This window comes from Aegilops tauschii, chromosome 3, assembly GCF_002575655.3.
Source record: "Aegilops tauschii subsp. strangulata cultivar AL8/78 chromosome 3, Aet v6.0, whole genome shotgun sequence".
NCBI lineage: Eukaryota > Viridiplantae > Streptophyta > Magnoliopsida > Poales > Poaceae > Aegilops > Aegilops tauschii.
Window position 1 is genome coordinate 130,235,066 of NC_053037.3, and position 288,358 is coordinate 130,523,423.

Sequence of the window (288,358 nt, forward strand, 5' to 3'; positions counted from 1 at the left end):
GGTGACTTGGAATCCCCAATCTTAGGGTCTTGTCACTCCTTATTCTCCTCATATCGAAATCTCACCCAAAACATGAAAACTTCAATCACACAAAACTTAACGGAACTTTGTGAGATAGGTTAGTATGATAAAGAGCAAAACCATTCCACTTTGGTACTGTCAAAGACAAGATTCGTAATTGTTTCCACACAATTCCTACTGTAGCATATCATTTCCACAATTTATATTGAGCAATATAAGCCATAGAAACTAGAAAACAAGCAAACTATGCATCGAAAACAGAATCTGTCAAAAACAGAACAGTGTGTAATGATCTGCAGAATAACCATACTTCTGATACTCCAAAAATTTAGAAAAATTAGGAAAATGTAGAGAATTTGTAGATATATCACCTATAAAAATTCAGATCAAAAGAACGTTCAAGTGAATTTTCAAAATTCCTGCACTGAGCGCAAAAGTTTCTGTTTTTGCACATATTCAAGTCAACTATCATCCACACTATCCCAAAGGCTTTACTTGGAACTTTATTGAAACAAAAGCAATAAAACATGATTACTACAGTAGCATAATCATGTGAACACACAAAAACAATAGGTAAAAGTGTTGGGTTGTCTCCCAATAAGCGCTTTTCTTTAATGCCTTTTAGCTAGGCATGATGAGTTCAATGATGCTCGCATAAAAGATAAGGATTGAAACATAAAGAGAGCAACATGAATCATAAGTTCCTCTATCATAATAATTTTCAGTAGCATCATGAATAGATTCATCAATATAACCATCACATGGAGCATTATTTTCATGATCCACAAGCATGGAAATTTTATTACTCTCCACATGAGAAAATTTCTTCTCATTCACAATACTGGGAGTATCATATGAAACTCGAATACTATAAATTATTTCCACATTAAAAGAGTAATGTTCAGTAAAAGGATATTCAAAATTATGATAATAATTATCACTACTTTTTATAACATAAGTATCACCACAATAATCATCATAAGTAGCAACTTTGTTCTCATCATAGATAGGAGGTATGCAATCATCATAGCAAATTTGATCATTCAAAGTAGGGGGACTAAAAATATCATATTCATTAAACATAGAATCCCCAAGCTTGGGACAAACATTAATTGCAGCAAATAAATTCTCAAACATGTCATTCTCATCAAACATACCATCCCCAAGCTTGTGGCTTGGCATATCATAAGCATAATCACTCTCATCATTAATAGTATGAATAACACCAACGGTATAACAATTGCTATCATCATAATTTCCCAAGTTGGTGCTAGAAAGATTTCCAAGATTATAAGAACTATAATTATCTTCCCAATCATAATCATCACAACAAGCAATAGGCATAACAAAATCATCATCAATAGTGCTCTCGGACATTGTGCCATAAGACATAGAAGCAATATCATCATCAAATGCATCATCTTCCACAATTTTTGATTCATTTTCATGAGGCGCAACAATAATAGGACCAACATTATTTGGGAGAGATACCTTTTTACCTCTATTCTTTCTTCTTTTCTTCTTCTTCACCACATCATGTGTGGGTTTAATTAATTTTTTCAAGCTACTTATTGATGAGATTGGTTGGATAGGAAGCTCCTCCATGTTACCTATTTCATCATGAGAGACAATAGGAGGGAAAGTGGAAATCTTTACCCTTTCATTAGTATTCCTTTTATATTCTACTGCTTTCCCCATCTTTCTATAGATGGCAATATAATCATTCTCATTGCAATTTACCATGCAAAACATATAGATATTTTTTAGCTTACTTTCAATGTTGTCCTTGAGAATGAATACTTCAAACCAACTATTTTTATGTGTCAATTCCTCACTCCCCAAAAATAGACAAAGCTCATTATAAAGTTCAAGGGTGATCAAATCATTACAATATTTGGCCATGATACGGTCATGAAAAAGTTTGCATTGGAAATTAAGATGACCAACCTTATTGCAAAGTTCACAAGTAATAGGACAAAGAGAGCATAATTTTGTAGCAAATTCATCTATCTCTTTGAGCAAAGAATTGGTTCTATCATGTTTATGCTTCTTACAAAATCTATCTTCCCTATAAGGCACGTCTTCACAAACTTTATGCACTCCACAAAAATTGACATGCTTATAAGAAACATTTTTGTCATGACTTGCGCAATCATCATTAGCATTTTGGATATTCAAAGAATTGATACTAACAATATTGCAATCATGCTCACCATTCAAATATTTTGTGCCAAACATTTTATTGACTTCTTTTTCTAACAAGTGAGCACAATTTTCCGATCCATCATTTTCAAAAAAGATATTATAAAGATGATCAATAATATGATGCGACCTTAATTCCATTTTTATGTAGTTTTCTTTTATAAACCAAACCAGTGATTAAACAAGAAATGAAAAGATTCAATTGCAAGATCTAAATATATACCTTCAAGCACTCACCTCCCGGGCAACGGCGCCAGAAAAGAGCTTGATGTCTACTACGCAACTTTATTCTTGTAGACATGTGTTGGGCCTCCAAGCACATAGTTTTGTAGGACAATAGAAATTTTCCACCAAGTGGATGACCTAAGATTTATCAATTTGTGGGAGGCGTAGGGTAAAGATGGTCTCTCTCAAACAACCCTACAACCAAATAATAAAAAGTCTCTTGTGTCCCCAACACACCAAATACAATGGCAATTTGTATAGGTGCACTAGTTCGGCGAAGAGATGGTGATACAAGTGTAATATGGATAGTAGATATTGATTTTTGTAATAAGAACAATAAAAGCAGGAAGGTAGCAATTGATAAAACGGAGCACAAATGGTATTGCAATGCTTGAAAATGAGGCCTAGGGTCCGTAATTTCACTATTACAATCTCCCAACAGTGCTAATATAATTGGATCATATAACCACCCCTCAAAGTGCGATGAAGAATCGCTCCAAAGTTCCTATCTAGCGGAGAACATAAGAAGAAATTATTTGTATGGTACGAAACCGCCTCGAAGCTATTCTTTCCGATCGATCTATCCAAGAGTTCGTACTAAAATAACACCAAATAATTTCAGATTCATAATACTCAATCCAACACAAAGAACCTCAAAGAGTGCCCCAAGATTTCTATCGGAGAAACAAAGACAACACTAGTACAACGAGGTGCTATACAAACAGTTTTAACCCCTTTCCGCGACGGCATTTGGAACCGTCGCTTAGTGAGTGTGGGCGATAGGGGGGTCCTTCCCAGACGACCCAGAAACCATCGGGGATATGCCCTCCTGGCACACACGCTCGGCAAACTGAGGTCGTGTGCGACTGGCGAGCGACCAAATACGATTATAGGTACAGTAGTGCTAAAAAAATACAATTATACAGGCGAAATCATTTCTGGTCGTAAGTACATCCCACACAGTCAGTCCCCACTAAACGTTTCCGTTCATAGACACATCCCACACAGTCGCTCCAAGGAAAACGCTTCTATTCGCAAGTACATCACACACAATTTTCCCCGTTAAATCATTTGTGATAGTGTTTCTATTGCACACGGTATTAACAATTTTATCGTTTGCGTTATTCAATGCATCACGCACGGTGCGTAAAAGAAACCGTGTGGCAAAGGTTCTCCATCACACACAATTTTTATGTGGTAAACGTTTGCGCCAGGTGGCCTAACACAAACAATTTTCAAGAGGATGTCGTGTGTGATTGTTCATTAATGTAACACGGTTTATTCCTAGAAATTGTGTGCGTTATTGAATGCATCACACACGGTGTTTTGTCAATAACCGTTTGCAATAGAAAAACCCAATTAGCAGGCTAATTATTCAATTATTAATAATCCATTTATTAATCTAATTGACATTTCATATTAAGCACACAATATATTTCATTTTCATAATTGAAATACATCAGAGTACAACATCATATAGCTTCAACACTCAGCTACCCCAGTACACAACTACATCATATAGCTTCACATGCAACATCTATAACCTTTCGAAATTAGCATCATAGACGGTACATAGACAGATATATCTCATCTGGAAAACTGCTGAAGTAGAAGAAGAATATTGAGCCTTCATTGATGTTGAAGGTCTTTGTAACTTTAGGCCAGTGCCTGTGGATGATTGACCGTCCATCCTTCGTCCTCTTTAGGAACACTTCAATAATGAACCGTGGGCGTTGTATGAATACCTTCGTCGCCTCCTGACCATACAGGTGGTTTGAGAGGTAATCATTAGTGAACTGCTTTGGAAAGGCCTGAAAACAAGGATGTGCATAAATATCTTCTCTATATTGGAAATGGGGCAAAGGAATAAAAAAGGCAATGTATAATAGTTAGTACCATCCTGTAGTGAACTTATGTCTTCTTCATTGTGCAGACAAAGATCTTGTTGTTTTTTGTCGCTAATTTATTTATCCTAACAATCTTTTTGAGTTTCTTGACTTGACTGATATTCATGGATAACTCATTTCCTCATATGCAAAAAGGGTCGAAAAGTGGGTCAAAACCTCTGACAGCAGGACCTACATGTGCAAGACCAAATTTTTAAAAACCTAAATATTAGAATGGTTCCTACAATTGCACAATAATGTGCTATTAGACAACGGACCATGCACGTGCTAACCTCGATTGTAAACCTCAGTGCTTCCCATTGTTTCCCTACAACACATATAAGGTAGTTAGTCAACAGGTTAAGTAAAGGTTCGCATGCTATCAGTAAAATATGTTGATGAAAAATAAGCACATTGCAGATTCTTCAAATTAATGCAAGCCACATGGAAAACACATTTATCCAAACCAAGCATGATTAAGAACTAGGAAATATACACTTGTATATGTTTCTCATGTATTCAGTGCAGCCAAATTCGATTTATTCCACATGTGGACAACAATACAAAATTCTACCAACGACGATTGGACATTGCATTGCAGAATTGAACCAAGCAGTTAACTAAACACCACAACAAATGATGCAAACATTAACTGAGCACCACATTGCACAATATAACATACTCCTAATAGAAGATCAGACAGTTAGCCAAACCAAGCATGCTTAACAACTTGGAAATATAGCAATTGTATTTGTTTCTCATGTATTTAGTACAGCCAAATTCAATTTATTCCTCACATGGTATACAATAAAAGAATGCACCCACAACAATTGAGCATCGCATTGCAGAATTGAACCAAACAAAACAATTAACTAAACACCACAACAAATGAACCAAATGTTAACTGAGCACCACATTGCACAATATAACATACTCCTAATAGAAGATCAGACAGTTAACCAAACCAAGCATGCTTAACAACTTGGAAATATAGCAATTGTATTTGTTTCTCATGTATTTAGTACAACCAAATTAGATTTATTTCTCACATGGTATACAATAACAGAATGCACCCACAACAATTGAACATCGCATTGCAGAATTGAACCAAATAGCCAACCCCGTCGCGTCATCGGCGCGTGGCGTCGACGGTGGCCTCGACGGCGAGGTGCTCCTCCAAGATCTAGGGGTCGACACGAATGGCAGCCATCGTGACCTCATCCGCGCGTGCGGCAACGATTTGCTTCTGCGCTACCAAATTCTCCTTGAGATACTGGCTATACTGCACGCACCATAGCTTAGGGTGGCGCTTATTTGGTGGAGGGGTCGGTGATTTGGGTGGGAGGTGTCGCGCCGGTGGTCGGGGCATGTGGGATGTGGAAGTAGGAGGAGGATGGGGGTCGGGTGTGGATTACCTGCCTGGATAGGCGGGCCGAGCAGCGTGAAGGAGGGTCGCCGGCGAGGAGGCGGCGCTGCAAGTAAGGAGTGAAGGTTTGAACTTGGAAAGGATGGTGGAAACAGGGGAAATGCGGCTTTTGTAAGGGGGAGGGGGCAGGGAGGTAGATATTTCCATGGAAGCCGAAAATTTGGAATCGCTTCAGCGAAAAAACTGGTGCGCAAAGTGTCATCAGACACGGTCACTTATTCAGAATTGTGTACGATATGAGAACATCACAAACGATTTAGATAGCTTAACCCGTGTGTGATGAGTTTGAACGTCAAAAAATTTGGTTCGAATTTCCCTGGTTACAGTGGTCGTCCATGTCATTGCATAATTTGGGTACACAAAGGAGACTACGGCACACCCACACTTCTTAATCAAGCAAGTTCAGCAATTAAACAGAGCTAGCTGACCTCATTACTCTAACAAATTGAAGACCGACACTCTTAATTAAACAAAACAAAGAGTACTACTACGGCTGGTGCTCGTCGATCTCCGCCACCGCCTCCATGTCCATCTCATGCCCGACGGTCTCCTAGGGAAGGGGCTCCATGGCATCAACCGACCATACTCGGCAAGCATCTCGCCATCTGCGTCCGCCATATCTTTGGAATAGGCCGCCATGAGCTGGGCGTGGGCGGCCATGATCTGGGCTTTGGCGGGCTCCGTCGTGGCAAGGTATGCAGCGCAGGAACGGACGGCTGCTCAAACTCTCTCGGCGATTGCCAACTCTTCGGCCGTGGGTTGCCGACTGTTGTCGGAGAAGCTTCGTTCGATTTGTGCGGTGACCGCCACGAGCTGGGCGTGGACGGCCTCGACAAGGTCGTGGGCGGCCCCCATCAGGGATAAGGCCGCCGCTGAGGAACGGACAACTGTTATGCCGCTCTCGCCAGTTGCTATCCCCGAGGCAGATGCTACTGTCGCTGCCTGAGAAGCAACATCGGCCGTTTGGGCTGCCTAGGCCGCCCGGACGCAGATTGTGGTCACCCTCACGAAGCTTGTTAACACGCGCCTGGCGGCTACGGCCGCGCTCTCGCCGGAGTGGGCCACCGAAGTTGCTCTCACGACGCGGGCCCACGTCCCCATCTTTCACCGGCGTCGATCAAACAGTGAAATGATATTTGAGGAGCGGGCTAGTGTGCTTGACACTCCGACGGTGCTCCAAGATATTTTGTGTTGCATCTCACATGGTTGGTGATAATAAACTGTGTCCGATCTACTTGATTTTTTGTCTTGATTTGAATTACCTGCACATGCAAGAAATGGGAATGAATGTCAAACACCCTGCCACCGTCACTCAGCCGAAAACATTCAGATACCTGGTTTTTAAATTCTAGTAAGTCCAAAACTCGTCTCAAATTCATGAAACTTGGCATGCTATCATGGAGCGGCATCAACATGCCGTGGTAAAAATTTTGTCCCATTTGGGGCAGGTTTGGGTATAAGCTTCTCCCAAACCAGAGCTTTTCACAACAAGCGTGATGGTTTCGGTAGGGAACGTGCCACCTTTGGGGACAAAAATGACATCCGTTGCCTCTTATTGCTTTCAAAAATTTTCTATTGTCAACATAGAACTAAAGGAGTGTTGTGTTTAATTTTGGAATTTTTCGGGGTTCATTTGGACCTTTTTATACATTAACTGGGTTTTCCTGGCATTTTATATGCATAATTCAAATTTGAACTACATGCACATGCTCCAGTGTATATAAATTGGTTGAAAAACCAAATCTATGTCCTTCGGTACATGCTTAGGTCCCATGCAAGAAATGGGAATGGATTTCAAACACCCTGCCACCGTCACTCGGCCGCAAACATTGAGATACTTGGTTTTAAAATTCTAATAATCCAAAACTTGTCTGAAATTCATGAAACTTGGCATGCTATCATGGAGCGGCATCAACATGTCATGGTAATTTTTTTGTCCCATTTGGGGTAGGTTTGGGTATAAGCTTCTCACAAACCAGAGCTTCTCACAACAAGCGCGATTGTTTCGGTAGGGAACGTGCCACCTTTGGGGATGAAACGATATCCGTTGCCTCTTATTGCTTTCAAAAAATTTCTAGTGTCAACATAGAACAACAGGAGTGTTGTGTTTAATTTTGGAATTTTTCGGGGTTCATTTGGACATTTTTATATATTAACTTGTTTTTGTAGGCATTTCAGGTGCATAATTCAAATTTGAACTACATGCACATGCTCCCGTGCATATAAACTGATTGAAAAATTAAATCTGTGTCCTTGGTTGCATGCTTAGGTCCCATGCAAGAAATGGGAATGAATTTCAAACACCCTGCCACCGTCACGCGGCCGCAAACATTGAGATACTTAGTTTTTAAATTCTAGTAAGTCCAAAACTCATGTGAAATTCATGAAACTTGGCATGCTATCGTGGAGCAGCATCAACATGCCATGGTAATTTTTTTTGTCCCATTTGGGGCAGGTTTGGGTATAAGCTTTTCACAAACGAGAACCTCTCACAACAAGCGTGATGGTTTCGGTAGGGAACGTGCCACCTTTGGGGACGAAACGATGTCCGTTGCCTCTTATTGCTTTCAAAAAAATTCTAGTGTCAACGTAGAACAACAGGAGTGTTGTGTTTAATTTTGGAATTTTTTAGGGTCCGTTTGGACATTTTTATACATTAACTTTGTTTTCTAGGCATTTCAGGTGCATAATTCAAATTTGAACTACATGCACATGCTACAAACCAAAGCTTCTCACAACAAGCGTGATGGTTTCGGTAGGGAACGTGCCACCTTTGGGGACGAAACGATATCCGTTGCCTCTTAGTGCTTTCAAAAAATTTCTAGTGTTGGAAGTTTTCGCGGTTCGTTTGGACATTTTTATACATTAACTGGGTTTTCTAGGCATTTTATGTGCATAATTCAAATTTGAACTACATGCACATGCTCCAGTGCGTATAAATTGGTTGAAAAATCAAATCTGTGTCCTTCAGTGCATGCTTAGGTCCCATGCAAGAAATGGGAGTGAATTTCGAACACCCTGCCATCGTCACTCGGCCGCAAACATTGAGATACTTGGTTTTAAAATTCTAGTAAATCCAAATCTCGTCTGAAATTCATGAAACTTGGCATGCTATCGTGGAGCGGCATCAACATGCCGTGGTAAATTTTTTGTCCCATTTGGGACAGGTTTGGGTATAAGCTTCTCACAAACGAGAGCTTCTCAGAACAAGCGTGATGGTTTTGGTAGGGAACGTGCCACCTTTGCGGACGAAACGATATCCATTGCCTCTTATTGCTTTCAAAATTTTCTAGTGTCAACATAGAACAACAGGAGCGTTGTGTTTAATTTTGGAGTTTCTCGGGGTCCGTTTGGACATTTTTATACATTAACTGTGTTTTCCAGGCATTTTATGTGCATAATTCAAATTCGAACTACGTGCACATGCTCCAGTGCATATAAATTGGTTGAAAAATCAAATATGTGTCCTTCGGTGCATGGTTAGGTCCCATGCAAGAAATGGGAATGAATTTCAAACACGAGGGCACTGTTGATTGCCGGCAAAACATTGGGATACTTTGTTTTTAAATTCTAGTAAATCCAAAACTCATCTGAAATTCATGAAACTTGGCATGCTATAATGGAATGGCACCCGACATGCTGTGGTATTTTTCGTGTCCATTTTGATAGAAGGCGCACTCAAATAAAAGCCAACAAAGGCATTTTGAAACAAATAGCTGCCACTGTAACATCTCAAACGTTTTGTATAATTTAAACTGTGTGTGTTCTGTTAACCATTCACGTGACGCCACGCCTCACTCTTTTAATGGCTAGGAGGTGCCGTGCAGACAGGTGCTTGAGTGCTTGACTCAACGAGAGGTGTGCGAGCTGTACTCCAATGCGACGGTTCATCGGGAAGCATGCGAGCTATACGCCACACAGGCTCACCGGGAAGCGAGCCCTTTGACCTCCAGTAATGGCGCCCAAGACGCGGTTTAATACGGTTTTTAAATATAAAACACTCATCACAAACGTTTTAGTTAGAAGACCCGTATGCAAAACTGACAACTTCCCCATGAAGCCAAGGGAAAATGTGCCTAGCAGGATTTGTGCAGCTCTTGATTGCAACCGTTTTAGTTAGAACACCCGTATGCAAACCGGCAGCTTCCCCAGGAAGCCAAGAGATAATGTGCTGAGCAGGATTTTTCTGCAGCTCTTGATCGCAAACGTTTTAGATAGAACACCCATATGCAAAGTGAGAGCTATGGTCTTCCCCCTTAAGTCGAGGGAAAATTTGCAGCACAGGATTTGTGCAACCCTTCAACGCAAACGGTTGTTTTGGATGACCCGTGTGCAACCACGTACAAACAATTTGGTAAGATTTGCATCTGTCATATTGGGTATGTTGCCATTTGTCAAACTAGAAAGATTGACATTGTTGATCTAGTAACATTGCCATTTGTCAATCTTGTAACACTGCAATTTGTCAAAATATGCAGCTAAAAAACACTAGCACTATCTAATTTTTGCAACTAAAATTCAGTAATTAGGCATAGATTTCATTCATAGATTAAGCAGTCGTTCTTAATTTATACAAACGGTTCAACTCGACAGCTGAACCGACCAAACTTTTCCCTAATTGTTGCCAACCACGTGCTGAAATAGCTAGTTCAACTATATATACTAGCTAATTTTAAGTATGTTGTACAGTTCCACCACACGTCTATAGTCAGATGAACTGAACAAAATAGCCCCTAAATACTACTACTACTACGGAGGGGCTTTGTGCTACTTCCGGCAGCCTCTCCTCTGCCGAGCGCGCTTTGTAAGAGGCAGAGGAGGAGGAGGAGCCTACCGACGAGCTGGACAAATGCAATACGGTGCTTGCCGTTGCTACACGTTCAGCGACGCTCGCCAGCTCGAACGCCCACTGCCACTCCAGACAATCCCTCTCGAAACGGCCGGACTTCTCATAGATCTCCTGATTCCTCGCCTCTGCGTTGACGTGTGTTGCGGCCACGACTGCGGTAAGGCTCTTTGCGTGCTCGACGAGGCGCTCCTCCTCCTCCCGCAAGAACTCAATGTAGCGCGCAAGGTCGCTGACGCACGTGCGGGCCTCCACCTCCGCATCCCTTCTTCGGGCGGCGGTGGCGGATCGGGTGATGATCCCGGCGGTCGACGGTGGGCTTGCGGCCACGGCGGCCGATGATGGGGTGGCGGCCACGACGGCCAGCTCCCGCCTTCGTGCCGCGGTAGCGGAGCGGGTGATGGCCGACAGTGGGGTGGCGGCCACGACGACCACCTCCTGCCTTCGGGTCGCGGTTGTAGAGCGGGTGATGGCCGACAGTGGGGTAGTGGCCACGACAGCCACCTCCTGCTTTCAGGCCGTGGCGGCAGAGTGGACGATGACCCTGGCTTTCAACGGTTGTGAGGTGGCAACGGCGGCAGGCAACAGCTGCCGACGGTCACCGGCGGCGGAGTGTGTGGTGGGTGTTTCGCGCACACCCAACAGGGATGCCACGCGCACTACACTACGTTGGGGACTGAGTCGCCGCCGCGGTGTAGCCTCCCAGCTGGAGCTGTCCTCTGATGACAGCGGAGTGGCTGAGCGACGACGACGGACCGGTGCCATTGGCGGTTGTGGGAGAAGCAGACGAGATAAGCCACAGGGAGGGAGGGGAAAATGCAACGCAGGACTTGCCGGTCGTGAGGGTTTATACAGCAGGCTAGTAAGCATTGGGATTTTGGGGGATTTCACCGAGTCAGGCGGTAAGCTTGCGCGGGAACCTGCGAGGTTATGCGGGAACGGGCTCACCGATGATTCATTGGTGCCACTTCGAGCCACCGTTTGGCGCGCGCTGTGCAAGCTTGCGTTGTAAGCCGTCTGCGGCAGTGGGGTGTAGGGGTGGGCATTTAAACTGAAAACTGAAGAACCAAACCGAAAGAACCGGGACCGAAGCCGAATAGACCTGAACCGAAAAAAGCGATGCTAAATTCGGTCAGCAGTTGTAGAAAACCAAAATTGATTCGGCTAGTTCGGTTGTAACCAATGCATACCCGAAAGTACCGCGCAACCGAGAAAAATCAGGAAGAGGCAATCTCCACGCATCAGGCCCACAGCCCACTAGTCCATTTACCATGCACACGTTTCCATCAAGGGCCTTCACGTTTCCTCTAGAAAAATGTAGACCTTCACGTGGCTAGCCCTTGAGCCTTGAGTCCTAGCCGCCAGCCACCAGCCAGATGACGAGGTGATGCTCGTCGCCGCCACCGCTCCTACTGGATCCCAATGACTAGCGCCGTGCATCTTCGCCCTCTTCCTCCCTCCACCTCAAATCTCCACCGGCTCCCTATACCGGCCGGCCAACATCACGCCTGATGACCTGCATCTCCAGACCGCAGGATCGAATCTTTTCGAGCGAGTGGCCGGCTAAGCTGTCTCCCGAGATGTTACTGCAGTTGCATCTCTCCCATCTCCTCTATCAAATGTGCATTTCTAATTTTTTTGTTGATAAGTTTTTGTTTCCATCAACGCTGGTGCATGTCTTCCTCCCATGCGTGTTTTTTTACTTTGTGATCGGTGTATTCGGTCAGTAACCGAGTACCGAACCGAAACATCTGTGCACCGAATCATCGGTTAGCAGCAATTTAGAAGACCGATCGGTAACTATATTCTGAGAACCGATATTAGTAATAAACCGAGAAACCAAACCGAACGGTTTGGTCTAACCGAATGCCCAGCCCTAGCAGGGTGAGAAGACGTGCGAGAGGAGGACAAAAGGACACGTACACGTACAGTTAATACAAAAAATGTTTGCGATTTAATTGCCTACTATACCCCCCTCCTGGTTTATAAGTAGGATTTTACTAATAAAATATGAATGCATGTCTCCAAAGATTATATCATTGGATTCGTATTTGAACATAGTTTCCAGTTATACAATTTTTGTAACATGCATTAACACTTTTTTGGTTAAATTTAAGGTTATATACCAGCAAGGGTTTGCCCGCAACACACGCGGCTTATTCTATCACAAACAGCTCGGATGGATCAACTGTATGCCACGTATCGCACACGCAACTCTAATCTAATTCGTCCTTGATGTCTCCGACATCGCTCGCACAGTTCATCTTATTTGCCAGTATCACTGTGCCGGCCTCTGCTCGCGTCCCTCGGCGCGCTCTGCTCGCCGTTAGGCGCCGCGGTGCGCTCTTCTCGCGTCCGTCGGCGCTCTTGGCTTGTGGACAACTTTTCTTTCTGTGGACAACACTTGGTTGGTCGCCGTTGAGGCGATCGCGGAGCGCTCTGCTTGCGTCCCTCCACGTGCACTCTGCCAACGGTTGGGCGTGCGCACGATCACGTCGGGGGCCCCATATGCATGCGGTTGCACCGTGCGCGTTGCCACGCGATGCAGTTACATGCGACACGATGGAGTTACGTGATGTTGGCTAGGACTACATCAGTATTTCCCCAAAGAGGAAGGGATGATGCAGCACAGCGACGGTAGGTATTTCCCTCAGTGATGAAACCAAGGTTATCGAACCAGTAGGAGAACCAAGCAAGACAACGTAAACTACCCCTGCACATAAATAACAACCACTCGCAACCCGACGTGCTAAAGGGGTTGCCAATCCCTTTTGGCTAACGGCGCCAGAAATTGGTACGTGGATGGGAGGAAATTGTAATAGATTGAATAAATAGATCGCAAATAAAATAAAGTGCAGCAAAGTATTTTTGTATTTTTGGTTTAATAGATCTGAAGATAAATGCAAAGGAAAAGTAGATACCAAAGGCAAATATATGAGAAAGAGAACCGAGGGCCGTAGGTTTTACTAGTGGCTTCTCTCAAGAAAAAAGGAAACGGTGGGTGAACAAATTACTGTTAGGCAATTGAGAGAACTTCAAATAATCATGACGATATCCAGGCAATGATCATTATATAGGCATCACGTCGAAGATTAGTAGACCGACTCCTGCCTGCATCTACTACTATTACTCCACACATCGACCGCTATCCAGCATGCATCTAGTGTATTAAGTTCATGGAAAACGGAGTAATGCAATAAGAATGATGACATGATGTAGACAAGATCTATCTATGTAGAGATAGACCCCGTTGTTTTATCCTTAGTAGAAACGATACATACGTGTCGGTTCCCCTTCTGTCACTCGGATCAAGCGCCGTAAGATCGAACCCACTACAAGGCACCTCTTCCCATTGCAAGAAAAATAGATCAAGTTGGCCAAACAAAACCCAAATATCATAGAAGAAATACGAGGCTATAAGAGATCATGCATAAAGAGATCAAAAAAACCCAAATACTTTCATGGATATAAAGAAGATATAACTAATCGTAAACTCAAAGTTCATCAGATCCGAACAAACACACCGCCAAAAGAGTTACATCATATGGATCTCCAAGAGACCATTGTATTGAAAATCCAGAGAGAGGAAGCCATCTAGCTACTAACTACGGGCCCGAAGGTCTACAAAGAACTACTCACGCATCATCAGAGAGGCACCAATGGAGGTGGTGAACCCCATCCGAGATGGTGTCTAGATTGGATCTGGTGGTTATGGACTCTACGGCAGCTGGATCAATATTCCGTCAACACCCCTTGGGTTTTGGGAATATTGGGGTATTTATAGCACAAAGAGGTGGTCCGGCGGGCACCCGAGGTGGGCACAACCCACCAAGGCGCGTCTGGGCCTCCTGGCGTGCCCTGGTGGGTTGTGCTCTCCTCGGAGCACCCCCAGGTGCGGCTAGGGCCCATTAGGTGTCTTCTGGTCCAAAAAATTCTTCGTGAAGTTTCGTTGCATCTGGACTCTATTTGGTATTTATTTCCTACGATGTAAAAAACATGCAGAAAATAGCAACTGGCACTTGGCACTATGTTAATAGGTTAGTACCAAAAAAGATATAAAATGACTATAAAATGATTATAAAACATCCAAGATTGATAATATAACAACATGGAACAATCAAAAATTGTAGATACGTTGGAGACGTATCAACATCCCCGAGCTTAACTCCTACTCGTCCTCGAGTAGGTAAGTGATAAAAACAGAATTTTTGATGTGGAATGCTGCCTATATTGTCATATCATAATCTTTTCTTTATAGCATGGACATTTGGACTTTTATGTGATTCAAAGCAATAGTCTTGTTTTGACATGATAATTTAAATACTCAAGCATATCAACAAGCAACCATGTCTTTCAAAATATCAACGCTAAAATAAGTTATCCCTAGCCCATCATGCTCAACCATTGATCCATTCATGAAACACACTCGCATATTAACTACACCAAATACTCAAGTACGATCATATTGACTCCTAGTTGGTGCTTTTATAAGATACGACGGAGACTCAAATTCAAAAATAAAAATTGCATAAAGTAAAAGAAAGGCCCTTTGCAGAGGGAAGTAGGGATTTGTAGAGGTGCCAGAGCTCAAATCAAAAAAATTAGAGATAAAAACATTTTGGGTGGTGTATCCTTCCCACCAACGAAAATGACTTAGAGTTCCCAACACTTTCCATGCTAGATATATCATAGGCGGTTCCCAAACAGAAAATAAAGTTTATTCCTTTTTCAACCATACTTTCACTTTCCATGGCTAGCCGTATCCACGGGTGCCCTCCATACCAACACTTTCCAAGGAATTTATTATTTGATAACATAAAGTAAATTCATTTTTCATTTCGGGACTGGGCATCCCTAATACCTTTGCCTTACTCTCGTGCAATGACAAGTGAATAAACACTCATCATGAGAATAACACATCTAGCATGGAAAATATTAGCCACCCCTCACCGCTCCGCGAGCGGAACGAACACACAAAAGAGAAGTTTATTTTGAAAATTAGAGATGGCACATACAAATTTGCTTAGAACGGCAAAAAGAATACCCCATATAGGTAGATATAGTGGACTCATGTGGCAAAACTGGTTTAAAGGTTTTTGTATGCACAAGTAGAGATCATACTTAGTGCAAAATGAAGGCTAGCAAAAGATTGAGAAGCGACCAACCAAGAAACAAATAATCTCATAAGCGAGCGTTAAGAATAATTAACACCGAATAATGCACCACAAGTAGGATATAATTTCATTGCATAATTATAGACTTTTGTGCTTGTATAGGGAATCACAAACCTAAACACCAATATTCTTACTAAAGCATAATTACTCATCAACATAACTCACATATCACATCATCATATCATAAAACTATTACTAAGAATCAAGTTTATTTGGTCCAATGATCTTCATGAAAGTTTTTATTATATCCTTCTTGGATATCTATCAGTTTGGAACTAATTTTCATATGATGCTTTTGACAAGCTCAAACAAATATAAGTGAAGATCATGAGCATAATTTTTCTTTCTCTCAAATTAATTTAAGTGAAGCAAGAGAGAATTTCTTGAAAATTTTATTAACTCTCAAATAAATCTAAGTGAATCAAGAGAGCATTTGTTCAAAAAATACTAAAGCACACCGTGCTCAAAAAGATATAAGTGAAGCACTAGAGCAAGTCCATTGCTCATAAAAGATTTAAGTGAAGCATGGAGAGCAATTCTAACAAGTCATGACATAATTTTGGCTCTCTCAAATAGGTGTGTCCGGAAAGGAATCAAGACTTAAAACACAAAATAAAACAAGCAAAGACTCATATCATACAAGACGCTCCAAGCAAAACACATAGTATGTGACGAATAAAAATATAGCTTCGAGTTAAATACCGATGGTCGTTAGAAGAAAGAGGGGATGCCACTTGGGGGCATCCCCAAGCTTAGTTCTTTGCTCATTTTTGGATAATAGCTTGGGATGCTGGGGCATCCCCAAGCTTAGGCTCTTCTTACTCCTTATTCCTTCATCCATCGTAAGATAGCCCAGAACTTGAAAATTTCAATCACACAAAACTCAATAAAACCTTCGTGAGATCCGTTAGTGTAAGAAAAATAAATCACTACTATAAGTACTATATCAAACCAATTCATATTTTATTTTTGCATTATATATACTGTATTCCAACTTTTCTATGGCAAAAACTCATCAAAGAAAACCATAGAGCCATCAGAATAAGCACACAACGCAAAGAAAACAGAATCTGTCAAAACAGAACTGTCTGTAGCAATCTGATTAGTTTGAATACTTCTGGAACTCCAAAAATTCTGAAAACGTAGGACGACCTGGGTAATTTGTATATTAATCTACTGCAAAAAAAGTTGGTATTTTATCACTCTCTGGTTAAAAATAAGAATTTTTTTCGTGAGTGCAAAAGTTTCTGTTTTCAGCAAGATCAAACAACTATCACCCAAGAAGATCCTAAAGGCTTTACTTGGCACAAACTCTAATTAAAACAAAAAACACAATCATAACAGAAGCATAATTGTGTAAACACTGAAGAACAGAAAGCAAAAAGCAAAAATAAATTTTATTCATTGGGTTGCCTCCCAACAAGCGCTATAGTTTTACGCCCTTAGCTAGGCATAAAGCGAGGATCTAAGTTTTGTCATCTTTGTCCAACTCCTCAATAAAACACTTAGGATTCTTCAGAGATCTAGCATAAAGATTTTCAATGATAATACTTCTAGGAACAACTTTAAAGAATTCATTTTTGATAAAGGGATCCCTTATAACTTCAACAAAATCTGGGTGAATGCTAATCATCTTAAGATCTCCATTATTATTACTAGAGGTTGCACCCTTATTCTTGGTAACTTGGGTCTTACCAATTTCTACGGGAGTTTTTTCAATAGTTTTCGCGGAAGCAAAATCCGTGCTCAAGTTACTAAAGATTTCTTCCAGTTTATCAATCCGAGATGGACTTCCTTCAATTCTTTCGTGCATTACGGTTCCCTTTTCTTTTAACAACTTAAAAAATTCTCCCATCTTTGTCCCAATTTTAGTGGCTAGATTATGCATCTTTTTATCCAAATTTTCAATATACTCTTCAGTAAGCATTTTATTTTCAATAGCATCTAATCTTTCCATAACATGCTCAAGAGTTAAAGTTGTTTCATTAATGATAAGCGGTGGTGAGCGCACTAAATTTCCCATAGCATTAACAGAATCAAGAGAGGGACACATCAAGAAATTTCCACCGGTAATCGTATCAAGGACGAATCTATGCCAAGTGGTGATGCCCACATAAAAGCAATGAAGAAGAACAACGGTAGATTGCTTATGGATAGATCTATTATGAGCATTGCAAATTATATACCAAGCATCTTTCAGATTTTCTCCTCCCCTTTGTTTAAAGTGGAGAACTTCATTCTTGGGAGTGCACACAGTAGAGGAAGGACTATCCATAACGATAATAACGGCAAGCAAGATTGCACACAAAACTGATCCAGCAAGAAAACGGCGAACGAAAAAAGAGGGGCGAATAAAACAACAAATTTTTGTGAAGTGGGGGAGAGGAAAACGAGAGGCAAATGGCAAATAATGTAAATTGTGAGGAGATGAGATTTGTGATTAGGAACCTGGTGTATGTTGAAGATCCTCCCTGGCAACGGCGCCAGAAATTCCTTTTGATGTCGGCTAAGACTACATCGGTATTTCCCCTAAGAGGAAGGGATGATAAAGCACAGCGACGGTAGGTATTTCCCTCACTGATGAAACGAAGGTTATCGAACCAGTAGGAGAACCAAGAAACACAACGTAAGCAGCCCCTGCACCAAAATAACAACCACTCGCAACCCGACGTGTTAAAGGGGTTGTCAATCTCTTTCGGGTAACGGCGTCAGAAATTGGTGCATGGACGGTAGGAAATTGTAATAGATTGAATAAATAGATCGCAAATAAAATAAAGTGCAGCAAAGTATTTTTGTATTTTTCGTTTAATTGATCTGAAGATAAATGCAAAGGAAAAGTAGATCGCAAAGGCAAATATATGAGAAAGAGACCCAGGGGCCGTAGGTTTTACTAGTGGCTTCTCTCGAGAAAAAAAGGAAACAGTGGGTGAACAAATTGCTGTTGGGCAATTGATAGAACTTCAAATAATCATGACGATATCTAGGCAATGATCATTATATAGGCATCACGTGGAAGATTAGTAGACCGACTCCTACCTGCATCTACTACAATTACTCCACACATCGACCGCTATCCAGCATGCATCTAGTGTATTAAGTTCATGGAAAAACGGAGTAATGCAATAAGAATGATGACTGCGTTGACGCACAACAGTTGACTGGACATCTAGGGGTAAAGCACTGTTTTGGTGCGGGCTGCACGAGCGCTACCAAATCGAGGCAAACTCTGAATAGTAGATATGACCCAAAAATAACAGGGGTCAAGGTTGGCCAGTGAGACGATGGGGGATAAGCTTCATCATCGAGAGGGAAACAGCCCGGATCACCAGCTAAGGCCCCAAAATGACCGCTCAGTGATAAAGGAGGTGGGGGTGCAAAGATAGCCAGGAGGTTTGCCTAGAAGCAGCCACCCTTTAAAGAGTGCGTAATAGCTCACTGATCGAGCGCCCTTGTGCTGAAGATGAACGGGGCTAAGCGAGCTGGCGAAGCTGTGGGATGTGTGATGTAGACAAGATCTATCTATGTAGAGATAGACCCCATCGTTTTATCCTTAGTAGCAACGATACATACGTGTCGGTTCCCCTTCTGTCAGTGGGATCAAACACCATAAGATCGAACGCACTACAAAGCACCTCTTCCCATTGCAAGATAAATAGATCAAGTTGACCAAACAAAACCCAAATACCGGAGAAGAAATACGAGGCTATAAGAGATCATGCATAAAAGAGATCAAAGAAACTCAAATACTTTCATGGATATAAAGAAGATATAACTGATCAAAAACTCAAAGTTCATCCTATCCGAACAAACACACCGCCAAAAGAGTTACATCATATGGATCTCCAAGGGACCATTGTATTGAGAATTAAGCGAGAGAGAGGAAGCCATCTAGCTACTAACTACGGACCCGAAGGTCTACAAAGAAGTACTCATGCATCATCGGAGAGGCACCAATGGAGGTGGTGAACCCCATCCAAGATGGTGTCTAGATTGGATCTGGTGGTTCTCGACTCTGTGACGGCTTGATCAATATTTCGTCGACTCCCCTAGGGTTTTGGGAATATTGGGGTATTTATAGAGCAAAGAGGTGGTCCGGGGGTACCCGTGGTGGGCATAACCCACCAGGGCGCGCCTGGGCCTCCTGGCGCGCCCTGGTGGGTTGTACTCTCCTTGGAGCACCCCCAAGCGCAGCCAGGGCCCATTTGATTTCCTGTGATGTAAAACACATGCAGAAAACAGCAAATGGCACTTGGCACTATGTCAATAGGTTAGTACCAAAAAATGATATAAAATGACTATAAAAATGATTATAAAACATCCAAGATTGATAATATACCAACATGGGACAATAAAAAATTATAGATATTTTGGAGACGTATCACTACGCGCTGCAAATTAGAACTACCATCAGGGGCTGCCGATATTCCTGGCCGTCTGACTTCCCCTTTAATTCCCGCGGCCATTATAACCTTAGTCTCTTCATCCTTTTGATCGTGCCCCACAACACAACAAGCACACCCACAACGACACATAGAGAGGGGATGTCTAGCGGAGCTCCAATGGAGTTCGGCGAGCATAGAGTGGAGACCCACATGAGGGAGACAGATCTCTCAGTGGTGTAGACCATCGACCCGACCGTGGTGGACGACTACATCAACAACGTTGAGAAGTTGCTTGCTCGAGACAAGTACAAGGTGGTCGGCATCGACCTCCAGTACACCACCGGTCGTCCCGGCACAGATCAGAAGGTTGTCGTCACCCAGTTGTGTGTGCTCCATCATGTCCTCTTCTACCACTACTGCATGGCCACAGAGCCTTGCGACCATTTCAACAGGTTTGTCAACACCACCGACTACAAGTTCGCCACAGTGGAAACCACCGACGATGTAAAAGCACTAAGTGTTATGGGCTTGGCCAGCCAGAACCTTTTCGAAATTCATGACCACTACAGGGTCTGGGGCTGCACGAAGAAGGACTCCCTGGTCAAACTCGCCTCGGCCATCATCCACTCCTACTATGAAAAGATGAAGCAGGATGCCCAGAGAACATGTCCCGTACCCTGGCACAGGGCCTGGATGCGGCAACTGGATGAACCTATCCTCATGTTCGCGGCCAAGAGCGTGTGCACATGCTACGAGATGCACAGGCGGATCGTTGACATGAGTAAGTGCCTCGTTACCCAAACCGACGAGCCCGGATCGAGCCACAAGCAGAGCAAGCGTCACAAGAAGTAGATGATGATCAGATGATCGTTTATGCTAGTTAATCATGCATGTAATATATAGTTTACTTTATTGGTGTGTGGAAATGTCATGTGTGTAGTAGCCACCTATGTAATTATGCATGTAATAGTTTACTTTGGTGTGTGCAAATGCCATGGTTGTAGTAGCCACCTATGTAAGTGGATGTTTAATTAGGTTATGCAACCATGTCCTTATAAGTGTGTGTATATATATATGTTGTTGTTCTGTATGCAATCCCATCGCACAACACACACGTCTTTTTAGCAGCAACCGTCTGTGTTATTATCGGTCTTCACACGCATTTCTGATTACAGACCTGTTTGCCGCGTATCACACACATCTTGTTATATTGAACCGTTTCTGTTCTCTTGTCTCAACAAAAACAGTTCATCTGAGTGAACCGCATGCCTTATATCGCACACACCTTGATTTGGCTAACCGTTTCTTTTGTGTAGCCTAATCTCAAACAGTTCATCTGAGTGAACCGTATGCTGTATATCGCACACACCTTCATCCGGCTTCCTGTATCTTTTGTTCCTCCTCATCGCAAACAGTTAATTGAACTGAACCGTATGCCCTGCATCGCACACGCAACTAAAATCTGAACCGTGTTTGATGCATCCATCATCGCAAAACGTTTTGCACCTTTTTTACGGTTTTCTACACCACCATTTGTGATTATTGCATCGCACACAGTTTCGTCGAAGGGTCTCTGATCGTAGTGTCGCGTTAGCAACATCTTGCAGTAGCAAGAACGTGCATCAACCCCTATGTGTAGATAACCCCATTGTCACCTTGGGAATCCGCGAGTTGGGTGCCAAAACATATATCAATTGAATCGATACGATACCCCATTGTCACCACGAGTATTCATATGCAAGACATATATCAAGTGCTCTCAAATCCATAAAAGTATTCAATCCGATAAAACGAAATCTCAAAGGGAAAACTCAATTCATCACAACAAGATAGAGAGGGAAAAACACCATATGAGCCGACTATATTAACAAAGCCCGCAATACATCAAGATCATGACATCTCAAGAACATGAGAGAGAGAGAGATTAAACACATAGCTACTGGTACAAACCCACAGCCCCGATGGTGGACTACTCCCTCCTCATCGTGGTGGCCGCCGGGATGATGAAGACGACCACCGATGATGATTCCCCCCTCTAACAGGGTGCCGGAACGGGGTCTAGATTGGTTTCTCGTGGCTATAGAGCCTTGCGGCGGTAGAACTTCTGATCTAGGGTCTCCCCCTAGGTTTTTGGAATATTTGGTGATTTATAGGGCAAAGAGGGGGTGCGGGGGGGGGGCACCAAGGTGGGCACAACCCACCTAGGTGCGCCTGGGCCCCCAGGCACGCCCTGGTGGGTTGTGCCCTCCTCGGGGCACCCGCAGGTGCTTCTCTAGCCCACTGGATGTCTTCTGGTCCATAAAAAATGCACAAAAAGTTTCGCGGTGTTTGGACTCCATTTGATATTGATTTCATGCGATGTAAAAAACAAGCAAAAAACAGCAACTGGCACTGGGTCAATTGGTTACTCCCAAAATATTATATAAAGTTACTATAAAATGATTGTAAAACATCCAAGAATGATAATATAACAGCATGATTACTTCATAAATTATAGATACGTTGGAGACGTATCAGCATGCCCAAGCTTAATTCCTACTCGTCCTCGAGTAGGTAAATGATAAAAGATATAATTTATGAAGTGTGAATGATAGCAAAGTGCATAAGTTTGATCAATGATAATTTCAATCACTTTTCCTAGCATCATAATATCAATTCTTTCTCATAAAACTCATCATGGTAAAGTAGCAACCAATTCACATGTTAAGGTTCAAACAATGAATTCTCTTGAAACTCAACAACCTGTGTTCTTAGTCACCAAGCAATTGCAATTCAACTTATTCAACAGAGTCTAAGTAAGAGCTCCACATACTATGGTTCTACGTCTTGCAAAACCAATATCAGATCACTTACCATGTGTCATCAAAGTTGGTACTTCTATCCCCAAAACAAGAGTTTTCAGATTTGAGAACTATTGGTTGCATCACTCAGATTTTAAACAGGTGGTTAATGCTGCTTGGAGTATTCCAGTGGGGAATCTTAATTCTGACAAAAGTTTGAATGCAAAGTTTAAAAACTTAAGGAGAGCTCTGAAGTTGTGGGCCGGATCTTTATCTTGTCTTAAAGCTCAAATTGCAAAAATCAATGAGCTCATTTTCCTTTGGGATTTTTTGAGGAGTTCAGAGAGTTGGACACTTATGAGTGGAATTGTAGGATTCTTCTGAAAGAACATTTGCTAATTCTTCTGAGGAATCAAAAGATTTATTGGAAACAGAGGGGGAAAATTAAAGGGGTAAAGTTTGGGGATGAAAACACCAAATTCTTTCATACCAAGGCTTCTATCAATCACAGGCACGATCATATAGCTGTCTTGCAAAATGATGCTCAAGTTGATATATCTGATCATGCTAGGAAAGCTGCTATACTGTAGGATACTTATAAGAAAAGAATGGGGACTTCTCACAAAACTTCCATGCATTTTGATTTGGAATCATTGTTTGGCCAGAGACAAGATCCCACACTATTTGATACCTTGGAATTGCCTTTCACTGAGGAAGAAATCAATGATGTAGTAAAAGAATTACCTCTGGACAAATCACCTGGCCCTGATGGTTTCAATAATGAATTCTTTAAAGCTTGTTGGGACATTATTAAAGGAGATGTGCTCAAATTCATTTCTGACTTTCATGCTGGACAAATTTCTCTAGAAAGTTTGAACACCTCTTTCATAACTTTAATCCCTAAGGGAAGTACTCCCCTCACAACAAATGATTACAGGCCAATCTCCCTCCTTAATTGTTGTCTCAAGCTAGTCACTAAACTGTTGGCAAACAGGTTGCAGAGAGTGATCTTAAAGTTGGTCCACATTAACCAATGTGGCTTCCTCAAAGAGAGATCCATCCATGACTGCTTGGGTTGGGCCTATGAATATCTGCATCAGTGTCATAAATCCAAGGAAGAGATTATTGTGCTGAAACTGGATTTTGAAAAAGCTTTTGACACCATTGAACATCAGGCAATTCTGGACATTCTAAAAGCTAAAAGCTTTGGAAATAGATGGATTAACCGGATCAAAATGCTGTTCACTTCTGCCTCATCTGCCATATTGCTTAATGGTGTTCCTGGTAAAAAATTCTATTGTCTGAGAGGAGTGAGGCAGGGAGACCCTCTGTCACCACTTCTGTTTGTGCTTGCTGCAGATCTTCTTCAATCAATCCTCAACAAGGCCATGCATCTGGGTTTACTATCTTCACCTCTGCAAGTGAACTCCTGCCCTGATTTTCCAATAGTACAATATGCAGATGACACTTTGGTCCTTCTTCAAGCAGATGCCAAGCAACTCTACTGCCTCAAAGCCCTTCTCAATACTTTTGCAGATGCTACTGGTCTGAAAGTTAACTACTCTAAATCAAGCCTCATCCCACTCAATGTGTCAGAGGAGAAAGTTGAGATTTTGACTAATACTTTTTCAATGTAAAAGCGAATTTTTTCCCATTCAATATTTGGGTGCACCTTTGGGTATACATAAACCAACTGTTGAACAATGCTTACCTCTGGTCACAAGGTTGCAGAAGAAACTTATGGGTCTATCTTCCTTCATGACCATGGCTGGAAGACTGCTGCTGGTAAAATCTGTGCTCAACTCTCTGCAGATTTACCTCATGGGATGCCTTGATGTGCCTGTCACTATTAAAGCTCAAGCTATTAAATTGTTGAGGCATTGCCTCTGGAGAGGCCCTGACTTGGAGGATCACAGGCCTGCCATGGTGGCTTGGAGCACTGTTTGTAGACCAAAAGACCAAGGAGGTTGGGGTGTGATGGACATCTTTGTCCAAAACAAAGCTTTGTTACTTAAGAATCTGCACAAGTTTTACAACAGACACAAAATTCCATGGGTTAATTTGATCTGGGAGACACATTATAGTGGTGATTTGCTGCCTGGCAACAGTTGGATTGGATCATTTTGGTGGAAGGCAAACCTTAAGCTCATTGACAATTTCAAATCTTTGGCCAGATGTCACATTGGAGATGGCAAAAGTGCTTTTTTCTGGTCTGACCTATGGCACTCAGCTTGCTTACAGGACATGTTCCCCCATCTCTTCTCTTTTTGTGAAGAATAGGAACTCCATTGTGCACACCATTATTCACACTGAATTTCTGGAGGATCTATTATATTTACCCTTGACAGTGCAAGCATTCCAAGAATTTGAAGCAATGGAAGACATTTGTATAGCTTTGAGGGGTTCTGAATAACTGGACTGTACAGATACCTAGAGCTACATTTGGGGAAATGATCAATTCTCAGTTGCTAAGGCATATAAACTGATGATGGGAGTTAAAATAGTGCCCCATCAATTTAACTAGATTTGGAATAGCTCTTGTCAACCAAAGCACAAGGTGTTCTTTTGGAGGTTATTACATGACAGGCTCAATACTAGGAATCTCCTTCGAAGGAAATCTTTTCAGTTGGACAACTATAATTGTGCTGTAAATAATTGCCAGCAAGAGGAAACACTTCAACATCTCTTTTGGACATGTCCTTTTGCTGCTCAGTGTTGGGACCTGATTTGTTCCTCAAGACAGGCCAATGTCTCAGTGCTTGAAGCTTTTGCTGATCTAAAACTAAAACTTCATGTGCCTTTCTTCATGGAAATCATCATCCTAGCATCCTGGGCTATCTGGATCTCAAGGAACAATCTCATTTTTCAAGCCATTCAACCAAGCATACAGGGATGGAAAGCCATCTTTTTGGAGGAGCTCAATTTGCTTAGATTTAGAATAAAGAAGAGCTATGCTAGAGCTTTCTGTCTCTGGCTTGACAGCCTTGTCCTGTAATTTAGTAGCTTCTAGTTTTTTTTACTTCTTTGTTTTTGGCTTATCTCAAGCGTCTTTGTACTGCTAGACATCTCTTTTTTGAAATATTATAAAAATTGCAGTGGGGTTTTGCCCTACTGTGTATAGTAAAAAAAAGAGCTCCACATACTCAACCGGCTGGGTTGGAACGGAGGTAACTGTTCGAGAGGCAAGCGACTGGGTCGGAATGCGTCCTGTTCATCGACAGCCAACCGACTTGGACGGAACAGCACAAACCGGGTCCTGTTCATCAACTAGGGGTCTCGCATCCCGCAAGACGGAGGAAACAGTTTTCTTCGACTGCCTACAGTCAAAACGGGGTCCTCTTGATCGGGAGGGGTGTTGTATACCGCAAAACAGAAACATCGTATGGCTGAAACGGGGTCCTATTCATCAGGAGGGGTCTGGCGTACCGCAAAATGGAGGAAGCGGACTTCTCTCAACCGCCTAGAGTCGCCTGTTCATCGGAGGGGTGTGTGTAGCGTACCGCAAAATGGGACTCCACAGGCTACTGTTCATCCAACCTCCATGGGGTCCTGTTCATCCACCCCAACCCCCTGGGTGTGGGGCGGCCTCCTCGGGGTCCTGTTCATCTAGCGGCAATGGCATACTACCCCGAGAACCTGTTCATCCAGCGGCATCAACGTACTACCATGGGGTCCTGTTCATCCAGCGGCAACCGCCTACACACAGACGGGGTCCTGTTCATCCAACCCCCCACCGGGAACCGTTCATTCGCAACAAACCCAACCGGCTCGAGACACCACGTCTCGACTCGTTCTTTGTATCGCGCGCGTGGCAGCAACATGCACTGTTCATCCATAGGCAACCCAACCGGCTAGCTACGTCTCGCACGGGGGTTCGATCTACTTCAGTAAGCAGTAGCAGTGATCGATCGGGTTCAGTTAGCAGCGAAGGACTTGGTCGGGTTCAGTTAGCATCATAGGGATCGATCAATCGGCTTCAGTGCATAGCCGCACACGATCGCTCGGATTCAGTAATGTGAAGGCCTCTCGCTCGGGTTCAATTATAGGGACACGGCCCGCACCACGCGCGCCTACGAAAGAAAAGCGCAAACCACAGTGTATCGCTCGGCCCCGATCAACCCACCGTAAACGGGAACTCCACAAAAATTTCCTCGCCCTCACTTCTACCACGATTTTTTATGTCATGGACAGCCCAGAGAATGTCATGCAGGTGCGTCCCTGGCCCGCCCAAGATTAAAAGCCCATTTTCTGTCATGATTTTTTGTCATAGAAGTAGGAGCCCACCTCATCTATGATGATACATGGTTTTGTCGCAATTATCGTCATAGAAGTGTCATAAGCATAACAAAAAAGTTTCGTTCAGCCCATAATGTCACAGATGTTTCTTTTTTTGTAGTGTAAACGACTCCTCCATAGTAGTCAAACATCGCGCCTTGATGGGCATGATTTTACAAGGCGTTCGGTCCGTTAACAGTAGATTGAAACAAGCCTTTAACGGCCTCCTGACGGGCTTTGAGGTAAGCAAAGTAATGTTCTTTCCTTCATAAAATTTTGTTATTGCCCTTATATATATATAACAGCCCCCGAGACTCTAGCAGGTTTTGAGAAGAAACCTGGATGAGGATCCAGATCGCCCGAATGATAGGCTAACTGAGGTGTTTATTGTGTGAATGCATGCTTCAGCATTAGCGGTGGCCGCCAATGCCACCGATCTTACTGAGATGAATCGGAAGCTTAAGCTTTCCAATGAAGAGCTCGATCTTGTCAACAAATGGTATGACAAGGCACAGGGTCACACTACAAAAAAAATACACTTGCGTGATAATACGTATTTATCATAGTAGGTCACGTTTTCTGTCATGTATGTACATCCATGACGATTTTTTGACATAATAAAGATAGTCATACTTGTGCTGTCGTAGAAGTGTTCCATGACAATACCAAAATTATCATCGCGGAAGTGTTCACTTCCATGACGATAAATGACGCGTCATGGAAGTGCTTTCGTCAAGGGAAACAGACACGTGGCATTGACCGTAACGGTTCGCGATAAGCTATCGGGTCTGGTTTTGGATCCGATAACCCGTTAACAGCCCGTACCAATGGGGACTTTCCACATGTAAAATTCTCATTGGCCGAAGGAAACACGTGTCAGCTCGTCATTGGGTCAGATAGGCACCTATGATATGTCGACACGTGCGATGGCCCAACACTGGCCCATTTAGCTTACAAAGGCTGGCCCATTTGACTTGGTCAAAAGTTAGCTGGCCGGCCCATGAAAAGCCTCTTAACGGTCTGTTCGCATATAGCCCATTTTACGGCCCGGTAACTCACGGCCCGTTAGGGCCTTCCCGAAATCGGCCCAACAGCGTCATGTGGGCCATCGAATATAACACCAACCCGTTTCACTTTCGGCCCATGTATGGCCCATGACGTCTTTCGGCCCATATGAGGCCTTTCGTATCTTTAGGCCCTTTAGTGGCCCACAATGACTCTGGCCCATAATGAACAGTAAATTTCTTTGTACCCATTAACGACCCATGATTCACATGGGCCGTTTCCAGTTCGTGTTAGCTTTCGGCCTACTGACGGCCCATACGTCCTTGGGCTCCTTTCCGGCCCTTGATTACTTCCAGCCCATTACTGGCCTGTTCCCCTAATGCACCAAATTCGGCTCGTGGTTAGAATCGGCCCATTTGTGTCCTGTTAACCCGTTGCGCCGTTTCCAGCCCATCCTATATTCTGGCCCATTAACGACCCGTTATGCCCGTCACAGAATTAAGCCTTTGCTGTCTTCCGGCCTATTAACAGCCCCTTACCGTGCTAGCCCGATACCAATTACGCCCGTTTATGGCCCATGTGGACCCATTTATCCGACGGCCCGAGGCCCACCGATTCTATGGCCCGTTGGAGGCCCATTTATCCGACGGTCCGTAGGAAACCCATGGATCCTACGGCCTATAGCAGGGTCAAGGTTACCACGGGTCGTATATGGCCCATGGTTGTTGCGGCCACTAGGAAACCAGGGAAAAAGAAGACTAGGAAATAAATATGCCTGAAACAAATGATAGGCTATTAAGGCGATTGCACATATTACATCCACTAGGCATCAAAGTTCGCCACCAGTGCAAATATAGGGAACACCCTACACTATACAAAAATGGCTTGTTGTTTTCTTCAACCGGTGGCTCCATGTTAAGAACAAATTTTGTATGGCAACAAAACAACAAAAGGAAGGTTGGCATAAAAGTTAATAGTTTGGCAGATAAATGCACCACCAGAAGTTCAGAAGCTCAGTTCATTTGACCTGACTGTTACGTTTTCATGTTGTATTGTCCAATGAAGCACCATAAACTTCGCCTTCATTTCTCCTAGGCTCCTGAACAACACAACAAATGTTTGATAGTCTAGTCTCAAAACCATGCATATCTTGATGACATCGAACAATGGTTGTCCTTGTTTCACAAAGGGTCTCTGTTAGGGAATGGACTTGTGTCTGTAGCACAGATATAACATTGTTTGAGCTTGCATATCTTGATCATGAGGCAATTTGGATGAGATTTCCTTAACAACCAACCCAGTATTACGCAGGAACGTGCTTTTGGCACTATTAGTGGACATGTATTGACCCACTGCAGCAAGAGGTGACATTGCGGGTATAGTTGCCTCGTCACCTTCAGAAGGTGGCGGTTCCACCATTTTTTCCATAGCTTGCTGAAAAATTGAGTTTTTACATTAGTAGTACCAGAACAGAAGATATTAAGGAGGCAGGAAAACCAAACAAAATAGCTTTGGTCTATATAAAAAACTTATTCTGGTGAACCCGTGCAAAATATTAGTTGTATTTTACTGCAATGTACATAATAAAACCAGGTTCCAAACATATGACCATGTACCATGGCTAATGTATTGTCTATTTCTTCACATTATATTGACAACTAAGGACAAAGAGACAAAGTTTATAAGACGGTAAGCATAGTATGACATCATTCATATCACAAAACAACTGAGAACAAACAAACATGCAATTGTAATGTTGTGTGGGCAAGTCCAGCACGGAACTAGATTACAGATCAAGATAAAAGGAATATCACTCCTCTCTTTTAAACCTTGTAATGTGCAATGATACGCTAAGACAATTGTGTATAAAATTGAAAAGAGTAATAGACATTGGCTGCAAACCATGCAGTTCAATACACAAGTCAGAGTAAGTAGTAGTTAAAAGGCATGAGGATTAAGGACATACAATAGGGGTTTTGACTGGTGTAGTCATGCCCTTCGTCTTGCTGGTGTGACAGTCCTTGAAGATTTCCACAACATTTGGTTCAGGTACTTTTTGGTCCTTGCGGGCTTTCCTCTGCATTTCGAACAAGTCAGTATAGATCTGATAATATGGCACATCGAAAAGAGTGAAACAACAGTTAATTACAAGAGCCTCACAGTGTGCAATATAGCTACGAGATCCTGTTGTCTGTTGGAATTTCACTTTCGTACGGTTGGCCTTGTTCTTTGAATAGTTCACCTACAAGAAGATAGATTTGTGAGGCACATGCGTAAATAGGAGTTCAACATGTGATCCAATCACATACATATAATGTACCTGATACTTTGGATCAGACCAGTGTTTAACGAGGCCTCTCCAGTCTTCATCTGATATATTTTCCACTTGAAATGTTTGAGAAAGTTCATTGTTAGCCTTGCCTTCAAAGTGAGTTTTCCTCAAGTTATACCGATATTGTCGCAGAGCAGACTTGAAAACATGGGTGCAAGCTTGTCTGGTTGCATCATCTTGGCTATCCAACTTGAACCTCATCTGTTGGAAATTATGGGAGTCTCATTATCAGCAACCCAGAAAGTATGGGACAGAGCAAGATGATATTACTAGTTTCCATACATAACCGTACTTACAGATAAATGGTCGAGGAAGGTGTTGAACTGGGTTTCGTCTTTGTCATTCCTGTACTGAATCCATGTTGGGAGGATACGTGCATTACACCTAACGACAACCTCTGCCTCTGATACTAACTTGGTTGACTCTGTAGCATCATGTGGCCTTTTTAAACCTGCCTCAAAACGGATCTCCATTCTTCCTCCTCTAGATTTAGTTAACCTATCGAGCATTATCCCTGATGTTTGTTTCCACTTGCGCCTAGGTGCTAGCCCAACAACGAACATAGGAAGTGTTAGTGTACATCAAACTATGAGACTACATATAAAGAAGCATGCAACTGTAACTTGACTCCAGCAACTACCTTCTTGTTGTTGAAGCTCACAAGGATCATCTGATCTTGCCAACTCGTCTTGTGTCAAGAATGCTTTGGAAGTAGTGTCAGGTGGCAAGGGAGCTTGGGAACGTGCTGCTAGCTAAGTTGACAAACAAGTAACTCGTGCAACTGGTGGTACTATAGAAGGTGTTGCAACAACTAGGGTTGTCTCTGTTTGTTTGGCGGCATCTATTAGTTTCTGTTTGGCTTGTTTTGCAGCTCGTGTAGCTTGGGATACCGCGTTTGTGCAATTTTCCGCTGGCCTTTGACCTTCTATTGCACCATCAGTACCAGCAAAATCTGCATAATTCTTCCGCTTCCATTTCTGTGTGTCCTTAGTACTAACACCATCCCCTATCATTCTGTGTTCTTTCCTCTTTCTCGGTGCCATGTTAAGTCAAGCCGACAAGAAAAAGGAATAAAAATTTAGTTCTTCAGAACAAATTGATGCGTGATACAGACGAATTGAACTTTGATGTTAGACAACCACATGATAGGAGGAAGTAATATGTACAAAAAATAGGATGGCATGAGATAATCAGAACTATGATGTGTAAACTAAGTAGTAGGTATTTCAATAAATGAGAAGCAATGCAATGGAAGGTAGACACCATATGAAAGATGCTACAAATATCGCTCTGCCAAGTTAACACTGTCTCGTCATAACCGACGTTTAAACAAATGCGAAGCAGTACAAGAAATAAATCATATGCAAGACGCAAACAACATCACACTACAAAGTTAAAGGTCTCTCGTCATTAGTGCCATTGCATATTCACAACATTTCATATTCACAACTTATGATGTGTAAACTAAGCAGAAGGCATTTCAACAAATTAGAAGCAATGAAAGCTAGACACCATATGTAAGACGCAACGAATATCACTCTACCAAGTTAAAACTGTCTTGTCATTAGTGCCATTTGAACAAATTAGTAGTACAAGCTAGAAAATAATGCGTGATGTAAACTATATCAGACTCCCAAGTTAAACGTGTCTTGTGAAAAGTGATTGTTGCAGGTTACACAATAGTAGTACTTTGATGTAAGAACATGGTGTGATAGACAGATATTGTATGTTCTAGAAATAGGAACACGTGTCTTATTCACAAGTATAATGTGTACAGTAAGCAGAAAAAACAATAAAATTCACTCTTCAGAATTCATTCATGCATGATACTGACAATCACTACCTTGATGTAAGGCAAACACATGATACGAGGATGGAATATGTGCGAAAAACAGGACGGCATGGCATATTCACAACTATTTGTGTAAACTAAGCAGAAGTTATTTAATCAAATTACAAGCAATACAAGCTAGACACCGTATGCAACATGCAAGACAATATCACACTGCCAAGCTAGAGAAAGCACCTGGGATGCCGGTTTTCCCGGAAGACCGGCATCAGTCCCTGCCTTATTTTTTCCTTCCTCTTTCTTAATTGTATTTCCTTGTCAAGTCAAACCCACAAGAAAATTGAATAAAAATTCTCTTTTCAAAACTCATTGATGCAGGATGCTGACGAGCACTACTTTAATGTAAGGTTGCATGATAGTACGATTGAATGTGTAAGAAAATAGGACAGCATTGCATATTCATAGCTATGATGTGTAAACTAAGGAGAAGGCATTTAAACAAATTAGAAGCAATGAAAGCTAGACACCATATGAAAGATGCACCGAATATCACTCTAGCAAGTTAATACTGTCTCATCATTAGTGCCATTTGAACAAATTAGTAGTACAAGCTAGAAAATAATGCAAGATGTAAAGTATATCAGTATCCCAAAGTTAAACGTGTTTTGTGAAAAGTGATTGTTGCAGGTTACACAATAGTAGTACTTTGATGTAAGAACATGGTGTGATAGAAAGATATTGTATGTTCTAGAAACAGGAACACGTGTCTTATTAACAAGTATAATGTGTAAAGTAAGCAGAAAAAGCAATAAAATTCACTCTTCAGAACTCATTCATGCATGATACTGACAATCAGTACCTTGATGTAAGGCAAACACATGATACGAGGATGGAATATGCACGAAAAACATGACGGCATGGCATATTCACAACTATTTGTCTAAACTAATTTAATCAAATTACAAGCAATACAAGCTAGACACTGTATGCAACATGCAAGACAATATCACACTGCCAAGCTAGGGAAAGCACCTGGGATGCCGGTTTCGCCGGAAGACCGCCATTAGTCCCTGCCTTATCTTTTTCCTTCCTCTTTCTTAATTGTATTGCCTTGTCAAGTCAGACCCACAAGAAAAATGAATAAAAATTCGCTTTTAATAACTCATTGATGCAGGACGCTGACGAGCACTACTTAATGTAAGGCGACCACATGATAGGACGATTTAATGTGTAAAAAAATGGACAGCATTGCATATTCACAACTATGATGTGTAAACTAAGCAGAAGGCATTTCAACAAATTAGAAGCAATGAAAGCTAGACACCATATGAAAGATGCAACGAATATCACTCTACCAAGTTAAAAATATCTCATCATAAGTGCCATTTCAACAAATTAGAAGTAGTACAAGCTAGAAAATAATGCGAGATGTAACCTATATCACACTCCCAAGTTAAGCGTGTCTTATGATAAGTGATTGTTGTGGGTTACACAACAGTAGTACTTTGATGTAAGAACATGGTGTGATAGACAGATATTGTATGTTCTAGACACAGGAACACGTGCCTTATTCACAAGTATAATATGTAAAGTAAGCAGAAAAAGCAATAAAATTCACTCTTCAGAACTCATTCATGCATGATACTGACAATCACTACCTTGATGTAAGGCAAACACATGATACAAGGATGGAATATGTACGAAAAACAGGACGGCATGGCATATTCACAACTATTTGTGTAAACTAAGCAGAAGTAATTTAATCAAATTACAAGCAATACAATCTAGACACCGTAGGCAACATGCAAGACTATATCACACTGCCAAGCTAGAGAAAGCACCTAGGATGCCGGTTTCGCCGGAAGAACGCCATCAGTCCCTGCCTTATTTTTTCCTTCCTCTTTCTTAATTGTATTGCCTTGTCAAGTCAAACCCACAAGAAAAATAAATAAAAATTAGCTTTTCAGAACTCATTGATCCAGGCTGCTGACGAACACTACTTTAATGTAAGGCGACTGCATGATAGGACAATTGAATGTGTAAAAAAAGGACAACATTGCATATTCACAGCTATGATGTGTAAACTAAGCAAAAGGCATTTTAACAAATTAGAAGAAATGAAAGCTAGACACCATATGAAAGATGCAACGAATATCACTCCACCAAGTTAAAACTGTATCGTCATAAGTGCGATTTCCACAAATTAGAAGTAGTACAAGCTAGAAAAGAATGCGAGATGTAACCTATATCAAACCCCCAAGTTAAACGTGTCTTATGATAAGTAGTTGTTGCAGGTTACACAATAGTAGTACTTTGATGTAAGAACATGGTGTGATAGACAGATATTGTATGTTCTAGAAAGAAGAACACGTGGCTTATGCACAAGTTAATGTGTAAAGTAAGCAGATGGAATTCAACAAAATTAGAAGCAATACAAGCTAGACATCATACATAACATGCAACCACATATAACAGTGCCATGTTAGAGGGAGCACCTGTGATGGTGGACGAGGGGGGACGTGCTCATCATCAACACAGCTACGTTGAGTGTCTATGCATTTGTTGTCTTCCAAATCTTGTTGGGGGGATGGCGGAGTAGAATGTGTAGAGGCCCTCCGTTTGGAAGAAGCACCTTTATCCACTGCCTTGCCAATTCACTTCTGCTTTATTGCTTTTGAATTGTCAAGTAAAACCGAAAAGAAAAAGCAATAAAATTCACTCTTCAGAACTCATTCATGCATGATACTGACAATCACTACCTTGATGTAAGGCAAACACATGATACGAGGATGGAATATGTACCGAAAACAGGACGACATGGCATATTCACAACTATTTGTGTAAACTATGCAGACGTAATTTAATCAAATTACAAGAAATACAAGCTAGACACCGTATGCAACATGCAAGACAATATCACACTGCCAAGCTAGAGAAAGCACCTGGGATGCCGGTTTCACCGGAAGACTGCCATCAGTCCCTGCCTTATTTTTTCCTTCCTATTTCTTAATTGTATTGCCTTGTCAAGTCAAACCCACAAGAAAAATGAATAAAAATTCGTTTTGCAGAATCATTGATGCAGGATGCCGACGGGCACTACTTTAACGTAAGGCGACCGCATGATAGGATGATCGAATGTGTATGAAAAAAAGGACAAGATTGCATATTCACAGCTATGATGTGTAAACTAAGGAGAAGGCATCTCAAAAAATTAGAAGCAATGAAAGCTCGACAACATATGAATGATGAAACGAATATCACTCTACCATGTTAAAACTGTCTCGTCATAAGTTGCATTTCAACAAATTAGAAGTAGTACAAGCTAGAAAAGAATGTGAGATGTAACCAATATCACACTCCCAAGTTAAATGTGTCTTATGATAAGTGATTGTTGTAGGTTACACAACAGTAGTACTTGGATGTAAGAACATGGTGTGATAGACAGATATTGTATCTTCTAGAAACAGGAACACGTGTCTTATTCACAAGTATAATGTGTAAAGTAAGCAGATGGAATTCAAAAAAATTACAAGCAATACAAGATGGACTTCATACATAACATGCAACCACATATAACAGTGCCAAGTTAGATGGAGCACCTGTGATGGTGCACTAGGGGAGACGTGCTCATCATCAACACAACTACCTTGAGTTTCTATGCATGTGTTGTCTTGCAAATCTTCTTGGTGGGGGGGGGGGTGGCGGAGTAGAAGCTGTAGAGGCCCTCCATTTGGAAGGAGCACCTTTATCCACTGCCTTGCTAATTTCCTTCCACTTTATTGATTTTGAATTGTCAAGTAAAATCAACAAGAAAAAGCAATAAAATTCACTCTTCAGAACTCATTCATGCATGATACCGACAATCACTACTTTGATGTAAGGAAAACACATGATACCAGGATGGAACATGTACGAAAAATAGGACGGCATGTCATATTCACAATTATTTGTGTAAACTAAGCAGACGCCAGTTCAACAAATAAGAAGCAATGCAAGCTGGACACCACATGAAAGATGCAACCAATATGACTCCGCCAAGTTAAAAGCGTCCCATCATAAATGGCGTTTCAGCAAATCATAATGGCGTTTCATATGAAAGATGCAACCAATATCACACTGCATATACTAATGTCTCGTCATATTGATTAATGTGGGATACAAAAAAAAAGTAGTTTTATGTAAATACATGCTTAATAGACAGATGTACTATGTACTAAAAACAAGAAGGCATGTCACATTAATAGGTATAATGTATAAACTAAGCGGAATAGCACATGAAAATTAACCAGATTGAAAGAATTACAATCTAGACACCATATGCAACATGCAATCACATATCACGCTGCCTAGTTAGAGCAAGCACCTGCGATGCTGGTGTAGGGGAAATGCGGTCATCGACTACAGAGCTACGTTCACTATCTTCATCTAGCCTTGCTATTTCTTGAGAATCATGTGGGGAGGCTGTAACTGCACTCTTTAAAAGAGCATCTTTTCACAGAAATCCGCGGGCTTGACTGTCTCATCATAATTGATTGAGGAGGGATACACAAGAACATTAGTTTGATGTAAGAACATGGTTAATAGACAGATGTACTAGTATGTACCAAAAACACACTACAAAAAAAAGACACATCTGTGACATTTTGGGCCGAACGAATTTTTTCTGTCATGCTTATGACACTTCTATGACGATAATTGTGACAAAACATGGTATCATCATAGATGTGGTGGGCTCCTACTTCTATGATAAAAAATCATGACAGAAAATGGGCTTTTCATCCTAGGCGGGCCGGAGACGCAACTGCATGACATTCTTTGGGCCGTCCATGATGGAAAAAATCATGGTAGAAGTGAGGGCAAGGAAAATATCGGGGAGTTCCCGGTTACGGTGGGTGGTCGGGGCCAAGTGATGCACGATGGTTTGCGCGTTTTCTCTCGTATACGTACGCACGTGTGTGCGAGGCGTTGGGCTCTAACTGAACCCGAGTGAGGCGTTCGCTTACTGAACCCGAGTGATTGCACTGGCTACAATCTTGAACCCGAGTGATCGATCCCTGGCTGTTAATTGAACCCGAGCGATTCTTCGCTACTGCCGCTAACTGAAGCCAATCGGACCTGCTGCCTCTCTATGAATAGTGAGTGTTGTTCGGGGTTGGATGAATAGTTCCCGGTGAGGGTTGCATGAACAGGACCCCGTGGTGGTAGAGGACGTTGCCGCTGGATGAATAGGACCCCGATCGAGCTAGTTGAGGGTGGATGAACAGGACCCCATGGAGGGCTGGTAGAACAGTAGCCAGTGGAACAGTAGCCCAAGGAGGACTGGTTGAACAGGACCCCGTGTGGAGGGCTGGTTGAACACTAGCCGGTGGAGGCTGGATGAACAGGACCGCGTGGTGAACAGCAGCTGGTGGAGGTTGGGAAGTCGACGGTGGATGAACAGTAGCAGGTGGAGGCTGGAGGAAGTCGACGGTGGATGAATAGTAGCCCGTGGAGGCTGAAGCGAGGCAGTAGACGGTGGATGAACTATAGCCCGTGGAGTCCCGTTTTGCGGTACTCCACACCCCTCCCGATAAACAGGACCCCCGTTTTGACTGTAGGCGCTCCAACACAAGTCCGTTTCCCCCGTTTTGTGGTACACCACACCCTCCCAATCAACAACACCCCGTTTCGACCGTAGGAGCTAGAACACAAGTCCTCCTCCGTTTTGCGGTATGCCAGACCCTTCCCGATGAACAGGACCCTGTTTCGGCCGTATGCGGTCCAACATAAGGCCGTTTTCCTCCATTTTGCGGTACGCCAGACCCCATTCCGGCTGTTCCATCCAAGCCAGTTGGCTCCCATTGAACACGACCCATTCTGACCCAGTATGTTGCCTCCCGATGAACAGGACGTGTTCTGACTCAGTCACTTGGCTCCTTGTGAACACGACGATATTTCCTCCGTTCTGACCCAGCTGGTTAGCTGAAGATGAACAGGACAACGTCGCTGCCGTCTGTTGCCTCTCCATGTACACGAGCCCTGGCTGTTTGTATGCGCAAGTATGCATTTCGAGACACAGCTCATATGTACGTATGTGGCCGTATTTTTTCGCGTGTGGCTGTATGTACGTGTACATGGTTTAGACGAGACAGCCTGAACTGCTATGTGGGGGGCTCTACTATGACATGTGCCGCTACTTACTCGGCCAAGGTTCATCGTTGCAGAGCGACCAATCAACCAGTATGTACGTACACATTCGCGACAAGACAGACAACGCTACGTACGCTTCGACCGGTGGGTCCCAGCTGTTAGGGAGGATAAGGACGCACTTCCTTGCGTGCGAAGATATAGATGTTGGGTCCGAGCTGTCAGGGGGGAATCATTTTTTTTGCCCGTAATAAGGACGCACTTCCTTGCGTGCGAAGACATAGCTAGTGGGTCCCAGCTGTGAGGGGGAGAAAACATTATTTTTCAGGGTAAAAAGGATGCAGTTGCATGCATGTGTCCATGGGCGTGGTGCGTTCCCACTGTTAGCCTCTCACGTACAATCAACTTCTGATGACTCTCATTTGTTAACCACGTTGACCACACCGTGCCAAGCGCACCAAGGCCGGTGGATGACGGCGAGGCCCCAGACAGGAATGACCCGGAGATGGGGAAGACGCGGCAGTGGAGTCGCTGATGGAGAGGAGTGGGAATCTTGACTGGTTCGGGTGCGCGATAGCACTGCCGCCCACGGGAGACAGGAGCAAGAACAGAGGTTGAAGAAGCAGCACGGCTGTTGGATTAACATCCATTGTTCCAGCTGCTAGAATCATTTGCTTATTAAGTTGACAAAGTCCTACGTACGCGTCAGCTTAGTAGGCCCCACAAGTCGGCCACCAAATCTGCCGGGTCCCAGCTGTCATTAGGAGGAATAGTTTTTTCACAGAACAAGGAGGCACTTCCTTCCGTGTGAAGATACAGCCGATGGGTCCCAGCTGTCAGGGGGAGGAAACATTTTTTCAGCTTAATAAGGAGGAACTTTCCTTGTGTGCGACCATGGACCTCGTGGGTCCCAGCTGTCAGGCTCTTCATGTACAGTCCTCTTTCGATGACTCTCGTTTGTTGACCACACCGCGCCGAGCGCAGCGAGGCGATGGACAACGGTGAGGCCCCGGACGGGAACGACCCGGAGATGGGAAGACGCGGCAGTGCAGTCGCAGATTGAGAGGAGTACAAGGGTTATAACTGGTTCTCGTGCGGCGTGGGGCTGCAGTCGGTTGAGAATAACAGGAGGTGTGGAGGGGTGGAGGGATAGCCTGGCCGGCGGTGGGGTAGTGCTTCGCAGCGGTGCGTGCTAAGCATAGCCGCTAGCCGCTGGAGGCTGGAGCAGGCGGTCCCGGCGATGCTGGAGGAAGAAGACAAGATATTGAAGGTGTATGCCGGCCGTTGGATATAAATCCAATAGCTCTTGATGTTAGAATCATTTGTTGACTAAATTGACAACGCCTTGCGTAGGCTTCGACCTATTAGCCCACATGTCAGCCTGCAAAAATGTGGCATATATTCATCGATGTTTTCTAAAATTTACAGTCCATTTGCTGGACTAGGTGAACAAATAATTTCATGTCAATGCGGCCCATTTAATATTTTCTATGAAATCCCAGCCCATTTGCACTTTCTTGAAATACACGAATTAGCTGGGCTTGTTCTATATATAATGTTAGGTTAGAGGAGCAATCAATATCAAAAAATAAACTGGAGCGACACATTATATTGGTCCTTAAAATTAGCGAGTTATTGCTCAAAATAAAAGTCAGCGAGTTATTATTACATTGGTCCTTAAAATCTTCTCAAGCTTTTGTACGAATCACCAGGATTTTCCTTACGTGTGAGTCAAAAACAACCAGGATTTTCCTTCCCACCTTCTGTTAAACATTTACTTTTATAAGTTAATAAGACGTGGGATGTTTTTATAATGTATATATAAGTCTCTATTAAATATACGATAATAGTAATAATATAAATATATATAATGTGGTTAGAAGGGAAAACATAAATTGGACACATCATTATTATTCTTATATATAGATAAATAGAACTGAGATCTGCGTTTTATTAAAAAAATACATTGGGCTGCCAATTTAAGAAAAAGTAAAACCTACGCTGGGAGCCCCATAGGCCGGTACGTACATGATGGACATCAAAAAATAAGTTGAAACCACTATCTCGGTATGTCATGGGCTATGAATGTTAAAAAAGAAAACCTAGGCCTAGCTGATCCTTGTTCGCCCTCTAAACAAAATGATACCAGCTAGATCCCCGATACCCCTTTCCTGCAGCAACAACAACAACAACAACAACAAAAAAGATCCTCGATACCCCTGGAAAAAAAGCTCCCCAATGACAGTCATTGTTGGAATTTTATTTCTTTTATTGACTAGGTTGACAAACCCGTGGGCCCCAACGTCAGTATACAATTAGGAGGAAGCTTTTTTTTCCAATGAGGCACTTGCTTGTGTACGGCTTGGACCTGGTGGGTCCCCATTGTCAGCCTCTCGGCGTACAGTCCTCTCTGGATTCCTCTCATTTGTTGAGCATGTTGACAACGACATACGGCGGCGCCACGGCGAGCGCACATGGACGGGAAAGAACCGGAGCCGGGGAAGACACCTTCATTTTTTCGAACATACCGCACAAGCCCGGTGGCTGCAGCCCTCTCACCCAAAAGCTGTACCGCCGGGGTTCGATTCCGACTGGTGCAGTTGGAAAATATCTAACACTTGCCAAAATTTCCTCCCTAGTTTACCCAGTTTTTGCACACTCAACATTGTTTTGCCATTTTGAAAATAGCATATCTTTTTGACTTTGCATCATATGAAGATATGCTATACATGAATGTTGGTCAGCATGATGTTAACTTGTTGTTAGTTCCATTTTTTTACCATGAATAAAATTTCCAACACTTTGTTATCCATGTTGAAAAGTGCATGTTGATTTAAATGCTCTGCCTCCGAAACATGCAGTTTCTTATCTGAAAATCACTTGGACAAGCAGCCATCACCGGTGTTGGATTCGATGTCGCGCTTCTTTAATCCCCTGACGGCGCGTGGGGGAAATAAACTTCCATCCCATGCTGTCGGTTGGGGTGGGTACAGTATGGTCGTTTCGCTTTTGAACGTACAATATACTCCCTCCGATCCACACAGACCCCCCGGGTCATTTCTATCATAGAAACACACCAAACCTTTATCTCCTTGCACGAGACGCACTTGATCTCTCAACATCAATCGATCTTGTCAAGATGTGTCGGGGCATGAACCGAATGGGATGTCAAAACTAAGATTGGAAGCGACATGTAGTGGAGGCAAAGTGAAACTTTAAATGAACCGTTTGTCTGTATGCATGTCGGTATATAAGAAAAAATATGAACATTTACAATAGCAAATCTATATGATGTGAAAGTATATTTAATAATGAATCTAATGGTATTGTTTTGTTATTGTATATGTTATTATTTCTGTTTAGAAACTTTGTCAAAGTTTACAAAGTTTGACTTTGAGCAAAGCTAAACTGCGGAGTAAATAAAAATAGAGGGAGTACGCAGGGACTAGTATATAGTTACTACTGGTGGAACATGGTAAGTTGGACCCCTAAATGTGGGCACGGACCGGGCACACCTCAATTATTCCTTCAAACAGTCGGACACCTACATTAGCACACCACCTGGCTACTTAATCAAGTGTTATGCTTCACTAGTTGAAAAGGAAAAGGGTGGTAATGTACCCAAAACCACCACACTTGGGGCTAGGATAACAACTTGGTATTGTACCACATTTGAACCAGGGCACAAAAACCACATATTCTGCGCCTAATGCGTAACGCGGAGCACTGACGATCGAATTTGGCTGGGTAAACAGGGAAACCGACATGTGGGGCACACCTGTCGGAATGATGTGGCGCAGACTAGTCCCATGATCTCCTCGCCACCGACAACCGTTCATGTGGGTCGTAGTGGCCAACAACATGGCGCAGCTCCTGCACCGCGCCTGGACACGACGACCGTGGTGAGCGACACGCTCATCGTCATTGGACACGCTCGGCTTCAGGGTGTTGAGGGTGGCGTTAGCTTTGTGGCACGACTAGCAGATCAACACTCGGCTCATCGAGGATGCACGGGGTGCTGAAGTGCACGCGCGCCGCGACGCGTTCGCGGAGTGTTTTAGCGCGGCCAACTGCATCCCCAGGACCTGAGACCATGCCGTGTCGTCTTGCTTTTTCAATGACATGTGGGGCACACATGTGAGCAAAGGGCATCTCCAACGTTGTCATGGCCGCAGCTGACTACCCTGGCACACCAAAAACCCTCGTCCCTCACGCCGTTGCACGGTGCGTTCCTAGCCGGCGCCAGTTGCCCACATTCATTCCCTCCATCCGTATGCCGTCATTAAGAGGCTCGGTGCAGAACCATGTTTAGTGAATTAATGATGCACCCGGACACTTGGCCTCGCCGGAATGCGCTACTTAAAGCGGCAACGCCCGGCTAAACTCCACACCATAGCACATCCTGCTGCTACCTGGCACCACATCCACCGTGACCGCGAGCGCGAACGCTCTGCGGGAGAAGTTGTCTTTGGGGATGAAGCTCGAGGTCGCCGCCCTGGCTCAAGTTGCCGCTCGCAACGCAATAGCGGCGTAGCCGGACGCGGACGCGACCGCACAAGCGGTGGCCACGCTGGCGGGCAACGACGGGAGCACCGTCAGCCACGCGTCCTACTTGCTGTCGTCCAACATTCGGTGACACATGTGGTAGGTGAAGCGACGGACCATCTACGTCCATCATCATCGACCTCACGTCCACTGGCACCGCCGAGGTCGGGGACTCCTCCGAGGATGAGTAGGGCATGGAAGGCGGTAGGGTATGGTGTGCCAACTGGCCAGTCGGTCTCTTGTGTTCTATTCTTCCGCGCCGGAGACCGCACCTTCACTTCACGGGTCTAGAACCCGGCCCGCCCCCGTACATGGAGATGGCAGATGGAGGACGTCGGTCCCCGCCATAGAAAAGGTTTAGGGCCAGGTTTCTTTTATTTTTTGGTCCTATAAAAGTTTGAAATGTAATGAAAATCTGACGTGTTTGCATGAATCTCGTCCGATGTATATGAACTTTCACAATAATAGTAAGATATATTGTAGGAGTATGAAAATATATGGAATGATGATTCGTTTTTGTGTTTATAAACTTAGAAGGTTTGACCTGAGACAAAGCTAATATGCGAAGTAAATAAGCACATAGGGTCTACATACACAATTTATCTTAGGCACTCCAATAGTATGTCCACTGCACATTCACGCATTTCACATCTTTCTACATATATACGGGAACCTACGAAAGGGTTAACGTAAATTGCCTCTCTCTCCCCCTTGATTTTCATGGTGGTGGGCCCCTCCCTCCCCCCGACCTCCAATCAACAGCCCACACGTTTCACATTACGTTAATTACGTAACTGGGATTATGTAGGTGTAGCATTACTCATCCTAAAAAAACCAACTAAGCCAACCACCCAGCATATCACGCGGGAAAAGACCCGGCCGCGCCGTTTTAGTCGGGATTACCGGATTACTAGTAGTAGTATCGATGGATCGCGCGAAGATCCAAGTTTAAAAAGAGAAAGGGCGGTACACTCACAGCACGCCTGTTGTGGTCGCATTGCACCCCTCACACAGTCGGTCCTGCACACGGCTCACACAAATGGAACAGGCTTCAGCTTGCCTCTTCACTGACACGTGGGACCGCACTTGGAGAAACCGACCATGCGCCAAACACCCCCGCCCATCGTGCGAAAATTCCCCCAAATCCAAAATTCAACCGCCCTTCGGCCAACTAGACAATAATATTCCTCAAAGCAGCCCTCCCCACCGCGCCGATACGTCGGTGCCGCGGTTCGTCGAGGGGACGCACGGCGATCCTCTCGCTCCCACGGTACGCTCTCGTAGACTGCCGTCCTCTAGCCGTGCCGCCACAATGATAATCCCCAAGTGCAAGGAATCATCATAGCAATTTCCAAAGGTGGAAGTGATAAGTATGGAGTGTCGAACCCATAAGGAGCTAAAGGTAAGATCAATATTCTCTCAACTCCTATCTGCCACTGATACGATTCTACGTACACCGAACGCTTGCTTCCATCTAGAAACAAGAAATAAAACTAACTTGTGGGTATGAAGAGGATAGCTTTGCATGATATCGGAGAACTAAAATATAAAAAAGGTGTTGTTAATATAAAGTTAGAATATATTACTATGTATTATAAATAGCGAGTGTGGAATAATGATGGATCGGTGTGCGGAATTATCCTAGGCAATTGTTAACAAGATCGGTAGTCGTCATTGCAATTTTTTATGAGGGAGAGGCATAAGCTAACATACTTTCTCTTCTTGGATCATATGCACTTATGATTGGAACTCTAGCAAGCATCTGCAACTACTAAAGATCATTAAGGTAAAACCCAACAATAGCATTAAAGTATCAAGTCCCCTTTATCCCATACGCAACAACCCCCTTACTCGGGTTTAAGCTTCTGTAACTCTAGCAACCCACTATAAGAGAATCATGAACATATTGCAACACCCTACAGCAGGAATCCTTCACGTGTGTGCGGCACGTAAGGAACCATAGGACATAACCGAAATAAAACATACAACTCAAACCAATCTAGATCATAAATCAAACCAAAAGACAAAAGAAATATACTCAAAACATCATAGGATGGCAACACATCACTGGATCATAATATGTGGCATAAAAGCACCATGTTCAAGTAGGGGATTATAGCGGGGTGCGGGAGAGTGGACCGCGTAAAAGAGATGAGGATGATGATGAAGATGGTGATGTTGATGAAGACGATCATCGCGGCGGTGGTTCCCCCGGCGCCACCGGGAGAGGGGGGAGAGAGTCTCCCCTGGTGCTTCCACCTCCATGGTCTCCCCCCTAGATGGGGAGAGGTTCTCCCCATGGTCCTTGGCCGCCATGGTGATGATGGCCCCCTCTGGCAGGGTGCCGGAGAGGGCCTAGATTGATTTTTTATGGCTACAAAGGCCTGCGATGGCGGAACTCCCAATCTAAGTTTCTTTTTGGGGTTTTTGGTATTTATAGGATTTTTTTGCGTCAGTCTCACGTCAAGGGGGTCCACGAGGCAGTGGCAAGACAGGGGGCGCGCCCTAGGGGGGTGGGCGCGCCCTCCACCCTTGCCGCTTCCTCGTGAAGCTTCTGGTCCAACTCTTGTGCTTCGGGGTTCTCTTTTGGTCCATAAAAAATCACCGTAAATTTTCAACCCATTCCGAGAACTTTTACTTCTGCACAGAAAACAACACCACGGTTGTTCTGCTGAAAACAGCGTCAGTCCGGTTAGTTCTAATCAAATCATACCAAAACCATATAAAATTGCTGTAAATATGGCATGAATACTTCATGAATTATAGATACGTCGGAGACGTATCAGCATCCCCAAGCTTAATTCCTGCTCGTCCTCGAGTAGGTAAATGATAAAAGAAATAATTTGTGAAGTGTGAATGCTAGCATAGTGTATAAGTTTGATCAATGATAGTTCCAAACACCTTTTCTAGCATTATTCTTTATCATAAATAGTAGCTCATCTCATAAAACTTCTCATGATCAAGTAAGAAGCTATTCACATGTTAAAGTATAGACCATAAAGTTTCTTGAAAACTAACAAACTAGGCTTTTAGTCACCAGACAATTGCAATTCATCTTATTTTCAGGAAGGGTCTATGTAAGAGCTTTGAGTTAGCAAATTCCACATACTCAACTACCATATAGTCTTCCATGATTGCTAACATTCAAAGCATATTTTTTAGAACAAATAGCATCCGTCAAACACAGAGGAAGATAGGGGCTTAATATTTCGCCTCCCAACTTATTTATCATATAGATAATTGTCAACATTAATCATTCATGATCAAACATATTTGAATGGCCATATATGCTTGGATCTTTCCAACCACATGATGCTTTCCAACTAAAGAATAATTGAGGTTGAAATAATAAGGAATACTACTAACTCTTGCATAAAAGTAAATACATGAAAGTAAAAGATAGGCCCTTCGCATAGGGAAGCAGAGGTTGTCATGCGCTTTTTAATTTTGGATGCGCAAACCATTAATGCAAAGGAATGTCACATTGTATTGCCCTTTGTCATAGCAACATTTATTATGCAGTCCATCACTTTTATTTCTTTACCATCACAAGTTCGTACAACGCTTATTTTCCCTTACAATAAAAGATCATACATATTTAGGAGCAATTTTTATTGCTTTTTGCACCGATGACAACTTACTTGAAGGATCTTATTCAATCCATAGGTAGATATGGTGGACACTCATGGCATGAAACAGGGTTTATGGGTTTTGGATGCACAAGTAGTATCTCTACTTAGTACAAAATTTTGGCTAGCATAATATCCTAAGCAAGCATGACATGTTAGAGCATCCATGACAATATAACTTCTATGCAAATATACCCAAACGTACATCATTATGTTGTCTTCCTTGTCCAACTTCAACTAATTTGCTCAAGTTTGAAAATAATTAATGGGGCTCACAATCATAGAAGATGTCCAAGATAGTATATTTATATGTGAAATCTCTTTTCCTTCAATATTCTTTCATGAATTGTTCAAGTGACCAATGTTGTGTTTGCTAACTTTCAATAAATTTTACCACCTATAGTTCATATATGTGAAGTCATTACTCCCCATGGGATAAGCATATGAATCATATATAATTTCAGATTTATGATATTCAATTCATTCAACCATTTACTCATAGAATATAAGTGAAGCACGAGAGTAAAAGACAAACTACTTCAAAAGGATATAAGTGAAGATCAAGGAGTAGTCAAATAATTAACTAGCCAAGGTAGGACTCTCTCTCATTCCAGATTTCAGATCCAATTATTTTATTCAAACAACAAGTAAAATGAAAATACGCCCCAAGCAAAACACATATCATGTAACGAATAAAAATATAGCTCCGAGTAAGGTATACCGATAGTTTTAAAGACGAAAGAGGGGATGCCTTCCGGGGCATCCCCAAGCTTAGGCGCTTGAGTCTTCCTTGAATATTACCTTGGGGTGCCTTGGGCATCCCCAAGCTTAGGGTCTTTCCACTCTTTATTCTCCTCGTATCGATATCTCACCCAAAACTTGAAAGCTTCAATCACACAAAACTTGACGGAATTTCGTGAGATAGGTTAGTATGAGAAAGACAAATCATTCACTTTGGTACAGTCAAGATAAGATCATAATTGTTCTCACACAATGCCTACTGTACCATATCATTTCTACAATTCATATCGAGCACTATAAGCCAGAGAAACTAGAAAACAAGCAAACTATGCACTGAAAACAGAATCTGTCAAAAATAGAACAGTCTTTAATGATCTAAACATTAACCATACTTCTGTAAATGCAAAAATTCTAAAACATTAGGACAACATGGGCAATTTTCATATCCATATTGTGTAAAAAAATCAGAATTTTATCGCGTTTTAGGGAATTTAAACAATTCTGTGACCGGAGGCAAAATTTTCTGTTTTTGCACAGAATCAAGTCAACTATCATCCACACTACCCCAGAGGATTTACTTGGCACTTTTGTTGATACAAAAACTATTAAACATGCTTGCTACAGTAGCTTAATCATGTGAACACACAAAAATAGTAGGGGTAAATATTGGGTTGTCTCCCAACAAGCGCTTTTCTTTAATGCCTTTTTAACTAGGCATGATATTTTAATGATATCTTCTAAGCCCAAATCCGATGATAATTTTATTCATACTCTAAAGGATATAACTGAAGTTCATAGAGCATTCTACAAATAATATAGATTCACTAATATCCAAGCTCAAAATATATAAGTTGAGCACACGAAGCATTCTATAAAGCCATACTCAAAATATTTAAGTGAAGCACAAAGAGCATTCTGTAAAGCCATACTCAAAAGGTTTAAGTGAAGCACAAAGAGCATTCTACAAGTCAGTGAAGGGCTATCTCAAACTAGCATGATTCATAAAGGAAAAAGAAAAGAAAAATAAACACAAAAGATGCATATCATGTGAACAAAACAAAAGCCAAGGTATACCGATAATTGTTGAAGAAGAAAGATGGGATGACAACCGGGCAACCCCCAAGCTTAGATGCTTGAGTATCCTTGAAATATTTACTTGGGGTGCCTTGGGCAACCCCAAGCTTGAACTCTTGCCTCTCCTTATTCTTCTCATATCGGTAACCCTTCGATCTTCGAACACTTCATCCACACAAAACTTAACAAAAAACCTTGTGAGACCCGTTAGTATAACAAAGCACATCACTACTTTTAGATATTGTTATAAACTCATTCCAATTTCATAATATCATTATATATACTGTATTCCAACTTCACCATGGTTCGTACCCCCCGATACAACCCATAGATTCATCAAAATAAGCGAACAACACATAGAAAACAGAATCTGTCAAAAACAGGACAGCCTGTAGCAATCTGGAAACTCTGTATACTTCTGTAACTCCAAAAATTCTAAAAATTATGAGAAAATAAACAATTTGCATAGAAATACTGGGTAAAAATTTCAAGATTTATCACGTTCCATTAAAAATATAAATTCAGTCACTACAGCAAAAGTTTTTATTTTTTCTGCTGCACACACCAAACAAGCCATTTAAACATTCCAAAGCCAAGCCTTGACACATTACTTTTATAATACAATGAATATATACATTGGGATACTTATTTTTGAGAAACTTCCATGAAAATTCTACATTATTTCCATGAGCATGAACACAGGTGTTCAAGGTCGACCCTCACTTCTCCAATGCACAACCTTCCAATCACTTCTCTTTTTGAAAAGGTTTATAAGCATAAGAGGCATGTAAAAAAATTGTATTTTTGTTCTTTTAATGTATTTTTGTTTGTTTCACCCACAACTAAAGAAAACAAAGACAAAAGGGAAAACAAAATCTACTTAGTGAAGCAAGTAAACAAGCAGATACGAGAATATCAACCCCGCGCTATACCTCCCCGGCAACGGCGCGAGAAAAGAGCTTGATAATCCCCAAGTGCAAGGAACCGTCATAGCAATTCCAAAGGTGGAAGTGATAAGTACGGAGTGTCAAACCCACAAGGAGCTAAAGTTAAGATCAATATTCTCTCAAGTCCTATCTGCCACTGATATGACTTTACGTACACCGAACGTTTGCTTCCATCTAGAAACGAGATAAAACTAAGTTGTGGGTATGAAGAGGATAGCTTTGCATGATATCGAGAAATAAAATATAAAAGTAGGTGCTATTAATATAAAGTAAGAATATATTACTATATATTATATATAGCGAGTGTTGAATAATGATGGATTGGTGTGCGGAATTGTCCTAGGCAATTGTTAACAAGATCGGTAGTCGTCATTGCAATTTTTTATGAGGGAGAGGCATAAGCTAACATACTTTCTCTTCTTGGATCATATGCACTTATTATTGGAACTCTGGCAAGCATCTGCAACTACTAAAGATCATTAAGGTAAAACCCAACCATAGCATTAAAGTATCAAGTCCCCTTTATCCCATACGCAACAACCCCCTTACTCGGGTCTAAGCTTCTGTCACTCTAGCGACCCACTGTAAGTGAATCATGAACGTATTACAACACCCTACAGCGGGAATCCTTCACGTGTGCGCGGCACGGAAGGTACCATAGGACAGCACCAAAATAAAACATACAACTGAAACCAATCTATAACATCATAGGATGGCAACACATCATTGGATCATAATATGTGGCATAAAGCACCATGTTCAAGTAGGGGATTACAGCGGGGTGCGGGACAGTGGACTGCGTAAAACAGATGAGGATGGTGAGGAAGATGGTGATGTTGATGAAGACCATCACCGCGGCAATGGTTCCCCTGGCGGCACTCCGGCGCCACCGAGAGAGGGGGAGAGAGTCTCCCCCTTGTGCTTCCTCCTCCATGGCCTCCCCCTAGATGGGGAGAGGTTATCCCTCTGGTCCTCGGCCTCCATGGTGATGATGGCCCCCTCCGGGATCCTCCTCCATGGTCTCCGATGACAGGGGCGGAGCTGGGCCCCGGGCACCCAGGGCCCAGGCTCGGGGCGTGGAAATTCGAGCAGGCTATTATACACATATGTTTTTCAGCAGGCCCAAGGCGTGGAAATGAAGATGGCCCAAAGCCTGATGGGTTGTCTCGCGTGAAAGGCTGAAATGGACGCACGAGGCAACACCTCCACTCTCCCCACGAGGCCACGATCTAACTCATAGCGTATCTCGAGAGTTCAGACTCTAGCGCTCGCGGCGCCGCCGTCCGCCTCCACGGCGTCATCCACTGGCCGCCTCCGCCCCCTCACACTTTCCTCCTACTCCCGGGCTCCTGGACACCGCCCTCCTGTGCGTGGTTCATCCGAGTGGAGCGTCATCCTCTGCTGGCTGCTTGATTGCTGCATCTTGGTATTTTTTGTGATGATTTCCTGGTTTCCTCTGATGCTTTCCACTAGTAGTCCTATACCATGTTCTACAATGTTAATGTGAACTGAAATTTAATTGAAATAATGTATGTGTCAATGTGTGTGTGTATGTGTGTCAGTGTACGTATACAGTCATATATGTAGGGTGTTGTTGAACTTAACCTGATGTAATCGCCAATCTCATTTCATATAGTATATTGTAGAAAAAGGAAGAAGAGATATTTTTCACCGGTGTCCGCAATGGGGTGTCTAAACCTATCATTTCAGATGGAGGGAATCAAGCTTTCAATCATATAGGTCTTACAAAGGGCTTTTATCAAGGAAGTGGTAACTTTTTAGATTTGTATAAATAATAATTGTTTCACTTGATTATTATCACTTCTCTTATGAAATTTTGCCTTTTGATGTCTTGAAGGTGTTGATTCTTCTTCCACTGTTGATGAGGTTATGTGAGGCATTGATGAAGAAAACCATTTATTTGGTACTTTTTTTATCACATACTTTTCTTTGTAGTTTTTATCATGTTTATTTTGTATCGCTAAGTATTGAGTTTAAATTTTGAAATTTTCGTACGATTCACTATATTTCATATGGGGTATCTTTGGTGGTAGCTAAAACCCTTATGGGCGTTAAGTCTTTCCCTCGTGGCGAAAACTTTTTTTTGGGCCCGGGGCTTGCTCCAATCCTGGCTCCGCCACTGTCCGGTGATGATGGCCCCCTCCGGCAGGGTGCCGGAGAGGGCCTAGATTGATTTTTCATGGCTATAGAGGCCTGTGGCGGCGGAACTCCCGATCTAGGTTTCTTTCTAGGGGGGTTGGTATTTATAGGAATTTTTGGCGTCGGTCTCACATCAAGGGGGTCCATGAGGCAGCGGCAAGACAGGGGGGCGCGCCCTCCACCCTTGCCGCTTCCTCGTGAAGCTTCTGGTCCAACTCTTGTGCTTCGGGGTTCTCTTTTGGTCCATAAAAATCACCGTAAATTTTTCAGCCCATTCCGAGAACTTTTATTTTTGCACAAATAACGACACCACTGTAGTTCTGCTGAAAACCGCATCAGTCCGGGTTAGTTCTAATCAAATCATACCAAAACCATATAAAATTATTGTAAATATAGCATGAATAATTCATAAATAATAGATACGTCATAGACGTATCACACCGCTGGCAACATTCTTGTGGAGACGCACGACGGTCAGCTTCTCCCACGGTATGCGCATTCTAGACTGAGGCCCCATGCATGTCGGAGTAGCGCTGGATGTTAGCTGATAGACGCTGTTAATCTCACTATTTTCTGAAATAATTTACAGTCAATATGCTCTGGTTAAGAAGCTTCCTTGCCCTGTTCTGCACTCAATATGCTTAGCTGAGATGGCATGCCACTCCCGATTAGTTGCTAAAATATCCTGCCATATATTTATTGTGACGTAGATTGCCATGGTCTAGTAGCCAATCTGTTAGGTGAAATAGCTCTACACCGTTATATACTCGACCTTTGTTGCTTAGATGGCCTTCGATGACTGTGTGCTCATCCTCATTGACTGCTGAAATAGCCTACCATAATTTAGCACTCAAATCTATTTGCTGAATTAGCTTTACATATATTTCGTTACTTAGATCTGCTTGTCCAAATATGTTGCCATAGCTTTAGACATCGACCTAGATATTTTTTTATGGACTTCATAAAAAAGCATATATGTTTTCCCTATAATATCTAGTAGAAGAACTAATTTGTATGTCTAACAGATGGACATGACTTGGATAACTTCTGCTCAAAGATTCTCTGTTGCATATGTCGAGGGTGTTGAAAACATCATGAACTTTATCAGAGCTGAGTACGGTGGTCCGAAATCAGGTGTGCTTTGCCCGTTTAGCAGTTGTATGAATTCAGTTACAGGACCCCAGTCAATTGTGTAAAATCATCTACACTTGTATGGGATGTCGGTCACATACACTAGGTGGGTTCATCATGTTGAAATTGTGAACGTCAATGTTACTGACTATGTGGAAGCAGAAGATCACCATCTTTTGATCTTCCTGATGCTCAGGTGGAAGAGGAGGAGGAGGTGGTGGTGGCGGAGCCAGTGAGTTTGACCAACATTGAAACAATGCTACAAAATGCTCGTGCATTTCGTGAACTTTCACCTGTAGAAGAAAAACGGTGGGCCCGCATGTTGGAACAATGCAACATGGCTGTAACCCTAGGAAATAAGCTATCAGTATTCTCAGCTAAAGAATAATTGTGTTCTGTTCCGGACGGATTATGCCAACTTAAGTGAATGCCCAAAATGCAAATCATCAAGATGGAAAGATGGCGATGCTGTGAAGAGGATTCCTCATAATGTTCTGAGACATTTTCCAATTATACCAAGATTGCAGAGGTTGTTTCATGATGCTGAAACAAGAGAGGAAGTATTGTGGAATTCTAGGAACCAGGAGTACAAATATCAGAATGTAATGAGCCGTCCATCTCATGGTAGTGACTGGAAAAGCTTCAATCGGAAACACAAAAAGTTTGCTGCTGACCCGAGAAACATTAGACTTGGCTTAGCTTCAGATGGATTTAACACATTTGGCCACCAGAGCGCCACATATAGCATGTGTCCAGTGATTGTTATCCCTTACAACATGCCTCCAAATGTCTGCACCAAAGAATCAAACTACATGATGGCCTTGATCATCCCAGGTCCAAAAAGTCCTCGAAAGGATTTTGATTTATTCATGGAGCCTCTTGTGGAGGAACTTCAACAGCTATGGAGGGGTGTTCTCACTCCAGACCTATATAGCAGCCCACCGGCTGATTTCTTTCTGTGTGATGTTATAATTTGGTGCATCTATGATTATCTGGCTTCGGGCACTATGTCGGGGCGAACGACACATGGTTACAATCACTGGTACGCGTCGGTGCTATACAAATGGTTTTTAACCCCTTTCCGTGACGGCATTTGGAACCGTCGCCTAGTGAGTGATGGCGATAGGGGGGTCCTTCCCACACGACCCAGAAACCGTCGGGGATATGCCCTCCTGGCACACACGCTCGGCAAAATGAGGTCATGTGCGACTGGCGAGGGCTCAAATACGGAAATATGTACAGTAGAGCTAAAAAATACAATTATACAGGCGAAATTGTTTCCGGTCGCAAGTACATCCCACATAGTCACTCCCCGCTAAACGTTTCCGTTCGTATGTACATCCCACACAGTCGCTCCAAGGAAAATGTTTCCATTCACAGGTACATCACACACAAATTTTCCGGTTAAATCATTTGCTTTATTGAATGCATCACACACGGTCCGTAGAAGAAACTTTGTGGCAAAGGCTATCCATCACACATAGTTTTTATGTGGTAAACGTTTCCGGAATGTGGCCTAACACAAACAGTTTTCTAGAGAAAGTCGTGTGTGATTGTCATTGATCCAACATGGTTTATTCCCAGAAACTGTGTGCGTTGCCTGAGGTCATGACCCACGGTATTTTTTCAATAACCGTTTGCAATAGCAAAACCCAATTAGCAGGCTAATTCGCCATTAGCAAGCTAATTGCCCTATTATTAATAATCCATTTATTAATCTAATTGACATTCATATTAGGAACATAATATATTTCTTTTCCATATTAAGGAAGCAGAATTTCATAATTGAAATACATCAGAGTACAACATGATATAGCTTCAGCACTCAGCTACCACATTACACAACTGCACAAGCACTAAGTTTCACATGCAACATGTAGAACCTTTCAAAATTAGCATCATAGATGGTATATAGACAGATGCATCTCATCTGGAAAACTGCTGAAGCGGATGGCGAATATTGATCCTTCATTCATGTTGAAGGTCTTTGCAACTTTAGGACAATGCCTGTGGATGATTGACCGTCCATCCTTCGCCCTCTTCATAAACACTTGAATATTGAACCATTGGTGTTGTATGAAAACCTTCCTCGCCTCCTGACCATAGAGGTGGTTTGACAGGTAATCATCAGTGAACTGCTTTGGAAAGGCCTGAAAACAAGGATGTGCATATATATCATCTCTATATTGGAAAATGGGGCAAAGGAATCAAAAAAGGCAAGGTATAATAGTTAGTACCATCTTGTAGTGAACTGATGTCGTCTTCATTATGCAGACAAAGATCTTGTTGTTTTTAGTCGCTAATTTCTTTATCCTAACAATCTTTTTGAGTTTCTTGACTTGACTGATATTCATGGACAACTCATTTCCCCATATGCAAAAAGGGTCGAACAGTGGGTCAAAACCTCTGACAGCACGACCTACATGTGTAAGACCAAATTGTTAAAAACCTAAACATTAGAATGGTTCCTGCAATTGCACAATAATGTGTTATTAGACAACGGACAATGCACGTGCAGTTAACTAAACACCAGAACAAATGAACCAAACGTTAACTAAGCACCACATTGCACAATATAATATACTCCTAATAGAAGATCAGACAGTTAAACAAACCAAGCATGCTTAACAACTTGGAAATATAGCAATTGTATTTGTTTCTCATGTATTTAGTACAACCAAATTCGATTTATTTCTCACATGGTATACAATAACAGAATGCAGCCACAACAATTGAAAATCGCATTGCAGAATCAAACCAAACAGTTAACTAAACACCACAACAAATGAACCAAACGTTAACTGAGCACCACATTGCACAATATAACATACTCCTAATAGAAGATCAGACAGTTAACCCAACCAAGCATGCTTAACAACTTGGAAATATAGCAATTGTATTTGTTTCTCATGTATTTAGTACAACCAAATTCGTTTTATTTCTCACATGGTATACAATAACAGAATGCAGCCACAGCAATTGAACATCGCATTGCAGAATCAAACCAAACAGTTAACTAAACACCACAATAAATGAACCAAACGTTAACTGAGCACCACATTGCACAATATAACATACTCCTAATAGAAGATCAGATAGTTAACCAAACCAAGCATGCTTAACAACTTGGAAATATAGCAATTGTATTTGTTTCTCATGTATTTAGTATAGCCAAATTCGATTTATTTCTCACATGGTATACAATAACATAATGCACCCACAACAATTGAACATCGCATTGCAGAATTGAACCAAACAGTTAACTAATGTAACATCCCAAATTTTCAATTTGGTATGTTATACATAGATCATCATTGCATATCATATTTTATTGCATTTTGACAAATCCTCGATAAATCCTAAGCAACTCAAGGACCCTCGGAGAGAGTTGGGGAATTTCTCGAATTTTCATATTTGATTTTCATCAAATTATAAAACGAGGATTTTGGTTTTAATTATTTTCTCTCCGGAAAAATATTTCATTTAAAAATAAACGAGAGGAGAAAATATGACTTATCCAAAACAATTGAAATACTGGAGGAAAAGTGTTAAAATCATTTATTGGAATTTATTCGGATTTTATTCGCAATTTTATTGCATTATAAAAATATTGCATGTTTTCAAAAATTTATTTTGTGTCAAAAAAATGTTCACCCTATTCTAGATTTTCTAACTAGACGGGGAAAATTTGTTTTATCTTTTTTGGACTTTTATTTATTTTTCTACGAATTTTTCCGTCGAACGTTTTTTTTAAAAATAATTTCGCCGCGCCCGACTGGGCCGAGCCCAGCCGAGCCAACCCGCCGGCCCGCCCGCCGTCTCCTTCCCCGCGACGACGCCCGCCGTCGCCCGGTGTCCATGGCGAGCACGGGAACCCCGGTGCCCCCTTCCCCAAGCCGCCGAACCCCCCCTTCTATATATACCCCCCTGCCTCCTCCTCTCACGCCGCCGCCCGCACCCGAACCTCGCCGCCGCCCGCGCCGGAAGCCCGCGCGGCCGCCGCCTTGCGCCGTCGCCGCCGCTCGCCGACCCCGCCGCCGGAGCCGCCCCTCGCCGCCCGACCCCCGCCGCCCCTCGCCGGAGCACGGGAGCCCCGCCGGAGCTCTGTCCCGACAAGGTAGACCTCGCCTCGTTTTGCCGGTTTTGTTTTAAAAAAACCATTCGTTTTAAAAAAACCCTAGATCGGTTTTTTTTCGGTTTTGTTATTTTGTGAACATTCACCGAACCGTTCGTTTTAACGAACGCGTTCGTCGGTTTTTCTCTGTTAACGGACGTCCGTCCTTTAACCGTTCGTCCGTTTTTCTTTTTCGTCGGATTTTTCCGCGATTATCTCAGATTCGATTTCTGGTCGAATCTTCGTTTCTGTTTAACTTTTCGCTCGTTTATCGGAATCAGGCGATTCAAGCGCCTAGAGTTTCTTCTCGAAATTCTCTTTCCGTTTAACCTACTCAAACAAGTTTTTGCTACCGTAAAATTTGACCTAGATCTAGATTAGTAAACGAAGCTTGTTTCTTTCGCCGTTTGACTTTCGTTGCATCGTTCGAGTTGATTCTTTTTGCAAACCGGAGTTCTTAAGTTGAACTTTCTGGTTGGATCTTTCATTCGAGTTTTACCTGTGCATTAGATGAGTACTGATTGATTGCTTGTTTGTTTGCGATAGAGTACCCGGAGTGTGCCGCTTGTTACTTCGAATCGCTAGGTTTCGCGGATCATCAGCAAGGCAAGTAACACTTTGATCATACTTTCCATACCCAGTTTTATTTGCATTAGATCAATCCTCAAACATTGCATGGTTAGGATCCAATTAAACTATGGGTATTGGGATGTAGTTGAGGTAGTACCTATTACCTGTTTATTATCAAACCCTTGGGAGTTACTTCTACGTTTGCTATTATATTGCCATGCTATGCTCGTAGACGTGGATTGGGTTTGAGAGATATTCATGACAGATGTGAGATTGTTAATAATGGTTTACTTAAGGTGGCAACTAAAACTCACATCTGGGTGGATTGAGGCACCTGGGGAACCCAGTGCTGCCTGTATTTTTGGATATCCTATGGACCGCCACCCAGTCTCAAAGGGATCATAAGATTATTCATGCTAGAAACTTTCGTGTGCAGCCACAAGCTATTATGGGCTCTAGCATAGGTGAGTAGGTTACATGATCTCTTGAAGAGGTGGGCTAGCAGATGTAGGGGAAAGTAGGTGTAACTGTCCATCCGGAGTAAAGGGTGATTGTTTCTGAAAGACTGTGTCTCGGTCATCCGTTTCTCAAACATCATGCAGCGCGAGAACCAAGCGGAGGCGATCGAATCTTGTGGGAAAAAATGCGCAAACCTCTGCAGAGTGTACAAACTAATCATGGTTAGCCGTGTCCCCGGTTATGGACAACTTGAGTATCTAGTACCTGGATTATCATTTGAATCTCATCACCATGTTACTTTTAATTAATTTTGTTGTGTTAATGATGATTCTTAATTGGGATTGAGATGCTGTCAACCATCTCAATGTTTCACAACCACCATGATAGTTAAATAAAATTTATTCCTTTGCAGTAGGGAAAAATTGGCTTTTCGCAAAACTGTAACCATAGAGCTTTCCACCAGCCATATATGCATGTAGTATAGCATTATTATGTTCACTATTCTCTATGTGTTATATTGCCAGCATATTCTATGTGCTGACCCGTTTTCGGGCTGCAACGTTTCATGTTGCAGACATTTCAGATGACGAGTAAGGTGCCTTAGGTCGTGGTCTTATACTCAGTGATGCCGCTGGAGTTGATGGACTCACTTATCTTCCAAGTCTTCCGCTGTTATCGTTATTAGATGGCCTTAAGCCATATTTATCATACTTAATCTCTTTGGAGATATTCGATGTAATAAGTGTGTGATTGCTACTCTGTTATAAATCCTCCATTTGTACTGTGCGTGTCAGCATTACTGATCCAGGGATGACACTGGTGCACAGCAGCACAGACCATTTGAGGTCTGGTCGCTACAAAGGTTGTATCAGAGCACACGCTGACTATAGGACACGACCACTAAGCTTAAGCCCTAGAAAGCTTCTCTCTTCTCATTTCTGACCCCTCTCCACTTTCTACTCTTTTAGGAATGGCGGATGCAAGGAGCAAGTTCATGCAACCAGATGAAGACACGCCTTTTGGTCGACACTTGAAGGAAGTCACTAAGTATTTGAACATAGGAATACCAAGCATCACCAGAACCTACAACGCCACATTACCCGAAGAGGAGAGCTGGAAGATTCAAGTTCACATTCCAGGAAGGACGTTTGTGCCAGTTACTGAACCCATAAGATTGGTTTTTGAAGCACCAACCTAGAGTTTAGGGAAGAGCATGGCCGCACACATCGCCATGGGACGCATCGGAGAAGTCTACCACCAGGAGCTTAAGGATACAATTTATCAGATTTGTGGACGCCGAGACACGCAATGGGAGATGATCAGAACCAAGAAGGATGGATCAATCGCAGCTTTCATCCAGGAGCAAAACCAACACATTTGTCGCCAGGAGAACCAGATGTGCTCAGACAAGGAAGAGCTGAAGAAGGCATTGACAAAGATCAAGGAGTTGGAGGAAGAACTCAAGGCTACACGCGAGGATTATTTGGAGGAAATCGTCGCACTAGTAGGGAAGAATGACGACCTGGAGAAGAAGATTGGAGTACTCATGGGAAATCCAGTGCCAAAAGTAGAAGATGATGAATGCGCTTGCCCGGATAACTACATCATCATCGACGACACAGACTCGGACAGTGAAGATGACTTTGTTGATGAAGCTGGAGCAGCTATCATGGAGTCTTCAACTGATCAAAATTTCTAGTAGACCACCATATCAGTAGCAGTTTTCCCCCATTTAATAGTATAGTTCAAGCACTTTGTAACGCTAGTTAGATCGATTGTTATGCCTTGTTTGAATTGATTGAGTGATATTGATTGTATTTGTCTCATGAGCATATGGGTAGTGTTTTCCCTCGAGACCTCATTCTACTCTTAACTCTCATCTTTTCTAACCCATCCGATGCCTCCGAGACGCGACACCGGATTTGTTTTCCCACCGGAGATCACCCAGTTGATTCAGCAACAGAATGCCCTGATGCAAGTGTTATTGCAGAACCAAGGCAACAACGACAACAACAACAACCCACCGCCACCACCACCTGTTGATCACTTAGCCCGTTTCTTAAGGCTAAACCCGCCGGTGTTTTCCAGTAGCACCGAGCCGATTGTTGCAGATGATTGGCTCCGCAAAGTTGGAAGGGAGTTGACCACTGCAGGATGCACAGATGCGGAAAGAGTGCATTTTGCCGCACATCAGCTTGATGGACCCGCGACATCATGGTGGGAGAATTATACAGCCACGCACCCTATTGACACTGTCACATGGGACCAGTTTCAGCAAGCTTTCCGTACAGCTCATGTTTCAGCAGGAGCTATGGCTATGAAGAAGCGCGAGTTTCGCAACCTACGCCAAGGAGGACACACCGTAGGTCAGTATGTGGAGGATTTCAGTAAGTTAGCACGTTATGCACCAGATGACGTTGCTACAGATGCTGCCAAGCAGGAGAAATTTTTGGAAGGACTGAATGATGAACTGAGTATGCAGTTGATGGTAGCAACCTTCAACAACTACCAGGAGATGGTAGATAGAGCTCTCATGATTGAAGGAAAGCAACAGCAGATTGAAAACCGTAAGAGGAAGTATGGACAAGGGAAGTACAATTCTGGAGCTCAGCAGAAGCCACGATTTGCCCCGAAGCCGGGAGGACAGTTTCAGCATACCCATGGAGGAGGTAGTTCGCACAACCATAATGGCTCCAAGAATGGTAATGGGAATGGAGGAACCAACGGACAGAACCGCACCAACCCATCTACCCCAGCCAAGAGGGATCTAAGTCATGTTACTTGTTTCAAGTGCCAGAAGACTGGACACTATGCTACTGATTGTCCTAAGCCCAAAATGGGAATGGCAATGGAAGCTCTGGGAAGAAGCTGAACCCGTTCAACAAAGGACATGTGAACCACGTGAGCGTGGAGGAGGTTGAAGCTCAGCCTGATGCAGTAATAGGTAAGTTTTTGGTTAAGTCATTTACTGCAACCGTTCTTTTCAATACTGGTGCATCACATTCATACATATCAAGGGGATTTGTGAATAAGTTTAAGCTGTCCACCAAAGTTCTCAGAACACCTATGTTAGTAACCTCGCCAGGAGCAGAGTATATGGCAAGCCAAGGATGTTTTCAGATGCCATTGGCCATAGGTAGGCATGTTTTCCCCTCAGACCTAATAATTTTGGAGTCGCAAGGTTTGGATGTGATTTTGGGAATGGATTGGCTATCGAGGTATGGAGGAAACATCGATTGCGCCAGTAAGTTGATTTTACTTACCACCCCAGAAGGAAGAAGGATCAAGTATGTATCCCGGCATGTGCCAAAGAGGACTCAAGTGAATTCCTTATCAGGAGGAGGTACCAGTGGTGAAGGATTACCCGGATGTATTTCCAGAAGAGTTGCCAGGCATGCCACCAGATAGAGACATTGAGTTCTTGATTGAACTTTTGCCAGGCACAGGGCCAATATCTAAGAGACCGTACAGGATGCCCGCAAAAGATTTGGAGGAAATTAAGAAGCAGATTAAGGAGTTATTGGATAAAGGCTATATTCGCCCAAGTTCGTCACCTTGGGGATCACCAGTACTTCTAGTGGAGAAGAAAGATGGATCGTTGAGGATGGTTGTTGATTACCGTGGATTGAATGAAGTGACCATCAAAAACAAGTACCCACTGCCGATGATCAATGATTTGTTTGACCGCTTACAAGGAGCTAAAGTATTTTCCAAGATCGATCTACGATCAGGATACCATCAGTTAAAGATTCGAGAGCAGGATATACCTAAGACGGCTTTTACCACCAGATATGGGTTGTATGAGTATACCGTTATGTCATTTGGTCTGACTAACGCACCTGCCTATTTCATGAACCTGATGAACAAAGTGTTTATGGAGTTTTTGGACAAGTTCGTCGTGGTGTTCATAGATGATATTTTAGTCTTTTCCAAGAATGAGGAAGAGCATAAGGAGCATTTGCGTTTGGTACTTGAGAAGCTCAGAGAACATCAGTTATATGCCAAGTTCAGCAAATGTGAATTTTGGCTGAAGGAAGTTGGATTCCTCGGACATGTTATTTCTGGAGAAGGAATAGTAGTAGACCCCGCCAAAGTTGACACGGTAACAAGTTGGGAATCACCCACGTCAGTTGGAGAGATCCGGAGTTTTCTTAGACTTGCAGGATACTACCGGAGATTCATTGAGAATTTCTCAAAGATTGCAAAACCCATGACTGAGCTATTGAAGAAAGACACCAAATTCAATTGGACCGAGGAATGTGAAGCTAGTTTCCAAGAGTTGAAGAAACGATTGGTTACATCACCAGTGTTGATTCTGCCAGACCAACGCAAGGATTATGAAGTTTATTGTGATGCTTCTCGTCGAGGACTTGGAGCAGTGCTTATGCAGGAAGGAAGAGTTGTGTCATATGCTTCACGACAACTTAAACCCCATGAGAAGAATTATGCCACGCATGATTTGGAATTAGCAGCCGTAGTGCATGCGTTGAAGACATGGAGACATTTTCTCATCGGAAACCATTGTGAGGTGTACACGGATCACAAGAGTTTGAAGTATATTTTCACGCAGAAGGAGTTAAATCTCAGACAGAGGAGATGGTTGGAGCTTATTAAGGACTATGATATGAGATTGCATTATCACCCAGGGAAGGCTAACGTAGTAGCAGATGCGTTGAGCCGCAAGAACCATGTCAACACCCTCATAACAGGAGAGTTACCTCAGGAGTTAGCCGAGGACCTTCGCAAGCTATGTTTGGAGATAGTCCCAAGAGGCTATTTAGCGACACTGGAGATTCAGTCTACCTTGATGGAAAAGATTAGAGAAGCTCAGAAGACTGACAAGGAGATTGACGAGATAAAGGAAAAGATGAGCAAAGGAAAAGCCAAGGGATTTTGTGAGGATGAGCACGATACCTTATGGTTTGAGGACCGCGTTTACGTGCCAAATGATCCGGAGATCAGGAAGTTGATTTTGCAAGAGGCCCATGATTCACCGTATTCGATTCACCCAGGAAATACCAAGATGTATTTGGATTTGAAGGACACTTTCTGGTGGACCGGAATGAAGAAGGATATTGCGGAGTATGTAGCAGTTTGTGATGTATGTCAGAGAGTGAAGGCAGAACATCAGAAGCCAGCAGGATTGCTACAACCATTGCCGATACCCGAATGGAAGTGGGATAAAATAGGCATGGATTTTATCATGGGATTGCCCAGGACTCATTCAGGCTATGACTCAATATGGGTTGTAGTCGACCGTTTGACGAAAGTAGCTCATTTCATTCCAGTGAAGACCACTTACACCAGTGCTAAGTTGGCGAAGATATACATGACCAGGATCGTATGTTTGCATGGAGTTCCGAGGACCATTGTATCAGATAGAGGAACCCAGTTTACCTCGAAGTTTTGGAAGCAGTTACATGAGACATTGGGAACCAGGCTAGAATTCAGTACAGCCTTTCACCCACAGATAGATGGACAGACCGAAAGAGTCAATCAGATTTTGGAAGACATGCTGAGAGCTTGTGCACTAGATTATGGATCTAGTTGGGACGACAATTTGCCATATGCAGAGTTTTCTTACAACAACAGTTATCAAACCAGTTTGAAGATGGCCCCTTTCGAAGCTTTGTACGGAAGGAGGTGTAGAACACCGTTGTTATGGGACGAAGTTGGAGACCGTCAGTTGTTTGGACCAGATTTGATTAAGGAGTCTGAACAGAAAGTGAGGTTGATTCGCGATAGGCTCAAGGTAGCCCAGTCCAGGCAGAAGAGTTATGCTGATTCTAAACGAAAGGAGACAGTTCACGAAGTCGGAGACCGAGTTTATCTTCGACTATCACCACTTCGAGGAGTGAAGCGCTTTGGAGTTAAGGGAAAGTTAGCGCCCCGTTTTATCGGACCATACAGAGTTGTGGAACGTATGGGAGAGATTGCCTACAAGCTGGAATTGCCCGAGGGATTGTCTAGAGTTCATGATGTATTTCACGTCTCCCAGTTGAAGAAGTGCCACGCAGAGATGGCTGAGATACCACTTAGAGATACTGTGCCACTGGAAGCGATTCAGCTGGAAAGTGATTTGACCTATGAGGAGAAACCAGTTAAGATTCTTGAGTATGGCAGCCGAGTTACCCGTAGTAAGGTTATCAAGTTTTGCAAAGTCCAGTGGAGTCACCACACGGAAGATGAAGCCACCTGGGAGCGAGAGGAAGATCTACGGAAGGACCACTCCCACCTGTTTTATAGCTAACCCGAATCTCGAGGGCGAGATTCATCTTAAGGGGGGTAGGTTTGTAACATCCCAAATTTTCTTTGGTATGTTATACATAGATCATCATTGCATATCATATTTTATTGCATTTTGACAAATCCTCGATAAATCCTAAGCAACTCAAGGACCCTCGGAGAGAGTTGGGGAATTTCTCGAATTTTCATATTTGATTTTCATCAAATTATAAAACGAGGATTTTGGTTTTAATTATTTTCTCTCCGGAAAAATATTTCATTTAAAAATAAACGAGAGGAGAAAATATGACTTCTCCAAAACAATTGAAATACTGGAGGAAAAGTGTTAAAATCATTTATTGGAATTTATTCGGATTTTATTCGCAATTTTATTGCATTATAAAAATATTGCATGTTTTCAAAAATTTATTTTGTGTCAAAAAAATGTTCACCCTATTCTAGATTTTCTAACTAGACGGGGAAAATTTGTTTTATCTTTTTTGGACTTTTATTTATTTTTCTACGAATTTTTCCGCGGAACGTTTTAAAAAAAAATTCGCCGCGCCCGACTGGGCCGAGCCCAGCCGAGCCAGGCCGCCGGCCCGCCCGCCGTCTCCTTCCCTGCGACGACGCCCGCCGCCGCCCGGTGTCCATGGCGAGCACGGGAACCCCGGTGCCCCCTTCCCCAAGCCGCCGAACCCCCCCTTCTATATATACCCCCCTGCCTCCTCCTCTCACGCCGCCGCCCGCACCCGAACCTCGCCGCCGCCCGCGCCGGAAGCCCGCGCGGCCGCCGCCTTGCGCCGTCGCCGCCGCTCGCCGACCCCGCCTCCGGAGCCGCCCCTCGCCGCCCGACCCCCGCCGCCCCTCGCCGGAGCACGGGAGCCCCGCCGGAGCTCTGTCCCGACAAGGTAGACCTCGCCTCGTTTTGCCGGTTTTGTTTTAAAAAAACCATTCGTTTTAAAAAAAACCCTAGATCGGTTTTTTTTCGGTTTTGTTATTTTGTGAACATTCACCGAACCGTTCGTTTTAACGAACGCGTTCGTCGGTTTTTCTCTGTTAACGGACGTCCGTCCTTTAACCGTTCGTCCGTTTTTCTTTTTCGTCGGATTTTTCCGCGATTATCTCAGATTCGATTTCTGGTCGAATCTTCGTTTCTGTTTAACTTTTCGCTCGTTTATCGGAATCAGGCGATTCAAGCGCCTAGAGTTTCTTCTCGAAATTCTCTTTCCGTTTAACCTACTCAAACAAGTTTTTGCTACCGTAAAATTTGACCTAGATCTAGATTAGTAAACGAAGCTTGTTTCTTTCGCCGTTTGACTTTCGTTGCATCGTTCGAGTTGATTCTTTTTGCAAACCGGAGTTCTTAAGTTGAACTTTCTGGTTGGATCTTTCATTCGAGTTTTACCTGTGCATTAGATGAGTACTGATTGATTGCTTGTTTGTTTGTTTGCGATAGAGTACCCGGAGTGTGCCGCTTGTTACTTCGAATCGCTAGGTTTCGCGGATCATCAGCAAGGCAAGTAACACTTTGATCATACTTTCCATACCCAGTTTTATTTGCATTAGATCAATCCTCAAACATTGCATGGTTAGGATCCAATTAAACTATGGGTATTGGGATGTAGTTGAGGTAGTACCTATTACCTGTTTATTATCAAACCCTTGGGAGTTACTTCTACGTTTGCTATTATATTGCCATGCTATGCTCGTAGACGTGGATTGGGTTTGAGAGATATTCATGACAGATGTGAGATTGTTAATAATGGTTTACTTAAGGTGGCAACTAAAACTCACATCTGGGTGGATTGAGGCACCTGGGGAACCCAGTGCTGCCTGTATTTTTGGATATCCCGGGGTACCCGTGTGATCATCCTATGGACCGCCACCCAGGCTCAAAGGGATCATAAGATTATTCATGCTAGAAACTTCCGTGTGTAGCCACAAGCTATTATGGGCTCTAGCATAGTTGAGTAGGTTACATGATCTCTTGAAGAGGTGGGCTAGCAGATGTAGGGGAAAGTAGGTGTAACTGTCCATCCGGAGTAAAGGGTGATTGTTTCTGAAAGACTGTGTCTCGGTCATCCGTTTCTCAAACATCATGCAGCGCGAGAACCAAGCGGAGGCGATCGAGTCTTGTGGGGAAAAATGCGCAAACCTCTGCAGAGTGTACAAACTAATCATGGTTAGCCGTGTCCCCGGTTATGGACAACTTGAGTATCTAGTACCTGGATTATCATTTGAATCTAATCACCATGTTACTTTTAATTAATTTTGTTGGGTTAATGATGATTCTTAATTGGGATTGAGATACTGTCAACCATATCAATGTTTCACAGCCACCATGATAGTCAAATAAAATTTATTCCTTTGCAGTAGGGAAAAATTGGCTTTTCGCAAAACTATAACCATAGAGCTTTCCACCAGCCATATATGCATGTAGTATAGCATTATTATGTTCACTATTCTCTATGTGTTATATTGCCAGCATATTCTATGTGCTGACCCATTTTCGGGCTGCAACGTTTCATGTTGCAGACTTTTCAGACGACGAGTAAGGTGCCTTAGGTCGTGGTCTTATACTCAGTGATGCCGCTGGAGTTGATGGACTCACTTATCTTCCAAGTCTTCCGCTGTTATCGTTATTAGATGGCCTTAAGCCATATTTATCATACTTAATCTCTTTGGAGATATTCAGTGTAATAAGTGTGTGATTGCTACTCTGTTATAAATCCTCCATTTGTACTGTGCGTGTCAGCATTACTGATCCAGGGATGACACTGGTGCACAGCAGCACAAACCATTTGAGGTCTGGTCGCTACAACTAAACACCACAACAAATAAACCAAAAGTTAACTGAGCACCACATTGCACAATATAACATACTCCTAATAGAAGATCAGACAGTTAACGAAACCAAGCATGCTTGACAACTTGGAAAATTGCACCCTGAAGAATTGAACATCACATTTGCAGAATTGTACCAAACAGTTAATTGAACACCACATTGGACAACTTATAGAACATATTCTCTAGAGCAGAAGATTGCATGGTAAAAGTAGATAGCACAATTCACTAGAATTTGTTAAGGAAAGGCAGTAGCTAGCAAACTGAACATGGGTCCTTATAGTGAGCTAATAAGACAAGCTACTCCTCATTGTCGGAGATGTCGATGATGATTGGCTCCTTGGACATGGAAGAGGGCGAGGCCTCCGCTTCGTGGGTGCCCTCGTCATAGTGGTGAGATGTCTGAGCCATGCCGAGAAAACACCTCGTAGTCTTCGTTGAAGGCACCGAAGGTGGCCTCGAGAAACCTCCACGAACTGTCGTTTAAAGCAGCAAACCGCGTCGCGGCATCGGCGCACGAGGCGTCGACGACGGCCTCGACGGCGAGGTGCTCCTCCAAGATCTGGGGGTCGGCACGAAAGGCAGCCATCGCGACCTCATCCGTGCGTGCGGCCGCAATTTGCTTCTTTGCTGCCAAATGCTCCTTGTGATCCTAGCTATGCTGCGTGCACTATGGCTTAGGGCGGCGCTTATGTGGTGGAGGGGTCGGTGATTTGGGTGGAAGGTGTCACGCTTGCGCCGGCGGTCGGGGCATGTGGGATGTGGAAGGAGGAGGAGGATGGGGGTCGGGTGTGGATTACCTGCCTGGATAGGCAAGGCCGAGCAGCGTGAAGGAGGGTCGCCGGCGAGGAGGCGGTGCTGCAAGCAAGGAGTGAAGGTTTCAATTTCGAAAGGAAGGCGGAAACAGGAGAAATGTGGCTTTTGGTAAGGGTGAGGGGGCGGGGAGGTAGATATTTCCGTGGAAGCCGAAAATTTGGAATCGCTTCAGCGAAAAAACTGGGGCGCAAAGTGTCATCAGACACGGTCCCTTATTCAGAGCGGGTTGTGGACTGTAGCCATTGCACCTTCTTCCGTAAGCCGTATGCGTACTATAATCTGATGGTGCTCGAAGATATTTTGTGCTGCATCTCACATGGTTGGTGATAATAAACTGTGTGGGATCTACTTGATTTTTCGTGTTCATTTGTATTACATAATGGGGTCACAGCGGCAATGGACGGTGTTTGAATTGCTAGACCTTTTATCTGCAGTGAACATGCAACTATATGTGTGCTGTAAAAAATTGGAATTATTCAGGGTTCGTTAGGAAATTTTATACATTAAATTGGTTTTCTAGCCATTTCAGGTGCACAATTCAAAATTAAAGCACATGCACATGGTCCGGTGCACCAACATGAGTTGTAAAATCATATATGTGTCCATGGGTTTATGCTTATGTCCCATGCAAGAAATGGGGATGAATTTCGAACACCACGGCATCGTGGCTCTCCGGCAAATGTTGAGGTACTTGCTTTTGTAATTCTAGTAAATCCAAAACCCGTCTGAAATTCATGAACCTTGGCATGCTATCATGGAATGGCATCAACATGCTGGGGTAAAAAATATTGTACCATTTGGGGCAGGTTGTGGTATAAGCTTCTCACAAGAAAGCCTCGTGGTTCCATTAGGGAAACGTGTCACCTTTGTGGACAAAACGATATTCATCGCCTCTTCTTCATTTCAAATTTTTTCCTAGTGTAAACATAGAACAACTGGAGTGTCGTGTTAAATTTTGGATTTTTTCAGGGATCGTTTGGACATTTTTATACGTTAATTGAGTTTTCTAGGCATTTATGTGCATAATTAGAAATTGAACTACATGCACGTGCTACGTCCATAAAAACGGGTTGCAAAATCAAATGTTTGTCCTTGGTTGCATGCTTAGGTCCCATGCAAGAAATGGGAACAAATGTGAAACACCCTGCCACGGTCACTCAGCCGCAAACATTGAGATACCTGGTTTTTAATTTTTTTGTCCCATTTGGGGCAGGTTTGGGGATATGCTTCTCACAAACCAGAGCTTCTCACAACAAGCCTGTTGGTTTCGGTAGGGAACATCCAACCTTTGGGGACGAAACGATATCCATTGCCTCTTATGGCTTTCAAATTTTTTCTCGTGTCAACATAGAACAACATGAGTGTTGTGTCAATTTTTGGGATTTTTCGGGGTTCGTTTGGACATTTTTATGCATTAGTTGAGTTTCCAATGCATTTATGTGCATAATTCAAATTTAAACTACATGCACATGCTCTAATGCATATAAATTGGTTGAAAATTCAAGTTTGTGCCCCTGGTTGCATGCTTAGGTCCCATGCAAGAAATGGGAACGAATGTCAAATACCCTGCCACGGTCACTCGGCCGCAAACATTGAGATACCTGGTTCTTAAATTCTGGTAAATCCAAATCTCGTCTGAAATTCATGAAACTTGACATTCTATTATGGAGCGGCGTCAACATGCCGTGGTAAATTTTTTGTCCCATTTGGGGCAGGTTTGGGGATATGCTTCTCACAAACCAGAGGTTCTCACAACAAGCCTGATGGTTTCTGTAGGGAACGTCCCACTGTTGGGGACGAAACGATATCCATTGCCTCTTATTGCTTTCAAAAAATTTCTCGTGTCAACATAGAACAACAATAGTGTTGTGTCAATTTTTGGGATTTTTCGGGGTTCGTTTGGACATTTTTATGCATTAATTGAGTCTCCATTGCATTTATGTGCATAATTAAAATTTGAACTACATGCACATGCTCTAATGCATATAAATTGGTTGAAAAATCAAATTTGTGCCCTTGGTTGCATGCTTAGGTCCCATGCAAGAAATGGGAACGCATGTCAAACACCGTGCCACGGTCACTCGACCACAAAGATTGAGATACCTAGTTTTTAAATTATAGTAAATCCAAAGCTTGTCTGAAATTCATGAAACTTGGCATGATATCATGGAGCGGCATCAACATGCCGTGGTAAATTTTTTGTCCTATTTGGGGCAGGTTTGGGGATATGCTTCTCACAACAAGCATGATGGTTTCGGTAGGGAACGTCCCTCCTTTGGGGACGAAACGGTATCCATTGCCTCTTATTGCTTTCAATTTTTTTCTCATGTCAACATGGGACAACATGAGTGTTGTGTCAATTTTTGTAATTTTTTGGGGCTCGTTTGGACGTTTTTATGCATTAATTGAGTTTTCAATGCATTGATGTGCATAATTCAAATTTGAACTACATGCACATGCTCTAATGCATATAAATTGGTTGAAAATCAAATCTGTGTCCTTGGGTGCATGCTTAGGTCCCATGCAAGAAATGGGAATGAATTTCAAACACCAGGGCACCGTTGATTGCTGGCAAAATGTTGAGATACTTTGTTTTTAAATTCTAGTAAATCCAAAACTCGTCTGAAATTCATGAAACTTGGCATCCTATCATGGAACGGCACCCGACATGCTGTGGTATTTTTCGTGTCCATTTTGAGAGAAGGCTCACTCGGATAACAGCCAACAAAGGCATTTTGAAAAAATAACTGCCACTTTAATATCTCAAACGTTTGTATAATTCAAATCGTGTGTGTTCTGTTTACCATTCACGTGACACCACGTGTCTTCGTTTCAATGGCTATAGGAGGTGTCGTGCGGACAGTTGCTTGACCTTGACTGAATGGGAGGCGTGTGAGCGGAGTCCGTTGCGCAGGCTGACCGAGAGGCCTGCAAGCTGTCCTCCAATGCGCAGGCTCACCGGGAAGCATGAGAGTTGTACGCTGCGCAGGCTCACTGGGAAGCGAGCCCATTGACTTCCATGGCCACCCGCCTTCCTCTCCATTAATGGCGCTCGAGCCGCTGTTTAATACGGGCAGCCTTACTGTTCGCCTTCCATTCCCCTCCCTCCCGCAGACCCCCACCAACGCCATGGCGCAGAATGATCATCTGCCACTAGTCTTCAAGTTTGGTGAAGTCAACTCCGAGCGGGAGGAGATAGAAAATAAGGAGGAATGCGGCCTCATGGACATGGCCCAGAACAAGCTGGCTGTGGCGGTTGCTACCCCCGCTCCCGTCCCAGCTCCCATCCACGTGCATGCGCCAGCTACCATCCCCGTAGCATTGACGGGCTGGTCGCCGAGCAGTATCGCAGAGCTGGAAGCCGCGGGCGTCAGAGACGTCTCCGCGGACCCGTGCGAGCTCATGTACATGCTAGCACCCGCGCCCGTGCTCGTGCCCGTGCCCGTGCGCGCCCCTCCACCCACCGTGGCGCCAGCCCCCGTGCATTTGGCTGCCCCGCCGCGCCCGCGCCCCTGTCAGTGCGCGCCCCTCCACCCACCGTGGCGCCGGTCCTCGTGCATTTGACTGCACCCGCCGCGCCCGTTCCCATGCGCGTGCCCCCCTCAGCGGCATGAGATGCTGCCGTCGACCGCTACCTCTCGGCGGTGCCAGTTGTCGTCCTCCCGCGCCCTGCTCGTCGATCGCGCGACAACACGATGTTTCATTTACAAGTGAAGAACATTCTGTGCTGCCTTGAAGACTTCAACAACGGCGTCCCGGAGGAAGACAACGACAACGACGGTGCGGCACGCTGCCTCCGCCGCCGCCGGAAATAGTTTTTTAGGGTTTAATACTGTATCTCGAATTCTTGATCATATGAATATAAATTCGCAGTGTGACTGAAGGAAAGATATGGTTTCTTTTGAATATACTTATCAAACGATTTTCTTTTGAAAAAAACGTCAACAGTTTTTAAATATAAAACACTCATCGCAAATGTTTTAGTTAGAACACCCGTATGCAAACCGACAGCTTCCCCAGGAAGCCAAGGGAAAATGTACCAAGCAGGATTTGTGCAACTATTGATCGCAAACGTTTTAGTTACAACACCCCTATGCAAACCGACAGCTTCCCCAGGAAGCCAAGAGAAAATGTGCCGAGCAGGATTTCTGCAGCTCTTGATCGCAAACGTTTTAGATCGAACACCCGTATGCAAAGTGAGAGCTATGGTCTTCCCCTTAAGTCGAGGGAAATCCGCAGCACAGGATTTGTGCATCCCTTCAACGCAAACGGTTGTTTTGGATGACCCGTGTGCAACCACGTACAAACAATTTGGTAAGATTTGCATCTGTCATATTGGGTATGTTACCATTTGTCAAACTGGAAAGATTTACATTTGTTGATCTAGTAACATTGCCAGTTGTCAACCATGTAACACTGCGATTCGTCAAAATATGGAACTAAAAATCACTAGCAGTATCTAATTTTTGCAACTAAAATTCAGTAATTAAGCATAGATGGAGGCGAGGAGGCGTGTTCAGCCGGGCGGTGCAGTACTATTTGATTTAACAGCAGGCGGTGCAGTTCCGATATGGCTTTAATGCAAACGTCGGAGAGGGTAGCGGTTCCCAAAATGTTGAACGGCCAATGATGCATCGTCCTTCAATTAGCATCGTGTGAATGCATGAGGGAAGTAATGGGAGGAGTGCTGGGGAACGTAGTAATTTCAAAAAAACTCCTATGCACACACAGGATCATGGTGATGCATAGCAACGAGAGGGGAGAGTGTGTCCACGTACCCTCGTAGACCGAAAGCGAAAGCGTTAGAACAACGCGGTTGATGTAGTCGTACGTCTTCACGATCCGACCGATCCAAGTACAGAACGCACGGCACCTCCGAGTTCAGCACACGTTCAGCTCGATGACGTCCTGCGAACTCCGATCCAGCAGAGCTTCACGGGTGAGTTCCGTCAGCACGACGGCGTGATGACGGTGATGATGTTGCTACCGACGCAGGGCTTCGCCTAAGCACCGCTACGATATGATCGAGGTGGAATATGGTGGAGGGGGACACCGCACACGGCTAAGAGATCAAGAGATCAATTGTTGTGTCTCCAAGGGGTGCCCCCCTCCCCGTATATAAAGGAGTGGAGGAGGGGGAGGGGGCCGGCCTCCCTAGGCGCGCCCCATGAGGAGTCCTACTCCCACCGGGAGTAGGACTCCTCCCTTCCAAGTGGGAGTAGGAGAGGAGAGGGAAGGAGAGAGAGGGGGAAAGGAAAGGGGGGCGCCGCCCCCTCCTTGTCCAATTCGGACAGTGGGGAAGGGGCGCGCGGCTGCCCTTGGCCGCTCCTCCTCTTCTCCACTAGGGCCCAATAGGCCCATTAGTCTCCCCAGGGGGTTCCGGTAACCCCCCGGTACTCCGGTATATGTCCGAAACTCCCCGAAACCTTTCCGGTGGCCGAACATAGTCGTCCAATATTCGATCTTTATGTCTCGACCATTTCAAGACTCCTCGTCATGTCCGTCATCACATCCGGGACTCCGAACTACCTTCGGTACATCAAAACACAAAAACTTAATACAATCGTCACCGAAACTTTAAGCGTGCGGACCCTACGGGTTCGAGAACTATGTACACATGACCGAGACATGTCTCCGGTCAATAACCAATAGCGGAACCTGGATGCTCATATTGGCTCCTACATATTCTATGAAGATCTTTATCGGTCAAACCACATAACAACATACGTTGTTCCCTTTGTCATCGGTGTGTTACTTGCCCGAGATTCGATCGTCGGTATCTCAATACCTAGTTCAATCTCATTACCGGGAAGTCTCTTTACTTGTTCCGTAATACATCATCTCGCCACTAACTCATTAGTTACAATGCTTGCAAGGCTTATAGTGATGTGTATTACCGAGTGCGCCCAGAGACACCTCTCCGACAATCGGAGTGGCAAACCCTAATCTCGAAATACGCCAACCCAACAAGTACCTTCGGAGACACCTGTAGAGCACCTTTATAATCACCCAGTTACGTTGTGACGTTTGGTTGCACACAAAGTGTTCCTCAGATAAACGGGAGTTGCATAATCTCATAGTCATAGGAACATGTATAAGTCATGAAGAAAGCAATAGTAACATACTAAACGATCAAGTGCTAAGCAAACGGGATGGGTCAAGTCAATCACATCATTCTCCTAATGATGTGATCCCGTTAATCAAATGGCAACTCATGTCTATGGCTAGGAAACTCAACCATCTTTGATTAACGAGCTAGTCAAGTAGAGGCATACTAGTGACATTATGTTTGTCTATGTATTCACACATGTATTATGTTTTCGGTTAATACAATTCTAGCATGAATAATAAACATTTATCATGATATGAGGAAATAAATAATAACTTTATTATTGCCTCTAGGGCATATTTCCTACAGTCTCCCACTTGCACTAGAGTCAATAATCTAGATTACACAGTAATGATTCCAACACCCATGGAGCCTTGGTGTTGATCATGTTTTGCTCGTGGAAGTGGCTTAGTCAACGGGTCTGCAACATTCAGATCCCTATGTATCTTGCAAATCTCTATGTCTCCCACCTGGACTTGATCCCGGATGGAGTTGAAGCGTCTCTTGATGTGCTTGGTTCCCTTGTGAAATCTGGATTTCTTTGCCAAGGCAATTGCACCAGTATTGTCACAGAAGATTTTCATTAGACCCGATGCACTAGGTATGACACCTAGATCGGATATGGAGTCCTTCATCCAGACTCCTTCATTTGCTGCTTCCGAAGCAGCTATGTACTCCGCTTCACGCGTAGATCCCGCCACGACGCTTTGTTTAGAACTGCACCAACTGACAGCTCCACCGTTCAATATAAACACGTATCCGGTTTGCGATTTAGAATCGTCGGGATCAGTGTCAAAGCTTGCATCAACGTAACCATTTAGGATGAGCTCTTTGTCACCTCCATAAACGAGAAACATATCCTTAGTCCTTTTCAGGTATTTCAGGATGTTCTTGACCGCTGTCTAGTGATCCATTCCTGGATTACTTTGGTACCTCCATGCTAAACTAATAGCAAGGCACACATCAGGTCTGGTACACAGCATTGCATACATGATAGAGCCTATGGCAGAAGCATAGGGAACATCTTTTATTTTATCTCTATCTTCTGCAGTGGTCGGGCATTGAGTCTTACTCAACTTCACACCTTGTAACACAAGCAAGAACCCTTTCTTTGCTTGATCCATTTTGAACTTCTTCAAAACTTTGTCAAGGTATGTGCTTTGCGAAAGTCCAATTAAGCGTCTTGATCTATCTCTATAGATCTTGATGCCCAATATGTAAGCAGCTTCACTGAGGTCCTTCATTAAAAAACTCTTATTCAAGTATCCTTTTATGCTATCCAAAAATTCTATATCATTTCCAATCAACAATATGTCATCCACATATAAGATTAGAAATGCTACAGAGCTCCCACTCACTTTCTTGTAAATACAGGCTTCTCCAAAAGTCTATATAAAACCATATGCTTTGATCACACTATCAAAACATTTATTCCAACTCTGAGAGGCTTGCACCAGTCCATAAATGGATCGCTGGAGCTTGCACACTTTGTTAGCTCCCTTTGGATCGATAAAACCTTCAGGTTGCATCATATACAACTCTTCTTCCAGAAATCCATTCAGGAATGCAGTCTTTACATCCATTTGCCAAATTTCATAATCATAAAATGCGGCAATTGCTAACATGATTCGGACGGACTTAAGCATCGCTACGGGTGAGAAGGTCTCATCGTAGTCAATCCCTTGAACTTGTCGAAAACCTTTCGCAACAAGTCGAGCTTTATAGACAGTAACATTACCGTCAGCGTCAGTCTTCTTCTTGAAGATCTATTTATTCTCAATTGCTTGCCAATCATCGGGAAGTCAACCAAAGTCCACACTTTGTTCTCATACATGGATCCCATCTCCGATTTCATGGCCTCTAGCCATTTTGCGGAATCTGGGCTCATCATCGCTTCCTCATAGTTCGTAGGTTCGTCATGGTCTAGTAACATGACCTCCAGAACAGGATTACCGTACCACTCTGGTGCGGATCTTACTCTAGTTGACCTACGAGGTTCAGTAGTAACTTGATCTGAAACTTCATGATCATCATCATTAGCTTCCTCACTAATTGGTGTAGGCATCACAGGAACCGGTTTCTGTGATGAACTGCTTTCCAATAAGGGAGCAGGTACAGTTACCTCATCAAGTTCTACTTTCCTCCCACTCACTTCTTTCGAGAGAAACTCCTTCTCTGGAAAGAATCCAAATTTAGCAACAAAAGTCTTACCTTCAGATCTGTGATAGAAGTTGTACCCAACAGTTTCCTTTGGGTATCCTATGAAGACACATTTCTCCGATTTGGGTTCGAGCTTATCAGGTTGAAGCTTTTTCACATAAGCATCGCAGCCCCAAACTTTAAGAAATGACAACTTTGGTTTCTTGCCAAACCACAGTTCATAAGGCGTCGTCTCAACGGATTTCGTTGGTGCCCTATTTAACGTGAATGCAGCCGTGTCTAAAGCATAACCCCAAAACGATAGCGGTAAATCAATAAGAGACATCATAGATCGCACCATATCTAGTAAAGTACGATTACGATGTTCGGATACACCATTACGCTGTGGTGTTCCGGGTGGTGTGAGTTGCGAAATTATTCCGCATTGTTTCAAATGTAGACCAAACTCGTAACTCAAATATTGTCCTCCACGATCAGATCGTAGAAACTTTATTTTCTTGTTACGATAATTTTCCACTTCACTTTGAAATTCTTTGAACTTTTCAAATGTTTCAGACTTATGTTTCATTAAGTAGATATACCCACATCTGCTTAAATCATCTGTGAAGGTGGGAAAATAACGATACCCTCCGCGAGCCTCAACATTCATTGGACCACATACATCAGTATGTATGATCTCCAACAAATCAGTTGCTCGCTCCATAATTCCGGAGAACGGCGTTTTAGTCATCTTGACCATGAGGCACGGTTCGCAAGTACCAAGTGATTAATAATCAAGTGATTCCAAAAGTCCATCAGTATGGAGTTTCTTCATGCGCTTTACACCAATATGACCCAAATGGCAGTGCCACAAATAAGTTGCACTATCACTATCAACTCTGCATCTTTTGGCTTCAACATTATGAATATGTGTATCACTACTATCGAGATTTAACAAAAATAGACCACTCTTCAAGGGTGCATGACCATAAAAGATATTACTCATATAAATAGAACAACCATTATTCTCATATTTAAATGAATAACCATCTCGCGTCAAACAAGATCCAGATATAATGTTCATGCTCAACGCTGGCACCAAATAACAATTACTTAGGTCTAAAACTAATCCCGAAGGTAGATGTAGAGGTAGCGTGCCGACTGCGATCACATCGACTTTGGAACCATTTCCCACGCGCATCATCACCTCGTCCTTAGCCAATCTTCTCTTAATCTGTAGTCCCTGTTTCGAGTTGCAAATATTAGCAACAGAACCAGTATCAAATACCCAGGTGCTACTGCGAACATTAGTAAGGTACACATCAATAACATGTATATCACATATACCTTTGTTCACCTTGCCATCCTTCTTATCCGCCAAATACTTGGGGCAGTTCCGCTTCCAGTGACCAGTCTGCTTGCAGTAGAAGCACTCAGTTTCAGGCATAGGTCCAGACTTGGGTTTCTTCTCTTGAGCAGCAACTTGTTTGCTGTTCTTTTTGAAGTTCCCCTTCTTCTTCCCTTTGCCCTTTTTATTGAAACTAGTGGTCTTGTTGACCATCAACACTTGATGCTCCTTGATTTCTACCTCCGCAGCTTTTAGCATTGCGAAGAGATCGGGAATTGTCTTATCCATCCCTTGCATATTATAGTTCATCACGAAGCTCTTGTAGCTTGGTGGCAGTGATTGAAGAATTCTGTCAATGACACTATCATCCGGAAGATTAACTCCCAGTTGAATCAAGTGATTGTTATACCTAGACATTCTGGGTATATGCTCACTGACAGAACTATTCTCCTCCATCTTGCAGCTGTAGAACTTATTGGAGACTTCATATCTCTCAATCCTGGCATTTGCTTGAAATATTAACTTCAACTCCTGGAACATCTCATATGCTCCATGACGCTCAAAACGTCATTGAAGTCCCGGTTCTAAGCTGTAAAGCATGGCACACTGAACTATCGAGTAGTCATCAGCTTTGCTCTGCAGACGTTCATAACATCTGGTGTTGCTCCTGCAGCAGGTTTGGCACCTAGCGGTGCTTCTAGGACGTAATTCTTCTATGCAGCAATGAGGATAATCCTCAAGTTATGGACCCAATCCATGTAATTGCTACCATCATCTTTCAACTTTGATTTCTCAAGGAACGCATTAAAATTCAACGGAACAACAGCACGGGCCATCTATCTACAACAACATAGACATGCAAAAATACTATCAGGTACTAAGTTCATGATAAATTAAAGTTCAGTTAATCAAGTTATTAAAGAACTCCCACTTATATAGACATCCCTCTAATCCTCTAAGTGATTACGTGATCCATATCAACTAAACCATGTCCGATCATCACGTGAGATGGAGTAGTTTCAATGGTGAACATCACTATGTTGATCATATCTACTATATGATTCACGCTCGACCTTTCGGTCTCAGTGTCCGAGGCCATATCTGCATATGCTAGGCTCGTCAAGTTTAACTTGAGTATTCCGTGTGTGCAACTGTTTTGCACCCGTTGTATTTGAACGTAGAGCCTATCACACCCGATCATCACGTGGTGTCTCAGCACGAAGAACTTTTGCAACGGTGCATACTCAGGGAGAACACTTATACCTTGAAATTTAGTGAGAGATCATCTTATAATGCTACCGTCGATCTAAGCAAAATAAGATGCATAAAAGATAAACATCACATGCAATCAATATAAGTGATATGATATGGCCATCATCATCTTGTTCTTGTGATCTCCATCTCCGAAGCACCGTCATGATCACCATCATCGCTGGCACGACACCTTGATCTCCATCGTAGCATCATATTCGTCTCGCCAACTATTCCTTCTACGACTATCGCTACCGCTTAGTGATAAAGTAAAGCATTACAGGGCGATTGCATTGCATACAATAAAGCGACAACCATATGGCTCCTGCCAGTTGCCGATAACTCGGTTACCAAACATGACCATCTCATACAATAAAATATAGCATCATGTCTTGACCATATCACATCACAACATGCCCTGCAAAAACAAGTTAGACGTCCTCTACTTTGTTGTTGCAAGTTTTACGTGGCTGCTACGGGCTGAGCAAGAACCGTTCTTACCTACGCATCAAAACCACAACGATAGTTCGTCAAGTTAGTGCTGTTTTAACCTTCTCAAGGACCGGGCGTAACCACACTCGGTTCAACTAAAGTTGGAGAAACTGACACCTGCCAGCCACATGTGTGCAAAGCACGTCGGTAGAACCAGTCTCGCGTAAGCGTAATGTCGGTCCAGGCCGCTTCATCCAACAATACCGGCGAACCCAAGTATGACATGCTGGTAAGCAGTATGACTTGTATCGCCCACAACTCACTTGTGTTCTACTCGTGCATATAACATCTACGCATAAAACCTGGCTCGGATGCCACTGTTGGGGAACGTGGTAATTTCAAAAAAATTCCAACGCACACACATGATCATGGTGATGCATAGCACCGAGAGGGGAGAGTGTGTCCACATACCCTCGTAGACCGAAAGCGGAAGCGTTAGAACTACGCGGTTGACGTAGTCGTATGTCTTCACGATCCGACCGATCCAAGTACCGAACGCACGGCACCTCCGAGTTCAGCACACGTTCAGCTCGATGACGTCCCGCGAACTCCGATCCAGCACAGCCTCACAGGTGAGTTCCGTCAGCACGACGGCGTGATGATGGTGATGATGTTGCTACCGACACAGGGCTTCACCTAAGCACCACTACAATATGATCGAGGTGGAATATGGTGGAGGGGGGCACCGCACACGGCTAAGAGAGCAAGAGATCAATTGTTGTGTCTCCAAGGGGTGCCCCCCTCCCCGTATATAAAGGAGTGGAGGAGGGGGAGGGGGCCGGCTTCCCTAGGCGCGCCCCATGAGGAGTCCTACTCCCACCGGGAATAGGAGTCCCCCCTTCCAAGTGGGAGTAGGAGAGGAGAGGGAAGGAGAGAGAGGGGGAAAAGAAAGGGGGGCGCCGCCCCCCTCCTTGTCCAATTCCGACTGGGGGGAAGGGGGCACGCGGCTGCCCTTGGCCGCCCCTCCTCTTCCCCACTAGGGCCCAATAGGCCCATTAGTCTCCCCGGGGGGTTCCGGTAACCCCCCGGTACTCCGGTATATGTCCGAAACTCCTCGAAACCTTTCCGGTGGCCGAACATAGTCGTCCAATATATCGATCTTCACGTCTTGACCATTTCGAGACTCCTCGTCATGTCCGTCATCACATCCGGGACTCCGAACTACCTTCGGTACATCAAAACACAAAAAATCATAATACAATCGTCACCGAAACTTTAAGCGTGCGGACCCTACGGGTTCGAGAACTATGTAGACATGACCGAGACATGTCTCCGGTCAATAACCAATAGCGGAACCTGGATGCTCATATTGGCTCCTACATATTCTACGAAGATCTTTATCGGTCAAACCGCATAACAACATACGTTGTTCCCTTTGTCATCGGTGTGTTACTTGCCCGAGATTCGATCGTCGGTATCTCAATACCTAGTTCAATCTCGTTACCGGCAAGTCTCTTTACTCGTTCCGTAATACATCATCTCGAAACTAACTCATTAGTTACAATGCTTGCAAGGCTTATAGTGATGTGTATTACCGAGTGGGCCCAGAGACACCTCTCCGACAATCGGAGTGACAAATCCTAATCTCGAAATACGCCAACCCAACAACTACCTTCGGAGACACCTGTAGAGCACCTTTATAATCACCCAGTTACGTTGTGACGTTTGGTTGCACACAAAGTGTTCCTCCGGTAAACGGGAGTTGCATAATCTCATAGTCATAGGAACATGTATAAGTCATGAAGAAAGCAATAGCAACATACTAAACGATCAAGTGCTAAGCTAACAGGATGGGTCAAGTCAATCACATCATTCTCCTAATGTTGTGATCCCATTAATCAAATGACAACTCATGTCTATGGCTAGGAAACTCAACCATCTTTGATTAACGAGCTAATCAAGTAGAGGCATACTAGTGACATTATGTTTGTCTATGTATTCACACATGTATTATGTTTCCAGTTAATACAATTCTAGCATGAATAATAAACATTTATCATGATATGAGGAAATAAATAATAACTTTATTATTGCCTCTAGGGCATATTTCCCTCAAGGAGGACCGGGAAAAGAGGCTGCACCATGTGAATGCAACACAGTTTGCACTCATATAAAGGCGCCCCTCCATTCCAATGCATCTACCACATCGTACACACCTAAGCATTTGCCTAAGCACCTACACTAATAAGCGCAAAAGTGCTCACTCGAGACCCATGGCGGCGATGCGCGCGAGCGGACAACGGCTGTGCTAGATGGTCCATGATGCCGGCCTACGGCATGGCACTGTGGATTGTCTCCAGACGGTGTTGCCGACCGGCTGGTGGATGGCCGCCGTCGACGCCAGCTACGACTCTCAGTTGGACCAGATGATCGTTCGCACCACCAACAGGTTCACCGTCGTCAAGATGCTCGCGGACGACATCGCCGTACTCTTCCAGCCCGCGCGCCCAGGCTCCTCATTGCCTACTACCCTAATCGGCCTCCATGGTCGGAACCTCTTTCAAGCACTGGTGGCCCTGCGACTGCCCGCCGACGCCACGTAGAATGTCCACCTGGAGGTCGCGCTCGCCGCGAGGCACCTCGCCCTGCAAGAATCCGTCGACCTACACATCCATGTGTACGAGCAAATCGTGTACATAGGTATCTACAAGGCCAGTGAGGATGCTATGATGTTAGCCTTCTTCAGCCAGCTGGAAGCCTTGGATGCCTTTGCTGAGAAGCACCTTGACCTCACCACAAAAGCCGCTGCATCTTACCCCCCGGTCGGTGGCCCGGCACACTGAGTTGAGGAGGAGGAGGTCGTACAGTGATGGATGCATCTTTCTTCTTGCCTCCTATAAACACCACTGCGATCGCATCATCGTGGCCTTAATTCTTATTTTCTATTGCATTCTCGTTCCAGTCAATACAGACATGTGCGATCCCTTTGCTTAATTATATGCATCACTGTAACTAGTACTCCATCTGTCAATTTATAAGTTGTGCTGCTAGTGTCTACCTCGTTACTTTTTGATTTTTTTTTTTGAACACATGTTGATTGGCTTGAATGAAGGTCTATCCCGCCGTTAGGCGCCGCAGCGCGCTGTGCTCGCTGTTAGGCGCCGCGGCGCGCTCTGATCGCGTTCGTCGGCGCGTTGGGCTTGTGGATAGCTTTTCCTTGCGTGTTCAACTGCTATATGCATATATATGGTTACTCACTGTTGAGGCGATTGCGGAGCGCTCTGCTTGCGTCCCTCCGCGCGCGCTCTGCCAGCGGTTGGGCGTGCGCACGATCACGTCAGGGGCCCCATATGCATGCGGTTGCGCCGCGCGCGTTGCCACACGATGCAGTTACGTGCGGCATGATCGAGTTACACGCTGCAAATTAGAACTGCCATCAGGGCCTGCCAATATTCCTGGCCGTCCGGCTTCCCCTTTAATTCTCCGGCCATTATAACCTTATTCTCTTCATCCTTTCGATTGCGCCCCACAACACAACAAGCACACCCACGACGACACATAGAGAGGGGATGTCTAGCGGCGCTCCAATGGAGTTCGGCGAGGATAGAGTGGAGACCCATGCGAGGGAGACGGATCTCTCGGTGGTGTACACCATCGACCCGGCCATGGTGGACGACTACATCAACAGCGTTGAGCAGTTTCTTGCTCGAGACAAGTACAAGGTGGTCGGCATCGACCTCCAGTACACCACCGGTCTTCCCGGCATAGATCAGAAGGTTGTCGTCGCCTAGTTGTGCATGCACCATCATGTCCTCATCTACCACTACTGCATGGCCACAGAGCCTTGTGACCATTTCAACTGGTTTGTCAACAGCACCGACTACAAGTTTCCATGGTGGAAACCAAAGACGATGTTAATGCGCTTAGTGTTACGGGCTTGGCCTCCAAGAACCTTGTCGAAATCCGTGACCACTACAGGGTCTGGGGCAGCACGAAGAAGGACTCCCTGGTCGAACTTGCCTTGGCCATCATCGACCCCTACTACGAAAAGATGAAGCAGGATGCCCAGAGAAAAAGTCCCGTATCCTGGCACAGAGCCTGGATGCGGCAACTGGATGAACCTCACTTAGGTTCACGGCCAAGAGCGTGTACACATGCTACAAGATGCACAGGCGGATCGTTGACATGAGGAAGTGCCTCGTTACCCAAATCGATGATCCCGTATCGAGCAACAAGCAGGGCAAGCGTCACAAGAAGCTGATGATGATTAGATGATTGTTTATGCTAGTTAATCATGCATGTAATATATAATTTACTTTATTGGTGTGTGGAAATGTCCTCTGTGTAGTAGCCACCTATGTAATTATGCATGTAATAGCTTACTTTGGTGTGTGCAAATGACATGGTTGTAGTAGCCACCTATGTAAGTGGATGTTTAATTTGGTTATGCAACCATGTCCTTATAAGTGTGTATATAATGTTGTTGTTCTGTATGCAATCCCATCGCACAACACACACGTCTTATTAGCAGCAATCGTCTGTGTTATTATCGGTCTTCGAACACATTTCTGATTACAGACCTGTTTGCCGCGTATCACACACATCTTGTTATATTGAACCATTTCTGTTCTCTTATCTCAACACAAATAGTTCATCCGAGTGAACCGTATGCCATATATCGCACACACCTTGATCTGGCTGACAGTTTCTTTTGTGTTGCCTAATCACAAACAGTTCATCTGAGTGAACCGTATGCTGTATATCGCACACACCTCCATCTGGCTGCCCGTTTCTTTTGTTCCTCCTCATCGCAAACAATTAGTTGAACTGAACCGTATGCCCTGCATTGCACACGCAACTAAAATCTGAACCATGTTTGATGCATCCTCCATCGCAAATGTTTTGCACCTGTTTTTATGGTTTTTTACACCACCGTTTGCGATTATTGCATCGCACACAGTTTCGTCGAAGGGTCTCTTATCGTAGTGTCGCGTTAGCAGCATCCTGCAGTAATGAATGCATGTGTTCGCTGTGACAAGAATCCGCTCTCATACAAAATACTTAGCAAGATCTGTTACATTGGACACCATCGTTTCCTTTCCAAGGAAAAGCCGTGTCCTACAAAATACCGAAGACATGTGTTCAATGCAAAGCATGAAAACCGTGATGCGCCAAAGAGGCTCACCGCCGATGAGTTTCAAGTGGAATTAGAGAAGGTCAGGCATATTACACCAGGAAACCATCCTGATAATGGTAGCAGGAAAAGGAAGCGTGGCAGGGCAGAAGAGGGATTATTGTTTACCCGCAGGTGCACTTTGTGGGACTTGGAGTATTGGAAAGATTTGGATCTGCGGCATAATCTTCATGTGATGCACATCGACAAAAATATATGTGACAGCATTATCCGCGCACTTCTTAATATTGAAGGCAAGATGAAAGATACCTTAAAATCTAGGAGTAATTTGACACACCTGGGTATCAGAAAGGATTTGCAGGTGGAAGATGAAGGTAAACCATGGGATATGGCACCAGCTGTGTACGTCTTGGACAAGGTAAAAAGAAAAGAATTCTGCAAGGTCCTGTCACGTATGAGATTCCCACATGGATTTTCTTCCAACCCTGAAAGGAGAGTCAGTGCAACTGGAAACAAGGTACAAGGGTTGAAAACTCATGACTACCACGTCATACTTCAAAGGGTATTACATGTTATCCTTAGAGGATTGGGCCACCCTGACTTATACAGAGCAGTTGCAGAGTTGGGACAATTCTCCAGGGAACTCTGTAGTAGAAATATCAGGATAGATGCTTTGGAGTGTCTTAGAGACAAGACACCAACTATCCTATGCGACCTTGAGAAGATATATTGATACGTCTCCACCGTATCTATAATTTTTGATTGTTTCATGCCAATATTATACAAGTTTTACATACTTTTGGTAACTTTTAATATGATTTATTGGACTAACCTATTGATCTAGTGCCCAGTGCCAGTTTTTGTTTTTTGCATGATTTTCGTATCGCAGAAAATCCATATCAAACGAATTCCAATGCAATAAAATTTCATGGAGAATTATTTTGGAATATATGTGATTTTTGGGAGTTGGAATCACCGCAAACGGAGGCCCACACAGGGCACAAGACACCAGCGCACCACCCCTGAGCCAGGCGCATGGTGGTGGGTTGTGCTCACCTCATACGTCGGATGGAGCTCTACTTCGGGCGCAAGGAAGCTTATATCTGGAAAAAAATCATGATAAAATCTCAGCGAAATCAGAGTTACGGATCTCCAGGAATATAATAAACGGTTTTCGGCCAGATCTGGGGAACGCGAAACGGAAGAGAACAGAGAGGGAGATCCAATCTCGGAGGGGCTCCCGCCCCTCCGCCGCCATGGAGACCATGGACGAGAGGGGGAACTCTCCTCCCATCTAGGGGGGAGGCCAATGAAGAAGAAGAAGGAGGGGGGCTCTCTCCCCCTTGCTTCCGGTGGCGCCGGAGTGCCACCGGGGCAACGATCGGGACGGCGATCTACATCAACCATCTTGCTACCGTCAACGCCAACTTTCTCCCCCTCTATGCAGCGGTGTAACACCTCTTCGCCCCGCTGTAATCTCTACTTAAACATGGTGCTCAACTCCATATATTATTTCTAATGATCTATGGTTCTGTCCTATGGATTAATCGTGATCTTGGTAGGTATGGTTGTATATTTTATTTATGGTGTTGTCCTACGGTGCCCTCCGTTCTCGCGAAAACGTGAGGGGGCCCCCGCTGTAGAGTGGTGCAATTTGTTCATGATTCACTTATGGTGGGTTGCGAGAGTGACAGAAGCTTAAACCCGAGTAAGTGGGGTATGACGCATGGGAGTAAAGAGGACTTGATACTTAATGCTATGATTGGGTTTCATGACCTTTATGATCTTTAGTAGTTGCGGATGCTTGCTAGAGTTCCAATCATAAGTTCATATGATCCAAGTAGATAAAGTATATTAGCTCATGCCTCTCCCTCATATAAAATTACAAGAATGATTACTGGTACTTGTTATCGATTGCCTAGGGACAAATAACTTTCTTGTTGACACAAACCCTTTTACTAAACACCTAAATTTTATTATCTTGCAAAGTACTTCTAGTTTTATTCTTGCAACATAGTTCTAGCATCACTCCTACAAACTAGTTCATACTTGTTCTAGGTAAACTGAACATCAAGCGTGCATAGAGTTGTATCGGTGGTCGATAGAACTTGCGGGAATATTTGTTCTACCTTTAGCTCCTCGTTGGGTTCGACACTCTTACTTATTGAAAGAGGCTACAATTCATCCCCTATACTTGTGGGTTATCAACACCTTTTTCGGGCGCCACTGCCGGGGAGCAATAGCGTGGGGTGAATATTCTCGTGTGTGCTTGTGTGCTTTATCACTAAGTAATTTTTATTTTGTGCTCGTGTTTTCTATCTCTAGTTATGGGTAGGAAACGTAAAATACCAAAAAAAATTAGTTGTACCTACTAAACCAGTGGTAGAAGAACCACCCAAAATCTATCATACTACTGAAGCTTTCTACTTGGATCATCTTCGATCCATTTTTGCTCGTGCTGAAAACCAAACTAGCTTAGTTGAGGGAAAATCATTAGATGAGCATGCTTGTTTTTTGCAACTCCGTTTGTCTCAAAAAGGGAAACTTTTACAGCATCAAATTAATACTATGCAATGTTATGCTTGGAATTTATGTGAATTATATGATTTACTTGTTGTTCTGAAGACCCTAAGAAACACCTTCCCTACCAATGTGAGTTCATTGATAATGGAATCGTATCTTCTTATGCCAAAGGTGTTTATAATTACTTTGATATGGAACAAATTGAAGAATTTGTTGCTTTTAAGGGTGCTTATGAAATTGCTTCTTTGATTGAAAAGTATGATGCTACTCTTTACAAATCTGAAAATTTTGCCATACTTAAATATTGTTATGATAATTATGTTTCTAATGCCTATGTTAAACCATATATTGAGGACTCCTCTGATGTCCAAGAAGAGACTAACATTTTGCTGGAGTCTACGGAAGAAGAAAATGATGAAACTGTGAGCTCATTGGATGAAAAAGATGAGGAAGAGAGCGAAGAACAAAAGGAGGAAGAGCGGATTAATCACCCATGCCCACCTTCTAATAAGAGTAACTCTTTATCCCATACATTGTTTAATTCCCCTTTGTTCTTATCGAAGGATGAATGCTATGATGATTGTTATGATCCCTTGGATTCTTTTGAAATATTCCTTTTTGATGAACTTGATGATTGCTATGCTTGTGGCCATGATGCCAATATTAATTATGCTTATGGAGATGAACTTGCTATTGTTCCTTATGTTAAACATGACATTGTTGCTATTGCACCCACACATGATAGTCGTATTATCTTTTTGAATTCTTCAAACTACACTACATCGGAGAAGTTTTCTCTTGTTAAGGATTATATTGATGGGTTGCCTTTTACCGTTGCACATGATGATTTTGATGAATATAATATGCATGTGCTTGCTGCTACTACTTGCAATTATTATGAGATAGGAACTATATCTCCACTTCTCTATGTTTCCAACAGGATAAAATTGCAAGAAACTGCTTATGCTATGTATTGGCCTTTACTTGATGTGCATGAATTGTTCTTGTATGACATGCCGATGCATAGGAAGAGAGTTAGACTTCGTCATTGCTTGATATATGGTGCTTTGTGCTCACTTCTAAATGCCAAATCATTGCTAATTAAAACTAGATTTGATATACCTTGGGATCCGGGTGGATCCATTACTTGAGCACTTTATGCCTAGCTTAATGGATTTAAAGAAAGCGCTGCTAGGGAGACAACCCGGAAGTTTTAGAGAGTCATTTATTTCTGTTGATTGCCTTTATAAAGTTTAAAAATAAAAAAAATATAGAGGGGAACACAAAACTTTTCAAAAAGGAAAGTGAAAGTGAGAGAGACAAGCATTGTTGAAGTGGGGGAGCTCCTTGAACTTTTTTCATGCTCACGGAAACTTTGTGAATCTTAATTACAGAAACTTTTCAACAAAAATAATTATCCCCTTGTACAATTCCATTGTATTATAAAAATAATGTGCCAAGATTTGCCTTTAGGATGTTTAGATTGCTTGTTGGTTTGTGCGGTGCAAAACAGAACTTTGGCTGTAGTGCGCGATTTTACATTAATTACTGGAACGTCAAATGGTTCCGAAACATTTTGTACTGTCTTTATGTATAATTTTTTTAGTTTTACTATTTTTTCATAATTGTTAGAGTTACAGAAGTATGGTGGATGTTCGAATCTTTACAGACTGTCCTGTTTTCACAGATTGTTGTTATAGCTTCATTATTTGCGTATGTTTGAGTTCTTGTTGAAGCCTCCTTGACTTGGGGCCATAGAATTGTCATAGAATACAGTGGGTAATGTTTGATTATAATTATACAATAATGTTAGAGAAGTACATGGTGGGATTTCATTGATCATATGCACTAACGCCGCTAAAATTTCGATTAAGTTTTGTGTGGATGAAGTGTTCGAAGATCCAGGAGGTCTCAATGTGAGGAGAAGGAGGAGAGGCAAGAGCTCAAGCTTGGGGATGCCCGAGGCACCCCAAGTAAATATTCAAGGAGACTCAAGCGTCTAAGCTTGGGGATGCCCCAGAAGGCATCCCATATTTCTTCAACAAGTATCGGTATTTTTTCAGATTCGTTTCGTTCACATTATATGTGCAAATCTTGGAGCGTCTTTTGCATTTAGTTTTCATTTTTCTTTTATGCACCATGCCGGTATGAGATAGTCCATGGTTTATTTGTAGAATGCTCATTGCACTTCACTTATATCTTTTGAGTATGGCCTTGTAGAATGCTTCATGTGCTTCACTTATATCATTTGAAGTTTGGATTGCCTGTTTCTCTTCACATAGAAAACCATTATTTGAAGAATGCTCTTTTGCTTCACCTATATTTGTTAGAGCATGATATTTTGTAGAAAGAATTAAACTCTCATGCTTCACTTATATCTATTTAGAGAGTCAAAAAGAATTGGTCAATTGCATAGTTAGTCATAAAATCCTACATACAACTTATGGATCACTGGATATGATATGTTTGATTCCTTGCAATAGTTTTGCGATATAGAGATGATAATATGTGGGAGGTACTAGTAAATGGTTGTGTTTAGTAGGAAGATTGGTGTTAAGGTTTGTGATTCCCGAAGCATGCACGTATAGTCTCTCGTTATGCTATGAAGTTGGAGCATGGTTTATTATTGATTGTCCTCCTGATGAGTGGCGGTCGGGGACGAGCGATGGTCTTTTCCTACCAATCTATCCCCCTAGGGGCATGCGTAGTAGTACTTTGCTTCTAGGGCTAATAAACTTTTGGAATAAGTATATGAGTTCCTTATGACTAATGTGAGTCCATGGATTATACACACTCTTACCTTTCCGCAATTCACTAGCCTCTACGGTACTGTGCATTGCCCTTTCTCACCTCGACAGTTAGTGCAAACTTTGTAGGTGCATCCAAACCCCGTGATATGATACGCTCTATCACACATAAGCCTTATTATATCTTCCTCAAAACAGCCACCATACCTACCAATTATGTCTTTTCGATGGCCATTCCGAGATATATTGCCATGCAACTTCCACCGCTTCCGTTTGATGACTTGAGCATTGATTGTCATATTGCTTTGCATGATCATATAGCTGACATAGTAGTTGTGGCTCAGCCAGCGTTCATCAATTCTCATACATGTTACGCTATATCATTGCACATCCTGGAACATTGCCAGATTGTAATTTTTATTTCTTTTGAATTATAAGTAAATAGAAGTGTGATGATCATCATTATTCATTTTTAGAGCAGTGCCCCAGTTAGGAAACGATGATGGAGACTATGATTCCCCACAAGTCGGGATGAGACTCTAGACAATGAGAGAAAAAGAAAAAGAAAAAAAGAAAAAAAGAAAAGAAAGAAAAGAAAGAAAAAAATAAAAAAATAAAAAATATAAACAAAGAGAGAAGGGGCATTGTTAGTATCCTTTACCACACTTCTGCTTCAAAGTAGCACCATGTTTTTCATATGGAGAGTCTCTTATGTTGTCACTTTTTATAAACTAGTGGGAATTTTTCATTATAGGATTAGATGCACACCCACTTAGTTTTCATATTGAGCTTTCATACACCTTAGTGCATTCGTTGCATGGCAATCCCTACTCCTCGCATTGATATCAATTGATGGGCATCTCCATAGCCCATTGGTTAGTCGCGTCGGTGTGAGACTTTCTACTTTTTTCTCTTCTTTATATTTACCCCTATCATCATACTCTATTCCACCCGTAGTGTTATATCCATGGCTTACGGTCATGTATTGCGTGGGGGTTGAAAAAGCTGAAGCGCGTTAAAAAGTATGAACCAATTGCTCGGCTTGTCATCGGGGTTGTGCATGATAAATACTTTGTGTTAAGAAGACAGAGCATGACAAGACTATACGATTTTGTAGGGATAGCTTTCTTTAGCGTTGATATTTTAAAAGACATGATTGTTTGTTGGGATGCCTGAGTATTGATGTCTTTATGTCAAATTATAGACCATTGCTTTGAATCACTTATGTATTAATATTCATGCCATGATTAGATATATGATCAAGTTTATGCTAGGTAGCATTCCACATCAAAAATTATCTTTTTTATCATTTACCTGCTTGAGGACGAGCATGAATTAAGCTTGGGGATGCTGATACGTCTCCATTGTATCTATAATTTTTGATTGTTTCATGCCAATATTATACAAGTTTTACATAATTTTGGCAACTTTTTATATGATTTATTGGACTAACCTATTGATACAGTGCCTAGTGCCAGTTCCTATTTTTTGCATGTTTTTTGTATTGCAGAAAATCCATATCAAACAAAGTCCAAATGCAATAAAATTTCATGATGAATTATTTTGGAATATATGTGAATTTTGGGAGTTTGAATCACCGCAAACGGAGGCCCACACAGGGCACAAGACACCAGCGCAGCACCCCTAAGTCAGGCGCGTGGTGGTGGGTTGTGCTCACCTCGTACGTCGGTTGGAGCTCTACTTCGTGCGCAAGGAAGCTTATATTCGAAAAAAAATCGTGTTCAAATCTCAGCGCAATCGAACTTACGGATCTCCGGGAATATAAGAAACGGTTTTCGGCCAGATGTGGGGAACGCGAAATAGAAGAGAACAGAGAGGGAGATCCAATCTCGGAGAGGCTCCCGCCCCTCTGCCACCATGGAGACCATGGACGATAGGGAGAACTATCCTCCCATCTAGGGGGGAGGCCAAGGATGAAAGAAGGAGGGAGGGTCTCTCCCCCTTGCTTCCGGTGGCGCCGGAGTGCCACCAGGGCAACGATCGGGACGACGATCTACATCAACAATCTTGCTACCGTCAACACCAACTTTCTGCCCCTCTATGCAGCGGTGTAACACCTCTTCCCCTCGTTGTATTCTCTATTAAACATGGTGATCAACTCCATATATTATTTCCCAATTATTTATGGTTATCCTATGATGTTTGAGTAGATCCGTTTTGTCCTATGGGTTAATCGTGATCTTGGTAGGTATGATTGTATATTTTATTTATGATGTTGTCCTACTGTGCCCTCCGTTCTCGCGCAAACATGAGGGCCCCCCATTGTAGGGTGTTGCAATATGTTGATGGTTCGCTTATGGTGGGTTGCGAGAGTGACAGAAGCTTAAACCCGAGGAAGTGGGGTATGACGTATGGGAGTAAAGAGGACTTGATACTTAATGCTATGGTTGGGTTTCATGACCTTTATGATCTTTAGTAGTTGCGGATGTTTGCTAGAGTTCCAATCATAAGTGCATATGATCCAAGTAGAGAAAGTATGTTAGCTCATGCGTCTCCCTCATATAAAATTACAAGAATGATTACAGTACTTGTTATCGATTGCCTAGGGACAAATAACTTTCTTGTTGACACAAACCCTTTTACTAAACACCTACTTTTATTATCTTGCAAAGTACTTCTAGTTTTATTCTTGCAAAGTAGTTCTAGCATCACTCCTACAAACTAGATTCATACTTGTTCTAGGTAAAGCGAACGTCAAGCGTGCGTAGAGTTGTATCAGTGGTCGCTAGAACTTAAGGGAATATATGTTCTACCTTTATCTCCTCGTTGGGTTCGACACTCTTACTTATCAAAAGAGGCTACAATTGATCCCCTATACTTGTGGGTTATCATATATCCTACAGCCTTCTTTGATGTGCTAGTGCATTTGGTGTGCGAGTGCATTTGGCTGTTCATCAACCTGATCAGGCACTACCTAGAGGTTCAGTACAGTATGGCTGGATGTACTGCTACCTCTTGAACACTGCGTTGGTTTTCCCTTGAAGAGGAAAGGGTGATGCAGCAAAGTAGCGTAAGTATTTCCCTCAGTTTCTGAGAACCAAGGTATCAATCCAGTAGGAGGCTACGAGCGAGTCCCTCGTACCTGCACAATACAAATAAATCCTCGCAACCAACGCGATAAGGGGTTGCCAATCCCTTCACGGTCACTTACGAGAGTGAGATCGGATAGATATGATAGTATAATATTTTTGGTATAATTGTGATAAAGATGCAAAGTAAAATAAAAGCAAAGTAAAAAAGCAAAGGAAATAACTAAGTGTTGGAAGATTAATATGATGAAGATAGACCCGGGGGCCATAGGTTTCACTAGTGGCTTCTCTCAAGAGCATAAGTATTTTACGGTGGGTGAACGAATTACTGTTGATCAATTGACAGAATTGAGCATAGTTATGAGAATATCTAGGTATGATCATGTATATAGGCATCACGTCCGAGACAAGTAGACCGACTCCTGCCTGCATCTACTACTATTACTCCACTCATCGACCGCTATACAGCATGCATCTAGAGTATTAAGTTCACGAAAACAGAGTAACGCCTTAACCAAGATGACATGATGTAGAGGGATAAATTCATGCAATATGATAAAAACCCCATCTTGTTATCCTCGATGGCAACAATACAATACGTGCCTTGCTGCCCCTACTGTCGCTGGGAAAGGACACCGCAAGATTGAACCCAAAGCTAAGCACTTCTCCCATTGATAGAAAGATCAATCTAGTAGCCAAACCAAACTGATAATTCGAAGAGACTTGCAAAGATAACCAATCATAAATAAAAGAATTCAGAGAAGATTCAAATATTTTTCATAGATAATCTTGATCATAAACCCACAATTCATCGGTCTCAACAAACACACCGCAAAAAGAAGATTACATCGAATAGATCTCCACGAGAGAGGGGGAGAACATTGTATTGAGATCCAAAAAGAGAGAAGAAGCCATCTAGCTACTAACTATGGACCCGAAGGTCTAAAGTAAACTACTCACACTTCATCGGAGAGGCTATGGTGTTGATGTAGAAGCCCTCCGTGATGGATGCCCCCTCCGGCGGAGCTCCGGAACAGGCCCCAAGATGGGATCTCGTGGGTACAGAAGGTTGTGGCGGTGGAATTAGGTTTTTGTCTCCGTATCTGATCGTTTGGGGGTACGTAGGTATATATAGGAGGAAGGAGTATGTCGGTGGAGCAACAGGGGCCCCACGAGGGTGGAGGGCGCGCCCTGGGGGGGTGGGCGCGCCCCCCTACCTCGTGGCCTCGTCTTTTGTTTCTTGACATAGGGTCGAAGTCTCCCGGATCATAATCTTCCTAAAAATCACGTTCCCGAAGGTTTCATTCCGTTTGGACTCCGTTTGATATTCCTTTTCTGCGAAACTCTGAAATAGGCAAAAAACAGCAATTCTGGGCTGGGCCTCCGGTTAATAGGTTAGTCCCAAAAATAATATAAAAGTGAATAATAAAGGCCAATAATGTCCAAAACAGTAGATAATATAGCATGGAGCAATCAAAAATTATAGATACGTTGGAGACGTATCATGTACCCTATTGAAAGGCGTCTAGGCACTTTCAAGGGCTATGTTAGTAATAGAGCTAGACCTGAGGGTTCCATTGCAGAGGCCTACATTGCTACAGAATCGTTGACATTCTGCTCAAAATACATTGAAATAGCTGATGAGCTTAGCAAAGACGTGGATGAAGACAATCCCGAGCTCAATGTTTTTAATTGTTCTGTTTGAGTTACAGGGAAGAGTCGACAAGATGACAAACCTAAAGATTTGGACAAAATGGTTTGGTATGTGTTGAATAACTGTCCTGAGATTCTACCTTATATCGAGTAAGTGCTAAGTACTGCAGCTTATACATTTGTAATCTACTAAACTTGCAGCACATTCTTATATATTTAGATGTTTGACATGATCACTATGATGTGCAACATCTACAAAAAGGAGTTACTACCGCAAAATCCAAGAAACATTGACAAACTGGTTATGGCAGGATTTGCGAAATGGTTCAAGAGCCATGTAAGCTTTTGAATTGGACTGTTAGTTTTTTAACATATTGAGTACATAAGATGACCAACTTGTCTATCTTCTAACCATAGTTAAGAATATGCGGGAGGATGGGCACGCAGTTAATGATGCCCTTTACGCACTAGCAATGGGTCCTGATACTCGGGTAAGACATTATGAATCTTGCGTTGTTGGTGATGTGCGCTACAACACCCTTGCACGCGACGAAGGCAGGAAGACACAAAACAGTGCCATCATAAGCATGGATAAGTACGGCGAAGTGACAACTGAAATGTATACTAACATAACTGACATTGTTCAGTTGCAGTATATCTCCAGTTTCAAGGTTCATCGGTGTGTGGTTCTGTTGTGGTGTCGTTGGTATAACCTATTTTCCAGGACCGCAAAACCTAGAGCTAATGATTATTTCAAATCCATCAATGTCAAGGCGGCGTACCAGACCTACGAGCCTTTTATTTTGGCAAATCAAGCAACACATATATTTTTCTTGAAGACACATTTGCACGTAGCGATGACAGGAGAGTATTGCAAAGGTTTGAGCAGAGGAATTCATTTAATGAAGTTGCGCAACAAGATGATGCTTACACTACTCCTGATGTAGAAGATTCCACAGATGTTCCTAATAAATTTGAGAACCATCATGTCAATGACGCTGGCAAAAAGATTGCCTGTCGGGCTGTGGACATACGAGAGTTGATCAATAAGAAGCCAACGTTCGAGGACATTGAGGATGAAGAAGAAGATGACACTGGGGGAATTATGATTCAGACTGATACACATGGCGAAGATGTTGATGCTGCTGCTGTGGATGATGATTAGATTGCTTTTGTCGTATTTGCCTATTAGAAGACGTTTTTTTTATCTACTACATGAAATTGTGTTTGCTATGAAAACTGAAACTTGATGAAGTTGTTGTTTAGTATTTTGCTGTGAGAACATCACTTATTATGTATGTTGATTTGTGTGGTGATTGTATGACAACTAAAACATGATGACATTCTTGTTTAGTTGTAATCATATTTGGCTGTGAAACTTGTATTTGATGACATAGTTTGCTGTTGGACTGCAATTTGCTCGACGTCTTCGAAGGGAACAAAGCTGAACCGACAGGGCCTCCGCTAATTTATTTATTTATTAGCAAAAGGGCCTCTGCTATTTATTTATTTATTTATTTATTTATTTATTAGCAAAAGGGGATACCCCCGACTTCTGTTAATAGAAATCATTAGATGTTCACAACACTATGCCCAGCCTGCTAAACAGGTTTCATTCATTACTAGTTTCAGCAAACTGCTCATGTCATAGCCAGTGAATACATCACGAGTGCTACATACACTACAAATAAAGAGACGATCATCCTATAGAGCACATCGATTTTGCACATTATCTTCATAAGCTCTTTCACCTCCTCATTGCTGTCAAGGCCGTTCAACAGCTCTTGCTTGGCCATGATCAGAGGAACTGCATCTTTAACCTTCTGCTCTGCATCTTCCTCTTCTGTCGTTCCTTCAGTTACTTGTCCAACACCCCAACCTGCTGGTATTGGGATTCCTCGGCTAACCAAATAATCAGCGTAGTTGCATTCCTCCACATCAACAACTTCCCAGAAAAACAAATCACACGAATCTTCCCTTTTTTGCACGATTCAAATTGGAAGATCATCAACCAAACTATTAAAAAATTCAGCAACTGAAAGCAGGAGAACAACACTTAAACATATTATTACCCCATGATTTGGGCATTTGTAGAAGACTTGGCCAGGGTTGAGGAATGTGGTTGAGACGCGACGGATGACTCTGTGTGATTTGCAGCAGTGGCACCATACCAATGGCAGCGGGTTGCTTTGAGCAACTGGCTATGGTGTGTGTGCCGGCGGGGGTGTGATGAGACCCACAGGCAATGGTACGGGTGGCAACTTGGCGCATATCTGGTTATTGCCTACTGAAGAGTAGGTGGACGAGCCGCCAGCGGACATGGTTGCTATGGCGAGAGCTTCTGATGCTAGGCAGAGTAAGTAGAGAAGAGGAGAAGCGAACGTTGGATATGTAACTTTCATTACATGCAGAGTAGCATAGCACCATATATAGTCGTAGTCTAGGTAAGGATTCGAACCGGCTACAGGAGCACGTCTCTCTTTTTCTAAAACTCATCGACGTCTCTTTACTGGTCCACTAGCTTGTTCTGTACGCCTTCTCAAGTCTTTGATTTTCTTTTTTTTGCGAAGAAGGAAGGAGGAGAAAATTGAGGGTTCCTGGGACTCGAACCCAAGACCTCTCGATTGAAAACCAAGGGTGCTAGTCACTTATGTGGTGAACGTTCCCTGGGAGGAGGACGGCAGATGAATGCATTTTCCTCGCAGTTTTAGTTGCAACGCAAGATCAAACTGTCGCAGTTTCGGGAATGTTATGTGGCGAACGAGCCCAGTTTTTCTTTTCTTCTTATATATAAAAAAGTATGCTACTTGGTGTCGGCTTTGTCAACAAATGATTGTGCCAACCTTGACTGTTGGATTGACATTCAACGTCTATCGTGTTTCTTCAGTCTCTTCTTCCTCCAGACGCCAACGCCAAACAAGTGTCTGTGGGACCACCTGCTCCCGCCTCCCACGGCTGGCTGTGCTACCGCGCATGCATCATGGCCACATTGCACCCTAAAACTCTGCGCATCTTCCCCGGCTCCTGTTCGTTCCCATCCAAGGCCTCACCATCGTCCTCCACCTTAGTTCGCTCGCCGCGGTGCCGCCCTCCGGTGTTTTCAACATGGTCAACAACCCAGAGGAATAAGGAGATGACTGTACATGGTGAGGATGACAGTAGGGACCCACCAGGATCATTGCAATAGGCAAGCAAGTGCCTCCTTTATTTCAAGAAAAAAAGGGTTCCTCCTGATGGTTTCCTGACATCTGGGTCGCACGCCACTGTCAACGTAGTCAATAAGCGAGATAACTGCACAAGGAGCGGCACACACCCGGCCGGGACCCAGCAGCACGCAGTATTTTATTTTTTATTTTTGTTTTTGGGACGGAGAAGGGTATCAACAGGGTTGTGCAGGAGCTGTGGCCCGTCTAGCCTAGGCTTTTATTTCATATGTTTACCACATGACCAGCCCAGATTATTTTCATTTCTGAAAATGGCTAGCCCAACTATTTTGTTTTTTCCAGAATAACCAACGTAGGCCTACTTGCTTTTCTATGCCCTACTGGTCCGGTCATCTTTCAAGACGAGGAGGGATGCATTCGGGCTTGCCCAGAAAACAAGCTATAAGTAATAAGAAATGGGCTATAAGTAATGAGAAATGGGTTGTAAAATGAAAAAATATAGCAAACAGGCAATTATTTTCAAAATACTTTTTTCTTTCGAATTGTGATATTTTAAATTTCATTGTTTTTTGCGGGTAAAATTTCATTGGATTTAAATTAAGGTATTTTAGTTTTTTAGTTAATTTGAATCTGGCTAGAAATTTGGGTTGTATGCTGTTTGGGTCAGATTTGGAGGCTGACTTGTGGGTCTACTAGGTTGACGTCTATGAAAGGTTTTGTCAACTTAGTCCACAAACGATTCTATCAGCAGTGACTGTGGGATGTTAATCCAACGGCCGTGTTGCTTCTTCAATATCTGATCTTCTTGCTCTAGCCGCCCAAACCAGTGCCGGTGGGACTGCCTGCTCCCGCCTCCCGTGGTCGGCTGTGCTGCCGCACAGGCCGCACCGCCTCACCCTACTCCATCGCTGGCCAGGCCATTCCTCTACGCACCCACACCCCCTGTTATTTCCCGACGACGGCAGCCGAACCATTAAACCCTCATACTCCCCACCGCGTGGGCAACCACTGCCGAGTCTTCCCCGGCTCCGGGTCGTTCCCTTCCTAGGCCCCATTGTCGTCCACCGCCCTGGTGCTCTCGGCGCGGCGTGGTCAACGTGGTCAACGAATGACATCCACCAGAAGAGGACTGTACGTGGAGAGGCTGATGGCTGGGTCCACGATCGCATGCAAGGAAGTGCGTCCTTATTACACGCAAAATAATGATTCCTTCACCTGACAGCAGGGACCCACCGGAAGGGCCTCTGTATTCCACACAAAAAACATTCCTACTGCTGACAGCTCAGACCCACCAGCTATATCTTCACACGGAAGGAAGTGCCTCCTTATTATGCACAAAAAAAGGAATACTCCCCCTGCTATCTGGGACCCACCATAGTTGGAGGCTGACTTGTGGGCCTACTAAGTTGACGCGGACGGAGGGCTTTGTCAACTTAGTCAATATGAACGATTCTAGCTCCAGTGACCGTACGATGTCCATCCAACGGCTGTAGTGCTTCTTCAACCTATGGTCTTCTTGCTCTAGCCGTCCAAAGCAGCGCTGGTCGTGCCGCCTGCTCCTGCCTCCCGTGGCCGGCTCTGCTGCAGCGCAGGCCTCACCACCCCACCCTACTCCCATCGTTAGCCTAGGCATTCCTGTACTCACCCGGACTGCTGTTATTCTCTGGCGACGACAACCTCACACTGCAGCCCAACCAGTAAACCCTCGTAGGCCCCTCCGCGTGGGAAACAACTGCCGAGTCTTCCCCGGCTCCGTGTCATTCCCTTCCTAGGCCTCGCCATCATCCACCGCCTTGGTGCTCTTGCCGCGGTGTAGTCAACGTGGTCCAGGAACGACTTACATCGCAAGAGGACTGTACATGGAGAGGCTGACAGGTGGGTCCACGGCCGCAGCAAGGAACTGCCTCCTTATTACGCACAAAATAATGATTCCTCCACCTGACAGCAGGGACCTACCGGAAGGGCCTCTGTATGTTGGCTTAGTTGTATTTCACAAAAAAACGTTTTCCCCCTGACAGCTGGGACCCACCAGTTATATTTTCAGACGCAAGAAAAGTGCCTCCATATTAGGCGCGAAAAAAATGAATCCTCCCCGTGACGTCTCGGACCCACCGTCAATATCTTCGCATACAAGGAAGTGCCACCTTATCGTCCCTGATAGCTGGGACCCACCTGTCGAAGCGTACGTAGCATTGTCGCGAACGTGTACGTACATACTGGTCGATTGGTCTCTCTACAATGAAGAACCGTGACCGAGCAAGCAGCAGCACGTGTAGTAGTATTGCCCCCGACGTAGCAGTTCAGGCAGTCCCTTCTGAACCATGTACACATACGTACAACCACATGCCAAAAAAATGGCCAGGGCACGAATGCGTACTCGCGCATACGTATGGCCAGGGTTCGTGTACATGGAGAGGCAATGGACGGCAGTAAGGGTGTCCTGTTCATCGGGAAGCCAACCGGCTGGGTGGGAGTGGAGAAACAACGTCCTGTTCATCGGGAGGCAACAGACTGGGCGGAATGCGTCATGTTCAACGGGAGCCAACCGGCTTGGACGTAACAGCCGAAACGGGGTCTGGCGTACCGCGTTACGGAGGAAACGGCCTTCTGTTCGACCGGCTACTGTCGAAACGGCATCCAGTTCATCGGGAGGGGTGTGGCGTACCGCAGTACGGAGGAAACGACCTTCTGTTCGACCGGCTACGGTCGAAATGGGGGTCCTGTTCATCAGGAGGGGTGTGGCGTACCGCAAAGCGAAGGAAACGGACTTGTGTTGGAGCACTACAGTCGAAACGGGGGTCCTGTTCATCGGAGGGGCCTGGCGTACCGTAAAATGGGACTCCACGGCCTACTGTTCACCCACCGTCGACTTCCTTTAGCCTCCACCTGCACTATTCATCCACCGCGTCTTCCTCCTACCTCCGCTAGCAACTGTTCATCCACGTGCTACTGTTCATCCATCCCTCCATCGGCTACTATTCAACTAGCACTCCATGGGGTCCTGTTCATCCACCCCCAGCTAGCTCGGCTGTGGCGGCCTCCTCTCAGGGTCATGTTCATCCAGCGGAAATGACCTACTACTACTACCACGGGGTCATGTTCATCCAACCCCCACTAGGAACTATTCATCCAACCCCAACCACGTATGTCTCGACTCGTTCAACCAACCCCCACGTTCACTATTCATCAAGAGGCAGCTGGTTCCATCGGCTTCGGTTAGCAGCAGTAGCGTAGGAATCCCTTGATCGGGTCAGTTAGCAGCCAGGGATTGATCGATCACTCGGGTTCAGTAACGTAGCTAGTGCAATCGCTCGGGTTCAGTAAGCGAATGCCTAGCTCGGGTTCAGTTAGAGCCCAATGCCTTGCACACACACGCGCACATGCCCGAGAGAAACACGCAATCCCTCCGTGCATCGCTCGGCCCCGACCACCCACCGTAACTGGGAACTCACTGAAATTTTCCTCGCCCTCGCTTCTTCCATGATTTTTTTCGTCATGGACAGCCCAAAGAATGTCATGCAGGTGTGTCTCCGGCCCGCCCAGGACAAAAAGCCCATTTTCTGTCATGATTTTTTGTCATAGAAGTAGGAGGCCACCACATCTATGATGATACCGGGTCTGGTCATAATTATCATCATAGAAGTGTCATAAGCATGCACTAGTACGCGTCGGTGATATACAAACGGTTTTTAACGCCTTTTCGCGACGACATTTGGAACTGTCACCAAGTTAGTGTGGATGATAGGGGGTCCTTCCCACACGACCCAAAAATCGTCGGCGATAGGCCTCCTGGGACATAGACCAGGGAAAAATGAGCTCGTGTGCGATCAGACGAGGCATCGAAACCCAATCATTTTCGTTCATATGTACATCCCACACGGTGAATCCCAAAAAAACTTTTCTGTTTGTATGTATATCAGCCATAGTCAATCCAAGAATACGTTTCCGTTCTTATGTACATCCCACACAGTCAATTCAGGGAAAACGTTTCGTTCGCATGTATATCACACACAGTCAATCCAAGGAATACGTTTCCGTTCTTATGTACATCCCACACAGTCAATCCAGGGAAAACGTTTTCGTTCGCATGTACATCCCACACAGTTTTATGTGTAGGCTCGTGTGTGAAAGGTGTAACTATCACACACGCTCTACCTTGGTTAACTTTTTGCTTTTATCAACTACATCACACACGATTTCATGAAGAAAACTATGTGGCATTGGGCTATCCATCACAAGCGCTTTTACTGCTAGAACCGTTTGCAAAGTTCCATCAAACATTTAGTAGGTTTATTAGTTTAGAATTAATAATTCCAGTATTAAGCAAATTCACATTTCATATCGAACAGCTGTTTTCCAATTTCATATCAGGCACATAAATATATTTTAACATCACTGTATGATGGCTACATGAAAACATCACAGTACAACATATAGCTAATTGAACTTCATAAGAACAATATTAGAACAATATATTCATTTGCCTAATCGAGATCATCCAGGCTCGTCTTATCCACCTCTGCTTTCGGTTCAATAAGAACTTGTTTGCACTGGCCAACTGGCAAAGTGCCTCCTCCTTCGCCAACACCATCTTAGCAAAGTTTGATTTAAAAAATCTGAGCTCATTCTCCACCTTCCTCTTTTTATCCCGCATCTTCAAATATTCTTCAGCGTTGACAACACTTTCTCTAAGCCTACCTCTGTTCTCTTCCTCATACATGCTCCCGAGCTTCGCTAGGCACAACTTCAAAGACTGTGGCCACTCTTGATCAACCCACTCCAAGTAAGAACACTTCTATTCATCCTATAATATTTAAAACTAGATCAGTAACAATTGTAGGGGAAATGGGTTTATAGCAACATAGAAAATCACCAATGCTTATTTTAAAAAACTAAAGAAACATGTTAATTATGACATATGTTCTCAAAAAGATCAATGTGCAAATGAATTAATTGCTACTGAGACAACAACCAAATTCTGGAACATCAGAAGCTATAATTAACTACAACAATGCTACAAGTTCTTACTCATGTACAATAAATAACAAATTCAATATTTTATGAGGAAGGCAAATATAACTGCAACAGCATAGCGACAGTGTTTGGATGACAGCAAATCGATACTAACAGGTGTGTACATGCACAAATTTAGTAACATAGAACTAATAGCACTAATGCCGTCCACTATGTATGCCAAAACTGGTGTAAAGACAACTGTTGCTACATCTCGCACCGGTGCCCTGCACTGGCGAGCCGATGCAGTGGAAAAAAATCACGGACCCGGACTCCGGAGCACCTAGTTGCTCTGATGCCCAGTTCCTTCATGCCATAAAGATTTAGTATTTTACTACTTGGCTGCTCGGATGTGTGGACCAAAGTTGGCTGCACAAAATGCTGAAGCGGTGCCAAGTAATTTTCTAATGGCACCGCTGATGAGATGGCAACAATTTTAGATACTAGGTACAAACAGTGACATTGTATTAGGATGCGTTTGGTTGAACGTGTGGCATGAATGGGTTGGGACCGTGACAGTGTATGAATCACATCTAACAATGAAAGAGGGTCTAATCTTCTCTACAAATGCTAGAAACTTCCTCCCACTGTCCACAGATTCAAACGCAACTAGCTTCACGCATGGAGATTGATGGTGACAACGAGCAGATAGATCTTCAGCCACCCCGCTCCATTCGTTGCCACTGATGGTCCTAGGGAGCTTCAAGAGGAAGAAATGACTAAAATCGACCACCGGGTAAAAATCCTTCATTCCAAGTCATAGCCCGAGAGAGAGAAGAGAGGCATACCCGGGTGGTGAAGGAGTCGTGGCCGGAGGAGGAACCACTGGAGAGTCTTTGAAGAAGACCATGGCGACCCCGACGATAGGATGCGAGACGGCGAGAGCGAGGAAGCAAGCGAGGAAGCGGCTATAGCTTAGGAAGTAAGGAAGGAGATAGCAGGGGAAATGTGAGTTGTGGTCGGGGAGAAAAGGGGGTGGGGGAGGGGGCGGGGGTAGATATTTTGGCGGTAGGCCAAAATTTTGGAAATGTGGTGGGAAACTTTGCGTGCGGTGCCGCCGGACCATTCACTTTGAACAATTGTGTGCATCACAAACGATTCTTCAACTTTACGCGCATGGGATGAGTTTGATAATTCCAAATTTGGTGGAAATTTCCCCGGGTACGTCATTGCATAATTTAACATTGCTTGCTAATTTGGGCACACAAAAGATTGTACAACAGACAGACCATGCTTACTGAATCGAGCAATTTTAGTAATGAAATAGAGCCAGTTGACCTAAACATTGCTCTAAGAAAAGACCAGCATTAAAAACAAAGCCTAAGTACGCATAATTTTAACAAATCCGCCGCTGTGCCGGCCTATGCATCGCTGGTGTGAGATGAGACGTCGATGACTTGTCCTGGCGACATGCCGCTGTTGGTGGACTCCGCGTCCCTCCTGCTGAAGTCGACCGCGTCCTCGTCCTCGTCCTCGGCGCCGACCTCAAGGTTGTAGTACTCGTAGTAGTGGTTGTGCCAGAGCTCGTGTTGGTACTCCACCGCCAATTCCTCGACGGACAAACTCATCTCTACCTCTACCTCGGCCACGCGCAAATCCTCCTCCCGGCGCTCCTCGATCTCCGCCGCCTCCTACATCTCCAGCTCCCGCTCGACGACCTCATGAGGAAGCAGGTGGTCAATGGCCACCGCCACCTTTTCAGACGTGGGTTGCATGCTGGATTCCGAGGTGGCCTGGAATATCTTGGCGTGGATGGCCTCGACCCGGGCCAGGGCGACATCGGCGGCACGGACGGCAGCTTGAGCGCTCTCGGCGTTTGCAGTCGTCGTCGCACCAGCAGCTGGAGCCTTCTTGGCTGCTGCACCTGCCCTGTCAGCTGCCGCAGACGCCCTCTCAGCAGAAGCGGGCACGCTCAATGCGGATGCGGCGGCACCCACAGCGTAGGCGACTGCGCTCTTGGTGCAGGCGGCGGCACTCTCGGCGAAGGCAGTCGCGCTCTCGGTGCAGGCGGCGGCGCTCGCGGGGTACGCGGCCATCGTACGGGCCTTCACGAAGTGTTTCCACGGCATCATCTTTGCAAGAAGGGGGTGCGGGAATGCGGATCAGGATTCGTGGATTCGGGGGTTGCTGGCACTGGAGCAGACGAGCCGGCGAAGCTTAAGGAGGAAGACTTAAATAGACCCAGATATTTTCATCGCAAACGGTTCCTAGAAAACAACTGTGTGTGATGTTGTAGATATTTTTTATTACGTGTGAAAGATGAATTTGGAGTAAAGTGGCAACGGGTGGTGTTTTAAATGTACGAGAAAATTTGTAGTACTAATACAACTGTCATGTCAAATTTTGGAAAATTTCATGGGTCATTTGACCTTGTAAGACATTTAATGACCGTAATTGAAATTTGAACTTCATGTACATGCAACAGCTAACCATAACGGTTTGAAAAGTCATATTTTGTTTACTTGTGTGCGATTTAATTCCATGTGCAGTAAATTGGAAGGAATTTTCAAACATATTGGTCTAACGGCTATGACACAATTAAGCATGGAGTGCCAAGGAATTTAAATTACACAAAATTAAAAAAATATCAGAAACACATGAAACCTTGGTTGATGTAATGTCATGCCACCAAGATGATGTGGTAAAAATTTGGAATGTGTGACGTAAGTTTGGACACACACCCCTCACGAACCGGAGCAACTCACTAGAAGGCTCGTGGTTCTGAGAGGGAACAATGCATGTTTGATGACGAACGGGAGATAGCTTCCTCTTATAGCCTTCAAATATTTCTACGTGTAATGTGCACTAATACAACTGTCATGTGAAAATTTGGACAATTTCAGGGGTCATTTGACCTTCTGAAGACATTTAAGTGTTTATCTAGCCATTTAATGACCGTAATTCAAATTTGAACTACATCTACATGCAACGGCTAACGATAACGGTTTGAAAAATCATATTTGTGTACTTGTGTGCGAGTTAATTCCATGTGCAGTAAATTAGAAGGAATTTTCAAACATATTGGTCTCACGACATGGACACATGCATGTGTATTCAAGGAGTGCCATGGCATTTTAATAACAAAAACATAAAAAATGATCAGAAAAATATGAAACGTTGCTTGATGTAATGTCATGCCACCAAGATGATGTGGTAAAAAAATTGGCATGTTTGATGAAAGTTTGGACACACACCCCTCACAAACCTGAACAACTCACTAGAAGGCTCGTGGTTCCGAGAGGGAATAATGCATGTTTGATAACGAACAGGAGATAGCTTCCTCTTACAGCCTTCAATTTTTTTCAATGTTTAACGTGCACTACTACAACTGTAATGTGAAAAATTGGAAAATTCTAGGGGTCATTTGACCTTTTAAAGACATTTAAGTGATTTTCTAGCCATTTAATGATCGTAATTCAAATTTGAACTACATCTACATGCAACGCCTAACCATAATGGTTTGAAAAATCATATTTGTGTACTTGTGTGCGAGTTAATTCCATGTGCAGTAAATTAGAAGGAATTTTCAAACATACTGGTCTCATGGCATGGACACAAATGCATGGAGTGCCAAGGCATTTAATTCCAAAAAATTAAAAAATGATCAGAAAAACATGAAACCTTGCTTGATGTAATGTCATGCCACCAAGATGATGTGGTAAAAAAATTGGCATGTTTGACGAAAGTTTGGACACACCCCCCTCACAAACCGAAGCAACTCAATAGAAGGCTCGTGGTTCCGAGAGGGAACAATGCACGTTTGATGACGAACGAGAGATAGCTTCCTCTTACGGCATTCAAATTTTTTCTACATTAACGTGCACTAATACAACTGTCATGTGAAAATTTGGAAAATTTCAGGTGTCATTTGACCTTTTAAAGACATTGAAGTCATTTTCTAGCCACTTAATGACCGTAATTCAAATTTGAACTACATCTACATGCAACGGCTAACCATAACGGTTTGGAAAATCATATTTGTGTACTTGTGTGCGAGTTAAATCCATGTGCAATAAATTAGAAGGAATTTTCAAACATATTGGTCTCACAGCATGGACACATGCATAGAGTGCCATGGCACTTTAATTCCAAAAAATTAAAAATTATCAGAAAAACATGAAACCTTGCTTGATGTAATGTCATGCCACCAATATGATGTGGTAAAAAATCGCCATGTTTGACGAAAGTTTGGACACACACCTCTCAGAAACCCTTGCAACTCACTAGAAGGCTCGTGGTTCCGAGAGGGAACAATGCATGTTTGATGACGAACAGGAGATAGCTTCCTCTTACGGCCTTCAAATTTGTCTATGTTTAACATGCACTACTACAACTGTAATGTGAAAATTTGGAAAACTCTAGGGGTCATTTGACCTTTTAAAGACATTTAAGTGATTTTCTAGCCATTTCATGACCGTAATTCAAATTTGAAACACATCTACATGCAACGCCTAACCATAACGGTTTGAAAAATCATATTTGTGTACTTGTGTGCGAGTTAATTCCATGTGCAGTAAATTAGAAGGAATTTTCAAACATACTGGTCTCACGGCATGGACTCACATGCATGGAGTGCCAAGGCATTTTAATTCCAAAAAACTAAAAAATGATCAGAAAAACATGAAACCTTGCTTGATGTAATGTCATGCCACCAAGATGATGTGGTAAAAAAATTGGCCTGTTTGACGAAAGTTTGGACGCACACCCTCAGAAACCGAAGCAGCTCACTAGAAGGCTCGTGGTTCAGAGAGGGAACAATGCATGATTGATGACGAACGGGAGGTAGCTTCCTCTTACGGCCTTCAAATTTTGTTTCTACGTTTAATGTGCACTAATACAACTATCATGTGAAAATTTGGAAATTTTCAGGGGTCATTTGACCTTTTAAAGACATTTAAGTGATTTTCTAGACATTTAATGACCGTAATTCAAATTTGAACTACATCTGCATGCAACGGCCAACCATAACTGTTTGAAAAATCATATCTATGTACTTATGTGCGAGTTAATTCCATGTGCAGTAAATTAGAAGGAATTTTCAAATATATTGGTCTCACGGCATGGACACATGCATGGAGTGCCATGGCATTTAATTCCAAAAAATTAAAAAATGATCAGATAAACATGCAACCTTGCTTGATGTAGTTTCATGCCACCAAGATGATGTGATAAAAATATTGGCCTATTTGACGAAAGTTTGGACACACACCCCTCACAAACCGGAGCAACTCACTAGAAGGCTCTTGGTTCCGACAGGGAACAATGCATGTTTGATGATGAACGGGAGATAAATTCCTCTTACGGCCTTCAATTTTTTTCTATGTTTAACGTCCACTAACACAACTGTCATGTTAAAATTTGGAAAATTTCAGGGGTCATTTGAACTTTTAAAGACATTTAAGTTAATTTCTAGACATTTTAATGACCGTAATTCGAATTTGAACTACATCTAAATGCAATGGTTAACCATAATGGTTTGAAAAATCATATTTGTGTACTTGTGTGCGAGTTAATTCCATGTGCAGTAAATTAAAAGGAATTTTCAAACATATTGGTCTCACGACATGGGCACATGCATGGAGTGCCATGGCATTTTAATTCCAAAAATTAAAAATGATCCGAAAAACATGAAACCTTGCTTGATGTAATGTCATTTCACCAAGATGATGTGGTAAAAAATTTGGCCTGTTTGACGGAAGTTTGGACACACACCCTCAGAAACTGGAGCAACTCACTAGAAGGATCGTGGTTGCGAGAGGGAACAATGCATGTGTGATGACGAATAGGAGATAGCTTCCTCTTACGGCCTTCAAATTTTTTCTACGTTTAACGTGCACTACTACAACTATCATGTGCAAATTTGAAAATTCTAGGGGTCATTTAACCTTTTAAAGACATTTAATTGATTTTCTAGCCATTTAATGACCATAATTGAAATTTGAACTACATCTACATGCAACGGCTAACCATAACGGTTTGAAAAATCATAATTTTGTGTACTTGTGTGCGAGTTAAAAAATCATCAGACGATGTAAATATCTGGTGTTCAAAAAAGAAAATGTAAAGATCTGCAAGACAACCAGTCCCCACACGATTGGCACTCTATCTCGCGGCTCGAGGTTTGGTAGGTGAATAGCGGGGATCATTAATCAGACACGGTTCTGTATTGGAAACCGTCAGCTATTATGTTCACACACGGATTTTGCTGCGGGAATCGTGTGTAATTCAAACTACAGTACTCATAAATTCTGGCGACCGGCGTGTGTACTGTTCCCGTCGATCTAGATTCCGGCCGCCGATAAATACTACCTTTCTCATGTCGTCCCGCCTGCATTCTCATCTACATCCTCCCCTCGCTCTCTCTCTCTCTCTCAAATCTCTGCCATGGGGCTGCAGGTCTGCCACGCGTCGACGAGGAGTCGCCGCCCCACGAGGACGCTCACTCGAATAGCAGCGACGAGGAACCCTATGCACCGCCGGACGAGGTCGTGCCGGACCCCCCAACTTTGGATTGGTTTTGGGGCCAGTACCTGTGGAAGTCGTTGCCGCCGGCTGAGAAAGCCAGGCAAGTGGCGTTCAAGAAGGAGATGGCGGAGGAGGAAGCCAGGTTCCAAGAGGCCTGTGAAGCCCGTGACGGAGCTTTGGGGGTGGGGCGCGTCGTCACGCAGAGGAGGTGTACGAAGACGGGTACTTCGCGAGGAAGGTCAAAGGCGCTAGGCGCCTCGTCGCTGCGTGGAGCCGATAAGCTCCAGCATTCCACCGAAGAGGAGCTCCGGTGGGTGCCCCACGAAATGGCAAGATCATTCACGCTCGTCCGCCAGCAAGAGGCAGATCGGTACATCAAGCGCTACGAGGCGAAGGAGGCGGAGTACTGCTTCCGTACTGGGAAAACGCTGCACACCAGGGAGCTGCTGGCGAGGGGCTGCCGGAATACTGGCCCCAGGAGGGATTATTAGTTTTAGTATTGTTCGTTTTCAATTTTATGCATTGTACCTAGTAGTTAAGTATCATCATGTATATGTGATTATTATATATATATTCTGTGATGAACTAATGAACAATTAATAAATATATAAATATATATATGTATATTATGAATTCCATTTTCTATATGTTTTTGTATACTAATTTGAATCTAGCTGTTATCATCCACATATACAGAATGGAAAGCGTATATACACAAATTGAAACAGAACATATAAGGACGGAAAACAGAGTACACACATTGAAACAGAGCAATACTATGATTGCTGTGAATACATAGCTATCCACGTCGAAACGACTCAACAAAATAAAACACGTCCATGAGACCTTGACCAGCAGCCCTTGCCTACGGTAGCTCTTGGCTCTGCCTGAACTCATGCAGGCGTTCGTCCAAGCGGTCGACACGCTCGCGGTACATCTAGAGGGCGATCTCGAGCTCCAAGTTGCCTATTTCATCGGAGATCACCAGCTCGAGGATGCGACAGCCATGTTCCTCTACTGCGCCCACGTGGACACCTGGGCCAAGGATGCTGTCCAGCCCACCGACCAACGCATTGGCATCGAGCGGGCCGCGGACAAGGCGAATGGCGCGACCCATGCGAACGGCGCGCCGGGCGTCCGGTGCAAGTACGGCGCTGCCGGCCTCTGGTGCAAGTATGGCGCAGAGGGCCTCTGCCCACTCCTGGCGAGGAATGGGGATACTGACGGGACGTGTACCCAGCTGCGACGCCGTGTCGACAGCAGGCAAGCACCGATGGATCCGCTCTTGTTGTGTGGCGCGCTGTGCCTCTCGCTCTACGGCGCTTTAACAGTCTCACCGTGCGGCGAGCCGCAGCCTATCATCGTGGACGCGCCTAGCTTGCTCTACGGCACGCCATCAATCATGTTGTGCGGCGAGCTGCAGCGTGTCGGTGCTGACATGCCTATCTTGATCTGCGGCGCTCAAGCGCCATGCGCCAAGGGTCTGCTCGACCCGAGCGATGACGCACATCATAGCGTCGTCCATCGCGTTGCCGGGGAGCGCCTCGGCCTCGATGGGCCGTGGCACCTGCTCGTTTTCCTTGTCAACAAGGTTGATGGTAGAGGCGGCGCTTTGGTGGGTTGGCATGCTTGTAAAAGGTGGATGTGCTACAGGCTGCGCTTGTCGCCTCCGTGCATCGTGCGCCTCCTAGGTTTATTCGCAACATCGCTAGTTGGCGAGAAACAGGTGAGGGAATGGCAGGAAACAGTGGCGTGTTCATAAAATGTCATCCATTAATGGAAACTTAGCATAGAAGGAACATCGAGCTAGCACAAGAAATAGATGATGATCAGATGAACACAGACCACACTAGGGAACCCGTCGGTGATGAATTCATCAATCGTGAACAGTTGTATACTAGCAAGCGTTTGCCCACAACACACACGGCTTATTCCACCACAAACAGGTCGGATGAATCAACTGTATGCCGCGTATCGCACATTGTCAAAAAGTAATGCGGTACACCTTCTTTAACATGTGTTAAAAAACAAGGACCTCGAGGTTAATTTAACTGATGGGATGGATCATAGAGGTCATTTAATTTGACCTTTATGACCCATCCTTTTAGTTAATCTAACTTCAAGATAACTTCCCATCCAGTCACCCATCTGATGGCTGCTCCAGCCTAAGCATAGTTAACTTGACAGTTCTCTTAGATGAGCTATTGGTGGAACAGCTAGTCCTGGCTGATATAGGATGCCTCTTCGCATCCTTACGGCCAATAGATGTTGTGTAGACAGAGCATATCACATACGTCTTATTGGCAGCAACTGTCTGTGTTATTATCGGTCTTTGCACACATTTCTGATTACATGCCTGTTTGCCGCGTATCACACACATCTTGTTATATTGAACCATTTCTGTTCTCTTGTCTCAACACAAACAGTTCATCCGAGTGAACCGCATGCCGTATATCGCACACACCTTGATCTGGCTGACCATTTCTTTTGTGTTGCCTAATCAGAAACAGTTCATCCGAGTGAACCGTATGCTATATATCACACACACCTTCATCTGGCTGCTTATTTCTTTTGTTCCTGCTCATCGCAAACAGTTAATTGAACTGAACTGTATGCCCTACATCGCAAATGCAACTAAAATCTAAACCGTGTTTGATGCATCCGTCATCGCAAACGTTTTGCACCTTTTTTGATAGTTTTTTACACCACCGTTTGCGACTATTGCATCGCACAGAATTTCGTCGAAGGGTCTCTGATCGTAGTGTCGTGTTAGCAGCATCCTGCAGTAGTGATGACAGGAAAAAAATTCGTTCGGCCTGAAATGTCACGGATGTTTCTTTTCTGTAGTGATACCAACAACAATCCTGGGGGAGTTTTGTTTAATTATTTGCAATTTTTGAATTCTGGACTGGGAATCCCTATTACCGCCCCTCTTGTGCAAGGACGAGTGAATAAACACTCATCATGAGAATAACCCGCTTAGCATGGAAGAGACTGACTACCTCCTGTCACTCTATGAACAATCCAGGCACACAAAAACATATGTTTATTTGAAGTTTTTAGAGGTGGCACATGAAAATTTACTTGGAACGGCAGGGTAATGCCGCATATAGGTAGATATATGGTGGACTCATCTGGAATAACTTGGGTTTCAGGATTTTGATGCACAAGCAGTATTCCTACTTAGTACAGGCGAAGGCTAGCAAATAGGTTGAGAAGCGGCCAGCTAGAGAACGAAAACGGTCATGAACATGCACTATGCATAAGTAACATTGGATACTAGCATGTGTAGGATATGAACACCATGAACATAAATATCATAGAGGCTATGTTGGTTTTGATTGAACTACATGCACGAACATGTGCCAAGTCAAGCCACTTGAAACATTCAGAAGAGGATACCATATCATCATACTACATCACAATCATTTTAACGCAATGTTGACATCCAAGATAAATCATTATCCACTCCTAGCTACTTAAGCATGGCATGAGAAACTATAATCTCCAATGGTCATTGCAAACATGTTTAATCATAATAGGCTGAATCATGGATACTAGGTTAACATATTTACAAAAATAGAACAAGTTGAGTTCATACCCGTTTCTCTCTGCCACAGCCAGTTCATCAAATATCATCAATATTTCCTTTCACTTGCACGGCCAAATGATATGAAAATAATAATAGTGCAAGAATGTCGTGGACTAAGCTGGAATCTACAAAAAATTTATTCGAAAGGAGAAGACAAGGTAATATAGGCTCTTTGTTAGATCAATGACAGTGCATATGAGAGCCACTCAACATTTTTCATCGTGGTCTTCTCCTTGGTATGACTCATTAAAAAGAAAAGAGTTTCAAAGAAACACACTGAAATATTTTTGGAGTTTTTGGTTTTTCTAGAAGAAAGCAAAATTAAAGAAAGAAAAACAAAAATGAGAAAAACTATTTACAGGGGAGAGCTCCCAACAAGCAAAAGAAGAATCAAGAAATATTTTTGGGTTTCCTTTTTAACACTATAGCTAACTAAACAAGAAACATAAATTGAAAAGAAGCAAGATATATTTTTAGGCTTTCTCAAACTTTTTCAAACACACAAGAAGAAAGTGAGAAAACAAATCAAGCATGGATAATACAATGAAAAAGTGTGGACACCGAGAAATGGGATGAAATGTGTGAACACAAATGTAATGTCGGTGGAAACACGTGCTCCCCCAAGCTTAGGCTTTTGGCCAAGCTTGGTAATCACCACTCGAAGTAGCCATCCGGTCCCATGTTGAAATGCTGGGGTGCGGGCACCTGAGCGTCCCACTCCTGAGGCTCCTCCGCTACTACCACCTGGGCATTCCTATATGCAATGATGTCATCTGGCATGATCCTGTATCCGCCTCTGGCAATAGAATTAAAAAAATAAGGTGTAGGCAATAGAATAATATCACGGGATCCTCACTGAAAACCAGGTTGTAAGTGAGGGAGTCCTGGATTAGGGGGTCCCCGGGCTTCCGGGCTATGTGACATGGGCTGGACTAGCTAGTGGGCCGTAAAGATACAAGATAGAAGACCTTCCCCCGTGTCCGGATGGGACTCTCCTTTGCGTGGATGGCAAGCTTGTCCTTTGGATGTATAGTTTCCTTTCTTTGTAAACCGACTCTGTACAACCCTAGGCCCCTCCGGTGTCTATATAAACCGGAGGGTTTAGTCCATAGAGGCTAAGACAAATCATACAGGCTAGACATCTAGGGTTTAGCCATTACAATCTCGAGGTAGATCAACTCTTGTAACCCCAATACTCATCAAAGTCAATCAAGCAGGAAGTAGGGTATTACCTCCATTAAGAGGGCCCGAACCTGGGTAAACATCGTGTCCCCTGCCTCCTGTTACCTTCGATCCTCAAACGCACATTTCGGGACCCCCTACCCGAGATTGGCCGGTTTTGACACCGACATTGGTGATTTCATTGAGAGTTCCACTGTGTCATCAACAGAAGGCTCGATGGCTCGTTCGATCATCTTCAATGATGCCATTTCCGGGGAAGCTTTCCTCCCCGGCCAGATTTTTGTATTCGGTGGCTTCGTTCTGCGGGCCAACTCGATTGGCCATCTCGAACAGATCAATAACTACGCCCCTGGTCACCAGATCAGTTTCGGGAACCTAAATTATGTCGCTGATATCCGAGGAGAATTGATCTTCGAAGGGTTCACGGCCCCGACCATGGCTCTGGCCTCAGATCCAGAGAAAACCACCAGGTCCGAAGATGGGAGTTTGGAGCCCACCGAACTCTCCGATGCAAACCGCATTATCGAGGATCCGGAGGTGGTTATGTCCACGGTAAACTTGGAATCAGACCGGGTTCCCCCTATCATTGAAAGGCCAGACTCCAGATCTGAACTCTTGAAGTCCGCGCCAAGTAGGCATGGCCGGGAGGTTTTCACCCCGGCCAGCCTCGCGGACTCTCGCTTCCATGTCCAAACCTCGCTCTTAAATGAGGCTCTGGACTTAATGCGATCCCTCGCCATTACAGAGGAATCACTTCCGAATTACACCTAGCCCGGACTAGGGGCTGAGAGCGGGGAATTTTATGTCCCACCCACCACCCACTTCGTAGCCACTGTCAAAGATTTAACCGACATGCTGGACTACGCCTCCGGAGACATCAACGGCATGGACGATGATGTCGGAGACGAACAAAACCAAGACCCGCCGTTTACCGGACGTTGGACGGCCACCTCCACATATGACGTGTATATGGTGGACACAACCAAAGAGGATGATGACGACGGCAGGAAGGATCCGGTTGAGGACAAGCCTGCTGAAGCATCGACGTCAACGGCGTCGCTCAAAATCGCGTCACGAAAGAAATAGCAACACCGGCATCGAAGACAATAGCACTCCGGAGAACGCCGAAGACCCCGAAACCCCTATCGAGCCAACATCCGAACAGGATGATTGGGAGGATGGGCAAGTTAACCCTGACGATCCAGTCGGGAACGAGGACCCGAAGGATAGCAATTATCTACCACTCTCCGAGGATGATGTGAGCCTCGGCGATGAAGATTTCATCGTGCTAGAGGAGCCCCTAGAGCAAGAGCGCTTTAAGCGCCGGCTAATCGCCACTGCAACAAGCCTAAAAAAGAAGCAGCAGCAGCTTCAAACCGAACAGGATACGCTCAACGACAAATGGACTAAACTCCTGGCAGCCGAAGAATACAGCCTCGAACGCCCAACAAAGAGCTACCCGAAGCGCAAGCTACTACCACAATTTGACGACGAGGCTCTTGAGCCAATACCGCCAAAGTATAAAGATGCTGACGAACCTGACCGACCACCACATGGGTGGGACAGAGTGGCTACTCACACCGAACATCAGCCCGCACCTCCCCGCCGTAGAGGCAAGGAGGTAGCAGCTACGGGCTACACCTACGACCTACGTAAGGACCTGGACAATAGAGCCGGTCAGACCAGATCAATCAATGGATCAAGGGGGCGTGCTCCAACACGAGAAGACGGTCATCAGGTCTGGCGCGACAGGCAGAACCTCACCTGGGTCGAAAACCGCATACGACCTTCATCCGAACTGCGTCGCGACATCGCCCGATACAGAGGCGCTGCACACCCCTTATGCTTCACCGACAAGGTAATGGAGCACCAGTTCCCAGAAGGGTTTAAACCCGTGAACATTGAATCATAGGATGGTACGACGGATCCCGCAGTATGGATCGAAGATTTTCTTCTCCACATTCACATGGCTCGCGGTGATGATCTCCATGCCATCAAGTACCCCCCCCCCCTAAAACTTAAGGTACCAGCACGACACTGGTTAAACAGCCTCCCAGAAAACTCTATTCGTAGCTGGGAATATTTGGAAGATGCCTTTAGAGACAACTTCCAAGGTACCAATGTTCGGCCTCCAGACGCCGATGACCTTAGTCACATAGTCCAGCAACCCGGAGAGTCATCCCGTAAACTCTGGACCAGGTTCTTAATTAAAAAGAACCAAATTATGGATTGTCCGGACGCTGAAGCCCTTGCAGCCTTTTAACACAGCGTCCGGGACGAGTGGCTCGCCCGACACCTCGGCCATGAAAAACCGAAGTCCATGGCAGCCCTTACCGCAGTTATGACCCGCTTTTGCATGGGAGAAGATAGTTGGCTAGCTCGCAGAAGCAATAGCACCAGCGACCCTGGCACCTCCGAAGCCATGGATGGCAATGGCAAGCCACGACGCAACAAACACAAGTGTAGAAGCAATAACGAAGATACGTCGGTCAACACCGGATTCAGTGGCTCTAAACCCGACCAGCTGAAGAAGACATTCAAAGGAAACAAGGATGGTCCATCTAGTTTGGACAGAATACTCGATCGACCTTGCCAGATTCATGGCACCCCTGTCAAGCCTGCCTATCATACCAACAGAAATTATTGGGTCTTTAAACAGGCCTATAAGCTAAATGCCGAACAAAAGGGGAAAGGGCCGCCCAGTGAGGACGACGACGAAGAGCCTCGCCCACCGAACATAGGGGGACAGAAGAAATTTCCCCCCGAGGTAAAAAGGTGAATATGATATATGCTACACATATCCCCAAGAGGGAGCGGAAGCGCGCACTAAGGGGCGTCTATGCCATAGAGCCAGTCTCCCCAAAATTCAACCCATGGTCAGCCTGTTCGATCACCTTCGATCGCAGAGACCACCCGACCAGTATCCGTCATGGAGGTTCGGCAGCATTGGTCCTCGACCCAATTATCGACGGATTCCATCTCACACGAGTCCTTATGGACGGCGGCAGCAGTCTTAACCTGCTTTATCAGGACACTGTCCGCAAAATGGGTATTGATCCGTCAAGAATCAAGCCCACTAAAACTATCTTTAAAGGAATCATACCTGGCTTAGAGGCCCGCTGCACAGGGTCAATAACGCTGCAGGTAGTCTTCGGCTCACCGGATAACTTCTGAAGTGAGGACTTAATCTTCGACATCGTCCCTTTCCGCAGTGGCTATCATGCGTTTCTCGGACGAACCGCGTTCGCCCGTTTCAATGCGGCCCCGCACTACGCCTATCTAAAGCTCAAGATGCCCAGACCATGCGGCGTTATAACAGTCAATGGAAACATGGAGCGCTCCCTCCGTACTGAGGAGCACACTGCGGCCCTCGCGGCCGAAGTACAGGGAGGCCTTATTAAGCCAAATACTGCATCGACAGTCAAGCCCCCGGACACTATTAAGCGAGTCTGGTCAACCCTACAAAACGTCAGTCCGGCTCGTCCAGAGCTAGACTAGCACAAGGGATATCCATCGGACTATAATGGAAGCAGTTTTCGCCCAACCATGTTCGGTATTGGTTTATTTCCTAAACTATATTCCCCCCTTTATGTTAGATTGGCACGTACACCTAGGCACGATTTAAATCGTCAGGGGCTTTATCCGGCCACATATGTTTTCCAAAAATAAGAAGCCCAAACACATTTTAGTATGCTTCGGCGTCCCGAAGATGGCATTATATGCATCGGCTCCGAATCATGTCTTTGGTCAATAGTTGGGTTGCCCGGCTCCTGTGTTTACTACCTTACGTTCCGCTAGTTCGGCTAGGGTAGTAAAGGGAGAACTACTGCAATTGTGTTTCCAGCTCGTCCGGTCAAACTCCTCAGTAGAGAAAGCCGAAAACTGACTATCATGATGCGGCGAGAGCTGGTCAGCCATTCGGCGACTTCACATAAATCTTTTGCGATTTTTTCCGTACTACACGAAGGACTGGCTTCGGCTCGGTCACGCGCCCAAGGCATCCCAGTTCGGACAGCCGCATGCACACCAGGGGCTAGTTCTTAGACACACTGTCAAACTCCTATGGCTAACTGAAAGTGCTAAAGCCGCATAGTCTGATTGCCTGGTTCACTACATAAAATCACCCCCTTTACGGACCAAGACATTGGGTCAAGAGTGATTACATGTTATTCCGAACACCCCCGTAGTATCTACGTGGGGGCTGAAGCCGACGACTGGCAAACTTTCAGAATAATAACATACGGCCGCACTAGAGGAAAGTAGTGCAGATAAATGCATAAAATATATTACACAACCATGGTTTATAAATACATTGTCTCGGTAGCTCGGGTACATTTACTCGAACATAATATCCTTCGAGCATTGACCCTCTATCAAACGGGCACCCTCAAGGAAGTCTTCAAAATAGCGCTCCGGCTTGCGGTGGTCCTTGCCTCCGGGCGGACCTTCAACTCCCATGATGGCGGCCTTCATCTTCGCCCATTGCATCTTGACACGGGCAAAGGTCATCCGCGCACTTTCTATGCACGCCGAGAGCTTCACAGCCTCAACGCGGGGCAAGGCGTCTCCGAGCCGCTTGACCAAGCCGAAGTAGCTACTCGAAATGGGTCCGGCCGGCCACAGCCGGACTATGATGCCCTTCATAGCCAAACCGGATATCCTATGCAGCTCCGCCAGTTGACTCATCTGGTTGTTTAGCAGCACTGGCCGCTCAGGCGCCAAGTACTACGACAAGAAGAGTTTCTCCGTCGTGTTCCCTTCTTGGTCCCGGAAGTACTGGGCGGCGTCGGCAGCACTCCTCGGGAGATCCGCAAAGGCGTCTGGAGCACTCCATTGTTGATTTAGCAAAACATACATTCGACCGCCAAATATACTCTGTAAAAGAAAAGGCTTACCAGCCGCTATCTGTTCGGCTTGCTTGATCTCCTCGCGAGCCGCCCGGGACTCGGTCCGCGCCTCCTTTGCCTCTTAAAGAGCCTTGGTGAGTTCGGCCGCTTTGGCCTTATTACTCTCCTCCAAGGACCCACACTTGTTGGCGGCATCTTGGAGCGCTTGCTCCACTTCGGTCACCCTCTCCTCATACTGGCGGTGGGTGACCTGTTCGGCCTCTAAATCCGCAGCCGCTTTGTCTGCGGCCGCTTTGCTCGCCCTCGCCTCCTCCTTGGCTTCGGCAAGGGCACTCTTGAGGGTTTCAACCTCGGTTGCACCCCCTACAATCATACACATAGCAGCACATGAGCTTAAACTCCGAGTTCGCATTACAATTCAGGTTTGTAAGGGGTCTTTTAAAAGCATACCTTGGGCCTCATCGAACTGCTTGTTAATACGGTCAATTTCATCATCAGCCAGCTTCAGATTTCGCTGAAGTTCGAAAACTTCCGCGTCCTTGGCTGAAGCCACTAGCAATGAAGCCTGATTATCAAAATAGACAAGTATGTCATCTCCGGAATATTTGATCCTCTGTCTAGCCCCTTTTTTCAAAAAGCCGAACAGAGTCTCAGGGGCTACTATCTATACACAGGCATATTTTTTACACATGCAAAAGAGGCTAAGAATATTATATCACATACCTCAACGCCTGTTAACAGGCTAGTAAAAGCTTCATTTAGTCCGCTTTTGGCGGACTGAAACTTCTCAACCATCGTACCCATTAGGGTACGATGCTCCTCCACGACGGAAGCACATCGAAGTGCTTCCCTCAAAGTGTCTGGCGCCTCTTGATTGATGGAGATTATCGGTGGAGTCGGAGCTCCCCCCTCCTTTAGACGGGGCTGCTCGCTCGATTCCGGAACCGCATGGGTCTCCGGAGTTGTATTGGGCTGGGGGCTGGACTGGTCCGGGCCCCCGACGTCAGTCTTTATGGGGGTTGTGTCCCCCATGTTCTCGGCAGCCGAGGCATTGCCCTCGGCATTTCAGCGGCCTTCCGCACCTCTCCCTAGCCAGGAGAGGTCCTTTGGGTTAACACCTCGGTGTCATCCGTGGCATGTGGTGGAGAGGCTCACGGGGGCGATTCGCTCTCCATCATCTCCGGCACCAAAGAATTCATCGAAGACGATGATTATTGGGGGAGATCAAGGCTAGGACTGAAATACGTAAATGATATGTTACCCTACAATTTGTAAAAGGCCAAATATATGTATAGTATCTTTGAATACTTACGATTCGGCCAGGGGCTTCGGCCTGGGGCACTACTCGGGGACGGCTTCGGCGTCCGATTTCGAATCGTCCAAAAGGGAGATCTTCCCCTTCTTGGACGCCTCCGCCTCTAGGTCCACTGAGGCCGCCCTTTTATTCTCCCCCCTTTAGGGGAGAATTGCTCTCCTCCTCTTCCTCTTCATCTTCGTCTCCCTCGTGGGAGGAGAGAGCTTCGGTGTCTCCGGACGTAACGTCTGAAGTACCTTTACGGCAAAGGCCACTTCTGGCCTCCTTGCCCTTCTTCTCCGGCGCCTGGTATGGCGCCGGGACCAGCATCCTCGCTAGCATAGGAATGGCTGGGTCTTCGGGCGGTGGAGCCGGATATTGGATCTGCTCCGCCTTCTTCGTCCAGCCCTGAGGGAAGAATGGAATGCTCAGCATACTCCTATGATTTACAAGTTGAGGTTATGATTAGAAATCTGAAAACTTACTGGAGTGGCCGGATGAGCGCAGTCGAGGCCGAGGTCTTCGGTCGTTTCCGGCCACGACTTCTGGGCCTTGAAAAGCAGCTTCCAGATCTCTTTGTGCATCGTGCCGAAGAATCACTGCAGGGTCCGAGGGCCGGCCGGATTGAACTCCCACATATGAAGAGTCCGGCACTGGCAGGGGAGAATCCGGCGAAAAAGCATCACCTGGATCACATCGGCAAGACTGGTGTTCTTCTCTATCATACTCTTGACACGCTTCTGCAGCATCATCACCTTGTCGGACGATGCCCAATCCATGCCCTTGTTAATCCACGATGTAAGCCGCATTGGAGGCCCAGATTTGAACTCAGGGGTGGCGGCCCATGTGGCGTCGCTAGGTTTCGTGATGTAGAACCACTCTTGTTGCCATCCCTTCACGGTCTCCACAAAGGCCCCCTTGGGCCAGGTGACGTTGGGGAGCTTGCTCACCATGGCGCTGCCACACTCCGCATGTTGACCATCGACCACTTTTGGCTTCATGTTGAAGACCTTGAGCCATAGGCCGAAGTGGGGGGAAATGCGGAGGAACGCCTCACACACGACGATGAACGACGAAATGCCGAGGAAGGAATTCGGGGCTAGATCATGGAAATCTAGCCCATAATAGAACATGAGGCCACGGACGAAAGGGTGGAGGGGGAACCCTAGTCCGCGGAGAAAGTGGCGGATGAAAACTACCCTCTCATTTGGGCTCCGGAGTGGGGATAATCTGCTTTTTGGTAGGAAGCCAATGGGCGATGTTTGCGGCCAAGTACCCCGCTTCCCGGAGTTCCTTGACATTCCCCTCCGTGATGGAGGAAGCCATCCACTTGCCCTGCGACATGGCTGGAGTGTTTGGTGGGGACAGAAAAGATTGAAACTTGGGCACTGGAGCTCAAGGATGGAAGGGCTGAGGAAGAAGAAGGCGTGAGGTAAAAAGATGGGTCATTATCCCCTTATAAAGGCAGTGAATATCAAAGCCGCCTCACGAGCCTTAAAACTCGCCTATTCCCAAGGGGCTACTGAGGGAGTCCTGGATTAGGGTGTCCGCCTTGCAATGCCGAAGACAATCTGCGCGCCGGACACATCGTCATTGAAGCCTGGTTCAGGGGCTACTGAGGGAGTCCTGGATTAGGGGGTCCCTAGGCGTCCTGGCTATGTGACATGGGCCGGACTAGTGGGTTGTAAAGATACAAGATAGAAGACCTTCCCCCGTGTCCGGATGGGACTCTCCTTTGCGTGGATAGCAAGCTTGGCGTTCGGATCTCGGGTAGGGGGTCCCGAACTGTGCGTCTAAGGCGGATGGTAACAGGAGGCGGGGGACACGATGTTTACCCAGGTTCGGGCCCTCTCGATGGAGGTAATACCCTACTTCCTGCTTGATTTATCTTGATGATATGAGTATTACAAGAGTTGATCTACCACGAGATCGTCGAGGCTAAACCCTAGAAGCTAGCCTATGATTATGATTGTTGTTGTCCTACGGACTAAACCCTCCGGTTTATATAGACACCGGAGGGGGCTAGGGTTACACAGAGTCGGTTACAAGGGAGGAGATCTACACATCCGAATTGCCAAGCTTGCCATCCACGCAAAGGAGAGTCCCATCCGGACACGGGACGAAGTCTTCAATCTTGTATCTTCATAGTCCAACAGTCCGGCCAAAGTATATAGTCCGGCTGTCTGAGGACCCCCTAATCCAGGACTCCCTCAGACATAGTGGTCAAGTCGCGAGAAGCAAGGACCCTCATCGGAGATTTGGAAGAGACTTTTGCCAACTTGCGCAAGGTAAACCTGCACCTCAATTTAGAGAAGTGCGTGTTCGGTGTCCCATCCGGCAAGCTGCTGGGTTTCCTGGTATCACAAAGAGGGATCGAGGCTAACCCGTAGAAGATCAAGGCAATAGAGAGGATGAGCCCGCCGCAACACCTCAAGGAGATGCACAAACTCGCGGGCTACATGCCCTCCCTGGGGCGTTTCATCTTGAAGCTCGGCGAGCGCGCCCTTCCGTTCTTCAAGCTGATGAAAAAGAAGGGTCCGTTCGGGCAGAGGCTGCCTTTCAAGACCTCAACAGGTATCTCACCAGCCCTCCGATGATGGTGGTGCCTCGACTGACGGTGTCCTGGACGAGGGGGTACTCACCACGTCGTCTCCCGACCAGCTGGATCGGGCCGAGGACCCCCCATGGCGGTTCATCATGGGCCACTTCGGGCAGCCCATGCCGCATACAAGGACTCCACAAGACTTGGCGCCCAAGACAAGGACTCTCCTAAAACCCTAGGCCTCCGGTGTCTTATATAAACCGAGGCCAGGCTAGTCGATAGGCATCTCATATTCATTACTACAATCTCGTGGTAGATGCATGTACTCTGTACTACACCCATATGAATACAATCAAAAGCAGCATGTAGGGTATTATCTCTTCGAGAGAGCCCGAAGCTGGGTAAAATCCCGTGTCCATGTTACCATCGCTCCAAGACGCCTAGCTTAGGACCCCTACTACGACATACGCCGGATATAGAACCGACATTGGTGCTTTCATTGAGAGCCTGCTCGGTGTTCGTCGCGGAGCGATGGGATGATCAGGTGCTATTTTTTCAATCAGATTCGTTTAACATGAATTGATTTCTTCGACAATTATTGTTCGCGGATTGCAATTATATTTCGCAGGCTCGTCCGAGATCGATTTTGAGATCAAATCGGATCATGGGAATTGTGCACGGCGTAGCTTCCAAGTATCAAGAGATCGGCGCGACCAAAGACAAATCGGCTTAGCGCCGGCCTGATGTGATCCCGGGTCCCAAGCGGCCACGGGAAGCCAGGAGCTGCCCTCCTCAGGCGCCACAGGCGCAGGGTCCTCTCTCTTCTTTTCCTTTTGTTTTTTAAGTAGCAACAGTGTCGCTGGTCGGATTGCTGGTTTGCAGGCTTTTTCCTCCATAGCTGCTACCTCACGAAGGTCAAATCACCCTTGGAAGAGATGGAGCAGCGCAAGGACGTGGAGTACCAAAACGCTTTTGACTACTATAGTACTAATCCACTGGGTATTCACGTGAAGGTTTTGTTCTCCTGGGGTCTCCACGCCTCGCTACCCGAACAAGCATATGAGGTTCTATTTGTCCAGTTACCGGCAAAATATATATCAAATACATACTGGATATTGTTCTGCTGGTTTGCATGATTTTTTCTGTGCAGACCTTTTAGCGACCGATTTAAAATTTGATCCGTCGTTGCGGCGGCACCATTCGGACATAAAGTCACATAAGGAGATGATCCCCGGGGGGAAGCACGTACGCATAGTATTTTTTTGTCTGGAGCAGTACATCAGGGGCGAGATGAATTCGGCCGCCGACAAGACTTCAGCTCGGTGGAGCAACATCAGGAAGATTCCTTTCCTTCTTTTTTCAGCTCCTAGTTCGACTGCGGGTCATCTGCTACTTTTCTCTGAAAAGTGCAAAGCCAACAGTACCATGTTATCGCATCTAAGTACTTCCTTTCCAAGCACGGCCTTCAAGATCTAGGCTACAAGCACCACTCCACGTGTTGGTAAATACTACTAGCTCGATTAGTACTACTTCTCGGAAAGATCAAGATGATCTGGTGCTAGTTCAATTTGGATCAATTTCTTTTATTTGCCTTGATCCTGCTATAGCTCTGAGCTGTTACAGGCTCAAACATGCTTAATCTTTCTTAGCTACACACGGAATATTTCTTGTTGGTTGTACTGTATTAGTTTTGCAGGAATATTTTGTTGACGCTTATACAGACGTTTTCCGTCTGCGTCGATCCGGCGAGCTGACCTACGCGTCGGAACCTTCGCCAAACCAGCATCCGCATTCAGGTCGGTCGTTCCGTATGTTGGTCGACCCTATGCAGTCTCAAGGCACTCTGGCCAGGACGTCCCTCGTCCATAATCATCTCGTCTGCCATTAGTATGGAGTCGTCGGATAAATCACCAGGTGCAGTCGTTCTAAGTTATTCACGATGTGCATATTAATAGTATTTCGAAAAGTATATGTCGTGACTCTCGATCCTGCAGATTTTGCAATCAGGTCTACACTGTGGCCGCTGTTTCAGGGCGATCCGATATGTCGTGGCTGCCCCACGCGCATTGCGTCTATCTCGGGCGATCAAGCTTGCGAATCCTGATTTTGTCACCTCGTCGCACCAGCGCCCCGCACCGACATTGGCTTCGACTCCAGGCCACATTTCTTAAAAAATATTTTGCGTAAATTAATTATGCGAGGTTTTATTTATTTATATATTTATATTATTATTTTTTGGACTACACTATTTTACATGTGTAGGTAATCGATTGCGTCACGCGGTCACTTCGGCAAGCCGCCGTCGTCGTCCCAATCGACATAAATTGGCTCGGGTGATCACCTTGTTGGTTGAATTGCCATACCAACACGTTCGGTTGCCTCGAGGACTTCGGCATTACCGAGAGAGTTCTAACTCGTCGGGTGTTCGGCGCTCGGGCGATATTTCTTTTATCATATACATTGCATGAATTATTAATTATGCAATGAGTTATTATTATTATCTCCGGATTGCACTATGTTTTGTGCACAGGTAAATGATTCCGGTCGGGCAGCCCTATTACCTCGGCGTACCAATGTGCTGATGTGGGGGTTCTGTCGCCACCTTGCCGACCTACCGCGTCACCTCGGTTGGACCGAGGGCTTCATCATCACTTCATTAACACACGCTGGGGGCTTCGGCATCACACTGCCGGCCTGCTCCGTCGCCACGGTCGTACTGGGGTTTTTTCACCTCGCCCATCGACCATGCTGCATCACCACTTTGGAATGCCGAACTCCGCGCTCGGCCATCTCGGGACTGGCTTGGGGGCTGGGACCTCGTCCCGCCGCAATCTCGTCCTGCGTCATCACCACCAAGCACATTAACTAGCTAATTCTCTCTAATGCTCAAAGACTTCCAGTTTTAAATTTTGTTCGGTTCGACCAAGCATTATACTTTTTTGGCAAAAAGTTGTTTATGAAAAACTTCCTTGTCAGAACTTTGTCTCTGACACACAAATTCAAATACACCATTTACTTGGGGGCTTCCTTTATGAAGCCTTTCCTCTTGCATATGATTATACTTGTATGGCTTCGTTCCTTGTTCGTGTATTATGCCACAATATGCACCATGTTGACTTAAATGTTCTGCAAGCTGGGTTGCCTTGCTCCTGTGTTTACCCCTACGTTCCCGATTGTTCGGCTAGGGAGTAAAGGGAGCACCTCTGCGGTTTTCACGATCGGGTCATCCGAGCTCAGACCTCAGACTAGGTGAAGCCGAAAGCTAGCGCTCTTATTGTTTTCAATCATGGTCGGCACACAACGGAACTCATGAGTACAAAAAATCTATTGCATAAGTCTCATAGTAACAATGAGCAACCGAAGAAAGGTATCGGTGGGGGTACTATTTTCTTTGAAGATGCTTCTTACACTTCGTCAGTAATATAGCATAAGTTCCCTGAGCGCGCTTTGTCTGTTACAGCCCTTGTCGGTGTCAAAACTGGCGGATCTCGGGTAGGGGGTCCCGAACTTTGCGTCTAGGATCGATGGTAACAGGAGACGGGGGACACAATGTTTACCCAGGTTCGGGCCCTCTCTATGGAGGTAATACCCTACTTCCTGCTTGATTGATCTTGATGAATATGAGTGTTACAAGAGTTGATCTACCACGAGATCGTAATGGCTAAACCCTAGAAGTCTAGCCTATGAGTATATGGTAATGAATATGTCCTATCCGGACTATGCCCTTCGGTTTATATAGACACCGGGGAGATCTAGGGTTACATGGAGTCGGTTACATAGGAGGAAATCTTCATAATCAGTTGCCTAGCTTGCCTTCCACGCCAAGTAGAGTCCAATCCAGACACGGATATAGTCTTCGGCCTTCATGTCTTCATAGCCCATCAGTCCGGCCCAACAGATAACAGGCCGGACGCCCGGGGACCCCTTAGTCCAGGACTCCCTTAGTAGCCCCTGAACCTGGCTTCAATGACGAGGAGTCCGGCGCGCAGATTGTCTTCGGCATTGCAAGGCGGGTTCCCCCTTTTTCGAACTCCAAGATAGTCTTCAGATGCGATGATTGTATCTGGACCTGTTACACACCATGCACAACCACAGAGAGAATTTATATATATTTTACACGAGTCCCATCCGCTGACAACTTTCCGCAATGTGACGTCACGTCCGTTCGGTCATAATTTTGAACCGTTTGTCCCACGTTTCAAGAAGCGGTTGCAATTGGCACGTCTTGTCGATGCAGAGGTCATGCCCCCTATTGCGGGATTCTCATCAATGTGGGCATGGGTAAACTAGCCGCGCCGTTCGCACGGCCCTTGGGAATAGGCGAGTTCAAGGCGAGCAGGGAGGCGCTTGACATTCGCGGCCTCTATAAGGAGGTATGTATTCCCCTCTTTCACCCACGCCCTTTCTCCTCCTCAGCCCTTCCGTCTTCGAGCTCTAGCGCCCAAGCTTTTAGCTTTTCCCTTGCTCGAGAAAGTACTCCAAAGATGTCCGGATCCGGAGCTGGAGGCAAGTGGATGGCCTCCTCTGTCAAGAAGAAGGATATCAAGGAGCTCCGGGAGGCCGGGTATTTAGCCAAAGAGATCGTTCATCGACTCCCGGCCAAGGGACAAGTCGTCCCCACTCCCGAGCCCCATGAGAGGGTTGGGTTTCTCGCACACTTCGTCCGCGGGCTTGGGTTCCCTCTTCACCCATTCGTCCGCGGGTTGATGTTTTACTATGGGCTGAATTTCCACGACCTAGGCCCCAACTTCATCCTCAACATTTCGGCATTTATCATCATTTGTGAGGCCTTTCTCCGCATCCCGCCTCACTTCGGCTTGTGGCTGAAGACCTTTAATGTGAGGCCAAAAGTAGTGCGCGGTCAACAAGCAGAGTGCGGAGGCGCTATGGTGGGCAAGATGCCCAATGTTACCTGGCCTGAAGGTTCGTTTGCGGAGACAGTGAAGGGGTGGCAATTGGGGTGGTTCTACATCACCGAGCCACGTGACGCTGACTGGTTTGCGGCCCCCGAATTTCGATCCGGAATCCCGATGCGGCTCACCTCCTGGCAAGAGAGGGGCCTAACCTGGGGTCCCTCGGACGGGCTGACTGAGCTCCAGACGTGCATCTAGAACATGATAGAAAATAAGATCAAGCTCGTCAACGTGGTCCAGGTCATGCTTGTTCGTCGGGTCCTTCCGTGCCAATGCCGAACTTGTAATTTGTGGGAGTTCGAGCCGGCCAAGCACCAGATACTACTAGAGCTCTTCGGCACGACGCGCGAAGAAATCTGGAAGGTGCTCTTCAAGGCCGGCAAAATGCCACCACCTGTGACCGAAGACCACGGGCTTAGCTTAAAGCGCCAGCCCAACCCAGTCAATTCCTTTAATGTTTTCAGGGAGTATCCCCTACTAGCATATTTTGAGGGGAAATTTAAGCTTCCTTCCCCTATTTTCAGGCCTGGATTAAGTTGGCGAAGAAGATCAACTGTCCGGCTCCGCTACCCAAGGACCAGGAATTTCCATTATTGGCGAAGATGATGTTCCCTGCACCTTATGAGGTGCCGGAGAAGACGGCTAAGAAGGCGGCCCAAGGGGCCCAGAAGGGCCTTCGCCGGAGAAGCATTCCGGACGAGACATCCAGAAGCAAGACTTCCTCTTCGTCCTCTGATGACGACGATGAAGAGGAAGAAGAAAACGACTCCCCACCTGAAGCGGGGAGGAAGAAGAGAGCGGCCCCCGCAAGCCCAGAGGCGAAAACGCCTAAGAGGGTTAGAGGCTCCCTCGCGGATAATTCCGCATGGGATGTCGACAACAGTCCGGAACGGCCTTGCCGGACCAAGCCTCGGGCCGCTTCGTAAGTATCAGAATTTGTGAGTATCTGGCCTTTCTGGTTTGTGATATTGACATATTGTAAACTTTGTCCTTGCAGTCTGGCGCGCGATGGCTCTCGGCGATCCTCGACAGAGGATTCGCTAAACACGAAGGAGATGGCTAGCATGTCTCCGCCACCTGCTCATTCCCTCTCACCCAAGGGTGATGACGAGGTGGTGTCCAAAAAGACTTTCCCAGGCTGGGGGGAGGTTCCAGAGATCATCGGGGTGACACCCCAGGACGAGTCCTCGGACGCCGGACACATGGGGGAAAAAGCCCCCATGGGGACTGGTGATGGGGCCCGAGTTTCCTTCGGCCCTCAGCTAGATACCCTTCCGGAGATCTACACGGCTCCGGGGTCCAGTGAACAGCATTCCCCGTGAGGAGGGAGTGTGCCTGTTCCACCGGTGACCTCTGTCCAGCCAGAGGCACCGAATCGTCTGCTGGAGGCGCTACGAGGCGCCTCTATCGTGGATGAACATCGTGTCCTTATGGACACGGTAGTAGAGAAGGTTCAGTTTGTTAAAAGTGGACTGACCGAAGCCTGCACTAGCCTTCTAACAGGCTTTGAGGTAAGTAATGTGATTGTAGGAAAAGTATCACAGTGTAGACAGTAGCCCCTGATACTCTGTTTGGTGTTCGGGAAGAAAAGCCGAACAGAGGATCAAAAAATCGCAGGAGTCTAACGTTAGTTGTCTATGTGAATAAGCAGGTATCCCTGCAGGCTGCCACTGCTCATGCTGTGGAGGTCTCAGGACTGAAGCAGAAACTAGAGCGGGCTGAGGAGGAGCTCGGCCGCGTGAAGAAGCAGTTGGAGGACAACCAAGGTATGCAATAACCTGTAGGTACATTTTGAAAAAAATGAGTAGTTCGACTTGTCTAAAACGTTGTAAACTTTATTAGGGGCCACGGTCGAGGTGGCAGCCCTGAAGAAGGTGCTGGCCGAGGCCGAGGACAAAGCGGCCAAAGAGCGTGTTTTGTGCGAAAAGCACGAGGCCCGGGTTGGCGAGGCGCAGCAACAGCTCCAGGGCGCGATATAGAGATTTGAGGCCCTCGAGCGTGATTGTAAGGCGCAAGAGTCCGAATTGATGAAGGCTCGCCAGAGCGCTCAGGATGCGCGAGCCGAAGCCCAGAGCGTCCTCGAGGAAGTCGAGATGGCCAAGAAGATTGCGGCGGGTAAGTTCTTCACCATCCAAAGCGGGCCTGTAGAAGCAACGTCCCTTGTACTTATCCTTAATTTTGGTTTTCCAGGGGCATTTACAGGTCTGCCGCACAGTGCGTCGGATGCGGCCGAGCATTATAGAGCCGAGGAAGGGATGTCTACGGAGAAGCTGTTCTGGTCCCAATATCTGGGATCCGAACATCCGGTGCCCTTGAGCGACCAGCTAAAGCAGTTGGTCGAGTTGCACAGGTTAGCAGAGCTAGCCATGAGGGACTTTATAGTCCGGCTGTGGCCTGCCGATCCAATGCCTGGCAGCTACTTCGGACTTGTGCAGCGGCTTGTGAGTGCATGTCCGCGACTTGAAGCCGTAAAGCGGTCGGTCTGTATTGAAGGTGCACGCATGGCCTTTGCCCGCGTCAAGACGCATTGGGCGAAGCTGGATGCCAAGAAGCTGATGACCGAGGGACCGCCGGAGGGCAAGGAGCATCGTTGGCCTGAGCATTATTTTGATGGTGTCCTGGAGGGGTCCTGCCTTCGGGCAGAGCAATGTTCAAAGGATATTATATTCCCGTAGAAACATGTGTATTATCTTGCCCTGTAATATGGAACAAAGGTGTTATGCAGTATAATGTATGTGATTTTTAAATTTTACCTCTTGTGCGGCCGTTTGTTAAATCTGAGGGATGACCAGTCGTCGGCTTCTGCCCCCACGTAGATAGTACGGGGGTGTTTGGGATAAATCTAAACACTCTTTACTCCACATTCTGGTCCTTAAAGGAGGTGTTTAGCACAGCTAACAAGGCAATCGGACTATGCGGCCTTTACCGCCCCCACTTTACCGCCCCACTTAGCCATAGGAGTTTGACAATTAATAAAGTCGGCGAAGCCCCTGGTGTTTGGAAGGACGAATTAGGGGCGCTATACACGCCTAATCGGAAGAACCGATTCTTCGCAAGAAGCGGGAAAAATCTCCAACGATTTGGAACCTCACGAACAGCTGACCGGCTCTCGCCGCATCATGACGGTTAGTTTTCGACTTTCTCTACTGAGGTGTTCGTCCGGAAGAACCGGGACACAATCGCAGTAGTTCTCCCTTTACTACCCTAGCCGATATAGCGGAACGTAAGGTAGTAAGCACAGGAGTCGGGCAACCCAACTATTGACCAAAGACATGATTCGGAGCCGATGCATATAATGCTATAAGTTCGGGGTGCCGAACTGTACTGTAAAAGTGTTCAGACTTTTATAGCCGCGATGCGGGGTGTAATGAAGCCCCTGGCGTATTAGTACGTACCATTGTGTACGTGTGCAGTGAGTAATAAATATTGAGGTGGGGAACGGAAAAAATGAAGTAATGGGCTGACGCCACTATTTATTCACCGTTGTTATGTAATCGGTACGTCAAGGCGTACTTTGTACAAGTAATGCGATAAGCAAGTAAGGCTATTGAAAATGCCGTAACCAAGGGCGAGCTGCATGTGGGTATGTAAAACAAGTAGATGAATCATTTATTAGAAATCACCTGGGGGTTCCTTTGTACGCCAGAGCTCCTTGCTTCCTTGGAGTGCAAGTAGGTCGTCCGTATAGCCCTTGAAAAGAGAAGAAGACATGTACAAAGAAAAAGCAGAAGCGTGTGAATCCCAGGGTCTATCAAGCCATACTGTGGATTGCGAGCGAGTTGTGCCTCCGTCAGTACCCATGAGTGCGTAGCTTATGTGCTCGCGGTACTAATACCATTGCCTCGTCTGGGCTTGGACAGAGGCCGAATTTTGCTAGTTTGGCCCATGACGAGCTGAGCTGTCCTGTTGCGGTATAGTCCGGACCCTCTTAATGGTGTCCAGGGGCTCGGCAACCGGATTGTAGTGCTACTTGAGAAGGCCACGCTGTACTTCTGCTGCTAGGGCGATAGTGTGCTCCTCTGTACGGAGGGAGCGTTCCATGTTTCCATTTACTGTAATGACGCCACGTGGACCGGGCATCTTGATCTTGAGATAAGCATAATGTGGCACCGCGTTGAATCTAGCGAATGCGGTTCGTCCGAGTAGTGCATGATAGCCACTGCGAAATGGGACGATATCCAAGGTTAGCTCTTCTCTTCGGATGATATCCGGGGAACCGAATACTACTTCCAGCGTTGTTGAGCCCGTACAATGCGCCTCTACGCCTGGTGTGACTCCTTTAAAGGTAGTCTTCGTGGGCTTGACTCGTGAAGGGTCAATTCTCATTTTACGTACTGTGTCCTAATAGAGCAGGTTGAGGCTGCTACCGCCGTCCATTAGGACTCGAGTCAGGTGAAATTCATCGATGATTGGATCGAGGACCAGTGCGGCTGAACCGCCATGCCGGATGCTAGTTGGGTGGTCTCATCGATCGAAAGTGATCGGGAATAATGACCACGGATTGAACTTTGGGGCGACTGGCTCTACCGCGTAGACGTCCCTGAGTGCTTGCTTGCGCTCCCTTTTGGGGATGTGTGTAGCGTATATCATGTTCACCGTTTTGATTTGGGGGGGCGGGGGGATTTCTTCTGCCCCCCAGTGTTCGGCTGCCGGGGCTCTTCGTCGTCGTCTTCGCTCTGTGATTCCCCTTCTTTGCTTTTATTATTTACATTGCTGGCTTGTTTAAAGACCCAGCAATCTCTGTTAGTGTGGTTGGCTGGTTTGTCTGGGGTACCATGTAGTTGGCAAGGACGATCGAGTATGCGGTCCAAGCTGGATGGTTTTCCGCTGTTCCTTTTATAGGGCTTCTTTCGTTGGCCGGACTTAGAGCCCCTGAATCCAGCGTGAACTGTTGTGTTATCGGTGTTATCGCCATTGCTTCGGCGTTTGTTTCTGTTGCGCCGGAGCTTGCTGGCGCTATTTTTTTTGCCTCGGAGGGACTTATTACGTTGGCCGTATTAGTACTGCGGGTCAGCCAACTATCTTCTCCCGCGCAAAAGTGGGTCATAAGTGCCGTCAGGGCTGCCATGGACCTTGGTTTTTCTTGGCCGAGGTGGCGGGCGAGCCATTCGTCCCGGATACTATGCTTAAAGGCCGCTAGGGCTTCGGCATCCGGACAGTCGACGATCTGGTTCGTTTTGGTTAGGAACCTAGTCCAGAATTTTCTGGCTGATTCTCCGGGTTGTTTAACTATGTGGCTTAAGTCATCGGCATCTGGTGGCTGAACATAGGTTCCTTGGAAGTTGTCTAGGAAAGCTTCTTCCAAGTCCTCCCAGCTGTCGATAGAATTTTCAGGCAGGCTGTTAAGCCAGTGCCGAGCTGGGCCTTTGAGCTTGAGTGGGAGGTATTTAATGGCGTGGAGGTCATCTCCTCGAGCCATATGAATATGGAGAATGAAATCCTCGATCCATACTGCGGGATCGGTTGTGCCGTCGTATGATTCGATATTGACGGGCTTGAATCCCTCGGGGAATTCGTGATCCAGTACCTCGTCTGTGAAGCAGAGAGGGTGTGCGGCACCTCTGTACCGGGCCGTGTTGCTGCGGCATTCGGACCGGGCGTGGTTAGGTTTGTCACGTCCGAATAGGTAGCTGTCTTCGTGCCTCGAGGCACGTCCTCGTGATCCGTAGACCGATCTTGTATGTCCTGCTCTACTGTCTAGGGTCTGCCAGAGGTCATACGTGTGACCCCGAACTCTTCCGTCTTTATTTTTTGCATGGCGGTTGGGCAGGCTGCTGTTCGGCCTGCGTTGCCGCTTTATCCCGACCGCGTGGTGGCCGGTCGGCCGCCTTGTCTCGACCACGTGGTGGTCGTTCCGCATTACGCGAGGGAGATGTGTGCTTTGGTGCCTCCTCATCGAATTGAGGTAGCAGTCTGCGTTTTGGGTAGCTCTTGGCTGGGCGCTTAAGGCCGTATTCTTCTGCTGTCAGGACGTCAGTCCATCTGTCGACGAGCAGATCTTGTTCAGCTTGAAGCTGCTGCTGTTTCTTTTTCAGGCTCCTTGCGGTGGCTATGAGTTGAAGCTTAAAGCGTTCCTGCTCCAGGGGGTCCTCAGGCACGATGAAAACTTCGTTGCCGAGGCTTGTCTCCTCTTCGGAGGGTGGACTGTAACTATCGTCCATCGAGTCATCTTCTACTGCCTGCTCATCAGGGTTGTCTTGTCTGTCATCATGTTCTTCCTGTTCGGATGCAGCGTTGTCAGGGTCTTCATTGTTTACGGCGTCGCTCGGAGTGCTATTTTCTACAGTACTAGTGTTGCTATCTTTTGAGCGGCGAGGATTAGAACAGCGTTTGTGGTGCCGGCGCTTGGACTGCGTCTCGGAAGGTTTATTCTTATCTGGCTCTTTTTTGTCGTCGCCAGATCCTTTGGGTGTATCAACCATGTATACGTCGTACGAAGAGGTGGCCGTCCAACGTCCAGTGAAGGGCTGGTCTTGGCCTTGCTCATTGTCGGCATCGTCGTCCATACGGGTGATGTCTTCGGAGCCGTAGTCAAGCACGTCGGTTAAGTCGTCGACGGTGGCTTTGAAGTGGGTGGCGGGTGGGGAGCAGAATTCCTCGTTGTCCGCCTCTAGCTCGAACCGAACATAGTTCGGCTGTGTGTCTTCCTCCAAGGACAAGTTCTTGAAAGAATTTAGTACGTCACCCATAGGCGAATGCTGGAAGATGTTTGCGACGCTAAATTCAAAAATCAATAACCGATCCAGCTCAGTGTCCGCAGGCGCACTTGATCTGGAACATGTAGCCGGAGACGAGTCTGGAGTTCCATTGATGCCAGCATTGCAGGGGGTCAAATCCGTGTGCGGCTCCAACACCGTGGACTTTATGGCCTCGGAGGGGATGACCTGCTTCAGTACTAAGGCTGTTGCAGCAACAGGATCCATCTCCTGGGTGTGCTCCGATGACAGATTTGAGTCATGTTCATCGGAGAGAAGGGGAGCGATCGCCGCGGTCTTGAATCCATTGAAGATCAAGTCTCCACGGATATCCGCGACGTAGTTCAAGCTTCCAAATCTGACCTGATGGCTAGGGGCATAGCTATCGACCTGCTCCAGATGGCCAAGTGAGTTGGCCCGCAGTACGAAGCCGCTGAATACAAAAATCTGTCTGGGGAGAAAGGTTTCTCCCTGAACGATGCCATTGCCGACGATTGAAGGGGCCATCGAGCCTTTCGTCAACAGCACAGTGGAACTCTCAATGAAAGCACCAATGTCGGTGTCAAAACCGGCGGAACTCGGGTAGGGGGTCCCGAACTATGCGTCTAGGATCGATGGTAACAGGAGATAGGGGACACAATGTTTACCCAGGTTCGGGCCCTCTCTATGGAGGTAATACCCTACTTCCTGCTCGATTGATCTTGATGAATATGAGTGTTACAAGAGTTGATCTACCACGAGATCGTAATGGCTAAACCCTAGAAGTCTAGCCTATGAGTATATGGTAATGAATCTGTCCTATCCGGACTATGCCCTCCGGTTTATATAGACACCGGAGAGATCTAGGGTTACATGGAGTCGGTTACATAGGAGGAAATCTTCATAATCGGTCGCCTAGCGCCTTCCACGCCAAGTAGAGTCCAATCCGGACTCGGATATAGTCTTCGGCCTTCATGTCTTCATAGCCCATCAGTCCGGCCCAACAGATAACATGCCGGACGCCCGAGGACCCCTTAGTCCAGGACTCCCTCAGCCCTATGGCTTGATTGCATGGTTATCTGAAACACCATCGATATTCTCGACAGGTGGAGTACATAACACTTTTCGGCCCTTGACCGAAGAGGGAGAAGCCGACGGTCGGTTAAGACGCGTTTAAAGTTCGGGTGAACACAGATATGATATAAGTACTTCGGCACATACAATCATAGTACATAAAATTCTTTTACCCAAGTCACTTGGGGGCTCTTGAATTACTATGAGCCGTTTTTGTTAGTCGCTGCATAGTCTTTTTCTACCACTCCTTTCTCGACTCAGGTGTATGATCAATAGCCGGGTAGCCTGGTTTCTCTATAAAGCCGCTCGCGTTTAGTTTGCTAAACTGGCTTGAGAAACTCTCCGCCTTCGGGATAGGGAGAATGAAGCCGAGGGCTGACCCACTTGAAGTCTAGAGATCAGATGAGTCATGTCAAAGCACGACAAAAGTACAATTTTAAGACCAATTTCATATTGGCACCAAAACAGCTTGATTCAATCTAGACGTAAAGTTTTTTACGCATGTTTGTTGGCCTTTTTTGAGCTTATAACATCTTTCACCTATTTTATGTTTCAGGAAGCGGGACATTCTCTTGGTTGAGGTGTTCGGCGCGAAACTCTGTTCGAAAACTATATTTCGGCATCTTTCCTGCTGAACTCCACCTCGGTATTCTCAAAACATACATGACAGTTGAACTTGTTCCCGAGGAGGTACGATCCTAGGGTCGGCCATTTTGCCCAACCCAATTCTCGGGGGCCACTGCATTGACAATCCAATGCAGAAAATTTAAGTGCAATATAGCTTTCGAGGAGATTATGATCCCCAGGTTGGTTGGCCGCACCCAACCTGAGTCTCGAGGACTTTGCACACCGCTTTTTGTGTCCCGAAGTATTCTGCCGAGCTAGGAGTTGATCCTCAGGCCGATTATGCGAATCAACTTGAGTCTCAGGGGCTACTGGGATCAGCGTTATGTCTACCTTTAGGTGCATCTCGGGTTTTAGACCGATACACACCTTGAGGGCTACTGGCTATATATCTCGGCAGAGAATAAATTGCACCAATCAAAATATTGACAAAAAATCAGCCCACAGTCGGGGTGGTGCACTACCTTGGAAACAGTCCGACATAAAGCTCGGGCGCCAGTGGCTGGCTCCATAGAGGGCATTTTCGGCATTAAGCTCGGCTAAACTCCTTCAACTTTTTTGAACCAAGGTGATTTATGACACCTCGGATACAGTCCGGCGTTGGAGCTTGGACATAGTCCGGCGTTGGAGCTCGGATACAGTCCAACGTTGGAGCTTGGACATAGTCCGGCGTTGGAGCTCGGATACATTCCGGCGTTGGAGCTCGGAAGCAGTCCGGCGTTGGAGCTCGGATGCAACAGGACGTTGTCACCCAGGAAGAACTTCAAACCCGAGGTGTGGCATAAAAATAATAAGGCATTGATAAAGGCCAGAAACTTAAAGGGGCTTCTCGGATACCCGACGTGTAAACTCTTCAGATGCACTTCGGCGATCCTCAAGATCGAAGATGAGAAAATTTATTGAACCAGTTTTCAAGACCGACGACCGAAGATGAAGAAGACTTTGGAAGAATCGAGGATTGTCCCCAACTTGAAGACCGGTTCATGGGGCTACTGACGGTGTCCTGGACGAGGGGGTACTCACCACGTCGTCTCCTGACCAGCTGGATCGGGCCAAGGACCCCCCATGGCGGTTCATCATGGGCCACTTTAGGCAGCCCATGCCGCATACAAGAAGGACTCCACAAGACTTGGCGCCCAAGACAAGGACTCTCCTAAAACCCTAGGCCTCTGATGTCTTATACAAACCGAGGCCAGGCTAGTCGATAGGCATCTCATATTCATTACTACAATCTCGTGGTAGATACATGTACTCTGTACTACACCCATATGAATACAATCAAAAGCAGCATGTAGGGTATTATCTCTTCGAGAGAGCTCGAAGCTCGGTAAAATCCCGTGTCCATGTTACCATTGCTCCAAGACGCCTAGCTTAGGACCCCTACTATGAGATACGCCGGATATAGAACCGACATCGACCCCTTGACCCCCTGGTGCTTTAACTGGCCGCCACACCCCATTCGGCTAGCGCAGCACTCATGGCGGTCTGGGAAGAGCGCTCAGACGCAGGTGCATGGAGCAGCACCCCATCTGCGGCAGCACCATCGCCACCCCAGGATGGCGCTCATGAGGCCTTGACTACCCCATCAGGCGGTGAGGCTCCTGAGCCCCCCACATCTCAGGCAGGCCCGGATGCCGTCGACACCTCTTCCCTCATGGAGCATCCCGTGTACTTCGTCATCACGGTGCTACGTGACACGCGTGCGCTACCCCATGCCACAGAAGCTCCTGCTCGCGCTCCTCGTCGCCTCCAGGAAATTGCGACACTACTTCCAAGGACACTCCATCAAGTTCGTGTCCGTGTACCCCCTGGAGAAGGTGCTCCGCAGCCCCAACGCCGCAGGGAGGGTTGCCGAATGGAACATCGAGCTGCAAGCATTCCAGCTGGAGTTCAGCACCACCAGGGTCATCAAGGGCGCGACCATTGCTGACTTTGTGGCGGAATCGACTGACGCCCCTTGTCAGAGGAAGGGTGAGGACCGCTCCCTCACACCCGGAGATGAGGCGCCCGATGGCTGGGTCATGTACTTCGACGGCGCATTCGCGTGCTAGGGTGCGGGGGTCCGAGCCGTCTCATCTTGCCGACCCAGGACAAGCTCTACTACGCCATGCAACTCTGCTTCCAGCATGGCAAGAAGGTCTCCAACAACATCATGGAGTATGAGGGCTTGATCATCGGCCTCAGGGCCGCGGCGGCCCTAGGGGTCAGGCATCTCACCATCAAGGGTGATTCTCTGCTCCTCGTTAACTTCTCCAACAAGGATACAAGCCCAAGGACGAGTGTTGCCTCTTGAGCATGCGTTGGTTTTCCCTTGAAGAGGAAAGGGTGATGCAGCAAAGTAGCGTAAGTATTTCCCTCGGTTTTTGAGAACCAAGGTATCAATCCAGTAGGAGACTACACACAAATCGCCTAGTACCTGCACAAACAATCAAGAACCTGGCAACCAACGCGATAAAGGGGTTGTCAATCCCTTCACAGCCACTTGCAAAAGTGAGATCTTATAAAGATAATAAGATAAATATTTTTGGTATTTTTATTGTATAGATTGAAAAGTAAAGATTGCAAAGTAAATAGTAAACTAGAATTGTAGATTGGAAACTTATATGATGTAAAGTAGACCCGGGGGGCATAGGTTTCACTAGTGGCTTCTCTCAAGATAGCATATATTACGGTGGGTGAACCAATTACTACCAAGCAAGTGATAGAAAAGTGCATAGTTATGAGAATATCTAGGCATGATCATGAACATAGGCATCACGTCCGTGTCAAGTAGACCGAAACGATTTTGCATCTACTACTATTACTCCACACATCGACCGCTATCCAGCATGCATCTAGAGTATTAAGTTCATCAGAACAAAGTAATGCATTAGGCAAGATGACATGATGTAGAGGGATAAACTCAAGAAATATGATATAAACCCCATCTTTTTATCCTCGATGGCAACAATACAATACGTTTCGGTTCCCTATCTGTCACTGGGATCGAGCACGCAAAATTGAACCCAAAGCTAAGCACTTCACCCATTGCAAGAAAGATCAATCTAGTAGGCCAAACTAAACCGATAATTCAAAGAGACTTGCAAAGATATCAAATCATGCATATAAGAATTCAAAGAAGAACCAAATAATATTCATAGATAATCTTGATCATGAACCCACAATTCATCGGATCTCGGCAAACACACCGCAAAAGAGTATTACATCGAATAGATCTCCAAGAACATCGAGGAGAACTTCATATTGAGATCCAAAGAGAGAGAAGAAGCCATCTGTGGAAAACTACTCACACATCATCGGTGAGGCTATGCTGTTGATGTAGAAGCCCTCCGTGATCGAATCTCCATCCGGCAGATCGCCGGAAAAGGCCCCAAGATGGGATCTCATGGGTATAGAAGGTTGCAGCGGTGGAAAAGTGATTCCGTGGCTCCCATGGATGTTTTCATGGTATAAGAGTATATATAGGCGAAAGAAGTAGGTCGGTGGAGCTACGAGGGGCCCACGAGGGTGGGGGCATGCCTACCCCCCTGGGCGCGCCCTCCTGCCTCGTGGCCGCCTTGTTGCTTCCTTGACTTCCACTACAAGTCTCCTGGATGGCATTTGTTCCAAAAAAGATCCTCGCGAGGGTTTCGTTCTGTTTGATATTCCTTTTCTGCGAAACACTGAAATAGGCAAAAAATAGCAATTTGTACTGGGCCTTCGGTTAATAGGTTAGTCCCAAAAATAATATAAAAAATCATATTAAAGCCCATTAAACATCAAAAATAGATAATATAATAGCATGGAACAATAAAAAATTATAGATACGTTGGAGACGTATCAAGCATCCCCAAGCTTAATTCCTGCTCGTCCTCGAGTAGGTAAATGATAAAAACAGAATTTTTTATGTGGAATGCTACCTAACATAATTTTCAATGTAATTCTCTTTATTGTGGCATGAATGTTTAGATCCAAAAGATTCTAGACAAAGGTTTAATATTGACATAAACATAGTAATACTTCAAGCATGCTAACCAAGCAATTACGTCTTATGAAAATAACGTAGCCAAAGAAAGCTCATCCCTACAAAACCATATAGTTTGGCCATGCTTCATTTTCGTCACACAAAATGCTCCCATCATGCACAACCCCAATGACAAGCCAAGCAATTGTTTCATACTTAGCCTTTTCAAACTCTTTCAACTTTTATGCAATATATGAGCGCAAGCCATGGACACAGCACTATGGGTGGAATAGCATATGATGATGGAGGTTATGTGAGAAGACAAAAAAAGGAGAAAGTCTCACATTGACGCGGCTAATCAACGAGCTATGGAGATGCCCATCAATTGAAGTCAATGCGAGGAGTAGGGATTGCCATGCAACGGATGCACTAGAGCAATAAATATATGAAAGCTCATCAAAAGAAACTAAGTGGGTGTGCATCCAACTTGCTTGCTCACGAAGACCTAGGGCATTTTGAGGAAGCCCATCATTCGAATATACAAGCCAAGTTCTATAATGAAAAATTCCCACTAGTAAATGAAAGTGAGAAAATAAGAGACTCTCTATCATGAAGATCATGGTGCTACTTTGAAGCACAAGTGTGGAAAAAGGATAGTAACATTGCCCCTTCTCTCTTTTTCTCTCATTTTTTTGTTTGGGCTTCTTTGGACTCTCTTTTTTTATTTGGGCTTCTTTGGCCTCTTTTTTTCTTTTTCTTTTTTGTCCGGAGTCTCATCCTGACTTGTGGGGGAATCATAGTCTCCATCATCCTTTCCTCACATGGGACAATGCTCTAATAATGAAAATCATCACACTTTTATTTACTTACAACTCAAGAATTACAACTCGATACTTAGAACAAAATATGACTCTATGTGAATGCCTCCGGCGGTGTACCGGGATGTGCAATGAATCAAGAGCAACATGTATGAAAGAATTACGAAGGTGGCTTTGCCACAAATACGATGTCAACTACATGATCATGCAAAGCAATATGACAATGATGGAGCGTGTCATAATAAATGGAACAGTGGAAAGTTGCACGGCAATATATCTCGGAATGGCTATGGAAATGCCATAATAGGTACGTTTGGTGGTTGTTTTGAGGAAGATATAAGGAGGCTTATGTGTGATAGAGTGTATCATATCACGGGGTTTGGATGCACCGGCGAAGTTTGCACCAACTCTCAAGGTGAGAAAGGACAATGCACGGTACCGAAGAGGCTAGCAATGATGGAAGGGTGAGAGTGCGTACAATCCATGGACTCAACATTAGTCATAAAGAACTCACATACTTATTGCAAAAATCTACAAGTCATCAAAACTAAGCACTAGGCGCATGCTCCTAGAGGGATAGATTGGTAGGAAAAGACCATCGCTCGTCCCCGACCGCCACTCATAAGGAAAGCAATCAAAGAACACCCCATGCTTCAAATTTGTCACACAACGTTTACCATACGTGCATGCTACGGGACTTGCAATTCTTAACACAAGTATTTCGCAATTCCACAATTTCCCAACTAGCATGACTCTAACATTACCACCTTTATATATCAAAACAACTATCAAGTATTAAACTTATCATACTATTCAATGCACTCTATATGAAAGTTTTTATTATACCCATCTTGGATGCCTAGCATATTAGGACTAATTTTATAGCCAAAGCAAATTACCATGCTGTTCTAAAGGACTCTCAAAATAATATAAGTGAAGCATGAGAGATCAATAGTTTCTATAAAATAAAACCACCATCGTGCTCTAAAAAGGTATAAGTGAAGTACTAGAGCAAAACAATCTAGCTCAAAAAATATAAGTGAAGCACACAGAGTATTCTAATAAATTCCGATTCATGTGTGTCTCTCCCAAAAGGTGTGTACAGAAAGTATGATTGTGGTAAACTAAAAATAAAAGACTCAAATCATACAAGACGCTCCAAGCAAAACACATATCATGTGGTGAATAAAAATATAGCCTCAAGTAAAGTTACTGATAGATGAGGACGAAAGAGGGGATGCCTTCCGGGGCATCCCCAAGCTTAGGCTTTTGGTTGTCCTTTAATTTTACCTTGGGGTGCCTTGGGAATCCCCAAGCTTAGGCTCTTGCCACTCCTTGTTCCAAAATCCATCAAATCTTTACCCAAAAACTTGAAAACTTCACAACACAAAACTCAAATAGAAAATCTCATAAGAAAACAAATCACCACCTGAAGGTACTGTAATGAACTAATTCTTTATTTATATTGGTGTTAAACCTACTTTATTCCAACTTATCTATAGTTCATACCCCCCGATACTAGCCATAGATTCATAAAAATAAGCAAACAACACACGAAAAACAGAATCTGTCAAAAACAGAACAGTCTGTAGCAATCTGTATCAAACGTATACTTCTGTAACTCCAAAAATTCTGAAATAAGTTGGTGTACGTGAGGAATTTTTCTATTAATCATCTTCAAAAAGAATCAACCTAAAATCACTCTCCAGTAAAAAAATGGCATCTAATCTCGTGAGCGCTAAAGTTTCTGTTTTTTACAGCAAGATCGCAAAGACTTCACCCAAGTCTTCCCAAAGGTTCTACTTGGAACAAATACTAATTAAAACATAAAACCACATCTAAACAGAAGCTAGATGAATTATTTATTACTAAACATAAACAAAAAGCAAGGAACAAAAATAAAATTGGGTTGCCTCCGCACAAGCGCTATCGTTTAACGCCCCTAGCTATGCATAAAAACAAGAATAGATCTAGGTATTATCATCTTTGGTATGCAATCCATAAGTGGCTCTCATAATAGATTCATAAGGCAATTTAATTTTCTTCCTAGGAAAGTGTTCCATGCCTTTCCTTAATGGAAATTGGAATCTAATATTTCCTTCTTTCATATCAATAATTGCACCAATCGTTCTAAGGAAAGGTCTACCAAGAATAATAGGACATGTAGGATTGCAATCTATATCAAGAACTATGAAATCTATGGGCACATAATTCCTATTTGCAACAATAAGAACATCATTAATCCTTCCCATAGGTTTCTTAATGGTGGAATCTGCAAGATGCAAATTTAAAGAACAATCATCAAATTCACGAAAACCTAGCACAACACACAAAGTTTTTGGAATCGTGGAAACACTAGCACCCAAATCACATAAAGCATATCATTCATGATCTTTAATCTTAATTTTACTATTAGGATCCCTCTCATCATAAAGTTTTCTAGGGATAGAAACTTCTAATTCAAGCTTTTCTTCATAGGATTGCATCAAAGCATCAACGATATGTTTGGTAAAAGCTTTATTTTGATTATAAGCATGAGGAGAACTTAACACGGATTGCAACAATGAATACAATCTATCAAAGAACAATTATCATAATTAAATTAATTGAAATCCAAAATAGTGGGTTCATTGCTATGTAAAGTTTTGACCTCTTCAATCCCACTTTTAGCAATTTTTGCATCAAGATCTAAAAACTCCGAATCATTGAGATGCCTTTTAACTAAAGTTGACTCATCTCCAGTCCCATCTTTATCAAGATTCATATTGTAAAACAAAGATTTAATAGGAGACACATCAATCACTTTTAGATCTTCATCATTCTTATCATGGAAGCTAGAAGAACACGCTTTCACAAAGCAATCTTTTTTTAGCACGCATCCTAGCGGTTCTTTCTTTGCACTCATCAATGGAAATTCTAATGGTTTTGAGGGACTCATTGATATCATGCTTAGGTGGAATAGATCTAAGTTTCAAAGAATCAACATCAAGAGAAATTCTATCCACGTTCCTAGCCAACTCATCAATCTTAGGCAATTTTTCTATCCGTTGTTAAACCTGGTCGTATACTTCATGGAAAAAAGAAAAAAAATCCTTTAGCTGGATAAGGGGCGGATGTAGCCAAGTGGCAAGCAAGGCATTGAAATTCTTTTGCGAAATCATAATTCTTTAACACTAGTCTCAAAATCAGAGGGCATCTTATTAAAATTTCCATAAAAGTTGTTGTAGGAATTACCATAATTATTAGAGGAATTACTAGGAAACGGCCTAGAATTGAAATTTCCTCTATATGCGTTGTTACCAAAATTGTTCCTACCAACAAAATTCACATCCATAGATTCATTATTATTCTCAATCAAAGTGGACAAAGGCATATCATTAGGATCAGAAGAAACACTCTTATTAGCAAACAATTTCATAAGTTCATCCATCTTTCCACTTAGAACATTAATCTCTTCAATAGCATGAAACTTTTTACTAGTGGATCTTTCGGTGTCCATTGAGAATAATTAACCATAATATTATCTAGGAGTTTAGTAGCTTCTCCTAAAGTGATTTCCATAAAAGTGCCTCCCGCGGCCGAATCTAAAAGATTTCTAGAAGAAAAATTCAATCCAGCATAAAAGTTTTGTATAATCATCCATAAATTCAAACCATGTGTAGGGCAATTACGTATCATTAATTTCATCCTCTCCCAAGCTTGTGTGCTCCGGTGCCTCCTCATCGAATTGAGGTAGCAGTCTGTGTTTCGGGTAGCTCTTGGCTGGGCGCTTGAGGATGTATTCTTCTGTTGTCAGGACGTCAGTCCATCTGTCGACGAGCAGATCTTGTTCAGCTTGAAGCTGCTGCTGTTTCTTTTTCAGGCTCCTTGCGGTGGCTATGAGTTGAAGCTTAAAGCGCTCCTGCTCCAGAGGGTCCTCAGGCACGATGAAATCTTCGTTGCCGAGGCTTGTCTCCTCTTCGGAGGGTGGACTGTAACTATCGTCCCCCGAGCCATCTTCTATTGCCTGCTCATCAGGGTTGTCTTGTCTGTCGTCATGTTCTTCCTGTTCGGATGCAGCGCCGTCAGGGTCTTCATTGTTTACGGCGTCGCTCGGAGTGCTATTTTCTCTGGTACTAGTGTTGCTATATTTTGAGCGGTGAGGCTTAGAATGGCGTTTGTAGCGCCGGCGCTTGGACTGGTTCTCGGAAGGTTTATTCTTATCTGGCTCTTTGTTGTCGTCGCTAGATCCTTTGGGTGTCTCAACCATGTATACATCGTACGAAGAGGTGGCCGTCCAATGTCCAGTGAATGGCGGGTCTTGGCCTTACTCATTGTCGGCACCGTCGTCCATACCGGTGATTTCTTCGGAGCCGTAGTCAAGCACGTCGGTTAAGTCATCGACGGTGGCTATGAAGTGGGTGGTGGGCGGGGAGCAGAATTCCTCGTCGTCCGCCTCTAGCTCGAACGGAACATAGTTCGGCTGTGAGTCTTCCTCCAAGGACAAGATCTTCAAAGAATTTAGTACGTCACCCAAAGGCGAATGCTGGAAGATGTCTGCGGAGCTTAATTCGAAAATCGATAACCGATCTAGGTCGGTGTCCATAGGCGCACTTGATCTGGAACATTTAGCCGGAGACGAGTCTGGAGTTCCATTGATGTCAGCGTTGCAGGGTGTCGAATCCGTGTGCGGCTCCAACGCCACGGACTTCATGGCCTCGGAGGGGATGACCTGCTTCGGTACTGAGGCCGTTGCAGCAACAGGATCCATCTCCTGGGTGTGCTCCGATGACAGATTTGAGTCATGTTCATCGGAGAGAAGGGGAGCGATCGCCGCGGTCTCGAATCCATCGAAGATCAAGTCTCCACGGATATCCGCGACGTAGTTCAAGCTTCCAAATCTGACCTGATGGCCAGGGGCATAGCTATTGACCTGCTCCAGATGGCCAAGTGAGTTGGCCCGTAGTACGAAGCCGCCGAATACAAAAATCTGTCCGGGGAGAAAGGTTTCTCCCTGAACGACGCCATTACCGACGATTGAAGGGGCCATCGAGCCTTTCGTCAATAGCACAGTGGAACTCTCAATGAAAGCACCAACATCGGTGTCAAAACCGGTAGATCTCGGGTAGGGGGTCCCGAACTGTGCGTCTAGGATCGATTGTAACAGGAGATGGGGGACACAATGTTTACCCAGGTTCGGGCCCTCTCTATGGAGGTAATACCCTACTTCCTGCTCGATTGATCTTGATGAATATGAGTGTTACAAGAGTTGATCTACCACGAGATCGTAATGGCTAAACCCTAGAAGTCTAGCCTATGAGTATATGGTAATGAATCTGTCCTATCCGGACTATGCCCTCCGGTTTATATAGACACCGGAGAGATCTAGGGTTACATGGAGTCGGTTACATAGGAGGAAATCTTCATAATCGGTCGCCTAGCGCCTTCCACGCCAAGTAGAGTCCAATCTGGACACGGATATAGTCTTCGGCCTTCATGTCTTCATAGCCCATCAGTCCGGCCCAACAGATAACATGCCGGACGCCCGAGGACCCCTTAGTCCAGGACTCCCTCAGCCCTATGGCTTGATTGCCTGGTTATCTAAAACACCATCGATATTCTCGACAGGTGGAGTACATAACACTTTTCGGCCCTTGACCGAAGAGGGAGAAGCCGACGGTCGGTTAAGACGCGTTTAAAGTTCGGGTGAACACAGATATGATATAAGTACTTCGGCACATACAATCATTGTACATAAAATTCTTTTACCCAAGTCACTTGGGGGCTCTTGAATTACTATGAGCCGTTTTTATTAGTCGCTGCATAGTCTTTTTCTACCACTCCTTTCTCGACTCAGGTGTATGATCAATAGTCGGGTAGCCTGGTTTCTCTCTAAAGCCGCTCGCGTTTAGTTTGCTAAACTGGCCAGAGAAACTCTCCGCCTTCGGGATAGGGAGGTTGAAGCCGAGGGCTGACCCACTTGAAGTCTAGAGATCAGATGTGTCATGTCAAAGCACGACAAAAGTACAATTTTAAGACCAATTTCATATTGGCACCAAAACAGCTTGATTCAATCTAGACATAAAGTTTTTTACGCATGTTTGTTGGCCTTTTTTGAGCTTATAACATCTTTCACATATTTTTTGTTTCAGGAAGCGGGACATTCTCTTGGTTGAGGTGTTCAGCGCAAAACTCTTTTCGAAAACTATATTTCGGCATCTTTCCTGCTGAACTCCACCTCGGTATTCTCAAAACATACATGACAGTTGAACTTGTTCCCGAGGAGGTACGATCCTAGGGTCGGCCATTTTGCCCAACCCAATTCTCGGGGGCTACTGCATTGACAATCCAATGCAGAAAATTTAAGTGCAATATAGCTTTCGAGGAGATTATGATCCTCGGGTTGATCGGCCGCACCCAACCTGAGTCTCGAGGACTTTGCACACCGCTTTTTGTGTCCCGAAGTATTCTGCCGAGCTAGGAGTTGATCCTCGGGCCAATTTTGCGAATCAACTTGAGTCTCAGGGGCTACCGGGATCAGCGTTATGTCTTCCTTCAGGTGCATCTCGGGTTTTAGACCGATACACACCTTGAGGGCTACTGGCTATATATCTCGGCAGAGAATAAATTGCACCAATCAAAATATTGACAAAAAATCGGCCCACGGTTGGGGTGGTGCACCACCTTGGAAGCAGTCCGGCATAAAGCTCGTGCGCCAGTGGCTGGCTCCATAGAGGGCATTTCCGGCATTAAGCTCGGCTAAACTCCTTCAACTTTTTTGAACCAAGGTGATTTATGACACCTCGGATACAGTCCGGCGTTGGAGCTTGGACATAGTCCGGCGTAGGAGCTCAGATACAGTCCGACGCTGGAGCTTGGACATAGTCCGGCGTTGGAGCTTGGACATAGTCCGGCGTTGGAGCTCGGATACATTCCGGCGTTGGAGCTCGGAAGCGGTCTGGCGTTGGTGCTCGGCTGCAAAAGATACCTCGAATGCAGTCCAGCGTTGGAGCTCGGACGCAAGAGGACGCTGTCGCCCGGGAACAACTTGAAACCCGAGGTGTGGCATAAAAATAATAGGGCATAGATAAAGGTCAGAAACTTAAAGGGGTTTCTCGGATACCCGACGTGTAAACTCTTCGGATGCACTTCGGCGATCCTCAAGATCGAAGATGAGAAAATTGTTGAACCAGTTTTCAAGACCGACGACCAAAGATGAAGAACAGTTCGGAAGAATCGAGGAGCGTCCCCAACTTGAAGACCGGTTCAGGGGGCTACTGACGGTGTCCTGGACGAGGGGGTACTCACCACGTCGTCTCCCGACCAGCTGGATCGGGCCAAGGACCCCCCATGGCGGTTCATCATGGACCACTTCGGGAAGGCCATGCCGCATACAAGGACTCCACAAGACTTGGCGCCCAAGACAAGGACTCTCCTAAAACCCTAGGCCTCCGGTGTCTTATATAAAGCGAGGCCAGGCTAGTCGATAGGCATCTCATATTCATTACTACAATCTCGTGGTAGATACATGTACTCTGTACTACACCCATATGAATACAATCAAAAGCAGCATGTAGGGTATTATATCTTCGAGAGAGCCCGAAGCTGGGTAAAATCCCGTGTCCATGTTACCATCGCTCCATGCCTAGCTTAGGACCCCTACTACGAGATACGCCGGATATAGAACCGACATCAACCCCTTGACCCCCTGGTGCTCTAACTGGCCGCCACACCCCATTCGGCTAGCGCAGCACTCATGGCGGTCTAGGAAGAGCGCTCAGACGCAGGTGCATGGAGCAGCACCCCATCTGCGGCAGCACCATCGCCACCCCAAGACGGCGCTCATGAGGCCTTGACTACCCCATCAGGCGGTGAGGGTCCTAAGGCCCCCACATCTCAGGCAGGGCCGGATGCCGTCGACACCTCTTCCTTCATGGAGCAGCCCGTGTACTTCGTCATCACGGTGCTACGTGACACGCGTGCGCTACCCCATGCCGCAGAAGCTCCTGCTCGCGCTCCTCGTCACCTCCATGAAATTGCGGCACTACTTCCAAGGACACTCCATCAAGTTCGTCTCCGTGTACCCCCTGGAGAAGGTGCTCCGTAGCCCCAACGCCGCAGGGAGGGTTGCCGAATGGAACATTGAGCTGCAAGCATTCCAGCTAGAGTTCAGCACCACCAGGGTCATCAAGGGCGCGACCCTTGCTGACTTTGTGGCGGAATCGACTAAGGCCCCTGGTTAGGGGATGGGTGAGGACCGCTCCCTCACACCCGGAGATGAGGCGCCCGATTGCTGGGTCATGTACTTCGACGGCGCATTCGCGTGCTAGGGTACGGGGGTCCGAGCCGTCTCATCTCGCCGACCCAGGACAAGCTCTACTACGCCGTGCAACTCTGCTTCCAGCACGGCGAGAAGGTCTCCAACAACATCGTGGAGTAAGAGGGCTTGATCATCGGCCTCAGGGCCGCGGCAGCCCTAGGGGTCAGGCGTCTCACCATCAAGGGCGATTCTCAGCTCCGCGTTAACTTCTCCAACAAGGATACAAGCCCAAGGACGAGTGCTACCTCTTGAGCATACGTCGGTTTTCCCTTGAAGAGGAAAGGGTGATGCAGCAAAGTAGCGTAAGTATTTCCCGCAGTTTTTGAGAACCAAGGTATCAATCCAGTAGGAGACTACACACAAATCGCCTAGTACCTGCACAAACAATCAAGAACCTTGCAACCAACACGATAAAGGGGTTGTCAATCCCTTCACTGCCACTTGCAAAAGTGAGACCTTATAAAGATAATAACATAAATATTTTTGGTATTTTTATTGTATAGATTGAAAAGTAAAGATTGCAAAGTAAATAGTAAACTAGAATTGTAGATTGGAAACTTATATGATGTAAAGTAGACCCGGGGGGCATAGGTTTCACTAGTGGCTTCTCTCAAGATAGCATATATTACGGTGGGTGAACAAATTACTGCCAAGCAATTGATAGAAAAGTGCATCGTTATGAGAATATCTAGGCATGATCATGAACATAGGCATCACGTCCGTGTCAAGTAGACCGAAACGATTTTGCATCTACAACTATTACTCCACACATCGACCGGTATCCAGCATGCATCTAGAGTATTAAGTTCATATGAACAAAGTAACGCATTAGGCAAGATGACATGATGTAGCGGGATAAACTCAAGCAATATGATATAAACCCCATCTTTTTATCCTCGACGGCAACAATACAATACATTTCGGTTCCCTTTCTGTCACTGGGATCGAGCACGCAAGATTGAACCCAAAGCTAAGCACTTCTCCCATTGCAAGAAAGATCAATCTAGTAGGCCAAACTAAACCGATAATTCGAGGAGACTTGCAAAGATATCAAATCATGCATATAAGAATTCAGAGAAGAACCAAATAATATTCATAGATAATCTTGATCATAAACCCACAATTCATCGGATCTCGGCAAACACACAGCAAAAGAGTATTACATCAAATAGATCTCCAAGAACATCGAGGAGAACTTCGTATTGAGATCCAAAGAGAGAGAAGAAGCCATCTAGCTAATAACTATGGACCCGAAGGTCTGTGGCAAACTATTCACACATCATCGGTGATGCTATGGTGTTGATGTAGAAGCCCTCCGTGATCGAATCCCCATCCAGCAGATCGCCGGAAAAGGCTCCAAGATGGGATCTCATGGTTATAGAAGGTTGCGGCGGTGGAAAAGTGGTTTCGTGGCTCCCATGGAAGTTTTCATGGTATAAGAGTATATATAGGCGAAAGAAGTAGGTCAGTGGAGCTACGAGGGGCCCACGAGGGTGGGGGCGCGCCCTCCTGCCTCGTGGCTGCCTCGTTGCTTCCTTGACTTCCACTACAAGTCTCCTGGAAGGCATTTGTTCCAAAAAAGATCCTCGCGAAGGTTTCGTTCTGTTTGATATTCCTTTTGTGCGAAACAATGAAATAGGCAAAAAACAGCAATTTGCACTAGGCCTTCGTTTAATAGGTTAGTCCCAAAAATAATATAAAAAAGCATATTAAAGCCCATTAAACATCCAAAACAGATAATATAATAGCATGGAACAATAAAAAAAATTATAGATACGTTGGAGACGTATCAGGCATCCCCAAGCTTAATTCCTGCTCGTCCTCGAGTAGGTAAATGATAAAAACAGAATTTTTTATGTGGAATGCTACCTAACATAATTTTCAATGTAATTCTCTTTATTGTGGCATGAATGTTTAGATCCAAAAGATTCTAGACAAAGGTATAATAGTGACATAAAAATAGTAATACTTCAAGCATGCTAACCAAGCAATTACGTCTTATCAAAATAACATAGCCAAAGAAAGCTCATCCCTACAAAACCATATAGTTTGGCCATGCTTCATTTTCTTCACACAAAATGCTCCCATCATGCACAACCCTGATGACAAGCCAAGCAATTGTTTCATACTTAGCCTTTTCAAACTCTTTCAACTTTTATGCAATATATGAGCGCAAGCCATGGACACGGCACTATGGGTGGAATAGCATATGATGATGGAGGTTATGTGAGAAGACGAAAAAAGGAGAAAGTCTCACATTGACGCGGCTAATCAACGAGCTATGGAGATGCCCATCAATTGAAGTCAATGCGAGGAGTAGGGATTGCCATGCAACGGATGCACTAGAGCAATAAATATATGAAAGCTCATCAAAAGAAACTAAGTGGGTGTGCATCCAACTTGCTTGCTCACGAAGACCTAGGGCATTTTGAGGAAGCACATCATTCGAATATACAAGCCAAGTTCTATAATGAAAAATTCCCACTAGTAAATGAAAGTGAGAAAATAAGAGACTCTCTATCATGACGATCATGGTGCTACTTTGAAGCACAAGTGTGGAAAAAGGATAGTAACATTGCCCCTTCTCTCTTTTTCTCTCATTTTTTTGTTTGGGCTTATTTGGCCTCTCTTTTTTTATTTGGGCTTCTTTGGCCTCTTTTTTTCATTTTTTTTGTCCGGAGTCTCATCCCGACTTGTGGGGGAATCATAGTCTCCATCATCCTTTCCTCACATGTGACAATGCTCTAATAATAAAAATCATCACACTTTTATCTACTTACAACTCAAGAATTACAACTCGATACTTAGAACAAAATATGACTCTATGTGAATGCCTCCGGCGGTGTACCGGGATGTGCAATGAATCAAGAGCAACATGTATGAAAGAATTACGAAGGTGGCTTTGCCACAAATACGATGTCAACTACATGATCATGCAAAGCAATATGACAATGATGGAGCGTGTCATAATAAATGGAACGGTGGAAAGTTGCATGGCAATATATCTCGGAATGGCTATGGAAATGCCATAATAGGTAGGTATGGTGGCTGTTTTGAGGAAGATATAAGGAGGCTTATGTGTGATAGAGTGTATCATATCACGGGGTTTGGATGCACCGTACCGAAGAGGCTATTGTGTGTGATAGGTATGGTGGAAAGTTGCATGGCAATATATCTCGCGAAGTTTGCACCAACTCTCAAGGTGAGAAAGGGCAATGCACGGTACCGAAGAGGCTAGCAATGATGGAAGGGTCAGAGTGCGTACAATACATGGACTCAACATTAGTCATAAAGAACTCACATACTCATTGCAAAAATCTACAAGTCATCAAAACTAAGCACTACGCGCATGCTCCTAGAGGGATAGATTGGTAGGAAAAGACCATCGCTCGTCCCCGACCGCCCCTCAAAAGGAAAGCAATCAAAGAACACCCCATGCTTCAAATTTGTCACACAACGTTTACCATACGTGCATGCTACGGGACTTGCAATCCTTAACACAAGTATTTCGCAATTCCACAATTTCCCAACTAGCATGACTCTAACATTACCACCTTTATATATCAAAACAACTACAAGTATCAAACTTATCATAGTATTCAATGCACTCTATAAGAAAGTTTTTATTATACCCGTCTTGGATGCCTAGCATATTAGGACTAATTTTATAGCCAAAGCAAATTACCATGCTGTTCTAAAGGAATCTCAAAATAATATAAGTGAAGCATGATAGATCAATAATTTCTATAAAATAAAACCACCAACGTGCTCTGAATAGGTATAAGTGAAGTACTAGAGCAAAACTATCTAGCTCAAAAAATATAAGTGAAGCACATAGAGTATTCTAATAAATTCCGATTCATGTGTGTCTCTCCCAAAAGGTGTGTACAGCAAGTATGATTGTGGTAAACTAAAAATAAAAGACTCAAATCATACAAGACGCTCCAAGCAAAACACATATCATGTGGTGAATAAAAATATAGCCTCAAGTAAAGTTACCGATAGATGAGGACGAAAGAGGGGATGCCTTCCGGGGCATCCCCAAGCTTAGGCTTTTGTTTGTCCTTGAATTTTACCTTGGGGTGCCTTGGGCATCCCCAAGCTGAGGTTCTTGCCACTCCTTGTTCCAAAATCCATCAAATCTTTACCCAAAAACTTGAAAACTTCACAACACAAAACTCAAACAGAAAATCTCATGAGCTCCATTAGTATAAGAAAACAAATCACCACCTTAAGGTACTGTAATGAAATAATTTTTTATTTATATTGGTGTTAAACCTAATGTATCCCAACTTATCTATGGTTCATACCCCCCCCCCCCCCCGATACTAGCCATAGATTCATAAAAATAAGCAAACAACACACGAAAAACAGAATCTGTCAAAAACAGAACAGTCTGTAGAAATCTGTATCAAACGTATACTTCTGTAACTCCAAAAATTCTGAAATAAGTTGGTGTACGTGAGGAACTTTTCTATTAATCATGTTCAAAAAGAATCAACCTAAAATCACTCTCCAGTAAAAAAATGGCATCTAATCTCGTGAGCGCTAAAGTTTCTGTTTTTTACAGCAAGATCGCAAAGACTTCACCCAAGTCTTCCCAAAGGTTCTACTTCGCACAAATACTAATTTAAACATAAAACCACATCTAAACAGAAGCTAGATGAATTATTTATTACTAAACAGAAACAAAAAGCAAGGAACAAAAATAAAATTGGGTTGCCTCCCAACAAGCGCTATCGCTTAACGCCCCTAGCTAGGCATAAAAACAAGAATAGATCTAGGTATTATCATCTTTGGTATGCAATCCATAAGTGGCTCTCATAATAGATTTATAAGGCAATTTAATTTTCTTACTAGGAAAGTGTTCCATTCCTTTCCTTAATGGAAATTGGAATCTAATATTTCCTTCTTTCAATCAATAATTGCACCAATCGTTCTAAGGAAAGGTCTACCAAGAATAATAGGACATGTAGGATTGCAATCTATATCAAGAACTATGAAATCTACGGGCACATAATTCCTATTTGCAACAATAAGAACATCATTAATCCTTCCCATAGGTTTCTTAATGGTGGAATCCGCTAGATGCAAATTTAAAGAACAATCATCAAATTCACGGAAACCAAGCACATCACACAAAGTTTTTGGAATCGTGGAAACACTAGCACCCAAATCACATAAAGCATATCATTCATGATCTTTAATCTTAATTTTAATAGTAGGATCCCACTCATCATAAAGTTTTCTAGGGATAGAAACTTCTAATTCAAGCTTTTCTTCATAGGATTGCATCAAAGCATCAACGATATGTTTGGTAAAAGCTTTATTTTGATTATAAGCATGAGGAGAATTTAACACGGATTGCAACAAGGAATACAATCTATCAAAGAACAATTATCATAATTAAATTCCTTGAAATCCAAAATAGTGGGTTCATTGCTATGTAAAGTTTTGACCTATTCAATCCCACTTTTACCAATTTTTGCATCAAGATCTAAAAACAACGAATCATTGGGACGCCTTTTAACTAAAGTTGACTCATCTCCAGTCCCATCTTTATCAAGATTCATATTGGAAAAAAAAGATTTAATAGGAGACACATCAATCACTTTTAGATCTTCATCATTGTTATCATGGAAACTAGAAGAACACGCTTTCACAAAGCAATCTTTTTTAGCATGCATCCTAGCGGTACTTTCTTTGCACTCATCAATGGAAATTCAAATGGCTTTGAGAGACTCATTGATATCATGCTTAGGTGGAATAGATCTAAGTTTCAAAGAATCAACATCAAGAGAAATTCTATCCACGTTCCTAGCCAACTCATCAATCTTGGGCAATTTTTCTTCAAGCAAAGCATTGAAATTCTTTTGCGAAATCATAAATTCTTTAACACTAGTCTCAAAATCAGAGGGCATCTTATTAAAATTTCCATAAAAGTTGTTGTAGGAATTACTAGGAAACGGCCTAGAATTGAAATTTCCCCTATATGCGTTGTTACTAAAATTGTTCCTACCTACAAAATTCACATCCATAGATTCATTATTATTCTCAATCAAAGTGGACAAAGGCATATCATTAGGATCACAAGAAACACTCTTATTAGCAAACAATTTCATAAGTTCATCCATCTTTCCACTTAGAACATTAATCTCTTCAATAGCATGAAACTTTTCACTAGTGGATCTTTCGGCGTGCCATTGAGAATAATTAACCATAATATTATCTAGGAGTTTAGTAGCCTCTCCTAAAGTGATTTCCATAAAAGTGCCTCCCGCGGCCGAATCTAAAAGATTTCTCGAACCAAAATTCAATCCAGCATAAAAAATTTGTATAATCATCCATAAATTCAAACCATGTGTAGGGCAATTACGTATCATTAATTTCATCCGCTCCCAAGCTTGTGCAACATGCTCATGCTCAAGTAGCTTAAAATTCATAATATCGTCTCTAAGAGAGATGATCTTAGCAGGAGGAAAATACTTAGAGATAAAAGCATCTTTGCACTTATTCCATGAATCAATACCATTTTTAGGCAAAGAAGAGAACCAAGTTTTAGCACGATCTCTAAGCAAAAACGGAAATAGCTTCAATTTAACAATATCATTATCCACATCTTTCTTCTTTTGCATATCACACAAATCAACAAAGTTGTTCAGATGGGTAGCGGCATCTTCACTAGGAAGGCCAGAAAACTGATCTTTCATAACAAGATTCAACAAAGCGGTATAGATTTCACAAGATTCAACATTGGTAGCAGGAGCAATCGGAGTGCTAATAAAAACATTATTGTTGGTATTGGAAAAGTCACACAATTTTGTATTATCTTGAGCCATCGTGAAAAACAATCAATCCAACACACAAGCAAACAAGAAGCAGGCAAAAAGAGGCGAACAAAAAAGGGCAAATAAAACGGCAATGGTGAAGTGGAGGAGAGGAAAACGAGAGGCAAATGGCAAATAATGTACTGCGAGGGATAAGAGTTTGTGATGGGTACTTGGTATTGCTTAACTTGGCGTAGATCTCCCTGGCAACGGCGCCAGAAATCCTTCTTGCTACCTCTAGAGCATGCGTTGGTTTTCCCTTGAAGAGGAAAGGGTGATGTAGCAAAGTAGCGTAAGTATTTCCCTCAGTTTTTGAGAACCAAGGTATCAATCCAGTAGGAGACTACACACAAATCGCCTAGTACCTACACAAACAATCAAGAACCTTGCAACCAACGCGATAAAGGGGTTGTCAATCCCTTCACGACCACTTGCAAAAGTGAGATCTGATAAAGATAATAAGATAAATATTTTTTGTATTTTTATTGTATAGATTGAAAAGTAAAGATTGCAAAGTAAATAGTAAACTAGAATTGTAGATTGGAAACTTATATGATGTAAAGTAGACCCGGGGGCCATAGGTTTCACTAGTGGCTTCTCTCAAGATAGCATATATTATGGTGGGTGAACAAATTACTACCGAGCAATTGATAGAAAAGTGCATAGTTATGAGAATATCTAGGCATGATCATGAACATAGGCATCACGTCCGTGTCAAGTAGACCGAAACGATTCTTCATCTACTACTATTACTCCACACATCGACCGCTATCCAGCATGCATCTAGAGTATTAAGTTCATAAGAACAGAGTAACGCATTAGGCAAGATGACATGATGTAGAGGGATAAACTCAAGAAATTTGATATAAACCCCATCTTTTTATCCTCGATGGCAACAATACAATACGTGTCGGTTCCCTTTCTGTCACTGGGATCGAGCACCGCAAGATTGAACCCAAAGCTAAGCACTTCTCCCATTGCAAGAAAGATCAATCTAGTAGGCCAAACTAAACTGATAATTCGAAGAGACTTGCAAAGATATCAAATCATGCATATAAGAATTCAGAGAAGAACCAAATAATATTCATAGATAATCTTGATCATAAACCCACAATTCATCGGATCTCGGCAAACACACCGCAAAAGAGTATTACATCGAATAGATCTCCAAGAACATCAAGGAGAACTTTGGATTGAGATCCAAAGAGAGAGAAGAAGTCATCTAGCTAATAACTATGGACCCGAAGGTCTGTGGTAAACTACTCACACATCATCAGAGAGGCTATGGTGTTGATGTAGAAGCCCTCCATGATCGAATCCCCCTCTGACAGATCGCCAGAAATGGCCCCAAGATGGGATCTCACGGGTATAGAAGGTTGCGGCGGTGGAAAAGTGGTTTCGTGGCTCCCTTGGATGTTTCAGGGTATAAGAGTATATATAGGCGAAAGAATTAGGTCAGTGGAGCTACGATGGGCCCACGAGGGTGGGGGCGCGCCTACCCCCTGGGCGCGCCCTCCTGCCTTGTGGCCGCCTCGTTGCTTCCTTGACTTCCACTCCAAGTCTCCTGGATTGCATTTGTTCGAAAAAATATCCTCGCGAAGGTTTCGTTCCGTTTGGATTCCGTTTGATATTCCTTTTCTGCGAAACACTGAAATAGGCAAAAAAAACAGCAATTTGCACTGGGCCTTCGGTTAATAGGTTAGTCCCAAAAATAATATAAAAAAGCATATTAAAGCCCATTAAACATCCAAAACAGATAATATAATAGCATGGAACAATCAAAAATTATAGATACGTTGGAGACGTTTCAACGAGCACATGGAGGCATACCTAGAAGAGGTATGCAAAACTGAAAAACGATTCTCGGGCTTGGAATTGCAGCACGTGCCGCGTGGAACGAACAAGGAGGCGGATGACATCGCCAAGAGGGCATCCCGGCGCGAACCCCAGAAGCCTGGTATCTTCGAGGAACGGCTCCTCAAGCCATCGGCGGCGGCGGCTCCCCCCACCGCAGGCCCGGCGCTGCTTCTGGAGGAACCGCCCCTAACCCCCTCCCCGGACGCCCCGGCATGTGGCCCAACTTCAGGAGCCCGCCTCCTCCTGGCGCTCGAACCTCAGGAGGGATGCTGGACCGAGGAGTTAAAGGCATGCCTGCTCCGAGGCACCCTGCCGAAGAAGGAGGAAGACGTACATCGTGTGGTGCGTCAGGCCACCGCTTACAGCCTACGGATGGCAAGCTTTACCGGAGACACCCAAACGACGTCTCATTGCAGTGTATCTCCAAGGAGCAGGGGCGCGAGCTGTTGCCTAACATCCACGGTGGGGATTGTGGGAATCACTCTTCATCGCGCACCCTTGTGGGCAAGGCGTTCCACAGCGTTTCTACTCGCCCACGGCGCTCTACAATGCCACTGAGCTGGTGAGATCCTGTGAAGCCTGTCAATTCCATGCCAAGAAGATCCACCAGCCTGCTCAGGGACTCCAGATCATCCCACTCACTACAAAAAAAGACACATCCGTGACATTTTGGCTCGAACGAAATTTTTTTCTGTCATACTTATGACACTTCTATGACGATAATTGTGACAAAACCCGGTATCATCATAGATGTGGTGGGCTCCTACTTCTATGACAAAAAATCATGATAGAAAATGGGCTTTTCGTCCTGGGCAGGCCGGAGACGCAGCTGCATGACATTCTTTGGGCCGTCCATGACAGAAAAAACCGTGGTAGAAGCAAGGGCGAGGAAAATATCGGGGAGTTCCCGGTTACGGTGGCTGGTCGGGGGCCGAGCGATGCGCGTTTCTCTCGTACGTACGCGCGTGTGTGCGAGGCGTTGGGCTCTAACTGAACCCGAGCGAGGCATTGGGCTCTAACTGAACCCGAGCGATTGCACTGGAGGCTATGCGTTATTGAACCCGAGCGATTGATCGATCCTTGCTGTTAACTGAACCCGAGTGATTCCTTCGCTACAGCTGCTAACTGAAGCCGATCGAACACTGCTACCTCCTTCCCTGGATGAACAGTGAGCGTTGTTGAGGGGGTTTGGATGAACCGTTCCCAGTGGGGCGTTGGATGAACAGGACCCCGTGGTAGTAGAGGCCGTTGCCGCTGGATGAACAGTACCCCGATCGATCGAGCCGGTGGATGAACACGACCCCATGGAGGGCTGGATGAACAGGACCCCGTGGAGGGCTGGTTGAACAGTAGCCGATATAGGGCTGGTTGAACAGTAGCCGGTGGAGGGCTGGATGAACAGTATCCCGTGGAGGGGTGGTTGAACAAGACCCCCGTGGAGAGGGCTCGTTGAACAGTAGCCAGTGGAGGAGCGTGCGGTGGAGGCTGGATGAACAGGAGCCCGTGGATGAACAGTCGCATGTGGAGGCTGGAGGAGGTCGACGGTGGATGAACAGTAGCCCGTGGAGTCCCTTTTTGCGGTACGCCACACCCCTCCCGATGAACAGGACCCCCGTTTCGACTGTAGCGCTCCAACACAAGTCCGTTTCCTCCGTTTTGCGGTACGCCACACCCCTCCCGGTCAACAGGACCCCGTTTCGACCATAGGAGGTCCAACAGAAGTCCGTTTCCTCCGTTTTGCGGTACGCCAGACCCCTCCCGATGAACAGGATCCTGTTTCGACCGTGGCCGGTCGAACACAAGGCCGTTTCCTCTGTTCTGCTGTACGCCAGGCCTTGTTTCCATCGGCTATTCCGTCCAAGCCGGTTGGTTCCCTATGAACACGACGACGCATTCCATTCCAACCCAGCCGGTTGGCTCCCCATGAACATGACGACGACGCAGTTTCTCCATTCCGACCCAGCCATGTACACGAGCCCTGGCCATACTTATGCGCGAGTAGGCGTTCGAGACCCCGCCCGTATGTACGTATGTGGACGTATTTACTTTCTTGCACCCTGCCCGTTGTACGTACGTGTACATGCTACATGCGCGCCTCTACTAAGACACGTGCGTGCCTCTCCTACGACACGTGCGCGCCTCAACATCGACCAGTATGTACGTACACGTTCGCGACCAGAATGACATCGCTACGTACGCTTCGACCAGGTGGGTCCCGACTGTCAGGCACTTCCTTGCGTGCGAACATGTAGCTGGTGGGTCCCAGCAGTCAGGGGGAATGTTTTTTTCACGAAATACGGTGGCCCGTCCGGTGGGTCCCCGCTGACAGGTGGAGGAATAATTATTTTGCGCGTAATAAGGAGGCACTTCCTTGCTGCGGCCGTGGACCCAGCTGTCAGCCTCTCCACGTACAGTACTCTTCCGATGGAAGTCATTCCTTGACCACGCCGCGTCGAGAGCACCAAGGCGGTGGACGACGGCGAGGCCTGGGAAGGGGACGACGCGGAGCCGGGGAAGACGCGGCAGTGGATGCCCACATGGAGAGGAGTACGAGGGTTCACTGGTTCGACTGCGGTGTGAGGATGCCATCGCCGCAGGGCCTGGCCAACGGTGGGAGTGGTAGGGGGAGGTGAGGCCTCCGCGGTAGCACAGCCGGCCACGGGAGGCAGGAGCAGGTGGCAAAGCTGGCACTCCTTTGGGCGGCTGGAGCAAGAAGACCAGAGGTTGAAGAATCACAACGGTCGTTGGATGGACATCGTACGGTCACTGCAGCTAGAATCGTTTATATTGACTAAGTTGACAAAGCCCTTGGTACGCGTCAACTTAGTAGTCCCACAACTCAGCCTCCGAAACGGTGCACCCCAGATGTCAGGGGGAGGAATCATTTTTTGGGCGGCTGAAGCTAGAATATCCGAGATTGAAGAAGCACGACATCCGTTGGATGGACATCCAATAGACATTGCTGCTAGAACCGTGTGTTGACTATAAGTTGACAAAGCCTTGCATACGCGTCAACTTAGTAGGCCCACAAGTGTGTGGCAGAGAACTTATAGCCCATTTGCGATTTGTAAAAATGCACAACCCATTTCTGAATTCTAATGGAATTTATTACAACCCATTTACAGTTCGTTAAAAGTACAACCCATTTTCTAGCTAGGACAACGACTAATAATTTCAACCAACCGTTCAAAACAGAATTCAATAAAATTTCCCACATTTTGATAGGATCTGACATATTTTTGTCCTGAAATTTCTAGTCAGATTAAATGCAATTTCAATATAAATTTTTATTACGTAAAAATCCAACGAAACATTGCGCGCGCACCAATTAATGAGATTAAATTTTTCAAAATCCAAAAGTAATATTTATAAACTAATTACGTGTTTGGTGCATTTTTTTATAGTTACTGCCCAATTTTTATAATTACATCCCATTTATTATTTCTTAAAGCCCATTTTCTTGTCAAGCCTAATGCATCCCTCCTAGGAAAGATTTGCAGCCCAGCGGGGCGGAGAATAACAAGTTGACCCGGATTGTGTACAACTGTCGGCCCAGTTGCATTGCTGATGTCGAAAAAAGGCATGTGTAGTACAGTACAACATTACATGGCTACTCAGCCCACATTCAGCGACGCCGGAAAGGCCCAAACAAGGCTTCTATACAACTTTTTGAAGTCACAGAGCTCAATTAATAACTTAAGAAAATAGTTAGAGTACAGTGGAACCTAATTAAAAGCTGTCACGAGCGAAGAAATAATTCAACGGGTCCCACTTGTGCGTGTGTGTGTGAGAGAGAGAGAGAGAGACCCATCAGTCGATGCTCGTAAATACATCTTTCAGCCATATGCATTGATCATGCTCGGTAAAAACTTATATAGTTGACACAATCATATAGAACATCATAGCACACTGAACTTGCATACAAAAATTTCACGCAGGCGGCACAATCAGGGTGGAGGCAGTGGATCGCTACGGGTAGGGCTATGTTGAAACCAACGAACTCGTACATAACGATTCATCGTCTTCATCAATGACGAGGAAATATCTTAAATGTTGTGCAAAGAAAATAGACAGACAACACAATATATAAGTTCTGCTAGAACATTAAGTTGACGTACAACCCTTTCTAAAAAAAGTTCAGGTAAAAAATAGAACAGTTCATCTGACAAGATTCAGTTGTTACCTCAAATTAGAGCACATCCAGGCAGCCAGCCCTGCCTCTTCTCCCAAAGAAGCAGTGGCCTCCGCCGCGCGATGGAGCAGGACCTGTGCCATCCATTGTTCCGAGCAACATGGGGAAAGTCTGACATTGACTCCTATAATGGACATCGTCGATGGACCTGGGCACCAGCGGCGGCGGCAGGACTTCGATTGATGGATTGACGACTTCTTCGACATGCACGAACACTCGATACAGGTACATCCCTAACGTGGTCCGCGACGGCTTTGGTGGCGACGAATAGTACAACCCCGGTTCCTGCACCGGTATCTCAACACCAATCACCTTCGGTATGGTGGACGACTTCTTCATCCATGCCATAACCATCAGAGCCCAGCTGTCTGGAGGAACAAACATACTTACGAGCTCACCTCCAAGGTCGTTGATAATCTCATTCATGGACTCGCTGTTCCAAGCACGTTGAGGCATGCCGTCGAAGGTAAGCTTTGTTAAAAACTCAAGCTCAGAGGGCATCGAGCCCCATCCTGGGTGCCACCAATCAAAGCTCACCAGCGCGCCATCGCAGGGCAAACGCCGGGAAGATTCGAACACATGACTGCAGTCAAAAGTTGCCCGAAACCTGACGAAGAAATCAGCCGGTGGCGGACAGACTTCGACGAGCAAGTCACTTATTTGGATGCCATGCGCAATGCCAAGAGCTTTGACAAGGTCGTCCGGCGAGACGGGAGGCCGGTCTCCATTGATGGTTACCATCAGCACTTCACCGGCAAACTGGTCGTCAAGCGCCGCCATGCCACTATTGAGCGACAGCACGCAGCGCCCGAAGGCAGGACGGACCTCAGGATCTCCGGCTCAAAGATCTGCGTTGACCGGCGACATGATAGTGCGCTTGAGTACAGGGAGTACATGAGGGGGATTTGGGGGAACTGGAGTAGGAATCGAGATTCCAGAGGTGGGGGAGGGGCGGTTGATTGGGGATGAAAAGGTAGCATGAATTTCGAACATGCGCCAATATGCTCTCGGCGCGCAAGCGCACGAAAATACCGGTGGCGCCATGTCGACCTAAGAGTCCCTATTCTTTCTTTTTTTGAGAACACGGCCTTTTTTAGGATCTTTTGAGAGCCCGGCCTGAGAGTCATAATTGACCTATTTGGCATTGCGTTACTACTCGGCCCATATTCAACGACACCTCACTGGCCCAAACAAGTGTACATCATCGAAAAGACACCGAGCTCAAATTATAACTTGAAAAAGGAGATATACTCTGAACACTGGAGAATGGTGATGCCCTCATTTAGCCCACCAGCAGTTCGAGACAATAAACAGTTCGAAACAACGATATATACAACAATCAAACACTGACTAGTGACTACTACTGACATAAACAGCAAGACATGATAGTTCATAAGAAGTCTTTCTACACCACCAAAACACACCCATCTGCAGCGCTCAGACTCTCATGATCCAGATGAGAATGACATTCTAAATAGAGGCAACTATTACATAGTAAGAGTGACATAGACGAGGATGACCAAATGACAAGGAATATGCATACAAAAGAGAGAACTACCCATCTAGAACAAGTAGCAAAGACAACAAGTCATTCGAAGAGGGATAGTCCAACACCATAATATTTTGCAGCCCTGGTTCAGCCACCAGTGATCTGGAGACAGCAGTACTCCACCCTTTCGACGCAACAGCCCAATTACCTATCAACCTGAAGGCTTGAACCACATCACTGCCTGTCGGACTCGACACATCCAAGGATCAAAGTTAATCCAGATGCCTTTGTCATTCTCACCTTCTTTTTGCGTTAATCATTAGAAGATCACAAAACACACGGTTTCTATGCCGTACCTGTCTGCGTTTTTTGCGTCAATGACCCATAGGTCAGTTACCTGTGCGATATTTCCTAATAAACCAGGCGTACCATTGACCGAAAAAAAATCAAGTACACGTGTACATTTTTTTGGAGATGGGATCTGCCAACTTTCTTTTTTCTCGCACACGAGTATTTTACGCACTTCGTCTGTGTTGTGTGTTTCCCCCGCCCAAGTTTCAAATTTCACACCGAAATTTTCATTAGGCACGCGATTTCAGAATTTATTCCTCCAACCACATCCCCTTCCCATCAGTATCCCCCCTCCCTCGCGCCTCCCCCTACTGGCATCTCAAACCACCGCCGCCGCAACCACAGCTTCAACCACATCTACGTTCTGCTCGGATCCAGTCAGGCAACCCACCGATCTCTATCATATCCCCGGCCTGATTGCTTAAATGGTGCCTGTGAAACATCCTCATGCCTCCAAATCCCCCCCCCCCGCCAGGAGCTGTTGGCGGTCCATGGCGCGATGGCCGTTGTGTGTGTTGACCCGAAGGAACACATCGCCTCCGCCGCCGCCGACATGGTGCAGGCTTTGGCCTAGATGAAGTCCCCCAGCGACTACCCCCCAGGACTTAACAGGTAAGATCTGACCAGCTAAATCTTACCAATACCACTTGCAACGGCTATGATTTGTACGGTTGATGTATTAAGCATGTTCGTGCCTTGTTTATTTCAGTACTACACACTGTGTGATGTTCAAATGTTACCGTGTCCAGCTCAATTTCACCAATACTAGCAACAAACTTACAATACATGACTCAGGATATCACTAGAGATGCTGCCCATTTGCTGTTTTTAGTGGATGCTAACCCTATTGCACTTAACATGCTTGTCCATGTACTTATGCAGGGTCATAATGGCCGATGTTGTTGTTTGCCGTCAAGGTTAGCTGCATCCCAGGTCTTACAATATTTCACATCATTTGTGCAATTGCAGTTTAACTTCTACCATTTACTGGTTGCCTGTAGGTACACATGTCAGTGGCACTGATGCATGCTTCGACCCGGAGGAACAGCTCGCCTCCGCCGCCGTTGACTTTGGGCGGGCTCTAGCCAAGATGAAGTGCCCCAGCAACTACCTCTCAGGACTTACCAAGTATGTACCCACCAGTTCAATCTTACCAATACCAGTTGCAATTAATGGATGTGTTTTGTACGGTCGATGTATTAAGCATGTTGTAGTAAACATGCCTAACACGTTTGAGCTATTTTTCCTACCTTTTTATAGACAACTGGGCCATTCTCTGCTCTGGCAGCACCTGCCCTGTGATGTTTAACTCTGCCAATTGCTTTTTTATCAGTACCGGTTTCAATGGCCATTAAGCCTGTTGCAATTAACAGTCGTATCCATTTTTAAAGAGTTGTATTTCAGTGGCTACAAACTTACAAAACATGAATTAGGATGTTGTTAAGCCTGCTGCAATTAGTAGTTGTATCCATTTTTAATCCATCCCTTTGCTACCGTGCTACTCTTTCGAAATGAAGATATCACTACAGATGCTGCCGTTTTATTACCATTTGCTATTTTTGGTGGATGTTAACCCTATTGTAGTTAACATTGGCTTTCCATGTACTTACACAGGGCTACAATGGGCGATGTTGTTGTTTGTCGTCGAGGTTAGCTGCATCCCATGTCTTATACACCATCTATTCCTAAATATAAGTATTTTTAGAGATTCCAATATAGACTACATAAGGAGCAAAATGAGTGAATCTAGATTCTAATCTAAACTATATCTATAATTCTATATACATCCGTATGTAGCATATTGAAATCTCAAAAAAAAACTTGTACTTAGGAACATAGGTAGTTGTATTTTACATCATTTGTGCAATCTCAGTTTAGCTTCTAACATTTACTGGTTGCTTGTAGGTACATATATGAGGGGTACTGATCCACGCTTTGATCCCTTTTGCGTATGGGGCAATGATATATTCATGAACAAGCGTCAAGTGAGGAAACTAAGAAAGATTGTTAGACGAAAGAAACGGGAGATTGGAATTAAGCTCTTTATTTACACTTTGTCGAAGACAACAATGAACTTTAGGATGGTAAGTAATGTGTTGCCTTTTCCCCCTGCCCACAACAAGTTACTCTATTAGACCTCAGTATCTGATATTTTTCTCTTTTCAGTGGTTTCCGAAGCTATTTACTGATGATTACCTTGCAAACTACATGACCGGAGTGGAGGCAACTAAGGTTAAAGTATATAATTCATTCTACCATGATAATGCTCTAGAAGTCTTCCTGAAGGCGGTGAATGATGGGCGGGCGATCATCACAAGGGGTTGGACAAAAGTGGTTCATGCCTATGGCATGCAGGAAGGCACATTATGGGCATTCCGCTTCTTCAACACCGTCGGCAGTCAAAATGATTTACACTTGTCTCTTCACCTTTACCGCCTTTAAATACTGTGGTCCATCATAGTTAATTGCTGCCTAACCTGTAATTACTAAACATATTGTACTGGCAATTTTATTTATGGATTCGTTGTTGAACCATTGTGCTGAGAATTTGAATTGCATGTTTCGTATTTCAAAATTTCCAATTAGAATAATAAATTACAGGCAAAAATAAAAATAGAACAGACGTTCATGGACCTTTGCAAATGGTTCTAGTAGTAAAAGCGCTTGCAATGGATAGCCCAATGCCACACAGTTTTCTACATCAAATCATGTGTGATGTAGTTAATGAAAGCAAACAGTTAACCAAGGCAGAGCGTGTGTGATAGTTACACCTTTCACACACGAGCGTATACATAAAACCGTGTGGGATGTACATCCGAACGGAAATGTTTTCCCTGGATTGACTGTGTGTGATGTACATAAGAACGGAAACGTATTCCTTGGATTGACTGTGTGTGATATACATACGAACGGAAATGTTTTTCTGGGATTCACCATGTGGGATGTACATACCTACGGAAATGATTTCTGGGATTCACCGTGTGGGATGTACATACCTACGGAAATGATTGGGTTTCGATGCCTCGCCCGATCGCACACGGCCCCAGCCTGGGTTCCAGGAGGGCCTATCCCCGACGATTTCTGGGTCGTGTAGGAAGGACACCCTATCGCACACACTCACTTGGCGACGGTTCCAAATGCCGTCGCGGAAAGGGGTTTTAAACCGTTTGTTTAGGACCGACACGCACCAGTGATGTATGAGCTTTATTTGTCCAGTGTATGTAATTTGCTGTTTGTGTACACTTTATAATCACTGGTGCCGAACTATAATGCCCAGTGGGTATATTCGGCTGTAATTTCTTTATTGTATAGTGTAGGATTATTCTACGTTTCTATGCTTTTTATTGTATAGTGTATGTTTTTTAGAGGCGATAGTATAGAGTAGGATATTTGTTGAATATGCTATATCGTTGAAACGGGGGCCAACACGCCCAAACATTTCCTGGACGCCATACAAACGAACAAACATGTGCAGTCAAAGCGGGACTTAATTGGGCTGGTCAAAATAATATTAAGTGGATCCCATATGGGCCCACCGTAACGACAGCTCTTAGCAGGCCGTCAACAGGCCTAAAGCTCGATAGGGCCGTATAAATGGAAATGGCCTGCGGGCGTTTAGCGGACCGAAATAAATGTCAATTTTGTCTCGGCCCTTTTACTTGACGGGCCAGTAAGATGCCGAAAGTGTTATGGGCCAGAGGAGGCCCAATTTGCAAACTAGGCTCTTAATAGGCCGAAAGTCACGGTGGGCTGAAATGATGCCCTGCGGAACGTGGGCCCCTAATGGACCTAAAGTCAAAGGCCCAACTATTGTGCTGGCCCTTAACAGGCTGAGATACAAAATGGGCTAAGAGTTGGCCCATTTACCGAATGGGCCGAGGACAGGCCTAAAGTCACAGCGGGCTAGAATTGGCCCAACTGCAGAATTGTCTGAGAAAAGGCCGAAAGATGTTCCGGGCCGTTAACTGGCTGGAACTGACGATGAGCTGCTAATAGGTCAAAAGAAGCTCGGGCCACAATTGGGCCTAGAAACGTAGTGGGCCGTTAACGGGCTTAACCTGACGATGGACTGGAAATTGTCGAATCTAGAATGGGCCTTTGATGGGCCAATTCTGTGTAACTTGTATGGGCCGTACTTGTAAATGGGCCTGACTCAGGTAGGCCACTAATGGGCCGGCCCACTTATTTTGACAGGCCCGGCCTTTTCATCGGAATGGGCCTCTGTTGGGCCGTGCCACGTGTCGAAGTATCATAGGCGCCTCCTGTCCAATGAGTGGATGACATTTGTCCGAACGTTGAGCCAACACGTGTTTCCTCCGGCGAATGAGAATTTTACATGTGGAAAATTCCCATTGGTCCGGGCTGTTAATGGGTTATCGGATCCAAAACCAGACCCGATAGCTTAACGGCGTCCCGTTACGGTGGATGCCACGTGTCGGTCACCCTTGACGAAAGCACTTCTATGACGCGCAATTTACCGTCATGGAAGTGGACACTTCCGTGATGATAATTTTCGTAATGTCATGGAACACTTCTATGACAGCACATGTATGACTATCTTGATTCTGTCATAAATTTGTCATGGATGTACAAGCATGACAGAAAATGTGACCTACTATGACAAACACGTATCATCACGGAAGTGTCGTTTTTTGTAGTGACTCCCGTGGCCGTTCGCAGTCTGGGGGCTGGATATCCTGGGCCCGTTTCCCCAAGCGGCCGGGGGCTACCGCTACCTCTACGTCGCCATCGACATGTTCACCAAGTGGGCGGAGGTGCACTAAAAAAGACACATCCGTGACATTTTGGGCCGAACAATTTTTCTCTGTCATGCTTCTATGACGATAATTGTGACAAAACCCGGTATCATCATAGATGTGGTGGGCTCCTACTTCTATGACAAAAAATCATGACAGAAAATGGGCTTTTCGTCCTGGGTGGGCCGGAGACGCAGCTGTATCACATTCTTTGGGCCGTCCATGATGGAAAAAACCATGGTAGAAGCAAGGGCGAGGAAAATATCGGGGGAGTTCCCGGTTACGGTGGGTGGTCGGGGGCCGAGCGATGCGCGTTTCTCTTGTATGTACGTGCGTGTGTGCGAGGCGTTGGGCTCTAACTGAACCCAAGAGAGGTATTGGGCTCTAAGTGAACCCGAGCGATTGCACTGCAGGCTACGCGTTACTGAACCCGAGCGATCGATCAATCCCTTGCTGTTAACTGAACCTGACTGATTCCTTTGCTACTGCTGCTAACGGAAGCCGATCGATGCTGCCTCTGCATGAACAGTGAGCGTTGTTAGGGGGTTTGGATGAACAGTTCCCGGTGGGGGGTTGGATGAACAGGACCCCGTGGTAGTAGAGGCCGTTGCCACTGGATGAACAGGACCCTGATCGAGCCGGTTGGGGGGTGGATGAACAGGACCCCGTGGAGGGCTGGATGAATAGGACCCGTGGAGGGCTGGTTAAACAGTAACCGGTGGAGGGCTGGATGAACAGTAGCCCATGGAGGGGTGGTTGAACAGGACCCTGTGGAGAGGGTTGGTTGAATAGTAGACGGTGGAGGAGCGGTGGAGGCTGGATGAACAGGAGCCCGTGGATGAACAGTGGCTGGTGGAGACAGGAGGGGAGACGCCCTGGATGACCAGTCGCAGGTGGAGGCTGCAGGAGGTCGACGGTGGATGAACAGTAGCCCATGGAGGCAGTCGACGGTGGAGATGAATAGTATCCCGTGGAGCCCCATTTTGCGGTACGCCAGTCCCCTCCCGATGAACAGGACCCCCGTTTCGACTGTAGCGCTCCAACACAAGTCCGTTTCTTCCATTTTGCGGTATGCCACACCCCTCCCTATCAACAGGACCCCGTTTCGACCAAGAGAAGTCTGTTTCCTCCATTTTGCGGTACACCAGACCCCTCCCGATGAACAGGATCCCGTTTTGACCGTGGCCGGTCGAACACAAGGCCGTTTCCTCCATTCTGCGGTATGCCAAGCCTCGTTTCCATCGGCTGTTCCGTCCAAGCCGGTTGGCTCCCGATGAACATGATGACACATTCCTTTTCGACCCAGCTGGTTACCTCCCCATGAACACGACGACGCAGTTTCTCCGTTCCGAACCAGCCATGTACACGAGCCCTAGCCGTACGTATGCGCGAGTAGGCATTCGAGACCCCGCCCGTATGTACGTACGTGGCCGTATTTACTTTCTTGCACCCTGGCCATTGTACGTATGTGTACATGCTACGTGTGCGCCTCTACTACGACACGTGTGTGCCTCTACTACGACATGTGCACACCTCTACATCGACTAGTATGTACATACATGTTCGCGACCAGAATGACAACGCTACGTACGCTTCGACCAGGTGGGTCCTGACTGTCAGGCACTTTCTTCCGTGTGAAGATGTAGCTGGTGGGTCCCAGCAGTCAGGGGGAAATGATTTTTCCGCAAAATACGGTGGCCCGTCCGGTGGGTCCATGCTGTCAGGTGGAGGAATAATTATTTTGCGTGTAATAAGGAGGCACTTCCTTGCTGTTGTCGTGGACCCAGCTGTCAGCCTCTCCACGAACAGTACTCTTCCGATGGAAGTCGTTCCTTGACCATGTTGACCACGCCGCGCCGAGAGCACCAGAGCGGTGGACGACGGCGTGGCGTAGGAAGGGGACGACGCGGAGCCGGGGAAGACGTGGCAGTGGATGCCCACGCGGAGAGGAGTACGAGGGTTCACTGGTTCGACTTCAGTGTGAGGCTGCCGTCGCCGCAGGGCCTGGCCAGCGGTGGGAGTAGTAGGGGGCGGTGAGGCCTATGGGGCATCACAGCCGGCCACGGGAGGCAAGAGCACGCGGTGGTTTGGACGGCTGGAGCAAGAAAATCATAGGTGAAGAACCAGGACGACCGTTGGATATTAACAATCCAACGGTCACTCGTGATAGAATCGTTCATATTGACTAAGTTGACAAAGCCCTCCATCCGCGTCAACTTAGTAGGCCCACAAGTCAGCCTCCCATATGGTGGGTCCCAGCTAGTAGGGGAGTATTCATTTTTTTGTGCATAATAAGGAAGCACTTCCTTGCGTGCAAAGATATAGGTGGTGGGTCCGAGCTGTCAGCGGCGGGAACATTTTTTTCGCGAAATACAGAGGCCCTTTCGGTTGGTCCCAGATGTCAGGCGGAGGAATAATTATTTTGCACATAATAAGAAGGCATTTCCTTGTGTGCGACCATGGACCCAGCTGTCAGCCTCTCCAAGTATAGTCCACTTCCGATGGATGTTGTTCGTTAACCACGTTGACCACACCACGCCGAGAGCACCAGGGCGGTGGACGACGGAGAGGCCTACGAAGGGAACGACACGGAGTCGGGGAAGACACGGCAGTGGCTGCCCATGCGGTGGAGAGTACGAGGGTTGACTGGTTCGTCTACCGTCACCGGAAAATAACATGAGGTGTGGGTGAGTAGAGGGATAGGCAGGCCAGGGATGCGAGTATGGTGGGGCCGTGAGGCCTGCCCGGCAGCACAGCCGGCACAGGAGGCGGGAGCAGGTGGTTCCGCCGACGCTGGTTTGGGCGGCTAGAGCAGGAAGATCAGAGACTGAAGAAGCACGATTGTCGTTAGCTATCTAACGCTGGTAGAGTCGATTGTTGACTAAGTTTCTTTTTTTGAGAAACCTTGTGTACGCATGAACTTAGTAGGCCCACAAGTCAGCCTCCAAATCTGTGGCAGATAACATAGAGCCCATTTGCTATTTTTTTAATAATTTGCAGCCCATTTGCTAATTCATAAGTAATTTATTACAGCCCATTTTCTGCCTAGGATCACGGTCAAAACGTTCAACCTTATTTGTCATACTTCGGTGGAGTCCGAACTGTTGTAATCCCGAAGTGATAAACATTTTTTAAGAACTTATTGATTTGCCAAAAAATCATTTTGTTTTTGTAAGCAAACAAGACGTGGGACAATTGAGTTGGTTTAAGGGAAAACCAGTGTTAAAAAAATCTGCGTTGGGAGGGAAAACAACAATAAAAATAAGGATGTAAATATGAAAAGGGAACTTTATGTATTTTTAATATAATGATACATGTATATAAACTAGTAAAACTATAGGTAGAGATTAGAAAATGGAAGTAGGACATGGCATTTCAAGAGGAAAATAGAACTTGGTTGTGTGTTTGATTCAGTAAAAAACTGCCTGCGGATGTAAGACAAAATATAACTAACGCTGGCGGGCCAGAGGCCAGTAGATACCAGCTGCTGGATCTTTGTGCCCCGTTGTCGTCATGGGCTGGGCATGTCAAAAACAAAACATGGCATGGGCAGTCTACAGCCCAGTTGAAACTTGCTCGACCTGAAAAAACAATATACAAGCTCAATAAACGAGAGAATTCTGCAAGTACAGACTGATATCTGGGATGCTGCAGGAATTCATCGTGATAATAAGTGCATGCACTTGTTTCGAAAAATTTGGAGAACTGGGAATTCAAACGGCAGGTGCTTATGCTACCCATCAAATAAAAATCAGGTGCCTGAAAATTCGTCTGCCGACAGGTTTTTTTTTTGCAGGAATGGTCAAAGTTCTTGTTGGTGTGCAGCACCAGAACCTTTTTGCTGACCGTTTGCCGACCATTGACCATCACCGGCAAGGTATTGCCAGTCTTGTGCCACATCGTGTGCATGCCGCACTCCAACTATATCTTGCGACGCGTCCACGCACCCCTTTTGAACACCCTGGAATTGCGTTCGAAGAAATGCTTGCTTAGGCCACTCAGTGTGATACCTGCAGTATTGTCAAATACAGGTTTTAGTGTACATAGTTGGCATTTTCATAACATCTTTGGCATGTTGCAGTCACTTGTTTCACTTTTTATTAACTGTCAAATTGTAATTGCTTCACTAGGTCTGCGTCTAAAATGAAAAATAGAGCTATAAACAAAGGAATATGTTTGTCCAAGTAGACGGTCAATCGGTATCTTACCTGGAAGTTTCTCAGGATGGGTGTACCATATGTCGTGCTCGCTGTCGATGGTTGGTATGAACAAATCAATGAGAGGGTGAGATCTCGCGCTGTCAGCTATCACTTTGGCCTCAAGGTGCTTGATCAGCTCCTGATCCGTGGGATCGAACTTGACGCCAGCCGGCAGCACCGGCCAATCCTTCTTGGATTTGCATCTGTTAATTCCAGTTACATGGTACTCAATGTATGATCAATCGACTGTTTTAACTGAATGATGAAAGATTTCGACAGATAAGTGGTAGTACTCCAAATCTGAAGTCCATAAAACCCGAACACGCCGTCGGGATTCTTGTGTCACCTCACGCAGCATGTTGTCACGTCAATTCAATGTGAGGACATGATCAATAATTTGACCGACGTATACTAGTACTGCTACTATACGTGTACTTACTAGTCGTATTTAGTGTCACATTTTAACCATAGGTTTAACTAACAAAATGTCAATGCATGTCACCGAAAATTATTCCATTGGAAACTATGTTCAAATACGAATAAAATGATATAATTTTTTGTGACATGCATTAACATTTAGTTAGTGAAATTTATGGTCAAAATTTGACACAAATTACGAAGGGGACCAATAAACCAGGAGGGAGGTAGTAGTACGAGTAGCGCAATATACGGTATAGAGGACTAGTACAAATTTAGAAATGGAGTAAGAAGTTACAAGGCTGTGCTACAGACTTTGTAGGCTACATGAGCAATACAGAATATAATTCCCATTGGACAACAGTTTCACCAACAAGTATGCACTTGAAGCCTAATTGATATATATATATATATGTGTGTGTGTGTGTGTGTGTGTGTGTCTATATATATATATATATGGCTTCTGCACATCATCTCCATCATCATTATCAGTACATCCTACGCAGGTGAGTTAGGATGCACTTGATCCTAGAAAGGTATCTATCCTTCAAACCAGAGGAGTGCTTCAAACTAACAATAGTACATAATCCAACAAAAGAGGGTCATGCTACAGCAGCAGGATACATGGCTCAGTCTAGATATTAGTACGAATCAAGTTGTGCATATTTGCTGTTGGCATGAACCACATCGCCGCATGTCGGGTTTGCAAAAGCCATCCATCGCATGGAAGCTTGATGCCTTTCACACACTGAAGATTATCAGGCAACAAGCTGTGTCGACGAATCTCTGCATATGGTGATTCATGAAACCCATGGTATGATGTGTAAACACAGTTCCCCCTGGCGAATGGAAGTTGCATAGCACGGTAATCATCACCGGTGATATGATCGATGATTGGTTGGATGATCGGATAATTGAGCCCGAGGAACATGGAGTGGTTGCCGAGGCTATAAACCCGCCTCCACTTGAATATGCCTAGCCCAACGGAGCTGGGATCTTTCTCGAACCCGAAGCAGCCATAGCCATCAATGTCACGTATGCCCTAAGCATTGTACTGCATGTGGTTTGATGTAATGGTTTGGTCAATTTGGTACGTGCAAATGAGCACCAAATGACCGCCGTCAGCTGAACGAGCGATAAATCACCACCCATCGGCTGGTATGATTCCAGGTCCTGGAATCATGAAGGCCGACGCATTTGTGTCTGCTGCAACAATTCAAATTGGAGACCAAAAGGAAAAAAATAAACAATCATGTTCAGAGTATGTGTGGAATTAAGATTATTATTATAGTGACACATACCATAGACAGAGAATTGCAATGTCGTGGTCATAATCATACCCCAAGTTAATAAAATAAGCCAATGGCTTTGATATTCTAGCAATATATCATGGTTCAAACATCATGTAACAATGAGAGGAAAACATATATGACAGGGCCTACTCATATTCTACTATAGCACTTACTACTGTTCTCATATCAACTCTAAGCAATAACATGCGTTGTTGTAAAAATCCTGGAAATGAGAGTAACATATAGAATCATGAGGTTATACTCATAATATCTATTCTAACAATCATTAGATGCCAATTGTTCTCATATCAACTCTAACAATAACATGTGTGGTCATAAAAATCTAGGAAATGAGAGGAACATATAGCAATGATGTGGTTATAGACATACTATATATTCTAAATTTGTAACAATGAATAGGCAGTCATAATCATAAGGTAAAGATAAGATGAGATAGAACAATTACACGACGATAGATTCCACCAGTATAGGCAGCCAATCTGTGCGTGGACCACGTACACGATGTCATCATGCACTATAGCATCAGACAGAAATGTTGGCTGAAGAGGGTTAACGATGAGCCATAACCATGTATGGCGACCGGATTCCAGATAGACTAATCCCATGTTGAACACGACAATGAGCTTGTAATCCATGTAGTCTTCTGATGGTGTGGGCACTTCGCAGATTACAACCTTCAGCAAACAGAGGTCGAGCCAAAAGCTCGACGCGTCTCGTGCATAGTAGGCAGGAGTGTCCGTCGGGCCGCGAGGCTCGATGGCGGCGGTATCCAACGATGGAAGGGTGATCTCTCGTTGGGTGTAGGTATCCACGAGACGCCACGGACTGCTGGATTGGTGGATGAGGATGATCCAGTTGGCCTTCATGCCCGCCCAGTAGTGGCCGCGCATGAAGGACAGGTGGACGGGTAGTGGTAGCATGTCGAGGGGCACCACGGCAACCTCCATAGGATCATCAAGTCGGTGTCTGGGCCACCTGCGAGGATCGAGCATCAGCAAGCAGGGTGTCTTGAAAAGAGCCGGCCGGTTGCAGATGAGTAGACGGTACAAAGACACCGAGCATGCGGCCAGACGGACGGTGCTGAGCAGGTCCATATGATACAGATCTACTCCAAGTGAACATCGGGGAGGGAATTCCAATCGCGGCTCTGCGTGTCAGTCGGTTCTTGTTGGGGAACGTAGTAATTTCAAAAAAAATTCCTACGCACACGCAAGATCATGGTGATGCATAGCAACGAGAGGGGAGAGTGTTGTCCACGTACCCTCGTAGACCGACAGCGGAAGCGTTAGCACAACGCGGTTGATGTAGTCGTACGTCTTCACGATCCGACCGATCAAGTACCGAACGTACGGCACCTCCAAGTTCTACACACGTTCAGCTCGATGACGTCCCTCGAACTCCGATCCAGCCGAGTGTTGAGGGAGAGTTTCGTCAGCACGACGGCGTGGTGACGATGATGATGTTCCACCGACGCAGGACTTCGCCTAAGCTCCGCGACGGTATTATCGAGGTGTAATCTGGTGGAGGGGGGCACCGCACACGGCTAAAATATCGTATATCAAGTGTGTTCTTAGGTGCCCCCCTGCCCCCATATATAAAGGAGCAAGGGCGAGGCCGGCTGCCCTAGGCGCGCCAAGGAGAGAGCGGGAGTCCTCCTCCTAGTAGGAGTAGGACTCCCCTTTCCTAGTCCTACTAGGAAAGAAGGGGGGAAGGAAAGACAGGGAGAGGGAGAGGGAAAGGGGGCTGCGCCCCCTTCTCCTAGTCCAACTAGGACTCCCCTTGGGAGGGGGCACGCCACCTCCTGGCTGCTGCCCTCTCTCTCCCCTCAAGGCCCTCCAAGGCCCAATACTTCCCCGGGGGGTTCCGGTAACCCTCCGGCACTCCGGTTTAATCCGAAACTTCTCCGGAACACTTCCTGTGTCCGAATATAGTCGTCCAATATATCAATCTTTACGTCTCGACCATTTCGAGACTCCTCGTCATGTCCGTGATTACATCCGGGACTCCGAACAACCTTCGGTACATCAAATCACATAAACTCATAATATAACTGTCATCGTAACTTTAAGCGTGCGGACCCTTTGGGTTCGAGAACTATGTAGACATGACCGAGACACCTCTCCGGTCAATAACCAATAGCGGGACCTGGATGCCCATATTGGCTCCCACATATTCTACGAAGATCTTTATCGGTCGGACCGCATAACAACATACGTTGTTACCTTTGTCATCGGTATGTTACTTGCCCAAGATTCAATCGTCGGTATCTCAATACCTAGTTCAATCTCGTTACCGGCAAGTCTCTTTACTCGTTCCGTAATACATCATCCCGCAACTAACTCATTAGTCACAATGCTTGCAAGGCTTATAGTGATGTGCATTACTGAGTGGGCCCAGAGATACCTCTCCGACAATCGGAGTGACAAATCCTAATCTCGAAATACGCCAACCCAACAAGTACCTTTGGAGACACCTATAGAGCACCTTTATAATCACCCAGTTACGTTGTGACGTTTGGTAGCACACAAAGTGTTCCTCCGGTAAACGGGAGTTGCATAATCTCATAGTCATAGGAACATGTATAAGTCATGAAGAAAGCAATAGCAACATACTAAACGATCGGGTGCTAAGCTAACGAAATGGGTCAAGTCAATCACGTCATTCTCCTAATGAGGTGATCCCGTTAATCAAATGACAACTCATGTCTATGGCTAGGAAACATAACCATCTTTGATTAACGAGCTAGTCAAGTAGAGGCATACTAGTGACACTCTGTTTGTCTATGTATTCACACATGTATTACGTTTCCGGTTAATACAATTCTAGCATGAATAATAAACATATATCATGATATAAGGAAATATATAATACTTTATTATTGCCTCTAGGGCATATTTCCTTCAGTCTCCCACTTGCACTAGAGTCAATAATCTAGATTACATAGTAATGATTCTTACACCCATGGAGTCTTGGTGCTGATCATGTTTTGCTCGTGGAAGAGGCTTAGTCAACGGGTCTGCTACATTCAGATCCCTATGTATCTTGCAAATTTCTATGTCTCCCACCTGGACTAAATCCCGGATGGAATTGAAGCGTCTTCTGATGTGCTTGGTTCTCTTGTGAAATCTGGATTCCTTTGCTAAGGCAATTGCACCAGTATTATCACAAAAGATTTTCATTGGTCCCGATGTACTAGGTATGACACCTAGATCGGATATGAACTCCTTCATCCAGACTCCTTCATTCGCTGCTTCCGAAGCAGTTATGTATTCCGCTTCACACGTAGATCCCGCCACGACACTTTGCTTGGAACTGCACCAACTGACAGCTCCACCGTTCAATGTAAATACGTATCCGGTTTGCAATTTCGAATCGTCCGGATCAGTGTCAAAGCTTGCATCAACGTAACCCCTTACGATGAGCTCTTTGTCACCTCCATAAACGAGAAACATATCCTTAGTCCTTTTCAGGTATTTCAGGATGTTCTTGACCGCTGTCCAGTGATCCACTCCTAGATTACTTTGGTACCTCCCTGCTAAACTTATAGCAAGGGACACATCAGGTCTGGTACACAGCATTGCATACGTGATAGAGCCTATGGCTGAAGCATAGGGAACATCTTTCATCTTCTCTCTATCTTCTGCAGTGGTCGGGCATTGAGTCTTACTCAATCTCACACCTTGTAGTACAGGCAAGAACCCTTTCTTTGCTTGATCCATTTTGAACTTCTTCAAAACTTTGTCAAGGTATGTGCTTTGTGAAAGTCCAATTAAGCGTCTTGATCTATCTCTATAGATCTTAATGCCTAATATATATGCAGTTTCACCGAGGTCTTTCATTGAAAAACTCTTATTCAAGTATCCCTTTATGCTATCCAGAAATTCTATATCATTTCCAATCAGTAATATGTCATCCACATATAATATCAGAAATGCTATCGAGCTCCCACTCACTTTCTTGTAAATACAGGCTTCTCCAAAAGTCTGTATAAAACCAAATGCTTTGATCACACTATCAAAGCGTTTATTCCAACTCCGAGAGGCTTGCACCAGTCCATAAATGGATCGCTGGAGCTTGCACACTTTGTTAGCTCCCTTTGGATGGACAAAACCTTCCGGTTGCATCATATACAACTCTTCTTCCAGAAATCCATTCAGGAACGCAGTTTTGACATCCATTTGCCAAATTTCATAATCATAAAATGCGGCAATTGCTAACATGATTCGGACAGACTTAAGCATTGCTACGGGTCAGAAGGTCTCCTCGTAGTCAATCCCTTGAACTTGTCGAAAACCTTTTGCAACAAGTCGAGCTTTATAGACAGTAACATTACCATCAGCGTATGTCTTCTTCTTGAAGATCCATTTCTTTTCAATGGCTTGCCGACCATCAGGCAAGTCAACCAAAGTCCATACTTTGTTCTCATACATGGATCCCATCTCGGATTTCATGGCTTCAAGCCATTTTGCGGAATCTGGGCTCACCATCGCTTCTTCATAGTTCGTAGGTTCGCCATGGTCTAGTAACATGACCTCCAGAACAGGATTACCGTACCACTCTGGTGCGGATCTTGATCTAGTTGACCTACGAAGTTCAGTAATAACTTGATCTGAAGTTTCATGATCATCATCATTAGCTTCCTCACTAATTGGTGTAGGCATCACAGGAACCGGTTTCTGTGATGAACTGCTTTCCAATAAGGGAGCAGGTACAGTTACCTCATCAAGTTCTACTTTCCTCCCACTCACATCTTTTGAGAGAAACTCCTCTAGAAAGGATCCATTCCTAGCAACGAATATCTTGCCTTCGGATCTGTGATAGAAGGTGTACCCAACGCTCTCCTTTGGGTGTCCTATGAAGACACATTTCTCCGATTTAGGTTTGAGCTTATCAGGTTGAAGTTTCTTCACATAAGCGTCGCAACCCCAAACTTTAAGATACGACAACTTTGGTTTCTTGCCAAACCATAGTTCAAAAGGCGTCGTCTCAACGGATTTCGATGGTGTCCTATTTAGAGTGAATGCAGCCGTCTCTAAAGCATAACCCCAAAATGATAGCGGTAAATCAGTAAGAGACATCATAGTTCGCACCATATCTAATAAAGTACGATTACGATGTTCGGACACACCATTACGCTGTGGTGTTCCGGGTGGCGTGAGTTGCGAAACTATTCCGCATTGTTTCAAATGTAGACCAAACTCGTAACTCAAATATTCTCCTCCACGATCAGATCGTAGGAATTTTAGTTTCTTGTTACGATGATTTTCAACTTCACTCTGAAATTCTTTGAACTTTTCAAATGTTTCAGACTTATGTTTCATTAAGTAGATATACCCATATCTGCTCAAATCATCTGTGAAGGTGAGAAAATAACGATATCCGCCACGAGCCTCAATATTCATCGGACCACATACATCTGTATGTATGATTTCCAACAAATCTGTTGCTCTCTCCATAGTTCCGGAGAATGGTGTTTTGGTCATCTTGCCCATAAGGCATGGTTCGCAAGTACCAAGTGATTCAAAATCAAGTGATTCCAAAATTCCATCAGTATGGAGTTTCTTCATGCACTTTATACCGATATGACCCAAACGGCAGTGCCACAAATAAGTTGCACTATCATTATTAACTCTGCATCTTTTGGCTTCAACATTATGAATATGTGTATCACTACTATTGAGATTCATTAAAAATAGACCACTCTTCAAGGGTGCATGACCATAAAAGATATTATTCATATAAATAGAACAACCATTATTCTCTGATTTAAATGAATAACCGTCTCGCATTAAACAAGATCCAGATATAATGTTCGTGCTCAACGCTGGCACCAAATAACAATTATTTAGGTCTAAAGCTAATCCCAAAGGTAGATGTAGAGGTAGCGTGCCGACGGCGACCACATCGACTTTGGAACCATTTCCCACGCGCATCGTCACCTCGTCCTTAGCCAAACTTCACTTAATCCGTAGCCCCTGCTTCGAGTTGCAAATATTAGCAACAGAACGAGTATCAAATACCCAGGTGCTACTGCGAGTATTAGTAAGGTACACATCAATAACATGTATATCACATATACCTTTGTTAACCTTGCCATCCTTTTTATCCGCCAAATACTTGGGGCAGTTCCGCTTCCAGTGGCCAGTCTTCTTACAGTAGAAGCACTCAATTTCAGGCTTAGGTCCAGACTTGGATTTCTTCTCCTGAACAGCAACTTGCTTGCTGTTCTTCTTGAAGTTCCCTTTCTTCTTCCCTTTGCCCTTTTTCTTGAAACTAGTGGTTTTACTGACCATCAACACTTGATGCTCCTTTTTGATTTCTACCTCCGCTGCCTTTAGCATTGCGAAGAGCTCGGGAATCGTCTTATCCATCCCTTGCATGTTATAGTTCATCACGAAGCTCTTGTAGCTTGGTGGCAGTGATTGAAGAATTCTGTCAATGACGCAATCATCCGGAAGTTGAACTCCCAGTTGAATCAAGTGATTGTTATACCCAGACATTCTGAGTATATGCTCACTGACAGAACTATTCTCTTCCATCTTGCAGCTATAGAACTTATTGGAGACTTCATATCTCTCAATCCAGGCATTTGCTTGAAATATTAACTTCAACTCCTAGAACATCTCATATGCTCCATGACCTTCAAAACATCGTTGAAGTCCCTGTTCTAAGCCGTAAAGCATGGCACACTGAACTATTGAGTAGTCATCAGCTTTGCTTTGCCAGACGTTCATAACTTCTGGCGTAGCTCTTGCAGGAGGCCTGGCACCTAGCGGTGCTTCCAGGACGTAATTCTTCTGTGCAGCAATGAGGATAATCCTCAAGTTACGGACCCAGTTCGTGTAATTGCTACCATCATCTTTCAACTTAGCTTTCTCAAGGAACGCATTAAAATTCAACGGAACAACAGCACGGGCCATTTATCTACAATTAACATAGACAAGCAAGATACTATCAGGTACTAAGTTCATGATAAATTTAGGTTCAATTAATCTTATTACTTAAGAACTCCCACTTAGATAGACATCTCTCTAATCATCTAAGTGATTACGTGATCCAAAGCAACTAAACCATGTCCGATTAACACGTGAGATGGAGTAGTTTCAATGGTGAACATCACTATGTTGATCATATCTACTATATGATTCATGCTCGACCTTTCGGTCTCTGTGTTCCGAGGCCATATCTGTATATATGCTAGGCTCGTCAAGTTTAACCTGAGTATTCCGCGTGTGCAACTGTTTTGCACCCGTTGTATTTGAACGTAGAGCCTATCACACCCGATTAACACGTGGTGTCTCAGCACGAAGAACTTTCGCAACGGTGCATACTCAGGGAGAACACTTTTGTCTTGAAATTTTAGTGAGAGATCATCTTATAATGCTACCGTCAATCAAAGCAAGATAAGATGCATAAAGGATTAACATCACATGCAATCAATATAAGTGATATGATATGGCCATCATCATCTTGTGCTTGTGATCTCCATCTCCGAAGCACCGTGCTCGTGATCTCCATCTCAGAAGCACCGTCATGATCACCATCGTCACCGGCTCGACACCTTGATCTCCATCGTAGTATCGTTGTCGTCTCGCCAACTTATTGCTTTTACGACTATCGCTACCGCTTAGTGATAAAGTAAAACTATTACATGGCGATTGCATCTCATACAATAAAGCGACAACCATATGGCTCCTGCCAGTTGCCGATAACTCGGTTACAAAACATGATCATCTCACACAACACATTATATCACATCATGTCTGGACCATATCACATCACAACATGCCCTGCAAAAACAAGTTAGACGTCCTCTACTTTGTTGTTGCATGTTTTACGTGGCTGCTACGGGCTTAGCAAGAACCGTTCTTACCTACGCATCAAAACCACAACGATAGTTTGTCAAGTTGGTGTTGTTTTAACCTTCGCAAGGACCGGGCGTAGCCACACTCGGTTCAACTAAAGTGAGGGAGACAGACACCCGCCGGTCACCTTTAAGCAACGAGTGCTCGCAACGGTGAAACCAGTCTCGTGTAAGCGTACGCGTAATGTCGGTCCGGGCCGCTTCATCTCACAATACCGCTGAACCAAAGTATGACATGCTGGTAAGCAGTATGACTTATATCGCCCACAACTCACTTGTGTTCTACTCGTGCATAGCATCAACGCATAAAACCAGGCTCGGATGCCACTGTTGGGGAACGTAGTAATTTCAAAAAAAATTCCTATGCACACACAAGATCATGGTGATGCATAGCAACGAGAGGGGAGAGTGTTGTCCACGTACCCTCGTAGACCGACAGCGGAAGCGTTAGCACAACGCGGTTGATGTAGTCGTACGTCTTCACGATCCGACCGATCAAGTACCGAACGTACGGCACCTCCAAGTTCTACACACGTTCAGCTCGATGACGTCCCTCGAACTCCGATCCAGCCGAGTGTTGAGGGAGAGTTTCGTCAGCACGATGGCGTGGTGACGATGATGATGTTCCACCGACGCAGGGCTTCGCCTAAGCTCCGCGACGGTATTATCGAGGTGTAATCTGGTGGAGGGGGCACCGCACACGGCTAAAATATCGTATATCAAGTGTGTTCTTAGGTGGCCCCCTACCCCCGTATATAAAGGAGCAAGGGGGAGGCCGGCTGCCCTAGGCGCGCCAAGGAGAGAGGGGGAGTCCTCCTCCTAGTAGGAGTAGGACTCCCCTTTCCTAGTCCTACTAGGAAAGAAGGGGGGAAGGAAAGACAGGGAGAGGGAGAGGGAAAGGGGGCTGCGCCCCCTTCTCCTAGTCCAACTAGGACTCCCCTTGGGAGGGGGCACGCCACCTCCTGGCTGCTGCCCTCTCTCTCCCCTCAAGGCCCACCAAGGCCCAATAATTCCCCGGGGGGTTCCGGTAACCCTCCGGCACTCCGGTTTAATCCGAAACTTCTCCGGAACACTTCCGGTGTCCGAATATAGTCGTCCAATATATCAATCTTTACGTCTCGACCATTTTGAGACTCCTCGTCATGTCCGTGATTACATTCGGGACTCCGAACAACCTTCGGTACATCAAATCACATAAACTCATAATATAACTGTCATCGTAAGTTTAAGCGTGCGGACCCTTTGGGTTCGAGAACTATGTAGACATGACCGAGACACCTCTCCGGTCAATAAACAATAGCGGGACCTGGATGCCCATATTGGCTCCCACATATTCTACGAAGATCTTTAGCGGTCGGACCGCATAACAACATACGTTGTTCCCTTTGTCATCGGTATGTTACTTGCCCGAGATTCGATCGTCGGTATCTCGATACCTAGTTCAATCTCGTTACCGGCAAGTCTCTTTACTCGTTCCGTAATACATCATCCCGCAACTAACTCATTAGTCACAATGCTTGCAAGGCTTATAGTGATGTGCATTACTGAGTGGGCCCAGAGACACCTCTCCGACAATCGGAGTGACAAATCCTAATCTCGAAATACGCCAACCCAACAAGTACCTTTGGAGACACCTGTAGAGCACCTTTATAATCACCCAGTTACGTTGTGACGTTTGGTAGCACACAAAGTGTTCCTCCGGTAAACGGGAGTTGCATAATCTCATAGTCATAGGAACATGTATAAGTCATGAAGAAAGCAATAGCAACATACTAAACGATCGGGTGCTAAGCTAACGAAATGGGTCAAGTCAATCACGTCATTCTCCTAATGAGGTGATCCCGTTAATCAAATGACAACTCATGTCTATGGCTAGGAAACATAACCATCTTTGATTAACGAGCTAGTCAAGTAGAGGCATACTAGTGACACTCTGTTTGTCTATGTATTCACACATGTATTACGTTTCCGGTTAATACAATTCTAGCATGAATGATAAACATATATCATGATATAAGGAAATATATAATACTTTATTATTGCCTCTAGGGCATATTTCCTTCAGTTCTGCCATAGGGTTTTTTAGGGCGTTGAGTGACTGGGGTTTTCGGTGCCTGTGAGCCAGCGGGGAAGTGGATTCGGGGGGTGAGCGAAGAAGATGGCGTGTGTGGCTGAGCAGTGAGCGGGGGATATGGTACGCGCGAGCTACCAAGGAATATGGCGCGAGCGGGCGAGCAGTGAGTGGGGGGAAATGGTGTGCGGCCGATGATGGGGAAGAGAGGAGGAAGAAAAGTGAAAGACGGGGAAGAAAGTGCATTAAATCTCAATTCTACTAGTACTACTACCAGGATATACCGTCCTTCGGAGTGTAAATAGTTACATCAATGACATGTGGGTCTACCTCAAGAGGGCCCATATGCCAGTTAATGGAGGAGAGAGGTGCGTAGTCGTATTTGCCGAAGCGTTCTCCACTGGCAAACATGATGGCACTACTGGGTAAGGCTGATTTAGTACCACCAGCACGCTGGTTCAGCTTATTAATTAAGTGTCCCATCTGCTGCAACGTGTATTGTCACTTCACTATGAAGAATAGTTGAATAGTTCACTCTAACCGAGATGGGGAATAATGGATCGCGAAGACTTTCTATCTACAGTATCCCTATGCCCGTACGCTTAGCCCCTCCCAATGCCCCGCCTTGTACAGGTGCTAAGGCTGCCATGTAGGCAAAAAGTCTGATGTGGCAAGGTAATTAAGAGGAGAGAGATAAGTGTGGTGACCCCAGTACTAAGCGCGAGAACCTAGACAAAAGACTTAAATGGAAGAATCCCACCAATGCATGCAGAATTTTAGTTACAAAATCATTAAATAAAGGATTCTTAGCACCAACAAGTTAAGAACCTATGCATTGGGAGCTTTAGTTGCTAAAGTTTTTAATGTGCTTAGCACCCCATGTAAGCACCGATGCATTGGAAGTAGCCTCATCCTGTCCAATAAGATGAAACATTGGCCAAGGCACCCGGCGCCAATAATGTAGGAGTACTAGTACTACCTCCTTTCTGGTTTCTAGGGCTCAATTCAAAAATATCATCAACCAAGGTAGATGATGAGTGGTGGAAGAATTTTTGTAGTTTGCAAAAACACTCATTTAATGCACTCGTTTTCCTCAAAAAATTATGTTTACCAATGCATTAATTTTGTGTCAAACTTTGACCATCTACTCCCTCCATCCAGGTGAATAAGTCATCTTTGGTTGTGCACCGTGACCAAGGAGGGAAAAACAAGAGAACTTAATGTTTATTTGCTACTCCCTCCGTTCCTAAATATAGTCTTTTTAGACATTGAAATGGAATACAACATACGGATGTATGTAGACATATTTTAGAGTGTAGATTCACTCATTTTGCTCCGTGCGTAGTCACTTGTTGAAATCTCTAGAAAGACAAATACTCCGTATTTGGGAATAGAGGGAGGCTTTTACTCCATATTGGGGAACAGAGGGAGTATCTCCATATGGAGGGAACAGAGGAAGCTTGAAATAAGAACATGTCAATGGGAGGGAGTAAAAGCCTCATGCATGCATGCATGCAGCATGCAACACTCACACGTACACATGGACGCACGCAACACTCACGCACCCATGCGGCACATAGCACACAACGCAACACACACGCTCATGCTCAAGTGCTTAGCCTACTCCCTACGTCCGTGAAAGACTGTACATTTAGAGATTTACACATTGACCAAGGCATAATTAACGCCCAAAAGTAGCAGACTTATGTGTGCATGCGACCATTGAGAGAAGAAGATTAAATGAAGGTTGTTGCATGTTGTAATTAAGGATAGACATGTAGCCTATAGCTAGAGCACAAGTTGGTGCATTAGTCAATCAATATCAGTTTAGATTAAAGGCTAAATGCATTGGAAGTGTAGATGTACACTCTTTGTTTTTTAGCCGATGTACACTCTTTGTTGGAAGATCGAGGGAGTACACGTGCATGCACTCACATACATAGCCAGGGTGGTTCGCGCGCAAGGGTTGGACTCCTGTCGCGCCTGCGTAAAATTTTGTTTAACTGATTTCTTTGCTCTGCCAACTAACAGGTGGGACCCAGAAACCAGGTGACAATTCAACTAGTAAAAAAGTGCCACGTCGACTATATGGCCGGTCAGTAGGGTGCAATACGGTGCTCTACGATGAGCTAGTGATCGTATAATCACCGCAAAACTATATATAGTGTAAAGAGCATATTGTTACATACATTGACCGCCGGTGTATTTTTCTCGTTTCAAATTAAGCCATATTAACCGGAAAGGATGCAGTATGGACTAGTACTAGTACTGCTTTGATATGTCCCGTCAACTCGCGGAACGAGGAGAAGCTTGCTTGAGAATGTACTAAATAGCACGAGCATGGTTTTCCAGACCGTTCTTGTGCACCTTTTCATGCACCGATTGTTCGAATTTGAATTATGCGCATAATTAATGCCTAGAAAATGCACATAATCCCTTAAATATGGTAAATGAGTTCAAAAAATGTCAAATTTGAACACGTTGCATTTGAGGCGGTATGTTGAACGTTGGAAAAAACTGAATGACAAACTAGGACGGAAATTCGGATTCCGCTTCAATCTTGGTGATTTCCCTCTCGAAAGCATTGAACTTCCTCGGTGATGGTTCGATTTATGAAGGCCATGCATGACGACATAAATCAAACCTTCTCAGCTTTTAACCAGGGCACGGGAGGCCATACCATGGCACCATGCCAGGCGTCATGTTTTTCAAGCACATATTTCATTGTTCTATAGTTGATAACCCAGTAAATGACGCGTTTGTGGTTGACTATTGCCACGCATTCCATTGAAATCTCTACCCATTCCTTGTAAAAGTCTTGAGAAATTACTAAATACCATGAGTATGATTTTTCCAGACCGTTCTTGTGCACCCTTTCATGCACCTATTGTTTGAATCTAAATTATGTGCATTAATGCCTACAAAATGCACATAATCCCCTAAATATTGTAAATGAACCGGGAAAAGTGTAAAATTTGAACACGGTGATTAGCAGGGTTTATGTTCATCTAGAAAAAAAACTCATGGATGAAGGAGAAAGGAAATTTGGATTCCCATTCAATCTCGGTGATTTACTATCGCACACGATTCATCTCTGTCGCCTCTGCGAACCGTGTGTGTTCACTCACACATGAAAAAGGAAAAAGAAAACCCTCGCCCACTTCGACCCCACTCACTCTCCGTGGAATCCTCCGTAACTCTGCACCCTAAGCTCGACGGCTGTTGGCGGCGGGCTTAGGTCGCGCTCCAAATGGCACTGGATTTCGTCCCTACCGCTTTCCCCCGCCTTTCTGCACCGACATTCTAGACTCTGGTCGACTGGGGTTTTCTGCGGGATCGGGCCTGGGATTTTTCTCATGGAGAAGGTAATCAACTTAATTAGAAAAATATTCACTCATCTCTTATCGCAGTCCGTCCGTCGCTGTTTATCAACTGGCGGGAATCATCGTGGAATCATTTTTGTTCTAGCTGATTCATGGGTGTTCATTCATGTGTCCATAGTGCGAGCACAAATTGGGCAACTGTGGTCGTGGCCAGTCAAAAACGAAGTTCTATCTCACCATTCCGGATGACTTCAGGGAGCGCTCCATATGTTCAATCTCAACCTACCATGGTCGGCATGGCCTACATTTGTGAACATATGTTGTCTGTTCCTACAATATCTATATATTTGCATCAAATCTTTGTTACATTATCTATTTTTAATTCTATATTTTTGTACTTTTCTTTCATCTATATATATATTGATCTATTCTATTAGTTACTCCCATATTTGCATCTTGCTCTGTTATTTCAATATATCTAATTTATGATCTTAATTTTCATTTCAAGCAGTACATCCCTTGCTTTGCAAGAACAGGAGTAGAAGGAAATCTTGGGCTTTACTTTGCTGATGACTCCCAGGATGTCATATTGACAACGCAACATGGATTTACAATGACGGTTAGCGTAAAACTTGGTAAAGATGGCCACTCCTATTTTAATGCGGACCTTTGGAGAAAAATGTCTAAGTCTTATGAACTGAAAGCTGGCAATAAAATTCTAGTGCGTGCACCACAGCCTGGTCTAATTAACATGGATGTTTACTTCCCCAACGTCATCAGCCGATCAAAGTCTGATCGAGGTTAGTGTCCTTTCACCTTTCTCCATGATGTCATATTACTATTTAAGCAACCAATTGATCACTATTTAAGAAACCAATTGTGATATCATATTCTGACTTCGTTCCTAGGCAGTAACAAAGTCTATTTACCAATTTATGCGCACTATATATTCTTCTCCCATGTTCTGAATAAATAATACCTTTCCACCTTTTAAGCAGGATATGTTGGATGCATAGTGAATGATCTTTATGTCACTAAGTGTACCAAATTTCACTAGAAGAACTTGAAGCATGTCATAAACTTTGTTGATAATCTGACAGAGATAGCACAGCATATGAACGCTGGATTTTGGATGGGATTAATTAGACCTATGGTGCACACACTGAACAAGACCAATTGTGTGCACAAAATGCTGGTAAAAAGTCTTATTTTAATGTTGATGCTCATAAACTATATATATCTTCAACGATATGTTACAATTGTTTTTTATTCTACATGTCAACAGAAATTGCCCCCTGTAGCAGTTCCTGGATCGATTTCCCGGCGTGGTCGAATTACACTTGTGCCTGCTAATAACGCCAAAGTGATTGCAAGGTACTGCATTTCCCGCAAAAATGGAACCATCCAAATTAACAAGTTATCGCTTCTCGTGGCAATGCATCCATATTGGAAAATTGGAGACACTGTTCTACTCATGCTCTACCAAGGCACAGGAGGGCTCCTCCTTCTGGTTGACGAGATGCCGAGTCACCGTGATCAGGCTGCTTCCAGTGGATAGTGGTGGTTGTTGGCCCTCAGCCTCTTAAAATGTGCTAGCTGTTACTATATATGTTAAGTATGTAGATATGGACCATATGGTTGTTGGCCCTTAGCCTCTTAAAATGTGATAGTTGTTACTATGTTAAGTATGTAGATATGGACCATATGGTTGTCAAAACCGTGTTACGAAGATCCTCCTTTTGTAGAATAGTGTAACCACTATATATATATATATATATATATATATATATATATATATATATATATATATATATATATATATGTTACTCAAATGTTGTTACCTAAGTTCATAAATTTTCATGGAAAGTATTAGTATCGTACACAGTTCATTGAGTTTAATTAAGCGTGTGCCCGATGTCCAGAAGGCATTTGCATATTAACTGTCCATATTGCAAATTCGCACACATGTTAACATAAGGAAACGTATGTGTAACATACTAATCATCGCACACGAGTACTCGCAGACGCATCGTGTGCGGTACTCCTAGCCACCGCAAGCAACTAGTTTGCATTTTTCAAAGTTTTTTACATACAGAATCGCACATGAAGTAACTATATTGACCGTCTGTGTTGTAATTTCTCATCACAAATAGTTCATGCGAGCCGGCTGTTTGCCATGTATCACACATATCTTGTTTACACGACTCATTTTTGTTCTTTTGGCTCATCGTAAACAGTTCATCCATGTGAACTGCATGCCGCATATCACACACATCTTGTTAAGTTGAACCATTTCTGTTGTGTTCCCTAATCAAAAACATTTCGTCTGAGTTTACCATATGCCGTATAACGCACACACATTGATATGGCTGCCTGTTTCTGTTGTTCTACCTAATCGCAAACAGTTCGAATGGATTAATCGTGTGTCCTGCATCGCACACACATTGTTATGGCTGCCTGTTTCTTTTGTTCCGCCTCATCACAAACAGTTCATTGAACTGAACCGTATGCCCTGCATCGCACATGCAACTAAAACCTGAACCGTGTTTGATGGCTCCGCCATCGCAAACGTTTTGCACCTTTTTTGACGGTTTTTACACCACCGTTTGCGATTATTGCATCGCACACAGTTTCGGCAAAGTGTCTCTGATCGTAGTGTCGCATTAGCAGTATCCTGCAGTAGTGATACGGTAACTTGAAGCAAAGAAGAAGAATATATCCACCCTGGTAACTTTCTCGTCGTTGGACGAAATGATGGACGTCCACGCGGCCCACGAATATATATAGGCTTGCCGCCCATAACCAAGTGAGTGAGAGTGTGTCCGAAGACAACATTATTGCATGCGTGCGTCCCGAACATATTTATGGAGGTGTGTGATGCATGCATATGTGTTGAATACCCGAACCAATGCACAACATTGATGTGGTGCATGCGTTGAAAATCGCAGAGGTCCCCACACAGAGCAAGAGGTCGTTCATGACGTGTCGTGTGCTCGCCCCCCCCCCCCCTTCAATCCAGCGGGATGGATTCATGTGTAAAGATGTGCTATTATATATATGTAATCTCACATGATTTATATCAAGACAAAACAAAAATTAATCCCCTCCTAAGTCAAATTAGTTAACCTCTCTCGCGCTGTCGGTGAAAGTGATGGACCAAGCTGGTCACCCCCCCCCCCTCGACACGTACTATATATATATACACACACACACCTAGTAACACAATCCTAAAAGAATTAATCCTCCTTGTTCTTCAAACGCATACCTCTCTCTTGCTGGGTCAAAGTGATGGACGATGAACTCGCAGGCCCAACACAGAAGCGAAGCGCTCGTCGCACGTGAGTGATCATCCTATATAGGACTACGTACCACCATGTGGCCCAAAGAGCTGTTTGTGTGATGTTTGAATACGCAATGCACAACTTTGATGTGGCACCACATATATAGGAAACCAAAAAGTCCCCACGGAGAGCGCGAGGTTCATGACGCATGGTATGTGCTATATGTACGCCCCCATTCGACGCGTGGTATATATGTACTTCTATTGTATAGCAAAAACCAAAAAAGAATCATTCCTTGATGATCAAATTAACCTCTCTCCCATTGGGTCAAAGTGATGGAGGACAACCTCGCATGCCCACGGATGGAAGCGCCACACGCGAGTGAGTTCCTATATATAGGGCAACCACCGCCTGCATGGTATTGTGTGATGTTTGAATACCAATATAATGTACAACTTTGATGTGGAACCTGCCTCGGAAACCGAAAAGTCCCCACATGGAGCAAGGTTGTGACACGCATATATATGGAGTATTCATGTGTTGCCCCCTCTTTGACATGTACATACTCCTATACCGTGCATATACGTAACACAAACCAAAATAGAACCATCCTTGTTGGTCAAATTAACCACTCTCTCGTTGTACGTTCAACTGGTCGATGATACGTCTCCAACGTATCTATAATTTTTTATTGTTCCACGCTATTATATTATCAATCTTGGATGTTTTACATGCATTTATAAGCTATTTTATATGATTTTTGGGACTAACCTATTAACCTAGAGGCCAGTGCCAGTTTCTGTTTTTCCTTGTTATTGAGTTTTACAGAAAAGGAATACCAAACGGAGTCCAATTGACGTGCCAATTTTTGATGATTTTTTATGGACCAAAAGAAGCCCCCAGAGTAAAAGAGTTGGGCCAAAAGAGTCCCAAGCCATCCACGAGGGTGGAGGGCACGCCCTACCCCCCTGGGTGCGCCCCCCTACCTCGTGTATGACTCAGAGAACCCCCTGACGTGAGACCGACGCCAAAAATTCCTATAAATATAGAAACCCCCGAAAAGAAACCTAGATCGGGAGTTCCGCCGCCGCAACCCTCTGTAGCCACCAAAAACCAATCGGGGCCCTGTTCTGGCACCTGGCGGAGGGGGATCCATCACCGGTGGCCATCTTCATCATCCCGACGCTCTCCATGACGAGGAGGGAGTAGTTCACCCTCGGGGTTGAGGGTATGTACCAGTAGCTATGTGTTTGATCTCTCTCTCTCGTGTTCTTGATGTGGCATGATCTTGATGTAACGCGAGCTTTGCTACTATAGTTGGATCTTATGATGTTTATCCCCCTCTATCTCCTTGGGATGAATTGAGTTTTTCCTTTGAAGTTATCTTATCGGATTGAGTCTTTAAGGATTTGAGAACACTTGATGTATGTCTTGCATGTGCTTATCTGAGGTGACAATGGGATATTCACGTGATCCACTTGATGTATGTTTTGCTAATCAACTTGCGAGTTCTGTGACCTTGTGAACTTATGCATAGGGGTTGGCACACGTTTTCGTCTTGACTCTCCGGTAGAAACTTTGGGGCACTCTTTGAAGTTCTTTGTGTTGGTTGAATAGATAAATCTGAGATTGTGTGATGCATATCGTATAATCATACCCACAGATACTTGAGGTGATATTGGAGTATCTAGGTGACACTAGGGTTTTGGTTGATTTGTGTCTTAAGGTGTTATTTTACTACGAACTCTAGGGATGTTTGTGACACTTATAGGAATAGCCCAATGGATTGATCGGAAAGAATAACTTTGAGGTGGTTTCGTACCCTACAATAATCTCTTCGTTTGTTCTCCGCTATTAGTGACTTTGGAGTGAATCTTTGTTGCATATTGAGGGATTGTTATATGATTTAATTATGTTATCCTTGTTGAGAGAACTTGCACTAGTGAAAGTATGAACCCTAGGCCTTGTTTCGAAGCATTGCAATACCGTTTACACTCACTTTTATCATTAGTTACCTTGCTGTTTTTATATTTTCAGATTACAAAAACCTATATCTACCATCCATATTACACTTGTATCACCATCTCTTCGCTAAACTAGTGCACCTATACAATTTACCATTGTATTGGGTGTGTTGGGGACACAAGAGACTCTTTTCTATTTGGTTGCAGGGTTGTTTGAGAGAGACCATCTTCATCCTACGCCTCCCACGGGTTAATAAACCTTAGGTCATCCACTTGAGGGAAATTTGCTACTGTCCTACAAACCTCTGCACCTGGAGGCCCAACAACGTCTACAAGAAGAAGGTTGTGTAGTAGTCAAAATGGGAACGGGCCGGGTCGGCCTGCTGGGTCACTGACCCGACCCAAAATGTCGAGGCCAATGGGCCAGGCAGGTTGGCCTTGAATCATATACGGGGCCAGTGGAGCTGGCACTGTGTGACCCGATGGATCGCACGGGTCAACCCAGCCAGATGGTCTCTTTGCCCTAGTCCACCTCTGCCGCTGCCCCCGGCGATCTCTGCCGGCCGCCCCCGATGATCTCTGCCGCCCCCGACCACCTCTGCCTCCGCCAGCGTTCCTACCACTCACGGTGCACGTCTCGTTCGTCTTCCCGGTCGCCGTCGAGCTCGCCGTCCCGCGGCCCCGGTCGCCGTCGAACTCGCCATTCGGTCGTCGTCTTTTCCTCTTCTCCAACTTGTCCAGCTCACAAGTGAGACTCCTGCCGGCCTCCTCCCCTTCCCAGTGCAGCTGCAATTCAAGCACTGGTCTTGTTTTGGTTCTTGGTCACTGTTGTCTGCAATAGCTTCAGTGTTGATTCTGTAGTAGATTCAATGTTGGTTCCGTAGTCGTGTTTACTTCTACAATGAATTTGCAGTAGTTCAACAGTATTGGTCTGTGTGAATGATGATCAGCAGCATCCACTGCATGGTACTATTTGTCTACTACTGCATAAGTTATTTACCAACTTGAAAAGAAAGGGGAAGAGGTAGTAGTAAAAGTAAAGTCATTCAGTCAGTGTAGATGAACAAGTACATGAAGAACTAGATCATATTTATACTGGATCATTTTGCCCAGGGCAAGCAACAGATTTGGGGATCATGGTTGTACCTATGTTTATTACTTCATGGTTCTACTTGTCTACTGCTTTGTAAATTTCTCCCCCGAATCCTATTAAGTGTTTGGATTCTCAAACCAAATTCTGTTAAGTTCATATACAAAAAAATTTGGTTGTCCTGCACTAGTACAAGTAAATGAAATTTGGGTATAACATCTGATGTTGATTTTGAAAGTTAATGCTCTCTAATGTTCATATATTTCCCTCTGATCAGAAAAATGGAAGAGGAAGAAGGGAACCATGAGGCATACCAAATTGGTGGTTCATCGTTGATATCCGGTGTGACAATGAGAAGGGCTCAACCACCCCGAGGGGTGTCTCCTTCTTCGATAAACATTTGTAGAGCTTATCATGGTGAGTATTGTTAATCATTCTTTTTCTAGGGATGCAAACTAATGGTTGCTAAAATAAAAAATACTCGTAATTGTAATGTTAACACTCGTGTCCTTTGCTCAGCAGGACGTTCACAAGACACTTGTATGGTTGATTTTGAAGAAGATGAGGCTGATGAAGAAGATGTTGACTATGAAGAAGAAGAGGAAGGACAAGAAGATGAGGATGCTGAAGAATAAGATGATGATGTTGATGAAGAAGAGAGAGATAATGTGGATGAAGAGGGAGAGGTTGAGATCATTGACATGGGATCGTTTTCTAAACCGGGAAGAAAGTTTTTGTCTAAAGTGTGGAAAGGATATGAGCCTATCCGTGTTGATCGCATAGTTGTAGCTGCTGAGTGTAAACACTGTGCAAGGAATATTTGTGCTGAGCGTAAACATGGAATGAGTTCATTGCGCAAACATTTGAAGAGATGCAGGGAAAGGAAGAAGGTTCTTAGAGTTTCTGGACAGCTGAGTGCTTCTATCGTGAGTCCTGATGGAGTTGCAATGGGGCTTTGGACCTTTAATCAGGCATTAGCACGCCGAGAGCTGATGAGGATGATAGTGTTGCATGAATTGGCATTCTCATTGGTGGAGTACGATGGATTTAGAAGATTTGTCTCTAGTCTAAATCCTAGCTTCAAGATCATATGTAGAAAAATTGTGAAGGAGGACTGCATGAAAGCATTTAAGGAAGAGAAGAGAATTCTGCAAAGGATGTTCCAAAACTCCAAATCCAAGATTTCTTTGACTACGGACCTGTGGACATCAAATCAGACAGTGGGTACATTTGCATCACAGCTCACTTCATTGATGAGGAGTGGAAGCAGCAGAAGAGGATAGTGAAATTTGCAGCTATAGAGACGCCGCACACAGGAGCTGCAATGTTCAATGTCATGGTGAATTTCATAAGAGAGTGGAACATTGAAGATAATCTCTTTGCTGTGACGCTAGACAATGCATCGAACAATGGTGCAATGATGAAGCTATTGAAGGCACATCTCCTGTTTAAGAAGATGTTACCTGGTGGTGGCAAGTTGTTTCACCAACGTTGTGTCGCCCATGTCATAAATCTAATATGTCAAGTAGGATTGAACTTCCTTGGTCCAGTGATCAACATGATACGTGAAACTGTGAAATATATTCGAAGCTCACCAAGTCGAAAGGAAAATTTTCAAGAAATCGTTGAGCAACATCGTGTATCATGTGGGAGAACTCCAAGTCTTGATGTTCCAACTCGCTGGAACTCAACCTACATGATGATTGATATAGCAAAAGAGTATCGCGGAGTGTTTGACTCTTTAGCCATTCAAGATAAACAATATACCTTCAAGCCATCTTTTAAGGATTGGGAAAATGCCTAAGATGTTTGCAGGCTACTGAAGGTATTTTATGAAGCCACTAATGTGATATCCGGCACAAAATATCCAACTGCTAACTTGTATTTCCATGAAATGTGGAAAGTGAAGCTGACCTTAGAGCAACAACATTATGAACAGGATTCTGAGATGGGCACAACGGTCAAATATATAAAGAGAAATTTCAGAAGGTATTGGAAGATGACATGGTTGAGCCTTTGTATTCCAGTGATTTTGGACCCACATTTCAAGTTGAAATATATTGAGTTCCGATTTGGCCTAGAGTTTGGGAACGAAGCTGCAGCAATGATTGCTAAAATAAAAAATGTGTTCCAAGGGTTGTTCAAGGAATACCTCCAATTGAATGACAATGGATCAGATCCCATGTCACAAGGAGGTGATGATGACATGGCTGTAAGTGGTGAAGATACTATGGCTGATTGGGACCAACATGTCACCCTCACTGCTCGATCAACAAATTTGGATTCTACCGAACTTGATTCGTACTTGTCAAAGGTACCCATCCGTCGAAGTGATCAATTCAATATCCTTGCATGGTGGTAGACGAACTCAGGTGAATACCCAACGCTGAGTCGCATGGCAGCAGATATCTTGGCGGCTTCTTCCTCTATGATGGCATCCGAGTCCGCCTTCAGCACAGGGAAGAGAGTCCTATCAGATTTTCGAAGTCGAATGACCGCAACGACACTTGAAGCTCTTGTTTGCTTACAAGACTGGATAAGGGCCAACGGTAAAGCCATACGACACAAGTTTCTTCTTTGTTTCTTATTAATGCTTCAAGTTTACAAGTTCCTTTTTTTCTGCAGCTAATACTCAACGTAGCTTGGCTTCAGTTCATGACATTATAATGGACTTCCAAGGTATGAGAAACCTTCTGATGTATATAGTGCCATGTATATGAAAGTACTCTTAGTATGAAGTCTGCTTTTTAATGAGGGATTTCATATCTACAGTTTCTTCCAGGGAACTATTTGCAAGATGCAGCCCAAACATGTAGTGCCAAATATATAGAGTGTTTTACATACAGAACTAGTGCTTTTATTTTTGGTTTCCCCAAGTTATAGTTGATCTCTAATATATATTTCTTTTTTCTCTCAGATATGAATGTGTAGTTCAGATTCATTTTTTTCATCGCCAAACTATATTAAAAATATGCATTGCTAACTACAGTAACTTGATTAGAATATGTTGCGGAGTGGATGACGGGTAGTGTATAATGGATATTTAGAACTGTATTTTCTTGCAAACCTGATCAAGTGATCATGAATTAGTTTTCTGGAACACGCCTTTGCTGCTAAGAATATTACTCTGTTCATAAATATATTATTTAGTTTTTTTATGGATAAATATATACTATTTAGTTGATGTGCACAGAATTACTCTTGTAACATTTCTTTGTAAGTATAGATATCGAGGACTGATGCTTGTTGGAGCAATTGATGTTAAACCTCAAGCAGATGGTGAAGCAAATATATGTCAGCTTTCTCTCTAACCTACTGGATGTGAAAGGATTAGCAGGTTGAACCTATAATATTTTGACCTTGTATGAGTCTGTTGGATTGAGGCCATTAGCTTGACGTTCTTTGAAACTTGTAATCTTTTGATCTTGTTCGAATATGTTGGATTGAGGTCTATAGCTTGATGCTCTTTGAAACATGTAATCTCATGATCTTGTTATTTTAACAATTGCTAAATTTTGGGTCGGCCTCATTACCCAATGGGTCAATGGGGCCACAAAATTCTGATGAAATGGGCTGGCCCGTGGCCTCACATTTTGACCTTTCGGCCCATTCCCATTTTGATGTAGTAGACATCAAGCTCTTTTCTGGCGTTGCCGGGGAGGCTCGGTAAGCGGCACTAACACCCCGTCAACTAAGCTCTTTTCTGGCGCCATTGCCGGGGAGGTGAGTGCTTGAAGGTATATCTTTAGATCTTGCAATCGAATCTTTTAGTTTCTTGTTTTATCACTAGTTTAGTTTATAAAAGAAAACTAGAAAAATAATGGAATTGAGGGTGCCTCATATGCTTCATCTTTTAGTATCTTTGATGAAAATTATGGAAAGGAAAATTGTGCTCAAGTGTTAGAAGAAGAATGCATTAAAATGTTTGGCACTAAATATTTGAATGATGAGCATGATTGTAATGTTTTAGTATGAATTCCTTGAATATCCATGATGCTAATGATATGCAAAGCTACAATCTTGGGGATGCTATGTTTGATGAAGATGATATTTTTAGTCCCCCAAGTTTTGATGAGAATATTTATTATGATGAAAGCATGCCTCCTATTTATGATGATTATATTGATGAAAGTGGATTTGGAAAGGTCATGACTTTATTTAGTGATAAATCCACTATTTCGGAAGAGGTTCCAATTGATTATGAGAACAAAGTTGCTATTTATGATGATTATTGTGATGACATGTATGTTATAAAGAATAATGATAACCATGAAACTTCTCAGCATGTTTTTAATTTTCAATTGGATTATGCCTCACATGATAGTTATTTTGTTGAGTTTGCTCCAACTACTATTCATGAGAAGAAATTTGCTTATGTGGAGAGTAATAAAAATTATATGCTTGTAGATCATGAAAAGAATGCTTTATGTGATGGTTATATTGTTGAATTCATTCATGATGGTACTGAAAATTATTATGAGGGAGGAATATATGCTTGTAGGAATTGCAATAATATCAAGTTTCCTCTCTATGTGCTTAAAATCTTGAAGTTATGCTTGTTTTGCTTTCCTATGCTAGTTGATTCTTGTTCCTATAAATTGTTTGCACACAAAATCCCATTGCATAGGAAGTGGGTTAGACTTAAATGTTCTAGTCATATTCTTCATGATGCTCTCTTTATGTTTCAATTCTTATCTTTTATGTGAGCATCATTGAAATCATCATGCCTAGCTAGGGGCGTTAAACGATAGCGCTTGTTGGGAGGCAACCCAATTTTATTTTTGTTCTTTGCCTTTTGCTCCTGTTTAGTAATAAATAATCTAGCCTCTGGTTAGATGTGGTTTTATGTTTTAATTAGTGTTTGTGCCAAGTAGAACCTTTGGGAAGACTTGGGTGAAGTCTTTGCGATCTTGCTGTAAGAAACAGAAACTTTTGCGCTCACGAGATTAGCTGCCATTTTTTACTGGAGAGTGATTTTAAGTTGATTATTTATGCAGAAGATTAATAGAAAAATTCCTCACGACAACCAATTTTTTTTCAGAATTTTTGGAGTTACATAAGTATTCGAGAGTTACAGATTACTACAGACTGTTCTGTTTTTGACAGATTCTGTTTTCTATGTGTTGTTTGCTTATTTTGATGAATCTATGAGTAGTATCAGAGGGTATGAACCATAGAGAAGTTTGAATATAGTAGATATTACACCAATGTAAATAAAGAATGAGTTCAGAACAGTACCAAAAGTGGTGATTTTATTTCCTTATACTAACGGAGCTTACGAGTTTTCTATTGAGTTTTGTGTTGTGAAGTTTTCAAGTTTTGGGTAAAGATTCGATGGACTATGGAATAAGGAGTGGCAAGAGCCTAAGCTTGGGGATGCCCAAGGCACCCCCAAGGTAATATTCAAGGACAACCAAGAGCCTAAGCTTGGGGATGCCCCGGAAGGCATCCCCTCTTTCGTCTTCGTTCATCGGTAACTTTACTTGGAGCTATATTTTTATTCACCACATGATATGTGTTTTGCTTGGGGCGTCATTTTATTTTCTTTTGTTTTGCTTCCTGTTTAAATAAAATACCAAGATCTGAAATTCTTAAATGTTAGAGAGTCTTCACATAGTTGCACAATTATTCGACTACTCATTGATCTTCACTTATATCTTTCGGAGTAGTTTGTCATTTGCTCTACAGCTTCACTTATATCTTTTTAGAGCACGATGGTAGTTTTAATTTGAAGAAATAGATGAAATCTGATGCTTCACTTATATTATTTTGGGAGTCTTTAGAACAGCATGGTAATTTTCTTTTGTTATGAATTTAGTCCTAATATGATGGGCATCCAAGAGGGATATAATAAAAACTTTCATATAAAGTGCATTGAATACTATGAGAAGTTTGATTCCTTGTGATTGTTTTGAGATATGAGGATGGTAATATTAGAGTCATGCTAGTTGAGTAGTTGTGAATTTGAGAGATACTTGTGTTAAAGTTTGTGAGTCTCGTAGCATGCACGTTTGGTGAACCGTTATGTAACGAAGTTGGAGCATGATTTATTTGTTGATTGTCTTCCTTATGAGTGGCGGTCGGAGACGAGCAATGGTCTTTTCCTACCAATCTATCCCCCAAGGAGCATGCGCGTAGTACTTCGTTTCGATAACTAATGGATTTTTGCAGTAAGTATGTGAGTTCTTTATGACTAATATTGAGTCCATGGATTATACGCACTCTCACCCTTCCACCATTGCTAGCCTCTCTTGTGCCACGCAACCTTCGCCGGTACCATACACCCACCATATACCTTCCTCAAAATAGCCACCATACCTACCTATTATGGCATTTCCATAGCCATTCCAAGATATATTGCCATGCAACTTTCCACCGTTCTGTCTATTATGACACGCTCCATCATTGTCATATTGCCTTGCATGATCATGTAGTTGACATCGTATTTGTGGCAAAGCCACCATTCATAATTTTTTTCATAAATGTCACTCTTGATTCATTGCATATCCCGGTACACCGCTGGTGGCACTCATATAGAGTCATATTTTGTTCTAAGTATTGAGTTGTAATCCTTGAATTGTAAATAAATAGAAGTGTGATGATCATCATTATTAGAGCATTGTCCCATGTGAGGAAATAAAAAAATGAGGCCAATGAAAAAAAAGGGAGGCCAAAGAAGCCAAAAAAAAGAAAAAAAAAGAGAGAGAGAAAAAGAGAGAAGGGACAATGCTACTATCCTTTTTCCACACTTGTGCTTCAAAGTAGCACCATGATCTTCATGATAGAGACTCTTATTTTGTCACTTCCATATAGTAGTGGGAATTTTCGATATAGAACTTGGCTTGTATATTCCAATAATGGGCTTCCTCAAAATGCCCTACGTCTTCTTGAGCAAGCAAGTTGGATGCACACCCACTTAGTTTCTTTTTTTGAGCTTTCATACATTCATAGCTCTAGTGCATCCGTTGCATGGCAATCCCTACTCACTCACATTGATATCTATTGATGGGCATCTCCATAGCCCATTAATACTCCTAGTTGATATGAGACCATCTTCCTCCTTTTTGTCTTCTCCAAAACCACCATTCTATTCCACCTATAGTGCTATGCCCATGGCTCACGCTCATGTATTGCGTGAAAGTTGAAAAAGTTTGAGAATACTAAAGTATGAAACAATTTCTTGGCCTGTCATCGGGGTTGTGCACGATATGAATATTCTGTTTGACGAAGATGGAGCATAGACAAACTATATGATTTTGTAGGGATGAACTTTCTTTGGCCATGTTATTTTGAGAAGACATGATTACTTTCTTAGTATGCTTGAAGTATTATTATTTTTATGTCAATATTAAACTTTTGTCTTGAATCTTTCGGATCTGAACATTCATGCCACAATAAACAAAATTACATTGATAATTATGTTAGGTAGCATTCCACATCAAAAATTCTGTTTCTATCATTTACCTACTCAAGGACGAGCAGGAATTAAGCTTGGGGATGCTTGATACGTCTCCAATGTATCTATAATTTTTTATTGTTCCATGCTATTATATTATCAATCTTGGATGTTTTATATGCATTTATATGCTATTTTATATGATTTTTGGGACTAACCTATTAACCTAGAGCCCAGTGCCAGTTTCTGTTTTTTCCTTGTTTTTGAGTTTTACAGAAAAGGAATACCAAACGGAGTCCAATTGCCGTGTCAATTTTTGATGATTTTTATGGACCAAAAGAAGCCCCCGGAGTAAAAGAGTTGGGACAGAAGAGTCCCGAGCCATCCACGAGGGTGGAGGGCACGCCCTACCCCCTGGGCACGCCCCGTACCTCATGGATGACTCGGAGACCCCCCTGACGTGAGACCGACGCCAAAAATACCTATAAATACAGAAACCCCTGAAAAGAAACCTAGATCGGGAGTCCCGCCGCCGCAAGCCTCTATAGCCACCAAAAAACCAATCGGGGCCCTATTCCGGCACCCTGCCGGAGGGGGGATCCATCACCGGTGGCCATCTTCATCATCCTGGCGCTCTCCATGACGAGCAGGGAGTAGTTCACCCTCAGGGCTGAGGGTATGTACCAGTAGCTATGTGTTTGATCTCTCTCTCTCTCTCTCTCTCTCTCGTGTTCTTGATGTGGCATGATCTTGATGTAACGCGAGCTTTGCTACTATAGTTGGATCTTATGATGTTTCTCCCCCTCTATCTCCTTGTGATGAATTGAGTTTTCCCTTTGAAGTTATCTTATCGGATTGAGTCTTTAAGGATTTGAGAACACTTGATGTATGTCTTGCATGTGCTTATTTGAGGTGACAATGGGATATTCACGTGATCCACTTGATGTATGTTTTGGTGATCAACTTGCGAGTTCTGTGACCTTGTGAACTTATGCATAGGGGTTGGCACACGTTTTCGTCTTGACTCTCCGGTAGAAACTTTGGGGCACTCTTTGAAGTTCGTTGTGTTGGTTGAATAGATGAATCTGAGATTGTGTGATGCATATCGTATAATCATACCCACGGATACTTGAGGTGGCATTGGAGTATCTAGGTGACGTCAGGGTTTTGGTTGATTTGTGTCTTAAGGTGTTATTTTACTACGAACTCTTGGGCTGTTTGTGACACTTATAGGAATATCCCAATGGATTGATCGGAAAGAATTACTTTGAGGTGGTTTCGTACCCTAGAATAATCTCTTCGTTAGTTCTCCGCTATTAGTGACTTTGGAGTGACTCTTTGTTGCATGTTAAGGGATTGTTATATGATCTAATTATGTTATCCTTGTTGAGAGAACTTGCACTAGTGAAAGTATGAACCCTAGGCCTTGTTTCGAAGCATTGCAATACTGTTTACACTCACTTTTATCATTAGTTACCTTACTGTTTTTATATTTTCAGATTACAAAAACCTATATCTACCATCCATATTACACTTGTATCACCATCTCTTCGCCGAACTAGTGCACCTATACAATTTACCATTATATTGGGTGTGTTGGGGACACAAGAGACTCTTTGCTATTTGGTTGCAGGGTTGTTTGAGAGAGACCATCTTCATCCTACGCCTCCCACGGATTGATAAACCTTAGGTCATCCACTTGAGGGAAAGTTGCTACTGTCCTAGAAACCTCTGCACTTGGAGGCCCAACAACGTCTACAAGAAGAAGGTTGTGTAGTAGACATCAGTCGACGACGACCTCGTGGGCCCACAGAGAGAGTCACACGCGAGTGATGTCCTAGGACAAAACCACCGCGTGCATGCGCCCATGTGTTATGTGATGTTTGAATACCCAATGCACAACTTGGACGTGGCACATGCTTTGCAAACTGGAAACGCACTACACCACGATGCGTGTAGCCCCCTCACTTCAAGCCAGTGGGAGTGTGTATGCACGTGCTCGAACTTTGATATGGAATCCCACCATGATCCACACCACACACATGCCAAGATGAATCCACCTTTATGTCAAATGCCTCTCGTTGTCGGTGGAAACTGAAAACCTTTGCGGGCTAACGAATGGGCATGTCATTGATAACCGCATGAGGGAGAGTATCCGAGAGGACCACCAATGCATGCATGTGGCCCGAACATTATGTATGAAAGGGATGTGTAATGCTTTAAATAACCAATTCATGCTTTGATGTGGCATATATGACTCACAAGATGATCAATAATCCCACACGGAGGTTCACGACTCCTAGTGTACTGCCGGACCCCTCCCCCCCACCCCCCACCCCCCACACACACAGACACACACATCCCGTACCACCACAGCCACTCTGAGGCATGTCAAACTTTTTCTGCAGTGAACATGTGACGAAAGGCAGAGTGTCGTGTTAATTTTTTTTTAAAACAGACATCATTCAACCATTTTTATACATTGATTGATTTCCTAGGGATTTAATGTGCAAAAATCAAATTTGAGCTACATGTGCACCAAAATGGGTTGCAAAATCATATGTGTCCCTGGGTGCATGTTTCCCTGTGCAAGAGATTTCAAAATATTGAGAATATTGTCGGTGTCAAAACCGGCGGATCTCGGGTAGAGGGTCCCGAACTGTGCGTCTGAAGATCGAAGGTAACAGGAGGCGGGGGACACGATGTTTACCCAGGTTCATGCCCTCTTAATGGAGGTAATACCGTACTTCTTACTTGATTGACTTTGATGAGTATAGGGGTTACAAGAGTTGATCTACCTCGAGATCGTAATGGCTAAACCCTAGATGTCTAGCTTGTATGATTTGTGATAGCCTCTACAGACTAACCCCTCCGGTTTATACATACACCGGAGGGGGAGTTGTACAAAGTCCATTTATAGAGAAAGGAAACTACACATCTGGCCACCAAGCTTGCTATCCACGCAACGGAGAGTCCTATCCGGACACAGGGATATCTTCCTCGCGCGGATCTAGTCTCCGTTCGGGCTGGAATAACTTCCCTAAATGGCGAAGCCCTGGTGGAAAATTTCCCCAATCCTTCTAAGGAGGAGCGGGTGTGCTTTGTTTCCTTCCTTTTCAGAGGCGTAGGCTTTCCTATCCACCCTTTCCTCAGAGGTCTCGTGGAGTATTACGGCCTCCAACTGCACAATCTGACGCCAGGCTCCATTCTGCATATCGCGGGCTTCGTTGCCCTTTGCGAGCTATTCCTAGGCTGTTAAGCTCATTTCAAGCTATGGCGGAAATTTTTCTGCCTCATCCCCCGCTCCCAAAAGGGATCTATATTCGAGGTAGGCGGCACCGAAATATGGTGTATAGCCGGAACAAGATACCTGTCCGGCACTCCAAAGAAGGCATCCGAAGAGTGGCCCTCGAAATGGTTTTATATCAAAGACGTCGTTCTTCCGGACCCAATCCGGCGCGGTCTTCTCGAATTCTCCAGTGTTCCTTTAAAGAAGCGCGCCAGCTAGCGCCCCCGAAGCCTCGAGGAAGAAGACAGTGCGGAGGTCGAGAGGCTAGCAAGCAAGATCAGAGTACTGTCCAACTCCGGGATGTCTATAATCGAGGTAATGGCGATCTCAATAACGCGGTGCGTTCAGCCGCTCCAATCTAGAGGTTTTCCTATGTGGAATTACAACGGGGAGGACGATGCATCCCGTTGTCTACGCAAGGGTCCGGACAATTTTTCCGCCCTAGCCACCATCTTATTTGATCTTTACAAAGGGAAGAAGGAAGACTTCACTCGCTTGAAATGTCGGGAAGGTTTTTCCATGTATAACCCCATCGACTGGGTGAGTTTTTTTATTATTGGCCTTACTCAAACCTTTTTCCAAAGTTATGCTACTCGATTTTAATTCGGCTACTTTTAATAGGAATGGAGAAAGGTCGTCGAGGGGGTCTACAACCCCGCTCCGCAGCCAGAGGACCATGTTCGAGACCTGGATCCCGGATATGAAGAAGATCCGGACATATTCATAGAACTTAAGGAGCGGGTCTTTTATCAGGCAAGCTATGACGGCACGGAAGTGGCCATTATAGCCGATTATCCCGGCCTTCTCCCCTCCTCTCATGTAAGTACCCAGGAGACGTCTCCTCCAAAAGAGTTTTCCCCTTACGCCTCACCCACCGCACTGTCTCATGCTCCGAAGGGGCGGCGCTCGTCTCGCTGAGTTGTATCAAAGGCATCCTCTAAGAAGGTGACGCCGCGCAGGGCGAGTCTTTGAAAAGAAGGGAAAACGGTGATACCACCGAGCCCCCGCCTTCACCAAAGAGGTATAGTTTTCAACATGCACTCGGTGGATAGACCGTATTGTGATGTTTTCCGCTGGGCCATTTCTTAGGGAGAGCATACGTCGGACTATATCTGGGGACCTCGTCGGCCATGCATCGACCAATCCGGCCCCGGACCCTGCCCTAAGGACTAGGGTTGATATGGGTAAAATGCCGGATTGTCATCTCCAAGAGGATTCAAATAATGTGTCCGTCACCAATTCTGAAGTGGAGAGCGCGATGAATCATGGGCGGCGGAAAGAGGCCATGCGCGAACCAAGTTTCACCGAAGAGGCGTTCAATGCCCTCAGCTCTGCGGATGCATATATCCGAGCTACTCGGGATGGACTTGCCGGAGCCACTCACCAGCTTTCAAAGGATATGCGGGTAAGAACTTTGTGTAGATTCAATAATCATGTGCCAGTAGCCCCTGAGACTTGAAGCAGTTGGCCCAACTGATTTAAGGGTCGTTTATATTATCTGGTACTCACGGCAAAAAATAACATGATGTCCAATGAGCTTGAAGAATGTCGGACCAAGCTAAATGTTGTCAGTGCTGAACTAGAAAATTTGAATAAATCCAAGAAGGCACCGGATGGTAAGCACAACAGTGTCCGGAAAATACGATTCTGTGCTAACAATGATTTTTGAGTATTCAATGTTTTGTTTACAGTAGCAGGATCGGCAGATCAATTGGAGGAGAGGCTAAAGGTTGCTCAGGCAGACAAACAACATGCTGAAGGGCAAGAAGCCGCTAGTCAACGTGTATTAACACGGACCATTAATGAGAAGAACAAACTACAGGATGCCCACATCAAGCAAGCCGAAGAACTAAAGGACGTAAGAGCCCAGCTGTCGGATGCCTTGAAAGAGAACAGAAAGTTGAAAGGTGGCATATTTAGTATGTGCTTGAACCTAACTTTCATAAGATACCCTGATGGAAAGTTTTTACGAGATTTGTTCCTGTAGGTTTGTTAACTGGGCGGCCCGAGGGAGAAGTGTCCGGATTTCAAGGCGACTTGCTGCAAGAGCTATCCAAAGTGCACGAGCGATCTCGGAAAGCAATGAGGAACATCGCTAAGGCTTTATGGCCATCCGATTCTCCTCCAGGAATGATGGATGAGCTTGCGAATTTATTCAAGGGATCTCGTCTTCATTTTGAGCTGTGGAAGGCATCCGCATGTCGAGAAGGTGCACGAGAGGCCTGGGCCATGGTGAAAACGCGGTATATCGGACTTGATCCGAATCATATGGCCCGGGTCGAACCTATGGGACCAGACGGACAAGAAATTCCGGTTAGCTTGGTGTACGGGCAAGTAAAGATAGCCGCCAAATTCTCACAACATGACTGTAAACTAGACAGCCTGATAGATGGCATAGATAAAGAGTAGGCGTGTGATTTCATGTAACAATACACTTTATCATCAAACTTATCTCCGGCCGAATTGTAAAAGATTGTCATGGCAGACCTTCCGCTTCGACCTCCGAAACCCAAGGGTTGGAGTGATTCTGAATACTATACTTGTGGGAAACACTAAGTATGTTCGGAAACCAGGCAATCCGGCCATAGTGCTTGAATAGACAAACTGTATTTGGGGAGTTATGTTATATTACTTTTTAACATAAGAAAACCCTTGCAAAGAGAATAGTTCCGTTAAGGGTTCCTCTCCCTGGGTCAGCATGCGTTACGTATGCATGCCTGAGCTGTGATGCGAAAGAATCACAGGAGTCTTTGTATTTTCATAGTTTATATTGCAATGAAGGTAGTTCATCGTTTGTCCGCCGACCAATTATTCCCTTAAGAACGCTAGCTTTCGGCTTCACCCGTCTGAGGTACATGTCCAGATGACCCGGTTGTAACAATCACAGAGGTGCTCCCTTTATGCCCTAGCCGAACAAGCGGGAACGTAGGGCATAAGCATAGGAGCCAGGCAACCCAGCTTGGCAAAAACTTAAATCATAGAGGTGCATATAATGGCGAAGACAGGATGTATGTGAGCAAACAACACATATATATATATATGGTGAGCTTTATGCTCAAAATAATAAGCTTCTATTGAGAGAAGCCCCCAGTTATGATGGGGTGTGTACATTTAAGGATGCGTACCCCTCAAGTGTGTGGCTTACCAAAACACACGCTAGAAATCGTAAAAACGAAAAAAAAGGAAAAATTGAAAAGGAGAAAAAGGGAACGAACAAAGGTATATGTGTCCGGACTTAGGCGTAGAATCTTCGGAGTCGAGTAGCGTTCCATGGGTTCGGCTCTAAACGATTATCAGATGCGCTGCGAAGGCGATAGGCTCCTCCAGTGAGAACTGCATCTATAATGAAGGGGCCCTCCCATTTGGGTTTGCGCTTGTCCTTTTTCTTCTCTGGTAGGCGTAGAACGAGTTCACGGACATTATAAGTCTTTGCCCGCACTTCTCTGCTTTGGTATCTTCGAGCTTGTTGTTGGTAGAATGCGGAACGGCCTTTTGCGACATCGCGCTCCTCCTCCAGGCCATCCAAGTTGTCCTACCGATCGAGCTCAGCCTCTCTCTCCTCATACATGCGCACTTGAGGTGAGTCATGAATAAGATCGCAGGGCAAGACAGCTTCTGCGCCGTACACCATGAAGAACGGTGTGTATCCAGTCGTGCGGTTGGGCGTGGTCTTTGGCCCCCAGAGTATGGAGTCAAGCTCCTCGACCCAGTGCTTGTCTGACTCCTTTAGGGATAGCACTAGTCTGGGTTTGTTGCCGCTCATTATCAGGCCATTGGCCCGTTCAACTTGACCATTTGTTTGGGGGTGACATACGGAGGCGTAATCGAGCTTAATGCCCAGATTAGCACACCATGTTTTCACCTTGTCGGCTGTAAAGTTAGAGCCGTTGTCAGTAATAATGTTGGGTGGGAAACCATAACGGTGTACGACACCGGAGATAAAATCTATCGTCGTTCTAGCTTCAGCCGTTTTTACTGGTTTGGCCTCTATCCACTTAGTGAATTTATCCACCATAACCAGTAAATATTTCTTCTTATGGCTTCCCCCTTTAAGGGGTCCGACCATGTCCAGCCCCCAGACCGTGAAAGGCCAAGTAATGGGGATTGTTCGTAGGGCAGTGGGTGGCATATGAATTTGATTGGCAAAAAGCTGGCATCCAACACAGCGCTGTACGAGGTCCTGTGCATCTGCTCAGGCCGTGGGCCAAAAGAAACCTGTACGGAAGGCCTTACTTACAAGGGCACGAGCTGCGGCGTGATGGCCGCCAAGACCAGCATGTATTTCGGCCAAGAGCTGCCATCCCTCCACTTCGGTGATACATCTTTGAAGGACTCCAGTAGTACTTTTCTTGTAGAGTTCTCCTTCATGAACTTCATAGGCTTTCGAATGTCGAACTATGCGATAGGCCTCATTCTGGTCATCAGGGAGCTCCCGCCTATTAAGGTAGGCCAGGAAGGGTTCGGTCCATGGGACAATTACAGCCATGATTACATGGGCAGAAGGCTTTGGTTCGGTGCCTGAGCCCCCGATGATATCTGAATCATGTTTGGCATTCGGGGGTGTGATCCGCGTTGGACTGGTATTTCCACTCTCGTCCTGCCATACCACGGATGGCTTGAAAAGCCTTTCCACAAAGGTGTTAGGCGGGACGGGGTCGCGTTTAGCGCTCATTCGAGCAAGGATGTCAGCTGCTTGATTACTGTCTCGGGCCACGTGATGAAACTCGAGCCCCTCAAATCGAGCTGATATTTTGAGTACGGCGTTGCGGTAAGCCGCCATCTTTGGATCTTTTTGCGTCGAATTCTCCATTTATTTGGGATATTGCAAGGTTCAAATCCCCGCGCACCTCTAGGCATTGTATGCCCATAGAAACAGCCATCCGGAGACCATGCAGTAGTGCCTCATATTTGGCTGCGTTATTGGAGTCCGTATACATGATTTGTAATACATGGCGGACTGTGTCCCCTATAGGGGATGTTAGGATGACACCGGCCCCCAATCCGGCTAACATTTTAGAGTCGTCGAATTACATTACCCAATTGGAGTATGTGATGTACTCTTTAGGGAGTTCAGCTTCTGTCTATTCTGCGACTAAGTCAGCCAACACCTGAGATTTAATAGCTCGGCGTGGCTTGTATGTTATCTCAAATGGTAAGAGCTCGATAGGCCATTTGGCAATGCGGCCGGTGGCGTCTCGATTGTTTATGATGTCATTGAGTGGTACCTCGGAGGCCACCGTGATCGAGCACTCTTGAAAGTAGTGTCGTAGCTTCCACGATGCCATGAAGACCGCATATGCTATCTTTTGATAGTGCGGGTATCGGGCTTTGCATGGTGTGAGGACCGCCGATACATAGTATACTGGTTTTTGGAGCGGGAATTTGTGTCGTTCGACGACGAGTATAGTGCTCACCACCTGGTGAGTGGCAAATATGTACAGTAGGGTTCACCGATGTTAGGTGCGGGAAGGATTGGGTTGTTTGCTAACAGAGTTTTTATTTCTTCCAACCCGGCTGTTGCCGCGTCCGTCCACTCGAAGTGGTCGGTACGTCGGAGCAGGCGATAGAGTGGCAGCGCCTTCTCTCCCAATCTGGAGATAAAGCGGCTTAAGGCTGCCACGCACCCAGCTAGTTTTTGGACCTGCTTTAGGTCTGTTGGTGTTGCCAATTGTGACAGGGCTCGGATTTTGGCCGGATTTGCTTCGATTCCTCTATTGGAAACAATGAAGCCGAGCAGCTTTCCGGCCAGAACACCGAAGACGCATTTTTCCGGATTGAGCCATATGTCATATGTTTGGAGGTTGTCGAATGTGAGGCATAAGTCATCCACTAATGATTCGACATGTTTGGTTTTGATGACTACATCATCTACATATGCCTCCACCGTCTTGCCAATTTGTTTTTCCATGCATGTTTGAAACATGCGTTGGTAAGTGGCACCGGCGTTTTTTTGTACGAAAGGCATAGTGTTGAAGCAAAAAGGCCCATACGGAGTAATAAATGTCGCTATGGCCTGATCGGGTTCCTTCATCTTAATCTGATGGTATCCGAAGTATGCGTCGAGGAAACATAGTGAATCGTGTCTTGCAGTTGCATCGATGATCTGATCAATGCGGGGCAGTGGGAAGGGATCCTTAGGGCAAGCCTTGTTGAGGTCTTTGGAATCGACAAAAAGGCGCCAGGATTTGTCCTTCTTTGGCACCATGACCAGGTTTCCTAGCCAATCCGGGTGTTTGATTTCTCTAATGAACCCAGCTTCAAGTAGTTTGGCTAGCTCCTCTCCCATAGCTTGTCGCTTGGGTTTGGAAAATCGTCGCAGCGTTTGCTTGACTGGCTTGAACCCCTTTCTGATGTTGAGGCTGTGTTCAGCCAGTCTACATGGGATTCCTGTCATATCTGAAGGATGCCAGGCAAAGATATACCAATTCTCGCGCAGGAATGCTCTTAGAGCGACGTCGACCGTCGAATCCAGTTGTGCTCCAATGGCTACTGTTTTATTAGGACCGTCAGGTGAACTTGGAATTTGACTATTTTGTCTGCTGGCTTGAAGGAAGTGGGCTTAGATCTTTTATCGAGGATTACGTTGTCTCTGTCCAGTGTGGAGCGCAGAGCGGTGAGCTCCTCGGCCGTGAGGGCCCCGGATAGTGCCTCGAGGGCCAGGGATGCGGTTTTGTTTTCGGCGCGGAGTGCTATGTCCGGACCACTAGTGATAGTGATAACTCCGTTGGGCCCGGGCATTTTGAATTTCATGTACCCGTAATGGGGTATGGCCTGACAACGTGTGAATGCGTCTCGCCCCAACAGGGCGTGATATCCGCTGTTGAAAGGTGCCACGTGGAAGATTAACTCTTCGGACCTATAGTTCTCCGCGTGCTGAATACTACATGAAGTTTAATTTTCCCTGAACATCGCGCTTCTCAACTGGGGATAATGCCTCGGAAGGTTGTACTGCTCTGCTCGATGCGGCTCTTGTCTATTTGCATTTTGTCCAGCGTGTCCTTGTAGATGAGGTTCAGTCTGCCGCCGCCGTCCATGAGCACTTTAGTGAGCCGAAAGCCGTCCAAAATTGGGTTTAGGACCAAAGCGGCTGGTGCTCGGACTAATCAGGCCCTTGGTTCGTCATTGGCGTTGAAGGTTATCGTTGTATCGTTCCAAGGATTTATTGCGGCTACTTAGTTGACTTCGGCGAGGTCATGGAGTGCCCTTTTACGCCGATTGTTTGAAGAAAAGGTCTCTAAGACCGTGAAGACGTTGATATCGTCGTCCTCTGGAGAGTATTTCTCTGAGGTCGTATTAGTGAGGATAGGCTCACCGCTCTTCGCCACCTGCCGGAGTACCCAACATGCCTGAAGGTTGTGTGTTGGTTCGGAATTTGGCATCGTGTGTATATGAGAGGGCTTGTCGAGCCATTCATCTAGGACAGTTCTGTGTCCCATTAAGGGCTTGATTTTCTTGTCCGTAGGGTGATGATCAGGTGCCCTGTGAGGATGCATCCTTTTTGCCCGACCGGTGGGTGGCTTAAAGGCCGGCGGTTCCCACCGAGGTGTCTGGGCTTTCCAGGCGCTTTCCATTACGCAATACTTCTGTACTATGTGTGCCAAATCTATGAAGTGCAGTATGCGGCATCGGTTGAGGGTATTGAGGATCCCCTCGTCCGTATAGTTGCGGCAAAATACTGAAATCGCATCGTTGTCGCGGCAATATTTGATCTTGTTTTTAACAAGGAGGAATCTGGCCCAAAAGTGATGGACTGTTTCCTGAGGTTGCTGCCGCACATACATTAGGTCGCATATGTCCGGGGGACTGGAATTGCTTGGAGAGTATTGCTTGTGGTGGGCGGGTGGGTTTAAATCCGAACCCTGACCCGCTGTGGGATCTGGAGTTTGAAGAATTTCTGAGGTCACTGGCCCAGGATCCGGAGTGTCCTGGGGGTTTTTAGGCTCAACGCCTGGTTCTATGTTTGGAGGACAGAAGGTCTCTTCCCGAAGATGGGTATCCGGCTCGCAGGGCTCGGAGATCCGAACATAGCTTGTTCTCAGCATAGGGGGAGAAGTATCTTTGGCTTGTTCCTCCACAACCGCTACCAGATGGGTAATCGGTGGGGACCTGATTTCCCTCTGGTCGGGTTTAAGCCCCAGGGCGCCGATGCGATCTAGCATTTCGTTCAAAGACGAGATATCTGCTGGATCCATCTTATCGGAGTGTTCGAGGCCAATGCGGAGATGATTTTTGGTAGTTTGGGGACCGGCTTTGGCTTAACGGCCGAGCGGGCGCCCATGGTAAAACTGCCAAGCTGGAGGATCTTCCCAGGTGCTAGGGCCCTTCCAGAGGTGATTTTCTCGTTGATGACAAGGCGAGCCATCAATCCTTCTATCGACGACACAGAGGAACTCTCAATGAAAGCACCAATGTCGGTGTCAAAACCGGCGGATCTCGGGTAGGGGGTCCCGAACTGTGCGTCTGAAGATCGAAGGTAACAGGAGGCAGGGGACACGATGTTTACCCAGGTTTGGGTCGTCTTAATGGAGGTAATACCCTACTTCCTGCTTGATTGACTTTGATGAGTATAGGGGTTACAAGAGTTGATCTACCTCGAGATCGTAATGGTTAAACCCTAGATGTCTAGCTTGTATGATTTGTGATAGCCTCTACGGACAAACCCCTCCGATTTATATAGACACCGGAGGGGGAGTTGTACAAAGTCGGTTTACAGAGAAAGGAAACTACACATCTGGCCACCAAGCTTGCTATCCACGCAATGGAGAGTCCTATCCGGACACGAGGGAGAGCCTTCTATCTTGTATCTTCACGGCCCATCAGTTCGGCCCATGTCACATAGCCCGACCATCCAAGGACCCCCTAATCCAGGACTCCCTCAAATATTTTTTTAATTCATTAAATCCGAAACTTAGTTGAAATTCGTGAAACTTATCGTGGTGTCATATATGGACACCAGTAGACTGTGATATTGTATTTTTTCATCAATGAGACCCATTTTGATATAATCTTCTTACAAATGGGAAATTATTAAAAACTGGCAACCAATATCTCATACGAATTATTTATTCGGATCGTGTGCGTTAGACCATGAAATGCTTCAGTTAAGCAGTAAAGCGGCAGAATGAATCATCAAAAAACCAAAAAATATATGTGGTACCACACGCCCCGTGTGCCGTGCGAGCAGGCATGAGTTGACGGCATGCATGCGAGCAGTCCGCCGCGCAGGCATACCGGAAGGCGTGTGTGCAGGTGTGCCTGGCGTGCGAGTAGCTATGTGCAATGATGGTAGGAATGGCAGAAGTCCGCCGCGCAGGCTCACCGGGAGGCAAGACAGCTTTTGACCGCAGCCTGCCTCGCTTCCACTGGTCCATATTAATTGCGTGCCCGAGCTGCAGGCCATAATAGGTGGCCGCACCATCGGTCCATAGTGGTCACCAACGTTTGGACTCTGGAGTGTATGAGGATGCCGCCGAAGCGCACCATCGGAGGGAGGGGCGACGCCGGGGCTGGTGAAGCACCTGCGCAACGCGTGAAGCTGGGCACAGAGGTTGTCGTCGCCGCCGACAAGCTCTCGGATGGGCAGCAGTACGACCTTGACTTCGTCGGCGCCGTCGTGCCCCTCCCCCAGCTGGAGCCGGAGGTCAACAGCAACTCCGGCAACGACTGTGACTCCGAGGAAAACCGGTTAGTCATCTAGGTACACATTTGTGTGGCAAACATATCATGTGTTTTCTCTGGTTACTCCCCCCCTCTATAATTTTTCTGAAATACAAATCCTATGGTTATGTTCTCTCAGTCCATGAAATCAGAGTAATTAAGATCTGTTAGATGCACATAGTGTATTGATTGTTTGAATGTTATCCGTATAGAGTTAGTGATTACTTGTTTGTTCTGTACAAATGATTTTTGCTAATAATCCGATTAGGGTTAGCTTGCGTGCTAATAATTCGTGGCCAGGTCTTGAGAATTGATTTTGAATGTCCTACATATATGTTTGTGCCTTTTTTCTTCCAGATCTTGAGAATTGATTTTGAATGTCCTACATGTATGTTTATGCCATTTTTTTCTTTCGGATTGGTATGTACACAGATGAGGCTCCGGCCAGTGCCGCCACCGGATGTAGATCTTGGACCCAGCTGTGCGGCCAGAAGCGCCCCCGTGGACCTGAGGAACCAGTAGAATCTCCGGCGGACCGCATCAGCGTTCTCCCGGACGGCATCCTTGGGGAGATCATCTCCTTCTCCCCACCAAGGATGGCTGCCGCACACAAGTCCTCGCATCTCGGTGGCGCACTCTATGGTGCGCCGCGCCTCTTAATCTCGACTGTCGTCAGCTATCTGTCGATGATGATTCTGAACTCCCCGGAGCCATCATCTCCACCCACCAGGGCTCCGTTCAACGCATCTCCATCCCGGCATGCTACTTGCTAGACATACCCTGCACAGTGGCCGCCTGGCTGACATCCGTCAATTCGATAAACTCCAGCAGCTTGAGTTCTACCATGACTATGTATGTAACATACCACGAACCAATGTATCTGTGCCCTCACCACCGATGTCCATCTCGTGGTTTTCCTCCTCTCTCCACACCGCCACCTTCGCCCGGTGACATCTAGCAGACAATCCGGTACAAATGCTTCGACTCCCACTGCTAAAAAAACTTGCGCTGGTGGTGGTTGATCTGTCAGAGGCCGCACTACACAGCATCATTCACTCCAGCTGCCCTGCCCTGGAGAGCTTGCTTCTTGTTTTTGGAATGGAAATTCGTATCCGTTATCTCAAAATAAAGTCGCCCCACCTTGTAAGCATGGGATTTTTTTTGGACATTATCTCATCATCAAAGATGCCCCTTCACTTCAATGGTTGCTCCTTGATTCTGCTATAGTACCTTCGCAAATAATTGTAGTCTCTGCGCCTAAACTGGAGACCTTGGGTGCAATTCATGATCCTTTTAGATGGTTCAAGATGGTGTTTGGCTCCTCACCTATTGAGGTACTGTATATTATTCACGTAAACTTTTGTAATCTACTTTTTTCATTTGTGCGCATAAGTATCATCTTGTAGTACACTTTTGGTACTAATATTATGTTCTATACTCAATGAAGAGCTTGTCCATCCTATCAGTGGTGGTGGATTCTGTCAAGACCTTACATATCAGTATGTGGTGTTTTGATCTGAACACGATTATTGGCTTGCTGCAATGCTTTCCATGTCTGGAGAATTTGTATATAAAGGTGATGATTTCACACACACTGGAAGCCCATATATAATGTAATATAGTTAATCGTTCAGCTATCACTCTTTCAACATAATATTTTTTAGACATTAAGTCTTTTCAATCTTCATCTCTATTTAGGAACTAACACATGGAGAAAAAAGTATAACCAATCGATGGTTCAAGAAGCACCTGGATTTTCTCAGATCTCATGACATTCGTTTGAAGATAGTAATGCTGGAAGGATATGCATCCAACAATGCAAACACTAGCTTTGTCACATTCTTCATGTTGAATGCGAGGGCACTACTGTTCGTGAGGATTAAGTTTTTCGACAAGAAATTTCTTACGGCTGCAAGTGTTGAACAGCATAAAAAGAAGTTTCAGGTGGACCTAAGGGCTTCTGATCATGCTCGGCTTCTATTTACAACAGATTGTCATCATGTACCAATAGAATTTCTGGCCCGGGATCTTGATTTTATGGATCAGACCGATCCATTGACTGTGACTGCCGAAAACTTTGGTTGAGTTAGATGTCATTGTCCTATCAAATCTGGATTTTGTCTAAACCTGATGAGAAATTAATTGTCATGCTTTTGTACTGTTTGTAAGCTGGAGTTAGATATTGTTGCCCTTTTCAACTTGGCTTTGACCCATATTTTCTTTCATATTGGGCCAATGGCTTGCCATTTCTTTAATTAAGACATAAATATTATAAGCATTCACAACATAGGGAAAGAACCTCACTCTCGCAGGATCCTTGAGATCTTTGTTCATTGCAGAACCGCAAGTTCTTAGCGCCCACCAGCACCCACAAACTTATTTTCAGCTAGCACACCAAATGGGATGTAATTCTTAATAAGAAAAGTTGCATGGTAGTGACAGATTTGGATTTGTTATTTGGGACCCACGAGGAAAAGGCCTATCCAGGGCGGTGCCGACTCGACACTAAAAATAGAGAAACCTGGTTTTCAAATTACTGTAAATCCAAAACTTGCCTCAAAATCATGAAACTTGGCATGGTGTTATGACATAGCACCAACATGCTGTTGTTAAAAATTAGTCCATTTGGGACAAGTTTTGGTACAAACTTCTTACAACCCGGAGCTTCTCTCAAAAGACTCATGGTTCCGAGAGGGACCTTGTCACCTATGTGTGCGAAACGACATACGCTGTCTCTTCCCGCCTTGATTTATTTTACAGAGGCAACATGCAACTATAGTAATATCAAATTATTCACGGTTCGTTTTGCCTTTTTATACATTATTTGAGTTTTCTAGGCATTTTGGAACATACTTTGGTGTGTGCAAAGGTCATGTGTGTACAAGCCACATATGTAATTGGATGATCAATCTGTTTATGGATCAAGTCCTTATAAGTTATAAGTACATATGTTGTTGTTCTGTGTGCAATGACATCGCACACGGACCATACTGGGGAACCCGTTGGTGATGATTTCATCAATCGCTGACAATTGTATACCACCAAGCGTTTGCCCACAACACACACGGCTTATTAGCAGCAATCGTATGTATTATTATCGGTCTTCGCACACATTTCTGATTACAGACCTGTTTGCCGCGTATCACACACATCCTATTAAATTGAACCGTTTATGTTCTCTTGGCTCAAACAAAAAAGTTCATCCAAGTGAACCGTATGCCGTATATCGCAGACACCTTGATCTGGTTGACCATTTCTTTTGTGTTGTCTAATCACAAACAGTTCATCCGAGTGAACCGTATGCTGTATATCGCACACACCTTCATCTGGCTGCCCATTTCTTTTGTTTTGCCTCATCGCAAACAGTTCATTCAACTGAACCGTATGCCCCTCATCGCACACGCAACTCAAATCTGGACTGTGTTTGATGTATCCTTCATCGTAAAGGTTTCGCATCTTTTTTGAAGGTTACTTTACATCACCGTTTGCGATTAATGCATCGCACACAGTTTCGTCGAAAGGTCTCTGATTGTAGTGTCGCATTAGTAGCATCCTGCAGTAGTGAGCTTTGTAGGCCAAGACCACCTTTTGTTGGGATAAGATGTACTACTTGTCCCCTTTCAAATTGGCCACTGTGGAATCCCGTCCCGCCTACATTTTGGGGGAAGAGGACCGAGGCCACTATAAATATAGGTTAATCACTAATACGTCTCCAACGTATCTATAATTTTTTATTGTTCCATGCTATTATATTACCCGTTTTGGATGTTTTACACGCATTAATATGCTATTTTATATTATTTTCTGGACTAACCTATTAACCTAGAGCCCAGTGCCAGTTTATGTTTTTCCTTGTTTTTGAGTTCACAGAAAAGGAATACCAAATAGAGTCTAAACGGAATGAAACCTTTGCTATGAATTTTCTTGGACCAGAAGACACCTAGGAGACTTGGAGATCAAGTCGGAAGAGCCACGAGGCGGCCACAAGGGGGGAGGGCACGCCCCCTGCCTTGTGGGCCCCTCGTGACTCCCTGACCTAATTCTTCATCCTATATATTCACATATATTCCCAAAACACCAGAAGTATCCACGGAAACACTTTTCCACTGCCGCAACCTTCTGCTCCCGTGAGATCCCATCTTGGGGCCTTTTTCGGCATCCTGCCGGAGGGGGATTCGATGGAGGGCATCTACATCAACTCTATTGCCCTTCCGATGAAGCGTGAGTAGTTTACCACAGACCTACGGGTCCATAGCTAGTAGCTAGATGGCTTCTTCTGTCTCTTTGATTCTCAATACCATGTTCTCCTCAATGTTCTTGGAGATCTATCCGATGTAATCTTGTTTTGCGGTGTGTTTGTCGAGATCCGATGAATTGTGGATTTATGATCAGCTTATCTATGAATATTATTTGAATCTTCTCTGAATTCTTTTATGCATGATTTGATATCTTTGTAATTCTCTTCGAACTATCGGTTTGGTTTGGCCAACTAGATTGGTTTTTCTTGCAATGGGAGAAGTGCTTGTCTTTGGGTTCAATCTTGCGGTGTCCTTTCCCAGTGACAGTAGGGGAAGCAAGGCACGTATTGTATTGTTGCCATCAAGGATAAAAAGATGGGGTTTACGTCATATTGTCTGAGTTTATTCCTCTGCATCATGTCATCTTACTTAAAGCGTTACTTTGTTCTTCATGAACTTTATACTCTATATGCAGGCAGGAGTCGGTCGATGTGTGGAGTAATAGTAGTAGATGCAGAATCGTTTTGGTCTACTTGACACAGACGTGATGCCTATATTTCATAATCATTGCCATAGATATCGTCATAACTTTGCGCTTTTCTATCAATTGCTCGACAGTAAGTTGTTCACCCACCGTATTATTTGCTATCTTGAGAGAAGCCTCTAGTGAAACCTATGGCCCCCGGGTCTATTTTCCATCCTATAAGTTTCCGATCTACTATTTTGCAATCTTTTACTTTCCAATCTATAAACCAAAAATACCAAAAACATTTACTTTATCTTTTATTTAGTTTCATCTATCTCTATCAGATCTCACTTTTGCAAGTAACCGTGAAGGGATTGACAACCCCTTTATCGCGTTGGGTGCAAGTTGTTTGATTGTTTGTGCAGGTATTTGTGATTTGTGCGTTGCCTCCTACTGGATTGATACCTTGGTTCTCTAACTAAGGGAAATACTTATCTCTACTTTGCTGCATCACCTTTTCCTCTTCAAGGGAAAAACCAACGCAAGCTCAAGAAGTAGCAGAAAGAATTTATGGCTCCGTTGTCGGGGAGATCTACGCCAAGTCATGACATACCAAGTACCCATCATAAACTCTCATCTCTTGCATTACATTATTCGCCATTTGCCTCTCGTTTTCCTCTCCCCCACTTCTAAAACGATTTTCGAAAAAATTTGCCTTTTTCTTCGCCCCTCTTCCGTTCGTCTTCTTCGTTTGCTTTTTGTGTGCACGTGTGTTGGATTGCTTGCTTTGTCACGATGGCTCAAGAGAATACCAAATTGTGTGACTTTTCCACTACTAATAATAATGATTTTATTAGTACTCCGATTGCTCCTGCCACTAGTGTGGAATCTTATGAAATTAATGCCGCTCTGCTGAATCCTGTTATGAAAGATCAACTTTCCAGCCTTCCTAGTGAAGATGCCGCATCCCATATGAATAATTTTGTTGAGTTGTGTGATATGCAAAAGAGAAAAGATGTGGATAATGATATTGTTAAACTGAAGCTATTTCTGTTCTCACTTCGAGATCATGCTAAAACTTGGTTTTCATCTTTGCCTAAAAATAGTATTGATTCATGGAATAAGTGTAAAGATGCTTTTATTTCAAAGTATTTTCCTCCCGCTAAGATCATCTCCCTTAGGAACAATGTTATGAATTTTAAGTAACTTGATCATGAACATGTTGCACAATCTTGGGAGAGGGTGAAATTGATGATAAGAAATTGCCCTACTCATGGTTTGAATTTGTGGATGATTATACAAAAGATTTATGCCGGATTGAATTTTGCTTCTAGAAATCTTTTAGATTTGGCCGTGGGATGTAATTTTATGGAAATTACTTTAGGAGAAGCTACTAAACTCCTAGATAATAATATGGTTAATTATTCTCAATGGCATACCGAAAGATCTTCCTCTAGTAAAAAAGTGCATGCAATTGAAGAGATTAATGTTTTGAATGGAAAGATGGATGAACTTATGAAATTATTTGCTAGCAAGAGTGCTTATTTGGATACTAATGATATGCCTTTGTTCACTTTGATTGAAAATAATAATGAATCTATGGATGTGAATTTTGTTGGTAGGAACAATTTTGGTAATAACGCTTATAGACGCAATTTTAATCCTAGGCCGTTTCCTAGTAATTCCTCTAATAATTATGGTAATTCCTACAACAATTCTTATGGAAATTCTAATAAGATGCCCTCTGATTTTGAGAATAGTGTTAAAGAATTTATGAGTTCGCAAAAGAATTTCAATGCTTCGGTTGAAGAAAAATTGCTAAGTTTGATTATTTGGCTAGGAACATGGATAGAATTTCTCTTGATGTTGATTCATTGAAAATTAGATCTATTCCACCCAAGCATGATATCAATGAATCTCTAAAGGCTATGAGAATATCCATTGATGACTGCAAAGAAAGAACCGCTAAGATGCATACTAAGCGAGATTGGTTTGTAAAAGCGTGTTCTTCTAGTTTTTGTGAAAATAATGATGAAGATCTTAAAGTGATTGATGTGACTCCTATTGAATCTTTGATTTCCAATATAAATCTTCATAAATATGGGACTGGAGATGATTCAACTTTAGTTAAAAGGCGTCCCAATGATTCGGAGTTTTTAGATCTTGATGCAAAAATTGATAAAAGTGGGATTGGAGAGGTCAAAACCTTAAGTCGCAATGAACCCACTCTTTTGGATTTCAAGGAATTTAATTATGATAATTGTTCTTCAATAGATTGTATTTCCTTGTTGCAATCCATGTGGAATTCTCCTCATGCTTATAATCGAAACAAAGCTTTTACTAAACATATTGTTGATGCTATGATGCAATCTTTTGAGGAAAAGCTTGAATTGGAAGTTTCTATCCCTAGAAAACTTTATGATGAGTGGGAACCTACTATTAAAATGAAGATTAAAGATTATAAGTGCCATGCTTTGTGTGATTTGGGTGCTAACGTTTCCACGATTCCAAAAACTTTATGTGATGTGTTAGGTTTTCGTGAATTTGATGATTGTTCTTTAAATTTGCATCTTGCAGATTCCACTATTAAGAAACCTATGGGAAGAATTAATGATATTCTTATTGTTGCAAATAGGAATTATGTGCCCGTGGTTTCATTGTTCTTGATATATATTGCAATCCTACATGTCCTACTATTCTTGGTAGACCTTTCCTTAGAACGATTGGTGCAATTATTGATATGAAAGAAGGAAACATTAGGTTTCAATTTCCGTTAAGGAAGGGCATGAAATACTTTCCTAGAATGAATATTAAATTGCCATATGAATCTATTATGAGATCTACTTATGGATTTCATACCAAAGATGACAATACCTAGATCTATTTGTGTTTTATGCCTAGCTAAGGGCGTTAAACAATAGCGCCTGCTGGGAGGCAACCCAATTTTATTTTTGTTATTTTCTTTTTGGTTTTGTTTTGCAATAAATATTTCATCTAGCCCCTGGTTAGATGTGTTTTTGTGTTTTAATTAGTGTTTCTGCCAAGTAAGACCTTTGGGATGGCTTACGGTGACAGTTGATTTGATCTTGCTGAAAACAGAAACTTTTGCACCCAATACCAAAATTTTAAAAAATCATAGTAACGTGATAAATTTCTGAAATTTTACACAAGATTGATATACAAATTTCCTCTTCTGTCCTAACTTTTCAAAACTTTTGGAGTTGCAAAAGTATTCGAACTATCCAGATTACTAAAGACTGTTCTGTTTTTGACAGATTATGTTTTCTTTGTGTTGTTTGCTTATTTTGATGAATCTATGGGTAGTATCGGGGGTAGGTGATACGTCTCCAACGTATCTATAATTTTTTATTGTTCCATGTTGTTATATTATCATTCTTGGATGTTTTACAATCATTTTATATAATTTTTTTGGTACTAACCTATTGACATAGTGCCAAGTGCCAGTTGCTATTTTCTGCTTGTTTTTTACATCGCAGGAAATCAATATCAAACGGAGTCCAAACGCAGCAAAACTTTTTGTGGAATTTTTATGGGCCAGAGAAGCACCTGCGGGTGCCCCGAGGGGGCCATAACCCACCAGGGTGCGCCTGGAGGCCCAGGCGCGCCCAGGTGGGTTGTGCCCACCTCGGTGGCCTCCTGCACCGCCTCTTTCCTCTATAAATACCGCAATATTCCAGAAACCCTAGGGGAATCAATGAAAATCAATTCCAGTCGCTGCAAGTTCCAGAACCACCAGATCCAATCTATACACCATCACGGAGGGGTTCATCATGCCCATTGGTGCCTCTCCGATGATGCGTGGGTAGTTCATTGTAGACCTACGGGTCCGTAGTTAGTAGCTAGATGGCTTCCTCTCTCTCTTTTGATTCTCAATACAATGGTCTCTTGGAGATCTATATGATGTAAATCTTTTTACGGTGTGTTTGTTGGGATCCGATGAACTTTGATTTTACGATCATATCTATGTTTTTCCATGAAAGTTATTTGAGTCTTCTTTGATCTCTTATATGCATGATTACTTATAGACAAGTATTTCTTCTCTGCTATTTGGGTTTTGTTTGGCCAACTTGATCTATTTATCTTGCAATGGGAAGAGGTGCTTTGTGATGGGTTCGATCTTACGGTGCTTGATCCCAATGACAGAAGGGGAACCGACACGTATGTATCGTTGCTATTAAGTATAACAAGATGGGGTCTCTTTCTACATAAATAGATCTTGTCTACATCATGTCATCGTTCTTATTGCATTACTCCGTTTCTCCATGAACTTAATACACTAGATGCATGCTGGATAGCGGTCGATGTATGGAGTAATAGTAGTAGATGCAGGCAGGAGTCGGTCTACTAATCTTGGACGTGATGCCTATATAATGATCATTGCCTGGATATCGTCATGATTATTTGAGGTTCTATCAATTGCCCAACAGTAATTTGTTTACCCACCGTTTGCTATTTTTTCTCGAGAGAAGGCACTAGTGAATTCCACGGGCCCCGGGTCTCTTCTTTATTATATTTGCCTTCGCGATCTATTTTTATTTGCTCTTATTTTCAGATCTATTAAACCAAAAATAAAAAAAATACCTTGGTGCACTTTATTTTATTTGAGATCTATTTATCCCATCTGTCATATTTTTATTCCATCATCTTGCCAATTTCTGGCACCGTTACCCGAAAGGGATTGACAACCCCTTTAATACGTCGGGTTGCGAGTATTTGTTACTTGTGTGCAGGTGCCGTTCACGTAGTGTTGCGTGGTTCTCCTACTGGTTCGATAACCTTGGTCTCATCACTGAGGGAAATACCTACTGTAGATGTGCTGCATCATCCCTTCCTCTTTGGGGAAATACCGACGTAGTTCAAGCCGCATCAAAAGGAATTGTTGGCGCCGTTGCCGGGGAGACATCGTCAACATCTACCAGGTTCCTAATCACAAATCTCATCTCCTTTTAATTTACATTATTTGCCATTTGCCTCTTGTTTTCCTCTCCCCCACTTCACAAAAATTTGTCATTTTATTCGCCCTCTTTTTCGTTCGCCATTTTCTCGTCAGATCTATTTTTTTGAGTGCAATCTTGTTGCGTAGTCACAATGACTCAAGAGAACACCAAGTTGTGTGATTTCTCCAATACCAGCAACAATGATTTTATTAGCACTCCGATTGCTCCTCCCGCCACTAGTACAGAGTCTTGTGATATTAATACCGCTTTGCTGAATCTTGTTATGAAATATCAATTTTTCGGTACTCCTAATGAGGATGCCGCGTCCCATCTTAACACATTCGTGGAATTATGCGATATGCAAAAGAAAAAATATGTGGACAATGATGTTGTGAAGTTGAAATTATTTCCGTTTTCTTTGCGAGATCGTGCAAAAATTTGGTTTTCTTCTCTGCCTCGCAATAGTATCAATTCTTGGGATAAGTGCAAAGATGCTTTTATTACTAAGTATTTTCCGCCCGTGAAAATTATTTCCCTTAGAACCCAGATCATGAATTTCAAGCAACTTGAACATGAGCATGTTGCACAATCTTGGGAAAGGACGAAATTGATGCTAAAGAATTGCCCAACTCATGGGTTAAATCTTTGGATGATCATACAAAAAATTTATGCAGGGTTGAATTTTCTTTATCGTAATATTTTAGATCCCATCGCGGGTGGTACTTTTATGGAAATTACATTGGGTGAAGCCACCAAATTACTTTATAATATTACGGAAAATTATTCACAATGGCATACCGAAAGAGCTCCTACTAGTAAAAAAGTTAATTCGGTTGAAGAAATTTCTTCTTTGAGAGAAAAAGTTAATGCTCTTATGAAATTCGTTGCTAATAAAGTGCTCCTATTGATTTTAATGATGTGCGTTTGCCTACTTTGATTGAGCAAAATAGTGATGCCATTGATGTGAATTTTATCTCGCGAAAAAAATTCAATAACAATGCTTATAGAGATAATTTTAATCCTAGGCCTTTTCCTAGTAATTCCTCTAATAATCATGGTAATTCCTATGGCAATCCTTCTTATAATAATAATAGAAACACCTCTGATCTTGAGAATAATATTAAAGAATTTATCAATACTCAAAAAGTTTTCAATGCTACAATAGAAGAAAGGCTGAATGAGGTTGATGATTTGTCTAGAAGTATTGATAGAATTTCTCTTGATGTAGAAAATCTCAAGACGAAAATTTTTGTTCCTAAGGTTGAGGAATCAATTAAATCTCTTTATGTTTCTATGGATGAAAGTAAGAAAAGAACCGCTATGCTTAGAACTAGAAGAGAATTTTTTAGAGAAACGTTTTCTAGTGAGTGCTTTCGTAAAAGTGATGAAGATCTTAAAATGATTGGTGTTTCTCCTATTGATTATTTGTATAGTAAGATTAAGATTGATGAAAAAGGGACTGAAGAAGAGTCAACTTTAGTTAAAAGGCGTCCCGATAATTCGGAGGGTGAAAATCTTGTTGAGAAAATTGATAAAAGTGGGTTTGAAGAGGTCAAAACTTTAACTAGTGATGTGCCCACTCTTTTGGATTACAAAGACTTTTATTATGATAGTTGCCCTTTGATTGATTGCACTTATTTGTTGCAATCCATGATAAATTCACCCCATGCTTATGAACAAAATAAAGCTTTTACTAAACATATTGTTGATGCTATGATGAAAGCTTTGGAAGAAAAGTTGGAATTAGAGGTTTCAATTCCATGATGAATGGGAACCTACTATCAAATTCAAGATAAAAAATTATGAGTGTTTTGCTTTATGTGACTTGGGTGCTAGTGTTTCTACAATTCCGAAATCTTTATGTGATGTGCTTGGTCTTACCGATATTGAAGAATGTTCTTTAAATTTGCACTTGGTGGATTCTACTATTAAAAAGCCTATGGGAAGAATTAATGATGTTCTTATTCTTGCAAATAGGAATTATGTGCCCATATATTTTATTGTTCTTGATATTGATTGCAATCCATCTTGTCCAATTATTCTTGGTAGACCGTTTTTACGTACTATTGGTGCCATGATTGGTATGAAAGAAGGCAATATTAAATTTCAATTTCCACTAAGGCAGGGTATGGAACACTTCCCTAGAACAAGAATTAGGCCACCATATGAATAAATCATGAGGGCATCGTATGGATGTAGGAACAAAGATGACAACACTTAGATCCGTGCTTTATGCCTAGCTAGGGGCGTAAAACGATAGCGCTTGTTGGGAGGCAACCCAATGAATAAAATTCATTTTTGTCTTTTGCTTTCTATTCTTGAGTATTTGCATAATTATGCTAATGTTATGATTGTCTGTTTTGTGTTTTAATTAGTGTTTGTGCCAACTAAGGCCTTTGGGATCATGTTGGTGATAGTTGATTTGATCTTGCTGAAAAACAGAAACTTTTGCGCTCATGAAAATAATTCTCATTTTTAACAGAAGCGTGATAAAATACCAATTCTTTTTGCAGAAGATCAATATACAAATTTCGCACGTGGTCCTAATGTTTCAGAATTTTTGGAGTTACAAAAGTATACGAAATATCCAAATTGCTACAGACTGTTCTGTTTTTGACAGATTCTGTTTTCTTCGCGTTGTGTGCTTGTTTTGATGATTCTATGGTTTTCTTTGAAGAGTTTTTGCCATAGAAAAGTTGGAATACAATATATATAATGCAAGAATAAAATATGAGTGGGTTTGCAACAGTACTTATATTAGTGATTTGTTTTCTTATACTAACGGATCTCACGAAGGTTTTGTTGAGTTTTGTGTGATTGAAGTTTTCAAGTTTTGGGTGATATTACGATGGATGAAGGAATAAGGAGTAAGAAGAGCCTAAGCTTGGGGATGCCCATGGCATCCCAAGATATTATCCAAAGAGAAGCAAGCAACTAAGCGTGGGTATGCCCGAGTGGCATCCCCTCTTTCTTCTAACGACCACCGGTATTTTACTTGGAACTATATTTTTATTCGTCACATATTATGAGTTTTGCTTGGAGCGTCTTGTATGATATGAGTCTTTGCTTGTTTTGCTTTTTTTAAGTCATGAATCCTTGCTGGACACGCCTATTTTAGAGAGCCAAAATTATGCTATGACTTGTTAGAATTGCTCTCTATGCTTCACTTAACTCTTTACAAGCCATGGAATTGCTCTAGTGCTTCACTTATATCTTTTTGAGCACGGTGTGCTTAGTTATTTTTGAAGAAATGCTCTCATGCTTCACTTAGATTTATTTGAGAGTTAGTAATTTTTTTAAGAAATTCTCTCTTGCTTCACTTAAATTATTTTGAGAAAAAGAAATATATATGATTCTCGTGATCTTCACTTATATTTGTTTGAGCTTACTAAAAGCAACATATGAAATCTAGTTCCAAAGTGATAGATATCCAAGGAGGATATAATAAAAACTTTCATGAAGATTATTGGACAAAAAAACTTGATTCTTTGTAATAGTTTTGAGATATGATGATATGATATGTGAGTCACGTTGATGAGTAATTATGTTTTAGTAAGAACATTGGTGTTAAGGTTTGTGATTCCCTATGCAAGCACGAAAGTCAATAGTTATGCAATGAAATTACATCCTACTTGTGGTGCATTATTCGGTGTTAGTTATGTTTAATGCTCGCTTATGAGATTTTTCGTTTCTTGGTTGGTCGGTTCTCAATCTTTTGCTAGCCTTCATTTGCACTAAGTATGATCACTACTTCTGCATCCAAAATCCTTTAAACCAGTTTTTCCATATGAGTCCACCATACCTACCTATATGTGGTATTCTTTTGCCATTCTAATCAAATTTGTATGTGCCATCTCTAATTTTCAAAATAAACTATAAAGTTGTTATTTATGTTTCCTTATATCATCGTACCGCTCATGAAACGGTAGGGGGTGGCTAATATATTTCCATGCTAGATGTGTTATTCTCACGATGATTGTTTATTCACTTGTCATTGCACGAGAGTACGACAAAGGTATTAGGGATGCCCAGTCCCGAAATGAAAAATGAATTTACTTTATGTTGTCAAATAATAAATTTCTTGGAAAGTGTTGGTATGGAAGGCACCCGTGGATACGGCTAGCCATGGAAAGTGAAAGTATGGTTGAAAAAGGAATAAACTTTATTTTCTGTTTGGGAACCGCCTATGATACATCTAGCATGCAAAGTATTGGGAACTACTCGGTCGTTTTCATTGACAGGAAAAGCATGCCTCCCAAAATGTTTTTATCTATATTTTTTGATTTGAGCTCTGGCACCTCTACAAATCCCTACTTCCCTCTGTGAAGGGCCTTTCTTTTACTTTATGCAATTTTTTTTATTTGAGTCTCCTTCTTCTCTCATAAAGCACCAACTAAGGGGCACTATGATCGTACTTGATCATTGGGTGTAGCTAATATGCGAGTGTGTTTCATGAATGGATCAATGATTGAGCATGATGGGCTAGGGATAACTTGCTTTAGTATTGATATGTTGAAAGACATGGTTGCTTGTTGATATGCTTGAGTATTAAACTCCTCATGTTAAAACTAGACTATTTCTTTGAACCATATAAAAGTCCAAATGTCCATGCTACAAAGAAAAGAAAATTTGATGAACATGTTAGGCAGCATTCCACATCAAAAATTCTGTTTTTATCATTTACCTACTCGAGGACGAGCAGGAATTAAGCTTGGGGATGCTGATACGTCTCCAACGTATCTATAATCTTTTATTGTTCCATGTTGTTATATTATCATTCTTGGATGTTTTAAAATCATTTTATAATCATTTTAAATCATTTTTTGGTACTAACCTATTGACATAGTGCCAAGTGCCAGTTGCTATTTTCTGCTTGTTTTCTACATCGTAGGAAATAAATATCAAACGGAGTCCAAACGCAGCGAAACTTTTTGTGGAATTTTTATGGACCAGAAGACACCCAATGGGATGGAGAAGCACCTGGGGGGTGCCCCGAGGGGGGCACAACCCACCATGGCACGCCTGGAGGCCCAGACGCGCCCAGGTGGGTTGTGCCAACCTCGGTGACCTCCCGCACCGCCTCTTTGCTCTATAAATACCACAATATTCCAGAAACCCTAGGGGAGTCGACGAAAATCAATTCCAGCCGCCGCAAGTTCCAGAACCACCAGATTCAATCTATACACCATCACGGAGGGGTTCATCATGCCCATTGGTGCCTCTCCGATGATGCGTGAGTAGTTCATTGTAGACCTACGGGTCCGTAGTTAGTAGCTAGATGGCTTCCTCTCTCTCTCTCTCTATCTCTCTTGATTCTCAATACAATGATCTCTTGGAGATCCATATGATGTAACTCTTTTTGCGGTGTGTTTGTTGGGATCTGATCAACTTTGAGTTTACGATCATATCTATGTTTTTTCCATGAAAGTTATTTGAGTCTTCTTTGATCTCTTATATGCATGATTACTTATAGACTAGTATTTCTTCTCTGATATCTGGGTTTTGTTTGGCCAACTTGATCTATTTATCTTGCAATGGGAAGAGGTGCTTTGTGATGGGTTCGATCTTACGGTGCTTGATCCCAATGACAGAAGGGGAACTGACACGTATGTATCGTTGCTATTATGTATAACAAGATGGGGTCTCTTTCTACATAAATAGATCTTGTCTACATCATGTCATCGTTCTTATTGCATTACTCCGTTTCTCCATGAACTTAATACACTAGATGCATGCTGGATAGCGGTCGATGTGTGGAGTAATAGTAGTAGATGCAAGCAGGAGTCGGTCTACTAAACTTGGACGTGATGCCTATATAATGATCATTGCCTGGGTATCGTCATGATTATTTGAAGTTCTATCAATTGCCCAAACAGTAATTTGTTTACCCACCGTTTGCAATTTTTTCTCGAGAGAAGGCACTAGTGAAATCTACGGCCCCCGGGTCTCTTCTTTATTATATTTGCCTTCGCGATCTATTTTTATTTACTTTTATTTTCAGATCTATTAAACCAAAAATACAAAAATACCTTGCTGCATATTATTTTATTTGAGATCTATTTATCCCATCTATCATATTTTTATCCCGTCATCCTACAAATTTCTGGCGCCATTACCCGAAAGGGATTGACAACCCCTTTAATACGTCAGGTTGCGAGCATTTATTATTTGTGTGCAGGTATCGTTCACGTAGTGTAGCATGGTTCTCCTGCTGGTTTGATAACCTTGGTCTCATCACTGAGGGAAATACCTACTGTAGCTGTGCTGCATCATCCCTTCCTCTTTGGGGAAATACCGACGTATTTCAACCCGCATCAGTATGAACCATGGAGAAGTTCGAATACAGTAGATATTACACCAATATAAATAAAGAATGATTTCACAACAGTACCAAAAGTGGTGATTTATTTTCTTATACTAACGGAGCTTATGAGATTTTCTGTTGAGTTTTGTGTTGTGAAGTTTTCACGTTTTGGGTAAGGATTTGATGGACTATGGAATAAGGAGTGGCAAGATCCTAAGCTTGGGGATGCCCAAGGCACCCCATGGTAATATTCAAGGATAACCAAGAGCCTAAGCTTGGGGATGCCCCGGAAGGCATCCCCTCTTTCGTCTTCGTCTATCGGTAACTTTACTTGAGGCTATATTTTTATTCACCACATCATATGTGTTTTGCTTGAAGCGTCTTGTATGATATGAGCCTTTACTTTTTAGTTTGCTACAATCATCCTTGTTGTACACACCTTTTGAGAGGGACACGCATGAATCCTGATTTATTAGAATACTCTATGTGCTTCACTTATATCTTTTGAGCTAGGCAATTTTGCTCTAGTGCTTCACTTAAGCCTTGCAAGCATTGCAACTAATGAGTTAGTTGCGGGATGATGTACTACGGAATGAGTAAAGAGACTTGCCGGTAACGAGATTGAACTAGGTATTGAGATACCGACGATCGAATCTCGGGCAAGTAACATACCGACGACAAAGGGAACAACGTATGTTGTTATGCGGTTTGACCGATAAAGATCTTCATAGAATATGTGGGAGCCAATATGAGCATCCAGGTTCCGCTATTGGTTATTGACCAGAGACGTGTCTCGGTCATGTCTACATAGTTCTCGAACCCGTAGGGCCCGCACGCTTAAAGTTCGATGACGGTTATATTATGAGTTTATGTGTTTTGATGTGCCGAAGGTAGTTCGGAGTCCCGTATGTGATCACGGACATGACGAGGAGTCTCGAAATGGTCGAGACATGAAGATTGATATATTGGACGACTATATTCGGACACCGGAATCGTTCCGGGGGTTATCGGATATATACCGGAGTACCTGGGGGTTACCGGAACCCCCCGGAGGTTATTGGGCCTCATGGGCCCGTGTGGTGGAAGAGGAGAGGCGGCCAAGGGGCAGCCGCGCGCCCCTCCCCCCCCCACCCCGAATTGAACAAGGAGGGGGCGCGGCGCCCCACCTTTCCTTTCCCCCTCTCTCTCCTTCCCTCTCCTCTCCTACTCCAACATGGAAGGGGGGAGTCCTACTCCCGGTGGGAGTAGGACTCCTCATGGGGCGCGCCAAGGGTGGCCGGCCCCCTCCCCCTCCTCCACTCCTTTATATACGGGGAGGGAGGCACCCCCTAGATACACAACAATTGATCCCTTGGATCTTTTAGCCATGTGCGGTGCCCCCCTCCACCATAATCCACCTCGGTCATATCGTAGCGGAGCTTAGGCGAAGCCCTGCGTCAGTAGAACATCATCATCGTCACCACGTTGTCGTTCTGACGGAACTCTCCCTCAAAGCTCGGCTGGATCGGAGTTCGAGGGACGTCATCGAGTTGAACGTGTGCTGAACTCGGAGGTGCCGTGCGTTCGGTACTTGATCGGTCGGATCATGAAGACGTACGACTACATCAACCGCGTTGTGCTAACGCTTTCGCTTTCGGTCTACGAGGGTACGTGGACACACTCTCCCTCTCGTTGCTATGCATCACCATGATCTTGCGTGTGCGTAGGAAATTTTTTGAAATTACTACGTTCCCCAACAGCGCGGATACCGTTAGAGGCGGTGCACTTGCGCCGCTCTAGCGAACCTATTCATAGGATCCGATCGGCTACGTGGGAGATCGACGAGGAGGATACGACTCCGGAGACATGCTACCCCAACTCTACTTTTGTTGCATGGCACTACGCGTCTAGTGGCAAAGATCTATGATACATCTCCCGTAGCATGTTCCTGGCAGTTCTTCGCATAGGAAAAAATTTATATTGCAGACGATGCACCTAGCATAGCCCAACAGCTGGCGTGACACCTTGGTGGCCGCCCCTTCATCCCCTCACTACTTTCCTCGCCCTCCTCGCCCTCATCAACATCCTCCACCTCCTCTTCATCATCGTCGATGTCAACGACGTCATCCTCGTCATCACCATCATCACCACCTTCGCCGTAACCGCTGCCGCAACCACGACAACGAGGTCACACCTTCATCGCCCTCCGGCTAGTCAAGGTCACAAGAGGCCTCCTCCATGGAGTCCTCTACATGAGAAGATTTCTCTGGGGCTCCCTTCCATTTCTTGGCATCTCTGAACTTTGCGCGGAAGGGCTCGGAGGAGGCCACGGTCATAAGAGCAGCCATAGAGGGGCTCACCTGTTGGCCCGGCAGTGGGGGCTCTCAGTGGAATGCCTCAAAGGCTGCAAACTCCTCACAAGAAAAAATGAGAGAAATCATTGCATGGTATCTCGACCCCCAACAACAACAGATCCACAAAGAAGTTCTTACGCTGCCCGGGAGGAGGTCGGCCGAAAGGGGCATGACGGCCTTCTTGTGCGACTTGGCAATGGAATATGGCCCCACCAGGAAGCTAAGGCAAACATCGATGACCTTCGGGTCCAACTCCTCTTGGGAGAGTTATGCGGGGTCCTTCGAGCCAGCGTACTGGGACATCATGAGGTCCCAGGACTCCAACGGCAGGACACGACATGCCACCTAGGTGCGCATGATGTGACCTCCCGTCAGCCCACATTTCTTCAAGCGAGCAGTGGCCTCCACCAGAGCCTTGGCCTCCAGCGTCAACTTGGCCAATAGAGCCCACAACCGCAGCTTCTGTGGGGGTTCGTTCATGAAGGCCGGCAGGTCCTCGCCGAGGCCCTCCATGTAAAACCAAGATTTATGCCACTCCCGAATGGACTTTGGAAGATCAAATGAGAAGAACGTGGAGTTGGGGCGAAGCTTCAGGATGGCACCCCCGAGGGCGCAGACGGTACCCTCGTTCGTTTGGACGCAAACCTGGAAGAAGTAACGGAACAACTCAAAGTGAGGAGCTATCCCGAGATAGCACTCGCAGAAAGTGATGAAATTGGCGATATGGAGCACCCCATTGGGCAGGAGTGATGCAACTAACAGTCAAAGAAGCACAGGAGTCCCCACACAAAATTATGGATTGGGAACCTGCCCTAGACTGAAATAGTCCAGGCATAGAACATGCTCGCCATCATGGGGCTCCGGCGGGAACTCTCCGGTCGGAAGCTGGCCGCTCAGGTCCGCTGGCATAAGAAGTTGGTCCTTGTACCCTTGGATATCGCCTTCTGTGGCCCCAGAAAGGAACCACTTCCCGATGGACTTAGGGGCGGCGTGCACCGATTTCTCTCCCCATGTGGGGGCAGCCCGCTTCCGCTTCTTGCCGGCCCCACTCAACGACGGTTCCTGGCGAAGAGCCCGCTCCCCTTTCTCGCTCCTTGTCCTAGCCATCAGTGGCATGTAGGTGGGGGCGCGGCAAAAGGAGGAAGTTAGCACAGCGGCGGAGCGTCAAGGGGTTTGGAGATGGACGAAGAGGTTGAAATGAGCAGAGGCGGGGTGGGACGTGAAACCCTCCGTTTCCCCCTCTTATAGACAACCGAAACCCGAAGCTTCACCCCACGGAGACGAAACGAGTGATCTCTCCGGTTTGGAAAAGTTCCTTTTTGCAGAAAGGTTGGTGCGATAGTTGCGGCAGCCTCACCGCTCCGCCCCAAGATTCGTGGAGAGCTTACATAGAACCTTCCTGAGGACCCTGAGGAGCACTCTAGGTGGACCAGAGGCTCAAGCAACCTGACACCTCGCCTCCCTAGTGGAGGGGGCTTATGAAGAGATTTCAGAAAAAAAATATGGGAGCCCGCCGGAGGTCTCGTGGTCGTCTCATGTGACCTTCGCCATGCTTAGGGGCTACTGATGGGGTCCTATGCCATGGGTGGCTAATGCCAGGGATCCCGGCCTCGCCAACTATGAGGGGCTCACTAAGCCCAAGACAAGAAGCAAACCCTAGAAAGCGAAGACGACCTTCGTGGCCTCCAGGGCAAGAGGGCTACAGCATCCCAGATTGCATCTACCGCCTTGTAAACCCTAGACCTCCACTGCCTATATAAAGGGAGGTCTAGGGTCCTCATCATCATCTATCCACAAATAGAAAACTCTCGGTAGAAATCGCATACACCATTGTAACCCCTTGCATGAGGTATCCCTCCACCATGAACAACAAAAACCAGCAGGACATAGGGTATTACTCTCCGAAGGCCCAAACTTGGATAAACCACTCGTGTGATCTCTGATCCAGGACTTCTAGCTGCACTTGGAACCCTACCGAGGGATTTGACGGTATTTTGCACCGTCACCACCCCTCTTTCTCGCTCCTCGTCCTAGACATCGGCGGCGGGGGCATGATGAGGAGGCAAATCCGGCACGGCGGCGGCCCGTCTAGAAGTCTGGAGGTGGACAAGAAGGCTGAAATGAGTAGAGGCAGAGCGGGATCGAAAACCCTCTATTTCCGTCTCTCTTATAGGCGCCCTAAAACCGAAGCATCGGACGGAACAGGTGATCCTTCCGGTTTGTCAAGTTCCTTTTTTACAGAGAGTTGGTGCGACGGTTGCAGCGACATCGCCGCTACGCCCAGATATCTACGGGGTGCTCAACAAGAACCATCCTAGTGGCGTTTGGGAGCGCTCCAAGCCAGGGTTCCCCCTGGTGGACCAGGGGCTCCGGCAATCTGTCGTCTGGCCTCCTGGCAGGAGGGAGCTCACGAAGAAATCCAGAAGAGTGTAGGAGCCCGTTGGAGGTCTCGTGATCGTCCCCTGCGACCTCCACCATGCTTGGGGGCTACTGACGAGGACCTGGACCAGGGGTGGCTAACGTAAGGGAGCCCAGCCTCTTTGGCTACAATGGGTCCGTCAGGCCCGAGACAAGAAACAAACCCTAGGGGGCAGAGGCGACCTTCGTGCCCCCCAAGACTAGTAGGCGGCGAAGCCCTAGATTGCATCTACTGACGTGTAAACCCCAGATCTCTACTGCCTATGTAAAGGGAGGTCTAGGATCATCTCTCCCATCTATCATCAGATAGGCAAACTCTCGGTAGCAATCCCATACATCATTGTAACCCCTCGCACGAGGTATCCCTCCGCCATGAATCAACAAAACCAGCAAGACGTATGGTATTACTCTCCGGAGGCCTGAACCTGGATAAACCCCTTGTGCGACCTCCAATTCAGGACTTCCAGCTGCGCTTGGACCACTACCGTGGGATCTGATGGTATTTTGCACCGTCACTTATCCAAATTAGAGCTTTGTTGAGTCAACAAATACTCTTCTTGAGAGTCGGAAACAGTTGTAGCAAAACACTCAGCTCGAGAACCAGATTCTCCATCTCCTATGTTAAGATCTCTGAATGAAAAATTAAGTTTATTCCCTTTCATAATAGTGATGGTAACATGTTTTTCCTCTTCATAGAACTCCGACATTTTAAGAACATTATCATCTCACAAAATAAGATCTATCCCTGCTAATACATGGAATCATTGATCCCATATCCCTCTGTCTCAATGAGATGTAGCAGATTTCTATATATGATGTCAGATTTCCCAAGTTTCCTCTCCAAATTGTCAACTCCTCTTCAATTAAACAATATTTCCCATGTATCACCATCCAAACTGCACACTGATACAAAACAACAGAAATTAACTGTACTACCGATGTAGAGAAAGCCCACTAGCTACATGCTTGCTAGCTAGTATCTTTCAAGAAAGCACCCTTTCACATCCAAGATATAGATTGGCACTAAGCTAGAGAATGGATGAGCTAACCTGAACACTAGATTCTGAAGTGACTACATTCCCGTGGAGGGATCAGAATGGAATGGATCGACCAAGTGCAAGTTACAGGTTGACTTGGCCATCGTTTTCTGGGTGGAGGAGGTGAGCAACCGGAGCAGGGAGAGTACAAGCTTCTCCATCCACCTGGCACTGAATCTGTGTCCATCTATGCGGGAATCGGGGCCCGAATGATTGAGCAAAGAAGCATCTATCCATCGTGCATGGGGCAAGTTGCCGATCATGAGTTCATGGCTAGTGGCGGTCCCGCACACCGTGACATGCATCTCCAGCTAGCCCGCGGCCGCGAGAAGAAGGAAAGAGAGAGGGAGCGGCGTTCGAGATTCAGCAGCGGCAGCAGCGCGTAGCAACCCGAGGCGGGAATGCGCCGACCTGACACGGGCATGCACCGCCGGTGGCGCGCGCGGACGACACTTGTGCTCTCCGGCGTCCACCTCGTCCGATCCGACGCTCCATTGATGTGCACGCGTCAGGCATCCGTGGCCGGACAGAGGAACACATAGCGAGGTTCTTCGTTTCATGTCGCGTCTGCGATGGACGGGAGTGCCGATGGGGACGAGAGAGGGAGCTTTGTCATCTCTACCGCCTTTTCCCCTGCGTTTTGGCATATGAGATAATGATGAGGGACTCGGGTCACGGAGATGCCTGTCTGGTCCCGGAAAACGATTTCCATTACTGGCGCAGGCCGAGGTAGCTGCTTCCATATGGCCATGCGCGCATCCTGATGCCACACATGCATGCTGGATGCCAGATAGCGTGGCTGCTCCAGCTGCGTGCAGGGCAAAAAAGCACAAACGTGCGCGCGTGCATGTTTAGCTGCAGGTTACCTCGCAGCTTTACATGTATTCAATTCAATTGCCCGCGGTTGAAAAAGTCGCTCAACCTCACGCACCAATCATTCCAGTAACCTGCTAGGGGATAGTATAATTTACCCACGCCGTGATTCTGAAAAGACTCGTGCGCGTGTGTTTGACTGGCCGGTGTAGTAGCCCAGCCAGTATCCACTGGCCTTGGTTGCTGTAATGCATGCTCCAGCATCTCTTAGATAAGAGAAGATACAATGATGCACCAGATCGAGAGAGCAGGGCTGGCCACTGGACAGCAACCATCCTGGGCTAGATTCCGGAAAGATTCCCACAACGGGCACCCCAACTTGAAGATACGAGCACGGCAGTGGCCAGCAGCCAGCGCGGCAGGAACAAGGAGGCCGGCCGGGTGCTCGTGCCGGCCGGCAAAACGCATGGTGCAGCAACGTCGTACATGGAAATCCAGCCGGTTGACATGCATGGTGTCTCTTGTGGAGACGGCGCGCGCGAGAGCGCGTTCGTCTCGGCCGGGGGCCGAGCTGGTCGGGGTGTGCGATCGCAGCACCTGGAATGATGAAAAAGGGAGGCCGCACCACCCGCGAGCGTTACCTGAAAGAAAGCCAATTGCGGATCGTGACATCTTGTCATAATGCCATTTTTAGGAGCGCGAGGGCCCCCCGGAGGCTATGTCAATACGCAATAGCCCTTCGCGGATTGTGGCATCCGTGTCATAATGCCATTTTAGGGTTGCAAGGGGCCCCTGAAAGGCCACGTCAAAATATGTCAATTGTCGCGTTCCGGCGGCCGGTTCCCTGAGGCACCCCCCCTTGGAGCTGTGACCGTCTGGGTGCGGCCTCATCATTGCATCAGCAAGCGTCAGGAGATGCATCACATGGTCGGATCACCATTGGTAGTGGTGATGGCCCTGGCGGAGTTTGCCAGTAGATCCTGAATAATGGTTTTTTTTTAGAATCAATTTTTTTTTTAAGAATCAATCCTGAATAATGGTACCACTGGACACTGGACTATCAAACGATAACCTTTTGTACTTAGAGGAGGCCAACCTTCTCTGGGTGTGGCCAAGAAAACTCACTATCAGCCCATGTCTTAAACAAGGTGCCCAGTTGAGAAGGCCTCTATAGACCATAGTACACCTGCAAAAAAAAAGATAGAAATACATGGCTACCCTCATTTTCTCTTTTCTGGGGAGCACCTAGTTAGGGGCATATGCTATTTGCCGCTCGTACCGTAAATTAAAGTTTAAATCGTCTCGCCGCGGTAATGGGTCATCCCATTGGACATTGTTTGTTGTAGTTTCCACCCAATTTTACAAAGGAAAACCCTATACATAGCTCACTACATTTTTTTAGGGGTGGAAGCACTTTATTCAAACACAATGTTAAGTGGCATACAAATAATATCCGGCCTATCAATAAGCCAGACGTGCCTCCCAAAATCTAAGGAAATAGCAGCTTTAGCCAACGTATGTGCTTCTGTATTGAGATCCCTATTCTCATGAATAAGTTCAACTGTGTCCCCCGCAAAAAAAATGAATTGTGTCGAAACCTTGCTTCTTCCTCTTGATCTCCTTGATTATCATCCATGATTTCCCTTGATAATCTACTTGGGGCACCCCTATGTCTCGCGACAGTGGGAAGCCCCGCGTCGGGAGAGCTCCAGATGGGTCGGCCCAGCTGCGCAGGAGGCTACAGCCTTCTTTTTCTGTTTTTTTAGGTTTTTTGTTTCATTTTTTGCTTTATTATTTTATTTTTGTTTATACTTTAAAATATTCTAAATATACACTACAAAAACACTCTGTAAAAAACAAAGCATTTGAAAAATGTTAAATGTCTATAGAGAAAATGTTTATCACATATACGAAAAATGTGTAACAAATTGATCATGTATTCAAAAAATGTTAATCAAGCATTTGAAAAATATTTGAACAAGTATTTGAAAAAAGTTAATCAAGCATTTAAAAAATATTAAATGTGTATACAAAAAATGCTGACCATGTATTAAAAAATGATGAAATTTTTTTATCATGTATATAAAAAATGTTAATGAAGCATTTCAAAAAATATTGAAAAAATATTTGAAAATGTTAAATGTGTATAGACAAAATATTAACCATGTATTAAAAATGATGGAATTTGTTTACTATGTATATAAAAATGTTAATCAAGCATTTGAAAAAAATGAACAATTATTTGAGAAATGTCAATCAAGCATTTGAAAAATGTTAAATGTGTATAGAGAAAATGTTGACCATGTATAAAAAAAATTATGAAACAATTTGATCAAGTATAAAAAATATTAATCAAGCATTTGAGGAAAATGTTGAACAAGTATTTGAAAAATATTAATCAAAGATTTGGAAAATGTTAAATGTGTATAGAATAAACGTTGACCAAGTATTAAAAACATGTTAACCTTTTATTTGAAAAAAATACTAATCAAGGGTTTGAAAAATGTTTAAAATGTGTATAATAAAATTTTTGACCATGTATTCAAAAAATGTTAAACTTGTGATTGAAAAATGTTAAATGCATATTAGAAAAATGTATTAGATATATACGAAATATGTGTATAAAAAACAATGAAAAAACAAGGGGAAAACCGTGAGAAACAAAGAAAAAATGAGAAAAGGGAAAGAAAAGAAAATTGGCATTGAAAATCGAGAAAGAAACAAAGAAACCCAGAGCAAAACAAAGAAAAAAACAAATAAGAGCCATTAAAAGAAATAAATAAAACCAAATAAAAAGAAATAGATAGAAAGTATGACCCTAAAAAAAGTAAATAAAAAAACCAGTCAAAATGGGGAAAAGAACGAAGAAAAACCGTGAAAAGACAAAAACTAAAAACCTATGGAAAACCGGCTCTATTACCTTAAGTTAAGTGGGTTGCACCGTTACGGACTCTGCAAACCTGATGCTACCTCACTGGTTAGCAGCGCTTGCTATCATCTTTTAGACCCATGATCAAAACCTGGTAGCTCCCTTTTCCATCTCTATTATTACGCTTTGCATAGGTTGTCCAAGCACGCAGGAGAGTGTGCCAGCCCATCAGCTTGTGTACGTATTTTTATGTACAGTTTTGGGAATATTCTGAAAGGGTTCCTGAACAGGGTTTTCTATTTCGGTTTCTCCTACCTAATTTTCCCGGGTTTTTTCAGTTTTCCCTTCCTATTTTCTATTTCTTTTTTCATTCAAAATTTTCAAAATACATACAAATTTTAAATTTTGTTCAAAATTTCAAAAATTGGTCGCTTTTTCCTAAATATGATAAAAATGAAATGGAATTTCCAATTTTTTTATCATATATCACGTTTGCCGAGTAATGTTAGGAATTCCAAGAAAAGTGTTGGATTTTTTTCAAAAAAGATTGGAATTCTATATTTTTGCTCACGTTTTACAAAAAATGTTCACTCTGTAAAAAATGTTTGAAGTTTCAAAAGTTGGTCACGTTTTACAAAACAGTTCAGAATTTTAAAAACTGTTCACATTCTCAAGAAATGTTTGAAATTTGAAAAAAAAATATAGTTTCAAAATAATATTTAGAATTAAAAAAATGCTTTTTTAAAAGAATCATAATTTTTAGGAAATGTTCAAAAACATTCTATCTGCCTCTACTATTTGTCTGCACTGAGAGATCGTGAGTCGAACTCACGCAAGGAATTTTACATTTCAATATTTGGGCTACAATGCGATTTGCTTGGGTGCGTCGAAGTTGTCGACCCAGACGGGATTGTATGCGTCGCGCCGCTGTTTCGATAGAAAATATGTCTTGTTGGAGGTCCCGTTTCTTTGTTAATCTGTGTTTCTGCTAGTTGTTTCATATTTTATTTTATTAATTTTCAAAAAAGATATGAATACTCTTTTTGAATCATGAATTTCGTATAAGACTTGTGATTTTATTTTATACATGCAAAAAATAAATTTAGATAATATTTTTAAATTCAATTTTTTAAAAAACTTTATGAAAAATATAAACTATGAACTTTTTTAACTTCAAGAGCTTTTTTTATTCATGAATATTTTCTAATGGTCGCGTTGTAAACATTTTTACCAAAATCATGAACGTTTTTCATGTCATGAAAACATTTATTAAAATCCATTTTAAATTCATGAGCATTTTGAAAACCACAAAAATACAGCGGGCCAAGCGACCAAAGGGAGCTACTTGGGCAGAGGACCAGTGCGCGTTTTAGGAGCATTATGATGCTAACAACGCTAACTAGAGGGTGCTCCTATTCGGCGCGTTCGGCGCCGCGAAAGCGAACCGGCGCCTACTGCAACGCCTGGTGGGTCGGCCCACGGACGCACACAACGGAAGACTGTCTCGCGAGAAAAAAAAAGGCAAAAATATGCCACTACGACGACTCGAAATAGCTACACTACATTGCAAGATTGTTAGGCTAGCCACTGCACCATCTGGACAATAGTGATTGCTAGCAACGCGAACACATTAAGAAACATCAGAGCCGCGCTACTTATTACGCAACACCACTTAGTTTTTTGTACTATTTGGTTTTTTTGGAAAGTCGACTTTTTAATCGAAAAAATTTCATCAAATTAGAAAAGAAGTTCATTGATTTTCAAAGAAAACAGAAAAAACAAGTAGGAAGAAGAAAAAGGGAGAATATGTACCTATGCAAAACAAGTGAGGACGGTAGGGTGGTGAGCTCAGGGTAAGAAACACCAGGAGATCGCCGGTTCAAATCATACCCGCGCGCGCGCAGATGTCTTGAATAGTAATAACAGGAATCGCCCTAAATAGAGGTGAGCTTACGTCTCACCTAAAGCGAGACCTAGGGCAGCCTCGCCTGACGCCAACGCAAGATAGGCCAGCCCATGCGCGAGGCAGGCCATAGCCTCGTTTTTCCTGGGTTTTTTTCACTGGCTTTGTTTCCTTTTCGTTTTTGTTTTATGCTTTAATTTTTTTATCTTGTTTATACTTCTAAATATTCTAAATATATACTATGTTACCAAAAATAATTTACATAAACATTTAAGAAAAATATTCAAGCATTCAAAAAATTCTTAAATCTGTATGGGGAAAATGTTTCCAATGTATATGAAAAATGTATACAATGTGTGTCAAAAAAAAGTTGATCCTGTATTTAAATGCTAATTAAGTATTTGAAAATTGTTAATCGACTAATTAAGGAAATTTCATCAACCATTGGAAAAATGTTAATTTTGTAGAGAAAAAAGAACATTCCTCTTCTATATGAAAAATGAATAAACCACATTTACAATGGGTATGAAAAAAATGTTTATCATGTTCATAAATTTTTTAATCAAGCATTTGAAAAAGTTAGATCTTTATACAAAAATGTTTCTCGTTTATATGAAAAATGCATACAAAAGATACGATCTGTATGAAAAAATGTTGCTCATGTATCTAAAAAATATTAAACATGAATAAACAAATATTCCTGATTTATAAGAAAAATGTCCATGTACATGGAATAAATGTAGATATCAAAAAGTATCTAAAGAAGACAATTTTGTATTTACAAAATGTTAAACATGTATTTAAGAATGCTCCTGATGTATACAGAAAATGTACATTGTGTGTGAAAAAATGAGTATTTCCGTTAAAAAAATGTTCACCGTGTATTTGAAGAATGTTGACCATGTATTTTTAAAAATGTTCAAAACTTGTATTTAAGAAAAAATGTACAAAACCGGGGAAGAAACAAAGAAAACCAAAGAAAAAAGGAAGAAAATAAATAAAAGCAGTGAAAACCGACAAAGAAACAAAAATAAAAGCGAAGAAAATGAACAAACTGAGAAAGAAACAAAGAAAATCAACATATAAAGAAGAAGAAACCAAAACAAACAAGCGAAGAAATTAAAATGAAGAAGAAAAATAAAACCGGTGAAGAAACAAAAAAAGAAAAAACATAAGAAAAAAATCATGTAAAGAACTGACTCCAAACAGAGAAAACCGGACAAAAAAATAAGACAGAAAAACCGGCCCGTACAATGAAAAACCTAGAAAATAGCACTGGTATAGTGATGGGTTGGCCCGTCCGGGCTGCGCTTCAAGCGAGATATAGCTCCTGCGCTAAATAGGAGGGGCCTGACTATGTCTCGCTTCACGCAAGACAGAGGGCAGCCTCGCGTCAAGAGTTGCAAGAATGGGCGGGCCAAACTATGAACTCATGTTGCAAGAAGGTAGCAACGACATCATCGGAAGTCATCTTTGAAAAAACATGCTCATGCCTTATGGTCCAAACCATGTTCTCAGAGTGAGAAAAAAGAGCGGTTAGCATCTTACCGACAAGGGGGCGATTAGTCATGGTGAATCCATCATCGACCTTGTCACACTCAAAGATCTAGATTTCTGTAGCGAGAGCCTTTAGACACTCATGAAGCTATTGAGGTGTCTCATTCTTTCCCAACACAAATTAGTGCATATCACTCTTGTCCATTTCATATATTGATTGTTGAAGAATTAAGGTACCATTTTTTGTCAACACAAGAGTATCCCATAGTTGCTTGGCAGAGTTAACATGGAGGTATCGTTGCCTCTCACTTACACACAAGCCCTTCCTTATCATCATACATGTGGAAACATTAGGCTATTTATCATAGGCTTTTTGCGGAGTTAGATCACTAGGGTTGACGGGATTGAAGCCACTTGCCACAATCTCCCACATATCATTGGAGGAACTCTTCATATGATCATGAATCTCAACTTTCCACATCAAGAACTTCCCCTTTGTATTATAAAAAAGGGGTGCCTTTAAATTTAAATTTGGGTTCTCTAGGTGGTGGTGCTGGGTGGTTCCAAGCATACTTAGTGGAATTTCTCCCCAAAGGAAGGGTGACGTAAGGAGAGGCCTGGGGCATGGCCACCGATGGTGCAACCGCCATTGTATTAATGGTAAAGGCACCACCAAGGTCTCCTAATGCCACTCTCCACCATCTCTTTTATCAACTATCCCTTGAATGTTGATTATTTGTTGAACTAGCAATTTAACTAAATCCGCGAAGCTATAAAGCTTCTCATCTTTTGATGAGGCATCCACCTCTGGATCACCTAGATCCATGGGGTTCGGTAGAAACTCCTCCTCGTCTTTGGACATCTCGCTCTAGGGTGGTTAAGCCATAAGATAGAGTGCGAGGCTCTGCTACCAACTGAAAGGACCGAGATGGACCTAGAGAGGGGCGAATAGGTTCAATTGCAAATTTTAATTGATCATCAACAAGTTTAGACAAATGCAAATAAGCAACACAATATGATATGGTAAATGCATGATCAAGTGACCAAAATAAAGCACAAGTAGGGAGCTAGGGTTAGGGATGACCGGTGACATGAAGACGATGATGTATCATGCTATTCACTTACTTGAGACCAATCACCGTTGAAGGGATGGGTGTTACCACAAAGGCACACCAACACCACGAAGGCTCACCATATTCTTCTTGAGATATCACAACGAATGCAATTCCTAACCACTAGTGGTAGACCTTGAGACGACCTCCAATCTTTCACGGACTTTCTTGGGGAAATCACAAGTCAATTTCTCACTTGAGCACCCCCTACCGCCTTGGAGCCTCCACCCTCCAATGATAACAAGATCAATGGGGAAAAACTCAAGACTTGCTCAAGTCACAATTTGCTTTGGTCAAAAGAGGGAGAAGGAGTGGATCTTTCAATGCGTGAACTCTCTCTCTCTCTCTTTATCTCTCTCTCACACACATATATATCCAGTATTTAAGATATGGTAGGAGAAATGGAAGGGAGCCCTTTTAGTGTTCTAGGTTTCTTTCGAAGTGTTGGTCAACCCCTACACATAGTGTTGGAGGAGTACATATAGCTCCCCAAGAACTAGCCACTTGGAAAGTTTTCTCCACAGGCTGGACAGTCCGGCTAGTAAACCAGACTATCCGGGCACTCTAGTAATGCACAAAGAAGGTTGAATAATAGGGGAAGAAAATCTATTGGCTGGACGTCCAGAAAGCATCATGGACATTTAGGCAATATGCTAGACGTCCAGGTAGCAACGTAGACCCGACAATAAGCCTGGACGAAAACGTACCCTCGATAAATGTCCCGCCCAATGTCCATTTTGGGGTTTGGGGTACTAATGTCTTTAGAGTGGTAAGCCAAACGTTTCCTAGCAAGCCGGACAGTCTGGGTAGCGACCCAAACAGTCCGACTATAAGCCCGGACGAAAACTCTCTTTGGATAACTGTTCGGCCTAATGTCCGGCTTAGCCATTTAGGCTATTGATGTATTTCGTCTATAGAGCTGGACAGTCCCACAAGGATGCTAGACACTCCTAGCATCGGTCAACAGTCTGCATTGATGCTAGACCGTCTGACCATACAACAAACTTGGGTGTTTTTGACTAAACGAAGTATGCATAGGACTAGATGGGGTGTATGGCTTTGGACTTTTTGTGTATGATTTGAGTGGAATAGTGTTTAGGTTATATTGGCTTGAGTAAATCCATCATGAACCCATTTGATCTCCTCTTAATAGCGCGGGATACCTATAACTCAAGATATAAACGAAAAGCTTCACTTCATGTCGTTATTGCACCATTCTTGAGTCGTATCCATTTTTGGGGGGTCTATGATTCACACACATAATTTTCACATGGACTAAAACATGTGTATTCACTTACCAAATGTAATTAGTCCCCTATATGTATACTGTTATCAACATCAAAATATGGTTAAGAGCATGATTACACTTTCCTTGACGATTAAGCGAGACAAATGCTTGTGCACTTTGATTCTTCGTGCTTTCTCATAAACAATTTCCTCTACCAAATTGTTCACTACACTTGGTGAGAAATAATCATTGACATGGCAAACAAACTAGATTATCTCATCAAAATATGCCATATTACAGCTAGTTCCAACAAAAATCCACCAGGATTTGAATGAATAAAGAAGTATTCGTTGCATCACCTAATAAACATAACATACATCTTAAATGTCGACCACCTTTTGACCGAAAAACCTATCCAAAACCCCTACCAAATCCCTAGTGCGACCAAAACCACACTACATGGAACCCTCAGAATACATGATTTGCACGCACAACTTGAGTTTTCCATGAGAATCCTCTTAATTGTCCCACCTTTTATTGACTTACCAAATAAAATTATGAAAACACTATAGAATTGACGTTCCTTAGGAGTGTTGTAACACCCTGGATTTTTTCCTTTTCTTTTTCTGATGATTTTCTTGAATTTCTTGATTTGATTTGTTTTTCCGTGGATATGTGGTTCTGAAACTTGGGAAGATCATGCCTTCCTAGTTTTATAGTGGCTTGTCATCCTCATCATCATACCAAGATCATGTCATTTTCATCCTTGACCTAATCCAATATTCTTTTTCTTGGGAATATTCCTTTTCTGTTAAAGGAACAATCCTTTTTGCCCTAGGTTGTGAAGCAATCTATATTTCTGTCACTCCCAAAATTCCCAAATAATTCTCATAAATTTTTTGGGTCATATCTTCCTCAAATATGTCAAAATCCTTCCTTGGCACCATCAAAGATAATTCACAAATATTCCTTTTCTTATTCTGCCCTAAGTGGTTGTTTGAGAAGGAAGTGTCATTTATATTTGCTTGATTGACCCCAAACTTTTTGGACACCTTTTCCTGTCCATATAATTGCCCCATGCCAAACATCACCTCAATTTTCCTAGTAAGTATTCCTGAGCAAATTTTCAAAGTTCCTGTCTGAGGGAAGCCTGTGTGAAGGAAGTACAAGCTAGGCATATCCAAATGAGTTGAAATTTTGCAAGGTCCTTCATATGATCAAATCATCACTCTCCACAAAATTTGAGATCATGTAATTCATCTATGTTAGCCCAGCTCCAAATCTTGGTTTCTGGTCAGATTTTCAGTTTGTGAAGCAACCATATTTTATATTGCTTCATTTAAGCTGAAAATTTACCAGGACATTCCCCTATCCATATAAACTCTCTCCACGAACTTTTAGCTCAATTCATTAATCCATTTTCCATGTGCAAGTTTTCCACGTTTTTGTCTAGAGAGAAGCTATATGAAGCAAGTGCTAGTTTGGCTAATCCAAATGGCATGAAACTTTTTGAGCACCTTCATATCTTCAAATCATTGGGCCATGCCCAATTTCAGATCAATTTTCCACTTCATGTGAGTGCATCATCCAAATCTCTATTCTGGACCAGATTATGTAGTTGCAAAGCAACTATGTTAAATCTTGGTCCAAATCCCTCCAAACTTCACAGGGTCATAGTCCTTCCTATCCTAAACACCCCAGACATCATGGTTGGCCATTAGCATCTCTCTATAGATCACAGTGACTTGATCAAGTTGGATACAGAAAACTTCAGAGGGTCATTAACACCTAACCACAGTGCCCCTGGTCGATTCACTACCCCATTTGTAACCTACATTGGAAGGACTACCCACCAGACATGGTCAGCCCGGCCAGAACGCGCAGCTTGCACCCGTGCCCGTGGTGATCATGCTTGCGTCACACTAATTGCATGCTCTGGCTCGTTCCGGCCACTGTTCTCGTCCCCTCCCTCGTCGTCTCGACGTCCAACCTTGTCCAGGAGCTCCCCCGTGCTCGTCTGCGTCATCCCGTGCCCGGGCCCCCTCCTGGTTCGCCATGAATGCGCCGCTAGCGCCATGCTCGTGACGCGTCCGGTTCCTGTCCTCCATTAGAGCTCGGCTTGAGCTTGCCCGTGATGCTCTAGAGTCTTCCCCGCGGCTACATAAGAGCGCCCCGACCTCCTCCGCACCTCACCACTCCCTCCCCCGCCTCTCTAGTCCACCGGAGTGCCTCAATCTCGTCGTTCTTCTCAGACCACCGTAGCCCTCGCCGGAGTTCATCTTGCTTCCGACCGTTCTAGCCACTCCCTCGCCTCTCCTCCACCTCCTAGAGCTTCAACGTGCTCCGGCGGTTCGCCCCACCCCGTCGCCCTCGCCGGAGCAGCCCGCACATGAAGGAAATATGCCCTAGAGGCAATAATAAAGTTGTTATTTATATTTCCTTATATTGTGATAAATGTTTATTATTCATGCTAGAATTGTATTGACCGAAAACTTAGTACATGGGTGAATACATAGACAGACAGAGTGTCCCTAGTATGCCTCTACTTAACTAGCTCGTTAATCAAAGATGGTTAAGTTTCCTAACCAGAGACATGTGTTGTCATTTGATGAATGGGATCACATCATTAAAGAATAATGTGATGGACAAGACCCATCCATTAGCTTAGCACTATGATCGTTTAGTTTATTGCTATTGCTTTCTTCATGACTTATACATGTTCCTATGACTATGAGATTATGCAACTCCCGAATACCGGAGAACACTTAGTGTGCTATCAAACATCACAACATAACTGGGTGATTATAAAGATGCTCTACAGGTGTCTCCGATGGTGTTTGTTTAGTTGGCATAGATCAAAATTAGGATTTGTCACTCCGATTGTCGGAGAGGTATCGTTGGGCCCTCTCGGTAATGCACATCACTATAAGCCTTGCAAGCAATGTGACTAATGAGTTAGTTGCGGGATGATGCATTAAAGAACGAGTAAATGGACTCGCCGGTAACGAGATTGAACTAGGTATGGTGATACCGACGATCGAATCTTAGGCAAGTAACATACCAATGACAAAGGGAACAACGTATGTTGTTATGCGGTTTGACCGATAAAGATCTTCATAGAATATGTAGGAGCCAATATGAGCATCCAGGTTCCGCTATTGGTTATTGACCGGAGATGTGTCTCGTTCATGTCTACATAGTTCTCGAACCCGTAGGGTCCGCACGCTTAACGTTCGATGACGATTTGTATTATGAGTTATGTGAATTGATGTAGTGAAGGTTGTTCGGAGTCCCAGATGAGATCACGAACATGACGAGGAGTCTCGAAATGGTCGAGACAAAAAGATTGATATATTGGACCATGTTATTCGGACACCGGAAGTGTTCCGGATGGTTTCGGGTAAAACCGGAGTGCCGGAGGGGTTACCGGAACCCCCCGGGGGAACTAATGGGCCACCATGGGCCTTATTGGAGAGAGAGGAGGGAAGCCAGGGCAGGCCGCGCCCCCCCCCTTGCAGTCCGAATTGGACAAGGGAAGGGGGGCGGCGTCCCCCCTTTCCTTCTCCCTCTCCTTCGTTCCCCCTCTCTCCCTCTTGGTGGAATCCTACTAGGACTTGGAGCCCTAGTAGGACTCCCCTCCTTGGGCGCACCCCCTAGGGCCGGTGGGACTCCTCCTCCCCTCCTTTATATATGGGGGAGGGGGCACCCCATAGACACACAAGTTGATCTTTAGCCGTGTGCGGTGCCCCCCTCCACAGTTTTACACCTCGGTCATAGCGTCGTAGTGCTTAGGCGAAGCCATGTGCCGGTAACTTCATCATCATCGTCACCATGCTGTCGTGCTGACGAAACTCTCCCTCGGCCTCAACTGGATCAAGAGTTCGAGGGCGTCACTGAGCTGAACGTGTGCAGATCGCGGAGGTGCCGTGCATTCGGTACTTGGATCGGTTGGATCACGAAGACGTTCGACTACATCAACCGCATTACTAAACGCTTCCGCTTTCGGTCTACGAGGGTACGTGGACACACTCTCCCCGCTCGTTGCTATGATTCTCCTAGATAGATCTTGCGTGATCATAGGCAAAAAAATTGAAATACTGTGTTCCCCAACAGTTGCATCCGAGCCAGGTCTATGCGTAGATATTATATGCACGAGTAGAACACAAAGAGTTGTGGGCGATAATAGTCATACTGCTTACCAGCATGTCATACTTTGATTTGGTGGTATTTTTGGATGAAGCGGCCCAGACCGACATTACATGACCGCGTTCATGAGACTGGTTCTACTGCCGTGCTTCGCACACAGGTGGCTAGTGGGTGTCTGTTTCTCCAACTTTAGTTGAATCGAGTGTGACTACGCCCGGTCCTTGTTGAAGGTTAAAATAGCACACTTGACGAAAAATCGTTGTGGTTTTGATGCGTAGGTAAGAACGGTTCTTGCTAGAAGCCCGTAACAGCCACGTAAAACTTGCAACAACAAAGTAGAGGACGTCTAACTTGTTTTTGCAGGGCTTGCTGTGATGTGATATGGTCAAGACGTGATGATATATAAATTTTTGTATGAGATGATCATGTTTTGTAACAGTTATCGGCAACTGGCAGGAGCCATATGGTTGTCGCTTTATTGTATGAAATGCAATCGCCATGTAATTGCTTTAGTTTATCACTAAGCGGTAGCGATAGTCGTAGAAGCAATAGTTGGCGAGACGACAACGATGCTTCGATGGAGATCAAGGTGTCAAGCCGGTGATGATGGTGATCATGACGGTGCTTTGGAAATGGAGATCAAAGGCACAAGATGATGATGGCCGTATCATATCACTTATTTGATTGCATGTGATGTTTACCCTTTGATGCATCTTATTTTGCTTAGTACGGCAGTAGCATTATAAGATGATCTCTCACTAAATTTTAAGGTACGAGTGTTCTCCCTGAGTATGCACCGTTGCGACAGTTCATCATGCTGAGACACCACGTGATGATCGGGTGTGATAAGCTCTACGTTCACATACAACGGGTGCAAGCCAGTTTTGCACACGTAGAATACTCGGGTTAAACTTGACAAGCCTAGCATATGCAGATATGGCCTCGGAACACTGAGACCGAAAGGTCGAGCGTGAATCATATAGTAGATATGATCAACATAGTGATGTTCACCATTGAAAACTACTCCATCTCACGTGATGATCGGACATGGTTTAGTTGATATGGATCGCGTGATCACTTAGATGATTAGAGGGATGTCTATCTATGTGGGAGTTCATAAGTAATATGATTAATTGAACTTTAATTTATCATGAACTTAGTACCTGATAGTATTTTGCATGTGTATGTTGTTGTAGATAAATGGCCCGTGCTACTGTTCCATTGAATTTTTATGCGTTCCTAGAGAAAGCTAAGTTGAAAGATGATGGTAGCAACTACACAGACTGGGTCCGTAATTTGAGGATTATCCTCATTGCTGCACAGAAGAATTACGTCCTGGAAGCACCGCTAGGTGCAAGACCCACTGCAGGAGCAACACCAGACGTAGTGAACGCTTGGCAGAGCAAAGCTGATGACTACTTGATAGTTCAGTGTGCCATGCTTTACGGCTTAGAACCGGGACTTCAACGACGTTTTGAACGTCATGGAGCATTGAGATGTTCCAGGAGTTGAAGTTAATATTTCAAGCAAATGCCCAGATTGAGAGATATAAAGTCTCCAATAAGTTCTATAGTTGCAAAATGGAGGAGAATAGTTCTGTCAGTGAACATATACTCAGAATGTTTGGGTACCACAATCACTTGACTCAACTGGGAGTTAATCTTCCGGTTGATAGTGTCATTGACAGAGTTCTTCAATCACTGCCACCAAGCTACAAAAGCTTCGTGATGAACTATAATATGCAAGGGATGGATAAGACAATTCCTGAGCTCTTCGCGATGCTAAAGGCTGTGGAGGTAGAAATCAAGAAGGAGCATCAAGTGTTGATGGTTAAAAAGACCACTAGTTTCAAGAAGAAGGGCAAAGGGAAGAAGGGGAACTTCAAGAAGAATGACAAGCAAGTTGTTGCTCAAGCGAAGAAGCCCAAGTCTAGACCTAAGCCTGAGACTGAGTGCTTCTACTGCAAAGGGACTGGTCACTGGAAGCGGGACTGCCCCAAGTATTTGGTGGATAAGAAGGATGGCAAAGTGAAAGGTATATTTGATATACATATTATTGATGTGTACCTTACTAATGCTCGTAGTAGAACCTGGGTATTTGATACTGGTTCTGTTGCTCATATTTGCAACTCAAAATAGGGGCTATGGATTAAGCGAAGATTGGCTAAGGACGAGGTGACGATGCGCGTGGGAAATGGTTCCAAAGTCGATGTGATTGCCGCCAGCACGCTACCTCTACATCTACCTTCGGGATTAGTTTTAGACCTGAATAATTGTTATTTGGTGCCAGCGTTAAGCATGAACATTATATCTGGATCTTGTTTGATGCGAGACGGTTATTCATTTAAATCAGAGAATAATGGTTGTTCTATTTATATGAGTAATATCTTTTATGGTCATGCACCCTTGATGAGTGGTCTATTTTTATTGAATCTAGATAGTAGTGATACACATATTCATAGTATTGAAGCCAAAAGATATAAGTTTAATAATGGTAGTGCAACTTATTTGTGGCACTGCCGTTTAGGTCATATTGGTGTAAAGCGCATGAAGAAACTCCATGCTGATGGGCTTTTGGAATCACTTGATGCTTGCGAACCATGCCTCATGGGCAAGATGACTAAGACTCCGTTCTCCGGAACAATGGAGCGAGCAACAGACTTGTTGGAAATAATACATACTGATGTATGCAGTCCGATGAGTGTTGATGCTCGCGGCGGGTATCGTTATTTTCCGACCTTCACAGATGATTTGAGCAGATATGGGTATATCTACTTGATGAATGTCACATCCCTAGCCCTGCTATGCACTAGGCTAGCTAGTCATGCATGCATCATGTCTAAATTTATTGAAAGTTGAAATGGGGATGACAGAACCCCCAGCACCCCCTGAAACCAACTAGGGTTTACTAAAATTGGTTTCAATGAACCCAAAATGCCCTTCATAAAATGTTCATCATTTCTGGATTGGGCTAAAACCCCTGGCAAAAATGGTGCACACTTTTTCTAGGACATTCTGGATTTTTGAATTAAATCATAAGTATTTGAATTTGGACATTTAAATTCTATAAAATATTTTAACTGTCCAAATAATCTTAAAGCATTTGAGGGCTGTTGGAAATAGTTTCAAAAGTGCCCACAATTATTTTCAGGATCTTACAAAATGAATTAGTATTTTTACTAATTCAAAACAGAGAAATAAAATAGAAAAAAACAGAAACAATTAAGTAAGAGAGAGAAGGCCACTGGGCCCCTCACCTGGACTCACTGGCGCCCCACCACGGCCCAGGAGCTGGCCCAGCCCACCAGAGCCGCCACCGTCTCCCACCTCGCGCCAGAAGGACGCCAGAGGGACGCCGGGCGTGTGGTCGCCGCGCGCGAGACCACCTCCTGCTTCCGCCGCTTCTGGACGCCTCCACGAGTGCCACGCCACCTCCCCGACCCCCTCTCACTTCTCCCTCGCTCCTCTGTTCCCCCCCATGGCCGAGTATGCCGTCGCCGCCGCTCGCTGTTGCCACGACCACCGGGCCTCCCTCGCCCTTCCAACGTGCTCGAGAGCTCCGCCACGCCGTCCGCATCTACCCCACCAAGCCACGTGAGCTGGGAAGCACCGCAATGCCCTCGACGTCCTCATCTTCTTCCTCGGCCACAGGAGATCGCCGCCGGGATTCCGACGCCGTCAAGCCTTCCCCGAGCCCGCTTCGACGACCTCTGCAACCACCGTGAGCTCCCGCGTCGTAACCCCCTCTCCCCGAGCTCGATTACGCCTCTAGTCGTGCCAGCCGCCGTACCCGAGCGCCGCCGTCCGCCATGGTCGTTGCTCTCGCAGCCATCGTGCATCTCCGCTCAAGATTGTGCCTCCGGCGTGCTCCTGGAGCAACGATGAGTCCAACGCAGCCCCTAACTAGCTCTCCCGTGCACCGGAACACCGAACCCCCGCATGTTCCCGAACTCCGGCCGCCGCCGCGAGCTCGTCTCCGGCGAGTACATCGCACCCCAGTCGCTGCTGCCTACCCCGTTGGATGCGGACGAGCATGGGCTCCCTCCTGGTGGTCGCACCGCACCTAACCGCAGCCCCTAGCGCCGCCCAGCTGCAGCTCCGCCGTGCGGAATGGTCGCCGCCGGCCAGAGTCCGGCGATGATGATGTGGCTTCATCATTAGAGGCTAATCCCTTAACTAGCCACCTCACAGCCACTGACAGTGGGCCCTACCACAGGGTCAAACCCAATCAGCGCTGGTTTTGACCGGGATTAGTCCCCGTGTCACTGACGTGTGGCCCCCACACGTCAGGTTTGACCTGGACGACCCCGCTGACCAGCTGACGTCATCCTGACGCAGTAATCTAATTACTGGAATTATTCTTATACAGGAAATTCCAGAAAATAGTGCAAACTTCTAAAATTCATAGAAATTCAACCGTAGCTCCAAATCAAATAATTTATATATGAAAAATGATCAGAAAAATCCAATCTATCCATCTGTACCATCTCCATGCATGTTAGAACAACTTATGGCTGCTGTTTAGGCCAAGTCATATAAATGGCATTTAAACCCTCACATATGGAGTTTGAATTGAACCTAGGATTCAAGCCAACTCCATTTAACATGTTGCTAGCTGCATTAGCTCAATTCACAGCATATTGCCATGTCACATTCATGAATCATATTGTTGCATTGCATTGATTGTGTTTCCTCTCTGTTGCCGGTGTTTGTTCCCCCTCAGTAGACGATGTTCCGACGTTGTGATCGCTGACACTAATGAAGACTCAATGCTATCTTCAGAAGTGCCAGGCAAGCAAAACCCCCTTGTTCATTCCGATACAATCCCACTCTCTCGCTCCTGCTCTCTTTTACTGCATTAGGACAACAACGATTCATCTGTTACTTGCTGCGGTAGTTGAACCCCTTTATCCTCTGCATGACCTGTCATTGCCACAGTAAATAGATGAAACCCACTAGCATGAGTAGGAGTTGTTTGAGCCCTGATGTGCCTACTCATTCATGCTTGTTTGTCATGCCTGCTATTGCTTAGAGTTGTGTCAGGTCTGATTCATCGGGAATGAATTGGAAAGTGGTGAACATGTCCTACTGTGTGAGAGCTAAGGGTGTGAACACGATTTGGTAAAGGTAGCGGTGAGAGGCCATGTAGGAGTACATGGTGGGTTGTCTCATTGAAACCGTCCTCAGGAACTGAGTTCTGTGTTTGTGATCCATGAACAGTTACTACCACACATTGGGTTCCGGTAACTCGACCCCTCTCGGCTTATTAACCGCCTCGATCTCTGTCCAGGAGTTGCAACTAGTTTCTGGTGTTTGTAGGTTGTGTTAGTAGTCTACCAAGTGGTACCCGGTACAGGTGGGCTTGGGACAGACTAGGCACCATGGCACGGTGTACCAAGCGTAGATCCATCCGTCGAGGTGGGCTTGGGAACCCTGTTCACATCGTTTGGGGCCGTGAGCGACACCCCGGCCGGATCTCCTTGCGGATGGAACCCGAATAGGCGATAAACCTGGATGAGAGACTTGTGTGGTTAGTCAGGTCGTGGCCGACTCCCTCGCCAGGCTTCCGCTTGAAGGTTGCCGAGGTACACGACGTGTACATGGTGGTAAGTGGCGAGAGCGTGTGTGACGAAGTACACCCCTGCAGGGTTAATACGATCTATTCGAATAGCCGTGTCCGCGGTAAAGGACTTCTGGGTTGCCTGTACAGTTCATAGACAAGTGGAAGTGGATACTCTAAAATGCGCAAGATAAGCGTGAGTGCTATGGATGGCGTTCTCGTAGGGAGACGGGAGCGGATCCATAGTGGTGTATTGATATGGTGAATATGTGGACTCGTGTGCGCCACCTCAAAAGAGTTACTTGCAGTCGTAGTTCAGGATAGCCACCGAGTCAAAGCTGGCTTGCTGCAGTTAAACTCCACCACCCCCTTTGTTGATACCGATGCATATGTAGATAGTTCTGATGTAAGTCTTGCTGGGTACATTTGTACTCACGTTTGCTTATTTTATGTTTTGCAGAGAGACGTCAGTCTCGCTAGTATCTCCGTGTGGACTTCGACGTTTAGCTTGATACCTCAGCTACGATCTTGTGCCCTCGGCAGGATCTAGTAAATGGTCAGGCTTCTCAGCCTTTTTCATTTGTAGATGTCTGTACTCACACATGTTAAGCTTCCGCATGTGCTTTGACTTGTATGCTCTGAATGTTGGTCATGAGACCCATGTTTGTAATATCTGGCTCTTCGGAGCCTAATGAATAAATACTCTGAGTCGTAGAGTCTTGTTGTGATGCCTTGTTGTATTTGCACATATCGAGCATATTGTGTGTATGATTGAAATGCTTGGTATGTGTGGGATCCGACAATCTAGTTGTCTATCCTTAGCAGCCTCTCTTATGGGGAAATGTAGTCTAGTGCCTCCTTGAGCCATAGTAGTCCGCTACAGCCCGGTTCACCGGAGTCCTGCTAGCCCAGCACTACTGCTCTGAACACTTGACTGGCCGGCATGTGTTTCATATCGTTCATGTGTCTGTCCCTTCGGGGAAATGTCACACGGTGACATCCGGAGTCCTGCCTAGCCTGCTACAGCCCGGGTTCCCGGAGTCCTGTTAGCCCAGTGCTACAGCCCGGATTCGCACGCTGCTGACCGACACGTTCGATGTTGATTCATGTATGCCTGTCCCCATACGTTAGTGCCGCTTTGGGTTCACGACTAGCCATGTCGGCCCGGGTTCTCTATCATATGGATGCTAGCGACATTGTCATATACGTGAGCCAAAAGGCGCAAACGGTTTCGGGCCATGGTAAGGCGACACCCGTGGGAGTACCGTGCGTGAGGCCGCAAAGTGATATGAGGTGTTACAGGCTAGATCGGTGTGACTCGGAATCGGGGTCCCGACAGCGAAACATAAGTCTAAAACATTTGAAAAGTTCAAAGAATTTCAGAGTGAAGTGGAAAATCATCATAACAAAAAAATAAAGTTTCTACGATCTGATCGTGGAGGTGAATATTTGAGTTACGAGTTTGGTCTTAATTTGAGACAATGCGGAATAGTTTCGCAACTCACGCCACTCGGAACACCACAGCGTAATGGTGTGTCCAAACATCGTAACCGCACTTTATTAGATATGGTGCGATCTATGATGTCTCTTACTGATTTACCGCTATCGTTTTGGGGTTATGCTTTAGAGACGGCTGCATTCACGTTAAATAGGGCACCATCTAAATCCGTTGAGACGACACCATATGAACTATGGTTTGGCAAGAAACCCAAGTTGTCGTTTCTTAAAGTTTGGGGCTGCGGTGCTTATTTGAAAAAGCTTCAACCTGATAAGATCGAACCCAAATCGGAGAAATGTGTCTTCATAGGATACCCAAAGGAGACTGTTGGGTACACCTTCTATCACAGATCCGAAGGCAAGATATTCGTTGCTAAGAATGGATCCTTTCTAGAGAAGGAGTTTCTCTCGAAAGAAGTGAGTGGGAGGAAAGTAGAACTTGATGAGGTAATTGTACCTGCTCCCTTATTGGAAAGTAGTTCATCACAGGAATCAGTTCCCGCGATTCCTACACCAATTAGTGAGGAAGCTAATGATGATGATCATGAAACTTCTGATCAAGTTACTAACAAACCTCGTAGGTCAACCAGAGTAAGATGTGCACCAGAGTGGTACGGTAATCCTGTTCTGGAAGTCATGTTACTTGACCATGACGAACCTACGAACTATGAGGAAGCGATGATGAGCCCAGATTCTGCGAAATGGCTTGAGGCCATGAAATCTGAGATGGGATACATGTATGAAAACAAAGTGTGGACTTTGGTTGACTTGCCCGATGATCGGCAAGCCATAGAGAATAAATGGATCTTCAAGAAGAAGACTGACGCTGACGGTAATGTTACTATCTACAAAGCTCGACTTGTTGTGAAAGGTTTTCGACAAGTTCAAGGAATTGACTACGATGAGACCTTCTCACCCGTAGCGATGCTTAAGTCCGTCCGAATCATGTTAGCAATTGCCACATTTTATGATTATGAAATTTGGCAAATGGATGTCAAAACTGCATTCCTTAATGGATATCTTAAAGAAGAGTTGTATATGATACAACCAGAAGGTTTTGTCAATCCAAACAGTGCTAACAAAGTGTGCAAGCTCCAGCGATCCATTTGTGGACTGGTGCAAGCATCTCGGAGTTGGAATATACGCTTAGATAGTGTGATCAAAGCATATGGTTTTATACAGACTTTTGGAGAAGCCTGTATTTACAATAAAGTGAGTGGGAGCTCTATAGCATTTCTGATATTATATGTGGATGACATATTGTTGATCGGAAATGATACGAAATTTCTGGATAGCATAAAAGGATACTTGAATAAGAATTTTTCAATGAAAGACCTTGGCGAAGCTACTTATATATTGGGCATCAAGATCTATAGAGATAGATCAAGACGCTTAATTGGACTTTCATAAAGCACATACCTTGATAAAGTTTTGAAGAAGTTCAAAACGGATCAAGCAAAGAAAGGGTTCTTGCCTGTGTTACAAGGTGTGAAGTTAAGTCGGACTCAATGCCCGACCACTGCAGAAGATAGAGAGAAAATGAAAGTCATTCCCTATGCTTCAGCCAAAGGTTCTATCATGTATGCAATGCTGTGTACCAGACCTGATGTGTGCCTTGCTATTAGTTTAGCAGGGAGGTACCAAAGTAATCCAGGAGTGGATCACTGGGCAGCGGTCAAGAACATCCTGAAATACCTGAAAAGGACTAAGGATATGTTTCTCGTTTATGGAGGTGATAAAGAGCTCGTCGTAAATGGTTACGTCGATGCAAGCTTTGACACTGATCCGGATGACTCTAAGTCACAAACCGGATACGTATTTATATTGAATGGTGGAGCTGCCAGTTGGTGCAGTTCTAAACAGAGCGTCGTGGCGGGATCTACGTGTGAGGCGGAGTACATAGCTTCTTCGGAAGCAGCAAATGAAGGAGTCTGGATGAAGGAGTTCATATCCGATCTAGGTGTCATACCTAGTGCATCGGGTCCAATGAAAATCTTTTGTGACAATACTGGTGCAATTGCCTTGGCAAAGGAATCCAGATTTCACAAGAGAACCAAGCACATCAAGAGACGCTTCAATTCCATCCGCGATCAAGTCAAGGAGGAAGACATAGAAATTTGCAAGGTACATACGGATCTGAATGTTGCCGACCCGTTGACTAAGCCTCTCTCACGAGCAAAACATGATCAGCACCAAGACTACATGGGTGTTAGAATCATTACAATGTAATCTAGATTATTGACTCTAGTGCAAGTGGGAGACTGAAGGAAATATGCCCTAGAGGCAATAATAAAGTTGTTATTTATATTTCCTTGTATCATGATAAATGTTTATTATTCATGCTAGAATTGTATTACCGGAAACTTAGTACATGTGTGAATACATAGACAAACAGAGTGTCCCTAGTATGCCTCTACTTAACTAGCTCGTTAATCAAAGATGGTTAAGTTTCCTAACCATAGACATGTGTTGTCATTTGATTAACGGGATCACATCATTAGAGAATGATGTGATGGACAAGACCCATCCGTTAGCTTAGCACTATGACCGTTTAATTTATTGCTATTGCTTTCTTCATGACTTATACATGTTCCTATGACTATGAGATTATGCAACTCCTGAATACCGGAGGAACACTTAGTGTGCTATCAAACATCACAATGTAACTGGATGATTGTAAAGATGCTCTCCAGGTGTCTCCGATGGTGTTTGTTGAGTTGGCATAGATCGAGATTAGGATTTTTCTCTCCGATTGTCAAAGAGGTATCTCTGGGCCCTCTCGATAATGCACATCACTATAAGCCTTGCAAGCAATGTGACTAATGAGTTAGTTGCGGGATGATGCATTATAGAACGAGTAAACGGACTTGCCGGTAACGAGATTGAACTAGGTATGGTGATACCGACGATCGAATCTCAGGCAAGTAACATACCAATGACAAAGGGAACAACGTATGTTGTTATGCGGTTTGACCGATAAAGATATTCGTAGAATATGTAGGAGCCAATATGAGCATCCAGGTTCCGCTATTGGTTATTGACCGGAGATGTGTCTCATTCATGTCTACATAGTTCTCAAACCCATAGGGTCCGCACGCTTAACGTTCGATGACGATTTGTATTATGAGTTATGTGAATTGATGTACCGAAGGTTGTTCGGAGTCCCAGATGAGATCACGAACATGACGAGGAGTCTCAAAATGGTCGAGACAAAAGATTGATATATTGGACCATGTTATTCGGACACCGGAAGTGTTCCGGATGGTTTCGGGTAAAACCGGAGTGCCGGAGGGGTTACCGGAACCCCCCGGGGGAACTAATGGGCCACCATGGGCCTTATTGGAGAGAGAGGAGGGCAGCAAGGGCAGGCCGCCCCCCTTGCAGTCCGAATTGGATAAGGGAAGGGGGGCGGTGATACGTCTCCGTCGTATCTATAATTTTTTATTGTTCCATGCCAATATTCTACAACTTTTATACACTTTTGGCAACTTTTTATACTATTTTTGGGACTAACATATTGATCCAGTGCCCAGTGCCAGTTCGTGTTTGTTGCATGTTTTTTGTTTCGCGGAAAATCTATATCAAATGGAGTCCAAACGGGATAAAAACTTACGGAGATTTTTTTTGGAATATATGTGATTTTTTGGAAGAAGAATCAACACGAGACGATGCCCGAGGGGGCCACGAGGCAGGGGGCGCGCCCCAGGGGGGTGGGCGCACCCCTGACCCTCGTGGCCACACCGTAAGGCAGTTAGTACCCTTCTTTCGCCGCAAGAAAGCCAATATCCGGATAAAAATCATGTCCAAATTTCAGCCCAATCGGAGTTACGGATCTCCAGGAATTTAAGAAACGGTGAAAGGGCAGAATCAGGAAACGCAGAAACAGAGAGAGGCAGATCCAATCTCGGAGGGGCTCTCGCCCCTACCATGCCATGGAAGCCAAGGACCAGAGGGGAAACCCTTCTCCCATCTAGGGAGAAGGTCAAGGAAGAAGAAGAAGAAGAAGAAGAAGGGGGCTCTCTCCCCCTCTCTTCCGGTGGCGCCGGAACGCCGCCGGGGCCATCATCGTCACCGCAATCTACACCAACACCTCCGTCATCTTCACCAACATCTTCATCACCTTCCCCCATCTATCTACAGCGGTCCACTCTCCCGCAACCCGCTGTACCCTCTACTTGAACATGGTGCTTTATGCTTCGTATTATTATCCAATGATGTGTTGCCATCCTATGATGTCTGAGTAGATTTTCGTTGTCCTATCAGTAATTGGTGAATTGCTATGATTGGTTTAATTTGCTTGCGGTTATGTTGCTGTCCTTTGGTGCCCATCATATGAGCGCGCATGTGGATCACACCATAGGGTTAGTTGTATGTTGATAGGACTATGTATTGGAGGGCAAGAGTGACAGAAGCTTCATAGCATAAAAATTGATGCATACAGGATTGAAGGGGGACCAATATATCTTAATGCTATGGTTGGGTTTTACCTTAATGAACGTTAGTAGTTGCGGATGCTTGCTAATTGTTCCAATCATAAGTGCATAGAATTCCAAGTCAGGGATGACATGTACCACATAAAACTTGCTATCGGTCTAGTAAAGTAGTCAATTGCTTAGGGACAATTTCGCAACTCCTACCACCACTTTTCCACACTCGCTATACTAACTTTCCTGCTTCTTTATCTAAACATCCCCTAGATTTTATTTACCTGCTCTTTATTATCTTGCAAACCAATCCAACAACACCTACAAAGTACTTCTAGTTTTATACTTGTTCTAGGTAAAGCGAACGTTAAGCGTGCGTAGAGTTGTATCGGTGGTCTATAGAACTTGAGGGAATATTTGTTCTACCTTTAGATCCTCGTTGGGTTCGACACACTTACTTATCGAAACAGGCTACAATTGATCCCCTATACTTGTGGGTTATCAAGACCTTTTTCTGGCGCCGTTGCCGGGGAGTTATAGCGTGGGGTGAACATTCTCGTGTGTGCTTGTTTGCTTTATCACTAAGTAGTTTTTATTTTGTGCTCTTGTTTTCTATCTTTAGTTATGGGTAGGAAACACAAAATACCAAAAAATTAGTTGTACCTACTACACCAATGGTTGAAGAACCACTCAAAATCTATCACACTCCTGAAGCTTTTTACTTGGATCATCTTCGATCCCTATGTGCTCGTGCTGAAACCCCAACTAGCTTAGTTGAGGGCAAATCTTTAGATGAGCATGCTTGTTATGTGCGACACCGCTTATCTCAAAAAGGGAAACTTTTACTGGATCAGATTCATCGTTTGCAATGCTATGCTTGGAATTTATGTGAAATATATGATTTTACTTGTTGTCCTGAAGACCCTAAGAAACACCTTCCCTACCAATGTGAGTTTAGTGATAATGGAATCGTATCTTCGTATGCTAAGGGTGTTTATAATTACTATGATGTTCAACAAATTGAAGAATTTGTTGCTTTTAAGGGTGCTTATGAAATTGCTTCTTTGATTGGAAAGTATGATGCTACTCTTTACAAATCTGAAAATTTTGCCATACTTAAATATTGCTATGATAATTATGCTTCTAATGCCTATATTAAACCATATACTAAGGACTCCTCCGCTGTCCAAGAAGAGACTAATATTTTGCAGGAGTCTATGGAAGAAGAAATTAATGACATTGTGAGCTCATTGGATCAAAAAGATGATGAGGAGAGCGAAGAACAAAAGGAGGAAGAGCGGATTAGCTACCCGTGCCACCCTTCTAATGAGAGTAACTCTTCAACTCATACATTCTTTAATTTCCCTTCGTGCTTACCGAAGGATGATTGCTATGATGATTGTTATGATCCCGTTGATTCTTTTGAAATATCCCTTTTTGATGATGCTTGCTATGCTTGTGGCCAAGATGCCAATATGAATTATGCTTATGGAGATGAACTTGCTATAGTTCCTTATGTTAAACATGAAATTGTTGCTATTGCGCCCACGCATGATAGTCCTATTATCTTTTTGAATTCTCCCGACTACACTATATCGGAGAAGTTTGCCCTTATTAAGGATTATATTGATGGGTTACGTTTCACTACTACACATGATGATTTTGATAGATATAATATGCATGTGCTTGCTTCTCCTTCTTGCAATTATTATGAGAGAGTAACTACATCTCCGCCTCTCCATGTTTCCAATATGATAAAATTGCAAGAAACTGTTTATACTATGCATTGGCCTTTACTAGGTGTGCATGAATTGTTCTTTTATGACATGTCGATGCATAGGAAGAGAGTTAGACTTCGTTGTTGCATGATATATGTTACTTTGTGCTCACTACTAAATCACAAATCATTGTTAATTAAAATTGGCTTTGATATACCTTGGGATCCGGGTGGATCCATTACTTGAGCACTATATGCCTAGCTTAATGGCTTTAAAGAAAGTGCTGCCAGGGAGACAACCCGGAAGTTTTAGAGAGACATTTATTTCTGTTGTGTGCTTTTATAAAGTTTAAAAACAAAAATAATGTGCCAAGATTTGCCTTTAGGATGTTTACATTGCTTGTTGGCTTGTGCGGTGCAAAACAGAAACTTTGGCTGTAGTGCACGATTTTACATATTTTACTGGAACGTCAAACGGTTCTGAAACTTTTTGCACTGTCTTTCTATACAAATTGTTTATTTTTCCTAATGTTTTCAGAATTTTTGGAGTACCATAGGTATGGTTAATGTTCAGATTACCAGACTGTCCTGTTTAAGACAGATTCTGTTTTTGATGCATAGTTTGCTTGTTTTGATGAAACTATCAATTTCTATCAGTGGATTAAGCCATGGAAAAGTTGTATTAAAGTAGCTAGAATGCAAAAACAAAATATGAATTGGTTTGCAACAGTACTTAGAGTAGTGATTTGCTTTATTATACTAACGGATCTTACCGAGATTTCTGTTGAGTTTTGTGTGGATGAAGTGTTCGAAGATCAAGGAGGTCTTGATGTGAGGAGGAGGAGATGCAAGAGCTCAAGCTTGGGGATGCCCAAGGCACCCCAAGTAAATATTCAAGGAGACTCAAGTGTCTAAGCTTGGGGATGCCCCGGAAGGCATCCCATCTTTCTTCAACAAGTATCGGTATGTTTTTGGTTTCGTTTCGTTCATGTGATATGTGCAAATCTTGGAGCGTCTTTTGCATTTAGTTTTAACTTTAATTTGATGCACCATGCTGGTATGAGATAATCCTCGGTTGATTTATAGAATGCTCATTGCACTTCACTTATATCTTTTGAGTATGGCTTTATAGAATGCTTCATGTGCTTCACTTATATCATTTGAAGTTTGGATTGCCTGTTTCCCTACACATAGAAAACCGCCATTTGTAGAATGCTCTTTTGCTTCACTTATATTTGTTAGAGCGTGGGCATATCTTTTGTAGAAAGAATTAAGCTCTCTTGCTTCACTTATATCTATTTAGAGGGATGACAGGAATTGGTCATTCACATGGTTAGTCATAAAATCCTACATAAAACTTGTAGATCACTGAATATGATATGTTTGATTCCTTGCAATAGTTTTGCGATATAAAGATGGTGATATTAGAGTCATGCTAGTGGGTAGTTGTGGATTGTAGAAATACTTGTGTTGAAGTTTGTGATTCCCGTAGGATGCACGTATGGTGAACCGTTATGTAACGAAGTTGGAGCATGAGGTATTTATTGATTGTCTTCCTTATGAGTGGCGGTCGGGGATGAGCGATGGTCTTTTCCTACCAATCTATCCCCCTAGGAGCATGCGCGTAGTACTTTGTTTCGATGACTAATAGATTTTTGCAATAAGTATGCGAGTTCTTTATGACTAATGTTGAGTCCATGGATTATACGCACTCTCACCCTTCCAACATTGCTAGCCTCTTCGGTACCGTGCATTGCCCTTTCTCACCTCGAGAGTTGGTGCAAACTTCACCGGTGCATCCAAACCCCGTGATACGATACGCTCTATCACACATAAGCCTCCTTATATCTTCCTCAAAACAGCCACCATACCTACCTATCATGGCATTTCCATAGCCATTCTGAGATATATTGCCATGCAACTTCCATCATCATCATATACATGACTTGAGCATTTATTGTCATATTGCTTTGCATGATCGTAAGATAGCTAGCATGATGTTTTCAAGGCTTGTCCGTTTTTTGATGTCATTGCTACGCTAGATCATTGCACATCCAGGTACACCGCCGGAGGCATTCATATAGAGTCATATCTTTGTTCTAGTATCGAGTTGTAATATTGAGTTGTAAGTAAATAAAAGTGTGGTGACCATAATTATTAGAACATTGTCCCATGTGAGGTTATCAAAATAAAAGTGGCCAAAGAAGACCCAAAAAAAGAGAGAGGCCAAAGAAGCCCCAAAAAAAGAGAGAGGCCAAAGAAGCCTTAAAAAAGGGGGGAAATGAGAGAAAAAAGAGAAGGGACAATGTTACTATCCTTTTAGCACACTTGTGCTTCAGAGTAGCACCATGTTCTTCATATAGAGAGTCTCTTGAGTTATCACTTTCATATACTAGTGGGAATTTTCATTATAGAACTTGGCTTGTATATTCCAACGATGGGCTTCCTCAAATGCCCTAGGTCTTCATGAGCAAGCAAGTTGGATGCACACCCACTTAGTTTCAGTTTGAGCTTTCATACACTTATAGCTCTAGTGCATCCGTTGCATGGCAATCCCTACTCCTCGCATTGACATCAATTGATGGGCATCTCCATAGCCCATTGATTAGCCGCATCGATGTTAGACTTTCTCCTTTTTGTCTTCTCCACACAACCTCCACCATCATATTCTATTCCACCTATAGTGCTATGTCCATGGCTCACGCTCATGTATTGCGTGAAAGTTGAAAAGGTTTGAGAACGTCAAAAGTATGAAACAATTGCTTGGCTTGTCATCGGGGTTGTGCATGATTTGAATATTTTGTGTGGTGAAGATGGAGCATAGCCAGACTATATGATTTTGTAGGGATAAGCTTTCTTTGGCCATGTTATTTTGAAAAGACATGATTGCTTTATTAGTATGCTTGAAGTATTATTGTCTTAATGTCAAATGATAGACTATTGCTTTGAATCACTCGTGTCTTAATATTCATGCCATGATTAGATTATGTGATCAAGATTATGCTAGGTAGCATTCCACATCAAACATTATCTTTTTTATCATTTACCTACTCGAGGACGAGCAGGAATTAAGCTTGGGGATGCTGATACGTCTATGTCGTATCTATAATTTTTTATTGTTCCATGCCAATATTCTACAACTTTTATATACTTTAGGCAACTTTTTATACTATTTTTGGGACTAACATATTGATCCAGTGCCCGGTGCCAGTTCCTGTTTGTTGCATGTTTTTTGTTTCGCAGAAAATCCATATCAATCGGAGTCCAAACGGGATAAAAACTTACGGAGATTTTTTTTTGGAATACATGTGATTTTTTGGAAGAAGAATCAACGCGAGACGATGCCCGAGGGGGCCACGAGGCAGGGGGCGCGCCCCTGACCCTCGTGGCCACCCCGTAAGGCGGTTGGTGCCCTTCTTTCGCCGCAAGAAAGCCAATATCCGGATAAAAATTGTGTCCAAATTTTAGCCCAATCGGAGTTACGGATCTCCGGGAATTTAAGAAACGTGAAAGGGCAGAATCAGGGAACGGAGAAACAGAGAGAGACAGAGAGACAGATCCAATCTCGGAGGGGCTCTTGCCCCTCCCATGCCATGGATGCCAAGGACCAGAGGGGAAACCCTTCTCCCATCTAGGGAGAAGGTCAAGGAAGAAGAAGAAGAAGGGGAGCTCTCTCCCCCTCTCTTCCGGTGGCGCCGGAACGCCGCCGGGGCCATCATCGTCACCGCAATCTACACCAACACCTCCGTCATCTTCACCAACATCTTCATCACCTTCCCCCATCTATCTACAGTGGTCCACTCTCCCGCAACCCGCTGTACGCTCTACTTGAACATGGTGGTTTATGCTTTGTATTATTATCCAATGACGTGTTGCCATCCTATGATGTCTGAGTAGATTTTCGTTGTCCTATCGGTAATTGGTGAATTAATATGATTGGTTTAATTTGCTTGTGGTTATGTTTCTGTCCTTTGGTGCCCATCATATGAGCGCGCGTGTGGATCACACTATAGGGTTAGTTGTATGTTGATAGGACTATGTATTGGAGGGCAAGAGCGACAGAAGCTTCAACCTAGCATAGAAATTGATGCATACGGGATTGAAGGGGGACCAATATATCTTAATGCTATGGTTGGGTTTTACCTTAATGAACGTTAGTAGTTGCGGATGCTTGCTAATAGTTCCAATCATAAGTGCATAGAATTCCAAGTCAGGGATGACATGCTAGCAGTGGCCTCTCCCACATAAAACTTGTTATCGGTCTAGTAAAGTAGTCAATTGCTTAGGGACAATTTCGCAACTCCTACCGCCACTTTTCCACACTCACTATACTAAATTTATTGCTTCTTTATCTAAACAGCCCCTAGATTTAATTTACGTGCTCTTTATTATCTTGCAAACCAATCCAACTACACCTACAAAGTACTTCTAGTTTTATACTTGTTCTAGGTAAAGCGAACGTTAAGCGTGCATAGAGTTGTATCGGTGGTCGATAGAACTTGAGGGAATATTTGTTCTACCTTTAGCTCCTCGTTGGGTTCGACACTCTTACTTATCGAAAGAGGCTACAATTCATCCCCTATACTTGTGGGTTATCAGGTGGCGCCCCCTTTCCTTCTCCCTCCCTCCCTCTCCTTCCTTCCCCCTCTCTCCCTCTTGGTGGAATCCTACTAGGACATGGAGTCCTAGTAGGACTCCCCTCCTTGGGCGCGCCCTCTAGGGCCGGCCGGCCTCCTCCTCCCCTCCTTTATATACGGGGGAGGGGGCACCCCATAGACACACAAGTTGATCTTTAGCCGTGTGCGGTGTCCCCCTCCACAGTTTTACACCTCGGTCATATCGTCGTAGTGCTTAGGCGAAGCCCTGCGCTGGTAACTTCACCATCACCGTCACCACGCCGTCATGCTGACGAAACTCTCCCTCGGCCTCCTTTGTCTCCCCTCCTCTGCTTCACGGGAGCACATGCGCAGGGAGGAAGGAGATGAGCCCGATCGGCCCCTCCCTGCGCCTGGGACCCACGCGCTAGTGGCCCAGCCACCTCTGCCAGCGTGGCAAGTGGAGATGATTTTTCCGAGAGTACGTATTCTAAATCTGAAAGCGCACTTTCATCCTTCTTCTGCTGAAAATACGCTTACCCAGTGGAGAAAGCGTATTTCTTTCCTCTTTTGCCTAAAGTACGCTTTCCAGTTCAGAAAGCGTATTTTCTAATATGCGCCTTTGCCTTATCCACTCATAGGGACCCGTTGGTGATATAAATATTCATAGATTAGTCCCTGAACTCCCACCCCTCGTATCTTTTCGACCGTAACTCCGATTGAGGTGAAACCAACGCTCACTTCTTCGTCTCTTCGAGATCTTGCTGTTGGTAACATTTTCACTAGGTGGTCCCATAGTGAAAATACCTTTTTGCCCTTGCTTCTAATCAGCCCCCTCCGAGAGAGAACCGTCCGGCAAATCGTTCCACGGCTTCACCGCACTTCTTCCCGGAGTCTCCGTCACCCCCAGGCAAGACACAACAGCCACTTGCATGATAGCCATGCAGTAGCCATGGTTTCTATTTGAATATTTAATAAAAGTTTGCCCGTTATCTGTCTGCTTGTTTGCTACTACTGTCGTTGTTTCGGTTATGCTCGTGGTTTCATGTTCACCTTCACGCTATGTTCTGATGCATCTTGTTATCTCGTACTACTTGATAGTATTATTTTCTCATGTTATGCTTGGTAGTAGTAGTAGTACATGCCGGTAGCAATGGTGTTCTTCCTGATGCATGCTTGTCGTCTATCAAAGTACCGTTGTTATGCATGTTCCTTTGCATCTAGTTGGTCACATGCTTACTTGGTAGTGTTCTTGATATTTTCTTGCATGGTATTTATTCATGATGCTAGTAGTCATGCTATGCTCATGTGTAATGTTATGCTTATGCTCGTCGGTATGCCATGCTCATATGGTTTAATGCTTCATTGTGGTTATGCTTGATGATTATGTTGCACCTCCATGCTTATGATGATATCATGCTCATGCATTGTAGTTGCATCATGTTATTTTATTATGGCTCAGCTCATTGCATTCAAGTTTAACCGGATAATAATGAACTTGAACAACCGTTGGCTGAGTCATGGAGCCACCAAATCGAGCTGACCAGTGTGTGACGCCCCCGATTTGACCGTGCACTAATAATACACGCAACGTGTACGATCAAGATCAGGGACTCACGGGAAGATATCACAACACAACTCTAAAAATAAAAATAAGTCATACAAGCATCATAATACAAGCCAGGGGCCTCGAGGGCTCGAATACAAGTGCTCGATCATAGACGAGTCAGCGAAAGCAACAATATCTGAGTACAGACATAAGTTAAACAAGTTTGCCTTAAGAAGGCTACCACAAACTGGGATACAGATCGAAAGAGGTGCATGCCTCCTGCCTGGGATCCTCCTAAACTACCCCTGGTCGTCGTCAGCGGCCTGCACATAGTAGTAGGCACCTCCAGTGTAGTAGGAGTCGTCGTCGACGGTGGCGTCAAGCTCCTGGGCTCCAACATCTGGTTGCGACAATCAGGTAGAATGGAAAGGGGGAAAAGAGGGAGAAAAGCAACCGTGAGTACTCATCCAAAGTACTCGCAAGCAAGGAGCTACACTACATATGCATGGGTATATGTGTAAAGGGCCATATCGGTGGACTGAACTGCAGAATGCCAGAATAAGAGGGGGATAGCTAATCCTGTCGAAGACTACGCTTCAGGCCACCTACTCTTGCAGCATGTAGGAAAGAGCAGATGGTAAGTTCACCAAGTAGCATCGTATAGCATAATCCTACCCGGGGATCCCCTCCTCGTCGCCCTATTAGAGAGCGATCACCGGGTTATATCTGGCACTTGGAAGGGTGTGTTTTATTAAGTATCCAGTTCTAGTTGTCATAAGGTCAAGGTACAACTCCGGGTCGTCCTTTTACCGAGGGACACGGCTATTCGAATAGATAAACTTCCCTGCAGGGGTGCACCACATAACCCAACACACTCGATTCCATTTGGCCGGACACACTTTTCTGGGTCATGCCCGGCCGCGGAAGATCAACACGTCGCAGCCCCACCTAGGCTCAACAGAGAGATTAGCATGCCGGTCTAAATCCCATGCGCTCAGGGGTCTGGGCCCATCGCCCATTGCACACCTGTACGTTGCGTACGCGGCCGGAAGAAGACCTAGCCCCCTTAATACAAGCGCGAGCTTACGGTCCAATGCGGCGCACGCCACTCAGTCGCCGACGTCAAAAAGAGCTTCGGCTGATACCACGACGCCGAGTGCCCATAACTGTTCCCGCGTAGTTGGTTAGTGCGTATAGACCAAATGGCCAGACTCAGATCAAATACCAAGATCTCGTTAAGCGTGTTAAGTATCCGCGAACGCCGACCAGGGCCAGGCCCACCTCTCTCCTAGGTGGTCTCAACCTGCCCTGTCGCTCCGCCACAAAGTAACAGTCAGGGGCCGTCAGGAACCCAGGCCCACCTCTACCGGGATGGAGCCACCTGTCCTTTCAGCCCCCTCATCGGAATCACTTGCGGGTACTCAACGAGCTGACCCGACTTTAGTCACCACATGTGTCATGTATATAAAGTACATAGTATATACCCGTGATCACCTCCCTAGTGATTACGGCCCAGTAGTATAGCTTGGCAGACGGACAAGAGAGTAGGGCCACTGATGGAACACTAGCATCCTATACTAAGCAGTAGGATAGCAGGTAAGGGTAACAACTGTAGCAACAATGACGGGCTATGCAGCAGAATAGGATTAACCGAAAGCAGTAACATGCTACACTCTTCTAATGCAAGCAGTATAGAGAAGAAAAGGCGATATCTGGTGATCAAGGGGGGGCTTGCCTGGAAGCTCTGCTGAAAAGGAAGAAGTGTCGTCGTCGACGTAGTCGATCACAGGGGCGGCATCGGTCTCGGGGTCTACCGGAGAGAAGAGGGGGGGAGAAACAGTAAATACAGAGCAAACAAAGCATCACAAGGCATAACATGGCAATACGCAACGCTAGGAGTGTACTAACGTAGGGCTACACGATATAGGTGAAGGGGGAATCCAACCGGGAATGTTTTCCCGGTTCCGGACCTGTGTCAGACAGATGACCGGAGAGGGAATGTTCCATGTTCAGATAGTTAGAGGCATCTGACAGGCAAATGGACCTCGTTTTGGGATTCGCCTCGTCGTTCTGAGCAACTTTCATGTAGTAAACATTTTCATCCGAGTTACGGTTTAATTACTATGATTTTTCAAAGATCAAACCATTTTCTGGATTTATTTAGATTAACAGAAATGGGAAAAGACGTCAGCATGACATCACAGCGATATCAGCAGTCAACTGTGACCATTGACTGGTCAAACCTGACCTGTGGGTCCAGTGGGACCCACTGGTCAGTGACTGGACTAATTAAACAGGGTATATTGGACTAATCTAATACTAATTATCAAGCAGGGCCCACTGTCAGTGTCTAATTGGTGAATAGATTAATTAATCAATTTAATTAACAGATTTTCTATTTATCTAACTCGTTTTATTGACTCGGCCCCACATGTCAGTGGGTTGACCCAGTCAACGAGTCAACTGGGCCCACCGCTAGTGGCTCAGCGGGCCCCATACGTCAGCGCCAGGTCAGCCTCGCCGGCGTCGGCACCGGAATCACGCCGGCGACCAAACCTGCAGCGGCGTGGCCTCGGAACTCGTCAGAAAACGCGCTCCAGCCACCCTTTTGCGCGCGCGAGGTGGCGTTCGAAAGAGGGGAGCGAGGCGCGTCACGTGGCGCTAACGGTTGGCCTCGGGAAGGCCTAAAACGACGACGGCACGCGGCGAGGCAGACGCCGGAGTTCGGCCATCTCCGCCAACGGCGACAGAGGGCACGAGGAGGCGAGCTTGAGGCTCGAGCGGCACCAGGGAGGCGCCCTGAGCATGTTGACGTGCTTGCCCGGCCTTGGCAACGACTACAACGACGGCGACTAGCTGCACGGCGGAGCTCAGCGCGGCCATCCATGGCGATGGCAGTTACGGGTGCGGAAAAGAGCGGCAGAAGGAGGGAGGAGCAGAGCTCACCGCCGCGGCGCAAGGAGGCCTTCGAGGGGCTTAGGAGCAGTAGTGGCCGGCCGGTGAGGGAGGAGGTCGCTGGCGGCCCGAGGTTGACGAAGGTTCGATCCGGCACGCGTAGAGTTTCCGAACTCCAACCGCCGGTCGAGGAGGAAGGGGCAGAGGCCGGCTGGCCTTCCAGACTCGTCGGAGGAACCAAAGAGCGCCGGCGGCCGCGAGATCGACGGTGGTGCGACGTCGGCCGCGCCCGAATAGAGAGGGAAGAAGGGAGCGGGCGCGTGCGGGAGAGGGAGGAGAGGGGAACTGGATCTGGGAGAGGCGAGTGGGAGAGGAGGCATCCCGAGGCGCGTCATGGCGGCCTTATCCTCCCGCGGCGCGCTGTAGCGACGGAGCCGGCGAGGTGGTCCGGCGGGAACGGGCGCCCGGCTCGGGTCAGGGGAACAGGGGGACGAGAGGGTTGACCGGGGGAAGTGGGCCACTAGGCCGGCTCGGGTGGGCCGAGGCCTAGAGGGCAGGAGGCTTTCTTTTTATTTATTTTTTGCTTTGGTTTTCTTTTATCTATTTCCTTTTTACATTTTATTTCACTTTCTATTTACTATAGTTTTATAAAATACTAAATTAGTTCCTAAAATAGTGTTACTACTTATTCTAATGTCACAATAACTTGGGCTCCCAAATAAATTAGTTTAATATTTTATATATTATAAAAAGCATTTAATTATCGGTTTTAGATGTTGTTTTGCTCATTTTAGAGTATTTACAATTTTTATAAAAGTGTGGTTTCTCCTCCATTATTACTTAGGATTTATTTGTTCCATTTTGAACAGTTTAGTTTTAATGTTTGAAAACTTTTATCGTTTGCCTTGATTTTGAATTTTGAATTTGAACGGGATTGAATCATCGGAAGATTAACAACAGTGATCGTGGTGATGTGGCCCCATTAGTAGGGAATTACTGTAGCCTAATTATCCGGGCGTCACAATTCTCCTCCACTACAAGAAATCTCGTCCCGAGATTTAGGAGACGGAGTAAGAGGGAAAGATCTGGTTACGAATTCTAATGAGTCTTCTTGGTCTTGGTTACTCTTCTCGAAGAGGTCGATCCACTACATGAGGTCTTCATTTCTCTGCTTCAAGTCATCATGACGAAGTCGGCATCCTTTCTTCGGGAACTACATCGTACTTACGAAAGAATAAAGGGTGGGTATATTCCAGGAGAACGGACCTCTGTAAGGTGGACTATCTGGTAGCAAACATCAGGGAAGGTGGCGGAAAGTAACTCTCGAATTGAAACTTTAAGAAAATATCGAGTGTAAGGTAAGGAGGTACCATGAGAAGTTTCAAGCGGGTAGGCAATCGTTCGATGCCTGAAACAAAGTGTGAAAGAGGGTCCAGAGCAACGGGAATAAGTATTGCGTCTGATACCAGAATAGATCACTAGGACGGTGGCACGTGAATTACATACGAGGCCACGCGCGAGGGATAACTTTGGGAACAGGAGGTGTACAGGAGAGTCAGGTTTCGATCTTGTGGAACTGTGGGTTATGGGCCCACCATGTGGTTTAAAGTAGAAAGGGGGCTGACATCTTGCACAGTCGCGATAGCAAGGCCTGTCAATTATGTCGGCAACAACATCGATACCAAGGGCGAGGGACGAAGAGAACCATTTTCCTGCTCGTTGAACGAGGCGGGCCAATAGGCAAGGTTCTCGTCCATCGGTGGCTACCGAAATGTCATCAACAATAGTAACAGGTTCTTACTGACAGATTGGTACACCAAGGTGCTTACAAAAGCAGTGACTTATTACTGCTTAGATCATATAAATCATAGAAAGGGTTTAAACAAACCAATGGAAAGGGAAAAGTGTCTATCAGATTAAACAGAACAATGGAAAGGTAAATGTGTTTAAACACATGTTTCAGGGATATATCCTTTCCAAGGACATGCAGAGCATGACATCCATGACAGGATAGAAAGTAGATAACCGTTTAGGTAAGGGGTGAGGAATTTCATGACATAACCCAAACAACGGTATTTGGATAATGGACAAAGAAAATTTTGCATTGTTCTACAAATGCTCTTATTGAAAATCGGAGTACCACACACATGCTTCGAGATAGCATTGACATGGTCATCAACTAAAGATCAGACTTAGGATACACAAATGATCCATCAGGAAAACTCATAGAATAAGTCTTACATTTCCTCATGGAAGAATGGATAACCTTGCAAAAAAAAGGAAACGGTAACAATAGGTCCTCCGGCCAGGTGTGCTAGGCATGACATCACCTTAGCGGGTCATATAAGGACCAATGTTATGACTCTTTGAAAATGTTCCAGCCATCATATCTGACCGAGTTCCAGATCTGATTGGGGTCAGGATACCTCAGACTCAGGATGCCTGAGAAGAAAAGGTGCGACACAAATTGATGAGAAGACATCGCAAGATTATCGGGAATTGAACTATCGAAGCGAGTTTCGAAACAAGAGTTCACCATTAAACCAAGGAGAGGAAGAGGAGGTAGCTGATGAACTCAGCGACAATTCACCGAGATTTCCAAAAGATGGATTTCCACAATTATGTGACAAGGAGATAACATTTGTCAGATCAATGATATAATGAGGTATGCTTGAGGAAAACATATCGATTAAACATTGGTTGATAGGTGCGCCCGAAATAGGGGCATAGGTAGCCTGATCAATTGTTAGAATGGTGATCCAATAACTGATAGTCTAAGAATGAACTATCGATCATTAACTTCAAAGCAATAGGGTTGCTAGGAGTACAGAATCCAAGCAGCATCGTTCACTTGTTGGTATTCCGGTTATAATCAACATGGGGACCAAAAAAAGAATGGTGATTGTGAAAAATATCACCATACCAAGAATTTTTAAGAGGTGGAGAAATTCTCACGACCTTCTTGACATAAAAGATGGTAATCCTGCAAGGTAAAGAAGGACAGATGTTAGATAGCAAGGAACTAAAGATTCAATCCAAAACATGAACACATTTGTGTTGAGGGAAGACAAGGATGTTGTCGATGATAACACAAATCATCAAGGGGCAAGGATGGTATTTCTCAACATGAATTCGATCGATATCCTTGAAGAGCTCGGGATGTTGATGATGATCATGACACATTTGTCGAGAGATTTCATGAAGATGTAATCAATCAGCGGCGACATCAAGTCAAAGAATGATGAAGCAAAAGGTATTTGGAACCATGGGTACGACATCAACTCGGAATCAAGTTTGTTGTTCAAGGAGAAATGATATGACGAGGCAATTCGACGTAAGCATAGCTCATCATCGAAAGTTGTGCTCCGGGGTTAAGGACCAGGTAGCACAGTTAAAATCATTACGACGATGATATAGCCAAACAGGCTAGGAATGGCGTGATCGGGTACAAATTCGTACTTAAAGAAGATTACTAAGGGTTGTTGAACCGTAGTGCGAACTCGGTTCAGTTATCGGTGTCTTTGAGTGTTTAATAACTCAGAGCCCATGAAAAATTGTAATCAGTGAGAATGTAGTACTTGATGAAGAACTCATAGGAAGTTATGCAATTCCAAGATAATCTCGAGATACCAGGGGTAATACTCGAAGGTAGAAGAAAATAAAGGTTGGGCAGGCGTACTGATCTGCAGAAGGCAAGTACTTTAACTTGTCCGAGAAATAGAATCAAAGGAGAACAATCATGGTTGGAACCACGGTTGCAAAGGATCAATTCACAGATACCAGATGATATTTATCAAGGAAATAGTTATTATTACAAGAAGCTTCCATGATAGGATCTACATTGTGTCCATGGGCATGAACACAAAGTTCAAGGTCGACTCCCACTTCTCTAATGCATAAGCTTTCATTCACTTCTCGCCTTCGACGAAGTTGTAGTGTTGAAATTTTATCTGACATAACAATAGTAGAGTATGACCCGTAGTAGTTTCCGGGTTCACACAGATTAGAAAAGGCATAGGTTCAACCCATCAGGGCCTCTTAGAACATATACCACAAACTTTAGGGGTAAACAGCACAAGCTCGATGGCAGAGCATGTTCAACAAGGCAGAAGATACAATCTATCGAAGGCATTATGTATCAGGGAAAGAACTCACAAGAATTTTGGATGTGAAGGACACTGTCGGATAATAATTCAACAAAGGACTTAATGGTTCATAACGGAGCTGATGTGAGCATCGGCACACTACCAGTTGAAGAAAGAATGCAAGGGCATCAGATCATAGAACATCTGAATGATTCAATGCTTAGGTATCAAAGGAATTATGATTTCCAAATCGAAGGTTCAGAAGCAGACGCTCTGATCAAGGGTGGATAAGTTCAATAGACTTAGGGGTACAATCGACGGTAATTTGATTGGTCGAGAACCAGCTCATGTTCAAAATGACATCTGAGCCAGAAGGATGAATTTTAGGGTCCGATTGAGGGTCGCGAGCATTCGCAACATATTGAATCAAGAGACTCGAAATGATAATGACAAAGGATACTAAATGAATATTGCTCGTCTTAGGAACACAACCAAAATGCAAGCACACAACTGTAGAGCAATAGCGAACAGAGGATTACCGGAAGATGAGATAACATCTTAATGTATCTTGTGCATCATAAGAACAACAGGGGAAGAACGGATACTCGCAGGTGCGAGGAATTATCCGTAGGGGGTTTCATGAGGCAAGAACTGCAGGGCAGTAAGCTCAAAATATTCTCGGAACAATAGAGAGAATTTCAAGTGATCTTGTAATAACAAGATCAACTGGGAGTAAAAGTAAGGACGGCAGGTGTAAGTATTTATCTATAGGGATATTTCGGTGGTAGGGAATTGCAAAAGCAATGGGCACAAGGTCTGGAGAGATTATCGGAGATTATCTTCGAAATCTTCTAGTGCAGCTGGCAATCATTTGTAATACGGGGCTCTCGGGGAGGAAGTAGTTACGAGAACCTAGAGTCAGATTTAGTAAAATCATTTAACCCGAATAGAAGAGAGATCAGAGTCCCAGAGTATAGGTCGAGGAATAAAAGATCCTAATACCACCCAATGGCGACGTGGGCCCGTAAGCCACACAGCCATGTTAGTCAAAGTTTTTCAATGTCTAGACTCGAATTCGGCCAAGGAGTGTGGAAGGGGGATTCCTACAGGCAGTCGGCTCTGATACCAACTTGTGACGCCCCCGATTTGACCGTGCACTAATAATACACGCAATGTGTACGATCAAGATCAGGGACTCACGGGAAGATATCACAACACAACTCTAAAAATAAAAATAAGTCATACAAGCATCATAATACAAGCCAGGGGCCTCGAGGGCTCGAATACAAGTGCTCGAGCATAGCCGAGTCAGCGGAAGCAACAATATCTTAGTACAGACATAAGTTAAACAAGTTTGCCTTAAGAAGGCTAGCACAAACTGGGATACAGATCGAAAGAGGCGCAGGCCTCCTGCCTGGGATCCTCCTAAACTACTCATGGTCGTCGTCAGCGGCCTGCACGTAGTAGTAGGCACCTCCAGTGTAGTAGGAGTTGTCGTCGACGGTGGCGTCAAGCTCCTGGGCTCCAGCATCTGGTTGCGACAACCAGGTAGAATGGAAAGGGGGAAAAGAGGGAGAAAAGCAACCGTGAGTACTCATCCAAAGTACTCGCAAGCAAGGAGCTACACTACATATGCATGGGTATATGTGTAAAGGGCCATATCGGTGGACTGAACTGCAGAATGCCAGAATAAGAGGGGGATAGCTAATCCTGTCGAAGACTACGCTTCAGGCCACCTCCATCTTGCAGCATGTAGGAGAGAGTAGATGGTAAGTTCACCAAGTAGCATCGTATAGCATAATCCTACCCGGCGATCCCCTCCTCGTCGCCCTGTTAGAGAGCGATCACCGGGTTATATCTGGCACTTGGAAGGGTGTGTTTTATTAAGTATCCAGTTCTAGTTGTCATAAGGTCAAGGTACAACTCCGGGTTGTCCTTTTACCGCGGGACATGGTTATTCGAATAGATAAACTTCCCTGCAGGGGTGCACCACATAACCCAACACGGTCGATCCCATTTGGCCGAACACACTTTTCTGGGTCATGCCCGGCCGCGGAAGATCAGCGCGTCGCAGCCCCACCTAGGCTCAACAGAGAGGTCAGCACGCCGGTCTAAATCCTATGCGCGCAGGGGTCTGGGCCCATCGCCCATTGCACAGCTGCACGTTGCGTACGCGGCCGGAAGAAGACCTAGCCCCCTTAATACAAGCGCGAGCTTACGGTCCAATGCGGCACGCACCACTTAGTCGCTGACGTCAAAAAGAGCTTCGGCTGATACCACGACGCCGAGTGCCCATAACTGTTCCCGCGTAGTTGGTTAGTGCGTATAGACCAAATGGCCAGACTCAGATCAAATACCAAGATCTCGTTAAGCGTGTTAAGTATCCACGAACGCCGACCAGGGCCAGGCCCACCTCTCTCCTAGGTGGTCTCAACCTGCCTTGTCGCTCCGCCACAAAGTAACAGTCAGGGGCCGTTAGGAACCCAGGCGCCCCTCTATCGGGATGGAGCCACCTGTCCTTTCAGCCCCCTCATCAGAATCACTTGCGGGTACTCAACGAGTTGACCCGACTTTAGTCACCACATGTGTCATGTATATAATGTATATAGTATATACCCGTGATCACCTCCCTAGTGATCACGGCCCAGTAGTATAGCATGGCAGACAGACAAGAGAGTAGGGCCACTGATGGAACACTAGCATCCTATACTAAGCAGTAGGATAGCAGGTAAGAGTAACAACTGTAGCAACAATGACAGGCTATGCAGCAGAATAGGATTAACCGAAAGCAGTAACATGCTACACTCTTCTAATGCAAGCAGTATAGAGAAGAATAGGTGATATCTGGTGATCAAGGGGGGGGGGGCTTGCCTGGAAGCTCTGCTGAAAAGGAAGAAGTGTCGTCGTCGACGTAGTCGATCACAGGGGCGGCATTGGTCTCGGGGTCTACCGGAGAGAAGAGGGGGAAGAAACAGTAAATACAGAGCAAACAAAGCATCACAAGGCATAACATGGCAATATGCAGCGCTAGGAGTGTACTAACGTAGGGCTACACGATATAGGTGAAGGGGGAAATCCAACCGGGAATGTTTTCCTGGTTCCGGACCTGTGTCAGACAGATGACCGGAGAGGGAATGTTCCATGTTCAGATAGTTAGAGGCATCTGACAGGCAAACGGACCACGTATTGTGATTCGCCTCGTCGTTCTGAGCAACTTTCATGTAGAAAACATTTTCATCCGAGTTACGGTTTAATTACTATGATTTTTCAAAGATCAAACCATTTTCTGGATTTATTTAGATTAACAGAAATGGGAAAAGACGTCAGCATGACATCACAGCGATATCAGCAGTCAACTGTGACCATTGACTGGTTAAACCTGACCTGTGGGTCCAATGGGACCCACTAGTCAGTGACTGGACTAATTAAACAGGGTATATTGGACTAATCTAATACTAATTATCAAGCAGGCCCACTATCAGTATCTAATTGGTGAATAGATTAATTAATCAATTTAATTAACAGATTTTCTATTTATCTAACTCGTTTTATTGACTCGGCCCCACATGTCAGTGGGTTGACCCAGTCAACGAGTCAACTGGGCCCACCGCTAGTGGCTCAGCGGGCCCCATACGTCAGCGCCAGGTCAGCCTCGCCGGCGTCGGCACCGGAATCACGCCGGCGACCAAACCTGCAGCGGCGTGGCCTCGGAACTCGTCGGAAAACGCGCTCCGGCCACCGTTTTGCGCGTGCGAGGTGGCGTTCGAAAGAGGGGAGCGAGGCGCGTCGCGTGGCGCTAACGGTTGGCCTCGGGAAGGCCTAAAATGACGACGGCACGCGGCGAGGCAGACGCTGGAGTTCGGCCATCTCCGCCAACGGCGACAGATGGCACGAGGAGGCGAGCTAGAGGCTCGAGCGGCACCAGGGAGGCGCCCTGAGCACGTTGACGTTCTTGCCCGGCCTTGGCAATGACTACAACGAAGGCGACTAGCTGCACGGCGGAGCTCAGCGCGGCCATCCATGGGGATGGCAATTACGGGTGCGGAAAAGAGCGGCAGAAGGAGGGAGGAGGAGCGGAGCTCACCGCCGCGGCGCAAGGAGGCCTTCGAGGGGCTTAGGAGCAGTAGTGGCCGGCCGGTGAGGGAGGAGGTCGCTGGCGGCCCGAGGTTGACGAAGGGTCGATCCGGCATGCGTAGAGTTTCCGAACTCCAACCGCCGGTCGAGGAGGAAGGGGCAGAGGCCGGCTGGCCTTTCAGACTCGTCGGAGGAACCAAAGAGCGCCGGCGGCCGCGAGATCGACGGTGGTGCGACGTCGGCCGCGCACGAACAGAGAGGGAAGAAGGGAGTGGGCGCGTGAGGGAGAGGGAGGAGAGGGGAAGTGGATCTGGGAGAGGCGAGTGGGAGAGGAGGCGTCCCGAGGCACGTCGTGGCGGCCTTATCCTCCCGCGGCGCGCTGTAGCGACGGAGCCGGCGAGGTGGTCCGGCGGGAACGGGCGCCCGGCTCGGGTCAGGGGAACAGGGGGACGAGAGGGTTGACCGGGGGAAGTGGGCCACTAGGCCGGCTCGGGTGGGCCGAGGCCTAGAGGGCAGGAGGCTTTCTTTTTATTTATTTTTTTGCTTTGGTTTTCTTTTATCTATTTCCTTTTTACTGTTTTATTTCACTTTCTATTTACTGTAGTTTTATAAAATACTAAATTCGTTCCTAAAATAGTGTTACTACTTATTCTAATGTCACAATAACTTGGGCTCCCAAATAAATTAGTTTAATATTTTATATATTGTAAAAAGCATTTAATTATCGGTTTTAGATGTTGTTTTGCTCATTTTAGAGTATTTACACTTTTTATAAAAGTGTGGTTTCTCCTCCATTATTACTTAGGATTTATTTGTTCCATTTTGAACAGTTTAGTTTTAATGTTTGAAAACTTTTATCGTTTGCCTTGATTTTGAATTTTGAATTTGAACGGGATTGAATCATCGGGAGATTAACAACAGTGATCGTGGTGATGTGGCCCCATTAGTACGGAATTACTGTAGCCTAATTATCCGGGCGTCACACAGTGCAACCACATTTGCCTTTTATGGGAAGGGCCTAATGCGGTCTATTGTCATGGCTCTCGCCGGTGCCTCCAAAGAAGGAAGGTTATGGGTGTGCGCTACCCTGATAAGGTAGGCGGACATAAACCTTGTGTGCCCCTTGTTGTTGTTTTGGTACCGGGTCCCCATTTGGGATCGTTTATGTTTGGCCACGACGGTGGTTTTGGATGTCACGGGTTGACATCGGGGCCACCCATGGCTTAGCCCAAATGGGAGTTGGTCGGAGTGGCCGGGAGAGTGTCATGGCAATGGGTTGGTTTTGTCGGAATGCCGTTGGTCCACCCAAATGGGAGTGCGAGGCCATGGGTTCCGTGGTGTGGGTACAGTGTACTAACCTCTGCAGAGTGTGTGTTTAAATCTATCGATGGCTGCGCCCGCGGATATGGGCCCAGTTCGTAGTCGGTCACACTATGTGCCAACTATAATAATAACTTGATTAATAATAACCCCGGTTCGATGATGAGAAATGTTGGGGAACATGGCATGCAATTTCAAAAAAATTCCTACAATCACACAAGATCTATCTAGGAGATGCATAGCAATGCGAGGGGGAGAGTGTGTCCATGTACCCTCGTAGACCGAAAGCGGAAGTGTTTGACAACGCGGTTGATGTAGTCGAACTTCTTCTCGTTCCGACCGATCAAGTACTGAACGTACGACACCTCCGAGTTCTGCACACGTTCAGCTCGATGACGTCCCTCAAACTCTTGATCCAGCAAAGTGTCTAGGGAGAGTTTCGTCAGCACGATGGCATGGTGACGGTGATGGTGAAGTGATCCGCGCAGGGCTTCGCCTAAGCACTACGGCAATATGACCGGAGGCGTTAACTGTGGAGGGGAGCGCCGCACACGGCTAGGAATAAATGTTGTGTGTTCTAGAGGTGCCCCCCCACATATATATAGGTGGGAGAGGGAGAGGGGCTGCAAGGGGCGCCCCAAGTAGGAATAATCCTAGTTGGGCGCCTCCTGCAAGCCGGCCTCCCCCTTCCATATCCATCAGAGGGGGAAGGAAAGAGAGGGGGGAGGGGAAGGAAAGGGGGACGCCGAATCCTCCCCTTTCCTTCTCCCTTCCCTTCCTTTCCTTCTCCTCCTATTTGGCCTATAGGGGGCGCACCAACCCCTTTTGGGGTTGGTCTGTCCAACTCTTGGCCCATTAGGCCCATATAGCTTGCCGGGGGTTGCCCGGAACCCCTTCCGATGACCCGATACGTACCCGGTACCCCCAGAACACTTACGGTGTCCGAATACTATTGTCCTATATATAAATCTTTACCTCTCGACCATTTTGAGACTCCTCATCATGTCCATGATCTCATCCGGGACTCCGAACAACATTCGCTCACCAAATCACGTAACTCATATAATACAAAATCATCATCGAACGTTAAGCGTGCGGACCCTACGGGTTTGAGAACTATGTAGACATGACTGAGACACCTCTCCGGTCAATAACCAACAACGAAACCTAGATGCTCATATTGGTTCCTACATATTCTACGAAGATCTTTATTGGTCAAACCGTAATGACAACATACGTTATTCCCTTTGTCATCGGTATGTTACTTGCCCGAGATTCGATCGTCGGTATCTTCATACCTAGTTCAATCTCGTTACCGGCAAGTCTCTTTACTCGTTCCGTAATGCATCATCCCCCAACTAACTCATTAGTCACATTTCTTGCAAGGCTTATTATGATGTGCATTACCGAGAGGGCCCAGAGATACCTCTCCGATACTCGGAGTGACAAATCCTAATCTCAATCTATGCCAACCCAACAAACACCTTCGGAGATACCTGTAGAGCACCTTTATAATCACCCAGTTACGTTGTGACATTTTATAGCACACAAGGTATTCCTCCGGTATCCGGGAGTTGCATAATCTCATAGTCAAAGGAACATGTATAAGTCATGAAGAAAGCAATAGCAATAAAACTTAACGATCAACATGCTAAGCTAACGGATGGGTCTTGTCCATCACATCATTCTCCTAATGATGTGATCCCACTCATCAAATGACAACACAGGTCTATGGTTAGGAAACTTAACCATCTTTGATTAACGAGCTAGTCTAGTAGAGGCTTACTAGGGACACTGTGTTTTGTCTCTGTATCCACACATGTATCAAGTTTCCGGTTAATACAATTCTAGCATGAATAATAAACATTTATCATGATATAAGGAAATATAAAATAACAACTTTATTATTGCCTCTAGGGCATATTTCCTTCAAGAAAGAGATTGGTTGTGATCCTGAGAGGATCACGGAGGTATCATGGATACCGAAGTTGGTTGATATTTATGTCATCGTGAGATGATCACAGAGGTATCGTGGATACCGAAGTTGGTTGATTTTTATGTGATTGTGAGAGGATCACGATGGTATCGTGGATACCGAGGTTAGTAAGTTGATGTATGAGATGGTTACGAGGTAACTGCCGAGCAAGAGTAAATTGGTGCATGATATGGTTTACCTGTTGCATGTAGTATCATCATGTTCATATGCTCATGCCATGCTAATGTTATTCTAGCCGTATCATGTTCAGTTTGTGCATGCCATGTATGATGTTCATGATTGCTTTAACCTGCTAATGCCATGTTGTTGTTTGTCTTGACTGCTTTTGGTTAATTGTGAGCTTGCAAGTACATTCAATGTACTAACCTGGCGTGTCATGCCAGTTTGCAGGTCGTGCCTGATTGCTTGCTTGTTTGGTGTGATTCCTATGTTCGCGAGCTAGGATAAATGTTCCAGCCAGCACTACAAAAAAATACACTTCCGTGATGATACGTGTTTGTCACAGTAGGTCGCGTTTTTTGTCATGCATGTACATCCATGATGATTTTATGACAGAATCAAGATAGTCATACCTGTGCTGTCGTAGAAGTGTTCCATGACATTACCAAAATTATCATCACGGAAGTGTCCACTTCCATGACGATAAATCGCGCATCACAGAAGTGCTTTCGTCAAGGGTGACCGACACGTGGCATCCACCGTAACGGAACGCCGTTAAGCTATCGGGTCGGGTTTTGGACCCGATAACCCGTTAACAGCCCCGACCAATGGGAAATTTCCACGTGTAAAATTCTTATTGGCCGGACGAAACACGTGTCAGCTCGTCAATGGGTCAGATAGGCGCCTATGATATGTCGACACGTGCCACGGCCCACCACTGGCCCATTTAGCTTACAAAGCCGGCCCGTTTGACTTGGTCAAAAGTTAACGGGCTGGCCCATGAAAAGCCTGTTAACGGTCTCTTTGCAAATAGCCCATTTTACGGCCCGTTAGGCCCTAAAGGAAATCGGCCCAACAACGTCATGTGGGCCGTCGAATATAACACCAGCCCATTTCACTTTCGGCCCATGTATGGCCCACGACGTCTTTCGGCCCATATGAGTCCTTCGTATCTTTCGGGCCTTTACAGGCCCACGGTGACTCTAGCCCATAATGAACAGTAATTTTCTTTATACCCGTTAACGGCTCGTGATTTACATGGGCCGTTTCCAGCCCGTGTTAGCTTTCAGCCTATTGACGGCCCATACGTTCTTGGGCTCCTTTTCGGCCCTCGATTACTTCCGGCCCGTTACTGGCCTGTTCCCCTAATGGGCCAAATTCGGCCCATGGCAAGAGTCGGCCCGTTACTGGCATGTTCCCCTAATGGGCCAAATTCGGCCCATGGCAAGAGTCGGCCTGTTACTAGCCTGTTACCCTAATGGGCCAAATTCGGCCCATGGCAAGAGTCGGCGCGTTTCTAGCCTGTTGACCCGTTGCGCCGTTTCCAGCCCGTCCTATATTCTGGCCCATTAACGACCCGTTATGCCTGTGACAGAATTAAGCCTTTGCTGTCCTACGGCCTGTTACTGTGCTGGGCCGATACCAATTACGCCCGATTACGGCCCATGTAGACCCATTTATCCGACGGCCCGAGGCCCACCGATTACAGGCCCATTTATCGACGGCCCGTAGGAGACCCATGGATCCTACGGCCCGTATATGGCCCATGGTAGTTGCAGCCACTAGCAAACCAGGGAAAAAGAAGACTAGGAAATAAATAAGGCTGAAACTAACACTAGGCTATTAAGGCGATTGCACAGATTACATCCACTCGGCATCAAAGATCGCCACCAGTGCAAATATAGGGAACACCCTACACCATACAAAAATGGCTTGCTGTTTTCTTCAGCCGGTGGCTGCACGTTAAGAATAAATTTTGTATTGCACCAAAACAAATTACAACCATATAACAAAAGGAAGGTTGGCATAAAACTTAACAGTCTAGCAGATAAATGCACCACCAGAAGTTCAGAAGGTCAGTTCATTTGACCCGACTGTTACGTTTTCATGATGTATTGTCCGATGGAGCACCATAACCCTCGCCTTCATTTCCCCTAGGCTCCTGAACAACATAGCAAATGTCTGATAGTCTGGTTTCAAAACCATGCATATCTTGACGACATTGAGCAATGTTTCTCCTTGTTTCACAAAGGGTCTCTGTTAGGGAATGGACTTGTGTCTGGAGCGCAGATACAACATTACTTTGAGCTTGCATATCTTGATCATGAGGCAGTTTGGACGATATTGCCTTAACAACCAACCCAGTATTACGTAGGAACGTGCTTTTGGCACTGTTAGTGGACAGGTACTGACCCACTGCAGCAAGAGCTGACATTGCGGTTATAGTTGCCTCGCCACCTTCAGAAGGTGGCGGTTCCACCATTTTTTCCATAGCTTGCTGAAAAGTTGAGGTTTTACATTAGTAGTACCAGAACAGAAGATATTAAGGAGGCAGCAAAACCGAACAAAATAGCTTTGGTCTATATACAGAACTTATTCTGGTGAACCCATGTAAAATATTAGTTGTATTTTATTGCAAAGTACATAATAAAACCAGGTTCCAAACATATGACCATGTACCATCGCTAATGTATTGTCTATTTCTTCACATTGTATTGAGGGCTAAGGATAAAGAGACGAAGTTTATAATACGGTAAGCATAGTATGACATCATTCATATCACAAAACAACTGAGAATAGACAAACAGGCAATTGTAACGTTGTGTGGGCAAGTCCAGCACGGAACTAGATTACGGGTCAAGATCAAAGGAACATCACTCCTCTCTTTTAAACCTTGTAAGGTGCAATGATACGCTAAGACAATTGTGTATAAAATTGAAAAGAGTAATAGACATTGGCTGCAAACCATGTAGTTCAAGACACAAGTCAGAGTAAGTAGTAGTTAAAAGGCATGAGGATTAAGGACTTACAACAGTGGCTTTGACTGGTGTAGTCATGCCCCTCTTCTTGCTGGTGTGACAGTCCTTGAAGATTTCCACAGCATTTGGTTCAGGTACTTTTTGGTCCTTGCGGGCTTTCCTCTGCATTTCGAACAAGTCAATATAGATCTGATAATATGGTACAGTGAAAAGAGTGAAACAACAGCTAATTACAAGAGCCTTGCAGTGTGCAATATAGCTACGAGATCCTGTCGTTTGTTGGAATTTCACTTTCGTACGGTTGGCCTTGTTCTTTGAACAGTTCGCCTACAAGAAGATAGATTTGTGTGGCACATGCGTAAATAGGACTTCAACATGTGATCTGATCACATATATATATAATGTACCTAATACTTCGGATCAGACCAGTGTTTAACAAGGCCCCTCCAGTCTTCATCCGATATATTTTCCACTGGAGATGTTTGGGAAAGTTCACTGTTAGCCTTGCCTTCAAAGTGAGTTTTCCTCAAGTTATACCGATACTGTCGCAGAGCAGACTTGAAAACATGGGTGCAAGCTTGTCTGGTTGCATCATCTTGGCTATCCAACTTGAACCTCATCTGTTGAAAATTATGGGAGTCTCATTATCAGCAACCTAGAAAGTATGGGATAGAGCAAGACGATATTACTAGTTTCCATACATAACCATACTTACAGATAAATGGTCGAGGAAGGTGTTGAACTGGGTTTCGTCTTTGTCATTCCTGTACTGAATCCATGTTGGGAGGATACGTACATGACACCTAACGGCAACCGCTGCCTCTGATACTAACTTGGCTGACTCTGTAGCATCACGTGGCCTTTTTAAACCTGCCTCAAAATGGATCTCCATTCTTCCTCCTCTAGATTTAGTTAACCTATCGAGCATTATCCCTGATGTTTGTTTCCTCTTGCGCCTAGGTGCTAGTCCAACAACGAACATAGGAAGTGTTAGTGTACATCAAACTGTGAGACTACATATAAAGAAGCATGCAACTGTAACTTGACTCCAGCAACTACCTTCTTGCTGTTGAAGCTCACAAGGTTCATCTGATATTGCCAACTCGTCTTGTGTCAAGAGTGCTTGGGAAGTAGTGTCAGGTGGCAAGGGAGCTTGGGAACGTGCTGCTAGCTCAGTTGACGCACGAGTAAGTCGTGCAGCTGGTAGTACTGAGGTAGGTGTTGCAAGAACTAGGGCTGTCTCTGCTTGTTTGGTGGCAGCTATTTGTTTCTGTTTGGCTTTTTTTGCAACTCGTGTAGCATGGGATGCCGTGTTTGTAGAATTTTCCGCTGGACTTTGACCTTCTATTGCACCATCAGTACCAGCAGAATCTGCAGGATTCATCCGCTTCTCATTCCCTGCCATTCTGTGTTTCTTCCTCTTTCTCTGTGCCATGTTAAGTCAAGCCGACAAGAAAAACGAATAACAATTTAGTTCTTCAGAACAAATTGATGCGTGATGCAGACGAACTGAACTTTGATGTTAGACAACCACATGATAGGAGGATATAATATGTATGAAAAACAGGACGGAAGAGATAACCAGAACTATGATGTGTAAACTAAGAAGAAGACATTTCACCAAATTAGAAGCAATGCAATGGAAGGTAGACACCATATGAAAGATGCTACAAATATCGCTCTGCCAAGTTAATAGTGTCTCATCATAAATGGCGTTTAAACAAATGTGAAGCAGTACAAGAAATAAATCATATGCAAGATGCAAACAACATCACACTACCATGTTAGAGGTCTCTCGTCATTAGTGCCATTGCATATTCACAGCATTGCATATTCACAGCTTATGATGTGTAAACTAAGGAGAAGGCATTTCAACAAATTAGAAGCAATGAAAGCTAGACACCATATGAAAGATGCAACGAATATCACTCTACCAAGTTAAAATTGTCTCGTCATAAGTGCCATTTCAACAAATTAGTAGTACAAGCTAGAAAAGAATGTGAGATGTAACCTATATCACACTCCGAAGTCAAACGTGTCTTATGATAAGTGATTGTTGCAGGTTACACAACAGTAGTAATTTGATGTAAGAACATGGTGTGATAGACAGATATTGTATGTTCTAGAAACAGGAACACATGTCTTATTCAAGTATAATGTGTAAAGTAAGCAGATGGAATTCAACAAAATTAGAAGCAATACAAGCTAGACCACACACAACATGCAACCACATATAACACTGCCAAGTTAGAGCGAGCACCGGTGATGCTGCACTAGGGGAGACGTGCTCATCATAAACACAGCTTTGTTGAGTGTCTATGCATGTGTTGTCTTGGAAATCATCTTGGGGGTGTGGAGGAGTAGAAACTGTAGAGGCCCTCCGTTCGGAAGGAGCACCTTTATCCGCTGCCTTGCTAACTTCCTTCCGCTTTATTGATTTTGAATTGTCAAGTAAAACCGACAAGAAAAAGCAATAAAATTCTCTCTTCAGAACTCATTCATGCATGATACTG

At 44.5% G+C, this 288,358-nt stretch overlaps 1 protein-coding gene and 1 pseudogene across 1 annotated transcript; both read left to right on the plus strand.

The window, feature by feature from the left end:
• The first annotated feature begins 157,202 nt into the window (after window positions 1-157,202).
• On the plus strand, window positions 157,203-157,807 carry LOC141042770 (uncharacterized). The gene is made up of 2 exons (XM_073511659.1): window positions 157,203-157,571; window positions 157,658-157,807. The coding sequence occupies exons 1-2, from the start codon at window positions 157,203-157,205 to the stop codon at window positions 157,805-157,807; spliced, it is 519 nt and encodes a 172-aa protein (XP_073367760.1).
• A 36,026-nt stretch (window positions 157,808-193,833) lies between these two features.
• On the plus strand, window positions 193,834-195,914 carry LOC141042771 (zinc finger BED domain-containing protein RICESLEEPER 2-like; annotated as a pseudogene).
• The last annotated feature ends 92,444 nt before the right edge of the window (window positions 195,915-288,358 follow it).

Excerpts from the sequence above, each read along its gene's own strand:
- LOC141042770 (XM_073511659.1), top strand. The coding sequence starts at position 157,203 with ATGGAGGCATACCTAGAAGAGGTATGCAAAACTGAAAAACGATTCTCG. Across the intron at positions 157,572-157,657 it reads TGCCGAAGAAGGAGGAAGAC|TGTATCTCCAAGGAGCAGGG; the intron begins GTACATCGTGTG and ends GTCTCATTGCAG.